The sequence below is a fragment of the Nomascus leucogenys genome, chromosome 13 (genome assembly GCF_006542625.1).
Source record: "Nomascus leucogenys isolate Asia chromosome 13, Asia_NLE_v1, whole genome shotgun sequence".
Classification (NCBI taxonomy): Eukaryota; Metazoa; Chordata; class Mammalia; order Primates; family Hylobatidae; genus Nomascus; species Nomascus leucogenys.
This window is the reverse complement of record NC_044393.1, coordinates 25639455-25926585: the sequence shown is the minus strand read 5'-3', so window position 1 is coordinate 25926585 and position 287131 is coordinate 25639455. Positions and strand designations below refer to the sequence as shown.

At 48.1% G+C, this 287131-nt stretch overlaps 4 protein-coding genes and 1 long non-coding RNA gene across 6 annotated transcripts; 3 read left to right on the top strand and 2 right to left on the bottom strand.

Annotated features, from left to right (window-relative positions):
- Positions 1-13526: 13526 nt before the first annotated feature.
- TGM2 (transglutaminase 2) lies at positions 13527-50399 on the bottom strand. Its single transcript, XM_003253565.4, has 13 exons — positions 50216-50399; positions 46527-46706; positions 40792-41034; positions 35882-36000; positions 32918-33046; positions 31700-31877; positions 27084-27219; positions 26292-26395; positions 24422-24664; positions 23119-23391; positions 17382-17542; positions 16161-16297; positions 13527-15432 (listed from the first exon to the last, which is right to left on the bottom strand). Exons 1-13 carry the CDS (start codon positions 50223-50225, stop codon positions 15282-15284), a joined length of 2064 nt encoding a protein of 687 aa, XP_003253613.2. The 5' UTR covers positions 50226-50399; the 3' UTR covers positions 13527-15281.
- Positions 50400-95569: 45170 nt separating this feature from the next.
- On the bottom strand, positions 95570-143344 carry KIAA1755 (KIAA1755 ortholog). Of its 2 annotated transcripts, XM_030825799.1 has the most exons (14): positions 143083-143344; positions 129037-129234; positions 123714-125061; positions 122621-122818; positions 114262-114385; positions 111225-111318; positions 110231-110317; positions 108738-108854; positions 106581-106679; positions 105503-105651; positions 102705-102843; positions 101315-101437; positions 100319-100540; positions 95570-96840 (listed from the first exon to the last, which is right to left on the bottom strand). In XM_030825799.1, the coding sequence occupies exons 1-14, from the start codon at positions 143083-143085 to the stop codon at positions 96139-96141; spliced, it is 3603 nt and encodes a 1200-aa protein (XP_030681659.1). In that variant the 5' UTR covers positions 143086-143344; the 3' UTR covers positions 95570-96138. The 2 variants fall into 2 exon arrangements, with proteins under 2 accessions (XP_030681659.1, XP_030681660.1); XM_030825800.1 differs by lacking the exons at positions 108738-108854; positions 110231-110317 and having other exon boundaries at positions 124557-125061.
- Positions 142705-176505, top strand: LOC115837954. Its single transcript, XR_004032993.1, has 3 exons — positions 142705-142940; positions 171649-171777; positions 173980-176505. It is a non-coding gene; the product is annotated as an uncharacterized LOC115837954 (long non-coding RNA).
- A 10262-nt stretch (positions 176506-186767) lies between these two features.
- On the top strand, positions 186768-219914 carry BPI (bactericidal permeability increasing protein). Its single transcript, XM_030825798.1, has 15 exons — positions 186768-186959; positions 190138-190252; positions 191502-191630; positions 193069-193230; positions 194451-194514; positions 200478-200541; positions 202259-202350; positions 206303-206479; positions 207207-207266; positions 208699-208866; positions 210027-210094; positions 213470-213512; positions 216835-216898; positions 218004-218080; positions 219554-219914. Exons 1-15 carry the CDS (start codon positions 186818-186820, stop codon positions 219590-219592), a joined length of 1464 nt encoding a protein of 487 aa, XP_030681658.1. The 5' UTR covers positions 186768-186817; the 3' UTR covers positions 219593-219914.
- Positions 219915-228717: 8803 nt separating this feature from the next.
- Positions 228718-260478, top strand: LBP (lipopolysaccharide binding protein). Its single transcript, XM_003253568.4, has 15 exons — positions 228718-228996; positions 231872-231986; positions 233135-233263; positions 236607-236762; positions 237669-237732; positions 243588-243651; positions 246549-246640; positions 247150-247326; positions 249870-249929; positions 252088-252255; positions 253862-253929; positions 254402-254444; positions 256190-256253; positions 257060-257136; positions 260093-260478. The coding sequence occupies exons 1-15, from the start codon at positions 228873-228875 to the stop codon at positions 260135-260137; spliced, it is 1446 nt and encodes a 481-aa protein (XP_003253616.2). The 5' UTR covers positions 228718-228872; the 3' UTR covers positions 260138-260478.
- Positions 260479-287131: the final 26653 nt, after the last annotated feature.

Genomic DNA, 287131 nt, shown 5'->3' with positions numbered 1-287131 from the left:
CTCAAGGAGCTTAGGTTCAGCTGTAGGAAGGCAAATATTATACAATGATATCACGTAATGCCGGATGATAATAAGTGCTATGGCAAAAATTAAAATAGAGTGACATGACACAGTGACTACCCTTGATAGGGTGGACAGGAAAGGCATGAAACATTCAAGGGCAGGCATGAATGACAAGAATAGACTAGCTATGGCAGACCATTTTCCAAAGATGGCTTCAACAGTATTTCCCATCACACCCGCTCTTATGCAGTGTGACTCACCACTCCTTCAGCAAGAGATGGAGTCTATTTCTCCAGCCTTGATTCTGGGTGGGACCTGTGATGGCTTTGACCAATGGAATAAGGCAGGAGTGATGCTGTGTTATTTCTGGATGTAACTTTTAACTACTCCAGTAGCTTTTGCTTCTGGGTTCTTAGGACTCTGTTTCTTAGGCCACTTCCTCTTGGAATCCAGCTGCCATGCTGGGAGAATTCTAAGCCACATGGAGTGGGCAACCATGTAACTGGGCCGTCAGCCAACAGCAAGCATCAACTGCCCACCATATGAATGCGCTGTCTTGAACATCCAGCCCTCAAGCCTTCAGATGCCTGCAGCCCTATCCCCCATCTGACTGCAACTGCAGAAAGAAAAACTCAACTGGACACAGTCAACCCCAGAAGCATAATAAATTACTGTTTTGTTTTTGAGATGGAGTCTTGCTCTATCACCCAGGCTGAAGTGCAGTGGTGTGATCTTGGCTCACTGCAACCTCTGCCTCCCAGGTTCAAGCAATTCTCCTGCCTCAGCCTCCTGAGTAGCTGGGACTACAGGCACCCGCCACCATGCCTGGCTAATTTTTGAATTTTTGTGAGAGACAGGGTTTTACCATGTTGGTCAGGCTGGTCTCAAACTCCCAACCTCAAGTGATCTACCCACCTTGGCCTCCCAAAGTGCTGGGATTACAGGCGTGAGCCACTGCGCCCAGCAATAAATTACTATGTTATGTCTCTAACTTTTAGAGTATAAGAAATAAGTAGAACACCACGATCCTAAACAGAATAGTTTTGTGAAAAGGCCCTAAAGAGGGAAAGAGTTTGGGATATTTTGAGAAATCAAAAAAGTCCAGTTTGGTTGTAGTAGAATGGGTGACTGGGGAACTGACAGAGAGAGGCAGGAGTGCGCCAGACCATGCAGCTCATGGTAAGGACAACAGGGAGACATTGAATGGCTAGGCAAGGGCATGCATGATTGGATTTATGTTTGAGAAACTCCCTCTGGCTGCAGAGAGGAGAATGAACTCTAGGGGATTGTGGTATTTTTTAATAATGTTGCATTTGGGGAGGCTAATATTTATTTTTTATTTATTCATTTTTTTAGAGACAGGATCTCATTCTCTGTCACTCAAGCTGGAGTGCAGTGGCTTGATGATAGCTCACTGCAGCCTTGAACTCTTGGGCTCAAGGGATACCCCCACCTCAGCCTCCTAGGTAGTTCAGCCTCATAAAATGAATTGGAGTTTATTCACTCTTTTTCTGTTCTCTAGAAGAGATTATCAAAGATGAACGTTAGATAGAACTTACCAGTGAAGCCATCTGAGGTTGAAGTTTTCTTATGGGAAGGGTTTTAACAACTGATTCAATTTCTTTAATTGTTAAAGGACTATCTAGGGTTTTTTATTTTGTCTTAAATCAAAATTGGAATGCTATACTTTCTAGTATGTTGCTTATTTCACTTAAAATTTCAAATGTATTGGATCAAAATTTTTCAAAATAGCCTCTTTTTTCTTTAATGTTGGCAGCATCTGTAGTGATGTCCATTTTTTATTTCTAATATTTTTTGTGCCATTTCTCTTTAATTAATCTTCATGAATATTCATCTTTTAACTGGAGCGTTTGGTCTTTTGATATTTAATATAATTTATCAATGTATGTGGGTGCAAACCCACTAGCTTATTTTGTGATTTCTCCCCTCCCCTCCCCTCCCTCCGTCCCTCCCTCCCTCCCTCTGTTCCTTCCTTTCTTCCTTCCATCCTTCCTTCCTTCCTCCCTCCCTCCCTCCCTTCCTCCTTCCTTCCTTTCTTATTACCCCCCACTCCCTTTCTCCCTTCCTTCCTTCCTTCCCATTTTGAACTGATTACTTTTTCATTCTATTTCCCCTGTCCACTAGTTTGGGGATTACACACTGTTTTTATTCTTTTAATGTTATCATTGAAATTACAACATCAATATTTAACTTACTGAAGTCTAAATATAATCAGTACCTTTGCTCTTCTTCCTGGCCTTAGAACACTGCTACTCTAATTTGACATATATGCCATAGTTTTGGTGTATTCTAATTATTTTTTTAAAAAGATAAACTCTACAAGACATTAATGTTATTGTTTTATGTAGTCAATGCTCAGCTAGACTGGCAGATGGATTGATCAGTTTCTTTGTTCTTCACTTCTCCTTTCATCTCAAGCCTTCCATCAGGGTTCATATTCCTTCTACATAAAGTGTACACTTTAACAAGTTTCAACAAGCAGAATATGCTCTATTCTTTTTTGTCTGAGCATGCCTTTATTTAACCCTTATTCTTGAAGTACATATTGATGAGCATGGAATTTTAGTTGGGTAGTTAATTTCTTTCAGCACATTGAATGTATCATGTTACTATCACCTGGCTCCGTTGTTGCTGTTGAGAAGTCTTCATCACTCTGTCATTTCTTTGAAGGTTATTTTTCTTATTTTCTGGTTGCTCATTAGATTTTTCTCTTTGTCTGTAATGTTTTTCTGCTTTACTGTGATGTCTAGACATGGATTTATTCTTATCACTTTCCTTGAGATTTGTTGGGATTTTTGAATTTGTGGATTAGTACCTCTCATCAGTTTTAGAAAGTTCTCTGTCATTATTTCTTCAGTTAGTGTGTCTGCCCCACTTTCTCTCTTGTATTTTTCTGAAACTGCTATTAAATAGATGTCAGATATTTTCATCCTCTCTTCCATGTCTCCCAACTTCTCTTTTATGTTTTACACCTATCTACTTCTCTGTACTATATTCTGGATCATTTATCTTCTGCCTCACTCATGTTTTTCTTTAGCTCTGTTTAATCTTTCATCTAACCCAACCATCGACTTCTATGTTTCAGTTATTGTATTTTTCATTTCCAGAAGTTCTATTTGGGTTTCTTTATTTTTTCAATTATTAAAATTGTTGTAAAATATATGTAACATAAAGCTTACCATCTTAACCATTTTTAAGTTTACAGTTCAGTGGTACTAAATACATTCATAATGTTGTGCAACCATCAGTATTTGGTTCTCTTTTAATTCTGCTGGGACTTTTCATGGTTTCTGTTCCCAGTAGATATTTGTAAGGTAACATGCCTTCCTTCCTGCAGTTCCCCATCTAGATTGCTAATCCTCACTTAACTGTACCCATCCTCCCAAATCTGGAGGTAAGTCTCATCTCCTTTTAAAAACTTTGGCTGGACAGTCATGGTAGAAACTAAAGCCATCATTGTTTAATCATTTTGTGTTTACTCAAAAAACAAAGAAACAAACAAAATTCGATTAAGTTCTAGGCTATTCTCTAGGGCATGCAATAATGAATCAGGCCTGGAACCTTCCATGCAGGACCTGTTTTCCGGGGCGAGGCTGATATGAGAAAAAGGATATTTAGAATGAATTCCACATACATGCTTTGAATGCCAACTGTGTGCTGGTCACATTGCTGGGTTCTGAGTATGCAGAAGGTAAGATACAATCTTCTCTCTCAAAGTTTGTAGTAGAGTAGCAGAGATGAATGGGCCCTTAAGTAATCATGTAAAATGTCAAAAATGCCAGGCACATGATAGGTGCCTTTTAAATAATCTCTGAGTGAATGATGGTGAATTGGCGTGGGAGTTCAGAGGAGAGAAAAATTGCTGCTGATTGGAACGTATTAAGGAAATCTGTGATAGCATTTGAATCAGGCCTTAGAAATCTGTTACTTTTGGACATCCAAAGACATAGGAGAAGGTAGGGGCAATTCAAGTAGGAAAACAGCATGAATAAAGGCATGGACTATCTTTTTATTTTAAACTGCTCTATTGAGATATAATTCACATATCGTGAAGTCCATCTGTTTAAAGTGTACAATTCAATGGTTTTAAGTATATTTAAGAGTTGTGTGACCATCACCACAATTTAATTTTAGAACATTTTCATCATCCTAAAAGAAAACTACTCATTAAGTCATTCCTTATCCTCCTGCCCCTCCCACCACCACAGCCATAAGCAACCACTAATCTATGTTTTATCTGTTTATTTATTCTGAACATTTCATATAAATGAAATTGTACAATATGCGGTCTTTTGTGACTGGCATTTTTCATTTACAATAATGTTTTCATGTTTCATCCATGTTGTAACATGTATCAGTACTTTAATCCTTTTTATTGCAGAATAATATTCCATCGCATGAATATACTGTATTTTGTTTGCTCTTTTATTCACTCCATTGAAAGAATGGATGTTACTATCATCCATTGATAGACACTTGGGTTGTTTCTACTTTTTGGCTCCTGTGAATATTTGTGTACGACTTTTATGTGGGCACATGTTTTTTATTCTGTAATTCCACCAGGAGTGGGATTGATAGGTAAAACGGTAGCTCTATGTTTAACCTTTTGAAGAACTGCCAAACTGTTGCCAAAACAGCTGCACCATTCGATGTTTCCAGAAGCAGTGTATGAAGGTTTTAATTTTTCCACCTCCTTGCTCACACTTGTTATTATCTGTCTTATGGATCATAGCATTCTGCTGGGGGTGAAGTGGCATCTCTTTGTGGTTTTGATTTTCATCTCTTAGTGGCTAATGATGTTGAACATGAGCACCTTTTCATGTGCTTATTAGCCATTTGTATAGCTTTTATGGGGAAATGCCTATTCAAATCCCTTGCCCATCTTTTTGGGAGGAGGGGGACAAGGTCTCACTCTGTCACCCAGGCTGGAGTGCAGTGGTGCCATCATAGCTCACTGCAGCCTCAAACTCCTGGTCTCAAGGGATCCTCCTGCCTCAGCCTCCAAAGTAGCTGGGACTATTATGTGCCACAGGTCCAGCTAATTACTTCTTTTTTTTTTTTTTTTTTTTTTAGAAATGGGGTCTTGCTATGTTGCTTAGGCTGGTCTTGAACTCCTGGCCTCAAGACATCCTCCTGCCTCAGCCTCCTAAAGCACTAGGATTACAGGCATGAGCCACTGCACCCAGACTATTTACCTTCCTATTGTTGAATTGCAAGGGTTCTTTATATATTCTGGATGCTAGACTCAGATATATAATTTGCAAATATTTCCCCCATCCCGTGGCTTGTCTTTTCACTTTCTTTATGACATTCTATGAGATGGAAAAGTGTTAAATTTTTATGAAGTCCAGCTTATCAGTCTTCTGCTTTATTACCAATGCTTTTGGTATTATATCTTATGTTCTGCTTTGTAATGTGGGGTGAGTCCCATGGGCGGGTTCAGTTTGTGGAAACTCATCAGGCTGTTATAATTTGTACTTTTCTGTGCCTGTAAGACTTCAAAACCCAGTTGTAAAAAACAGGACTGATAATAATTGCAGCTTCCTTTACTGGCTCATCGTGAGGACTGGATGGGCAAACATACTCACAGTGCTTAGCACAGAGCCGGCCACTGCTTAGTGCTGACACATGGGGGTGAAGTTGTTACTGTAGTTATTGTTTTTTTGTTTTTGTTCTTGTTTTTGTTTTTGAGATGGAGTCTCGCTCTGTTGCCCGCTGGAGTTTAGTGGCGCGATCTTGGCTCACTGCAACCTCCGTATGCCGGGTTCAAGCAATTCTCCTGCCTCAGCCTCCCGAGTAGCCGGGACTACAGGTGTGTGCCACCATGCCCGGCTAATTTTTTTGTATTTTTAGTAGAGACAGGGTTTCACCATGCTGGCCAGGCTGGTCTCGAGCTCCTGACCTCGTGATCCACCTGCCTTGGCCTCCCTAAGTGTCAGGATTACAGGCGTGAGCCACTGCGCCCAGCCTGTAGTTATTGTTAAAATCCAGCTCTGTCCCTTGTCGGGTGGTGATCTTGACCCTAAGTCACTTCACCTTGTTGGCCTTCACTCTCCTCATCTGTAAAATAGGTTAGCACCATCCACTTCGCCAGGGCCACCAGGGCCCCCAATGAAACAAGATGCGACATCATCAAGCTTGAAGTCTGCCTCCAAGAGGGCCTCACAAAAGCTTGGGTTCATGAAACAGGGAAGAGGAAAAAGAAATGTCAGACTCATGATTGAAGAGGGAAAACTGTCAGTGCAGTGATGAGTGTTTGGGTGGCTGCCACGAACTGCGTGTGGGGCAGCCCCTCAGAGTTTCCACAAGCAGGGTTGGCCAGGCCTGGGAAGGGATGAAGGGGGAGTTGGCCAAAAGGAGTTGACTTCCAGGGGCAGTGGGGTCTGGTGGTGCCAGGGTGCTCAGCTTGGGCAGGGCTGGTGTACAAATCTTGGCTTTAGGCCTGGCTGGGCAAAAGTTGATTGACTCTCAGTGCAGAACAATCACAAACCAAACCTCCCGCTAGCCCCTGGCTCCCCACCCCCATTGGTTGCCCCTACGTGATTCCAGTCTTCCTGTCTTGGCCCAAACAATCCCACCCCCACCTCCCCTGTTCCTTTCTTGTTCTTGAGGTCTCGCTCCCTGCCCCCATCACCAGGTCAGGTTTTAAGAGGCCTAAACCTTATACCATCGGAGGAGAGAGTTTCATTAAAGTAGAACATGTATACAGAGAAGGCACAAATCATGTCTACAGCTTGATGAATTTTCCCAAACTCAACATGCTCATGTAAACTGACATTCAAGTCAAGAATCAGGCCAGGCATGGTGGCTCACGCCCCAGCACTTTGGGAGGCCAAGGCGGGCGGATCAGTTGAGGTCAGGAGTTTGAGACTAGCCAGGCCAACATTGTGAAACCCTGTCTCTACTAAAAATACAAAAATTAGCTGAGCATGGTCGTACACACCTGTAGTCCCAGCTACTCGTAAGGCTGAGGCAGGAGAATCGCTTGAACCCGGGAAGCGGAGGTTGCAGTGAGCCAAGATTGCCCCACTGCACTCCAGCATGGGCAACAAAGGGAGACTCTGTCTCAAAAAAAAAAAAAAGGAAGAAGAATCGGACCATTATTCCCAGCATCCCAGAAGCCTCTCGGTACCCCTTTCTTGTTATCTACCCCTTAAACATAACCACTCTCCTGACTTCTGACATCATAGATGAGTTTTGCCTGGTTTTGAACTTTATATGTTTGAAATCATCCAGTGTGTGCCCTGGTGTCTAGTATCTTTTTTTTTTTTTTTTTTTTTTTTGAGATGGAGTCTCGCTCTGTCACCCAGGCTAGAGTGCAGTGGTGCGATCTCGGCTCACTGCAAGCTCCGCCTCCCGGGTTCAAGCGATTCTCCTGCCTCAGCCTCCTGAGTAGCTGGGACTACAGTTGTGCACCACCACACCCAGCCAATTTTTGTATTTTAGTAGAGACAGGGTTTCACCATGTTGGCCAGGCTGGTCTCAGACTCCTGACCTCAACTGATCCGCCCGCCTCGGCCTCCCCAGAGTGCTGGGATTACAGGCGTGAGCACCGCGCCTGGCAAGGGTCTGGCATCTTTTACTTAACATATTAGCAAGATTCAACCACGTTTGCTGCATGCAGCTCTACTTTGTTTCCTCTCGTTCCTATGGCGGCCCTTGGAATGACAATACCACAGCTTCTATGTCCACTCAGCAAGGGTTGCATTTTGGGGTTGTTTTCAGCTTTGGGATATCTGGGGGAAAAGCTGCTATGAATATTCTTGCATGTGTCTTTGGGGGACATACGGGCTCATTTCTGTTGAGCCATCCATGAGGGGAGTTGCTGGCTCACAGGGAGAGATGAATGTTCCACTTTAGAAGATTCAAGACTGCAAATTATGTTCCAGAGTGGCTGCGCCAGCTTCCTCTCTCCTCCCAGCTGTGGAGGAAAGTCCTGTAGTTCCACATCTTCACCGACACCTTGTGTGTGTGTGTGTGGGGGGGGTATACACAGTATGTGTGTGTGGTAGGACCTAGTTCATCCATGCAGTGCACACAGTGTATGTGTGCGTATATAATGTGTGTGTAGATACGTATACACACATATGGTGTGTGTGTGTGTATATATATATATGTATCACCATTATTCTGAGCCCTAGTCCTTCCCTCCTGGCACCTCTCACTGCACACTGGTGGTCTGTCTGAATGCTCTGCGGGACAATCCTGTCCTCAGGGCCTAAATCAGCACCTGGCCCTGGCCCGTATCAGGAGCTATATAGATGTGTGTGAGTATACACACACACACACACACACACAAATAGGTAGATACACACACATATATGTGTGTATCTATTTATCTATTTTTTGCTTTTTCATTTTTAGTCATTCTCATGAGGAGGCTGTGATACCACATCATGGTTTTAAGTTTGAGGGAACGTCTTTAAGAAAAAGAAGCCAGGCATGGCGGCTCACGCCTGTAATCCCAGCACTTTGGGAGGCTGAGGCAGGTGGATTACCTGAGGTCAAGAGTTCAAGACCAACCTGGCCAACATGGTGAAACTTTGTCTCCACTAAAAGTACAAAAGGTAGCCAGTTGTGGTGGCATGTGCCTGTAGTCCCAGCTACTCAGGAGGCTGAGGCAGGAGAATCGCTTGAACCCAGGAGGCAGAGGTTGCAGTGAGCCAAGATTGTGCCATTGCACTCCAGCCTGGGTGACAGAGCAAGACTCTGTCTCAAAAAAAAAAAAAGAAGAAGTAGAAGGAGAAGGAGAAGGAGAAGGAGGAGGAGAAGGAGAAGGAGAAGGAGGAGGAGAAGGAGAAGGAAAGGAGAAGGAGAAGGAGAAGGAAAGGAAGAAGAAGAAGAAGAAGAAGAAGAAGAAGAAGAAGAAGAAGAAGAAGAAGAGAGAAGGGGAGGAGGAGGAGGAGGAGGAGGAGGAGGAGGAAAATGATGAATTGAATACACGAAAAAGATAAAAGTAAAAGAAAATGATGAATTGAGTACAAAAGTAAATATTTATAAAGAATGTGAAAAGAAATCACAACAAACTGCTGGAGACTTTCAAGTTTCGATTCCTTTCTTCTGAGTGTTTCTGAGCATTTCTGAGCCTGTTTCCCAGAAACGTGTGCATTCAGATGCTTCCTGATAGCGACGTGGGTCCCTGCCCTGTGTGAACACTGCCAGGCTTCCTGGGATTCCTGGTATGTGGCCCCTGCAGATGAGTCTCCCTGAGGCTTAAATGTCATCAGTTTCCCAGGAAGTCGACTTGCCTCTGCCTGGTGCTCACCTCTGGCCCCTGCCTAACACCCCAGCCCCAGCTCACAAACTTCCCCACCTACCCCTCCCCCTCTTCTGGGCTCACAAACTCCCCAGCTCACAAACTGCCCCACCTACCCCTCACCCTTTCCTGGACTGACTCTTCCTCCCCAGGCTCTCAGCTTCCATAGCAGCTTCCCAGAAAGGCCTTCTCTGACTTCCTTGTCTAGGATATTCTCCATTTCTAAGTCCACAGCCTGTGACCCATGGCAACAGAGCAGAAGGTTAGAGCAATTATTGTGGATGGAGCTTTTCCAGTAGGCCTCCCAGCTCCATTTTCTAGCTTTGTGATCTTGGGCCTGTCCTGTAACCTCTCTGGGCCTCAGAAACCTCTCTCTATATATATACATATATATAGAGAGAGAGACAGGGTCTCATTTTATCTCCCAGGCTGGAGTGCAGTGGTGCAATCTTGGCTCACTACAACCTCCACCTCCCAGGCTCAAGCAAGGGATCCTCCAGCTTCAGCCCCCCGAGTAGCTGGGACTACAGGAACGCGTCACCATACCTGGCTAATTTTTTTGTATTTTCTGTAGAGATGGGGTTTCGCCATGTTGCCGAGGCTGGTCTCAAACTCCTGGACTCAAGTGATCCTCCCACCTCAGCCTCCCAAAGTGCTGAGATTACAGGTGTGAACCACTGCACCTGGCCTTACAGTGTTATTTTCACATATAAAGCAACTTGTTTAAGGCTCACAATATCCCTAGGAGGTGTACCCTACTGGAACCCCTATCTCCCAGAAAAGGGTATGGAGGGGACTCAGGACCTGAGTTGCCCGAGGCACCTGACCTCAAGCCTGCCCTCAAAAACGCCCTGTGCTCCCCGAGAAGGCCCCGCATAGTGCCTGGCGCAGAGTGTGACTCAAAAACACTGATTCCTTTTTCTCCATTCCTTTGAACTTTTAGAACCCTTGAGTATTGTATTTTTTTAAAACTCACATTGAAGTATATCATGCATACAAACAGAGTGCGATCATGCATATGCAGTTGACACATCTTCCCGTGTTGAACGTGCTTGTTTACCCAGCACCCAGATGAAGAAACTCAAAACCATCTCAGGCCCCCGCAGCCCCTCAGGCTGCCTTCGGCCTCTCTCCCACCAGGGGAAGCACGATCGCGGCTGTTGGTGAACTTCACATGGGTGGAACCGTGTAGTCCTTTGTGTCTGCCTGTGACCCTCATGGTGGGGTTGTCATCGTAGAGCCTGCGTTCTCAAGGCTGTATGCACCATCATTTTTTCATCACTTTTGCTTTCGATGGGTCTCTTTGGCCTTTCCCCTTTGAAATGGAACACAGGGCTTCTCGGACTCCCAGATGTGTCTCTGTGCCTCTGCCCAGGCCTGTTGGGGAGGGAGGTGGGGAGGCTGGGGGAGTGTATGTTCTGACCCGGTGCCAGCCCCAAGTAAATGTGCTTCTAGGAGGCCCTGGCTTGGCCTTCCACTCTCTGCCCCTCCTTCCCTGACTCCATCAACATTCTGTTGTTCTGAGCTTGGCTTGAGGCCAAGGGGTGAGCTGGCGGGCATCCTAGGTAAACAAAGGCAGCTGGACAGAAGAAAGTCTTCAGGGGTGGGAGAGTGGACCCAGTCAGAAGCCCTCTCCACGTGGGCTGTCAGAGCTTGTATGGGGCCGCTGCCCTGAGAGTCCTGGAACACGGTAGGAGGGGAGGGTGCTGGTAGAGGCTGGGCCTTCTCCAGGCTAGGCCCTGCCCCGGGGAGGGAAGCTGCCTGAGTTCAAGTCCCAGCTCTGAAACTTACCAGCTATGTGACTTTGGGCAAATTTCTTAACCTCTTTATGCCTCAGTTTTTTATTCTATAAAATGAAGGCAGTAAATAACTCGATGCATGTAAAGGATTTCTGACCTGCAGTCGATATTGGCTGTTAGGAGGATGATGTGCCGAGAGCCAGCTAGGTACCTGATGTGCACTATTTTATTGAACCTGCGCATTAGTCATGGAAGTAGACACCATGTCATCCCCATTTGACAGATAAGGAAGTGGAGGCACAGAGAGGGTGACAACCTGCCTGAAGCCACACTATGAGTCTGTGGCAGAGCCAGCTCTGATCCAGAGTCCAGGCCCCTGGCACCAAGCTATGAGCAGAGCTTGGGTGGGGATCGGCAGCCCTGACCTGCCAAAGAGCAGTGCCCAGCACTGTCCTGTGGGGCCCAGACTCAGCCCTCACATGGGGTTTGAGGGGCAAGGCCTCAGGCTCATTTTCTCTGTCTGTAAAATGGACACATGCGCCCCAAAGAGTCAGTATCCTTCCCCTTCCTGGGTTCCTGGCTAGTGGGCTCCCTGGCGTGGGGCAGGCTTGGGGGCTGATCAGGGAGGCCTGCGCACCTGCCAGTGTCTGCAGCCCTGGGTGGAGCAGCCCTGCCCCTGCTCTATAGCCGGGAGGCTGTCAGGCCTGGGAGCCAGAATTGGCAGCCCTTGTTGGGGCTGTGCCCTGACCCTGCCCTCAGGGTGCTCCAGAAGAGGGGACAGGCACAGAAACAGCTATTCCTAACTAAGGCTGCTGAGTATCCAGTATCGTAAAGGGCTGGGGAGATCCAGAGGTCAAAACAGTTGGCTGCAGTCCAGGAAGGCTTCACAGGGGAGGCCTCCTTGGAGCAGAATTTTGCAGGTTGAGTAAGAGTTCATTAGGTGGAGAGGATAGTAAAAGTGTTTTTAGCACAGGGAATGGCAATAGGTCCCAACTACTCCATCTTTGCCCGTGCTTACCCCCTCTGTATTTCAGGGGACTGGAAGCTGGAAAATGACATTTTCCAGAGCTGCTTGCCAGCCGGTTTCAGGTTAGGATCTGCCAGTGGGAAAGAGGCCTAAGGAGGGGAGATGCCAGCCTGCCTCTGGCTGCAGCCTCAGGTGGCTTCCGCAGGCTCTGTATTTCCCAGCAGCTATGTTGGTTCTAGGGCTGTGGGCGCCAGCTCGTGGGCTTTGCGGCTGCTTCCCAATTTCTAGGTCACACTCCTTCTCCCATCTGCTCCTCCGCCCCTTTGGATACTTCTGGAATGAACTTCCTCTATGAACTCCCTCTCTGCCTGAAATAGTAGTGCGGTTTCTGTTTTCCAGCTGGTGACTCACTGATACAATTATCAAGCCACCCAGCCAGCACCAGGTTGTAGCATCCAAGGAACAGAAGGATTCAGCAGCCAGAACATGTGATGTCATGTTTTTATTTTGATTTATTTTTTATGTGCGTGTCATGTCTTTCTACATGACTTCCCAAGGGTGGGGACTGCCCCCATCATCTATTCATTCAGCAGACACTCATGAGTGCTTCGATGGTGGGGAATGAGATGAATGACCAAGTCCGTACATCCACGGAATCGCAGTCTAGACCTGCTTCATCCAGTATTAGCCAGACTGGCTACTGAGCACTTGAAATGCAGCTAGTTCAAATTGAGACGGGCTTTCAGTGTAAAACACACACCACGTTTCAAAGATTGAGTACAAAAATAAGAATGTCAAATATCTTACTAATTCTTATATTGATTACATGTTGAAATAATGTTTTGGATATATTGGATTAAATAAAATAGATTATTAAAGTTAATTCCACCTATGGGTTTTTACTCTTTTCAATGTGGTCGCTAGAAAATTCTAAATTACATATATGGCTTGCATTTTTGGCTCATGTTTTATTTCTGTTGGACAGCACAGGTCTTGTGGGAGCTGAGTTGGAAAACATTGATTTACCAATTCAGCATTTATTAGTGTATTTAAGAGATACGTGGTCCCTGCCTCGAGGGCTTCAGATAGGATGGAGAAGGGGACAGACAGACCAATGTGGAAGTAAAATTTACTGTGATAAATGTTTGAATTGGTCCATAATTCCAGGACTCTGGGGACCTGAAAAGAAATCAAGAAAGGCTTCACAGAAGAGGTGACTTTGGTGTTAAGCATTATAGGGAAAGAAGAGGAGGGGCACTCCAGGCTCAGGGAACTACACACACAAAAGCCAAGAGGTAGACAACTGCGCAGGGTGTTCTGGGGATACAGGAAGTTAATTGTGGCCCAAAAACAGATTGTTGGTGGAAGGGGCTGGAGATGGAGCCAGACTGTGTAGGACCTTGAATGCCAGTAAAGTTTAAACCCAGGGACAGGGCTGAGGCTCAGGAAAGACTCTTAGGCAGGAAGTGGGGGGTCCAGGTGTGAGCGAGCTCACCTACCCATCTCCCTCCAAACTCATAAAGGACCAGACCAGACCCAGTTTGAGTGTGAAAAATAAACTATTTTATTTCAGTGTTTGCTCCTTGCGGTTCAGAAGCACATCTACTGCCTGCCTGGAAACCAAGGCTTTTATAAAACCGTAGAGAAATAGAGCTCTATGTATAGAGAAAATGTACATGTGGATTAATTGTGTGACTCTTTCCTGTGCAAAGCAGAAAGTTCTAAATGCAACAGCATGATTCTCTCCAAGTCCTTCTCTGGGATTTGGGGGGCCCTGGAGGCTGTGATCTCACCTCCAATAGAGAATCCCCCCTTCTTCCAGCCCGAAGGAGGCCCAGTCATGTAGAAAGAGCAGGAGATAAAATCAGAGCTGACAACTCATGGGCTCCCCAAGCTTCCTCCGGGGCAGGGGCTTTGTTTGGGGGCCTTAGCCCTGCAAAGAAGGGGTAGCTGGGGTGCCAACCTTGTTGGTTAGTGACCAGCACTGGTAGCTAAGGCTGTTGGGAAGTCTAGGCATTGCAGCGGGCAGGCTTATGGGTAGGGCGGGGGTGTCCAGGACTCTTCTCGCCTAGAACTGGGGTCTGAAGGGTGGTACCTGGGCACAGGAGGGGATCAGGACAGGGCTGGGGACAGAAGGTGGTCACAGTCATGGTTTCACTCTCAGAAATATCCTGGGCCTATGGCTTAAGGCTTTGTGGAGCAGAGAGTGGACCTTGTGGTTATTTACAAGGCTGGGCCATGTAAAAGCATTGCAAACATGGAGCGGAGAGGATCCTTGAGATGAGCTGGTTCAATCACTCCTCTGATCAATAAGGAAACAAAGGCCCAGAGAGGGGAAGGCAGTGCCTGGCCAGACGTGGGTCCTGAACCCAGCCAGGGCTCTGACTCCCAGTCCCCCAGTCCCCTCTTTACCTCCTTGTCTCAGCTGAGTCTTTTTTTGATCAGGTCCCAGACAGCCTCTCCGACAGTCTCAGGTCAGGCTGGGGTTAGAAATGGAGCAGTGGACTCAGAGTCAGAGGCCCACACTCTGTTCTTGGGCCTTCACATTACCCAGCCTTGCTAATAATCACGAGGCCACTGGTGCGGAGGGGGCTGCCTCCTCTCTCTAAGCCTCAGTCTCCTCATCCTGGAAGCAGCGCCCACAACAGTTTCCCACGGTGATTAAATGGGTTGATGGCCCCGTGAGCCCCAGCAAGTGTGGGAGGCACCCAGCACATAGTAGGTGCTTCACAATGGTGAGGTTGAGGGGAAGGGCCATTAAGCTTGGGCTGCTGGGATGTGGAGGGGACCTTGGGCCTATCACTGTCCCCACCCAGCTCTGGCTGTCCCAAGGGCCCCTGGAGCTGGGTGCAGTCATGGGAAGAGGTACAGGATGCGGTCTAGGGAGCTGGATTCCCTGATCCAGCCAAGGGGCATGCTGTCCCTTTTTTGCTGCTCCAAGGGGCTATGAAGTAGATCAAACAATATGGCGGGTGGTCAATGGCTTTCCAAAGGGCATCTGGGCAGGAGAGGGAATGTAGGTCTTTCCTCTCTCACCCCAGCCCCAGTCAGCCAAGGTCAGGGCTCCCACTGTTTCTGGCACAGAGCATTCCTTACAGCAAAGGGGGTGACTGGGGACCCACAGGCTCAGGAGGCTGAGATGGGCCAGGGACACATTCCATTTCCGAGAGCCCCCATAGGCTGCCCACCCTGCCCTGGGATCTGGGGCCCAAGAAGGGGCATATTTTGCTCACTAGCTTGGGATAAGGATTGGGATCAAGGTGGGGGCTCTCAGCAGGCTGGGAGCAGGGGTCCCTTAGGCGGGGCCAATGATGATATTCCGGAAGCCCTTCACAGCCTTCAGCTTGTCGCTCTCGAAGTTCACCACCAGCTTGTGGAGGCCCATGTGGAGCGGCAGCAGGTCCATTCTCACCTTAACTTCCTCCCCTGACTCCACGGGGTCTGGGCTGCAGCGAGAGAGGGGGTGGTGAGGAAAGGGGCCCAAGGCCTGGCTCCCCCGTGCTGGGGGCCAGCCAGGAAGTCATGTGACCTCCAAGGATCAGCACAGCGTGTCCATGAATGGGCCTCATTCTCGGCCCTCTGCGGGGCCTGGACAATCTGCCCTCTTAGAGTGAACAGTGCATGTGCACGCATGTGTGTCCGTGTGCATAAAAGCAGATGGTGCATTTAGGGGCACAAGCGGATATGCTCAGGTAGCCATGTGTGTGAAAATGTATTGAGCTGTACATAGGTGATCTGTGCTTTTTACTGTATATAAGTTACATTACAGCGAAAAAGTAAAAAATAAGAAGTGTGTGCTTGTATGTATGTGTGTAGCTAGGTATCTATGTGGAAACGCCCACGCATGCATATGTATGTGCATGCACATGTGTGGACATTCGGAGGGCAGATACCTGTCTATGCGAGGATGGATGTGTCTGCAGGTGAGCGCCTACTGACGGATGATGTCACTGTGGAGGTCTGTGGCAGATCTGTGCATGGGTGGTGTCAGCATTGAGAGAGAATGTGACGGTGGGAACTCTAGCCCCAGGGTGTCTGGGAGTGGGCATAGGTGTGTGTGGGAGATGAGAGGAGGGGATTTTCAGCCAGGGCTTGGTGCCTAAGGACAGTCTGTACCCCCATCGGCATCTGCCCGCTTCCCCCAGGCCCCAAAGCTAGAGCAGCCAGCACTTACATCTCCACCGTCTTCTGCTCCTCAGTCAGGCCGGCCCCCTCCACAGTGAAGGTGCAGCCTGCCAGGGCCACAGGGAGCGGGTTCCGCAGGGACACCTCGGCCACCAGCTTGCGTTTCTGCTTGGGCTCCCCAAGGATCTGGAAGAGGGCATGGGGCAGATGTCAAGGGCAGGTGGGATCCAGGCTGGGCTCTCTGCATTCACTGCAATTTGGCCCAATATTTGCTAAACAAAGCTGTACCCAGGTCTGCCACGATCACTCCCCTCCCCCCACCTCTGTGCCTCAGTTTCTTCATCTGGAAAACACTGATCATGCTACCTGCCCAAGTCTCCTGCATGGAGCTGCAGTGAGGCTCCATGTGACCCAGGGGATGTCCAAAGTGCCTCCCTTGTCCCAGGGTCTGGAGGGGAAAGATCACAGGCTTTTGAGCCAGGCTGATCTCTGCCTCTTCTTCACTGTGTGACCTGGGGAAGTTACTCTCCACTCTGTATACCTTGGATTCTTCATAGGAGAGAAATGCCTGACTGAGGGTTCTTGTGAGGATTAACTGAGCTAATATGTGCAAGCTTCCAGCAGAATGTCTGGCACACTGCTCACTGCCTCTCCCTCTGCTGTTTACCATTTAAGTGTAGTTGTTGCCCTTAGGGGTTGTGGGCTAATGACGATGATGGTGATGATAAGGACAGTTAGCTTTCAGTGAGCCCTTATCGTGTGCTGAGGATGGATCTATGTGTTTCCTGTGGATATGCTTTTAATTCTTACAACACCCCTCAGTGCTATTATTAACCCCATATGGCAGATGAATAAACTGAGGCACAGAGGGGCAAAGTCACATGCCCAGGGCTGCCCTGGTACAAACTCAGGCAGTGAGACTCTAGTCTATGCCCTTCGCTCCCCCACCCCACCCTGCCCCACCAGTGCCCAGTGCCTGGGGTTTCCAGCCTTAGTAGTATAGCATTTGAAGGATTCACGACTCTAAGATCCCCAAATTCCATGACCCTATCACTCTGGGATTTTCAGATTCATTCCTAGAGGCTATGGGTCCCCAATTCTCTAGGCTTCATGATGCTTTTCTTCGATGAGGCTAGGATTTGAGGATCACTAAGGCACCAAAGGTCTGGAGCTTGCAGGGATGTGGGTGTGTGGGGTGGGGGTAGGGATCTGCCCTGTCCCCGGCGCTGAGCTGCCCTGGGACCCTGCCCCTTGCCCAGCCTGCCCTTACCCGGATCTTGATTTCTGGGTTCTCCAGGTAGAGGTCCCTCTCAGCCAGCAGGTAGCTGTTGATAACTGGCTCCACGAGGAGGGCCCGCACCTTGATGAGGTTGGACTCCGTGAGGCAGTCACGGTATTTCTCATAGAGGATGCAAAGAGGAATGCTCTTCTCTGCAGAAGGGGAGAAAGGAGGGTCCTTATGATGCAGAGTCACCCCTCCCAACTCTCTCGCAACTTCAAGAGGCACAGAGAGGGGAAGGGATGTGCTCGGGGTCACACAGCAGGGGAATGGCTGGGCAGATCCCTGAACTCCCCACTGTGGCTCCAGGGCTCCCAGGGAGGAGCTGGAGAGTGGATGCTGAACAGCAGGTAGACGATGCACTTGGACTCCCACGGGCCCAGGCCTTTGCCTCTTCTAACGGGTGACCCCGCGTGAACCACTCCACCTCCCAGGTCCTTGATGTTTGGATCTGCGTGGCACAGGCACTCCTAAGGCTGTGGGAGGATGAGCTGAGCGAGTGTCCGGGAAGAGCCTGGTACACTCAGGACTCAGGGTGTGTGAGCCGGGGGCCCTTCATCCTGGGGAGGATCAGAGCCGACATCTGCTTGCTGCACCAGGCACTGCACTTCCCACGGCGGGCTCCTACTTCACCTTCATGACAACCCTAAAAGGCTTGTACTGGTATTACCACCCAACTTACAGATGAGAAAACTGAGTCTCCAGCAGGTGAAATAACATTGTCCTAGGTCACACAGCTGATATGTACTGTGCAGGCATCTGGACTAATAATCCAGATCTTAGAGTCCAACAACGTGGTCCACACTCACTGAAGAATGCCTCTCATGGACGTAAGGTCATTTCCCTCCATGAGGCTCGTGATGTTGTACCCGTTGCACAGATGAAGAATCACCTCTGCCAGTAAGTGCTCAGATTGGGAGACTTGCCTCTGGCCCTGTCTGGCCACTCACTGGCTGTGTGAGCCTGGGGAGATAACCTCCCTCTCTGTTTCCCCTCTGTTTCCTCTCTGTTCCCCAGATCTTATCACCTGCTGGGCAGAGGTAAGACCAAGGGTCATTGCAGAGCAAAAGCCACACAGTGATGTGGGGATGAGAAAGAAGCTGGCAGGAACAAACCTACCCACTAAAGTGTGGTTCTTAGCCCCATGTTTCTGAAAAGAACACGGGGGCTGGAGGATCTTAGTAGTTTAGCATTTTAAGGATTCATGTAGTTTAGCATTTAAGGAAACAGACCTGGGGTCTGTTTGTAGGAGGCAGGGAGGAGCAGTAAATAAATACAAGTAGTTGAGGGTAGTGGCTCGCGCCTGTAATCCCAGCACTTTGGGAGGCTGAGGCAGGAGGATTGCTTGAGCCCAGGAGTTTGAGACCAGCCTGAACAACACAGTGAGACCCCGTCTCTATAAAAAATACAAAAATTCAAGCCGGGAGTGGTGAGGTGAGCCTATAGTTCCAGCTACTTGGGAGGCTGAGGTGGGAGGATCGCTTGGGCCCGGGAGGTCGAGGCTGCAGTGAGCCATGATTGCAGCATTGCACTCCAGCCTGGGCAACAGAGTGAGACCCTGTCTCAAGCGGGGGAAAAAAAAGAGAGAAAACACAAACAAGATCATGCATATTCAATTCTGGCCAGATACAGTGATGTGCTGTGGACTCTGAGTTTCAGACCTGAGTCTACTGCTAAAGAGGGAGATTGGCAAGGCTTAGGAGGCCAGAGGCAAATCAGCACCCTCAGAGACTTTCCCCAGGAGGTCACCTGAAGGACGGATTGAGACCCGAGGAGACAGTCACTTTCTCACTGTGGGATTCAAGGTTCAGGCTTTGACCTTGAACCTTTGACCGTGAACACTGGTGGTCCGCATCCCCCTCTTTGGAAAATGCTGCCCCGGCCTACCCACCCCTTTGGCCTTTCATTCCCTGGGTGGATCTGCTCCAACCTCTCATCAGATGACGTGATCTGGGGAAGAAAACCAAACTTGTGTGCCAAAAAGGACAAAAGAGGGTGAAAATTACTAGGTCAAGACCTGGTGGTGCAGAGTGGAAAGTCTAGCTAGCTCCACAGGAAAGAGGAAAAACATTATCCTCCGGGAGCTTGGAGGATGTGGCCCAACTGTCGACTATTCTAGGAGGTGGAGGCCAGGGCAGGGCTGGACCTTTGAAAGTCTCCGTCCACAGGCCAGTGGCCATGGCCTTGGTCTTGGGCCAGATGCTGGCTGGGAAGAGGAAACCTATATGGTCAGTCTCAACCATTCTTTAGACAATTTGCCCTGTTCTAGAAGGTTACTCTGGGGACAGTCACCGAGGCCACATTGGCTGCATTCCTGTGACCCACCTGGAGGGATGAGGGAGGTGAGAGCGTGAAAGGGTGGAGGCAGGAAGAAGAGAGAGAAGCAGCAGAGAAAGGAGGCAGGGGTGCGGGCAACTGGATTCCTTTCAGCTGTCCAGGGCCTGGCTTCCTGTCCACCGGCACGTGGAAATTCCCCAGATCTTATCATCAAAGAATAACAAGTAACTCAACCACAGTATGGGGGCTTAGAGGGAACACATCTCAGCTTGAGCTTGGCATTGGAGGTTCCAACAGGGGACTTGGACCAGCCTCACTTTCCAGCGAGAGGCCAACGCCCAGCGCCTTCTGTCCTCCCCTTCCCCTCCCTGAAGGCTATGCCTCCAGTGGGTCCCCAGCAGGAGGGACCCCCTCTGTGGTGAGCACGTTCCTGGGAGGATGAGAAAAGCCAGCACGCTTGGCTGATGCCAGTGCAGAACAATGCTCTCAGGGTCCCGATGGTGTCTTAGAGGTGAGGGCTGACTCCACAGAGGCCTGGGAGGAAGTGATTTTGGTGCGTCTGCCCCAGGCCTGGAGTTCACCTCATGCCACTCGTTCTAGGAGAGACACTTTCTCCCCTTGGAGCAGCTCTGAGCACGAGAAGTAGCTGGTGGGTGTGCACTGAAACGATGGGACTGGGTCTCCAATGTGAAGCCCAAGACTTCACCACTGCTCAATATATCCGTGTAACAAAACCACACTTGGACCTCCTAAATGTATACACACGCACACACACACACACACACACACACACACAGAACAGGGCTGGAAGGGCTCTTAAAAGAGGAACCCACCTTCCCCTTTGTGTGAATGGGGAACCCATAGCCTTGGAGGAGGAGAGGAATAGCCGGGAGCCCACAGTCAGGCAGCAGGCGGCAGCAGCTAGAACTTGGGTGTCCTTGTGTCCTGAACCCCCACACGCCTGTAGAGATGGATCCTCTCCCGGACTCTTTGGGCCTGGATGAGCAGCGAGGGCTGGGTCCTTTCTACACCACCGAGGTGTCAGGGACACAGGAACCCCTGAGCCCAGGGCTGACACCACTGCCTGTGACAGAAGGTGTTCAGGAAAGGTCCACGGGCTTCTCGCCTCCCCACGCCTCTTAGCACTCGCGCTCAGGGAGGAGTGAGGGCCCCACCACGTGCTGGTGCTGCTGTGCCCTTTCCAGATACCTCCTGAGCACGCATCCTCTCCCTCAGTCCTCACGGCTGCGGGCGCATCAGGCAGGCATGTCATCACCCCATGTAACAGGCAAGCAGGACCTAAGACTCAGCGAGCATGTTCACCGCGCCCAAGGTGGTGCATTCAGAGGGCAGCAGAGCTGACATTCAAAGCCAGGTCTTCCTGGCCTCGGGAAATGTCTTTTGACAGCTTCAGTTTTGGGTCCTGCCCTGGTACCAAGAGGATCTGCCCTCTGAGGGCCTGGCCCCTTCTGAGGAGTCTGCCCAGGGCCTGACAGTGGGTGTGCCCAGGGGGTGCAGCTTCAGGAGTGCCCACGGTGGGCCCAAGATAGAAAAACCAAGAGGCAGCAACTGTCAACACTGCAGACGCCCCGCCCGCAACACAGACCTGCTTTCTTAGGAGGGTGAAAGCTGTGCCCCAGACACCAGCCCATGGGTGCCAAGGGTCCAGGCACCGTCAGAGAGGAGAGGGACGATCACTGGTTTGACAGGAAGGAGTCCGGGGAAAAGAGACGGGGAAACAAACTCTGTAAACACAAACCTTGCCCCACCCGGGGGCTCTCCAGCATCTCCAGGTGTGGCCACACTGAATCCCAGGCACGAGTGCCTACTGTGTGCACACTCTCTTACCCCTGACCGTCCTGCACTGTCGGCTCATGACCCCCAGGAGCCTGATGGGGACGCTAAGGTGCAGGGGGGTGGCCATTTGCTCCGGTGACACAGCGAGATGCTGCCCAAAGATGATGTCCTACTTGATTCTGCTGCCCCTCAGAGGATGGCCAGTGTCTCACTCTGCAGCTCCCAGGTCCTCTCCTAGCCTGGAGACCCCTCTGCCCTCCTCAAGCCTGCAGGGCTCCAAAAGGCAGAAAGTGGGATGGGGCTGCTGGGTGGAACCCTGGGCTTGATTCCTGGTCCCGCACTGCCTCACTATGTGACCTCAGTGGCCACGGCTCCTCTGAGGGCCTCAGGCTTATATTTAGGAAGATAACCAGGCACAGTGACAAAGCCAGACAGTGGAAGGGACCCAGGGGACAACCACTGTGCAGGTCTCCATGCAGGAAGCCGGGTGACAAAGTCTTGGTTTGGGGCTGGGTTGGGTGGTCTAATGACACCATGTCACAGCAAAAGGGATCTGCCTAAAAAGGCAACTAGGCTGGTGCTGGGGACACTGGAGAGGGACAATCAAGTCCAGGAAGAAAGCACTCCTCCCTGCAGAGGCCTGGACGCTCCCACCTTTGGCTCGCCGATCTGCTCTGCCCAACATAGCAGCTTCTGGCCACATGTGGCTATCTAACTTTCAACACAATTAAAACTTTAGTTTTGGCCAGATGCGGTGGCTCACACCTATAATCCCAGCACTTTGGGAGGCCGAGACAGGTAGGTCACTTGAGGCCAGGAGTCCGAGACCAGCCTGGCCAACATGGTGAAATCCCATCTCTAATAAAAATACGAAAATCAGCTGGGCATGGTGGTGCACGCCTGTAACCCCAGCTACTTGGGAGGCTGAGATGGCAGTGAGCTGAGATCATGCCACTGCACTGCAGACTGGGCAACAGAGTAAGACTCCATCTCAAAAAAAATGAAAAACAAGCAAACAAACAAACAAAAAAACTTTAGTTCTGCAGTTGCACCAGCCACATTTCAAGGGCTTAGCAGCCACGTGCAGCCGGTGGCCACCATGCTGGATAGGCGGTGCAGACTCAGCGCGTCTCCATCACTGTGGAAAGTGCAACGGGTGCTTTCCAAGGCGCTGGGCTAGAGCCTTTTCCCTGAGGCCGAGAGCAACCAGAGGTGCAGGAGGGGTTCTCGAAGGGTCCGTGGAGAGAGGCTGCTGAGGCCTGAGGGGCTGGAGACAGTGGAATTCACCGGGAGAGGGCAGCAGAGGGTCTGTGAAAGCAGTCAGGGGTCACACGAAGATGAGGTGAAACCAAATAGTATAGCTGCTGAGAGGACAGGTTTACTCCTCAACTGTGTGACCTTAAGAAAATTACTTAACCTCTCTGTTCTCTGTCTCCTCATCTGGAAAATGGAGCCATGTTAGAATCCACCCCTCACTCTTGCTATAAGAATTAAGTGGGTTGATATTTATAAAGTGCTTAGGACAGGGCCCGCCCCAGAGTCGGCGCCATGTAAGTGTCTGTGGGGTGAAATCACACATGCTAAGCGGTTAGGTCACTACCTAGCACGTTGTCAGTCGGCGTTCAACAAATGCTCCAGGAACACAGGGCCTTACCAGAGAAAGGCTCCAGGTTGAGGTTGAGCAGGTACTTGGTGCCACACTCGGGCCCCAAGATCCCGTTGTAGCTGACGGTGCGGGCACAGAGCAAGAGGCGGCAGACGTACTCCTCAGCGGTGTTGTTGGTGATGTGGGCAAAGACATCAAAGTCACTGCCCATGTTCATGCTCTGGCCCACCCGGATCCGCATGGCCATCCCCGTCTCCTCCTTCTCGGCCAGTTTGTTCAGGTGGTTGGCCCTTGTGAAGGCCTCCCTCTCCTCTGAGGACCCTGTAGGGGTTGGGAAGAGAGCCTCAATCACAGCTGGAATAGATCATAGGAAGGGGGCTGCAACAGGGTGAGCTGGCTTCACAGAGGCCTGATGACTCAGGGCAGCCCTGAAGGAGTCCCTTCTCTACATTTCTGGGCCAGGAGGGCACAGCATTTCATTTATTTTCCACTAGTGAACTCCTATACATCCCTCAAGACTCAGCCCCAAATGACACCTCCTCCAGGAAGACCTCTCTGACCACTCCTTCCCCTGTGTTGTTTTCTGTTTCAAACTTACCTTCTTGAGCTGCTCAAGGGCTAAGGCTGTGTTTTATTTATCCAGTGCCTACAACAGTGCTTGGTGCATACTAGGCACGAACACAGTGCAATCTTTCTTACCTTCAAGCATTTACACAGGGATTACTTCTACCTAAAATCCTTTCCCTCCCTGTCTCTGATTGCTCCCTTCCTTATATTCCATTTGCCTCTCTCCTATGCTCCTTTGATTTTTCTCCCAGTGTTGTTGGGTGCATATCTATTTCTTCTCTCAAACCATCAGCTCGAGACCTTTCAGGGGATAGGGAGAGCATCATTTCATTCTGTGTTATCCTTTTCAACTACAGTATGGCCAGGCTCCCCTGGAAAGTCAGCGAGGGTCAGGCCAAGGCAGGAACTATGGTTTCTTAGTCCCCTCTGTGAGCCCTGCTATGCTTAGTAGTTGCTTAGAAATTATATACCATATTGAACTGGCTGTTCGATGTGCTCAAATCCAATTTTTAAAAATAAATCAAGTGCTTTCCCCCACAACTGATTTAACATCAGTAGCAGAGAACTCTTTCCCTATATGAATAATCCTCTACCACTGTCCCTCAACATGTTTGCTCCTGTTTCTAAGGAATTGTTTAAGATGGAGTATCGCCTACAGGGCCATTGCTGTACGTAGGCTACCAATTAAAACACACACACACACACACACATACATGAGCCTGCTGGGCTGGGAAAACCGGATGCTTATCTTCAAGGCCGTGTTAAAGATTCTGAGGGCACATACCCTCTGGGTATTTGTAGGTGTGGGTGATATCCTCCCGCTCATCTCGGCCCACGCTCTTAGTGCTGATCTTCAGCCCAACAATCAGGGAATGGTTGATGGATTTGTGCACAGACCCATCGTCCTGCTGGATCCAGTCTACCACGTCGGCATTGACCTCCGCAAAGACAAAGGGCGCATCGTACTTGGTGCTCAGGTCGCCCTCCTTGATGGCACGAACTGGAACTGGGCCACAGCAGTACGTCCCTGGCAGGGGTAGAAAGGGGAAGGGACGGGCCTGGGTGAGGGTTGGGTGGTGTCCTCTAACACCCTCCACAATTCAACCGCATGTAGCCAAAAACCTCAAGACCACGCGGCCCTCTGACGGAAGGACTCCACTTCCAGGAGGGCACCACAGGGCGAGGGTTCAGAATAGGGGCTCTGGAGCACAACTTTTAAGGTTCAAATCCCAGTTCGGCCTCTCATTACCTCGGTGACTTTGGGCCAGTCACTAACTTCTCGAAGTGGCAGTTTCATGTGGAGATAAGATCTGGACCCAGCTAATGAGCATTCATGAATTATAGATGTAAAGCTCATAGCCTATACTAAATGCTATGCAAATATTTGATAAATAAAATGGAAATGTATCCCAGACATCCTAAGGAAATTACGGAGCCAAGGGTGGGCAACATGTTAGCAAGGAGGACATCTGTCTCGTTTCCTGCTCGTACTGAGAGTGGAGCTCAGTGCCCCGCACAGGGCCAGCCCCAGGGCATGTGTGTTCTCCAAGTGAATACGGGTGCCTGATGTTTACGTAAGTGTGGTTGATAGCCGCCCCACACTGTCCGCAGACTTCCGATGCTGAGGACTAGAGGCTGGATAGATACAGTCTAGCACTCCCATGTGAGGGACCACGGTCACATTAAATAAAAATTCAAATCACAGAAAACCATCTGCTGGAGAAATGCTAATGCTTTCTCCAGAAGTGGACAGACCTGGGAAAAAATGCTCCATGCCGCTGGAGGACCTAAACCAGGGCCCACGGATCCCCACAAGGCACTACCAACAGAATTCAGGGGTCTATGAACCCTATGATGGGGAAAAAAGGGTATCTTTGTTTTCACTATAGCACTTCCTTCAATTGCAAAAGCAGGAAATGACCATAGCAGCCTGAGGAGCACTTAGGACTTGTCACTCATAAGAACCACAGGCATGGTCATTGCAACCGTACAGCTGTCCCAGATGGCAGGAAATTAATTTATGCTCATAAGTTATCTCTACGACTATATTACAGAACTTACTGACTCTACCGCTAGATCTTGTTCTATAAAGAAGCATATGTTATTGTATCATAAATTTATTTTTTAAAACTTGTGACAACTGTATTTTAATGTAATTGGTTTTCTTTGTAACACTATGTATTATATTTTATGCATTTAAAAATATTCCTAGAAAGTGTCCATATGTATCACAAAATTTTGCCTTAGTGTGCTCTCTTTCAAACACTCAGGTACTACACGTATATGTGTGTGTTTCTATACATACATATACAAACACACACATATACACCCGCATACAAATATATGATTTGAAATCAGTGGAAGCTCGTGTGAATGTTAAGGCTGCTAATTTTAGCGGGAGGGGACAAAGATGCTGTTTGATTTTTTTCTTTGAGCTTCTCTGTATTTCCTGCTTTCCGCAATGCACGTGAATTGCTTTTGAGATTTATCAGGAAGTGTGTAATTAAGATGTAAGTGAGGTCCCCCACCCTTGTGTGGACCCGTCAGTGGTCTCCAGGTGAGCTCCTAGTTCTGCCGCCCTCCAGCTGAGTCACTTTAACTCTCCAAGCCTCAGCTTCCCCATCTGTTTGACATGACAGTGGCTGCCCACGCACCTTCGCTCTTCTCCTGGGGCGTTGGGTCCAGGGCCTGCCAGCCCTCGTACCCCGGCTGCAGGTCTGGCCTGGTCATCCATGACTCCACCCAGCAGTGGAAGTTCCTGACGGGGATAGGGGCGCGGGAATGAAGCAGAACGTGAGCAACATTCATCGCCACCTCCCACGGGCAGACTATCCATTCGTGTCCCCAGACGCAAGCTCGCCTTGTCCCAAACTGAGCCCAGCACGTCCCCCCATTGCCCTGTTCTTCCTCCCACCGGGGCCCATCTCACAGCACCCTCTCTAGCCAAGCGCCCACTCCTACACCTCAGAGCCCTTCTCAACTCCTCTCCCCTCCTTGCCCCTCTCAGTGGCCCCTTTGACCTCCTAATTTCTTGGCTCCATCACTTCTTTTCTGTCCGTTCAGGGCTTATCACTCCCCGCCGGACCACGCCCCAGCCCCCTGCCCATCTCTTCCCCTCTAGCCCTCCTGGCAGTTGTCAGCCCCGCCCTCTCCCACTCTGAAGCCTTGAGTGACAACCTATTGTTTTTGGAATCAAGCCTGGGCTCCCTAATGTGGCAGTCCAGACTCCCGACAACATTTGCAGCATGATTCTTCCTGAGACCCCATCGTGTATGTGATTGACTTTCCCTCTAGGCCTTCCCCAAGCCTGCTCAAATACTGCTGAATTTTTAAGGCCCAATTCAAATGTGACCTCCTCCAAGAAGCCCTCCGAGGTTTCCTCTCCATGGGGCCCTCCCTACTGGGCTCTGATCCCACCCTGGATCCCACCCTGGCCCCCACCTCACCAGATCATCTCGCTCTTGTCACCCTGGATCTCCCCAAACTCATTGCGGAAGTACTCGATGAGAAGATTGCTGTTCTGGTCATGGGCCGAGTTGTAGTTGGTCACGACGCGGGTGGGGATGCCCAGGCACCTCAGCACTGTTGGAGAGGAGTGGAAAGCGGGGTGAGAGGATGGGCTGAGGTCCTGGAAACATCCGCCCTGCTCTGGGCCTCCCCCTGCCCATCTGTATTCCAGGGAACACCGTACCTGCTGTCCAAGTGCTGAGAACATGAGCCAGCCCTTCTTGCTGGGACAACGGCGCCCACCTCTCTGGTCACCCCATGTCCATTCTATGCCCCTCACATCACAGTTGCCAGAAGGAGACTCTAAAATACAAACCTGGGCCGGGCGTGGTGGCTCACGCCTATAATCCCAGCACTTTGAGAAGCCGAGGGAGGCCTGAGGTCAAGAGTTTGAGACCAGCCTGGCCAATATGGTGAAACCCCGTGTCTACTAAAAATACGAAAATTAGCCAGGCATGGTGGTGCACGCCTGTAATCCCAGCTCCTCAGGAGGAGGCTGAGGCAGGAGAATTCCTTGAACCTGGGAGGCGAAGGTTGCAGTGAGCCAAGATTGCACCACTGCACTCCAGCCTGGGCGACAGAGAGAGACTCCATCTCAAAATAAAATAAAATACAAATCTGATGTCACCACTCCTCTGATCAATTGTCTATGACTCCCCATGGCCCTTGAGGTCAAAGCTAGAGCCCTGGCCATGGCCCTTGGCCCTGCAGGGTCTGGCCCCTGACCCCCTCCTCGCACACTGTGTTCCACCACACTGGCCTCCAGCATGCTGTGCCTCCGCCAGCTTCTAGGCATCAGTGTCTGCCATTCCCTCTGCCTGGAAGGCTGCCTGCCAGGTTCAGGTTGCCCCATCATTTGCATTCATAGCACGGCTGGAGATCCGTCATCCTTCCAGTGTATGGGCATGTGAGGGATTCTTTAATTAGTCCTCCAAGGACAGTGAGGGATCTGTCTTATGTGAGATCCTGGAGCCCAGCACAGGCCTGTCATTGACTATTTTGTCAAATGGGATGAGAAGAGAGGAGAGGAAAGAGGGAGGGAAGGAAGGAGTGACTGAATGACTGACTCTCTGCAAGATAGGGACTTAAAAGACTCAAACGGCAGAACAGGCAGAGGAGGGGACAGAGGTCGGGAGATCCAGCTGCTTCCAGCTGTGTGACCTGGGACCAGTCCCTTCACCTCTCTGAGCCTTGGTTCCATCTCTTTGTGCATTAGTGATGCCACTGGGGACTCATCATCATTCCCAATATACAAGAACACGACTCATGTGGCCCTATAAACAGGTCGCAGCACAGGCCAGGGTCCTCAGACTTGTCGGGAGGGAGGGCCCTGCATTCCTGCCAAGGCCCTGTTTGCTGGGAAAGGGGCTGATGTTGCAATGACAGGTTAAACAGAAACAGGACATTGACGGGCATCTGCAAGCTGAGCTCAGCTCGGAGAGGCGAGGAGCACAGGGGAGGGGGGAAACTCTGGCGTGGATCTCATCCACACGGCCTGCTGGGTGCTCCTGGCAGACGGAACTACGGGTGCTTTTACTCTCTCATTTTAAAATGTGCTTTTTATATGTATTGTAAAAGTAACAGATTCCCAGAAAAAATATCTAAAAAATGAACAGAAACAAGATTACGTAATAACGTAATCTGTGGGACTTTTGTTTTACTTTTAGTTTTGATTGAAGTTGAGTTTGGGAGTGGGGGGAGAAGGGATGTGACCTTTGCCCCGGGGCCAGGGTAAGAGCTTACCAGTTGGCCCTGGATTCCTGCCAGGAGACTTGTAGGAGCTGGGAGGAAGGAGGAAGGAACAGCTATGACCTCCCCCTCTTGCCTGGTTTCTGTCCCCCTGACGCCTGGGCAGGGCTCAGCCCTAAGGCTGCCCTCAGTGAAGGCTGGTGTCCTAACCGCAGGTCTTATCCCACCATGCAGCGGGCCTGAGGACGGACCAGAGGACGAGGGAGGCCTGTCTCTGCTGTCCAGGGAGCCAAGTGCCACTCTTGCCCCAGGGATGGTGTCCCGGGAGGCCTCCTCATCAGTCTAACAGGAGGCTGCCCCAGCACCGTGCTCAGAGCCTGACCCTGCTGCTCACCAGCTGTGTGACCTTGGGCAAGCCACTCCCCTCTCTGAGCCTCCATTTCCTCCTCAGTAAGAGAAGCTAATAATAGCAGCTTGTGGGGATTTGTGGTGATTCAGAGAGAGGCCGTGGGTGTAGGCAGAGCCTTGTCTGCCCATTCCCAGAGCAAGCATTGAGGGGGTGCTCGGGAACAGCACAGTGTGTCATGGTGCCCGTTACGGCAAATGTCGTCCATCAGTGCTGGCTGATTCATGGACATCGAGGAAGTACAGTGAGGGATCCGGCTGAGAAAGCTGGAATCCCAGGTTCCCCCGAAAATCCCCAGACCCAAGCCTAACCAGAGCCAGAGACTGTGCTAAGTGATCTCTCCCTGGTATTAAGAGCTTCCTATGAATGAGATCAGTCACCATTGTCTCCACTTTATAGATGAGGAAACTGAGGCTTGGAGGCATCAATTCTCTTGCCCAAGTCCACCCAGGGGTTAGTGGCAGAGGTGGATTCAAACCCAGGCAGTCCAGCTCCAGAGTTCATGGGCCAATTCACCACTGCCCCCCCACGTAAACTCCACGGCCACGGTGGTCAGACAGCCCTTTTCTTGGCCAAGTTTTCCCTGGCTCCATCCTACACAGCCTGGGAAGAGGCTGCAGGGACAGGAACACAGCCCTGCAGTGGGCAGCTGAGGGCAGGGTCTGCTGCTCAACCTTCAGGCGGCCACAGCCCAGGGTGACCAGAGTGACCAGGGTTTCTGCTGGTGAGCCTGGGGACCCAGGTCTTGGATTGTGGGGTTTTTCCAGGGAAACCCATGGGCTTCTTTGAAAAGAGGTGTTTTAGGGCTCTCAGAGAGAAGTGTCTGGCATGAGGGAGTTTCCACAAGAAAAAGGAATTCAGAAGTCATGGGGAACAGGGAGTCCCAGGCAGAGAGGCTGGGGTCAGAAGGCAAGGACAGCTGAGCTGAGAACCTAGGTTAGGCTGCCCTGACCCAGCCTGCTGGTGTGGAGGATGTGCTGGGGACCTCCCAGCACCCTTTCCTGGGCCTTAGCACTGGTTTTGGAATCAGAAAAGCTGGAAACCCCAGACCAGCCTTTTAGATTGAGCCTGGTAATAATAATAGTCGTGACAATAAATAGTATCATCACATAAGTATTTTCTATTATGCACCCAGAATCATTTTAAGCACTTCCCTCATTCATTTATTTATTTAGAGATGAGGTCTCGCTCTGTCACCCAGGCTGGAGTACAGTGGTGCAATCATGACTCACTGCAGCCTCAACTTCTTGGGCTCAAGTGATCCCCCTGCCTCAGCCTCCCAAATAGCTAAGACTGCAGGTGCACCACTACCACGCTCAGCTACCTCACACATATTAACTCATTTAATCCTCACAACCATCCCAGTATAAAGGTACTACCGTCGTGCCCATTTTACATATGATGGAACTGTGGTTCAGAGGAGTTAAGTGATTTACCTAAGGACACACAGCTGGTAAGAAGCAGAGCTAGGATTTGAACCCAGATCTTGACTTCAGAATTTGTGCTCTCTCTCTCTCTTTTTTTTTTTTTTTTTTGAGAGAGGATCTTGCTCTGTTGCCCAGGCTGGAGTGCAATGGCACAATCATAGCTAATTGCAGCCAACCTCCTGGGGTCAAGTGATCTTCCTGCCTCAGCCTCCTGAGTAGCCAAGACTCCAGGCACACACAACCATGCCTGCTAATTTTTGTTTTATTTTATTTTTTGTAGAGACAAGGTCTCATTATATTGCCCAGGCTGGTCTCAATCTCCCGGCCTCAAGCGATCCTCATGTCTCGAGTCTACATTCTTAGCCAGTGTGTGATGCTAACCCATTCTCATAAGCACCATCACCAGCTTGGCAACAATCATCAACATTTTCTGGCCTTAAATTTTTAAGATTTTTGTTTTAGATTTACTTTACTTTTTTGGTTTTAAATTGCTCGATATTACCCCTATACATTTTAGAACAGGCTTTCTTTCTTGACACTGATATGACTGTAGGATCCAGTTATTACTGGTTATATTTGCCAAGAGCGACACTGGGCCAGGTTCTGTGCTGAGTAGCTTCATGTCACACCCACTCTAGGAGGAAGGCCTTGATGTTGTCCCCATTTTCCAGACGAGGAAACTGAGGTTCAGAAAGAAGTCATTTGCTCAAGGTCACAGAGCAAGTGGTGGGAGAGTGGGGGTTTAACTCAGGTTAAAAATCCTGAGTTTTTGAGAACGTGGGCTCCAGTGCCCAAGTTCTCAGCCCTGAGCCCATGCAGTCTCCCCAATGATAGCCCTTGATCCTAACAACCACCGGAGGGATGGCTATTGGATAAAGGACCGGAGAGGGTGGTCACAGGCTCTAGGCCACATAGCACATTCAGAGTGTTGGTGGCAGGGGCAGGACCAGGGCAGGGATGTCCTGATTCCTACCCCGGTGCTCTTTGTGCCCCCTCCCAGGGCTCATGACCCACATCCCAGGGTGCAGCTCACCTGTGCAGGCCACGGCGGCGAAGACCCAGCACTGGCCGTACTTGACACGCTGGCAGCCATGGTTCTTCCAGCGCCGCAGGATGTCCACGCTGCCGATCCAGGACATGGGGCTGATGCCGTCCCCGTAGTTGTTGTCCCAGCGTCCCAGCAGCACACCCTGGTCATCGTTGCAGTTGACCTGCAACCAGTGGGGCAGCACGGGGACTGAGCCTGGGATGGGGTGGCGGCTGTGTCGTCTGGGTGAGCCTGAGTGCAGCAGGGGGTGAAAGCTGGGGAGGGGAGCTCCAGGGTGAAGAAAGAGCAGGTGCAAAGGGGCCATGGTGTGACAGACTGTGGTGTGCGGCAGATGGTGGGGGCTGGAGCCGGGGGACAGGAGGGAGATGGGGAAGAAGGAGGTGGGTCAGGGTCAAGGTCTTGAATGCGATGCTGGGGATGTGACTCTGTCCTATGAACACGGGATTGCTTGGGAGTGACATGGTGTGATCTAAGTTTTACAAAGACCCGCCTGGGTCCCCCACCCCAGATTGTGTCGTTCCCCCTAAACTCCCATTACCTCGAGAATAAAATCAGCCTCCTGACCATGATCCAAGAGGCCCTTCTGGTCTCACCCCTGCCCACCTCTGCGGCTTCCTCTGCACCCACGGGCCCTGCTCACTCCACTCCAGGCACACTGGCCTCCCTTCCTTCCTCAAACTTGCCAAAGTCGCTCCCTTCTCAGGGCCTTTGCACAGCTGTGCCCTCTGCCTGGAACGCCCTTCTCCTGGTTACCACCTTAGGGAGCCCCTCAGCCCCTCCCTGAGCCTGGTCCTGCAGTCCAATGCTGTCACACCTCGGGTTCCTTCAGAGCGTGAAACGTCATTTATGACTGCCTGCTCGTTCACATGGTATTTTGGTTGGCATCTGTCTCCTCTCCCCTACCCTCTATAACACAGTCTCCATAAAGTTAGAGATCACACAGGACTTGTACATGGCTGTCTCCCCAGTGCCTAGGACACAAGTGGGACTTGATAAATATTTGCTGAAGAAATGAATAAATTAATTGCTTTGGGGGACCTCACAGCATCACCCTCATCTGTGTAAATCCTAAGGTCTTTTCCCCAAGACTTACCCATCTCCCGGGTCCCCCACCGCGCCCAGCCTGTGTCTCCACTGCGAGGGAGGGGCCTGCGGGAGCCTCCTGTAGGCCCAGCCCCTGGATGGGCCATGCCACCCACTCACCATGCCGCTCACCACCCGGCCCACGTAGACGGGGCTGCTGCGGCGGGAGCAGTCACGGCCGGCGTTCTTCAGGAACTTGGGGTTGACGTCGAGAAGAATCAGGCAGATGTCTAGGATCCCATCTTCAAACTGTGTCAGAGGAAACAAGAGGAGAATGAGGGAGCTGGGAAGGCACCTCCTCCAGGAAGCCTGCCTTGAAGCCTCCAGCAGCTGTTTCCCGCTCTGTCCCACACAGCAGACTGGGACACTCCGGCCGAGTCTGCCAAATCTCTCTGGTGGCAGCTTCTCTTGGCCCAGGAGGGAATGGAGTGGGACAATGACTGGGTGAGCCATGAGTGTGTGACAAAGGGGGTGACAATCTTCATCCAGGGCCTGGTTGGGGGGACCTGTGAATGTGGAGCAGGAGCCCATGGAGTGAGCAGCCCAGTGTCCCTGGGGCTCCCCCTCAGAGTCACCTTGGGCCCTGTCACCATCCCTTTCTCCTCTTGCTCAGCCAAATCTCCCACTTCCCCAAGGCGTGACCCACCTTGCAGAGCTGATGTCAGCCCCCTCGTCCCCCTCTGACCCAGCACACACACGCTGCTCTGAGGCTGATTCTAAACACAGAAATCCAGTCCCATCACTCTGCTGTTTCAACTGTATCCACAGTAAAACCTAGACTTCTCCGTGCAACCTACAAGGCCCTTCACAATCTGCCGCCATCCCCTCTTTGACCTCATCTCTCACCACTCACACCCACACTCACTCTGCCCAGGCTCACTGCCCCAGGGCCCTTGCATGTGCTATCTCTCTGCTCAGAATGCTCTTCCTGCTGCTCTCTGCAGGGCCCACACCTTCTCATCCTTGCCATTCAAATGTCAGCTTTCTCAAAAGCAGGATCCCTTCTTGCCACCTTCCATTGGACCACCCACCTTCAGGGGCCCTTCTGTCTGTTCTCTTCCCCCCACCTCTGTGGTCCTTTCCTGGGCCAGATCTCCCTCCAAGCTGCACAATAGCCTTCTATGGCGTGAACCCTCTGTGGCTCCCTATTGCCATCAGCCTGATGTTCAGGGCTGTTCCACAACCTGGACACTGCTGGCTTCTCCCACCTCATCTCTTGGGGTTCCTTCACACGCAAGGTAGGCCCCAAGCTACAACATACCTCTCAGGCACAACATAAACTTTCCAACCTCTGAGCTTTCACTTGCATAGTTCTCTTGGCCTAGTATATCGTGCACACAACTCCTTGCATGGCAAACTCTTATTTGTTCTTCAAAGCCCAGCTCAAATATTCCCTACTTCAAGAAGTACCCCCTGATCCCCATAGGCTGTTGTTATTCCTTCCTTCCTCTAGGTCTCATCTTCCTGGACTGTGACCACCTCCAGAAGCTTTGCAAGGGCCATGTCCCACAGCCCGGCACAAGCCCGGATACAAAACAGGACCCTGGGGGCTGGGCGCGGTGGCTCACGCCTGTAATCCCAGCACTTTGGGAGGCCGAGGCGGGCGGATCACGAGGTCAGGAGATCGAGACCATCCTGGTTAACACGGTGAAACCCCGTCTCTACTAAAAGAATACAAAAAATTAGCCGGGCGTGGTCGCGGGCGCCTGTAGTCCCAGCTATTCGGGAGGCTGAGGCAGGAGAATGGCATGAACCCAGGAGGTGGATCTTGTAGTGAGCCGAGATTGCCCCACTGCACTCCAGCCTGGGCAACAGAGTGAGACTCCACCTCAAAAACAAAAAACAAAAAAAAAAAAAACAAGACCCTGGGAAATAAAGGAACAACTTGACTTTGTTCTCCTTCTCAGGAGAGAATGAAAAGCCATGAAAAATCAGAGCCAGTTCATTTTCTGATGTATTTTATGCATCACGGTCATACCACCATTTCATTTATATCCCACAGCAGGCTAGGGGATTGCTGAGCAACAGTTTTGCAATTATCATCGCGATATTCAGATGACAAAACTTTGGTCAAAGCCCGAGATCATACAGGGAAGATTTCCCTATGGTTTCACGGTAGGACCCTCTAGTTTTGAACCCTGACCCAGAGGCTGCTGGGGGAAGCCTCAGGGTGAACCCCACCCCAGGAGGCCAATACCTCCTAACACACCAGGAGGTTGAGTGGCCAGGGGTGCAATGGTTCTTGCTTCGTGAGTTTTCCCAGCAGAGTCTCAAGAATTTTTACAGGTAGCTGGATGATAAATGAAATTTATCATCACCGGTTTAGAGAACCAGCCCAGCCTAGCCGGCCGGGGAGTGAGAAACCATGTGAAACAGATGAGCCATCGGCTGAGCCAGATGGTAGGAGCCCAAAGGTCAGGCTGGCTTTACTGACTCCAGCCAAGCCCAGCCTAGACAGCCATGCATGGCTGACCCACAGACTTGGGAGAAATAATAAGTGATTGTTGTTTTTAGCCCCTAAATTTCAGGCTTGTTATGTAGCAGCAGCTAACAGATACAACCAGATCAGCAGTTCCCAAAGTATGGTTATTAGACAAGCAGCATCAGCATCACCTGGGAACTTGTTTGAAGAGCAAATTCTCACCCCCTAGCGTTTTAACACCCTCCCTCAGTGATCCTGAGAACCACTGATCTGGGTGAGGGTTTAAAGCCTCTTCTTAGCACATGCCTAGCACAGAGGGCTCACCCCAGCCCAACTCCAAGTACTGCCTATTGTTTCAATACATGAGATTTACTGTTCCCTCTTCCCCCTCCCAGGATACCAACCAACTTCACAGCTCCCAAAGGCTCTCCTAGTTCTTTCTCCACCTTGAATCCAGGGCCACCGCCTTTGCTGTGTGACCTCAGGGCAGCCTTGGCCCTCTCTGAACCTTCAGCTGTTTCAGGGCCTTTGCATCCCTGACAGCATGAAGCAGGTGACTCTGTGACTCACTCCCACCTGTGCAGCTTTGGCTGCCCCTTGACAGAGGGCCGGGCACACAGAAGGGCCTGAGATGGTTGGGAGAGACAGGGTGTGGCCCCTACCTGCCCAAAATTCCAAGGTATGTTCTTGATGAACTTGGCCGAGCCCTGGTAGATAAAGCCCTGCTGGGTGAGGATGTACTCCTGCCGCTCCTCTTCCGAGTCCAGGTACACAGCATCCGCTGCAGGCAGGAAGAAAGGGACCTCAGCTCTGGGTCTGCGGAGGCCCAGGGTCTCTGCAAATCTGGAGTCAAGGGTGCCAATTCCCTAGGCCAAGCCAGTGTCTCAGGGATGCCTCCTTCTTTTAATTGGAAAAAGTAACCATTAATGAATAATCCCACATCAATGAGATAAGGTGTTATTGGTTAGTGACAACAAAGGCTGCCATTTCTCCAACACTCGCCGTGTGCCAGGACCTGCGATAGATGTATGACCTGTATTAATAAATTTAATCTCCAGAAGAGCCTTATGAGGAAGGGATCCTTGAAAGCCCCATTTTAAAGACCAGAAAACTAAGGCTCAGGAATATTTTATAGCTAGGAAAACTGAGACTAAAGACAGAGGAGCACTGGACCAGGAGTCAGGAAACTCCTGATCCTCACTTGCTGTGTGACCCTGGGTAGGCTACTTTGCCTTCTCTGCCCACCTTAACACCTCACTGTGTCAGCCCAAAATGCAGATCTGAAAGGTGCTTTGGAAACGAAAGCCCTGAGGTAGCGTGAGGGAGGCACATGATTCAAGGTAGACAGAACTCAGTAGCAGAGGGGAAGGCCAAGAAAGGGTTCCTGCAGCTCAGGAGAGGTGGGGTCCTGTCCAGCTTGAGAGAGTCACAGAGGGCTCCCTGGAGGAGGTGGCATCTGAATGTTGTCTTGAAAAATGATTAAGGTTTAGAGAGTTGGGACCTAGAGGGTGGCATTCTAAGCAGAGGACCAGAAAGCACAAAGCTTTGGCTGCTGGAAAATGCAGGGCATTTAGTTGTCTGTGGCCAGCGAAGGGAGAAGAGGGGGCTGAGGAAGTTGGGGCCAGGTGGTAGGAGCCCAAAGGTCAGGCTTTACTAACTCCACTTAACTGGTGAAGAAACTGAGGCCAAGAAGGGGCAATCTGGAGCCCCATTATGACTTTGGTGAGCCCCAGGCACTCTTGACTTCATGCATTCCTTCCTCCATTAGAAAAAAAGTAATTGAATGTTATGACTGCCTTGGTTAATGACAGCTATCTCAATACTACATATTAAAACCTATTGTTCAACTTAAATGTTCATTTTTTTCTCCTGATTTTAAATTAAATTAAACATGTTCACGGGCCCCTAAAATTGTCTCGGACCCCAGGCACTCTGCCTGCCGGGTCTAATGGAGGAGCTGGCCTGGGAAGGAAGCAGCTGCCGGACCCTTAGACCCCTGGGCTTTGTCATGCCCATCTGCAGTGACCAGCAGCACCCCCTTTATCGTAGTGAGGAAAAATGGGAAAGAGGCCAAGTCTCTTGTGTATTCTGATCTTTGGCTCTGGAAACTTCTATAAAAATTAACCTTGAAGTCAATGAACTATAATGGCTCTGCAGCAGCCGGGTGGTGTGGGATAAAGAATGAAAGAGAAAGAACCCACGGTGTTTCAACATTAGAATGAGTGTCAGTACTTGTTGAATTGTCCCCACCCCAGCTCAGGATGCCAAGACTGTGACGTCCCCAGCTCAGGTCTCCATCTGGTAAAGGTGGGGGCACTGGGGACGTGAAGCCTTGCATATAACTGGCACTGGATCATATTGGTCTTGGAGCTGACGTACAGGAGGGTCCCATTTTCCAGGCAGACCCAGCCCTTTCCCACCCATCAGACTGATTTCCTCCCGCAGCGCCCCTGCGCTCACCCCAGCCCAACTTCCTGCCTCTGCATCACCAGCTCCACAGCTCCCGCCCCGGGATGTGGGTCACTTTAGTCACTGTGCCGCTTGGCTGACCGCCAGTCCAACCCGCCGGCCGCCGGGTGAGGCCAAGCAGGAGGAAGGGGCCATCCCCCAGAACCGCGCTTCCCATTCCCTGAACTCTGAAACCCTGTGGTGTGGACGAGGGTGGGGACACCAGCGTGTTCCTGTCCTGTTGGCAGAGCTGCCAACTAGTTGCTACCCTCTGCAGATTGACTAAAATTCAAAACCTATGGGGCAGGGGGGATCCAGTAAGGCCACTTCTGTCCCGAGAAATCATTCCATTAGCCACAGGGTCTGAAGCAAGGGTGCTCATTGACGCACAGTCCCTGCGTGCCATGAGCCTCCGGGCACAACCTCATGTCCATCAGTGGGGGCTGGACCATCCACATGGGCAAGACACAGGACACTCGAGGCCCTTAGAAAGAATGAGCAGATGTGGCCGGGCGTAGTGGCTCACGCCTGTAATCCCAGCACTTTGGGAGGCCGAGGTGGGTGGATCACCTGAGGTCAGGAGTTTGAGACCACCCTGGCCAACATGGTGAAACTCTGTCTCTACTAAAAATACAAAAACTAGCCCGGCGTGGTGGTGCATGCCTGTAGTCCCAGCTACTCAGGAGGCTGAGGCATGAGAATCATTTCAACCAGGGAGGCAGAGGTTGCAGTGAGGTGAGATTGCGCCACTGCACTCCAGCCTGCGTGACAGAGAGAGCCCTGGTCTCAAAAAAAAAAAAAAAAAAGAGAAAAGAAAAGAAAAAAAAGAATGAATGAGCAGATGTATGCAGACCAATGTGGACAGAGCCTTGCGGTGTATTGCGAGGGAAAAAAACCAAGTTGTAGGTTAATGTATACGGTGGGATCCTTTTATGTTTGCGATAGAAAGACAGAGACCTATAAAATACAGCAACTTCTCCAGGCACATACAGACTGACCTAAGGAGGTGAGCCCCCACAAAATATCTAACAATGGTGTCCCCCAAGGAGGAGGGGTCAAAGAGGGAGGCCGTTTCTCTGTAGCCCTGAAGCCCTCCCCTCCCCTTTTTTTGAGACAGAGTCTTGCTCTGTCACCCAGGCTGGAGTGCAGTGGCACAATCCCAGCTAACTGCAGCCTCAACCTCCTGGACTCAAGCGATCCTCCCACCTTAGCCTCCTGAGTAGTTGGTACTACAGATGTGTGTCATCACATCAGGCTAATTTTTGTATTTTTTATAGAGACAGTGGGTTTCACCATGTTGGCCAGGCTGGTCTTGAACTCCTGGCTCAAATGATCCCCCTGCCTCAGCCTCCCAAAGTGCCGGGATTACAGGTGTGGGATTACAAGCATGGGATTACACTGCACCTGGGCTTGAAGCTTTTCTAAAGAGAATGCTGTCATGGTTTACTGTTATACTGGGAAATAAAAATCAAAATATGGAAAGGTGAAAAATTTTTAAATATTTCTGCTCAAATATAAAATGCCTCAAAATAGAGAAGAAAAAAAATAAAGCAGTGGCCAGCAAGAAGGTGGTTGTCTAACAGCCAGGAGGCCAGAATTTCTGCCCTTGTGAGGAGGGACACCCGATTCCCAGGAGGGGCCTGGCCCGTGATGCTTCTCGCCCTGCTTTATTTCATTAGCGCAGGAAGGAAACAGATCATTAGATCTGACTGCCTTGCTAGTTAGATGGGAAAATCGAGGCCTGGGGAGGTGACTGGCAACCCCTGCCTCCTCCCCCTTGCTCAAGTCAGTTTTCTTTGTTCCAAGCTCTCCCCTCTGACTTTCTAGTTTTGTCCAAGGTTGTCCACTTATTTATTCAAAGAGCTTTCAAAGGCCACTCAGCCACTCTGAGCCTCAGTTTCCTGTGTGTGAAGTGGGGACGTGTCATCTCCCCCTTGGGACTGTTGAGAGGCCCGACTGAGATAGTGTGTAAGGAGGCAGCTGGACGGTCAAACTGCTCCTACTCACCCCCCTTCCCCAACCCTCCCACCAACCTCACCTTCCGGTTTCCCTTCCCCAAACCAGTCTGGGTGAGATTTAAAACAGGGCCTCCCACCTCGGCCGGGCACGGTGGCTCACGCCTGTAATCTCAGCACTTTGGGAGGCCGAGGCGGGTGGATCACCTGACGTCAATAGTTCGGGACCAGCCTGGCCAACGTGGTGAAACTCCGTCTCTACTAAAAATACAAAAATTAGCCAGGCATGGTGGCACATGCCTGTAATTCCAGCTACTGGGGAGGCTGAGGCAGGAGAATTGCTTGAACCTGGTGGGCGCAAGTTGCAGTAAGCCGAGATCGTACCATTGCACTCCAGCCCAGGCAACAAGAACAAAACTCCATCTCAAACAAAACAAAACAAAAAACACAAAAAAACCAGGGCCCCATGAAACAGAACCAGGACACAGTGCCCGGGCCTGGGCATCAGCTGGGCATCAGCTGGGCACCCTATTCCTGATGTGGGGCTTTTGAAACCGAGTCACCACCAAGCCCCAGTTCATAGTGGTCTAGGAATATACAGGCCTCAAACAGGGAGTGAAGTCCCTTGGTAATTATATGGAATTGGGGATATCATTCTGCTTCTTTTTATTTTTATTTTTTTAGAGACAGGGTCTCACTCTGATATCCAGCCTGGAATGCAGTGGTGTAATCATAGCTCACCGCAGCCTCGACCTCCTGGACACAAGTGATCCTCCCACCTCAGCCTCCCAATTAGCTGGGACCACAGGCGTGCACTACCACACCCAGCTACTGTTTAAATTTTTTTTTGTAGAGACAGGGTCTTGCTCTGTTGCCCAGGCTGGTCTTTAACTCCTGGCTCGCTCAAGCGATTCTCCTCCTCAGCCTCCCAAAGAACCGAGATTACAGGCATGGATCGCTGAGCCCGGCCTCATTTTGTTTCTATAAACAGGGATAACAGGAGTACTCATGTCTTGAGGGTTTTGTGAGGCTGGAGCACAGTGGGCCTCACTCAGTCCACTTTGATGTGTGTCTCTTATCCCCTGTTCTTCCCACCTCCAGTAGCCTCCTCCATGGGCGGATCCATCCCTGCCCACCCCAACGCTGTGAGTGGATGGCGTGTGGCTCACCTGGGCACCAGGCATTGAAGAGCAAGATGAAGTGGCCCAGCACAAAGCTGGATCCCTGGTAGCCAGTGGTGGCCTCCAGGCTGAGGCGATACAGGCCGATGGGGGCGTTGGCCGGAGTGGTGAGCTGCAGCGAGAGGGTGCGGTCTTGCTGGTCCACCACAGTGGCTGTCCAGTCACCCTCCTCCACAGCATCTCGCAGTGGAAAACGGGCCTTGGTCCCTGCCTCCTGGCTAGGGGCTGGGCCTGTGGAGGGAGAAACAGTAGCCGTGAGCTAGGGATGGCAGGGCAGGGCACCTACCTGGGGTCTCCCGGCTTGGGCTCCAGGCCTAGTTCTGCCACTAACAACTGAAATAACTTTGGCAAGAAGTTTTGTCTCCCTGAGCCTCAGTTTCCTCATCTGTAAAGGGGGGCTGAGAACCCCAGCCTTTCGGGGTGGTTTTGTGGGAATGCATAAAAAGCCACAGGCATACAGCGTGCCCTCAACTAGGCAGTCCTCCTGAGAGAGGGGCCATGTGGCCCGGAGCCAAGGCTCAGTTCCACTGCTCTGCAATGAAGTGACTCGGGACAAGCCCATCTCTCTCTCTGGGATCACCTGGCCCATTTGTGTAGCATAGACAAGGATTAGGCAAGATGCCCCAGGGCCCTCCTTTCCTGCCTACATCCTCTACCTGCTAGCGTCCGCTTTTTCTCTCACAGAAGGAAGCCCAGATGCTGAGCAGGAAGGGACCTCGGTCCTCTGAGAGCCCTTGCTGCAGGCCAGTGGAGGATGCTGGCTGGCCCACACAGCCTCAAGGCGTCTGTCTCCCCAAGCCCCCCAACTGCTGTCCCCCGCATCTCCATAGGCCGTTCCAAGATGCTGGTCATAACCACCCCTCACCTTCCTACAGCCTTTTACACTTCATGAAACACCTGCTTCCTTTGCGACCCCTTGCCCAGGTGAGAAAACTGAGGCTCAGAGCGAAGGGGTCTCCCAAGGATATCCTAGGAGTTTGTGGCAAAGGTCACATCTGAAGTGGGTCTTTAGCTCTCGGTTGTCTTCTATGGTGCCTCTCCTTCCCAAAGAGGATGCTCCCCGGCCGGGTTCTCAAAGGCACAGTGATGGGCACACGCTCAAAGCAGCTGCTTTTCCAGGTGGAGGGGAGGGCCCGCCCCCACAGGCAGGTCTGAGTCATGGGCAGGGCGAGGAGGGGCTGGTCACTTTCTGGACATGGGTGGTGGAGAGGAGACAGAGGACGTTCTCTGCCTGGCTGGGCGGGTGCCCAGGAAAGTTTATTTTTATTCTTCCATCTCCCTCCCTGCAGCTCTGCCCACCCACTGCGGACATTATTGGGGCCTGCTCACCCAGGGGCTCCCTCCCAGCCCCCAGCCCCCTCCTCCCTGCCAGCCAGCCCCACCCACACCCAGCTCAAATGTAACCATGAACTAACAGGCGCGACACAGGCCTCTCAGGCCCTGTCCAAGTGCCAGGGGCCGACTGGAAGCCTTTGAATGCTCCCTGACTTCCAGAGCTGGCATCTGGGGAGGAGCCAGGTAGGCCTGGGGTCCCAGACCCACCCTAGGTCTGGTTCCCCGACTCTGCCCCTGAGCACTGTGTGACCTGGGCCACATCACCAGGCCTCTCTGATCTTCTTTCTTATCCAAGAAGACAACAGGCTTAGGCCACATGCCTGGGAGGGTCCGATCTCAGGTTCGAAACTGGCTCTATGAACTTGGACAAGTTACTTAGCTTCTCTATGCCACAGTTTTCTCATCTGTAAAATGGGGCCAGTGGCAGTACCTCCCTATAAGGTTGTTGTGAAGCTTAAAGAGGACAGGCATGCAAAGCATCCCACAAGGCTCCTGGTGTATAGTAAGTGCTCAGGAAATCATAGTTAGTCTTGTTCAGTTTTCATGAACGCCTCCTGGCTCTGTTTAGAGGGTTCCGTGAGAGAGTTCATAGAAAGCATTTGAACAGTGACTAGCTCACAGTAATCATGCAGGAAATGTGAGCTGTCATCAGTGTTATTAAAAGGGGCCACTAAAAATCTGAACTCTCAGGCCAAATAGCAGATTGTGAGGACTGGAGTAGAATGTAGAAATTGTCTAGTTCGATTGAAGAACTTCACAGATATGGAAACTAAGGCTGAGAGGGGTGGCGCTGGGGTGACCAAGCATCACAGTTTGCTCAGGACAGCCTCAGTTTGTCTGTGGTCCCAGTATAATTCTTAAGGGTGCTCCTTCCAATCTCAGAAATGTCCCCACTCGCAGGATCAATGATCTGGTCTCTGTGGCAACAGGCCTGGGCCAGGTCCCATCACCACTGTCGCTGTTGACATGTCACCCCTGGGGACAAGTCAGGACACGCATTTCCCTTTCTCTCTATCTTGGGGTAGCCATGCACACACACTCACACACCCCTTTCTTCCCAGATCCCAGGGGAACAGGAGAAGGACAGGCTGTCCCACGGTCCGCCCGCTGCTCACGTAAGCTGGCTTCACAAATTCCTTGGCTGCGGTTCTACACCATCCTCTTTGTGGGACCAGAGGCACCATGAGGACCACTCTGGGCCCAAATGACCACAGGGAGCCTAGGGGTCCTGGCCACTATCCCAGACCATGGTGGCCGGGCCGGGATGGGGTGGGTGAGCAGAACCTTCCAGAGTAAAGCCTTCTATCAGCCTCATAAGGGTTCCTTTCACTCCTCCAGGCTGACTTCACTCCCACTGTGACTGCCACACCCCCTCAAACCCCGACCCCACCTTGGAGGGAACTTTATCCCTCTAACAAGGATGGAATTTGTCTAGTGTGGCCTGGACCCCATAAGAGACTCTGTCGGGTCTCAAACTGTCTGGGTGAAAACACACAATATCTAAGAATGTGTGGGGTCAGGCCACATGCTCCATTAGCTGAGTGACCTTAGCCACCTCTCCTGCTTCTCTGGGACTCAGTTTCCCATAACAAGCTAGAATGTTCCCACACAGGAGCGGAGTCACCTGGCCAGGCCTTGAGCGGGGCGCTGACCCAGGCCAGAACTGGAGTTCGGGGAGGGCCTGGTTTCCTGGTATTGTCCCTCAGGCTTCCCCAGGCCCAGGGAATTTCTTGGTTGCTTGGACAGGGAAGCTGTGTGCACTCTGTACTCAGAGATCTGGGCTCTTCCGTGGCTGCCTACAGGGGCTGCGGAAGTGACCAGGGCAGGTTGGTTATGGTTTGAGATAAGTTGGTGGAGACTGGAGGACAAAGATTAGCTTGCTGGGGTGGGAAGGTCAGCAGCGGCCCTTCACCCAACCCCAAACTCAGGGCCCTAATTACCTAACACTACGCTGCCCAGACAACTGGAGAAGGAGAAATAAGAAAGGGGACGTCTGGAGAGTGAGAGAAGAGGAAAGAAGGCGGCCTGATCCTTAGCGAACGAACGCAGGAGCAGAAAACCCAATCCCCCATGTTCTCACTTGTAAGTGGGAGCGAAATGACGAGAACACGTGGACGCATTGAGGGAAACAACACACACTGGGGCCTCCTCAAGGGTGGAGGGTGAGAGGAGGGAGAGGAGCAGAAAAAATAATGCTTGGGTACTAGACTTAGCACCTGGGTGACAAAATAATCTGTACCACAAACCCCGGTGACACGAGTTTACCTATATAACAAACCTGCACACGTACCCATGAACCTAAAATAAAAGTTTTAAAAAAGAAAGAAAGAAAAATAAATAAAAAAGAAAGTAGAAATCACAGGCTGCCCAAGCCAGCAGCTCATCTACCATTCCATTTCACAGGGGAACACACTGAGCCCATGGCAGGCACTTGTGATAAATGCGCCTGCTGCAGGGACATAGGGATCAAAAGCCTCACTCTGCGGTCAGGGTTTGAAGCCTTCTGTGTCCCTGACTCACTGTGTGACTGACCCTCCTGAGCCAGTGACTTGACCTTTCTGAGCCTCAACTTTCCCATCTGCAAAATGGAGTCCTTTATAACTTCTGAGCTTCGAGGATTCAAGACAAGCATGCGTTCAGTGGGTGCCCCATAGATGTTGTGATTTTCACTATCACAATTCTGACTCTTCTCAGGCCACCAGACCCAGCCCTTAACTGCCATGTACCCTAACTTTCCCCTTCGTAGAGGGGGAAACTGAGGCTGGAAGGTCAGAGACTTGCTGGGGGCTCCTTGGCTCTGTTAGCAAGAGACCTATGGGGGCCAGTGTGCTTGTTGGGGAGCCCCTGGGCAGTGGGTGTGTCTCCACCAGGAGGGCAGGGGCAGGGAGGAGAAGGATGGAGGAGCTATCTGAGGCTAGCCTGCAGTCCCCATGATAAGCCTTATCAACGGCCTTCTAGTTCAATGCAGGCCTCAGCCAAGGAATGCTTGCTGCCATCTCTGCCCTCGGAGACTTCAGAAAGAGCTGGTCTTTCCCAACCCGAGTCCTAGCCAGGTGGCCCCTCACTGACCTCAAGGGAGTGGCTGCCACCGGAAACCAGCCCCACTGATTTGGCATTTGAGGCCATTTTCCCAGGAATGGCCAACAAAGAAAATTGGGCACCATGCACCTGGGGATGAGACACCTGGGGACTTGGCATCCCTTTACCTATCCCTGGGGCCCCAGTACAAAGATAAACAACAGCTGCAAATATCTGCAGGCCCTCCCCCATAGCAGACACTTAACAACCTTCCAATGTGAGGGCTTTCAGATGATGAAACTCAGGCTCAGAGAAGTTAAGTAATTTGCCTAAGGTCACACAGCAGGTAGGCAGCCCAGCCTGCGCTAGAATGTTGGTCTTTCTGTCCAGCCCCGGAGATTGAGGCAGCCTCCTTATGCTTGGAGAATGAACTGCTGGGACCCAGAACTGCCCACATAGAAGGCTGAAGCCAGCTGGGCTCTTTCTCTGCCACCCAGGCCTGATTTGGGCCTGATCCCAGTGCCTGGCTGGGTTGCATGGATTTCAGGCAGCAGAGGGATTAGAAAGTTGTATTGATATGGGAAAGAGCAGACAGGATCTTTTTCTTTTTTCTTTTAAGGTGGTGTCTTGCTACGTTGTCCAGGCTGGATTCAAAGTCCTAGGCTCAAATGATCCTCTCACCTCAGCCTCCCAAATAGCTGGGATTACAGGCATGCACCACCATGCCTGGCTTGTGGATAAGATTTTTTTTTTTTTTTTTTGAGACAGAGTTTCACTCTTGTTGCCCAGGCTGGAGTGTAATGGCGCGATCTTGGCTCACCGCAACATCTGCCTCCCAGGTTCAAGCGATTCTCCTGCCTCAGCCTCCCAAGTAGCTGGGGTTACAGTCATGCGCCACCATGCCTGGCTAATTTGGTATTTTTACTAGAGACACGGTTTCTCCACGTTGGTCAGGCTGGTCTCGAACTCCCAACCTCAGGTGATCCGCCCTCTTCAGCCTCCCAAAGTGCTGGGATTACAGGTGTGAGCCACCGTGCCCAGCCTGTGGATGGGATCTTGATGAACTTTCCTGGTTGAAGGCTGACCTACAACCCTGGTGATAATAGGCTTTCAGAAGCTCCGGGGTCCAGAGGCACAGACTTGCTCACAAAGCTGGTGGTCTGCCATGACATCTCCTCCCTTTCTGGGCCTCAGTTCCCTCATCTCTAAAATGGGGCTGATGACAGGTGGCAATCTCCCAGGGAACAAAGAGGGTAAAGTTATTTGTCCTGTTCTCTGTCAGGGTTCTGGGGCATGTCGGGGTGAAGAGGAGGTGGTGGTGGTGGTGGTGGTGGTGGTGGTGGTGGTGGAGTGGGGTTGCAGGTACTCACCGGTCACGACACTGAAGGTGAGACTGTCTACACTGGCCTCGTAGTTGCGGCCCTCAAAGTGCAGGGTCAGCCAGAAGGGCTGGCCCCGTCGCACCACCAGCTTCTCCCGGCACAGGTCGGCCGTGTGGTGGTCTCGGCCATTGGTCTCCAGCTCCAGATCACACCTCTCCAAGACCAGATCTACGGGAACAGAAGGAGACGCATGAGCCTCGGGGGCATCCTTCAGACCCCCAGTGACGCACCTGCCCTCCATAGACATGGGGGGCCTTGTGCCCTCTTACTCCCCACAAAGCACAGCCATTGTTTCGGCTGACCTCTCTCCCCAGCCCTGGTCACACAGGGGCTGGGCGGGGCCCAATCTCCCTAACCCTTTTTTTTCTTTTTAATTTAATTGAGAAAAGGTCTTGCTTTGTTGCCCAGGCTGGAGTGCAGTGGTGTGATCATAGCTCACTGTAGCCTTGAATTCCCGGGCTCAAGGGATCCTCCCACCCCAGCCTCCTGAGTAGCTGAGAGGACAGGCGTGCACCACTAATTTTTTCATTTATCAGTGAGCTGGGACTATAGGTATGTGCCCGGCTAATTTTTTCATTTTTGGTTTTGCCACGTTGCCCAGGCTGCTCTCGAAATCCTGGGCCAAGCGATGCTCCTGCCTTGACCTACCAAAGTGCAGGTGTGAGCCACAGTGCCCAGCTTTCCCTAAATCTGTTAATCACAAGGTTGTGACCCCCTGTGGCACTTCCTAGCTGTGTGACCTCCAGCAGATATGGGAACAGCAGTATCTACCTCCCAGGGCTGGTGTGAGCACGAAATGAATTAATTCATGTAAAACACTTAGTACAATGTCTGCTGTGTAATAAATACTCAATAAACACGAGCTATTCTATTGCTATCAGAGGGTTCTTTTGGTTTAAACAGCGGCAGTATTTGGTACAGGTCAATTACATGGGCTTTGCCTTTAGATCCAATGTTCAATTTACAGGAAATACCCAGGGCTGAGGAACAAGTTAAACACAGAACCAGGATGCAATTGACAAACTTCACATACTGGGAAACTATTGACAAAGGGTCCGGTTTCTTTAATAAATAGATTGCAAGAAAGAAAATGAAAAAAACATTGAAGAGAGAAGCTATAAAGAGAAACTTAAACCCATTGTGATGTATCGATCTTATTTGGATCTTCATTTCAAAAAAGCATTTTAAAACATTTATTACATGTATGAGACAACTGGAAATTTAAATACTGATGGCATAATGGTGATATCAAAGAATTTTTGTTAATTTGTTTGTGTTAAAAAAGAGAGTCCTTATCCTTTAAAGGCATATACTGAAACATTGACAGATGACATGATGTGATGTCTGAGATGAAGGTGTGCAGGGGCAGGAGATGCCACGGTGGTCAGGGCTGGGTGATGAGGACATACGAATTTATTAAACAATTCTGTCTATTTTTGTGTATGTTCAATATTCTCCAAACAAAACATTTGTAACATGATAGGAACTTTGGAGACTTCCAGAGGTAGGTTTTAGTTCTGCTGTGCTGCTGTGTGAGCCTGGATAAGTGTCTCTCCCTCTCTGTGCCTCCTCCTCTGAAGTCTCAAGGGGCTGCTGTGAGTCTAGAAGACGTGTTGGGAACCCCCTTCCCCAGGGCCCAGCCCAGGACATAAGCTTGATATGTGAAAGTTCCATTTACAGTTTCAGATGGAGCAGAGGACCAGGGCACGGTCAGGGTGACAGATGGGTGGGGGTCTTGGGGGAAAACAAGTCTCATAAACCTTGGCAAGCTCAAGGTCAAGATTGGGAAGCCCTTAAGATGGGAGGAGTGGGCAAGACAGACTCTCCGAGTGTGGAACCACTGGACAGCATGTGGTCCAAGTGAGGCCCAGGGGCAGGAATTTGTTCAAAGTCACGCCGCAAATTGGTCCTTGCAGTGGGAGAGCTCAGGTCTCCCACTCGCCATTGACTATTCCGAAAATGAGATGCAAAGTGCCTTATATGTGAATTATCTCAACTTAAATCCCAAAACAATTCCACTTACATAGATGCTATCATGATTCCCATTTTGTAGACAAAGACACCAGGTGGCCCCAGGTCCCAGAGCAAGTGGCTGCTTTGGGATTGGAATCCAGAGCTGCAGGATTCTGTAGGATTCTGCCCTGGGAACCACCTCTCTACAGCTCAGTTTGTTCTCCAGCCCCTCTTATGACCACCCCCTCGCCACCATGTCCTGTGTTGTTCTCAAACCTGGGAGCAGATAGTTCTGTGCCACTGAAGTATCAGGATGTCGGTCCCCGTGTAATCACAACAGAAGAGACCTCAGTGGCCAGAAGGAAAAACTTCCTGCTGGCCTATTGCGGCGAGGAAATGTTGTTTTTGGAAACTTCAGTCCCAGGGAGCTTGAGCAGGAAAGAGGCCATTGTTGTTCCCGTGGAAGACGCTGGAGATATGGCCAGTTCCTGGGCTGTGGGAGCTGCGGCATTTTCTCCATCTATTGTCCGAAGAAGGGTTTCCAGAAATCATGCCCAGCTCCAAAGATGCAGAAACAATGGGGTCCAGAATTGTAGGATTTATAGGATTTCTGCACTTAGAAAAGGCCTAGGTCTTCTAGGCCAATGAGACCTCTGTCAGAAGTGGCCACTGTGACATGGGGCTGGAGGCTCATCATAACTGGCATCTTCAGGATCTCCTAGCCCCACTGAGCCCTGCTTTTGAGCATGGGGGTGAGAAGATGCATTGAGGACAAGTGGCCACCGAGGGACACATCACAGTGTGTTGGGAGCTGAGTCCGAGGGAGGCAGGTGGCTGAGATCACACAGCAGGGTCAGGTGGGTCCACAGTTCCTGCCACCCATTCCTGCTCCACCTGCCCCATGTCCCTGTCCCACACCCCTTCCTGGGGGTTGCAATGGGTGCAGAAGCCATCCCCAGATGAACTTGACCCAAGAGCCAGCTGGGATTCTGGGTCCAGCAGTGACATCCTCCATTGCAGAAATTCCTGCGGCTGGGACCTACGACAGTGCTGCTTGTGTGTGGTGGGGGGAGTCGGGGGCACCGGTATGAAATTAATTAAGCCTCTGTTCCACTCCGCTCGTTCCTCACAGATGCACCAAAGGCTGACACTATTGTCCTTATTTTATAGGCGAGACTCAACAAGTGGCCAAGGTCTAGGGTTGCAGAATGTGAGGGCGGGAAGAACAAGCCTGACTTCCGAAGGCTCCTGGATAGGATGCCGAAAGCTCCTCTCTGGCTGTGAGCCAAGGACTCAGCCAGGCTTGGCTTGCACCCCACCGGGGTGGCATGCACACCACCTGGTCCTGGCTGGCAAGAACCACCCAAACCTAAGTGTTCTGAGGCCAGGCCAGCACCCCCTGCACAGCTCCAGGCACACATCGGGGAGCCAGCCCCCACTGATTGACCGGGGACACGTGCCAGTGGTCCGCCAGGACAGTACTTTACAGTTTACAACACCCCTTCGCGTTCCATTGCCTCACCTGATCCAGGGAGGCAAGGGTTAATGGTTATGCACTGTGGACGGGGAAACTGAGGCTCCAAGCAGCATTGAGGCGCCTCCCCACCCAGCCCAGTCTGCCTATTGCTCTCCAAATCAGGACTTAGGGATTCAGCTCCCACCGGGTCCTGACCCCCAACGCCCCGGGGCCCCTGAGTGGCGGCTGCGGTGACTTTGATACTCACCCTCGGCCATGGTCGGGCGGGGGCAGTGGCTCCTTCCACTGGCGGCGAGACCCTCCAAGTGCGACCACTGGCGGCTGGCACTGCCGAGGCGGAGAGCGGCGCTAACTTATAGCCCGCTTTGGGGCGGGCCGGGGGCGGGGCCCCGCAGGAAGGCGGCGACCTGGGAGGCCACCCATTGCCCAGTCTCCGGCCCACGCCGCCAGCGCTGGGGCTCACCCAGGGGACCGGAGCCCCAGGGAGGGACGGCGGTCGGGCGAGGGCGCCCCCTGGGGGAGCGGACAGGGACACACAACTAGCCCAGGACGCTAGACACACCTGGACCCACAGAGTCAGACTTTGGAGAACAGATACCTGGACACCCACACTCAGATACAGACACACGCAGCACCCTCACAGACACACACAACGCAACCAGGGTGCACCTGGACACACAGATGCGGACTCTTAGGTCAGATCTGGGATCAAGAACACCTCCCCACCCCCAACACATACACATACATACTCAGATATACATACGCGGGGAGCAGGCACAGACACACTGAGACAGGGCTGTGGAGATACACACACAAACACAGATACACTCCCACAGATGCACCAGACGTGGCTGGACACGCAGACACAGTGACATGGATACAAAATCAGATTCGAATTGCAGACACACACCAGGACATAGATACAGCCTGACACAGCCAGGTAGCCTTGACTGCGAGCCACACACAGCTGTGGACATGGATGCGCAGGTGTCCAGAGGCACCTGGCGCAACACAGACCTCCCAGACACCAATGCCACTGTCAGATGTGGACGCAAAATCAGAGAGGGCACCCACAGACACACAAAGATGTGGCTACTCAGAGGTAGACACACAAAGATGTGGCTACTCAGAGGTAGACACACATGCAGGCATGGACTCAGGTACAAACATGCAGACACACCTGCAAAAACAGACACACCCATGTCCCTTCCTGTAGCAAAACCCAGATAATCCTCCAATCTCACCTATCCTTGTATCCGTCTAATCAGCCATCCATCTAATCAGCCATCCATCTACCCATCCGTCTACTCACCCATGCATCACCTACCCACCCACCTATCCATCCACTCATCCCTTCATCCATCCCTCCCTCTGCCTTCTCTCCCCTCCCTCCCTCAATCCATCCATCCACTGAGCTTTCTTGAGGCCCCACTGTGTGCCAGAAAGGAGCAAGGCCAACCTTCCAGGGACTCAGCCTAGGACTTCTCGAACCTGGCAACCAGGGGGCCTATCTCTCATCCTGGTATCTCTGGTTTCCTGGTCTCCTGTGCTTCCAGATCCACTGTGAGCCCTGAGCGGGAAGGGTTCCTGGAGAGACAGGCCCACGGGGCTTCCCCAGCACTTTTTCCGAAACAAGCTCTGCATTCCGGAACAAGGTCTACATTCCGGAACAAGCTCTACACCTATTGATGAATTTGGACGATAGAAGCAGCCCCCATCTCCGTTCCTAGGTGACACACGGCACAGGGAAAACAACCTGTGTTGCCTCAGTGGGTATTTCCCCCTGGGTCAAATGCGCTCTGGCTGGAGTCTCAGTGAACAAACCCACAAACAGTGTTGGGCCCAGATGACCTATAATTGCCCCATTTTACAGAGATTGTTGCAGAAACTGTTCCCTGCAGCTGGTGAAAGTTCGGAGGAAAGAGCAGGGTGAGGAGAATCACCCGACCGAGAGGGAAGTCGGTCAAGAGGCTGGGGTTCAAGTTCCCACTCTGCCCTGACCAGCCGTGTGGCCATGGGCAGGATTTTGCCTCAGTTTCCTCCTCTGCAAAATGGGGGAAAGAATCCCTCCCTCACAGGCCTGAGTAAGACTCAATCGAAATGACCAAGGTTGGGTGCCTTATACATGGTGAGCATGCAATTAACTGGGGGCCCTAAGACTTGGCACGGAAATATCAAGTGTCCCAGAACCTGGCTATTTCGGGACCTCAAGGAGAGATGGGAGGCGTGGGGTCAGTCAGTTCTGCAGAACAAAGGCTGTGTTTCCACAGGTGTTGGCCCTGCCCCAAATGAAAGGATGGGTTTGGCCTTTTCTACCAGGTATTTTTTCCTTTAAAACCCTCAGCCTGGGAGCTCCCTAGAAGACAGGGAGTAACCTAAGTATTTTATTTTTATTTTTTTGAGACAGGGTCCTACTCTGTCACCCAGGTCGTGTAGTGGTGTGATCTTCGCTCACTGCAGCCTCCATCCTTCGGGCTTAAGCGATCCTCCTGCTTCAGCTTCCCTGAGTAGCTGGGACTACAGGAGTGTGCCACCACGCCCAGTTAATAGTTCTAATTTTTGTAGAGATGGGGGTCTCACTATGTTGCCCAGGCTGGTCTGAAACTCCTGAGCTCTAGTGATCTGCACGCCTCGACCTCCCAAAGTGCTGGGATTATAGTCATGAACCACTGTGCCCAGCCCACGAGAGATTTTTAAACTCTTCTTGACCAGTGTCCAGCATGGTGCCTGGCTCACCACCAGCCCCCAAAAATGTTTGATTTGAGAAATCATCAATTCTATCAGCAGCAGCAGCAGCCCCATTCTGAACATTGTTATTCCCTCTTCCTGCAGGCCTGGACTTAGTTCATTACACAGAGTGGGTATGTCACGCAGCTCTGGGTTTAAATTTTGGCCTCCTCACTGTGCAGCCATGTCCACTACACAGCAAGTCACTTAACCTCTGTGCCTCAGTTTCCTCACTTGTAAAATGGGGGCAGCGTTGGTACCCACTCCACAGAGTGTCATGAGGACTGAGTGAGCTAATTCATGGAGAGTTTGTACAGCAGCAGCCAAACAGTCGGCCCTCAATGAATGCTGGCTGTGAGAAGAATCCCATTAGATTATTCCTGGATCCCAGCACAGGGCTTAGCACAGAATTCCAGGCCTGTCCCACACCCAGCCAGCTGCCCCCACTTCCTCTCCCACATTCCACAGAACTATGGCCACCTGAGTGACGCATGGCATTGAGCAACCCCAGGATGTGGCCAGCCGGGGTCAGGACTGGCTTCTAGGAAGGTGGCAGACAGACGCCAGAACCCAGGCTTGGCCCAGAGACCTGGATTCCAGTCCCAGTGACCAGGCACCCTTGCCCCTCTCTGGGCTTCAGTTTTCCCATTTGTTCAAAGGGACTGGGAAACTGTGCCCTGTCTTACCTCACTGGGGCTGTAAAGGTTTCAAAACTCCACTGAGTCCCAGAGAGGTGATCATGGGCTCAAGATCCCCAGACACTGCAATCAGGGCCCTTTGTCATCCATTGAGGGGAAGTGTTGTGCAATGCTTAGAGCGGGAGGGCTGTGAGGTCACTCTTGGCTGTGTGACTCTGGGTAAGTTACTAGGCCTCTCTGAGCTTCAGTTTCCTTCTCTATAAAATTGGTATAGTAAGAGTCCCTGCCACTGGGGATTAGAGATAATGTTTCTACAGTGCTTACAGGTCACTTAGTAAGTACTCAGTAAACGTCCCCTAAGCTTTATGATGATGTCATCAAGAGTCAGGACTCTCTCCAGAAAAGGGAGAGTACCCATGTGTGGGTGAAGCAGGTTGCAGTCAATGTAGAATATTTATTTGGTGGGTGTTGCTCGGAAAGACTCTCTGTCTCACAAGTAAATCTTGTTCCCACAGCCACTGATGCCTAGAATCCCAACGTTGGAGAGATTCAGCCCCTTCCACAAGGATTCTCAAGCCTCAAGGTGGAGACAAAGGTGAATATTTAGAAACTTTGGAATAACCCACTACCAGCCAGATATTCCATTTAAACCTGACAGTATGATTCTTTTCATTTGTTAAATGAGGAACCCTAGGTTCAGAGAGGGGAAGTGCCTCACCCAAGGCCACACAGGCAGGAAGTGGGAAAGCAGGGCCTGTGCTTGCTGCCCCGAGTTTCAGAGGTCAGTCCTGTCTCCCCCTGCCCTCCAGGGCAGTCCTCAGGGGCCTGGGCCATGTCCAGTTCTACAGCTTTCAGCAAGTGAGGCCTCCGAGGACTGCAGCCTGTGCTCCTAACGCATGGCATGTGGTATACACTGGATGCTTAATAAATGTTTATGGCCCGAGGGAGGGATAAGTTACCCACAGCTGGAGAAAGAATAGAAGGAAGGACGGAAATGCAGAAACAAGATTAAAGTTCAGAAAGGTTGGAGAAACTGCCTAAGGTCACACAGCCTGACCAGGCTCTCAGGCCCTGGCTCAGCTCAGCCACTCCTCAAGGACAAGGTGCCTCCAGGCCAGAGACAGACGTAGACAGCTGATGTGAGAGGGAGGGAGGGCGGAGTGGGCAGGAGTGTGCCGGGGCATCTGGAGGCTTTTCTACCAACTACTGACTAACCGGGATGAGCAGCGTCTGGTGTGAGGGAGCATAGGGAGGGTGGGGCAGGCTCCCCTGAGGTGGGATGGGGTGGGGTAGGGGTGTTAGGATGTGGACTTAGGGAAAATGTCAGGAGGCAGGCGTGACCTTTCAAGCCCTTTGAGATAATGGCCTGTCTGGGGCAGGATCTGGGTCTCCCAAGCTGTGGGGGACAGAGAACAGGGCATCTGTGTGGGGAGGGAGGATTCTTCCAGTGTGTCCACTTTGCAGATGGAGAAACTGACCTGGTCTTCTTGTCCTCAGCTCTGACTCCACAATGTACCACCCTCCAAGTGTAGTCCATCCCCCTTCCACCGTCCCTGCAGCCGGCATAGGGTCCCAGCCCCTTGAACTTGATGAACCATGGGCAGGCACTTTTATTCACTTCTCCGAAGCGTCAGTTTCTGTTTCTGTAAAAGTGGGAATCACATCCCAGACCTCACGAGGCACTGAAGGCCCTGCAGGGCTGACCCAGCTTACCCTTCAATCACATCTTCCAAATTGATCCCTTCCAGCCTCACCAGACATGGTACTTGCCCTCAAATGTGCCCTGCAAACACCCACCTCTGGGGCTTTGCTCCAGCTGTGCCCTCTACCCAGGATGGCCTTCCCTCTTCACCTATCGAAGTTTAACCCAGGCTTTACCCAACCCCTTGAAACCCACCCAGAGACTTCCCTCTTGGTCGCTTGGCCCCACTTGGCCCCACACCCACAGGACATAGTCACAGCCTACCTTGTATAAGTTCTAGTGTTTGTGTATCTCTGTCTCCCTCCACCCACCTGGCTCTCAGTAGCTGCTCAATAAAGGCTTGTTGAATGAATTCATGACCTGTACCAGGGGTTCTAAGGAGGAGAGAGAGAGAACTTGTTCAAGCCCAAGCCAGGTTCTTGGGGTTAGCCCGGGAGCTCTGTTTGAAAGAATTTGTGGTGCCAGTTGCCCCTGGTAGGACCAGGAATCAGGATGAGGTGCTGGGGCCTCTCTCAGCCTTTGTTGTCTGCATCAGAGATGAGAGATCTGGGTCTGACTTACTCTCCAATCATATCTTCTACAATCCCAGGACAACCACTGGGAGATAAACAAAGGACAGACCTGGGGATGTGTGGGTAGCAGAGTAGGAATACCCACTGCTGGGCCTCAGAGGGGGCAACAGCCTTTCCCCAGGCCACTCAGCAAGTCAGGGCAGAGTCAGGGTGGGGTTCCAAACACTATAGAAGTAAGTAGTGGCCCTGTACCAGCCAGGACATTGCATGAGGTATGATTCCACAAGACTGTTCAATTTCCATGGGAATAGACAAGTAAATATACATACAGTACATAAATATAAACATACAGAAGAAGGTTTGGAAAACTGCAGTCCAAATTACTGGCAGTGGTGGGAGGAGATATGGGGGGCTATGACTGGGGGACAGGCAGTGGTAAGTTTTGAAATTTGAGAAAGCTGTTTTTATGTAACTTGGAATTGGGTGTTGCATTTAACAAGGAGTGGGAAGGACGATGTGGCCAGGGGCCACAGCTCCAGGCTCCAACTTGCCCTCCTCTTATTGGCTGTGGCCTCCTCTTCTATGAAAAGGACTCAACACGACACACCATCCTGCTGGGCTCAGAGGATGAGATCAGAAGAAACGGGAGATAAGGAAAATAAGTCAATTCTATTATTGTTATTATGATGTGGCTCCAGTTCCTAGCAATCCAGACACCCGAGGGAATAGGGAGTTTTAGGATTTTTCTGGAGAACAGAGTTCTGGCCATCTCTGGCAGCAAGATTTGCTTTTCTCATAGGACCCAAACTGACAACCCGATTATCCCTTCCTTAGCACACGACCCTAACAAAGATGGTCATCTGATATGACAACTCCAAAAGATGAGGAGACATTAGGGCTCAGGAAACACTAGAGGTGGGAGGTGCTGAGAGGGTCAGAAAAACCACACAAGCAGGACCGGAGCTCTGACACTGACAACAGATGGGGTCATTTGGCATTAGGATAAACAGTCCGGCTCATTCTGTGCAGATAGAGCAGGGCAATTGTCAGTGATTACCGTGGTGACCCAGAGCCATCCTATGAGTAGAGAGACTTTGTGACCTGCACATTAGGCCCACAAGACACTTTTCACTCCCTTCTGGGTTCTTCTAGCAGCAGCAAGGTTCAACTACAAGGACATGGGCCTGGGTTCAAATCCAGCTCTGCCATCGACTGTCCTGTGTGATCTTGAGTGAATCACAGCACGTCTCCAAGCCTCAGTTTTCTCCTCTGTGAAATGGGGGTGATAAAAACAGTGCCTACATTACAGGATTTTTGTGAAGCTTATCACCATTCTTGGTAGACAGTAAGCACTCAAATAAAGGTGGTTGATCACTCAGCAATAAAAAGGAAAGATGCATTGACACATGCTACAACAAGGATGAACTTCCAAACCATCGTGCTAAGTGAACACGGCCAGTCACAAAAGACCACATATCGTCTGATTCCACTTATACAAAACACCCAGAATAGGCAAATGCATAGATATGGAGGGTACATCAGGGGTTGTCAGGAGCCAAGGGAAGGGAGAAAGGAAGAGGCAGGAATGAGGAGTGACTGCTAATGGGTACAAGGTTTCTTTTTGGGAGTAAAGAAAACATTCTAAAATTGGATGGTGGTGATGTTTGCACAAATCCGCAAATAGACTAAAAGCCATTGAATTGTATACTTAAATGCATGATTTTTATGGTATGTGAAATATATCTCAAAACGTGGTTTTCAAAAATGTTTGAAAGATTTAAAATAAAAAAGCCAGGAATAAAGCTCTGAAAGTCTTTGCAAATATTGTCTCATTCGCAAATAAAGAAAAAATCTAAGAGAAACTGCATATGTATGTGCCCAAGGGGATGTCTCCAGAAGGGGTCTTTACCGCATTGTCTGTTGTGGCCAAAACCCATCACAACCTAAGTGCCCAGTAGAGGGGTTTGGATAAAGAAGCCATGCCTGGGAATATTACTCAGCAGTTGAAAGAAAGAAGAGACAATCTCCTGTGTGTGGACATGAAAAGAATTCCAAGTCATAATGTAGAGCAAAGAAAGCACGTGGCAGGACATTGCATGAAGTACGATTCCACCAGACTGTTCAATTTCTATGGGAACAGATAAGTAAATATACATACAGTACATAAATGTAAACATACAGAAGAAGGTTTGGAAAAATCTGCTCCAAATTGCTGGCAGGGTGGGAGGGGATATTGGGACCATAACTGGGGGACAGACGGTGGTAATGAAAGGTGATTTCAATATTCCCTGGAAGGTGAGAAAAGTCTTCTGTGAAGAAATAATGTTATGTATCACTTAGGTAATTAAAGATTAATTTTACGAACAAAAGAATAACCTGTTTTACGTTTAGAATTGGGCTTTTATTAAAAAAGGAAATACTCCAAAATAAAGAAATTCTGGCAAAGTGGATACAAAAAAGTATAGTCAAAGATAAAAGAGAAAGTAAATGTGCCCCCCACAAAACCCACAATGAACCCCTAAAATACTTTTGTTAATATTGGCACAGTCTTGCAGAACCAAACCCAAAAACAAGCACATGAATAAATAAGAAATTCAAGATGAGAATTGAATCACATCTAAGAAACGTAATTTTGAGGGCTACACCGAGTTTCTGTTTACTTCACAAACTGTTTATGTCTCAAAGTGCTCCTGCAGCACCACCCTGGAAAGTGCTTGAAAATCTTCTATTTTGTGATTTTGTATCAATGAAGGTTCAGAGAGGTGCAGTGTATTGCCCAAGGTCACACAGTTCAGAAAGGGTGAAGCAGGGGCGCCGAGAAGTGCTTGCTGGAATATCACGCAAGGGGAAGTAAGCCTGCATCGTGGGTGCCTGGCCAAGCTCCCATGGCCGTGTGGAGCTGCTGGAGACACGGAGAGATGAAGCACCCACATACTACAGCATTCCCCTACATCCCTCCCACCAGGCTGAGTCATTGGCTGTGTCTGCCTGGCACACCCAGTTCAGTCAATAAGAGTCAAACACACTTTCATTCATGGAAATAAATGACACTTTAGGGGCAGTGGAGGAGCTCGTTTGACTAAATCGAACACTTGTTTGGCTAAACTGACCACTTGTTTCTCCTGCCTGTTTGATGAGCTGCTTGAGTGACGTCTGCCTGAACTGAGTGCTTGTAGGTCTGAAGGAACATTCAGCTTGACCCAGTTAGTTTAAATCCCGATCTTCGCATCTGCAGAGGGGCTGCAGTCACTTCGCGCCAGCAGCATCACAGGAGACCAGAGGTTTGGCCTCAGTCCGGGAAGGGCAGGGCTCAGTCTCTAGAATAATAAACCCCACACGCACATACAGGCATCTCTAGTTGGTGGTGTCCTCTTTGCAGGCAGAGCGAGTCCTTCGTTATGCCTCTGGCTGACTGCTCTTTTCCATAGGCTTGTTGATACTGTCAAACTGTCAATCAAGTGGCTCCACCCAACTCTAGTTAAGGGCGGGTCTGGGACCCAAACTCAGCCTATCAGACTCTCTTCTGGGACTTTGACTCTTACAACTCTGACACGAGTTCTAAATAATGGTTGAAATTTGCTGGTTCATGTCTAGATCTACGTCAGCTCTCATCTTTTCTAAAGTTGGGCTTTTTAGCTGTTTATTTGATTTTTTTAAAGTCATATTTATGGAGTTAAAATTTACATACAATTCACCTGTGTTGTATTACATACAACACAATTCACCTGTGGTGTATTATATACGGTGCAATTCACCCATATCGTGCAATACAGTTCTGTGACTCGACAAACATATATAGTCGTGTTACTACACCGCAATCTTGATATAGAACATTTCTGTCGCCCCCTGAATTCCCCTCATGCCCTTTTGCAGGCAATTCTCTCCCCCTTCCCTCCTCCCCTGGCAACTACTGATCTGGTTACTGCGCCGATGGTTTTGTCTTTCCAGAATGTCATAGGCATGAAATCACGCAGCATACATTCCTTCACTTACCGTAATGCATTTGATTCATCCCTGTTGTTGCAGGTATCAGTGGTTCATTCCTTTTTATTACTAAGTACTATTCTGTCGCATGAATATACCACCATTTATTTGTACATTAACCAGTTGAAGGACCCTGGGGTTGTTCTGGGCGATTATGAATGGAGCTGCCATGCATGTAGAGGTACAGCTCGTTGTGTGGACAAATGTCTTCACTTCTCTTGGGCAAATGCCTGTGAGCCATCCCCACATCCTTCCAGTTAATTTTTTGGTTGTGGTTAAGCTGCCCTGAGCCTCTTTTCATTCATGCAACCCAGCAGCTGAATGGGACAGTGACATCTCCCTCGTCTAATTCTCCCAGTGACTCTATGGGGTTTATGGATTATTGACCGCATTCTACCAAGGAAACGGAGGCTTGGAGAGCCTAAATAACCTGCCCCAGACCACACATCAGGTACTGAGATCTAAATCAAAGTCACAAAGGAAGCCACGGCCCCCTTTCTAACTTCCTAGTCACCTTGGTGGGAGGGGAACTTTCACAAGGAAGGTTCTAATGAGTGTTTATTGACTGATGGGTGATTGAATAAATGCCTCACTCCCTTTCTCTGGGCCTCAGTTTCCCATTTGTGAAATGACATGTTTGGACCAAGTAATGAATTTCTGATGTCCCTAGCGTCCGTGATGTTCACATGCGGTGGCTGTGAAAGTGGAGTCATCAGGGCCTTCTTTTCAGATGAAGAATTCCAGAGAAATGGAGCTGTTGGGGGAGGGGGAGCCCAGCACTTACTCCCCAGTCAGTCCCCACAGGCGTCCTCCTGAGCTTGTGCCCGGGGCTGGTTGACCCCTAGAAGAGCAATTTGCACTTCCTGCCTTTCTGGCCTAAAAAAAATAAAGAAAGAAAAAAGCCCCTGTCACCTTGGATTAACATCATCCCCTTTGCTGAGAATCTTCTAAGGGGTGCAGCGCCCCCTCTTCAACAATATTTTCAGAATGTCCAGTTTCTAAACAAGACTTGACAGCGTGGTTTCTTTTTTAAGCTTTTTAAAATAAAATAAATCACCCTGTGCACCATCCTGGAACCTCCAATTAGATTAACCCTATGGTTTCCTAAGCAGCAGCCAGCTGTGGGCACAGAGAGGTAGGCGGAGGGAAGCGACGGAGGCCTCACCTTTGAGCCAGACTCACCTGCTTCCCAGGTCACCTCCCTTCCCACGGCTCACAGAACAGTACCCAGGCCCATCAGGAAGCTCAGAGGCAGAGCGACTGAGGGCTTCAAGGCCCGACAGCTCCTAGCTGTACAACCTACTGCAAATTTCTTCATGTCTCTGACCTCAGTTTCCACACCCTGATAATGAGGGTAACGAGAGGACCAAGCTCACAGAGTAGTTAAGAATAAATGAGTTATTGCATAGTTTAGTGTTTGGTGCAGGGAAAAGCTGCAAATTGACTGTTTGCATTACTCTTATAGTTACTTCCGAGAGCTTCGAGGACCTTGATTCCTTCTGCACCCCTGCAGGTCAGCTCTGAGGGTAGGTGAGAGAGGATGGTCATTGTTCACCTCCTGTGTGCCAGGCTCTGTGTGAAGAAGCTCTATGCATGTGATTGCCGCCCCCCCACCACTTGTTTTTCTTTTTTTTTTTTCTTTTTTGAGACGTAGTCTTTTGCTCTATTGCCCAGGCTGGAGTGCAGTGGCACGATCTCAGCTCACTGCAACCTCCACCTCCTGGATTCAAGCAATTCTCCTGCCTCAGCCTCCTGAGTAGCTGAGGTTACAGGCATGAGCCACCATGGCTGGCTAATTTTTGTATTTTTCATAGAGATGGGGTTTCACCATGTTGGCCAGGCTGGGTTCAAACTCCTGACCTCAGGTAATCTGCCCGCCTTGGCCTCCCAAAGTGCTAGGATTACAAGTGTGAGCCACAGCGCCCAGCTGTGATTGCCTTTTGATTGTTTGTTCGTTCTCAGCCACATCTGGCCACACAAGGACCATAAGTTAATCCTTCTCTCAGGTAGTTCTATGTCTAGATGATGAATGGCTCCATCACCCAATTTCCAGATGTAAAGAGTTGGGGTCAGAGGCCAGGTGTGGTGGCTCGCACCTGTAACCCCAGCACTTTGGGAGGCTGAGGTGGGCAGATCATGAGCTCAGGAGATCAAGACCATCCTGGCTAACACGGTGAAATCCCATCTCTACCAAAAATACAAAAAATTAGCCAAGTGTGGTGGCAGACACCTGTGGTCCCAGCTACTTGGGAGGCTGAGGCAGGAGAATGGCGTGAACCCTGGAGGTGGAGCTTGCAGTGAGCCGAGATTGCACTAGTGCACTCCAGTCTGGGCAACAGAGCGAGACTCCATCTCAAAAAAAAAAAAAAAAAAAGAGTAGGGGTCAGAGAGAGCAAGGAGCATGCCTCTGGTCACTGGGGGAACTTCTTGAACTGGGGTGGGCCCTGTGATCTGTCTGGGTGGATTCATATTGGATCTGATCCCTTCCCCATGGGTCCTGGTCCCACGCTCTGGCACAGACTATAGATGGGGAAAGTGAGGCACTTGCCCAGGACCAGATCTGCCCAGGTGCCAAACCCGCGCTTTTTGCAAACTACCAGCATTAGCTAGGGAGGGAGTAAGGATGAGAAGAGCAGCAGGAGGAGGTGGGTGGTATTGTTGTGCAGGTGGGCGAGGACAGAGGCTGGGCTAGGAGGTGGGAGGACCCTGCTCACACCCCCTTTGTGCATACTGTTTCTTGTGCTTTTTTATCCTTCACAGCTTAACCCCAGGATCACGTCTCGACGACAGCCGCCTCATCAATGGCAGCTTGGCCATCATTTGCCAAGGGCTTACTGAGTGCAGGGGCCCTGAAATTTACATGCGTCATCTTCAGTCTACTCACCAGCCCTGACTTTAAATGCCATCTATGTGCTGAAGCCTCCCACATTTGCATCTTCAGCCCTGTCCTCACTCTTAAATCCCAGGTCCAGGATTCCAGTCGCCTCCTCAAAATTCCTGCTGTGCCCCACCCACTATTCACTCCCCCGCAGTATCTCCATCTCAGTGGACGCAAACACCACCATTCCCTATGCTCAGTCCCCAGGGTCAGCCTTGGCTCCTCTCTCTCAGATCTCACCTCAATTTGTCAGGAAATCCTGGTTGCCCTGCCTTTAAAATATCTCTAGAATCTGGCCACTTCTCACGACCTCTGCCTCTGCCACCATCATTCTGGTGCAAACCACCAGTTTCTTTCACCTGGACTAGGTCTCCCTGTTTTTCCCCTTGCTCCCCACTTCCAGTCTGTATTCCACACAACAGCCACAGGAATCTCTTTAAAACTTAAGTCAGTTCCTGCCACTCCTCTGCTCAAGAGCCTGCAGTAACCCCCTGCTTCACTCTGATTAAAGCCAAAGTTCTCATCAGGTCCCCAAGACCTCTGCTATCTGATCCCGTCATTCTCGGACTTTCTCTCTGACCACTCCCTGCTCGCTTGGCCCCAGCATACTGGCCTCCCTGCCATTCCTTCAGCTTGCCAGGCATGTCCTCTGTTTAGAACTTTTGCACTGGTCGTTCCCTCGGCCTGGAGTGCTGTTCTTTGACTTGGTGGCCTGGGTATAGTGTGGCGCCTGAGAAGTCTGTGCTGCATCCACATGGCAGGCTCTGGAAAGTGTGGAGGGAACTTGATGATGAAGGGGACAGAGATTTGGCTCACACACATTAGATGCTGTGTGACCCTGGAGATTGCTTAACTGTGTCTCAATTTCCTCTTTAGCCAAATGGGCTGTAAGTAAGCTGATGACATTACTGGGGTCCCTGACTCATTGCAGCTTGTGGGGAGAAAGTGGTCATGCCCTCAGAAACTGTCTGGTCAACCCTGCCATTGTAGAGCTGGGAACATTGAGGCCACAGAGGAGTCCCATTGTCCAAGGACCCATAAACAGTTAGAGACAGAACTATGGGGTTTTTGAAAGATTAATTTACTTATTGAATAATTTCTTTATTGAACATTTATTGAGTGTCTACTGTAGGCTTAATTGTGAGTAAGACAGTTTCTGCTGGCAAGGAACTGTCAGCTTAGTGGACGAAACAGATGACAAGGTGCTCACTATGCAAATAGTGATTCCTGGCCCGGCATGATGGCTAACCCCTGTAATCCCAACACTTTGGGAGGCCAAGTTGGGTAGATCGCTTGAGCCCAAGAGTTCAAAACCAGCTTGGGCAACACAGTGAGACTTCGTCTTTACAAAAATAAAAATAAAATATTAGCCAGGCATGGTGGCACATGCTTGTAGACCTAGCTACTTGAGGGAGGCTGAGGCAGGAGGATTGCTTGAGCCTAGGAAGCTGAGACTGCAGTGAGCCATGACCATGCCATTGCATACCAGTCTGGGCAACAGAGTGAGACCCTGTCGCAAAACAATAACAACAACAGCAACAACAAAAAACAAGAACAACAATTAATTTTTACAACCTGTGTTCAGTGTCATAGTGGAAGAAGGCTTGGGACCTGAGAGACCCCCAGATAAAAAAGGGATTCTCTCTGCGTGGCAGATCAGGGCAGCCTCCATGGAGAAGGTGACACAATGTGGGTTTTGCAGTATGAATGTGAGTTATGCAGATAAGGCAAAGAGGAGCATTTCACACTGATAGATTTTGGATGTTGTCTGCTCTAAATCTCATGTTGCATTGTAATCCCCAGTGTTGGAGGTGGGGCCTGGGGGGAGGTGATTGGATCATGAAAAGTGGATTTTTCTGCATCCATAAAAAAGAATGAGTTCATGTCCTTTGCAGGGACATGGATGAAACTGGAAACCATCCTCCTCAGCAAACTAACACAGGAACGGAAAGCCAAACACCGCGTGTTCTCACTCATAAGTGGGAGTTGAACAATGAGAACACATGGACACAGGGAGGGGAACATCACACCCTGGGGCCTGTTGAGGGGTGGGGAGAAAGGGGAGGAAGAGCATTAGGACAAATACCTAAGGCATGTGGGGCTTAAAACCCAGATGACGGGTTGATGGGTGCAGCAAACCACCATGACACATGTATACCTATGTAATAAATCTGCACGTTCAGCATATGTATCCTAGAACTTAAAGTAAATTTTTTTAAAAAAGTGGATTTCTCATGAATGGTTTAGCATCATACCCTTGGCACTGTCCTCGTGATAGTGAGTGAGTTCTAATGAGATCTGGCTGTTTAAAGGTGTGTGGCATCTTTCCCCTCTCACTCTTGCACCTGCTCCCACTATGTGATATACCTGCTCCCACTTCACCTTCTACAATGAGTAAAAGCTCCCTGAGGCCTCCCTAGAAGCCAAGTGGATGTCAGCACCATGCTTGTACAGCCTGCAGAACTCTGAGCCAATTAAACCTCTTTTCTTTATAAATTACCCAGCTTTAGACATTCCTTTATAGCAACGTAAGAACAGCCTAACAGACATGCAAACAGACTTGTCTGTGCACACAGGGGTAAAGTTACAGAAGTGAGGAATAGTGTAGAGAATTCATAGGAAGAAGGAGTCAAACAGTACGGCTGGGGTTTTGGGGGTACTTGGAGGGAATGTCAAGGCTGGAGAGGTTAGTGGGGCTCGGACAACAAACGTCTTTGTCTACCAGGCTCAGTTTAGGACACAGGGAGCCATGGGAAAGTTTAAAGCAGGGAAGTGGCACAGTCAAGGCTGCATTCTGGGAAGATAGTGCTGGAATTGTTCATCACAGAATTTTAGATTTTTTCTTTTTTTTTTTTTTTGAGGCCGAGTCTTGCTCTGGTTGCCCAGGCTGGAGTGCAATTGTGCAATCTTGGCTCACTGCAACCTCTGCCTCCTAGGTTTGAGCCATTCTCCTTCCTCAGCCTCCTGAGTAGCTGGGACTATAGGTCTGTGCCATCACGCCCAGCCAATTATTTTGTATTTTTAGTACATTTCACCATATTGGCCAGGCTGGTCTTGAACTCCTGACCTCATGTGATCTGCCCACCTTGACCTACCAAAGTGCTGGGATGGTGGCACATGCTTGTGGACCTAGCTACTTGAGGGAGGCTGAGGCAGGAGGATTGCTTGAGCCTAGGAAGCTGAGACTGCAGTGAGCCATGACCATGCCATTGCATACCAGTCTGGGCAACAGAGTGAGACCCTGTCTCAAAACAATAACAACAACAACAACAACAAAAACAAGAATAACAATTAATTTTTACAACCTCTGTTCAGTGTCATAGTGTGAGCCACCATGCCTGGCCAGAATTTTAGACCTTGAATTTAGTGATTATCATCATCCCTGGGCCCTTTTTAAAAGAAGAGCAAATTGAGGCCAGAAAGGGAAATGGCACCCACTGTTCATCAGGGGCAGAAGCATTTGCCCCCACCTTGGTCTGTGTAGGTGGGGCTGAGCCTGAGGCTGGGGTATGTTTGCAGATCCTGTGAGGTGAGCTGTTCCCAGTGGGACCAGTTCCCAGTCCTCTGTGACACCCCTCTCTCTGCTCCTCCCCTTCGGACCTGCCTTGCAAGCTCCAAATATCGTGGTTGATATAGAAACTCTCCTGTTACACATTCCTTTTCCAGTTGTGTGACCCTGGCTGTGTCCTTCCTCTCTGGAGCTTCCGTTTCCCCATCTGGCTGATGGGGTGATAAAGGGAGTGATGGCTGGCACTGACTATCAAGCACTCAGGGGTCTCTTCCAATTCTCCCAAAGGCCCCAAGGAAGAAGAGGGTCTGCCATTATCAGTGCCCTGTCCACTGGCAGAAAGTGTGAGGCAGAGCTCGTTGTGGAAAGCAAGGCTCATAATTTACCTCACTAGCCTGTGTTGTTCTGGATGGCACAGAGCCAACTGGGACTCTCATTTTTCTCATTCTGGTCCCTACTCCTCTCTTCGTGTGACCTAAGACCTTAACAGCTGTGTAAGTGAAAACGGAACAAACAAAGCACCCACTGAGAGACTTCTCATGATACCAAGGGGCAGCCCCAGAGGACAGACCAACCCTCCTCTCAATCCCTAAAAAGCCTCTGCCTGACTGAGCACAGCTGGGAGCAGCGATGTCAGGCCTGGCTTGGTAGATCAAAGCAGCAATGGCCCCAGGGCCTGATGGGTGCACGGGAGGGGCAGGGCTGAGTTGTTGATCTAGCTCTTAAAGATCCTTGAGCTTGATGTCACCCTGGGACAGCCTCAGCAAGCACTCAAGACTGGCACTTGGGAAAGATCACATGGCTTTGATGCTTGGCCAGTTTTAGATGGGGAGAAGCACTACTATGTTAGAGTCTAAATTATCTTAGAAACCCAGCTCTACCCAGGAGTTCCTGAAGAAAGACCCTGAAATCTCTCAGGCAGCAAATGGAGGTCAACTTGGTCACCAAGCGTGGCTTGGTGCCTACTCTGGACCCAGCTCTGTGCCAGGCCCTGGGGGAGATGAAGAAATGAGGCAGGCCTGTTTTCTTTCTGTGGCTTCAACAGAACATCTGAGGTTTCCCAGTAATTAATTGTAATACATGTTCACTGTTTAAAATTTATAAAATACAGAACAGCCCAAAGATGAAAGTTAAAGTCAATCCAAATATCACCAACAAAGAGAACGAGTGTTAACATTTTGTTTTATCTTGTTCAGTGTTGCTATATCATATTTAAGTGTATGTGTAGACACAAATTCATATAATTATGTATTTAATTTCTAAAAATGGAATCACTCAATTGTCCAGGAAATATTTGTTGAACATTCACCCTGTGCCAAGCATGTGGCAGGCAGTGGACCAGAGGATGCAATTCCTACTGTCATGAAAGTTGCCTTTAAGCACTCTTTTGTCCCTTGCCTTTTTTCACTGTGTGCCTAACATTTTCAAACCACATGTATTTCTACAACATATTTATTGGTTATCAAGAATTTCATCACATGGCTGAATCCTAACTTATCAAGCCCCGCTTTTCTTGCTAATTTAGGTTGCTTCCAATTTTTTCACTACTGCAAACAGTGCCATCCCTGTAGCCTTGGGCTCATAAGGTGGATTGGCTTATTCCATATCAATTTCAACCTCCTCTTACATGCCTTCCTCAACTGCAGGGGCTGGAAGGGTGAAGATTGCATTTCCCAACTCCCTTGCAGCTAGGGTTTAGAGACCAATTAAGTAGTTCCCATTAAATGCACTGTGTGAGGTTTTGAAGGCAAAAGTAAGAGAGAGGTCATCCTCCTTCTTTTGCTGGTTGTGAAGGCATTGAGACCTCCCACAGGTGGGTCTACAGTGCCTGGTCACCAACTCTTGGGTGTTGAGAAGTGGTGAGGGGGCATCAGCTGCATCTGATGGCTGGAGTGAAGCTAAGGTGACAAATTCCTGAAGACAATAGTTCCCAAGCTTCTGGGTGCTGGCAGAGGCAGCAGCTTTCCTGGGCAGGCCAGTTTAGTGGTGACATTCTAAGAATCACTCCTAGAAGCCCAGGTCCCTTGCTTCAGAACTTTCCATGATTTTGCAAGAACACAACTTCTCACATTAAATCTCCTTATGTTGAAAGTAGTGAATGTGGTTTCTGTGTCCTGCACCTGAACTCTGGGTGATATAAGCTACATCTTTGAGCCTGTTGGCAACCATTTCCTTAGACTAAATCTCTACCATGGAATTTGTAAGTCAAGAATTCATTCTTTTTGTTTATTTAAATAGTTTTACTGAGACATAATGAACATACCATATTTAAAGTGTACAATTTGATGTTTAGTGTATTCACAAAGTTGCAGATCTATCATCATCATCTGACTTTAGAACATTTCTTCACCCCAAAAAGAAATTTCATGCCCACTAGCAGTCAATTCCTTACCTCTCTCCCCAGTCCTAGGCAACCGTGAACCTATTTCCTATCTTTATAGGTTTACTTATTCTGGACATTTCATATAAATCAACTTATACAGTATGTTATCTTTTGTGGCTGGCTTCTTTCACTTAACATAATATTTTCAAGGTTCATCCATGTTGTGGCACATATCGGAATTGTATTTCTTTTTATTACTGGATAATATTCCATTATGTGAATATACTGCATTTTATTTATCCATTCATCAGCTGATAGACATTTGGGTAGTCTCCACTTTTATTTTATTTTTAGAGACAGGGTCTTGTTCTGTAGCCCAGGCTGCAGTGCAGTGGCACAATCACAGCTCACTGCAGTCTCAACCTCCTGGGCTCAAGTGATCCTCCCACCTTAGCCTCCTGAGTAGCTGGGACTACAGATGCGTGCTACCACACTTGGCTAATTTTATCTTATCTTATCTTATCTTATTGTAGAGACAAAGTCTTGCTATGTTGCCTAACCTGATCTCAAACTCCTGGGCTCAAGTGATCCTCCTGCCTCAGCCCCCCAAAGTGTTAGGATTACAGTCGTGAGCTACTGAGCCTGGCTTGTTTCCACTTCTAAACTCTTGTGAATAATGATACTGTGAACATTTGTGTACATCTTTTTGTGCAGAAGTATATTTTAATTTATCTTGGGGAGGCTTGTGTCAGTGAAAGTTGGGATGTTGGTTGGGGGCCGAGCAGGCTGTAGTGGTACTAGGGAAGGAGAAGGAAGGGGAATGGAGGCTTACTATAACATCCAAAAAGCATGATGATAAAATTGCAATCGGATTGTGCCTGCATTTCTTCTGGAAAACAAGACTTGAATGCAAAGACATCACCAAACAAATCTAGAATGACGAGCCTCAACATGTAGTCTAACGAGATGGTTTCAGGCCCAAGTGATGTAATTGGTGGAATTTAGAGGAAGAATCCTTCCTTTGAAGTTTTTCTATATTGTTGTGCTGAGAATGCTTCATGGTATTCGGTCAACTGGAGCGTGTACATGGAGTTTTGATATTGCCGCCTGCCTCTGGCCAGCAGAACAGTTTACTCCTCCAAGAGCTCACTCAGGTGAAAAGTCAGGAATTTACTCAGACATTCCGACACATGTGTCATCAAGCTTGGAGTTTCCTCCCCCTGACGCTGATTTTATTACAGTCTCTGGCTCTGTCTACGTGTGGATGGAAGATGTCTGGGAAAGTCAGAGAAGCCTGTTACGAGTTTGATCTCCAAATCCAAGGATTGATATTTTTGCCAGACTGGACTGCTTCTGTTTGAAAAAGAGGCCAGGCATGGTGGCTCACGCCTGTAATCCCAGCACTTTGGGAGGCCAAGGCGGGTGGATCACCTGAGGTCAGGAGTTCGAGACCAGCCTGGCCAACATGGTGAAACCCCGTCTCTACTAAAAATACAAAAAAATTAGCTGGGCATGGTGGCACATGCCTGTAGTCAGTCCCAGATACTCAGGAAGCTGAAGCATGAGAACTGCTTGAATCCAGGAGGTGGAGGATGCAGTGAGCCGAGGTCACGCCACTGCACTATAGCCTAGGTGACAGAGTGAGACTCCATCTCAATACAAAAAAAAATAAAAATAAAGAAAGAAAGAAAGAAAAAAAGAAAAGAAAAAGAAGGGGTGGTGGTGGGAGTTATTGTTGGTTATCTCCTGGTACTTGTCTTCCTCGTCTTCTCTAATAAAGGAATTTTTAGCAGAGAAAAAAACATTTCTCTTGGATCTATATACCTAGAAGTGGAATTGCTGGATCACATGGTAACTCAATGCTTAACTTTTTCAGGGACTACCAAACCGCCTTCCAAAGTTGTTGCACGATTTCACATTGCCACTAGCAATGTATGAATTTCTAATTAATTGTTCCATATCCTCGCCAACACTTAATGTTGTCTCTCATTTTTGTTAGAGCCAGTCTAGTGGGTATGAAGTCATATTTCATGGTTTAGATAGACATTTCCCTAATGACTGAAGATGCTGAACATCTTTTCATGTGCTTGCTGGCCATTTGCATATCTTCTTTGGGGAAATATCTCTTCAAATCTTTTGCCCATTTTTAGATTATTTAACTTTTATTTATTTATTTAGAGATGGAGTCTCACTCTGTTGCCCAGGCTGGAGTGCAGTGGCACACCCTCGGCTCACTGCAACTTCCACCTCCCGAGTTCAGGTGATTCTCATGCCTCAGCCTACCCAGTAGCTGGGACTACAGGTGCCAGCCACCATGCCCAGCTAATTTTTGTATTTTTGGTAGAGACAGGGTTTCACCATGTTGGCCAGGTTGGTCTCAAACTCCTGACCTCAAGTGATCCACCTGACTTGGCCTCCCAAAGTGCTGGGATTACAGGTGTGAGCCACTGCACCTGGCCCCTTACATTTCATTATTCATATGAGTTGCAAAGCTTCCTTATATACTCTGGATACAAATCCCTTAATAAGATATATGATTTTCCCTTATTTTTAGTTTATGTGGGTTGTCTTTCCACTTTCTTGATGATATTGTTTGCAGCAGAAAACTTTTTAATTGTAATGAAGTTCAGTCTTTTTTTCTTTAGCCATTTGTGCCTTTAGTGTTATATCTAAGAAGACTTAGATTAACCCAAGGTCATGAAAGTTTACTCCTGTGTTTTTTTCTAAGAGTTTTATACTTTTAACCTACATTTAGGTCTATGATCCATTTTGAGTTGATTTTTGTGTATGGTGTGGATGTGAATATCTAGTTGTCCTAGCACCATTTGTTGAAAGACTCTTCTTTCCCCTATTGAATGAATGGTCTTGGCACCCTTGTTGAAAGTCAATTGGCCATAAGCATTAAGGTTTATTCTGAATGCTCAGTTTTATTCCCTTAATCTATATGTCTATCCTTAGGCTGGTACCAAACTGTCTTGATTACCTGAGCATTGTAATTAGTTTATTTGGGGTCTCTTGCAATTCCATATGAATTTTAGGATCATCTTGTCAATTTCTGCAAAAAAAAAAAAAAAAGCCAGCTGGAATTTTGACAGAGATTGCATTGAATCTTTAGACGAATTCCAAGAGTATTGCCATCTTAATGATATTAAGTCCTTTGATCCATGAACATGAATTGTGTCTCCATTTATTTAGATCTTTCATTTCTTTCAACAATATTTGGTAGTTTTATGTATATAAGTCTTGTACACCTTTTGTTAAATTTATACCTAAGAATTTATTCTTGTTGATGCTATTGTAAATTAAATTGTTTTCTTAATTTGATTTTAGATTGTTCATTGCTGGTGTGTAGAAATATAATTGCTTTTTATGTATTGATTTTACATACAGGTTGCACAACCTTGCTGAATTTGTTTATTAGTTTTAGTAATTTTCTAGTTGATTCCTTACCATTTTCTTGTATATAAAAGATTATATCATCTGCAAATATAGTTTTATTTCTTTCCCATCTGGATGCCTTTTATTTCATATTCTTAACTAGTTGCTCTGGTTAGAACCTTCAGTATGATGTTGAATAGAAGTGGCAAGAATGGGCTTCGCTGTCTTGTTCCTGATCTTTGGGAGGGAAACATCTCACCTTTTGCTGGGAAGTGTGATGTTAGCCGTAGGTTTTTCATCGATGCCCTTTATCAGGTTAAGGGCAACTATTTTTTTGAAGACTTTTGTTTTGTTATGTGAATCGTGCTTCTTTGAGATACCAATCATTCTTTCTTGGCTACTCCCTTCGCCACATAATTCCCATGACAAGCTGGGTCACTATGAAGGAATAGCCTTCAGAAATGATCAAAATTCTCCAGGTGATGAAAAATCTGCAGAAAGTGGGAGGAGGGGCTGGAGGAGGGAGGGGGGAGGACAGGGGGAACACACATCCTCTTCCTTGCCCCAGTTAAAATACTCCTGCTTGTGCAACCAAATGCAGAACTGGCCCTTTGGTGATTGTAATTAAAATGTGGGTCCCTGGCTGGGCACAGTGGCTCATGCCTGTAATCCCCAGCACTTTGGGAGGCCGAGGTGCACAGATCACCTGAGATCAGGAGTTTGAGACCAGCCTGGCCAACATGGCAAAACCCTGTCTCTACTAAAAACACAAAAAATTAGCTGGGTGTGGCAGGATGCACCTGTAGTCCCAGCTACTCAGGAGGCTGAGATAGGAGAATTGCTTGAAGCCGGGAGGCAGATCGTGCCACTGCACTCTAGCTGGGAGACAGAACGGGACTCCATCTCAAAAAAAAAATGTGGGACCCTTTATGAGCTTTCAACAAAATTAGTGGTTCTCAACCCTCAGTCCAAAGCACCCCCCACTTCAATCACTTTTTAATTGAGGTATAGCATTGTGACAGTTGATTCTATTGTCAACTTGGCTAGGCCACCATCTTTTTAAAGATGAAATTAGTATTTAAATCAGCCGACTTGAGTAAAGCAGATTACGAATGTAAAGCAGCAGACAGAGTGAAGCAATCTGTCTACCGTGTGGGTGGACCTTGGTCAATCCATTGAAAGCCTTCATAGGAAAGGACTGAGTTCTGCCAGCAGGTGGCCTTCAGACTTGAACTGCAACGTCAGCTCTTTCCTGGGTCTCCGGCCTGCCAGCCTAGCCTGCAGGTTTGGGACTTGCCAGCTTCCAGTCATGTAAGCCAATTCCTTAAAATAAAATAAATCTCTCCCCTCTTCTCTGCTCTCTCTCTCTCTACACACACATACACACACACACACACACACACACAAACACACACACACACACCCCTATTGGTTCTGTTTTCTGTTTCTCTGGAGAACCCTAATACGAGCCTATATACAGAAGAGTGCATATCACTGTACAACTTGATACATTTTTACAAACTGAACCCATCAGATCACGAAACAGGAACATGACCACCACCCCGGAAGTTCCCCTTGTGCTTCCATCCACCCTCCATCCCCCACAGGTAATCACTCTCCTGCCTTCTAACAGCATGGATGAGTTGTGCTGCTTCTAGAACTTTCTATAAGTGGTGTCACTCAGCACGCACTCTTTTGTGGCTGGCTTCTCTCACTCAACCGTATGCTCATGTGAGACCCATCTGTACTGCTGAGTGTAGTTGTGAGTGGCTGATTCTTCCTGCTGTGGGTGCTCCACTGTGTGGTTCACCTCAGTTTATGTATCCATTCAGCTTCGAGAGATTCGAGATATTCGTGTTGTTTCCAGTTTGGAACTATTACAAATGGTGCTGCTGTAAACATTCTTGCATATATCTTTTTTATTATTATTTTTCAGACAGGGTCTCACTCTGTCACCCAGGCTGGAGTGGTGTGCCACCATCAGGGCTCACTGCAGCCTCTACCTCCCTAGGCTCCAGCGATCCTCCCACCTCAGCCTCCCAGGTAGCTGGGACTACAGGTGCCTGCCACTATACCTGGCTAATTTTTGAATTTTTTGGTAGAGACGAGGTTTCGCCACGTTGCCCAGGCTGGTCTCAAACTCCTGGGCTCAAGCAATCTACCACCTCAGCCTCCAAAAGTGTTGGGGTTACAGCCATGAGCCCCTGCACCTGGCCACATATCTTTTGATGAACATGTGAACGCATTCTAGCTGGGTTTAAACCCACAAGTGTGATTACCCAAGCCCCCTTTCTCTATCAAATATTTGAAGCTTTCTTTCATTTAAATGTTCGAAATGAAACTTATGGATGATAATGCACAAACACATCAATGCAATGGCTCTAATATAAAGGAGACATAAAATGGAAGTGATTTGTGATAAAATAATGCGTATTTCAATATATTCTTGGGCACGACTACCCAAGAAGGCATAATGAAGATGCCAGAACCCTGTATGCCCGTAATTAGTAAGTCTGGATTCCACAGATGTAAGCAGACCAGACGCCATGACACAAAAGAAGTTCAGAAAAATGAAATGGCAGGAGGTGAGGGTGAAGATTAAAATCTGCTGTTTGGGCAAGACATAACAGACTTGACTTATTTGTATGTGATAACAGAAAGAAAGACTTTAATTGGAGTAAGGAGAGTACCCCAAGACACGCTGCCACCTGTCAGTGGGGGAAATAAGGAAGGTGAGACTCAGTGTGCAGTGATAAAGAATTCCCATTTTATGGCACAGGCCAGGGTAGCTGTGTGGCCACCCAGAAAATGCACCTTCCTTGAAAATCCCATCTGCAATGGAAGGGTGCATTGCGCCTTCAGATCCCTTGTGAGGCAGAGGCGACATGCAGATAGCTCACGAAAGCAGCTTTAATCCAAAACGCTGTGGAGGAGCCATGTGGGGCACCTACGGAAACAATTTCTGAGCAAGATTGGAAAACAAATTGTGACCCCATCACCTCAATAACATAGAATTTCACAACATAGATTCAAAATGATCATCCTTATGGCCATTTTGTGAGATTCAGTGAGATTTCTTGCATCTCTACTAATTTACTAATACTTGTCTCTAAGATTGTAAAAAAGAGTCACACATCTCCTCTTTTATAAGTATCTGCAGCTGGTCTCACTGTTTGCTGTAACTGCATTCATGCCCTGGAACCCTTTTCCTCTAGATATGTAGTTGGCGATGGTCTAACACATTGTCTAGACAGGCTGTGAGGAATGAGAATGTTATTCAATAATTGACTCACTGTCATTCCATTTATGTGTCCTTGTCAATAACAACCTTTTTCTAAGTTACTGAGTTTTTCACGTAACTTCTTGTAGAGACCTTTCAGTACTGCAATGTACTAAATGCTCACCTATTTATAGTTGTCATAGGTTTGCATCTGGCGGACGTTTGAAAGCTATGAAGGATGTGGGGCAAATTTCTGTAGTGTGGGGCTGTCCCGTCCATTGTGGAGTGCCCAGCATTCCCGATTCTTGCCCTGTAAATGTCACTAGAGACCCCAGCGCAAAAATGACCCCATGAATTATGTAAAATGTCCCCTAGAGAACTACTGATTTGAACCCACTCCATCTCAGTCTTAACCTCTTCACCCCACACTTAGTTGTTGGCATTTGAGTTCAAGGTCGGGGGTTGGCAGTCACTCTTATTTATCCTTTTTAATTTTTTTTTAGAGACAGGATCTTGCTTTGTCACCTGGGTTGGAGTGCAGAGGCACATTCGGAGCTCTCTGCAGCCTCAATCACTGCGGCTCAAGCGATCCTTCCACCTCAGCCTCCTGAATAGCTAGGACTACAGGTGCATGCCAACACACCCAGCTAAATTTTGTGGTGTGTTTTTTGTAGAGACAGGGTCTCTCTATGTTGCCCAGGGTCGTCTTAAGCTCCTGGCCTTAAGTGATCCTCCCTCCTCAGCCTCTCAAATTGCTGGGATTACGGGCACAAGCCACTGTGCCCAGCCACTCTTATTATATTTTATTTTCTTATATTCAGCCCATTGGTCCTGCTGGTCAGGGTCTTTGGACATCCTGGTTCTGATATCCAATGCCTTATTGTCCCTCCTAGCTATGCTGTGCTGGGCCATCTTCCCACCTTAAAATGATCTATAGACCTGTTGAACAGGATGGGGCTGGGGACAGGGCCCTGTGACATTCCACCATGGACCTTTGTCAAGGGCAATAGCAAGCTGATCATTGGTATCTTGTGGCTTCTGGTTATCATAGGGATACAGCCCAGTTTCCATCAATTTGTTCTTCCAGTGCCTAAATGTTAGAACTCCATGCAGGTGGAGAGAGTGTATCTCAGAAGAGAGAAGTGACTTGCCCAGGCTCACTCAGCAAGTCAGAGTCAGAGCAGGGGCAAAGTAAGCTGCCTGAGGCTGACCCACTCCAGGGCTTAAGGGATTTGAATTCCTCTGATGGCTACTCAGCAACTCAGAGTGGACCATGCACTGCTCTGATTTAGCCTAAAAAGGGGTGGAATCCAAGGGCCTGCCCCAGCCAAGCACACAGTGTCCATTAGCCTATTTTGGCATCGGGTCTGACTCTGGAGAATGGGCAGGGCGCCAGTGCTCTGCGGAGAGGGTGGGTTGAGCGGACCCGTCTGATTAGAGGCACCAGCAGCTGCCTACTCAGGCTTCTGGGACAGAGTGATGGACAGAGCCCCCAGATGCTCTGTGCTTCAGACCTAAGAACATAATCTGTACCCTCTGGGCCTCAGTTCTCCTACCTGTAAAATGGGAGCAGTCCCTCCTTCCTTGCTTACTTCCCAGAGGTATTGTAAGGAACCAGCAAAGAGGACTAGACTGTTTAGGCCTTCTAGAACATTCCAAAGACATTGTCCTTTGCTCTGAGAGAAATGGGAGCCACTGAAGGAGTTTGAACAGAGGAGAGAAGCAATGTGCCTTAGATTTTTAAAAGGATGTTCCGGATACTGTGTGAGGAACAGATCACGTTACAGGGAAGCTTGGAGCTGCTGGACCAGTAAGGAGACTTGAAATAATCCAGGCCAGAGAAAATGGTGGAGGTAGGGGAGCTGGTGAGAAAGGGTCATGTTCTGGATACATCTTGAAAGTAGAGCCAACAGAATTTACTAACAGACTGAGTGTGCGTGTGAGAGGGGTGTCAAAGGTGATTCCAAGGGTTTTGACCCAAGTAGGAGGGAGTTGTCGTTGCCTGGGATGGGAAGGTTGCAGGAGTTGCTGGTTTAGTGGGGCGAAAGCAGAAGTTTTAGTTCGAGACGTGTGAAGTTTGAGTTGCCTCAGACATCCAAATGGAAATGTCAGGTATGTCACCATTAAATAAATAAGCCTCCTGAGGAGCACATGACTTCAACAGCACGGACTCAGCTTTCTAAGAAATGGCAGCGTGGTCAGACATGAATGTCAGCATTCAAGCACCCACCCCCTGGCCACTGTTTTCTCTGTCTGCTCAGCTTCTTAATATACTCGCCTCATCTCTCATGTCTCCCCTGGTGCCTCAGTTCCAGCCCTACTCAATGGGTAGTTGCTTTTTCTCTGAGACACTCTGGGTCAACCTGGAAACCCCAAAAGCAAATTCTGAATACTTGAGGCAGCCTGTATTTAAAATCAGATCATCCTATCTCTTTAGCCCAGGAGTTTGAGGCTGCAGTGAGCTATGATTGCACCACTGCACACCAGCCTGGGCAACAGAGCAAGATCTCATCTCTTAAAAAAAAAAAAGAAAAAAGAAAAAATCAGGTCATCCCAAACAAATGCCCCCCAGTGTGTAAAAATCTACCCAGGTGTTTTTGTGCACTGCAGAGACAGATATGTTTATTTCCTATAAGTGGATTATTATGCACACAGGAGAGCTCTGAACCCATCCCTGCCATGAACAGGTGGGGAACTATTTAGTGAGTCAGTCTTTGAGCCTGTGTCCTCATCTGTAAAATGGGCACAAGGGAAGTGACAGTCAGAGCGGAGTTCAGGACCACATCTTCTGGCCACTGACTCAGCCGGGCTCCTGAGCTGGTCATCTGGGTTCGGCCAGAATCACTGATTATTCAGGAAGCAACTCCTGGAGACGAGATAGTTCCAAGAAAGGAACAAATGTAGCCAGCTCCATGTTGTTGGGTCAAGAACAGGAGATGCAGATGCTGAAAGAGGGCACCAAACCCAACCTAGGAAAGAGCATGGTCAGGGAAGGCATCTAGGAGGAGGTGATGTTGGAGCTATCTTTTAAACGATATGTAGGAGTTAGCCAGGTAGACGAGTGGGAACAGCAGGTGCCAAGGCCTGGTGGGGCAAGACAGTGTAGCCTCTTTAAGGAACTGCTGGGAAGCCAGTAACCCTGAAGGAGGCTTGGGGAAAGACGAAACGAGGCCAACCCATGTGGATCTTCGGGGGCTTCCCCAAGCCCTGATGTTCAGATTTCTACTCTGACAAAAGTCAGGAGGAGGTTATGGAGATGCTGGGGGCTGAGCCAAGAACACGGAGCAGAGACGGGGAAGCTGGAGACCAGGCAGATTCTTTGGAACTTCCTGGAATAAGACCTCCAAGTTCCTGGCATGTCCACGGCTCAGGGTCAGGGTGCTTGCTTTTCTGAACCCGCGTTTCCCATTTGAGGCTGAACAGGTGGTGGAAGCCTAGGTGCTTAGAGTTAGAAAATGATGATGACGACGACCACTTATCCCTGGATAAGGGCCTGGCCTGGATCAGGATTCTTACAAAATACTGGTTCTAATTCTTGCCACACTGTTTGCTGTGGAGGTCAGGGAGGTCGATGAAGTTTCACCCAGGATCCTACAGCTGCTCAGAAGTAGAGTTGGGATTGGATCCAGGGGTATCTGACCCGAGCTTCAGCCAGGTGTGAAAGGGGTCCTCAGTGGGAGGGGCCGTTGCAGGTGGGACCCCAAAGCAGGTGCTAAGACAGGATTTGTGTGAAAGTGGCTTATTAGGGAGTGACCCCAGGAAACACCAGAGCCAAGCAGGATGCTGGGTAGGGAAAGGAAGGAGGCCGAGTACAGGAAACAGCAGAGCCAGGCAAGATGCTGGATAGGGAAGGGAAGGAGGCCAAGTACAGGAATACCAGCAAGGTGAGTCCTCAGACAGGGCAGAGGCAGAAAAGAGCTGGAGTCTCTATTGCCCCTGCCCTGGCAGTCGTTGGGTAGTGGCTGTACCCCCAAGGGAATGAGAGGAGGCATCAGTTTTCGGGCACTTCCAGCTCCCTCTATGCCCAGGCAAAAGGACTTCTGGCAGCTGGGGCAGCCCACGACAGAGACACAGGTGCAGGCTGCTGGGATGAGTGCATATCAGGAGCTGCTGTGCTGGAGACCAGAAAGGGATTCCTAGGATCTACAAGTGCCCAGAGGAGCTGAGCAACCATCCCAGGACCTGGCCAGTTTCTGTGGTCACCTCGCTGTCTGCAAAATGCTTCCGTACTGTTCCGCCTCCATACTTTTGCACAAGCTGTGCTCACTCATTCAACAAATAGTCCTCAAGACCGTACTATGCACCCACTATGAGCTAGGCTCAGGAGCAGGGCGGTGAACAGAATAGCCTGGCTTGGTCTTTCCCCTTACGGAGCTTAGAGGCTGGCTGGGAGACAGACATCAGGTCATCACTGCAAAGAGATGTGAGCTCTGAAAGGAAAGAGGGAGGTTTTCTGAGAACAGAAAAACTTGATGTAAACTGAGGGCATCAAGGAGAGCTTCCCTAAGGAAGTAACATCTCAGCTGAAATCTGGTCGGGGAAGAGACACAACACAGACAGTGGGAACAGCCAGCCACCCAGAGCTTCCCTGATGAGGGTCTCTCAGCCCCAGGAGCTCCTGCGGGAGGCCAGTCCTGTTCAGGAGACTTGGACAAGCCGAATCCCTTCACCGAGCCTCAGATTCCTCATCTATGCAAGCGTGCAGAAGAAGCTTGGGCTTCCAGCTCTGACCTTGGCTCAAAGTATGCAGTGAGAAGTGGGCACAGCAGCTGTCTCAGGCCTCTCAGTGACCTCTGGCCCTGTGACCCCAGAGCCTTCCTCCCTGTGCCCTCTGTGGTCAGACTGTGACCTCTGGGGCTTATCAGCCTGGCCCCTAGGGTACCCCATGTGTGATGCCGGAGTTGCGAAACAACTGCCCAGTTCCCCAGAAGGCTACTTGAGAAATGTCAGCCCTCAGGGGAAGCTGACGTGGAGTCAGTGCTTTCAGAGCTGTTGGAGAAACGGCTCCATTTCTGGAGAAAGTCCAGCCTGCGTGACAGCAAGACTGGCCGCTAGACTCAGAGCTGGCAGCGGCTTGGTGTGCATCCCTGGGCAGCCTGTAACCTCACAGTATCACTGTTTATCCTTTGGGGGCCTGCAAACCTTCCAGGCGTGTTCATTCATTCAACAAATATTTACTGAGTACCTGCTATGTGCCAGGCAATGTTCTAAACACTAGGGGAGACAGCAGTAAACAAAAAACAAGCAAAAGGACAGAACCCAAAAATTAAAGGCCTGCCCTTGTGGAGCTTACATTCTGCTAAGGGAGTCCAACAACAGACAGATAAACAAACACGCGTATACATAATAGTGGCTGGTGATAAGTACTTTGCAGGAAAATACAGAGGGACAGAACTGCTAAAGAAGACAGTGAGGTCAAGGAAGTCCTCTCTCAAGAGGTAATGTTTGAGTAAAGACCTAAAGGAAGCGAGACAGGAAACTATGTGGATATCTGGGGAATGAGTACACCAAGGGTTATACAAAGCCAAGGGAAGAGTAAGTGCAAAGATCCTGGGGCAGGAAAGCACTTGATGTGTGAGGAATGGCAAGAAGGCTGGTGTGGCTGGAGTCCAGTGATGGAGATGGAGGATGCATTGGACATTGGGGTTACAAACCTGAGTGCATTTTGTCAATGTGTTTGCATATGTGTGTGTGTGTGTGTGTGTGAGAGAGAGAGAGAGAGAGAGAGAGGAAGAGAGATGGACAGAGAGACAGAGACAGAGAGAAAGGAGACACAGAGAGACCTGGAAACACATAGTTTCCTTTCTTTCTTCCACCACTCCCTCCCCATCTTGGCATCATCATGGTTAAGAGAGGGGAAAACACAGATGATTAAATGATTTAAATGTGCAAGTAAAATAACACCTCAGTGAGCACATTATGCAAATCTATTTAATTAACATCCTAAATGAGGTGAAGCCACCAAGGCTGATGAGCTAATTTCCCTGGGGGCTCCAGCTCCATTCTTGCCCTCCCTGAATGCCAGAAACTTCTCTGGCTGGAAGGAAAGGGGGTAGGCAGGGGCTCACAAGAGGGCCTGCTGCATGCTGGCACTTGGGTGCAGAGGGGCAGCTTTACCCTAATTTATTCTCAATTAGCAGGAACAGTTACTGCCCTGTTTTGTAGAAGAGAAAACTGAGGCTTGGAAGGGGTGCAGAGATTAGAACCCAGATCTCCTTAGAGCTCTTTGCTAAAAAAAATTTTCAACTTGTCTCTTGGAGAGGTTTGAGCCTTTAGAAGGAACTGCAGCTTCCTTACATCTTTTTTTTTTTTTTTTTTTAGGTCCTTAGCTTCCAATCTGGTCATGAATTTTTTTTTTTTTTTTTTTTTTTTTTTTTTTTTTTTTTTTTTTTTTTTTTTTTTTTTTTTTTTAAGGCAGGAATTATCTGCAAACCTTTTCTGTAAAGGGCCAGATAGTAGGCTTTGTGGGCCAGATCCAACTGTGTCTTTTTAGTTCAAAAGCAGCCACAGATAATCTGTCAATGAATAGGCATGGCTGTGTTGCAATAAAACTTTATTTACAAAAACAGCTTCTGAGGCCAATCTGCAGGCTGCAGTTTGCAGATTGCTGTAAGGGATCTGACCGAATCAGAGCCTCCCTTGTGGAAGGCCGTGGGACTCTAGGCAAGTCCCTTATCCCTCTGATCCTATTTCTTCACCTGGACAATGAAGGAATGTTCTGGGTGAGGTCCAGTGATGAGAGGGGGGTGAAGCCGCCCATAGGAAGGGAGAAGCTGCCCTGAACCTTGGGTGGGGCAGACCCTGGCAAGACACTGTTTGGCTATTATCACTGCATCACAACTTCGTGGTGTAAAACACGCAGGGTCCTGTGGGTCAGGAAAGCAGGCATAGCATAAGGAGAGACAGTTTGTCCTGTTACGTGATGTCAGCTGGGAACACTTGAAGGGTGACTCAATGGCTGGAGGCTGGAATCATCTGGGAGCATCTGCACCTGCAGGTCTGGGACTTGACACTGGCTGTCAGCTGGGAGTTCAGCTGGGCTATTGCCAGAGCACCTCCACGTGGCCCCTCTGAGGGGTCTCTCTGCGTGGACTGTTTGGGCTTCCCCACAGCATGGTGGCTGGGCTCCAAGAGAGTTAGGTGGAAATGCATGTTTATGACCTAGCCATGGAAGCCACATGTTGTCACTTCTGTCACACTCTATTGTCAAGGCAGTCACAAAGGGAAGGAACATAGACCCCCACTGCTCAATAGAAGGAGAGTCAAGGTCACAGTGTAGTCAAGGTCACAGTGTAAGAAAACCATATGGGATGGGTGATGTTGTGGCCAACTATGGCCAATACAATCTACCCTATGCTCACGGTGGGAGGGCCCCATGTGGAGTCTGGGCCTAGAACCTTGCTTCACTGATTCAAGGCAGCATCAGCCCTGTTACTGGGAGCTCAAGCTGTTCAGACCCCTCCCTCCAGACCCATCCAAGCCTTTTCTGGTCAAAACCAGCCTATGCTTAATCCTGGCTCTCCTTCCAAAGTAACCCGGAGCCAGTGCTGCAGTAGGACTGTATTCGTAGTCAGAGTTAAGCCTTTTTTCTTACAAACAATGAAGGAGGGCCGGGTGCATGGTGGTTCATACCTGTAATCCCAGCACTTTGGGTGGCCGAGGCGGGCAGATCACGAGGTCAGGAGTTCGAGACAAGCCTGGCCAACATGGTGAAACCCCCTCTCCACTAAAAATAAAAAAATTAGCCGGGCATGGTGGCAGGTGCCTGTAATCCCAGCTATTCGGGAGGCTGAGGCAAGAGAATTGCTTGAACTTGGGAGGCGGAAGTTGCAGTGAGCCAAAACTGTGCCACTACACTCCAGCCTGAGCAATAGAGTGAGACTTTGTCTCAAAAAAAAAAAAAAAAAAAAAAACAACGATGAAGGAAACAAAAGCAAACAGCTCCCACCCACACATCAGCCCTGGTGACCCCAGCGTTTGCAGTAGAATTGGCCAAGCAGATGGGGAAATGTTGAGACAAAACCAGCTGGGAAATGCCTCCCAAGCCACAGGATGTGATTATGTGTGGTGGGCTGGAGGGTGGAGCTGGGGTCCTTACATGGACCCGCTGAGCAGAGGCCTTCAGAGAGCAGCTGAGTGGAATGAGGTCCCCGCCAGAGGCTGGGGTGCATCAGGGTCACACGGCTGCCGCAGATGATTGCAGAGTGGAAGGAATCACTGAGGTCAGGGTTGCTGAGGCTCTGCGGGGAGATCTGAAAGCCTGAGCATCCCCCAGTCAAATTAACAATGGCTCCCTGGCCTGGCTCATTCTCGAATTCCACCTCCTCCACCATCTGATCCTCTCCCCAGCAATGAGAGTGAGTTGGAGGAGGACCCCTGGACTCCAGACAGGGAGGGACTTGCTGGGGTCTCACAATAAGCCAGAGGCTGAGCTGAGACTAGAACCCAGGGCCCTGCCTCGTCCACTGAGGCGGTCCAGCAGAGGCCTCTGGGGCTTCAGAATCCCTTGCATGTAAATGGGTCTAGGATGGGCACAGAGGCTCACGCCTGTAATCCTAGCACTTTGGGAGGCCAAGGCGGGTACATCACCTGAGGTCAGGAGTTCGAGATCAGCCTGGCCAACATGGTGAAACCTGGTCTCTACTGAAAAAAAAAAAAAAAAAGTTAGCCAGGTGTGGTGGCACATTCCTGTAATCCCAGATACTTGGGAGGCTGAGGCAGGAGAATCGCTCGAACCCAGGAGGCGGAGGTTGCAGTGAGCCGAGATAGCACTATTGCACTCCAGCCTGGACAACAGAGTGAGACTCTGTCTCAAAAAAAAAGGATCTAATGTTAATAATCATGCCACCTCCCACTCATGGCACTCCCATGCCAGTGCTTCACCTCGCACAACCCCCCAACAGCGCTGGAGGGTAGGACTCCTCTGTCACCCCTATTTCCAGAGGAGGATATGTGACTTAGAGAATGAATGGTGGAGTTGGGACAAGACCCCAAGCCTGGCACTTGCACTCAGGGGCACGTTTTGTGGGTGGGAAGCGGCCCTCCCTGAAAGTGCTGGCATACTGGCATACTCCCAGCCCTGTTCAAGTGCTTTGAAGCTTCCCGACCCGGGCCATTGGCAACCAGAACTCCCAGGGCCCCTGGAGGAATCCAGCTATGTTGTCAGGAGTTCCTGGCAAGTGTGGAAGCAGGTGGGCCCCACAGATTTCCCAACCCCAGCTATCCTAGTAGCTGCAGCCAGGATAATTATCCCCATTTTTTGAGGGGGGAGGTGGGGAAACAGAATCTCACTCTGTTTGCCCAGGCTGGAATGCAGTAGTGCGATCTTGGCTCACTGCAACCTCCACCTGTGCATCAGCCTCCAGAGTAGCTGGGATTACAGGCGTGTGCCACCATGCCTGGCTACTTTTTTGTATTTCTAGTAGAGACAGTTTCGCCATGTTGGCCAGGCTGGTCTCGAACTCCTGGCCTCAAGTGATTCACCCGCATTGGCCTCCCAAAGTGCTGAGATTATAGGCATGAGCCACTGTGCCTGGTCAATTGTCCCCATTTTAACAGACAGGCAAATCGAGGCCCAGAGAGGAAACCAGGCCACCCTTTCCAGAGAGGTTGAGGTGAGGAGCAGAAGCTGCAGTTAGACCCTAACTCCTTCCCCAGGGTGAGCTGGATGCGTGGGAATCACGGAGGAGCAGGCACGAGTGAGCAGCTTCCTCCCTGCAGATCTCAGCGGATCAGACAGTCACTGTGACTCATCCCCACATCCCATCAGCCCTGAGGCTGCCCTGGCCTGGGACTTCCTAGCTCCAGTCTTGCTCAGCGGTGTGGAGGACACCAGATCTACCCTTCCCCTCCACCCATGCCTGGGGAAACATTGTTCTTAATGAAACACACCAGATGGGTGGGGTGACCATGTCATTTATTGGCCAAACCAGAACACTTTGGAGAGCTATTAATAATGATGTGGTGATTGTTAGCATTAACCAGGACTGGCCAAGACAAGCAGGGATGTCTGGTCTCTCTATTGACAAGTGCAATAGTCATTGCCTAACTCCAAGTACTAGATGCACCAATGTCAGTCGCTCAGGCATCAGCCACAGGTTAGGGCCAAAGTATTCTGGGGCAGGTATATTTTTGAGAATTCCTCAAGTCAGGGGGCACCCCTAGGGGAATTCAAGTCTACGTGTAGGACATACTTTGAAATGAGACTGCTAAGTCTGCACCCCGATCCTACCACGTAAGGGCTGTATGAGCTCAGACCCGTTACCTAATCCCTCTGACCCTGAGCTTCCTGATCTATAGAATCAGTTGACCCCCGTAGAACTGTTGGGGGGGATAAAAAGAGATAACGCAGGGTAAACGACCCACAATGCTGGCACAGCATATATGCTCAGTAAATAAGAGGTCATTATTATTTTGTATTAATGCTATTATTAACTATGCTGAGAAAGGCAGACCTCACACTTTCAGATATGGCCTTGCCCTGGGATTACTCACAGTGTTGTGGGGAATGAAGCCCAGGCTAAGGGACTGAGTGCTGGGCATGAAGGACACACCCAGGGTTATGGGGTTCAGAGATGTAGGAGAGGCTTGGGTAGGGGCATCAGGGTGGGCTTCCTGGAGGAGGTGGCCCCTGGGCAGGGTCATAGTCATGTCAAGATTAAGGTCCTAAGAAACACCTGTTTCTAAAGAGCTTATCATGCTCCCTTTTCTCAGTATAACTACATAAAAGCTCACTGAAGTTCAGCTTTTTATCTTCATGACAACTTCAATGACCTCTTTGAGATGTCAAATATCAAGGTCTTTCCCCCAAAAAGTTCATTGAGCTCACATTAAATCTGCTTATTGTTCCACCCAGGCGAGGAACAGAGGCCCTAGAGCTTGCTCAAGCATGAATGGAGGATGGAAGTGGAGGCTTACGGGCAGGATGGTGACCAGGGGAACCCTAGCGAGTAGGGCAGCCTGACCTGGGGGTGGAGGGAAGGGTCTGAGCCCGAGCCAGGGCCGTTGCTGCCTCTGGGCCTCTTGAGTCTGGCTCTGAACCTGTCAGCTTTGGTTCTTCCTCAGTGGGGACCATCTTTCTGTTTTCTACGGACATAGCTGGACACAGTGGTCCTCCGCACATGCTCCCTCCAGAACCCACCTAGCATCTCTGCCTCCCAAAGCCAAATCCTGGGAAAAAAGAATCTTATTGGTTACCTTGAGTCACGTGTCTATCGCCTCAACCAGTCAGCCTACAACCAGTGGCCGGTGGCACGGTAGAAACAGAACTGATGGATGGAGGTTGTTGGACATTTACTATGGATAGGTAATACTTTGACACGTAGAAAAGGGAGAAGGCTTTTCCAGGAGGAGGGTACAGCATGGGCAAAGGCTTTGGCGGCGGAGAATCGGGTGCTTAGTGTGGAGAACACTGAGCGGCTAAGTTCCTATTAGCCTTCCTGTGGCTGCTAGAAGGGCAGCTCCCTTAGCCACAACCCTGCCCCTGTGCCTGGAGCCACAGACACGGCCCAGAGAGGGCAGTCCAGTGAATCAGCAGCAGAACCCAAGCTCAAACTCCTACCTCCTTTTTCCCAGTCCGGGCTTGAGTGTCTAAGGCGTAGGAGGGAGTGGGGGGAGAGGAACAGGGAGAATGAAATCAAGAAATAACAGGCTTCACAGGAGCGGTAATGACATTTTAACTTGAAAATTGCAAGGAGATGGGGGCTGCGGGGGTGTATATAAATTTCATGTAGATGAGATGCAAATGAGCCTGCCTGCTCCTGCCTGGCGCACCTGGATGTGGCTCAGTGAAGAATCCTAACGGGCACTGCGTGGCTGTGTGATTGATTAGCAAGGCCGGCTGGGATGACAACTGCACTCCTCTCCTGGGAGCTGGGGGAGAGGTGAGACTCTATTTCTAGGCAGACCTGAACCCCCTCTGATGGGGGACCCTGAGGCGTGGCTCTACTAGTTCAAGGATAGCAAATTTAGGGCACATCTACACTTACATCCCTGCCAGCACCCATGGCAGACATCATTAATCAAACATAGAATTTTTTCTTACTGAGCCAATCAGGTGCTGTAGGCAGCGCCTACTAATCGAAAAGATTTGGCATTCATCCATTCATTCATCTGACAAACTTTGTTAAGTTTCTTCCCTGTGCCCAGCATACATTGAACAGGTAGACTCAATTTCTGCTCTCATGAAACTCACAGTTTAGTAGGGGATACAAGCATTAAATAAAATATTGCAAAATGGCAATCGAGATACATGCTACGAAGGAGAGGTTTTTAACAAAAGAGGATTTTGACCACTTCAGAGTGGTCAGGAAAGGCTGAACCTCTTGCTGGTATCTGAAGGATAAGGCGGGCTTAGCTAGTTGAAAAGACTGAAGCCTTAAGATGAGAAAGAGCTTGTAGCAGACACTGTCAGTGCTACACCCAGATACCCTATGATCACTTCTTGTTGCTGTGCTTCCCTCCTCTGGCTTCTGTGTGTGTGTGTGTGTGTGTTTTTTAAACAACTTATATTGAGATATAGCCAATCCACCATGCAATTCACTCATTTAAAGTGTACAATTCAATGGTTTTTAGTATATTCACAGATATGTATAACCATCATCACAGTCAATTTTGGAACGTTTTTATCATCTCAAAAAGAAATCCTATATCCTCGAGGGATCACTGCCATATCCTCCCACCTCCCCTATCCCCAGTCCTAAGCAACCACTAATCTACTTTTTCTATATATAGATTTACCTATTCTGGACATTTCTATAAATGGAGACATATAATATGTAGTCTCTTATGACTAACTTCTTTCATTTAGCATAATGTTTACAAAGTCATCTATATTACATGTATCAGCACTTCTTTCCTTTAAACACTTTTTATTGTGGTAAAATATATATAACGTTTACCATTTTGTTTTTAAGTGCACAACTCAGTGACATTAATTACATTTGCAATGCACACCCATCACCACCATCTCTTTCCAAAGCTTTTTCATCACTCCAAACAGAAACTCTCTACCCATTAGGCAATAACTCCCCATTCCCACCTCCTCTCAGCCACTGGCAACCTCTTATCTATTTTATGTCTCTATGAATTTGCCTATTCTAGATATTTCATATAATGGACTCATACATATTGGTCCTTTTGTGTCTGGCATATTTCATTTAGCATAATCTTTTCAAGGTGCATCCATGTTGTAGTGTGTATCAGAATTTCATTCCTTTTTATGTGGCAGGATAATATTCCATTGTATGTGTGTGCATATATATATATATATATATATATATATATATATATATATAACAAAATGTGATTATATAAAACAAATGGAATTAAATGTATATATTTTGTTTATTCATTCATCTGTTAATGGACACTTGGGTTATTTCCATCTTTGAGCTATTGTGAATGCTGCTGCAATAAACATTGGCATACAAGTATCTCTTTGAGTTTCTGTTTTCAAATCTTTTGGGTATGTAACTAGGAATTGAACTGCTAGGTCATTCTATGTTTAACTTTTTGAGGAACTTCCAAACTGTTTTACACAGCAGCTGCACCGTTTTACATTCCCACTAACAATGTATAAGGGTTCTAATTTCTTCATGTCCTTGCCAACATTTGTTATTTTCTGCATTTAAAACATTATAGCCATCCTAGTAGCTATGAGACAGTATCTCATTGTGATTTTGATTTGCATTTCCCTATTGACTGGTGATGTATCTTTTCATGTGCTTGTTGGCCATCTGTACATCTTCTTTGGAGAAATAACTATTTAAGTTCTTTACCTATTTGGTAATTGGGTTGTATTTTTTTGTCGTAGTAGAAATTCTTTACATATTCTCTATATTAAATTCTTATCAAATATACAATTTGCAAATATTTTCTCCCATTCTATATGTTGCCTTTTCACTTTCTTGATAATTTCCTTTGATGCACTAAAGATTTTAGCTTTGATGAAGTCTAATTTATCCATTTTTATTTACGTTGATCTTACTTTTGGTGTCATAGCTAAGTATCTATTGGCAAATCCAAGCTCATTAAGATTTACCCCTTTTTTCTATGATTTTGTTGTTGTTGTTGTTGTTGTTTTGTTTTGCTTTTTGGTTTTTTTTGAGACTGAATCTCGCTCTGTCACCCAGGCTGGAGTGCAGTGGCACGATCTTGGCTCACTGCAAGCTCCACCTCCCGGGTTCCGGCCATTCTCCGGCCTCAGCCTCCTGAGTAGCTGGGACTACAGGTGCCCGCCACCATGCCCGGCTAACTTTTTTTTTTTTTTTTTTGGATTTTTAGTAGAGACTGGGCTTCACTGTGTTAGCCAGGATGGTCTTGATCTCCTGACCTCATGATCCACCCGCCTCAGCCTCCCAGAGTGCTGAGATTACAGGCGTGAGCCACCGCACCTGGCTTTTTCTATGAGTTTTATAGTTTTAGCTCTTATATTTAGGTTGTTGATCTATTTTTAGTAAATTTTTTTATATGGTGTGAAACAGGGGTCCAACTTTATTCTTTTACCTTTGGAAATCCAATTGTCTCAGCATAATTTGTTGAAGAGACTATTCTTTCTCCATTGAATGGACTTGGGACCCTTGTCAAAAATCAATTGGCCATAGATGCATGGGATTATTTTGGGATTCAAAATTCTATTCCTTTGTCCATACATTTATCTTTATGGCAGTACCACACTGTTTTGATTACTATACCTTTGCAGTAAGTTTTGAAATTGAAAACTCCAGGTCCTCCAACTTTGGCCTTCTTTTCCAAGATGTTTTGGCCATTTGGGGGCTATTGCAATCTGTTTTAAATTTGAGAATTGGCTTTTTATTTCTGGACAAAAAAGCAGTGGAATTTTGATAGGATTACATTGAACCTATATATTGCTTTGGGTGGTATTGACATCTTAACAGTCCTATCCATGAATATAGTGTGTCTTTCCATTTATTTAGGTCTTCTTTAATTTCCTTCAGTAATGTTTTGTAGGTTTCCGTGTATAAATTTTTCATCTCCTTGGTTAAATTTATTACTGGGTATTTTATTCGTTTAGTGCTGTTGTAAATGAAATTGCTTTCTTAATTTCCTTTTTGAATTGTTTGTTGCTGGTATATAAAAACACAACTGATTTTTGTGTGTCGATCTTGTAACCTGAAATTTTGCTGAATTTATTAGCTGTAGTAGCTTTCATGTGGATTCTTTGGGATTTTTGAGATATGAAATAATGAGATCTGATCTTTTAAATATATAAATAGTTTTACTTCTGCTTTTCCATTTGGATGCCTTTTTCCCCTTTTTCTTGTCTAATTGCACTGGCTAGAACTTACAGTAAAATACTGAATAGCAGTGCTGCAAGTGGGCATTCTTGTCTTTCTCCTGACCTCAGAGAGAAAGCTTTTAGTCTTTCAGCATTGAATTTGATGTTGGTTGTGGGTTTTTTGTAAATGCCTTTTATCATGTTGAGTACGTTCACTTTTATTCCTATTTTTCTGAGTGTTTTTATCATGAAAAGCTATTGGATTTTGTTAAATGCCTTTTCTGCATCGAGATGGTCATGTGGTTTATTTTCCTTCATTCCATTAATTTGGCATATTACACTAATAGATTTTCTTATGTTTCACTATCTTTGCACTTCTAGAAGAAATCCCACTTGGTCATGCTGTATAATGCTTTTAAGATGCTGTCATGTTTGGTTTGCTAGCATTTTGTTGAGGATTTTTGCATTTATATTCATAAGGTATATTCATAAGGTTAGTAATTTTCTTTGTGATGTCCTTATTTGGCTTTGATATCAGGATAAGAGTGGCTTCATAAAATGTTAGGAAGTGACTTCATTCCTTTTTAATGGCTAAATAATATTTCATTCTGTGTATATTTTTAAAATCCGTTTTTAAAAAATCCATTCAATAGCTAATCAACATTTGAGTTGCTTCTACTTTTTGACTCAGGAATAATTCTCAATAAGCATTCATGTATAAATTTTTGTGTGGATATGTTTTCATTTCTCTTGGGTATATACCTAGTAATGGAATTGTTTGGTCATAGGATAACTTGATGTTTAACAGTTTGAGGAACTGGCAAACTGCTTGCCAAAGTGGTTGCACCATTTTACATTGCCACCAGCAGTGTATGAGTGTTCTGATTTCTCCACATCTTCACCAACACTTGTTATACGTCTTTTTATTATAGCCATCTTTGTGGATGTGAAACAATATCGCCTTGTGGTTTTAATTTGCATTTCCCTGATGGCCAGTAATGTTGAATATCTTGTCATGCACTTATTGGCCATCTGTACATCTTCTTTGGAAAAAAGCCTATTCAGGTCTTTGTCCAGTTTAAAATTTATTAGTAGTAGTAGTAGTATTTAGTTGTGAGAGCTTTTTACATACTATTGATACAGAATATTATCTTTTATGGGCCCACACTTGCAACTCTCTTCCAAGGTCTGCCCTGGAGCTCCTAGACTCTGCTTTGTGCCACATGATTCTGCAGAAAGCCTGAAGTGCCTTGGAGGTGTAAAATATCCTCCAGAGTTCCCCCAGGCAGTCAGGCAGAGGTGGGGACTTGGTCTGAAATTGCACCTTGGCTTCCCTCCCTTCCCTGTTCTGCTTCCCTTCCTGTTTTCTCGTGATCACCTCTTCAATGAATCACCTGTACCTGAATCCTCACCCCTAGGTCCACTTCTGGGGAAATTGACCCCAGAAAAAGCTTGGAATGGCTGAGGAACTGAAAACAAGTTAGTGCTTCTGGAACTCAGAAGACATGGAGATCAAGAAGAGGCTGAAGTGGAGGGCAGAGGCTGACGACAGGCTTTGTAGATCACAGAAAGTTTGGATTTTCTACCTGGAGAGCTATGGGGTGCTACTGCTCAGGGTTAAGCAGGGCTGACATTATTTTACGTTTTGAAAGACCCCTCTAGTTTCTGGGTGGAGAACAGATGAAGGCGATCCAAGTGACTGCAGGAAGACCACTGCGGACCCTGTTATAGTTGTCTGGGGCTAGAGGATGGAGGCTGGGATGAGGGTGAGAGGAAGATGGAGGGAGAGAGAAGTAGAAGATAACAGAGAGATCAGGAGAGTGGATTTAGGGGTTAAGGTTAAGGTTCGAGGACAACTTGCAAGTTTCCAGCCTGGGCGCCTGGATGGATGGTCAGTGCACAGAGAGGGAAGCAGGACTGGGAGGGCAGGTCAGAGGTTCCACATACAAAACAACACCATTTTCCTTCCCTGGTCTGACCTAATCCCTCCATTTCACAGATGGGGAAAGGAGGTCCTAAGGAAGTACATGGCTACCCAGAGTTCCCCAGCATGCCCCAGGCTGAGTGCAATGGGACCCCCAGAGTCCTGCCGCCTATCCAGAGCACTTACTCTACAGGGGACTCTCTGGCTCTGGCCTCAGAGAGCTATTTTCAGCTAGGGTTTGGGACCAGGCAAATTTGTCCTGGGCTGGAGGCCAATTCCCAGCCCCTGGAGAACAGGACATCTCTGCTTTATGAGGTCAGACTATATTCTGACCCCAGCCAGCCACGCTGTCTGGGTCTAAAGTGGGTGTGACAGCCACCCTGTCTGTGTCACAAGGGTGTGAGGGGCCTACCTCAGAGTGGCTGACAAAACACAGGCTCATCCACAATCCTGGGTTTGGCATTGATCCAGAACCAGGCCCAGACCCTCTGCTTTCCCCTTCTTGGCCCCTTTCCTGGCTGTGTGACCTTGGGCAAGTCATTGCCCCTCTCCAGGCTTTATTCTTCCCAACTGTAAAATGGGGCCATCTCAGAGTATGACTTCTATGACCCAAAGGGTTGTAGTAAATATCAGATGGGAAATAGATGGACAAAAAAGTGCTTTGCGAACTATAAAGTGCCTAGACTTCTATTCGGGCTCAGTCCTATGTCTGCCCCACATCACTGCCCAGCAGTGAAAAGTCTTTTCAAAGCTTTGTTCCTTCACAAGATGGCTACTCCTCCGGAAAGGAAGAAGGCTTGGTGCGGAACACAAGGATCCAGAGATCTTATTTTCCTGACCCAGCAGGCTTGACAAACCCAATGGACAGATGGGAAAACTGAGGGGCACCTATCTACTCAGGGCACTAGGCTGTTAAGCCTGGATTCAAAAGCAGGGCTCTCCAAGACGAGAAAGATCCTCATCCATCCAATGCCTCCATTGGAAAGGTGGGGTAAACTGAGCACCAGAGAGAGGAAGCAACTTGCCTCGGTGACCAGGTCATCAGCAACAGGGCAGAGTGGCACCTGAAGTGCCTGACTTCCAGGCTGTGCTCCTCCTTCTGCCTCTTGCCTACCAGCCCCTAGAGCTTGAAAGAAGTGTTCCCATCACAGTGGGATGTTCACAGTCACATCACTGGCTGACTTGGGGTTCCTTGAAAGCCCATCTTCTTCCGCCAGGGCAGGCTTCAAACTTGTTTAAAAATCCCACGGAGGGGTACTGTGGCCTCTGCCTCCTCAGAGCAGCCTCTCAGGGGCTGAGGCTTTGCTGATTCAAAGCTATGTCATCACTCGTAGGGAATCTCTGGGGGAGGCCATGCCATGCCCCTACTGTGGGCACGTTTGGGCAAAGCCAATAAACTAGGCCCAGATCAAGTCCATCTCTGCCCCTCACTGGGGCACTGGGCAAGGTACCTCCAAACCTCTCTGAGTTTTAGCTTCCTCCTCAGTAAAATAGGGTGGAATCAGTCTCATAATATTGTAAAAAAAAATTCAACAAGCCCTGTAAAGCTTTTAAAGGATTTAGCTCAAAGCTAGGCACAAAGAAGATGCAAAAGAAATGTTAGCTGTTATTATTCGATTTTTTTTTACATTGTTACTCATTATGATATTTCATTTCTGCATTCCCTTCTTCCCCAGGGGATGCAGTGAGGGGAGAGATTGTTGGGGTACAGTTCTTTCTGGGGACAGAGGGATGCACAAGGTAACCTTGGGGACTCCTCCCTCCCAAGGATTCTTAGATTACCGGTGCCCCCTTTGCCCCCCTTCCTTCTAGCAGTAGCTGTGGTCTCTCACAAGTCAGTTTCCATCCCAGCACCCCAGGTTCTGTGGCTCCCTGCCTGTGGTCCCCACTGGCTGGATGCTGTTGCTATGGCAACAGCATTTTAAGAGACTTTGGCCCTCTCTGAGGCGACAGGCATGGATGGAGACGGGCTAATCCAACGCCTCATGCATCCTTGGGCCTGTCTGGATGGAAGGCAGGGAGTGGAATGCAAGAATCAAACCTGGCTTTGGGTGGAGGAATCAGGCCCCAGCCCCGGGTGTTCCTCAAATGCACCCCCACTTCGCTGAGTCACACAGGAAGAGCACTTGGCTACAAACGCAGATCCCAGCCACCCGCCAGCCCCAAGAGTCTATTTTAATGTCTTCGGTAGGATTCCCCAGGAAGCCTTTTGACCAGCTCTGCTCATGGCTCTGAGGCAGGCAGGCCCTAGACCACACCTGGGAAAGTCTTCAGTCTTGGAAGATTCCTGAAGCCATTTTAGGTATCAAGTGTGCGACTCTTAGCTGAGACAGCTCCTGAGAAGCCCTAGTTGTCCTCCTGCGCCTGGCCCAGGCCTGCCTCTCTCCCCTTCACAGCCTCATTGCGGGGGACCTGTGCCCCCCAGCCTCTTTCTGGAGCCAGGAAAATTCAGGGCTAGGTGACCAAGAGGCCACTTCAGTAATGCATCCTACTGCAGAGGTAAGGCAAACACTTTCAGCTTAATGACACTCCAGAGAGGCGCTGGCAGGGGCCACTCCTGGCAGTATGAAGGGTGGGGCTTCTGGATGATCCATCTAAGATCCGACAGATAGGCCCCTTCCCACGGTCCCCAACCACCAGGACCCAGCCACCCACAGAACCCCAATGGCACTGGGCCACAGAGGCTGCGCCTAGAGAGGTGGATGTTGGGCAGGGAAGGGGACAGAAGACATTGAGTTCAGGAGGCTTGGTGGGGAGGTAAGAGAGAGGGGGGACCTACCTCTAAGGCGGAGAGGATTTTCTCTGGAGGACAAGGACAAGATTCCACAGGGTTCCTTGAACTTGAGAATGAAGGCCCATGCCTGTTGAAGGGGCCTCGTGAGACAGGGAGCACAGAGGACATGTCCTTCCCTTCTGAGCACAGGAACCAGCCTCTGGCTCCAGGAGGCAATTCTCTTTGCCAAGGCCAATGGAGCTGGCTGTGCGTGCCGTCTACTAGTGCCAACTCCTGAGGGTTGGCAGATAAATGCCCTGGATGCCTCATGCCTCAGGGGGTGTTCGAGGATTCCATGCTGTCTTTCAGAGATCTCCAGCAAGATCCAGCTCCAGTTGCCAACATGGAAATGTGTATGAGGGTGGGGCACAGTGGCTCATACCTATCATCCCAGCACTTTGGGAGGCTGAGTCCAGAGGATCACTTGAGCTTGAGATCAGCCTGCCTGGGCAACATAGCAAGACCCCATGTCTACAAAAAGTAGATAAATAATAAGCTGAGCATGGTGGTGTGTGCCTGTAGTCCCAGCTACTTAGGAGGCTGAGGTGGGAGGACCGGTTGAACCCAGGAATTTGAGGCTATGATTGCGCCACTGCACTCCAGCCTGGACACCAGCATGAGACCGTGTCCCTGGTGGGGGCGGGGATTGGGCGGAAAGGGCAATCCCAGCCCTTTGGCAGGCCAAGGCAAGAGGATCACTTGAGCCCGGGAGTTTGAGACCAGCCTGGGCAATGTAGTGAGGCCTCATCTCTAAAAATAAAATACAATGAATTTTTAAAATTAAAAAAAAGAAAACTTGCTTGACAACATACTCTTTATTCCCTTTGCAGATTCACCTCCTACTCCCCCAGCAGAGGTTCCTGGATCAGCACCAAACGCACTGATCCTTAAATCCTCGTCTCAGGGTCCATTTTCCTAGAATCTAAGACAAGGAACCACTCCCGAATATCCCTGAGGATTCTGTATAAGGGCAACACTGGCCCTTGTGCCCAAGGGGAGAGTTGTGTATGTTCCTGAGCTGCAGGTGGGTGTCTGCCTGCCTGCGAGGGAGATCTCTGGAGGGGTCTGTGCCGACAGGTCTTTCCACAGTGAGAGCCTGGAGGGATGGAGCCAATCACACCCTTTATTGTGCCCTGGTTCTGATGCCCACTCTCACTATTCTGCATGGGTGAGCATCGGGTCTTCCAGGAGTTTTCTGGAGCCAGGGGCAGGTCGACAGTTCTCATCCTGCCAGCAGAGGCAGAATGTAAAACCAGTGCTCCATGGCGATGTCTCACTGGAACTGGCCAGAGCTCCCAGCTACCCCTCCAGCTGGGCCCTGTCCCAGTGCTCCTGGAGGCTGGTGTCACTGAAGGGGGCTCTCAGCTAGAGGGAGGCAAGGGGACTTGTCTGGGGTGAGTCCTCAAGGGATGTCTGCGAGTCTGTCCCCTCTGAGGAGAAGCTGCCCCCAGTGGGGCGAGGGACCTGGCTCCGCCTGGGGGGCTGCTGCCGGAAGAAGGTGGTGGCGAGCAAATGCTCGCGGGCAGGGTCAGGGAGCTTGTGGGAGCCTTTGCCGTCTTCAGCCTCTGCAGCCCGGCCAGCTTCCTGGGGTGGAGAGCCTGCCCGGAAAGTTCTGTTCTGTTCCCCTCTGGGGGGCCCAGGAGGCCAATAGGACTTTGGCAAATGGTCCATGCCCAGTGAGTCTAGTGGAGGCTGGTCCCACCTCCCCTTGGAAGCGACCTCTACACTCAGACTCTGGCCCTTGGCCGCCACCCCTCTTCGTTCTGGGCGCGCAGAGTGAGCAGTGGGAGCCTCGGGGCAAGAGCTGTGTGTCAGCGCCTTCTCCAGGAGCATCCGGATCTCCTCATGCCTGATCCGGGCCTCCTCCCACAGCTCCTGGCCCAGGTCTGCCCGGCTCAGGGAGGCCACCTGCAGCCCCACGGCTGCGAGCTTCTCAGCAGGGAACTCGGAGGCCAGTCGCTGCAGGTAGCGGTGGAGGCGGCGCCGGTCCCCAGGACTGACCCTTGAGGTCTTGTCCAGCCTGAGCTGGGCCATCAGGTCCTGACAGTCCATGTGGAACCAGGTCATCTGGGGGACAAGAAGAGAGGGAGGTGGGGGTTCAGGCTGGAAGTGCGACCGTGGAGGACTGAATTAATAAGTGCCCGAAGCCAGGGCCCCACTCAGCTTGGCCATGATCTTCTCCACTGACCATGATGACCCTGGTTTCCCTCTCTTCCCTGGGTTCACACACCTGCCATCTGGAAATAGCCCCCAAGCACTCTTAGGATCATCACACACCTTTTTTTGTTTTTTTTGTCCAGGCTGGAGTGCAGTGGCGCAATCTCGGCTCACTGCAACCTCTGCTTCCCAGGTTCAAACAATTCTCAGCCTCCTGAGAAGCTGGGGCTTTAGGCGCCTGCTGCCATGCCAAGCTAATTTTTGTATTTTTAGTAGGACGGGGTTTCACCCTGTTGGTCAGGCTGGTCTCAAACTCCTGACCTCAGGTGATCCACCTGCCTTGGCCTCCCAAAGTGCTGGGATTATAGGCGTGACCCACTGCGCCCGGCCCATCAGACACCTTCTAATAGACCTACGGGCCAGCAGGGACCTAGCTCTCTCTGGGGCTCAGTTTCTTCTTCTGTAAAATGGAAGTTGCACTAGATGATCATGAAAAGCCTTTTGGGAGGTGAAATTCCTATCCACGGTTGTATTAACCCCTGCGAGTGCTGTGAGGGAGGAGTCTGGCTAACGTTTATTGAGCACTGACTGTTTGTCAGGTTCTGTGTGTCTCAGGCAGGATCGCACTGAACTGCACCAGCAGCCCATTTCACAGAGAAGAAAACTGAGGCTCAGAGAAGTGAATTCACTTGCCCTAGGTCACACAGCAAGTCAGGGAGGAGCTGGGATTCCACCTCGCATCTGTCCTCCAAGCACCTCCGTGGGCAGAAGGAGAAACGGGCCAGGCAGGGGTGTGCCCCCACCATCACACCTTGAGACTGTCAGCCACACCAGGCCCGCAGGCCCCCTCCCTCCAGCTGAGCCTCTGCCCCATTTTGTGATTCTGTCGGTCCCCGCTTCCCCTACAAAATGTCTGCAGACTGCAAAGAAGCCAACACGTTCCCAGCAGCTCGTGAAAAACATAATCTTTCTCTCCATTAATTTAGAACCCGACAGCGAGCTGTTAGGCTGTAGGGATTGGAGAACCATTTTCTCCGAAGAGACCATCTTTCCACGGATTAAGGGAACTTGTCTTTAGATAAATGGCTTCATATTCGTGCAAGCACACGGAGCTCATGGCCGGGAAAGAGCTCCATAAATCTCCGTTAGTGGCACCATTGTGTTATTATTATTTAGGACCAAAGCCGCTGCACACACGCTCCGCACCAGGGGCTGAGCCTGGTGCTGGGCTGTCCCATCATCTGTCTGTCTGTCCAGGACTTGACCTTCCAGGCTAAGCTGGACAGAGACGGGTAGCACCTCAGAAATCATCTTGCCCAACCCTTTAGTGAACAGATTGAAATTCAGGGCCAGTGAGGAAACAGGGCCAGCCCAGATCCAACAGCGAGAGTTGGACTCAAAGTCAGTGTTGCTACCTCCCCCATATGACTTCTAGGCCTGGCACAGACACCACCTCCACACAGGCCATCCCCAGGCTTCCAGCCTATCCTGACTCCCCGCACAGCCTCCCTGAGCCACTGTGGGCCGAGCCTGTGCCAGGCACTATGGATAGAGCCAGGACCAACTCGAACCCAGTCCTTGCCTCAGGGAGCTCACCTTGCAGGCACCATGCAAGAGACAAGCGAGTGACAAGGACCAGGACAACTTCAGATCAAAGTGAGCACCCAGAAGTGACAAAACAGGGTGACGAGAGAGAAGGGGGTGGGCAGTCAGAAAGGGTGTCTGCAAGGAGGGGATGTGTGAGCTGAGAGGGGAAGAAAGACAAGAAGCCAGCCGGTCGATGGGAAGAGCTTCCCAGGCTGAGGGAACAGCACGTGCAAAGACCTCAGAGCTGGAGCACTGAGGTCCGGGAAGGCCAGTGGGGCTGAAATTGGCTGAAAACAGTGGGCAAGGCAAAGAAGCTACCAGATGTCCTTAACCCTGGAGGCACTACTCCTCCTCTTCCTCCTCCTAATGATAATAATAATATTGATGTTAATAACAATTCTGAATTTGAACAAAGCCCTGTGCCAGGAGTTACTTCCATTGAAATCTGTCACTACCTGCTAAGGCTGGCAGTAGAGTCAGATGGTCTGGGTTTGAATCTCTGCCCACTCGGTTAGCTGTGTGACCCTGGGTGAGTTATCTGACCTCTCTGTTTCCTTAGGTGGAAATGGGCATAATAGTAGTACCTGTCTCATAGGATCGGGGCGACAATAAAATGATATGTGAAATGACTAGAACAGGGCCTGGCTCATCATAAGAACTACATGGCCATTAACTATGGTCTTAGCAAAGAGCTGAGGCCTAGAGCAGTGAAGACTGTGGTTGAGGTCACAGAGCTCACGCAAGGACATGAAGCCCCGGACTCCAAGGCTCGGATTCTGCCTGTATCGTGCTCTTAACTGCACACAGCTGGAACAGGGGGAGCCCTTTGCTGCCACTGCTGACATCTGCCTCCCTTGCTCGCTGTCCCAAGGAGACAGAGAGTGCCCTGTCCTCCCAGGGCCCTAGGTGTGAGTTGACCAGAGTCCCTCCTGCTCCCCTCTGAAGCAGCCTGTGATCGCTGTGGCCTGTGCGCTGGGCTGGCCTGACAGCTGGGAGGCTGGGGTCAGGTCTTTCTCATACTCTGTCCTTGGTGGCAAGTGCAAGGGGCAGCCGAGGGCACTGGGCCTGGGCCAGCCATGGGGGTCCCTGTCCCAGCTGGACCACACTCTCCCACACTGCTCCTTTGTCCCCACAGACCTCAGTTTTCCCATATTTTTTTTTTAAAGAGAGATTTGGCTACATGAATTTAGGACGGGTGGCAGCTCCTAAATCAAATCCTCCTTCACCACTGCCCTCTTTGGGCAGTTTTCTCATCTGTGAAATGAAAACAACATTGGTGCCCTGTCATCAAAGAGGTATGGGTAAGAATGAAGTCAAGTAAGGTGTGTGAAGCGTTCACAGGAGGGTCTGGCATGGTGTACACACTCACAAATGTGCACTACCCTCCCAACAACCCATCATCCTCATCATCGTCAAGCCTGCTTGGTGAAGGGACTCTGTCGTCATTTCTTCTCTCTTTGGGGAAGCATATAAGGCATGTCATGGGGCACCACCATTACAGATCTATGTTCAAATCTCAGCTCTTCCCCTTCCCACTGTTTTTTCCTGTTACAAGACTCGGGGAGTGAATCACGAAGAGCCTCGGACTGTGTCTGGGTTATCCCTGTCCCCGCTGTGCCCCCAGCCAGGGGATGGGGGTGGTGTCTGTGCAAGTGGGCAGGGGGGCTGTGTCTAGGTATCCAGGGGATGGGGGGCTGTCTATGCAGTTGGGCCATGGGGCTGTGTCTAGGTATCCCTGTCCCCACCGTAGCCCCAGCCAGGGAATCAGGGGGTATCTGTGCAGGTGGGCTGCGGGGCTCACCCTCTTGCAGAAGCGGTGCAGGTGGAGCAGCGTCTCGAGGTCCGTGCGTTGCCGCTCGGCTGCCATGTAAAAGTGGGTGAGCTTAGCCTGGAAGGCCCGCTGGGTAGAGGCAAAGGCTGCCAGCTCTGGGAACTCTGCACCTTCTGCCTCCCCAGCCCCTCCAGCTGTAGCTCCCAGCTGAGCAGCCTGCTTGGACAGCTCCAGGCCTTGGCGGTACTGGGCCTGAGAGGGGAGAGGAGGGGGCGCCCACTCAGCTCCCGCCTTGGCTGGGGCCTCCCTCAGAGATCAGCAACCTCCAGCTGCCCTGCTGCCGAGCCAGGAGACTTCCTGAGCTTCAGTTTCCTCATCCGTAGAATGGGGACCCTAATAGCACCCACCTCACAGGGCTTAGCTCCTGGTGAGGGTTGAACAATTAAGAGCAGTTATCATGCTTCCGGAAGTCTCCAGGCCCTCGCCATGGCAGTTCACTTTGCCTAGCCGGGCTCTGCTTAGATGTCTCTTCTGGAAAACTTCTCTGACTCCAAAGGCTCCTGCTCTGAGTCCCCACACTCTCCCTTACCACCATGCACGTTTCCCTGTTTGTCCCCGCCCCCGCCCCCACTCCCCACTGGCCTGGGAATTCCTGAGCGCTGATACGGGGCTGAATCACCCTGTGGTCCAGAGCCTTGTCACATCGCATCACGTTGATGCAGCTTCCCTGCCCCCCAACCCCCGGCTCTGTGAGGCTGAGTTATTAGGTCTAGGGTGAGGCCCTGGAAACTGCATTTTAAGAAACCCTCTGGGGGATTCAGAATATTTTTTGGGCTTGGCCATCTGGTAAGAATCTCTGGGGGAGATAACATCTCAGCTGAACTCTGCAATCCAAGCTGGTTCCCTCACTGTCTCTGGAACTTTTCTTGCTCTTTCCCACCTTCACAGCTTTGCCCTGGCAGTGCCACCCCCTCTAATGCCCTCTCCATCTGCTCCAGTCCTGCTCCTCTGTTGTCTGGAACGCACTGCAGCCTGGAGGAAGAAGTTCTCAAATTCTGCGTGGGCTTTCTCCACTGTCTCCAAACTTCCATCCTTCGGGGTCAGCATTTGCAGGCACCGGCTTCCTTCCTGCTCCATCCAGTTGCTGACCTGGGGCAGGAGAGGCAGATTTGGACATGAGGGGCTGCTAGGAGACCTCCCTTGTCCAGCTCCCCCACTTCCTTGCAGGCTCAGGTCTTCTGTCCTCACTCATTCAGTGGCTAGGCCCGTGACCACTGGCTTGGACTGAAACTCTCCCAATTCTGGGCATGGGAATAAATGAGTTGGGGAGGGGGAGTGCATGGTCATGTTCTTCAAAGCAGGACCCCGGAGGGCATCTGGCCTGGCCAACGCCCTCAGTGCACACTGTTATCTGAATGAAGTCACAGGGTGGTGAACTTCAGGGTACTCTAACCACTCAGAGACGCCAGATCGTAAAAGGGGTGGCCTCAGGGGTGATGAGCTCCCTGTTCTGGTGTGTGTGTGTGTTTGTGAGCACGTGCGCATGCAAACAGTGCTGGAGAAGAAGCTTTAGGCTGCAGAGGAAAGTCCGTGGGCCTGCTGGGAACTCACCATGTGAACATGGTAAGCCACTCCCCCTTTCTGGGCCTCAGTTTACTCAGTAGTAAAATGGGGTAGACATGAAGATTCAATGAGGGATAGAGGGTATATAATGGCTCTCAACCCCCTGAGTGGAAGTTCCTTTCCTATTCTGGGGCATCTTAAAGAGCCTATTCACTCACTTTATCCACACAGATCCAATGTAGCAGGTACTAATATTACCCCCCATTCAACAAATGAAGATTCTGAAGCAATGAAGTGTTAAATATCTTGTCCAGGGCCACACCACGAGTAAGTGCTGGAGCCAGGAATGGACCAGGGCTGTCTGATGCAGGAGCGCGCCGTGCCCCACAGCTCCGGGCAGAAAGGAATGTGTTGGTTCTCGGCACCAGCAGTCAGATGAAGCCACGCCAGGTGCAGGTTCCAGAATCAGACCCCGAGATATGCAACCACAAGCAGGTGACATAATGTCTCCCAGCCTCAGTTTCCTCTTCTGTGCAGTGGGTGAAATCCTAGCACCTTCCCCGTGAGTTTGGGAAGCAATGATGTTCACAATGGCTCTGGCCCAGGGCTTGGCACAGAGTTGGCGCTCGATAAGTGCAGCTCTTGGGGCTATGTTTTTACCCATTGAGCACTTATTGAGCACCATGTCATGTGCCACACCCCAAGGATGCCTGTCTGGCCTTTGAAGGACCGCCAGCCTGGTGTCCTTTCTCCAGAACAAAGCACCTGGCTAGGGCCGGGCCCAGAGTCGGGGCTTTCCTGTGGAATGTGGCCAGGCAGAACTCCCACACCCCAAGCCAGACTCCTCCTTCACCTGGTGAATGGCGGCTTCCAGGCGGCCCAGGCGGACACGGAGCTCCAGCTTCCCCAGGAGGCTGTTGGAGGCAGTGACCAGAACATGAAGCTTCTCGTCCACAAGGCTGTACAGGGCAGTGGCTGCAGCCAGATGGCTCCTGGGAGGTGGGAGGAGGTGAGAAAAGGCCCGTGTTGCCCTCTTCACCCCTCTGTACTTCTGCCCCGCATAGGCCTCTGCCCCTCCATCTCTGTGGCCCCAGCCTGGGTTTCCAGCTAACTTGCTGTGTGACTGTGGGCCGGTCCCTACACCTTTCTGGGCCTCAGCCTTGGTCTTCCATGGAACTGGGAGGACAAGAGAACGCAGTAGGAAGTGAAATGACCCTCCTCCTTCCCTAGAAGGGTATGAAGCTGGCCGGACAGATCTGGGTTCAAAGCCCAGCTCTGCTACCTTCTAGTAGGAGGCTCTGCAAATTTCTCAACCTTTCTATTCTCTGCTTTTTCTTCTGTGAGGTGGAGATAATTACAGAACCCACTTCACAGCATGGTTGTAAGGATTAAATGATCTAATGACCTGGCCCTCAACTCTAGCTATGCATTATAACCTGCCCTGGGAGCTTTAATAAACCTTAGTGCCCTGCCCCACGCCAACAAAGTCAGACTCTGAGTGCAACCAACACACTGATGTTTCCTTTTTTTTTCTATTTTTTTGAGATGGAGTCTCACTCTGTTGCCCAGGCTGGTCGCCCAGGCTAGAGTGCAGTGGCACGATCTCCACTCACTGCAGCCTCTGCCTCCTGGCTTCCAGCAATTCTCCTGCCTCAGCCTCCTGGGTAGCTGGGATTACAGGCATGCGCCACCACACCCGGCTAATTTTTGTATTTTTAGTAGAGACAGGGTTTCACATATTGGCCAGGCTGGTCTTGAACTCCTGACTTCAGGTGATCTGTCTGCCTCACCCTCCAAAAGTGCTGGGATTATAGGCATAAGCCACCATGCCCGGCTGAGACACTGATGCTTTCTAAAGCACCTCAGGCAGTTCCAGGGGCAGCCAGGGCAGAGAACCAGCACTCATGCATGCAAAACACTTAACACAGTGCCCAGCGCACGACGTTTGTCAGGTCCACGCTATTTCTATTGCAATGGTGGGAAGTAGCTGCAACACGCCTGCCGGCCCTGCCTCCATTTCACAGATGGGAAAACTGAGGTCAAGGGAGGGGAACTGACTTGCAATGGCAACCCGAGTTGGAACCCCACCCAGGGCTGTTTCTGCACATAATTTTAAAAAATGCTCAAAGCCACAATACACTAAGGAATAAGTGTGGATGGGATTTCAGGCATGGTGATATTTGCGTGAAGGAAGGAATCTCAAACCCTGCTCTGCCCTCCTTTGCCTTCAGAGGGAAAAATGGAAGAGAGAAGATGGAAGAAAAGCTTTTGACTTCCTGGAGGGCGCCTTGCTCTACCTCGGCCTCCCCGTCTGACTGCAGCTCCCCACGGGTTGCCACCCTTGCAGGGAAGAGGTGTGGGCCCAGGGTGCGTGAATGGGATAGAAAATCTCTGCCTGCCTGGAGAGGGAGCGACAGAGGGACGGCGACAGCCTGGGGCTGCAGGGACGCGCTGCAGAACAAATGGGACCACAGTGCCCCCTGCTGGAGCTGCTGATAGCTGCAGGTCTGCAGGGCCTCGGGTGGACAGGAGGGGCCTGGGCCGGTCGGGCAGGTGAAGGTGGAAGAGGCTGAGAAAGGCAGTGCCAGCCCCCACCAGGCACTGAGGGGCAGGGAGATGACCCCACACCCAGTGCTGCCCGTGCGTCCATCTGTGTGAGACTGCTCTCAAGTCTAGTGCAGCTCTGGGTGGTGTGTTCAAGATTCTGGGGCCAGACTGCCTGGATTCAAGTCCGGGCCCCACCACATCCCAGCTACGTGACCCTGGACTAATCACCTACCCTCTCTGAGCCTCAGGTTCCTCCACTGTAAAATAGGCATAATATTTGTGGCTACCTCGGAGTGAATTAAATGAGTTGGTATTTGTAAAGCCCTGAGAAAAATGCTGGACACATACAAAGCGCTATTTAGGTCTTGGTTCTGTAAACAAAATGTTCTTAAAAGCTCATGCATACCAGCCCTTGACTTTGAATATAAGTAGCTGTGTTCTAAGAGGGCGAAAATATTTGCAATTACTGACCAATTTAATGACTGACTTTTCCCCACCCCCTAAATTTAAGAAAGCTGACACTTTCCAGGAATGTCTATAATTTATTCTGGCGCTGAGACCCCTGAGACACCATGAGGTTCTCACAAGTGTGTTTGAGCAGCCTACCAGGAAAGGCACGGCCAGGTAGGGGTTAAATGCCCAGAAGGCCTGGCTTCAAATCCCTTACCAGCCGCTGTCTAGCTGCTATTTCCCTTCGCTGAGCCTCAGTTACCCACCAGCCAAATGGACAATGTGGACCTTACAGGGTTCTTGCCAGAAATAAATGAGGCAGGCTCTTGCAGGGGCTCAGCCTGGTGTGTGGGTCAAAGTGCTTTGTCCAAAAGGGTGACCAGAAATGGGTAGGCGACATCCTCCGATGCCCATCCCAGGCTCAAGATGGCTGGGGCTGAAGGAGGGGAAGCAGAGAAGGGGTGAGGAAATTGCCAGGGTTCAGGATGGGATTCTGTGACCAGGCCTCAGCCTGGGATACAGGACCTGCAACTACTGCAAAGCTGGGCACCCTCAGGGCTTGGCTATGTGTCCCCTAGGTGGTGTGGTCCCAGTTCCAAGCTCCTGGGCCGGAAACAGGATGGGGTGGAAGAGGAAAGGCCTGGACGTCTGTACCTGACATCAGGGCTGAAGTCCAGCTTGCTGGCATCACGCTGCAGCCTGGCCAGGGTGGCTCCACCTTCCCGCTGGAGGCCCAGTAGGCCTGGGTCCCTCAGCACAGCCTCCATCAGCTCCTTGGACTTGCTCAGGCACCTGGTGGCCTCCTGCCAGCATAGGGAGGTGCCCTGAGGCCCCGTCCCCACTCTCCCTCTGCAACCTTCCAAGGCTCCCCACACCCAGATCAAGTCCAACTTCCAGTTTGACATTCAAGGTCCTCCAGAAAGTCTGTCGTTTCTGTCTCTAAAACATTCCCTCTAGCCATGCCCCCTCTCATCACCACAGCAACCTCATTGGTCCACCCTCCAGCACCTCTTGCTGGGACACCCATTCCAGCCTCTTCGCTGATCTCCCTGCTGCCCTCTGGCTCCCCCTACAGTCTGTTCTCCACATGGCAGTTGAACGGATCTCAAAGTGCAAATCTGATAACCTCTGGTTTAAAAGTGGCTTCCCTGCAGGCTTCGAATTGAATCCCAGCCCAATTCTTCCTTAGTCCAGCTCCTGCTGCATCTAGAAGCTCCACTCGTGCTTCTCTCCCACTCGTTCTGCTCCACATTGGCCTCCTTGCTACTCCTGAACACCCCAGGTATAATCCCATCTCAGGGCCTTTGCATGTGTTTGTCCCCGGCCTGGAGCCCAGCCCCCCACAAAGGCAGGCTACTTCTCAAACTGCAAGCCTCAACTTAAACTTGGCTCTTCACAGAGTCCCTTCTCCCTCCCTCATTATTCCCAATCTTACTTCCACAGGACTTGACACAATTTGGAATGACATACCCATTTCTTTGTTTGCTTTTTAAACTACCACCTCTGCCATAGCACCACGAGCCCCGAGAGGGCAGGGATAAGTCAGTTTGCCCCAGGCTGGTCTCCAGTGCAGGGTACAAAATGGGTGCCCCTCAAATATGTCAAGTGAATGATGAAAAACAGGGATAATGTCCTACCCCTTTTTCCCCAGGCTGTCCCCTTCTCGAAGCCCTTGGTCCATGGAGTCGGGTGTGGTGTGGCTTCCCCCTCATTCACTATGCTCCAGGCTCACCTGCATCCCCCCAGGGGGGTCGGCCTTCTTGAATTCCTCGATGGAAGCTTGTAGCAGGGAAGAGGCCTGGTGGAGGTCAGCAAGGAAAGGGTCCAGCTTCTGCAGGACAGAGGACCAGAGGGCGGGTGTCAGCCCAGGCCAGCCAGGAGGATGCCTCTTCCATCCCAGGAGTACACAGGGGAGGTGGCAGGCAGCAGCTCTCCAACTCCAGGTGCATCAGAAGCATCTGGAGAGCTGGTTAAAACACAGGCTCTGGGCTCTGCTCCTGAGGTTCTGCTTCAGTTCCTCTGGGGCGAGGCATGGTAGAAAGTGCATTTCTAGCAAGTTCCCAGGAGTTGCTGATGCTGCTGGCCTGGGAAACCACACTTTGAGAACCACTGGTGTTGAGTATGAGTGAGGGAGAAGAAAATAGACAGGCCTGAGCGACTCCCAGGCCGGTGGGGATATCATGGTTGGTAAGGGAAGGAAGAGGGCAGAGTTAGGGGAACATTTTCAGCTGAGTCCCACTTCAGCCCAGCTCCATCACTTACAAGCTGTGAGACCTTGGGCAAGTTACTTAACCTCTCTGTGTCTCTGCTTCCTCCTCTTTAAAATGGAGATCATAGTAGTTCCTGCCTTATAGGGCTGTGTGAGGATTAAACCCATTCATATATGCAAGGCACTTAGAACAGAGCCCAGTCCGTACTGTGTTTACCATCATTCTCACTTCCATGTAGTGGGTCTATAGGTAAGATTTCATGTAAAGGAAAGGGTTTAAAGCTAAAATACAGTTCAAAAACCAGTGGATTCATTGGAGGCCTCTGGAAAGGGAAGCTAGGACCCTGGGAGACAAGCAGAAAAGCAGATTGTTCAGTAGGTATCTTTTCGTACCATTTGAAATGTGAATATACTTACTGCCTATTCAAAAACACACAATTTTAAAAAGATCACCTGGGCAAAAAGTAAATAAGCCACCATGTTAGACTGTTAGTATAGACCGGTGGTTCTCAAGGAGGGGTGACTTTGCCCGCTGGGGACATTCGGCAACATCAGGAGACATTTTTTAATTGTCATAATTTGTGGGGTGCAAACAGTGTGTAGAGCCAGGGCTGGTACCAAGCATGCCGCAGTACACAAGACAGCTCCCAACAAAACAGAATTGCTCAACCCCAAATGTGAATAGGTTAAGGTTGAGCAACTCTGGTCTAGAGAGAACCTGGGGCGGGCATTGATGGGCATGGGTTTCTGTGTGGTTTAAGCCCACTGAAAGGCACTCTCCCCCTGTGTGTCCTCATGTACTAAATTGGGTATGAAATGCCCCCTCTTGGGGTTGTGGGGAGGAGGGACTGCGATTACACAGGGAAGGAGCCCAGCACTGGTGGCTGCCTTATTTCCTCCCTCTTATAGGAGGGAACTAGACCCTGAGCTTCCTGAGTTGTGTGGGTCCATAGAGCAAGTGCCTGTAAATTTATTTTATTTTATTTTATGATTCTTTTTGAGACAGAGTCACACTCTGCCACCTAGGCTGGAGTGCAGTGGTGTGATCTTGGCTCGCTGCAATCTCCGCCTCCTGGGTTCAAGCGATTCTCATGCCCCAGCCTCCCAAGTAGCTGGGACTACAGGTGCATACCACTACTCCTGGCTAACTTTTTCTTTCTTGTATTTTTAGTAGATAGGAGGTTTTACCATGTTGGCCAGGCTGGTCTCAAACTCCCGACCTCATGTGATCCACCCACCTCGGCCTCCCAAAGTGCTGGGATTACAGGTGTGAACCACAGTGCCCGGCCCTGTAAATTTATTTTCAGTTAACATAGACATAACTCTTATGTGCCAGACACTCTTCTAAGCTCTTTGCCCACATTAACTAAATTAATCCTCACAAAAACCCCATGAGGAGGTACTATTATTATCCCCTATTTAGCTGATGTGGAAACCAAGGCTCAGAGAAGGTAAGTAGCTTATCCAAAATCACACAGCAGAGCTGGGATTGCAGCGCAGGCAGCCTGACCCCAGAGCCAGAGCTCTTAATCATTCTACTCTGTACCTTCATTGTAAACATTTGTTGAGTGACTGTTTATTTTTTTAGCATAGCAGGGTTGATGGATCCATGGGGCAGAAGAGCGAAGAGAGGAAGAGAAGGAGTGGGGGTTAGGGGCTAAAGGCTGTGATGGTAAACACCTGGAAGAATTGCACCCACTCGGTGTGGCAGTAGGGGAAGGGGCCTTCCAGGTCTGCGGGCAGCTGGCTGGGGTCCACATGATGGCTAAGGGCCTTCAATGAGGTCAGCACCTCCACCTGCAGACCAAAGAATCAGGAGAACCAGGGACTCAATGTGAAGACAGTCATTTTAGAAGGTCCTGCCCAGATCCCTGCCCCAGCACCAGTTCATTTCCCACAAGTAAGGTTGACTCCAGCTTTAAAAGTTGCTTTGTGGGCAATCAATCTTTTCTGGAAACTCTGACAAATCAAAATTCAGAACCAGACCCTGGTTAAGGAATGGCAAATAAACAGCACTCATACTACCATTCTCCTAGCCTGTGCCCAAGGCAGACATCATTAATCAATCATAGCACTCGTTCCCTCTGAGCTTGGCTCTTTCCCAGTACAGCTCTCTGGGCAATCACACAAAATGATTGAAGCTGGCCCTTGTAATGAAACTTCTTTGTAATCCTTGCACATTTCCCTGAGGAGCCACCAAGAGCTGTTTCCTTCTTGGGGCTGGTGAGAAAAGTCACTAAATTCCAACAGTGTCCTCTAAGACATAGAAGAACTAGGTGACTGCTTCTCCCAGGCAGAGAAATTTGAGGTTTATGTTGGAAATAGCTCCAGATACCTAGGCTTGGGATTTGGTGGATTCTTTGTTTTTTTTGGACCCACCTGATATTCCTGCTACTCAAAGTGTGGTCCATGGGCCAGCAGCACCGGCATCACCTAGGACATGTTGGAAATTCAGAGTCCCAGGACCCACCCAGAACTACTCAATCAGAACCTGCACATTAAATGTATTTCCCCAAGAGATCAGTAAGCACACTAAAGTCAGAAAAGCACATCTCCAGCCCACAATGTGCCTCTTCACTAACCAGGAGGAAGGAGAGTTTTAAAATCACATCCCGAAGCAGAACAGAGGACTGACTGCCCATACTCATTACTGTGGTGTATGGCACTAATTAAAGGGAGCTGCAGGGCTCTTTCCTGCAAAGTCCCGCTTCAACTCCACATCTGTATTAATTAGGGCAAGAAATACAGGAAGAGCAGGTGTGACCACAGTGTGAAAAAGGCACTGGAGTCAGGTGACTCCAGCTCTGCGTCTAGCTTGCTGTGTGGCCTTAGGCTTTAGTTTCCCCCTCTGAAAAGAAAGGGAGGAGGGATGGACCAGACAAAGCTTTTCAAATAGGTTCCATGCCATGTGCAATTCTCGATCATGTGGCAGCACCCACCAGGAGTCGTTAGGATTGCCAGAGAGAAATCATTCTGTGACTGATTTGACAATGCCTGCCACGGAGCAATACTGGGGGGCGGTAGCGCTCAGGCCTCGTATTTGTTGCCCTACACTAGATTATTTCAAGGCCCCTTCTAGCTCATGAGTTCTGCAGTTCTCCCTCTCCTTAACCCCAGCTCGGCTTGAGCCCAACAACTCCCCTCCTCAACCGCCGACTCTGAGTCCCCCTCACCTGGACGTCAGGTAATGTCTGAAGCTGGAGAGCCGCCTCCTTCTCCCCCAGGAAGAGAATAGCTCGGATGGAGGCTGGGACCTGAGCCTGTCAAAGACAACCACTGCAGAGTTGCTCTGCCCAAGGCTTCATGAAGCCTCACACACTTTGATTTCCTCCTTCATCCCCTGAAGATGCAGGCAAATGCGCCACAAGGACAGGGTGGGGTCCCTCCATGGTTGGGATCTTTGTGTGATATGTTTGGACCGTGAATCATTGGTTAGAAGTCATGGGAGCAGCAGGTTCAAGTTGTGTTGCAAATCTTTCCAGATGACCCGCCCCTCTGGGCCCCAGTTTGCCCACCTACAAAGTGAAGGAGGTCAGACCATAAGGTAGGCAGATGCAGAACCTCCATTGACTCTGCTGCCCATAATTGCTGGATAGGAATCTCTTCTCTCCTCCCTTCTCAGCTCATGAGCTTTATGTGATCTAAGTCTGAGCCAATCAGTGTGTTGCATTCACCCCCAGGCCACAGGGTTGGGTATGGAGGGACTCCTGAACCCACTGTAACTGAGACACAAAGAAATTTTTGCTGAGACCTCTGGGAAAATAATCTCTTACTCTTTCCTAATGGATTTAAATTAGAGACCATGTGAAGTCAGAGCTGCTGGGAGCCATCCAGCCACCAAGGGGCGCGGGATGCCAAGCGGGGTGGCTTGGCATCCTCCAAAGAGAACGAAGCCAGAAATGGAGAGAGAGGAACCAGGTTCTAATGACAATATCTGAGCCCTTGGATCAAGCCATACTTGAAGCTGGACTTGGCTCCTGGACTGTCCAGTGACATGAACCAATGAGCTTCAAGCTTGTTAGGGCTGAGTTTTCTGTTGGCTGCGGTAAAAGTCCCTGCCTGAGAGTCCTGGTCCCAGCCCTAAGCACCCCTGGGCTCTATGAATGTCAGGAGGCCCCTGGTGGCTCGCAGGACTTACTAGGCTAAGGCTCTCCACCTCCCACTCACCTGGGTGGCCTGCAGGGCGCCGACCAGACCAGGCTGTGGGGGCTGTTTCCTGGCATCAATCAGGACCGCCAGCCCCTTGGCTTTATCTTCAGGCCTGTTGGGGGTAAACAGAATTGACAGTCTCGCTGGATGGCCTCAGACAGGGGGCAGGACCTAATGGAAGGTGAGGGAACCTGGCTGCTAGAAACCTTGATTTACTGGTGAACTCTTCATCCTGTAAGACCAAGTTCCAATGCCCCTTCCAGGAAGCCCTCCATGGTTCTTTTCCAGGCAGAGCCCTTTGCTTCCTCTTTGGCACTCCTGCAATACCTCATACAGTCCTCGTTTATAGCCCTGCTATTCCTAACTCTAGCAACTAACCCAGGTACAGAAGGCGAGTCACTTGGGACTCACCCACTTTTTTGTGTAGGCAGAATCCTTATTTTGTTCAAGAATCCAACTCCCTCCAAAAAGCCATGTTCCCCCAGAGTCTGGCTTCTGATTGATTGAGGCCAACAGCAGTGACGTAATTCCTCTGGCCAGTGATTGGTTTAGATGGGGGAGGGTCATGTGACATTTCTGGCCAGTGAGATGTGAGGGAAAGTTTTCTGGGGAAAGGGGCTTCTGGGAAAGACCTTCTCTCCTTTAAAAAGTTCTTACAAAGAGATATGAGGCAGAGACATAGAATGATACATTTTCTTAACAGATAAAGCATTTTAAATGGGAATTTCTGTTGATTGCAGCCAAAATACCCTCCCTGGTTCAGCCACATTGCACTGAGCCTACAGTGGGCCACTTTTCAGTGACTATCTTAGGATTTTCCAAACTGGCCCAATTTTCAAGACTTGTTAAAATACAGATTCCTCCCCCATCCCCACTCCTCTAGCCCTCTGGCCAGTGGGTGGGTACAAGGTGGCCAGGGAATCTGTGTGGTTCCAAGCACCCTCGGCCAGTCTAATGATCAGGCAGGATTGAAAAATAGCCCCCAACTGCCTTCAAGCCTTACAACCACTCAGTGCACAGACAAACCCTGAGGTGGCCCAGTGGGAGGGTAGAGCTGTGGCGCTGCCATTAGTACCTTGTGGTCTGGGCAAGTTATTTCATCTCCCTGAGTCAATTTAATAATGATAGTACCGGCCTTATGGGCTGTAGTGAGGACTGATGAATTCATTCGTGTAAAGCACTCAGTGACTGCACAGAGTAAATGGGATGGAAATATTTGCTATGATTATCCTAGAAGGGGAAACTGAGGCACAGAAAGGCCCAGTGGCAGATAGTGACAGGAGGTTCTGGGAGGTGATTTCAAGTCTGACTTTATGTCCTTGCCTCCCTCTGGCGATGCCCATGCTGGACAGTGATTTGTTTCCAAACCTGTCTCTGCTACCAATCTGGAGGCCCTTAAAAGTCAGGGCCCAATGTGAGGAGCCTCTGTCCCTAGCACCATGTAGCATGAAGCCAAGGCCAGAGCAGGGGCCCAGCCGATGTTCATTCAGAGCACAAGTAGAGAAAACCAGCCCAGCACACAAGCACCTGGTGTGCACTGCACTCCAGTTTACATCATCTACACCCCCCATCCCTGCCACTTGTGCCCAGCTTGGTCCTTAGAGCCCTCTTGGTCATGCCCTTTATTCAGGCGAGCCTTGGGGAGGGGAGATTATTTCCCTATGGTCGCATAGCCAGTCGGTGGGATCCCAGAGCTCTGTCTACCACGCTAGTCACTTTCCACCACAGAAAAAGGGGGTCCCATCTCCCTCGCAGTCCAGAAAAGCCACTCCACCTTGGACAAGAAGAAAAAAATATTAATGACCAGCAGGTGGCAGTGATGGCTCCAGTGGGGTAGGATGCATGAAGAAAGTTCCAGACGGTTCCATCACCTTCCACCCCTTACCCCCAGCAGCAGCAGACCTCTAGGTTGAGTTGGGGCTTATTAGCCAGTCCTGAGCAGCATCCCCTCTAAGACTGCCCTGGCTAGGGGCTGGGTCCCAGAGGAGAGGAGGGTGCCTCTTCCCCAGCCAGTCCATTAAGTCTGAATGGTGGTGGGGGTGGGAGTATTAGGAGGAGCGTTAGAAATCAGCCTGAGTCTACTCATCAGTCATTCTCTCACTCACTCACTCACTCATTCTTTCTCTCTCTCATTCATTTATTTACTCATTCACCCCTTTCCTTTGTTTATTCAAATATTTATAATTCAGATGACAGCTCAATTATCACCTCCTCAGGGACGCCTTCCCCGACTTCCCAATTGAAATTAACATCCCCTATTCTTCTCACTCTACAACAGTGGTTCTCAAAGTGTGGTCCCAGGCCCAGCATCTGTTATCACCAGGAAATTTGTTACAAATGCAGATTTTCAGGTCCCACCCACCTTCATCAACTGACTCAGAAAATCTGGGGGATGGGCCCCTGCAGTCTGTTTTAATAGCCCACCAGGTGATTCTAATGCACCTTCAAATTTGAAAACCGGCTAGGCATGGTGGCTCACACCTGTAATCTCAGCAATTTGGGAGGCCGAGGTGGGTGGATCACCTGAGGTCAGGAGTTCAAGACCAGCCTGACCAACATGGAAAAACCCTGTCTCTACTAAAAATACAAAATTAGCCGGGTGTGGTGGTGCATGCCTGTAATCCCAGCTACTCAGGAGGCTGAGGCAGGAGAATCGCTTGAACCTGGGAGGTGGAGATTGTGGTGAGCTGAGATTGCATCATTGCACTCCAGTCTGGGCAACAAGAGTGAAACTCCGTTTCAAAAAAAAAAAAAAAATTGAAAACCACTGATCTACAAACATCACTCTTTTCTTCATCACACTGACACTCCTGAAAGTTTCTTGGCCATGGTTTGTTTCTTGCACTCTGTCCATCACTCCCACCAGCCTGATAACCCCCCGATGGCAGGGACTGAGGCTGTTTTGCTTTCCCCCAGCATCTGTCTGTGGACTGGCTCTGTGAACAGACGACTGGATGGAAGGATATGGTGCCTCTCCACTCAGTGTCTGGTCCAGGGCTCTGGGCCCAGAGGGTTGAGGTGGGGATGGAGCAGTCAGGGTGGCCCAGATCCTTACCTGGGGATGGTGCACAGGTAGGAGAGTAGTTTGGTGACCTCTGAAACTGTGCACCATGGCGCCTCCCAGGCCCCTTCTGTAGTTGACACCAGAAGCAGGGGCCGCCCGGCCCTGTCCCGGCCACCTGGAGGACAGGGCACATGTGAGCAGTGAGAACTTTGGTGGGGCCCTCTAGGGACCTCTCCTGTGGCCTTCAGACCTTTGGCCGTAACGGTTCCTTTGCCTAGAACACCCTTTCTCTCTTTCTCCTTCTGTGAACTCTGACTTCTACTCATCCTTCAAGTCCCAGCTCAAACGCCACTTCGTGAGAAAAGTCTTCGCTGAATCTCCTCTGTGCAGAGCACTCCCTCTGTATAAGGTACGTGGGCAGGCAAAGCTCATGGCATGAGCTCTGGGGTCACACAGAAAGGGGTCAAGTCTCTGCTCTGCACTGACTCACTGTGGGTTTGTGGGCAAGTCAGTGCACCTCTGAGCTTCAGTTTCCTCATCTGTTAAACAGGGAGAATAATATGCTGAGCTTATTAGGTTATTTCAAGGATGAAATCAGACAGCTCCTGAGAAGCACTTAATACACAGCAAGAGCTTAGTGAATGACTGAGTTGCACAATCATTGGTCATTACAATGATCACTGTCTCTGTTCTCGTCTCCAGTCCAAGGGGTGGTGAGCATACAGCCCTGTGGCCACCAGCACTATTTCTTCTTGCAGACTTTCAACCCTGGGTTCCCGACAGGCTATTTCCTGTTCCAGGAATCTGGGCCGTGTGCCTCACTCTCCCCACAGGGATCATGAGGCTGAGGCTCCGGGAGCCAGTACAGCCCATCATCATGTGGAGGAAAGGGGAGGGCAAGCACAGCAGCAGGGAAAGAGGCTCAGGCCTCGGGAAACCACGCCTGTCTCGCAGCCTGGACTCAGAGCCCTGCACTTCAGTCACCTCACTCCAGGATGCCCTGCAATGACCACCAGCCACTTCACATGGGCACCACCCTCTGCAGCGTGCAAAACCCTTCACAGCTCACGAAGCCTTGGACAAACCTAACCACCTTCACAAGTGCTGCCTCACAGGAGTCCAACTACCTGGAACATTCTTTCACATATGTCTTAAAATCTGGCATAATTTTTAAAATAAAAAAAAAATTTGTGGCCGGGCACAGTGGCTCACGCCTGTAATCCCAGCACTTTGGGAGGCCGAGGCGGGTGGATCACGAGGTCAGGAGATCGACACCATCCTGGCTAACATGGTAAAACCCCGTCTCTACTAAAAAAATACAAAAAAAATTAGCCGGGTATGGTGGCAGGTGCCTGTAGTCCCAGCTACTCTGGAGGCTGAGGCAGGAGAATGGCGTGAACCTGGGAGGCAGGGCTTGCAGTGAGCCAATATCTCGCCACTGCACTCCAGCCTGGGCAACAGAGCGAGACTCCATCTCAAATATATATATATTTGTGTGTATATAAATGTGTATACATATATATATCAATATTATATCCTCTTGATATTATGGATTTGATCTTTTTCCTACTATTCACTTACAAGTTTCAAAAGTAAAGATATTTTGTTGGGGATAAGAGGGGAAACTTGAATAGGAACTGGAAATTGATTAGTACGAGGACATTATTTTTAATTTTGTTAGGGGGCCGGGCGCAGTGGCTCATGCCTGTAATCCCAGCACTTTGGGAGACCAAGGTAGGAGAATGGCTTGAGCTCAGGAGTTCGAGACCAGCCTAGGCAACATAGCAAGACCTTGTCTTCACTAAAAATTAAAAAAATAATTAGCCAGGAGTAGTGGTGTGTGCCTGTAGTCCCAGCTGCTCAGGAGGCTAAGGTGGGAGAATCGCTTGAGCCAGGGAAGTTGAGGCTGCAAGAATCATAATTGTGCCACGGCACTCCAGCCTGGGTGACAGAGTGAGACCTTGTCTCAAAAAAATTTTTTTTTTATCTGTTAAGTGTACTAATGGTATTGTGATTATCAAGGAACACAATGAAGTATTTAGGGGACAGAATATGAAGATTTATAATATTTTTATAAATACTTCAGAAAAAAATAGATGAAGCATGACAAAATGTTAAGATTTATTAAATCTGGGTAATAGGTACGTGGGTATTCATGATACTATTCTGTCTACTTTTCTATAGGTTTGAAATTCTTCATAATATAAAAGTCCAAAAGAAGGTGAAGTCATTAAACCATGAAAAAAATGCACAACTTGTGAAGGTGGAGGTGTGGGTACAGGTCCCTCCAAAATCCTATTGCAGCTGTTTGTTGGGTCCCTTGGGTCAGGAAATGCTACATCACGTACCTGGGTCCATTTTGCTGATGAGGAAACTGGGGTGGGGAAGCAGCTTCCCAGTCCCCCACGGGCCCAGGTCCCCAAGCTCTCTGCAAGGGTTCTGATTCACCCCTTGAATTAGGGGTGATGGTGAGCCTTTGTCTGCTATAAACCTGAGGCCTGGAGCTCAATTGCAGCTCTGATGGTGCTGCACTCCCCTGCTCTATAACCTTCTATGGCTCCTTGTGGCCTTGAAGAGAAACTGCAAGCTTCTGGACCTGGCACTGAAGTGTCTCAGGCTCTGCACACTCTTCCACTCTCATTTCATACACGAGGTGTTAGGGGCGAAGCTGTGTCCCCTGCCCATCCAAATTTATATGTGGGAGTCTTAACCCCCAGTACATCAGCATGTGACTGTATTTGGAGATGGGGTGTTTAAAGAGGTAATTCAGTTAAAATGAGGTTACTGTGGGCCCTAATAGAATATGCCCAGTGTCCTTACAAGAAGAAATTTGGACACAGAGGGAAGACCCCCCGAAGACACAGGGAGAAGATGGGCATTTGCAAGCCAAGGAGAGAGGCCACAGAAGGAAACAACCCTGCCAACATCTTGATCTTGGACTTCCAGCCTCCAGACCTATGAGAAAATGAATCTCTGTTGCTTAAGCCACCCATGTTATGGCAGTCCTGGGACACTAATATACTATGTCTCCCCTTGCCACCAGTGACAGATGATACCACCCAGCTTTGTTCACCCTATTCCTTCTGCCAGGTATGCCCTTCTGTCCTATCTCCATCTGGTGAAATCCCCTCATCGCTCAAAGACTAGCCAAGATGCCACCTCTTCCAGGAAGACCTCCTTACTGCCTTCCCTCTTTAGAAGCTCTTCCCCAATCCCAGGTTCCCAAAGCAAACGTAGACCTCTGTGAGATCCTGCAAGACTGAGAGCCCTTACGGGTGTGCACTGGGTCAAACTCATTGTTGCATCCCTGTGCTCAGCACAAGGCTGGATAATCAATGTCTCTGATTGATTCACGAAGGAATGGAGGGTTAGAGCAATATCTCTCAAACTTTGATGGGCCTGGGGATCTTGTTAGAATGCAGATGCCAGTTCAGCAGGCCTGAGATTCTGCCTCTCCCCCTAGCTCCAAGGTCACGCTGATGTAGGTAATCCCCAGACCATGCTTTGAGCAGCAAAGGGTTCACACACTCAGGACATTCCACACCAGGACACAGTGGTCATACCATTAGTTCACATGTCTGATTCCCCACATTGCCTGGAACAGGGCCCTGCACACACCCAGTGCCAGCTGAGTTGATTACAGCAAGGGGCAGTTGTCCACCTGATTTGTCTTCAGCTGGGCCAAGGAGACCCTTTTGCCCCAAATGTTATCCTCACCTACCAGCTGGCACCAGAAATACCATCATTAGCATCTCAGAACCGTGGCTTGAAGCTGTGCTGTTCACAGATATTATGAGCCTCAGGTGAAAATGAGGATGGCAAAATGAGGGTGGTGGGTAAGTCAGGGTTGCCCAAAGTTGCTGAAAAATATGTTGCATCTGCCAGCAGCATGAAGAGTCACTCCAAGTTTGGGGAGGGAGGAATGGTAAGTAATTGAATTTGCAAGCAATTAAAAGCATTTTTTCATATCAAAACGAGTGTGAATGTATTCTATTTATGGATATTTAAAATGTATAGAAATTTTAAAGGCAAAAAGGATTTCAAAGATCTATATGGAGCAACTGAGAGCTCAGGGTGAGGTCTCAATCTCATGGGCTCTGTTCATTCTCTTCCGCATTAGGGATTTTCCAGTGAAAAGACAGGGAAGCCCTCTCCTAAGGCTTTGTGCCTGTGGCCCCAAAGATGTCCATGCCCTAATCCCCAGAACCTTGAATATGTTACCTTACATGGCAAAAGGGACATTGCAGATGTGATGAAAGGCAGGACCTTGAGGTGGGGAGATTATCCTGGATCATCCAATCTAATCATAGGAATCCTTGAAAGCAGAGAATTTTTCCTGGCTTTGGTAGCAGCAAGATGCCAAGATGGATGGAGGGTGAGGGAGATGCAACATTGCTGGCTTTGAGGATGGAGGAAGGGGCCACAGGCCAAGGAAAGTAGTGGTCTCTAGAAGCTGGAAAAGGCAAGGAAACGGAGTCTCCCTTAGAGCCTCCAGGAAAGAATGCATCTCTGCAGACATCTGGATTTAGCCTAGCGAGATCCATGTTGGGCTTCTAACATACAGAGCTATCAGATAATACATTTGTTTTGTTTTACGTCACTAATTTGTAATAACTTGTTATGGCCACAATGGGAAACACAGTGCCTATTAAACAAAACCCCATCCCCAGCATGGGAGCAGACATTCACACCTGCGTGTTGATCAGTTTCTTTCCTGAGAACAGATCTTTATGAAAATTTTACAGGGAGACCTGCTTCACAGGGCTGGCTTGGAGCAGATCTAGATCTTGAAGCACAGGCTCTGGGGACTGTTTGCCCTACAAGGAAACTCCAACAGAGGCTGGTGCGGATGCAGAGACACCAGCGAGGAGACCACTGCAGCAGGTAAGAGACCACGCTGGTTTGGACTTGGGTAGGGTAAAGTCAACAGATTCTGAATACAATTTAATGGGAGAGTTGACAGTTAACAAACTGAATGTGGGGTGTAAGAGAAAGAGCAATCAAGGATGATGTGGTCATCTTTTACTGCCATGAGGAAAGACTGGAAGGTTGGGAAGTGTGGGGTGAGGAGATGTGAAGTCAGGAGTTCATATTTGGACATGCTAAGTTAGAGATGTCTGTGAGACCTCCACGCAGAGACATCAAGTAGTAAACAGCTGGATGGATAAGTCTGGAGTTCATGGCCAGGGCCCAGGCTGGAAAAATCAGTGTCAGGGTTGTCAGCCTGGAGAGAGCATTTACCGAAAATATTCCACCTCCAGGATAAGATCACCTAGGAAGTGAGTGGGGATGGAGAGGAGAAAGGGACCAAGGACTGGGCTTTGGGGGCCCTCCAGGATTTACAGGTTGTGGAAATGAGGAGGAGACAGGAAAGGAGGCTGCAAAAGTGTGGCCAGTGAGGTGAGAGGAGGACTGGGTGACTGAAGATCTAATGGCAAGTGAAGAAAGCCTTTCAACAGGAGGAAGTGGCCATCCATGCCAAATGCTGCGGAAGGGCCAAGGGTGATGAGGACTGAGAATTGACCCCTGGATCTAGAAACATGGAACACAATGACGAGCTCGACAAGATGTGTCTCAGTGGCACAGTGGGGAAGGGATTCTGATTAGAGTGAGTGGAAGAGAGAAGGTGTGGAAACAGGGAACACAGACAACTGCTTTGTGGAGTTTTAATTTAAAAGGGTGAGGGTGGGAACATGGGGGCCTAGAATAGCTCATTTCAAGCTGGGCAATATTGCAGCATGTTCTCATCCTGATGGGAATGGCCCAGGGCCAAAGAGGGAAGATGATCCTGTAGGAAGGAGGAGAGAATCTTGCTGGAGGGATGTCTTTGAGGAGGTAGAGAGGAACAGAGCACTGGTTCAGGGTCAGCCTCAGGCACATGGACAATTCATCCATGCTAGAATGCTGAGCCTGTGGGTACAGATGCCAGCAGGTAGGTGAATGACCTTCCTTCTGGTCTTACTGAGTAAGCAGAAGCAATTCACAGACTTCCTTCCAATTGCTTCTGCTTACTCAGTAAGACCAGAAGGAAGATCATCAGCTGAGATTTAAGTTGGGGAAGGTGGTGTTGAAGGTCAAAGGAGAAAGTAGGTGTGAAGTCATCACACAGGACTGTGGGGGAGTCATTCAGGACTCTGGAGGTGAAGTGGGATCCACTGGCCCCATTGGGACCCCCGGAGGTCAGTGGTCAGGAATCTAACACAATTAGCCTGCACAATTGTGTGGATTTTTCCAGCTTCGTTCAGCTTGAGGGTGCAGGTGGAGAGTTGTATCTCACGGAGGTTGGGATTTATCCAGGTAAGTGTGAAGGTGGAAGAGGAAAGCAAGCGAGTGAGTGTTTGAAAGGAAGTGATTACAATGTGAGCCTGGAATCTAAGCTAGGAAGAAGGGATGTGAGAATGTGACAGAAGGTGGGGGAGACATAATGATGGGGAAGGGATGTCGTGGAGGGTGGGGGAGACATGATGGGGAAGGGATATGGTAGAGGGTGGGGGAGACATAATGATGGGGAAGGGATGTGGTGGAGGGTGGGGAGACATGCTGGAAAAGGGGAGTGAAAAGGTGGTTGAGCCAATAGGTTCAAGGTTTTGGGAGGCCTGAAGATGATGAAACTTGGGGCAGTGGGTGATCTGGAAAGAGAAGCAGTGGTAATAAAGGAGTGGGAGCCTTAACATGAAAACCCGGTGGGGAGAAGTTGGTTATGGGGGACGCCATGGGGGGAGTCATGTGGGGAACGAGGACAAGATCACTAGAGAAGAGCAGGACAGAAAACGGACAGGAGCATGCATGTGGACATTGCTCATTCACGCAGCAAATGCTTTTTGCACACATACTACGCATCAGGCATGTGCGAGCTAACAGTGCATGTTGCAACCCCCAAGAATTACAACAAGAGTAACTGAGGGAAGAGTGACAATGAGCCAGGTCCTATCTGCCTGTTCTCCTCCTCTTGAGGAGGCCCAGAGAGGGCAGTGACTTCTCCAAGGGCACACAGGGAGCTAATAACAGAGTTAGAACTAAAACAAAGGTCTTCTTCTTCCCACAGCAGAGCCTTCCACGGACAAAATCTGAGCCCTTGGCCCATGATGGCCCTGAGAGGATCGTGAGATCCTTTGTGTACAATTAATATAGGAATAAACAGCAGGAGCTGCAGAAAAGATGACCAGGAAAAGGACAGATAAGGTCTCCTGGGAGCTGCAAAAAGACAGGGCAGTGCCCAAGGTCCTGGAGAGATGTAGAAGTCTGTGAAGTAAAATAGTATTTCAGGACAGTCAGTCTCCAGAAAGCACTGTGGTTCTCTTGCCTCTGGACCTTTGCACATGCTGTTCCCTTTGTCTGGAACGCTGTTCCCAACTCTTCACCTGGATAATTCCTATTCATACCATAGGACTGGGCTTTCCGTTACTTCCTCCACGAAGTCTTCATGGACCTCTACTACCCTAAGCCTGAACCAGGGGACTCATCTGTGCTCCCACAGCCCCCTGTCCTTCCCAACTGTCACACTTTGTTTACACTGGGTTTCAATAATCTGTTGTGATAACCTGTTGGCTTTTCCCCACCACTAGAATATAGGTTTCCTGAGAGCAGAGAACACACCAGACTTGTTCCCTTATGAATTCCCAGTGCTAAGCCCAGGGCCCAGTAAATGTCTGTTACAACAATGGGGAAATACTAAATAGGAGTGATAAGACCTTCTGTATTGGATGCTGCTAGTACCCCAAACCCAGATCCCCTCAGCAGGCAGAGAACCCATCCCCAGAGTCTGGAAGTATCAGCTGTCAGTGGCTCACAGATGCCCCCTCTCTGAAGAAGCGCCCTAGGCTGAACTGGATCACTGGCTCCCCCTGCCCCACCCCATTCCAGGATCAGCCCACAGTTCCTGCAGTTCATTAATGATGGACAGACTGGGGATCAGCCCACAGTTAATGACTGACAGACAAGGCTTATAAAAGGCCAGTCTCCTATGCCTTAAGCTGGAGCCAACTCTGTGGGGCGGGTCACGCCCCAGCGCTCTTCTTGGGGTCAGCCCACAGCCTTGCCTGGCTCCTTCCCCTGCCCTGACCCTCTGTCCTTCTCCTCAGAGCCCTCCTCCAATAAGTCACTTTCCCAAAAAATCTATGTCTTAGGCTTTGCTTCTGTGGAACCCGAAATCCACCTTAGCTGCCTCACTGATGGATGGACAGGTAGACAGATGGACAGACAGATAGATGGGTGGATGGATACCAACAAATTGCTTTCATCTATTCCAATTCTCCCATAGGAAAGATGAGGAAACTGAGGCCCAAGGAGGCTTGGTCTAGAACCTAGGCCTCCAGGGCTTTCCCTGCCTCCCCTCCACCCACCAGCACCTGAGGATGCTCTGGGGCCCCCAGCTCCCTCCCCACCACCTCCTGCTTGAATCCCCTGGAACCTGGCAGGCATGCTATCCTGGAGCGGAAAACCTTGACACCTAGAGCCCCAATCCTGGGCTCAGGCCCTGGGGGCTCCTCCTCCAGGGTGGGGCCTTTTTCTGGGGAGCCTGCAGAAGCTTCTGGGAAAGCAGCCTTTTCCTCAGTCAGTGGGCTGGAGGCAGCGGCTGGGCCAGATGTTTTGGTCTGAGTTGTTCCAGCTGGGAAAAAGCAACAACAAAGAAAAGGATGTTAAGCAGAAGATGGGCTTTCTAAGGGGAAAATGTCTCCTCTTTCTCCTTCTGACTAGTAATATCTTACAACTATTGATCTCTCCCATGTGCCAGGCATTGCACTAAGCCCCTTACTTCTAGTGTTACCTCTCCCCACACCTCACTTTTTTTCTTTAGAGACAGAGTCTCACTCTGTTGCCCAGGCTGGAATGCAGTGGCATGAATATAGCTCACTGCAGCTTTGAACTCCTGGGCTCAAAAGATCCTCCCACCTCAGCCTCCCGAGTAGTTGGGACTATAGGCATGCACAGCTTTTTTATTTATTTATTTACTTATTTATTTATTTATTTTTCCCTACCTCCCTCCCTCTCTCGTTCCCTTTCCTTCCTTCCTTCCTTCCTTCCTTCCTTCCTTCCTTCCTTCCTTCCTTTTTTCCTTCTTTTCTCTCTTTCTTATAAATTCCTGGCCTCAAGCCACCCAAATTCTCCTGCCTCAGCCACCAAAGCACTGGGATTACAGGAAAGCCTCCACACCTGGCTTCTGGTGTCCCTTTGAACCCTCAAAATAACACTGTGAAATAGGCGACATTCCCATTGCACAGATAGGGAGAACCTGGACTCAGAGAAACTCAGTATTTGGCCAATGTCACACAGCCAGCGTATGGCAAAGGTGGAGTGTGAACTCAGGCAGTTGTAACACAGTCACAATGCCTTGCTCAATTTCAGACACATGAGACTTCAAGCCCCTTAACATGCCACACTGTATACTAAACCCCTGAAGCTGAGCCAGCCCAGGTGGTCTCTATCACTTACAACAAAAACCACCTGAAATGTGATCTCAACCAGACAATAACCTTGTACAACTGAGCATGTAGGCATCTTACCTTTCCCCAAAGATTTGGCTCGGTTGGGTTTAGGAGAGTAGAGGGAACACAGGACTTTCCAGGGCCTATCGTGCTGGAGTGAGGCCTTCTCTGGGGTCACAGAGGGTTGCCTCTGCCCTTTCAAGAATGAGAATTTGAGCCCAGGAAATGGGGGCTCAGGGGAGGAGGTGTTTCTGCTAGGGCAGGGCATGGGCTTGGGAAGTCTCCCATTCCTCTGTTTGGTCTTCACCTCCATCTTTGTTTCAGAGGCTGGAGCTGCAAGAGAGGCTGGGGACAGGCGGGGAGAGGAAGCTTGTCTTGGTCCAGGCCTGAGCTGCACCATATTCTCTGGGCTTCCTAGAGGTCCCTGCATCTTGGAGGCAGCTGGCTCTTGTGAGACACCTGCCCTGAGGCCAGAGGCACAGTCCAGTGGGTCCTCAAGGACATTCATGTAGGAGCCTTGTGGCAGCCTTTCTGAGTTGTGGGTGGGTGCTTTATCATTGGCCTTTCTCCTCAAGCCCAAATTGCAGGGCTCCTCCTCAGAGCTTTCTGGCTTCGTGCAATCCCAATTTCCCAAGGAAGATCCTTCATTGGCCTCTGAGAGAGGCAGTATCTTTTGAAATAAGGGAGTTTCCTTAGTTCCAGATATCTCCTCTAGTGCCCCAGAAGTACACCCACTGGATGTGCCCACCTCCCTGCTGGGAGACTCTCCTCTGCTCTCTTGGGAAAAGCCTAGGAGAGCCACATAGTCTCCCTTAAAGTCCTGGCTGATCACCTCGTCCATCCTGAAGGCCACCTCCCCAGGCTTGGCTTGCTCCACCTTGATGAGTCCTGGATACTTGCTCCCATATGTCCTGCCCTTACTCTTGGCCAAACTCTGGGCAAGAAGCACCTGGTTGTCCGGGGAGCTGGCCTGGTGCAACTCTTGAGGGCTGCTCAAATCCAGTGCCTCTAATGGAAGGGGCCCCCAGGCTTGGCCGAGGGCATTCACTACTTGGGGTCTGTCATCCACAAACTCTGGGCTGGTTATCTTGGTCCAAGGCACAGGGGCAATCCCATTTTCTGATGCTACCAAGCAGTTGTGTAGGGGACTTCCCTCAAAGTCGCTGTTGATGGCCTCCAGCCATTCTTGGGTGAAAAGTATAGGGTAGGCTGGCTCAGGAACAGGCTTCTTGTCCACTGTGTGGAGGTCCAGGGAGAGGCATTTGATCATGATGCAGACAGACTGCTCCTCCTGGGGCTCCACTTGGAGGTAGAAGTCACCCTGGCGCAATAAGAGAGGGTTGAGGGGTGCCAAGTGGACCACAACTTCATCCCTCAGACAGAGCGGCCAGCCCTCATGTAAGAAGAGGCAGTGTGAGTAGGGAGCCTGTGGAGAGAAGGGGATGGCATCAGAGAACCTGGCCCTGAAAGGCTCCACCCTTGGATCTGCTCCTTTCCCTCTCCCACGTGGAATCTGGAACAGGTCAGGGACTAGGATTAGGCAGAATTTAGGAGGCACTCACTGTCAAGGTTGTGCAAAGGTTGACTCTCCTGCCCCACGCTCGTCCTGGCCCTGACCTTGGAAATACTAGCCTACTGACCCAAGCGAGAAAGCTCAGAGCACCATGCACTAGTTAGCAATCGGCTTTCCCAAGTGGTCCCCTTGCTTGGCTCATGCTCCCTTCCTCTCCCCATCTATCCAGAACATTTCCCAACCCAATTCAAGCCTTAGCCATCCATTTTAAAGCCAGGGAGACATGGTTTAGACAAAGGTCTACGTTGCTAATTTGTGCAAATTGCTTAACTTCTTTGAGCCCCAATTTCCCTATCTGCAAATAGGATAATAATACATGTCAGTATTACTGGGTTGGTATGAGGATTGAGTGAGATTATACAGATGGCCTCAATTTATGGTGGGGTTATATCCTGGTAAATCCATCATAAATTGAAAATATCATAAGTCAAAAATGCATTTAATGTAACTAATCTACAGAACATCACAGCTTATTTAGACTAGCCTATCTTAAATGTGCACAGAGCGCTTACCTCAGCCTACAGTTGGCCAAAATCATCTAACACAATGCCTATTTTATAATAAAGTGTTGAATATCTTATTGAATTTGGATAGTGTATGAGGGTGAAGTAGAAACAGTATTGAATGAGAAGTCAGGAAATCTGACCCTGCCACTAACTTACTAGATGACTGTCCAGTTTTTCCTGACCCAAAGGTTATTCTGGGCCTGAATGTTTATTATTTATTTGTTTGTTTATTGTTTATTTATTTCTCATTAAATGAAGGTTTATTTGTTTTTTAATTTATTTCCCATTAATGGATAACAACACAAAGCTGAAGCAAAACTTAAAAAAAATTTTTTTTTAAACAGGAGTTGCCAGAAATTCCTTGTATAGGTGGGTACAGTGGGTCATTCTGGAACAGGCTGTAACCCAAGTGATCCCTCTCAGTTGAGCCTCTCCACTGGGCTGTGTGGGACCAGTGTTCGACAGTGACACCATGTAGCAACAATGGAAACAACAGCTCCACTGGGCTGACAACAGGTCTTTAACTGGCTTTTGGAAAAAGAGTCTGAGTTCTGTGGATTGAGTAAGTCCCAGACAATCTTATATAATTTGGATGTGTGTAGGGGAGATGTACAGAGAGTAAGACTGAATTTCCTGCTAATTAAGCAGGTGTTTCCTGGAATTATTGATTGGGGAAATAGTGAGATCTGACCATAGTTATACCTTATGTTGATAAACCCATTTATATCAGTCATATTGTAGACTGGGCTGCCTCAGAGAAGCTTAATATCCATAAACCTTCATGAGTCTGTAGGTTTCTCGACCCTTTTCACTTAGCCCTCTTGGGTTTGCAACATGCTCTCTCTCTCACCTTCTCAATGAATGAGAAAAAACAGCCTGGCCATTTTTTGCAAACAGCAAAGCACCAGAGTGATGATGGCTTTGATCATCTCACTTGACTTTCACCGTAACTCAGTTTGGTGTAGGCAGTTCAGGCATTATTATTTTCATTGTACCGATGATGCGACTGAGGCTCAGTGTGGTGAAACATTTGGCTCCTAGCCACACAGCTGATAAGCATCAGGGACTTGGACCTAGGCCTTCACATTTCAAGTCAGCTGTATCTGTCCCCAAGCCCCACCAGACTTTATGTGAAGGTGGCTGCCTCTGGGTGATGGCGGCTGGAGAGGCAGACTTTGAGGCTGCCATGCTCTTATTTCAGATGGAGAAACAAGGAAGTGGGATAGCGATAGCCAATAGCTACTGGGCACTTGCTGCATGCCAGAGTCTTTGCTAAGCCATGTGTGTCATCTCCATGTGTTAGGTGCTGTGTTATTAACGTTTCTGCTTGACACATAAGGAAACTGAAACTCAAGAGAGGTGGCATGGATCTCCAAAGTTCACAGTGATGAGCTTGGATTTGAACCTGGGGCATCTGACCCCAGAAGCCATCCTGTTAATCCCACATGACTTCCCACTGCTCTGAGATTGACAGATATTTGCCTATCGTTACACTTAGATTAAACTCACCTACAAGCAAAAATAAAGACGTGGAAAGGTTGTTACCTTGAGGAAGCGGCCAGTGCAAATGAAGTTTAAATGGCCAAATAAGGGAAGTGGGCAATTGTGTAGCTTGTCAGGGAGAAGAAATAAGGATGGGGGAGCATCTGCATGAAATAGTGTCATGTGGAAGCGGCTGCAAATGCTTCCATGAGAAGCTCCCTTCTTCTCCAATACCAGTTCCCGTGTATTGAGCTATTTCTATGAGCCAGGCTCTGTGCTAAGCATGTAAAATAGATTATCTCACTTTCCTTCTGGTTCCTAACCCTGGACTTTTAGCTGCCACATTCAATTTATTTCTACCACTGAAGTGACGCACACAGTCCCCACCCTTCCTTGTTGCTTCTGAGGAGCTGTGTCCCTGACAGGCAGTGAGCAACTCAGGACAGGCTGATGGGACCTTAGAACCTCTTTGTGATTCTTGAGGCTGGGGTAGCAGGAGGGTGGGTGTTAATAACAACAGAGCAGGGAACAGTCGGGAAACCCATGAAGGGAATGGCAAGTTCCTGCGGTGGGCATTTGAGCATTTGACGGCTTGGTCTCCTCAGGCTTCTCTCATCCTTTTCTTTCTTTCTTTCTTTCTTTTTTTTTTTTTTTTTGAGACGGGGTCTCGCTGTGCCACCCAGGCTGGAGTGCAATGGCGTGATCTTGGCTCACTGCAACCTCTGCCTCCTGGGTTCAAGCGATTCTCCTGCCTCAGCCTCCCGAGTAGCTGGGACTACAGGCACATGCCACCACACCTGGCTAATTTTTGTATTTTTAGTAAAAACGGGGTTTCACCATGTTGGCCAGGCTGGTCTCGAACCCCTGACTTCGTGATCCGCCTGCCTTGGCCTCCCAAAGTACTGCGATTACAGGCATGAGCCACCACTGCCGGCCTTCTCATCCTTTTCTTAAAACAGCTCCACCCTCTGACCATAGAGGTAGACACATGACTCAAGCTTGGCCAATCCTGGTACCCCACTCCTCTGGCCACAGTGATTGGTGCAGGAATGGGCATATGACCCAAGCCTGGCCAATCAGGATCCTTCCTTGAGATTTTTCTGTGTGCAGTGGATGGGAAAGAGTTTATTTTCCTCTCTAGGATAGAATATAAATCCTTGAGCTTCCCTGGGTTCCAGCCTTGTGGGAACACTTAGCCTGGAAGAATAATGCCAACAAGCAGTGCAAAGCAGAGACTAGGGACAGGAAGGGTCTTCATGGGATTTGATCAGTGGATCAACCTGGGCCTGAGGCCTGATCCACCCTTCCCTGGTCTGAGTGAGGATTCTGTCATTTGCAGCCAATGAGTCTGGCTAAAACAGTTTTCTCTCCACTTTCCCTTGGCAGAGGCCTCCCTGAGATCTGAGTTTGAAGAGGTCACAGGGGAAGAAAGCAAGAGTCCTGATGCCTCACGGGCCCTGGGGAAGCTCTAGGACCTTCTCTGCTATTTCCACTGAAGCTACCCCACTTCACCCAAGGCACTTGGCAGTGCCCACAATGTCAGGCGCAGGGCGGGCTCCCCAAGACCAGGGAGCCCCCAAGGATGCCTTTATTCAGGCCTTCTTCTCTGCTGGTGACAGTACAATGTAATGAACTCATAGATGTCACAGGGTAAAGCCCCTTCCATCTGGGGGGGCTGATGTCTCCCCTTGGACAAGCAATGATACTTGGAAAGTCCCCCCACACCCTCAGTTCCCCTTGAAACAAGACACATGCCAGCCCACCTCCTTCTCTGCCCACCTCCAGCCCCATGACTTTCTGGGACAGCTTGTCCCCTGGCCCTGTTTCCCTCTCGACTCACACAGGCTGCTTCTCGCACTTGCTCACACAGGCGCTTGGCAGGGATCAGGAAATCCAGAAGGAAGCTCAGCCCATCCCCCTGGAAGCCAGAGTCCAGGAGACGAAACACCTGACCCAGGACGGTGGGTGCCGTGGCCTCGAAAGGAGGATAGAGGCCCGCCAGGGCATGCTGGATGGCTGTGTCGAGGGATGGAGGGTCCTGTGGGGGACAGGAGGAGGGGGTGATAATAGCAATGATAATGAGGGCAGAGACCACTTCCCGTGACCTTCCAGGCCCCATATGCCTAAGGCCCCTGCTAATTCTCTGACCTCCTCTCCTACCCCGCCCCGCTCACTCATCACTGCCAGCCACACTGGCCTTCTTTCCTGTCCCTCAAACACACTAGGCACAATCTCACCTCAGGGCCTTTGCACTGGCTGTTCCCTCTGCCTAGAATGCTCTTCCTCAAGACAGCGTCATTCCCACACCTCTTGCAGGTCTTTGCTCAAATGTCATCTGCTGACGTGGAGGAATAGGGGTGGGGCGGTGGGCATTCAGGTCAGGGTCAAAGAGAAAGAGGATTTTGGCATTGCCCCAGTCTGACCGCCTGGCTGGCCTGCAGGCCTGCAGCCTGAAGCTGAGACATGAGGGAAGCCCAGCCCAGATCAGACAGCCCACTCCACATGCAGATGGGAGAGTGAGAATAAGTGATTGCTGTTTTGCCACTGAGCTTTGGGGTCATTTTTCACACAGCAATAACTGATACAAGTCCACGGCTGCAGACCGTACAGCCAGCTGCCTCCCATGGACCTCCTAGATGCCTCTCAGCCACCAACTGCCAACACATCAGACCCAACCTGGCAACTTCCCAAATCTGCTCCTCCCCCAGTCCTACCTCAGTGATGACCCCACCACCCAGTCAGGCTCCTAGGCCAGAAATCTGCTCACAACACTGCTTGTCCTCCTGCCTCCCAACCCACAAACAGCCCTCAGTGTGTCCCACACCACTTCCCCTCCACCAACAGCTCTCCAGCCAGGTGCTCTGCTCTGTCCCCTGCCCCCACCCTGATCCAGGCTTCACCGCCTCTTCCAGGAAGGGATCCAGAAGGCAGTCAGCCCGTTCTCCTGGCAGTCAGAGTCCAGGAGAGGGAACACTGGGCCCAGGACCCAGGATCACCTGACTCCTCTCCTTGGCTGCCAAATTCTCATCTTCCTCACCCCAGCCGCCATTTTCCACCAGGACCCCAAAGTGACCTTTCTCAAATGCAAACCTGACCTCATCAGTCTCTGCTCCAAACCCCTCAAAGGCTCCCACTGTCTTCAGGAAGCATCAGCCTCCAGGCATCCAGCTCCCCTGAGATCTGGCAGCTGCCCTCCACCCCCGCCTCCCCTCCAGCCTCACCACCTCTCTCCATGCTTTGGCCACAGTGGCACATGCCTTCCCTCGCTCACCTCCAGGCCTCCACACATGCAGTGCCTTCCTGTTGGAATGCCCTTCACTTCCACCCCTCCTCGCCTGGCCAACTCCTCATTCAAGACTCAGGTCAGCCGTCACCTCCTCCAGGAGATTTTCTTGGGCGCCCCCCACTACCCCAGTAAGATCAGGTGTCCCCTTTTCTGGGATCCCATAGTGCCCCTATTACAGCAGTTCCCACCTAAAGGCAGGTGTAATGGGTAGAATGACCTCCAATGATGCCCACATCCTAATCTCTGGAACCTGTGAATGTGCTACCTTACAAGACAAAGGGGAGTTAAGGCTACCGATGGAATTAAGTTTGCTCATCAGCTGACTTTAAAACAAGGAGACCATCCTGGATTAGACAAATGGGCCCAGTGTAATCACCAGGTGGAAGAGGATGCAGAAGAGGGAAGGGTAAGAAGAAATGTGACTATGGGCCAGGGGCGGTGGCTTACACCTGTAATCCCAGCACTTTGGGAAGCTGAGGTGGGAGGATCGCCTGAGGCTAGGAATTTGAGACCAGCCTGGGCAACATAGTGAGATCCCATCTCTTATTACGTTAAAAATCATAAATAGGCTGGGTGTGGTGGCTTATGCCTGTATCCCAGCACTTTGGGAGGCCAAGGTGGGTGGATCCCTTGAGGTCAGGAGTTCAAGGCCAGCCTGGCCAACATGGCAAAACCCCATCTTTACTAAAAATAAAAAAAGTAGCGAGGTGTGGTGATGTGTGCGTGTAATCCTCGGGAGGCCAAGGCATGAGAATTGCTTGAACCTGGGAGATGGAGGTTTCAGTGAGCCGAGATGGCGCCACTGCACTCCAGCCTAGGCGACAGAGCAATAACAAATAAAATCAAATAATAAATAAATAGCGGAAATATGACAACGGAAGCGGGATCAGAGAGATGTGATATTGCTGGCTTGGAACATAGAGCAGGAGCCAAGGAATGCGGGCGTCTCCTAGAAGCTGGAGAAGGCAAGCAAATGGATTGTCCCCTAGAGCCTCCACAAGAGAAACAGCCCTGCCAAGACTTTGTTTTTGGCCCAATGAGATGCATGTCAGGCCTCTGATCTTTTATTACCTGCAAGATACTATACTTGTGTAGCTTGAAACTCAAGTGCATGATCATTTGCTACAGTGGCAATAGGAGGCAGGTACAGTTAAGCACTGGCTTCTTTTCCTCTCTGGGGCCTCAGTGTCTGCACAGGACCCGGCACAAACAGGTGCTTCATAAATTTTATGGCAGAAGAAACAAAATGTCCATCTCTGAACCACAATTTTTCTTTTCTTTTCTTTTTTTTTTTTTATTATTGAGACAGAGTCTTGCTCTGTTGCCCAGGCTGGAGTGCAGTGTCCCGATCTCTGCTCGCTGCAGCCTCTGCCTCCCAGGTTCAAGCGATTCTCTTGCCTCAGCCCGAGTAGCTGGAATTACAGGCATGAGCCACCACGCTTGACCTTTTTTTTTTTTTTTTTTTTTTTTTTAAGACAGGAGATCTTGCTCTGTCACCCAGACTGGAGTGCAGTGGTGCTATCTCGGCTCACTGCAGTCTTGACTTCCTGGGCTCCAGCAATCTTTCCACCTCAGCCTCCCGAGTAGCTGTGGACCACAGGCACCCACCACCAAGCCTGGCTAATTTTTGTATTTTTGGTAGAGATGGGGTTTCACCATGTTGCCCAGGCTGGTCTCGAACTCCTGAGCTCAAGCTAGCCACCCGCCTTGCCTTCCCAAAGTGCTGGGATTAGAGGCATGAACCACCACGCCTGGTCAGAACCACCACTTTTCTGTCAAATAGACAAGTTGGACTAGGCCAGAGGTTTCCACCCAGGTATGGTCTTAGGACCCATTGGTCATGAGCCTCACAGGGGCCCTTCTGGTTGCCCCAGCCTGGTTGCAAGCTCCAAGTCCACCTGTTGCCCAGGGGGCAAAGGGAGATGAGAATAAATAAGGACCCCACTCAAAGGGAGCTTACTTAGGAGGGAAAAATCATTTTAGTAAACGAGTCCCCTGAAGAAAGAGAAATACAATAGGTACTCTGAGGAGGAAGAGGGTGGCATTTCTCAATGCCAGCAAGATTCCAATGCCAGGAGGCTTTTACGGAGGACTGAGGCTCCCTCCCACCCATAGCCCATACAGTGCTGGGCACAGGGGGCCGCCATCACTATTTGTACAATGAATGAGTGAATGATATGAGTGTCCACAGCCTATTGTGATGGAAAGAGGGTCTGAACACTGCCATGGCAGTGAGCTCAGAGAGGATGATGGACAGACAGGCACCTGGTGCTGAAATCACATGTACCCAGGAGGTTTTACACTGAGGTGGAGGGAGGGGCCTTCGACTTGGCAGAACAGGGAAGGTCTCATCTGGCCTGGTGTCCTCTTCTAATCCCCCCCAACCCCCACCAATCACGGTCGAACTCTGACATTTCCCACCCCATGCAATCCTGGAGCAGTCCCTTCACCTGCCACGTGCCCTCCCCACTCCCTCCCTCCTCTCTCCTGAGACCTGGGCTCTGGCCTTTCTGTTGAGACGTCGGCTCCGGCCTCTCTGTGCAGCCTTGAGTAGGTCCTTTCCCTCTCTGGGCCTCTTTCCTTGTGTAAAGAAAGCATATTGAGCTGGGCTGAGCTTGCTTTGTTTTGGTTTTGGAAATTTAATCATTCATGATGACTTTTATGATTTTTAGCATCTCCTCATACCGTGCATACTATTAGCACTTACTATTTTTCTTCAAATCCACTCATTTTTTCAAAACTTACATAACTGTGTTTTTCAATGAGACTCTATATCATCACAGTGGTTATGCAAGTGCAGCCAGACTGCCCAGGTTCAAACTCTGGTTCTGTCACCTACTGGTTGTGTGTACCTGGCAAGTCAGATTTAACTCGTTGTGCCTCAGTTTCCTCATCTGTAAAATGGAGACTGTAATTACACCCACCTTAAAGAGTTGATCAAGATTGGGTGAGGTAATACATGCAAATTCTCTGCACAGGACTAGAATTTAGTAGGTGCTCATTAAGTAAGAGCCATCACTACAATTTCTGTGGTCATATTATTATTATTATTATTATTATTGTGTGTGTGGGGTGGTGGTTTTAAGGAGCAGAGAGTTTAATAGGCAAGAAAGAAAGAAGGAAGAAGAAAACAGCTCCCCCGTATGGAGACAGAGGGAGGAGGATTCTAACAAAGAGAAAACCCTGTGTGCTGCAGAAAAGTGGCTGCTTCTACGAGGAGGCTGGAGGAGATGGTGTCTGATTTCCATAGGGCTCAGGGGATTGGTTTGACCAGGCATGTCACTCAGGTAGCCCATGAAAAAACTGGCCCTACTACCCTAGCCTTTTAATATGCAAATGCAGGGCGCCATGATGTTCTACATAGGTGGGAATATGTGGGGGCAGCCATGTTACCAGGCACATATGGGGGCAAGGGCAAGAAGAACGTAGGAATCACCATGTTTGGGTGGATCTGTGGCAATATTATAATTGTTATTACATCATCACTATAAATGGAAAAATAACCGTAAACTGGCATAAATAGAATGTAACTCCAAAAATAAACTGATGATGCATTGAATGGTTTTTATATTCATTTATAAAAATATATTTAAATATATTACTTACTATATAAAGTATACTTTTTGTTTACTGTTTGTATTTTTGTGAAAATAAATGACTTTAAAAAATAAAAATAAACAATGAAAACAAACAGTACCATTAAATTCTAGGGACATCTGGTCACCTCTTGGAGCCTAAGGGGGTCTTCCTCCTCTCTTTCTCCCGAACACATCAGAGAGATGTTAAAGACATCTTATCCCCAGACGAAGCCTTTCTCCTTAGGTCTGGAGAGGCTCAGAGAATTTGAAAGGGACTGACTGTCTCATCACATGGTTCCATGTCATTTAGTTCCAGTCTGCGACATACCTTGTGTTTAACCAGGCCCGCATTCCTGGCCCCTATACTATGCTCATGACCTTCCAGACTGACCCAGGGAAACTTGTAGGTGCAGAGGGACATAGAAAACTACCTGCTCACAGTGGTTATACCTGGGCAGTCGGGGGTGGGGGGGCAAGTGTGTATACTTCTATTTCAATATCTTTGCAATGAGCCATTGCTATTATAATCTTTTTTTTTTTTTTTGAGACAGAGTCTCACTTTGTCGTCCAGGCTGGAGTATACAGCGGTGCAATCTTGGCTCACTGCAACCTCCACCTCCCGGGTTCAAGCGATTCTTCTGCCTCAGCCTCCCGTGTAGCTGGAATTATAGGCATCCACCACCACACCCGGCTAATTTTTGTAGTTTTAGTAGAGATGCAGTTTCACCATGTTGGCCAAGCTGGTCTTGAACTCCTGACCTCAGGTGATCCGCCCGCCTCGGCCTCCTGAAGTGCTGGGATTACAGGTATGAGACGCCGTGCCCGGCCCCATTATAATCTTAAGTATCATTTTTGTCAAGTAAAATAAACAAATATAAAGGGCACAGGTTGATGCCTTTTAACCTATGTATGAGTCCCTGTAACCACTTACCCAGATCAAGAGACAAAAGATCTCCATACTCCAGAGACAGGCTCCTTGCCAGTTGTCTGTGTCATCACTCTGGTCTGCATCCTAACCTCAGGGAAACAGTGAGTTAAACTATCTTTCCCTGATGTGCCTCAGTTTCCCCTTCTGCACATAGATGGGATTCTGATTCCTATCCTACCTCACTCAGATGGTCGTTCTAGAGACACAAGGAGCTAATGGATGTAGAGGGTCTTGGGGAAAGTCAAAGGCATGGCCGCTGCTGTTACTGTTATTCATTCTTACTTACTTTCACTCATCCTGTCAGCCCAACCTTAAGTCCCAGCCTTTGTGTGAAGCATACCCCCTCTCCTGGTCCCTCCCTGTGTCCACTGCTGTCACCCCAGTGATAATAACAGTCTCCAGGCGGCTACTGTGCCCAGGTCCCCTACTTGCATTCTCTTGCTTAGCCCACACAACGATGCCAGGAGCCAAGTAGGAATGACACGTTTTGCAAGTCAAGAAACCGAGGCTGATCTTACCCAAGACCACAGAGAAGAGAAAGACAGAGCCAGGATCCAATCCCGACTGGGGCCTGCCAAGTCTGCCCAGATCTTCCCCTGTCTCCAGCCGCCCCCTCTGCCTGGGGACCACCAGCTGTGGGGACTGACGATCCCAGCTGCCTGTCCTTCCCAGTTTCTAGTGGCGCCTGAAGAAACTGTTTACCTCTCACAGAGCAAGGCTCAGAGACTGGGACGCCCTTAGCTTTCACAAATTGGCTCAGTTTGCCACACACTGTTACCATTTAAGGGGGAGCCAGTAAAAAGGAAGTATGTTCCGAGTTAACAGAGCTCTGAGCTCTTGGCCAGCACATTACCCACTATAGGCCTGAACCCCAGGGGCTCATAAGCCATCCAATTATTGGAGGAAGCACACTGTGGTGGGTGTGGGGGTGCCCAAGCGGCTGCAGGAAGGAACGCTAGCTACTCTCATTCCCAATCCACCCGGCAGCCCAGCCTGGGACCACAGGAACCCAAACACCAGACGTGGGCCCCTCAACATCATTTCCATGAAACTTAATAGATGTGTTTCCATTCCTTCCCAGTGAGCACAGCCCGCAGCCGCCTGGGCCAGGCAGGAGCCAGCGGGTGTGAGGCTGAAAAGGAAGAAGGTGAGACGAGCCACAGCCCCCTCCCCTGCAGCCCAAGGTCAGAGAAGGAGCTCACCAGGGGGACAGGTAGAACCAGGCCCGCACTGCTGGCTCCTATACCATGCTCACGACCTTCCAGACTGACCCAGGGAAGCTTGTAGGTTAGGAGGGACTACTTGCTCGCAGCGGTTATACTTGGGCAGGGGAGTAGGGGCATGCGTATACTTCCATTTCAATGTCTTTGCAATGAGCTACTAGTATTATAATCTTAAATACCATTTTTATCCAGTAAAATAAGCAAATATAAAAGGCACAGGATGATGCCTTTTTACCTATGTATGAACCCTGTATCCACTTACCCAGATCAAGAGACAAAAGACCTCCACCACTCCAGAAAGAGGACCCTTGCCAGCCAACTCTCCCACCCCTGACTATTGGAGTTTTTTTTAAAGAAAACAGTGTCATACAGTATGATCTATAGTATGAGTAAAACCATGTAAGCCTAGAAAAAACTCCAAGTATTAAGTAAAGTGTTAACTGCAGTTACCCCTGAGGGCTGTGTGAGGCAGGGGCTTCGTAAGGCAGCCTTTTAATTTTCTTCATAGTTTGCTGGATTTTCCAAACATTCTGTAACCAGCTTGTATAGCTTTTATAATCAGGAGGGGAAAAAATAAAAGTGTGAGTGTATGTGTTTTTAAGGCTGGCTCCCTTTGTAAATGGTTTCACCAGATGTTGTTAGCTGGACCTTCTGAGATGTGGACTAAGCTTTTCTTTTTCTTTTCTTTTCAAGAAAGAGTTTTGCTCTTATTGCCCAGGCTGGAGTGCAATGCTGCCATCTCGACTCACTGCAACCTCTGCCTCCTGGGTTCAAGCGATTCTCCTGCCTCAGCCTCCCGGGTAGCTGGGATTACGGGCACCTGCCAACACGCCCAGTTAATTTTTTGTATTTTTAGTAGAGACGGGGTTTCTTCATGTTGGCCAGGCTGGTCTCAAACTCCTGACCTCAGGTGATCCACCCACCTTGGCCTCCCAAACTGCTGGGATTACAGTCACGAGCCACCGCGCCCAGCTGGACTGAGCTTTTCTTAAAGGTCCAGATTTATCCATTTACTGCAAAGGGCAAAGATTTTAGTATCACTTAGCATTTGCCGCCTCCTTACTTGGGAAGAGAGGACTGAGAAAAGCCAAAATGGACAGAGTCCTAGCACTACCTTCAACCTCTGCCGTGTTCCTTGGAAAAAAAAAAAAATGCCTAGGGAAGGTGAGATTATGCCCCTGACTCTCTGGGTGACCCTGGCCTCAGTTTCCCCATCTATAAAAGGGAGGCACTAAACATATCTACCTTCAAGGGCCCTTCCAGTAGGGGCATTCTAGAATTCAAAGTATAATCAGGGGCCGGGTGCAGTGGCTCATGCCTGTAATCCCAGCACTTTGGGAGGCTGAGGCAGGCAGATCACCTGAGGTCAGGAGTTCAAGACCAGCTTGGCCAACATAGTGCAACCCCGTCTCTACTAAAAATACAAAAACTAGCCGGGTGTGGTGGCAGGTGCCGATAATCACAGCTACTCAGAAGGCCGAGGCAGGAGAATTGCTTGAAACTGGGAGGCAGAAGCTGCAGTGAGCAGAGATTGGGCCACTGCAGTCCAGCCCGGGTGACAGAGTGAGACCTGTCTCAAAAAAAAAAAAAAAAAATCTGTCTCATCCATCTTCCTACCTCAGGCCTAGGAAGAGTCAGTCTAAACCAACAGCCACAGGTATAAATAAATGCTTCCAGGGGCCTGACAGGTAACATGAAGACACTGGCTGAATATGAGAAAGCACTCACTTCTACCCTTTGGAGATAGTCAGCCTCAGCACCAGGGAAGCAATGGGGAATAGAGGGGCTTGGGGCACACACCCCTTCTCATCAGCATCAGCTGAGTGTTGCTTTGGCCCAGCACCACCTGATCTACTGATTTTTCAGTAAAACCTCCCAATTTTGAAAAAGTTGGCCAAGCCAAACACATCTGTGAGCCAGATACGGCCCAGCGGGTGTCAGGTTGTAATTTCCAGTCTCAACGACCTGGGACACTCCTCCTGAACTTCTCCAGGCTGGAGATTCTAGAACCAGCATTCTGTGCCTCTGGCTGCCAGGAAGTTCTTGCTCACTTCCAACTAAAACTTCTGCTTTAAGTCCTCTTTATTTTTGTGTGGGTGGAGGTATGAGTGAGTATTGGCTCGTATAAAAAAACTTTCAGAAACTGGTAAAACAGCCCTGATGCAGTGAGCCGAGAAGCGAGTGGGTGTCAGAAGACCCATGTTATAGTCCAGCTCTGTCTATATCATCTGCATGACCTCGACCCCCTGCCCCTCACTGAGCCTTAGTTTTGTGTTTGTTCCTTTCTCTCCCTCTCCCCTTTTCCTCTGCCCTGGGCTCACCATCTCCCACCCAAACCACATCATGATCACAATTGTAACCAGAGCTGCTTCCTACTGTCTGGTATGTTAGGCCCCTGCTAAGCATCTTTCATTAACTATTTTTTCTTAATAATTCTATGGGCTGGGTATTTTTATTCCCATTTTACAAGTTAAGAAACTGAGCTCAAGGCTCTACTGCTACTAAATGGTAGCACTGGGGTATGACCCTGGGCACATAACCACCAGCTGTCCTGTCTCATTCCCCGGGCTCCCTGCTACCACGCCAGGCTCCTCTTAGCCATCACAGTGGGCTTTCTAACACAGAGATCCAACTGTGACCCTCCACTGCTCAACAACCTCGGGTGGCTCCCTATTGCCTTAGCAACTCACTGGCCTGGTGCTGTGGCCAGTCAGTCAGCTCCCAGCTTATCTTCCCTACTTCTTCTAAACATACTTTATGCTCTAGCCCAGGGCTTTCCAATCATCATGGGTCCCATTCATGAGGCTCTTTCTGCCATGTTCACATATTTTAATTTGTTATTGGCCTACTTTTTTTATTATTATTTACTTAACGTTTGACTTTTTGTCAATTCTTTTTCAACTTAAATCTATTTTTTGGCTGGGTGTGGTGACTCATGCCTATAATCCCAGCACTTTTGGGAGGCCGAGGCAGGAGAATCGCTTGAGCCCAGGAGTTCAAGACCAGCCTAGGCAACACAGGGAGGCCCTATCTCTACAAAAAATAAAAAGCTGAGCATGGTGACATGCACCTGTAGTCCTAGCTGCTTGGGAGGCTAAGGTGGGAGGATTGCTTGAGCCTGGGAGATAGAGGCTGCAGTGAGCTATGATCATACCGCTGTACTCCATCCAGCCTAGGTGATGGAGAGAGACCCTGTCTCAAAAAAAATTATTTACATTTATTATTATGTGTTTGTGCTGTTTAAATTACTTCCTAATACTCATTAAGATGAAAAGCTGTAAACTAAAAAAATGTTCATCTAAGCACCATCCAAAATCTCCCCTCCTGGAACCCGTATTAGATGCCCCACCTTGGAAAGTGCTGCCCGGACACACATCTCTGTGTCTCTGCTTCCACTGCACCGCTCCCTGGACTGAGCAACCTCCTGCCCACCCTTCAGAGCCCTTCCAGACTTGCCTCTCTTCTCTTTGCTTTTCAGGACACATGTGCTTCCAGGCAGAGAGATGGACCCCCACCACCCATTAGACACAGCCTAGAATTATCTGTGGATGAACCTGCCTTCTCCATGGACTGCCAGCCCCCAAAGCAGGAACCACGTCCTTATACAGGGCCTGGCACACAGTAGGGAACTGGGGTGGGGTACTGCCAGGCAGCAGGTACATGGGCAATGTTGAATGGATTAAACTGAACTTGGCTGGGCATGGTGGCTCATGCCTGCAATCCCAGCACTTTGGGAGGTTGCGATGGGAGGATCACTTGAGGTCAGGAGTTCGAGACCAGACTGGCCAACGTGGTGAAACCCCATCTCTACTAAAAATGCAAAAATTAGCTGGGCATAATGTCACACACCTATAGTCCCAGCTACTCAGGAGGCTGAGGCATGAGAATCGCTTAAACCTGGGAGGCAGAGGTTGCAGTGAGCCAAGACAGTCCCACTGCATTACAGCCTGGGTGACAGAGCGAGACTCCATCTAAAAAATAAATAAATAAATAAACCCTGAACTTGACCAGTTTTTCTCATAGGTGGCCCACAAAACAATTTTGGGAGAACATAGATTGATGTGAAATCGCAGCGAGAAAGTTACTCCAGTTCTCTTCTATTCCTCCCGATGACACCAAGGACAACACCTCAGTCTGGAACCAGTCTATCTCGAACACCTCTCAGGCACTTACTCCTCACTCTGTTTAACAAAAGAAAACAGTCCTTGGGCTTGAAATTGTTCACCACCAACCTCATCCAGCCAGAATTTACTAACACAGATTTGCCTTCATTGAGTACATATTTTATAGTTACTTTCTTTTCTTTTCTTTTTTTTTTTTTTTTTTTTGAGACAAAGTCTCACTCTTGTCCTCTAGGCTGGAGTGCAATGGCGTGATCTCGGCTCACTGCAACCTCCGCCCCCTGGGTTCAAGTGATTCTTCTGACTCAGCCTCCCGAGTAGCTGGGATGACAGGCACCTGCCACCACGCCCGGCTAGTTTTTGTGTTTTCAGTAGAGACGGGGTTTCACCATGTTGGCCAGGCTGGTCTTGAACTCCTGACCTCTGGTGATCTGCCCGCCTCGGCCTCCCAAAGCGCTGAGATTACAGGTGTGAGCCACTGCGCCCAGCTTAGTTACTTTCTATTTATGACAATGGATACTTATTTTTTCATGGTTGTGATATAAAATTTTCCATTTAAATATATTTTTCAGTGTACAAAGTAAGTTGATGTAAAGAAAAATATTGAGCAAATAATAAGTAGTAGATTTTATTATTTTCTTATATATTTTATCCAGTAAGTGGATGTGTAAAAGTTGTTTCGGTGATACTAAAATTTGGGAACCATGGGACAGGATCAACCCTAAGCCCCTTTGTCATAAGATTCTCTGACATGGGGGTGCCCCCAAACACTAGACAGCTGTTAATTAAATGCCCCACAAAAATTACAGCTATGATGGGTTATCATAAAGGAAAGATACATGACATGCTAGAGTAAGAGTCAGGGAAATCAGGGAAGGCTTTCCTGAAGAGGTGACGTGGGTGAAGATTTACCGGGTAAATAAGAATTCATTAGGTGAAGGTATTCCTCCAAGCAGGAACAGCATGTGCAAAGGCCCTGGGGCAGCAGGGAGCATGAACCATAAAAGGCTCAGAAGCAAGGCTGGAGCGGCTGGAGCACAGAAGTGAGGTCAGGGAGGTAGGCTGGCAACAACCTTTATTCTTTAAAGACAGGCAAGGGAAGGAAATCTGCACATTGTTCCCAATCTGGAAAGAGTTGCTCACCCTTTGACAGGAGGCAGACCAGTACCTGACCCTTGATCTGAGGATCTGGGGTTCAGTGAGGGGGTTCTAATTACTAGGTTAGGTGTGAAAGCAGGAGAGGCTTGGCAAACACCAGGTGCAGGCTGTGGCCCTGGAGTGACCATGACTGCCGAGTGCAGGCTCAGAATTCAGACTGTCCTAACTTGCACTTTCTGGTTGGGGTGACCCTGGGCAGCTACTTAAGTTCCCAGAGCCTGAGGTCCCCATCTGTTGGAGATAGCAGCAGGTCTAATCTTAGAGTTGGTATGAGTTACGACTCCTGGATGTAAATCACCTAGCACGAGGCCTTGCCTGTAGGGAGAGGTGAATAACCATTGGCTTGTGACAGTATTTTCAAACAGCTCCAAGAGCCATGTGTGTGTACACCTGTCCCGCCAGTGCATGGACGTAGGTGCCTGGTTTTGCAATATATATGTCTGTGGTGTGTATGCCAATGTATGCCCACAGTTTAGCAGTATGGGGGAGCAGGTGGAGAAGGCATGGGTGTATGAGAGGGTGTGAACATGTGTTCAGCTGTGTGAGTCAGTGGGAGCATTCAAGTGTGCTCTGTGCGTGCATGTGTACGTGTGTGTGCATGTGTACGTGTGTGTGCATGCTTGCATGCGTGTGTGAGAGAGAGAGAGAGTATGAACACCTCTATATGGAATTCTTCTGTTTGTGGAGATGCATTTCGGTGAGTGAAAACCCACACAAATTCAACATGGTTGGTCACAGTCACGGGGTTAAAGCCTTGGCCTGTCTTCACAGCTTTTTTCCAAATCCTTACAGCCCCTGTGAATTTGCCTAGGGCTCTTGTATCTGTCTGGAGCTGGGCTGAAATCCTCTGAAAACAGACTTTTCTTTCATTCCCTGTTGCCAGATACTGGCACAAACGCATCCCCGCCACCACCACCACCACCACCACACACACACACACACACACACATTCTCCCAGAATGTTCCAACTTTTTTCAAGGTTCCAGCTCCAAAAGTCCCTTCCTCTTCCCTCTCCCCAGCCAATTCCCATGGAAGCACCCTGTGTTCACTGTGTATATCTGACTTTCCATAGCTGAGTCTAAAACAGCAAAAGCATCCCAAGTTTTGGTAAGCAGTTCTCTCCTTTTCACCCTGGACCCTTAACCCTCCTGGCCCTGCACTGCCTGGCTGGCCTGGGAGGGGACTTTAACCCCCACCACCACTCTCCGCCATCCAAACTCACTGCCGGGACAATGTGCATATTACAGTCAGTTCCAAAACAAACATGCAAAACCACCCCGTTTCAGCCCTCAGCCTCAGGGCTGAGATTCAGGCTCAGGTCTAGGAGTTGGGGAATATTAAAGTTTACAAGTCCAATCTTACTCCATCCATACACACGCATGGAGAAGCCAGGAGAGGACGCGGCCAGAGATGGGCTCCTGCCCTTGAACCCCTGCTGGGGTGGAAGCAGGTAAGCACAGCCCTGCCGAGGCACTGAGGATCGTCTCAGCGTAAACGGCCAGGGCCACCCGGGGCGGTTCTGTAGGGAATGGGGGAGGGCTGTGCCCACTGAAAGGGGGCAGAGCGAGGTGGTCCAGGCCTTGGCGCGTTACCATGGTGACGGACTGCCAGCGGAGGGCGGCGCGGCTCCTGTCCTGGGCGCGGGGTCTATGGGTCCGCGAGTCCGTCTGTCTGGGGCAGCCCTCGGTCCCGCCTAGCTCTGGAGCCAGGGGAGAGGGCAGGCCCGGGGCACCGACCCCGGCGTCATCTCGGAGGAGCGGCCGGTGGGGACAGGGAGAGAGACTGAGAGAGAGACAGAGAGGGACTGAGGCTGGAGACGGCGAAAGGGAGCCGTGGGCGGCGCGGGTCGGGCCACTAGACGGGGGGCGGCAGCAGAGGCGGAGCGGGGCGGGGCGCGGCGGGACAGCGGCCCCTTTGTGCCTGCGCCCTCGCCCCCAGCCCGCGCGCCCCGCCCCCACCGCCCCCCCTTCCCTCCGCCCACCCCCTCGGCAGCCAGCTGGAACCCGAGGAACCCGAGCCCGCCCCGCCGAGTTTTCCTCCCCGCTCCTCGCTCTTCCCACGGCGCGCCCGGTCCTGACGGCCCCATTGTACAGACAGGCAGAACGAGGCCTCGAGCCGCAGCAGCCGGGTTAAGCGCCCGCGGACCTCGCTGGCATACCCGAGTTCGAGTCTCCTCCTCCTACACTTCCCAGGGAGTCACAGACTCTCTTAAGCTTCTATTTCTTCATCTGTAAAATGGGGTGGGATGATGATGATGATGACGATGATAATGATAGTGCCTGCTGCTTAGATTTGGTGATGAGGAGTAAGCATCTGTCCCAGTGCCCTTGAATTCTCCCACATTATGCCCCATCATGACGGCCTAATTCAAGGCTTTGAGGTGATGACGGCTGTGTGCGAGTTCTGTTCTTGACTCAGATAATGACCTTGGCCAAGTCGGTATTTCCTACCGAGCCTCAGCTTTGGAGTAAAACAAAGAAACTAGATGACTGCTAGGGTCTAAATGTGCGTGTACCTCCCAAATTCATATGTCCAACCTAATCCTCAGTATGATGGTATTAGGAGGTGGGGCCTTTGGAAAGTGATTGGGTCATGAGAGGGCAGAGCCCTCACGAATGGGATTAATGCCGCTCTCTCTCTCTATATATATATATACATATATTATATATATATAGGCACTAATATATATAGGCATATATACACACACATATACATACATGTATATATGCACACATATATACATATATATACACACATATATACATATATACACACACACACGCACACACATATTTGAGATGGAGTCTCACTCTGTTGCCCACCCAGGCTGGAGTGCAATGGCGTGATCTCAGCTCACTGCAACCTGTACCTCCCAGGTTCAAGCAATTTTCCTGCCTCAGCCTCCCAAGCAGCTGGGATTTTAGGCACCCGCCACCACACCTGGCCAATTTTTGTATTTTTAGTAGAGACAGCGTTTCACCATGTTGGCCAGGCTGGTCTCGAACTCCTGACCTCAGGTGATCTGCCCACCTCACCCTCCCAAAGTGCTGGGATTACAGGCGTGAGCCACCATGCCCAGCCTAGTGCCCAAGAGGACCCAGAGAGCTAGCTGCCTTGCCACTTCCACCATGGGAGGACACAGCGAGAAGGGGCTGTCTATGAGCCAGATAGGTCCAGAAAGAAGGCTCTTACCAAACACCCAACTTGGCTGTGCCTTGATCTAGGGCTCCCCTGCCTCCAGAACTGTGAGAAGAGAATTTCTGTTGTGTATAAGCCCCTCAGTCTAAGGTGTGTTGTTATAGCAGCCCAGACTAAAGCAGTGACTAAAGTTATTCCTGGTTAGATGACTAGGGGATTTGTCCATTTATTTATCAAACACCGTGCACTGAGTCACCCTGTCTCCCCCACTAGACTATACATTACTTGAGAGTCCCTGCCCTCAAGTAATGTACAGCCTAGTGGGGGAGACAGGCAAGGAGCAGATAAATGGGAAAAATTAAAACATAATAACTGTGGTAACTGCTAAGAAGGAAACAAACAAATGTTGACATTGGGAACAGTAGAGGGATTAACTTGCAGCTGGTGGTCTAGGAAGCCTAGATTTGAAAGCCTAGATGTGAAAGGGGAAAAAGCCTAGATCTGAAAGGGGAGGAATTAGAAGAGTGGAGATGGGCAGATGCAGAGAAACCGAGTTCTAAGCAGAGAGAACCGCATGTGCAAAGGCTCTGAGGCAATATGAAGCTTAAAGGAACTGGGGAGTAAGTGAAGAACTGAAAAAGACAAGTGTAGTTGTAAGGGTTAGAGTTCAGACCCAAGCCTTATCCACAGCCCATCTCCTGCCCCACATAGGTTAATCGGTCTTTTAGCAGAGAAAACCTGAACTAGGAGCCATCCTATCCCAACTTTTGATAAGTTCCTTCACATCCCTGACCTTCACTTGCTCATCACTAATTTGGGACTAATAATCCCCCGCGATAGTTCCACAGCCCAGCAATCAAGTAAACTCTCTCTACAGGAGACAGTCTGGATGGTTTTAGCATCATGACTCCAGATGTGAATTTAGGAGAGAACAGACTTGATGTCCAGTACAGAATTCCACTGAGAGTTGTGGGGTCACAGCTTGAAGGTTTTAGAGTCCCAGGTTGCCATAAGACAGAATTGACATGACAGCCAGCGTTCTGGGGTTGCAGGCAACAGAAACAGGTTCCGAGTTAATTAAGCAGAAAAGAATGGATTGGCAGTCAGAGAATCAATGAGGTGGCTGGGGCCTATGTTCTGGAAAGCACTGGAGTAAGGAGGATGCTCTGGGGGTCTCGTTGTCGGGAAAGAGTTGGAAACGTTTGAACACATGGAATTACATTAAGACAAACAAACACACCAAAGTAGAACTTCATACGTGTCAGGTAGTTTTCTAAGTATATAACAGTTATAAAGTAGATTCTATTAGTGTCCTCACTTTAAAAATGAAAAACTAAGGCACAGAGAGGGTATGTAGCCTGCCTAATGTCAGATAGCTAGTCAACTGTGGATTTCAGAATTGGACACAGCTATCCAATTCCGTAAGTTCTGTTATTAACCACTTTGCTATGCTACCTGAATAAATCCTAACCATTCTTTCTGCCCTTGTGTTCCTCATTGATGGACTCAGAACCTTAAAAGAGCCAGGCATGGTGGCATGCTTCTGTAATCCCAGCTACTTAGGAGGCCGAGGTGGGAGGATCACTTGAGCCCAGGGGTTTAAGGCTGCAGTGAGCTATGATTGCACCATTGCACTCCAACCTGGGAGACAGAGTGAGATCCCGTCTCTAAAAAACAAACAAACAAAATAAAGCCTTTATAGAGAAATTCTAATAGTGTCATGTGCCCAGGGCCTCACTAAGACTGCACGTACACATATCAGGAATAGTTGGTCACCCAAAAGGAAATTAAATTGCATAAGAAGGAGAAGAAATGAATATGAAATTGTCCTTAAACAAGTGCAATTACAGCCTGAGCACAGTGGCTCATGCCTGTAATCCCAGCACTTTGGGGGGCCAAGGTGGGCAGATTATCTGAGCTCAGGAGTTTGAGACCAGCCGGGGCAACATGGCAAAACCTTGTCTCTACTAAAAATGCAAAAAAATAACCAGGCATGGTGGCGCACACCTGTAATCCCAGCTACTGGGAGGTTGAGGCAGGAGAATCACTTGAACCTGGGAGGTGGAGGTTGCAGTGAGCCGAGATCGCACCACTACACTCCAGCCTGGGTGACAGAGTGAGACTCTGTCTCAAAACAACAACAACAACCACCACCACAACAACAACAAAAAGGTGCAATTACAGTCTACCCGCTGGGCCTTGCAACATGCTTTATATCCTTGTTCACAGGCATGTTCTTCCAAAACTCCTCTCTACTGATGTGGTATAGCAGTTCCATATGCAACCAACAATGTGCACACACACATACACACACACACTTCTGTGGTTTGTAGTCATACTGTGTATGACCTCAGGGAGGTTCACTTTTCTGAGCTTCAGATTCGTCTTTTGTAAAAGACGGGGAAGATTCATCATGGAGAAGAATAAATAAGTTAATGAATGGAAAGTGCTTTGCACTGTGTCTGGTACATAGAATTAACATGCATCATATAAAATAGTGCTGTTATTTCAAAAAATAGGGAGGAGGGAATACTTCCAAAATCATTCTATGAGGCCAGTGTTACTCCAATACCAAAACCAGACAAAGACACATCTAAAAAAGAAAACTACAGGCCGATATCTCTGATGAATATGGATGCAAAAATTCTTAACAAAATACTAGCAAACTGAATTCAACAATACATTAAAAAGATCATTCATCATGACTAAGTGGGATTTATCTCTGGGATGCAAGGATGGTTCAACATATGCAAATTAGTCCATTCTGTTGTGATACATCACATCACATACATCACATCAACAGAATGAAGGACAAAAAACATGGTCATTTCAATTGATATTGAAAATGCATTTGATAAAAGTAAACTTCTGCTCATGATTAAAAACCCTCAAAAAACCAGGTATAGAAGGAACATACCTCAACATAATAAAAGCCATATATGACAGACCCACAGCTAGTATCATATGGAATGGGGAAAAACTGAAAGCCTTTCCTCTAAGATCTGGAACACAACAAGGATGCCCACTTTCACCACTGTCATTCAACATAGTACTGGAAGTCCTAGCTAGAGCAATCAGGCAACAGAAAGAAATAAAGGGCATCCAAATTGGAAAGGAAGAAGTCAAATTATCCTTGTTTGCAGATGATATAATCTTATATTTGGGAAAACCTAAAGACTCCACCACAAAACTATTAGAACTGATAAACAAATTCAATAAGATTGCAGGATACAAAATCAACATATGAAAATCAGTAGCATTTCTATATGCTAACAGTGAACAATCTGAAAAAGAAATTTAAAAAGCAATCCCACTTAAAATAGCTAAAAATAAAATTAAATACCTAGGAACTAATTTAACCAAAAACATACAAGATCTCTATAATGAAAACTATAAAATATAAAAGGAAAGAAATTGAAGAGGACACCAAACAATGGAAAGATACTCTCAAAGCAGTATACAGATTCAATGCAATCCCTATCAAAATACCATTGACATTCTTCACTGAAATAGAAAAAACAATCCTAAAATTTATGTGGAACCACAAAAGACCCAGAATAGTCAGAACTATCCTAAACAAAAAGAACCAAACTGGAGTAATCACATTACCTGACTTCAAATTATACCTCAGAGCTATAGTAACCAAAATAGCATGTTACTGACATAAAAACAAATACATAGAACAATGGAACAGAATAGAGAACCCAGAAACAAATCTGCACACCTACAGTGAACTCATTTTTGACAAAGGTGCCAAGAACATACACGGGGGAAAAGATAGTCCAATAAATGGTGCTGGGAAAACTGGATATCCATATGCAGAAGAATGAAACTAGACCCCTATCTCTTGCCATATACAAAAATAAAATCAAAATGAATTAAAGACTTGAATCTAAGACTTTAAACTATGGAACCACAACAATAAAACCTTGGGGAAACTCTCTAGGACTTTGGTCTGGGCAAAAATTTCTTGAGTAATACACAACAAGCACAGGCAACCAAAGCAAAGATGGACAAATGAGATCACATCAAGTTAAAAAGCTCTTGCACAGCAAAGGAAACAATCAACAAAGTGAAAAGACAACCCACAGAATGGGAGAAAATATTTGCAAACTATCCATCTGACAAGGGATTAACAACCAGAATATATAAGAAGCTAAGACAACTATATAGGACAAACTCTAATAATTTGATTTTAAAACATGCAAAAAGATTTGAATAGACATTTCTCAAAAGAAGATGGAGTACAAATGGCAAACACGTATATGAAAAGTTGCTCAACATCACTGATCATCAGGGAAATGCAAATCAAAACTACCGTGAGGGATCATCCCACCGCAGTGAACATGGCTTTTATCCAAAAGACAGGCAGTAACAAATGCCAGGGAGGATGTGGAGAAAAAGGAACCCTCTTACACTGTTGGTGGGAATGTAAATTAGTACAACCACTATGGAGAACAGTTGGGAGGTTCCTCAAAAAACTAAATATAGATCTACCATATGACCCAGCAATCCCACTACTAGGTCTATACCCAAAAGAAAGGAAGTCAGTATATGGAAGAGATCATCTGCACTCCCATGTTTGTTGCAACACCCTTCACAATAGCCAAAGTTTGGAAGCAGCCTAAGTGTCCATCAACAGATGAGTGGATAAAGAAAATGTGGTTCTTATACACAATGGAATACTGCTCAGCCATAAAAAAGAATGAGATGTTGTTATTTGCAACAACATAGATGGAACTGGAGGTCAGTATGCAAGGGGAAATAAGCCAGACACAGAAAGACAAACATCACATGCTACACTTATTTATGGGATCTAAAAATCAAAACAACTGAACGAATGGAGACAGAGAGTGGAAAGATGTTTATCAGAGGCTAGGAAGGGTAGCGGTGGGGGGTGGGGGTGGGGTGGGGTTGGCTAATAGGTACAAAAAATAGTAAGAATGAATAAGACCTAGTATTTGGTAGCACAACAGGATAACTATAGCAAATAATAATTTAACTATGCATTTAAAAATAACTAACAGTATAATTGGATTGTTTGTAACACAAAGGACAAATGCTTGAGGGGATGGATACTCCATTCTCCATTATGTGATTATTATACATTGCATGCCTGTATCAAAACATCTGATGTGCCCCATAAATATATACACCTACTATGTACCCACAAAAATTAAAATAAAAAATAAAAATAGAATAAAATAGTGTTATGTTAGGGGCTGGGGGCTGTGAATTCACCCTCCAAATACAGGCTTAACTGTTGGACTGGACTTGGTTCATCTCTCTGGGACTTTCCAGTGGATCTTCCAAGGACTTCAAGTATTCACTTCCTTCCTCTCTCTCTCTCTCTGGCAAATGAATAACTGAATCATGTGCCAATTGCTACACTAAATTTTGAGAAATAACCAAATCCATCACTAGTCTTACATATATGGTGGAATGAGAAAATGGGGAAGGGCTGTGGAAATGGGCTGTGCTACTGGTTCGCTGTGCAGCTCTCCGCATGGGGCCACAGTTTCCTCAGCATAAAATGGTGATTATATAATCTCTCCTTATGAGGCTCGTGTAAGAATCCAGTGAAATAATGCATTGAAAGGGCTTAACACAGTGCTTGGCATATAACAGGTTCTCAGCAAATGGAAGCTCTGCCTGTGATTTTGAAATTCCCAGGCCTAAGTGCCAGGACACTTCACCAGGGGACAGGCTTACTTGGGGGAAGGGAGTTGCCTAATTTAAGCAGGATGTCATGGGATTCAGAATGCATTCATTCAATCATTTAATAAATATTTAATTGCTCCTACTATGAGGATGCTAAATACTCGGCCTGCGTGCATATACTCACCCCTCCCATACCCATGACAGATGTCACTAATCCATCATGGAACTTTCTGCTGAACCTAGAAACTGCCCCAGAGTCCTCCTCAATAGAAAGTGCAGGCAGCTGCTACCAATCAATACATGTTGACATGAAGACGATGCTTATTCACTATCTGAAGTTCACAATATATAAGGAAATGGGCTCCAGAGGCAGAAGCCTCCAGAGACAGAAGGCTTGGGTTTGCATTTTGCCATAGGCCCTTATGATAATGTGTAGGCACTGAAGGAGCGTATCAACCATGGAGTGGACCACTCAGATCTCCCTTCAAGATAGAGTCTGTGAGCTGCAGATGTCTTCAGGATCTGCTTTAGCTTTTGAGCTGAGGCGACCTGCTTCCTGGGCAGCCTGCAGCTAAGCACACTGTGAATGAGGTTTCGTTATTTCTGCCTAATATAGGATTTCTCCATGAATAATCTTTGTGCCAGAGTCCCCTGTTGGGCTGGCCAAGACCTTCTCAGAGCTGCGCCACAGTCTGAAGCTCTTGCTACCCAATCCTTCTTCGTTCCCCCTCTCCTTTCATAGTCAGACCTGCATCAACGTCCAAAGGCTCCCCTTTTTTCTCCTGCTCCCTCTCCCCATTATCCTTTGAAGGCATTACCCCCATGCATCTCTTGGCATTATTAACTCTGTCTTTGGCCTCTGTTTCTCAGAGGACACAGGTGACATCAGCACTGAGCTGCAGAAGACTGGGCTGGAAAGGAGTGGTCCTCATCTTCTCTGATGGGGAGAATAGGGGTGGCACAGAGCTTATTGTGAGTGCTAGGGGCAAAGAGTGACCCAGGACAGTGAGGCTGAAGGGCATCTCCCTCAGCAAGAAATTGGTCTTCCCTATCAAGGACTCCTTTTTTATTTTTGAGACACAATTTTTGCTCTTGTTGCCCAGGCTAGAATGCGGTCTTGGCTCACTGCAACTTCCACCTCCCAGGTTCAAGTGATTCTCCTGCCTCAGCCTCCCAAGTAGCTGTATTACAGGCACCTGCCACCACGCCCAGCTAATTTTTGTATTTTTAGTAGAGACGGGGTTTCACCATGTTGGCCAGGCTGGTCTCGAACTCCTGACCTCAGGTGATCCACTCACCTTGGTCTCTCAAAGTGCTGGGATGACAGGCATGAGCCACCGTGCCTGGCCAAGGACTCTTGATTGCAAATGACAGAAACTAAACCCAATCTCAAAGTAAAAAGGGACTTTAAGCGCCTTATAATGGAGAAGTGGTGCTGGAGCTCTGTCATCATTCTAGTAGCTTCTTCCCTATGACTACAGAAGTTGACCTCCAGGCCTATAAGGTCTCAAGCTGGCAATAATAGTATAAAGACATCATCAAAATAGTAATCTCAGGGAAGACCCTGATTGGCTTTGCTTGGGTCACATGTCAATTCTTGAACCAATCACTGTGACCAAGGTAATGAAGATATTCTGATTGGCTGGAATAGATTCTATGCCCACCCCTGGGTGGGAGTACATGATGATGGCTCTACCAGGGCTGCATAGAGAGAGGAGAAGCTCTCCAAAACAAACAGGGGGATGGGAACACAAGGTAAACAACAAAACCTTTGGTGATCATTACCCACTTCAGAAACACGGAGAAGGAAAAAGACAAAAAAGACAGCTTCTTCTCTCAATGACCTCCTCTTTTCACAGGGGAAAATCTGATGTTTAAATGTTTCCTGATCAGGTCCTAGGATGGGCTTTGGGGAGTGACCTGTGGGTAGGTTAGGGACCTCAGACACCGTCTCACCCTTTCCTAGGTTGCCCACAGTCTTGGTGGGAAGGATGGGATGGAAGTAACCTATGGGAATAAATCCTCTTAGAGCTCCTAAAAAAGACGGAAAACTTACCTTGTTTAACTGTCCTGATTTATGCCAGGGAGCTTCACCTAAGGAGGAGTGACTCACACTGTCACACTGTCCAGCCAGGACAACAATCTGTTATACTTCATCTGCCCATAAATAGGCCTCCTGATGGAGGAGCCTGTGCTATATAAGCAGAGAGCTTGAGTTCAGGTCCCTCTCTGCCCACTAACTCCATGAGGCATCTTGGGGTTTTGCCTGAATTCTCAGAACGTCAGTTTTCTAACCTGTAAAATGGAACCCATAACCTCTGCTTTGCCCATTTCACCTGTCTGCTGTGAGGCAACAACACACGCATTTGTCACGTCTCACTAGGGATGGAGGTCATGAGATGCATTTAGTGAGTGTCCACTCTGTGCCAGAGACAGCGTGCTGGATGCTGGCCATATCAGGGTGAACATGACAGACAGCCCCTGCCTTCATGTAGCTCACAGTCTAGAAGAGATCTTAATAATGAGTGCCTCATACAAATGGTGTAAGGTCTTAAAGCGGAAAAAAGAGCACAAATCAATGGAACCCACTGAAGATCCAGGAGGGTGGCCCTGAGCTGGAATTCAAAGAGAAAACATAAGAAGTCAGGGAAGGCTGGGCTTTGTGGGTCACGCCTGTAATCCCAGCACTTTGGGAGGCTGAAGCAGGCAAATCACGAGGTCAGGAGATCGAGACCATCCTGGCCAACATAATGAAACTCCGTCTCTACTAAAAATGCAAAAATTAGCTGGGGGTGATTGCACTCCCAGCTGACAGCTTAACTGTAACCTCATGAGAGACACTGAGTTACAACCACCCAGTGAGGCTGCTTCCAAACACCTGATCTACAGAAACTGTGTGAAACAATAAATGTTTATTTGGTGGCACATACCTGTAATCCCGGCTACTTGGGAAGCTGAGGCAGGAGAATCGCTTGAACTAGGGAATCGGAGGTTGCAGTGAGCCGAGATTGCGCCACTGCACTCCAGCCTGATGACAGAGTGAGACTCCATCTCAAAAAAAAAAAAAAAGAAGAAGAAGAAGTCAGAGAAAAGCATTACAGTCAGAGGGAACACCGCATGCAAAAGGCCTGTAGCAGGAGAGCATGTTGGAGGGTTGGAGGCAGAAAAAAGCCAGAGTGATGGGGACAGGGACACAAGAGGAGGTGGGAGGCATGGGCAAGTCTCTATAGACCAGAGAGTTTGAATTTTCTCCTTAGAGCCATGAAAACCCATGAGAAGGAATTCAGGAGGGAGTAATACGATCAGATTAGGTTTTTCTTGACCCCTGCCCCCCCGCCGCCACCTTCAAAAGGTTCCTCCAGTGCCTGGGTGGAGGAGACTGTGGGAGGGGGCAGGGGCTGCAGGGAGACCCACCAGCAAGGGCGCTGACCTGGGGGGCTGGAGAAGAGTTGGGCTGCAAGGGCGGTGGAAGCCAAAAGCCAGCGCTCTGGGGGGACTTGGGGCTGGAGACTCCAAGGCAGGGGGCACAGAGGGCTGTGTAGCTCCCCCCAGCACATCCCTGAGCCTCTGGAGAAGTCCTTCACTCTGGAGTTTCTCTTTCCCTTCCAGTCCAGCCCTTTCTTGTTATTGTAGGACAGCCTCCATCGATGACTCATTCAGGACTTGAGTTTCTTGTTCCAGCAGTCTCCCTTCCCTTGATTACTTTGGGCTCCTCTGGGCCTGCAGGCCTTGCCCCTCATCATCTGGGGAGGCAGCCAAGAACCTTGCTGGCTGGGTGAGCTCTACGGAGGAAGCAGCCGGGACCCTCCCAGCTTCAGGGCCCACCCATGCTTTCCTGCCTCTGGTTTTGCTCTCCTCTTTCCCCCACTAGGGGACCCTTGTTCTGCAAGTCTTGTTCCTCCTTCCAGGACCACCTCCCCTGGGAAGTCCTGCCAGGCGGCCCCAGACCGTCTTCTCCACCCTGCTCAGTGGCACCTGTCTTTTTATTCAACCCCCAGGAGCCCACCTTCTGGTGAGTGAGGCAGAGGTGCATTGATGGAACTGCAGGCACAAATATGGTAGAAACCTAGAGGAGGGAACCAACAACACCCTCTAGAGATTCAGTCAGATGAGGTTTCCCAGAGGAAGGGACATTTACACCTGGGTTTTGAAGGAGGAATAGAAGTTCATCATGGGGGGGGGAAAATAAGAAGGCATTCCAAGCCAAAGAACAGTGTGTGCAGGGGGTGACTGCAAGTTATTTCTGTAATGTGTGAAAGGGGCCCGGTGCATGTAAATGTTTGTTGAATGAATCAGTGTTTGGGGGAACATTGAGAAATTTGGTGTGGCTGCATCAGAGCTTGCAAACTGCCAGTGGATAGGCCAAATCAGGCAAAGAGAAGGTAAAAAAAAAAAAATAAAAGAAAGAAAATGGAATTAATTGTCAACATCTAAAAACTGGGAGGCTTCACAGACACTCCGGAGCTGGGCAGCAGCCTCTGCCTTTAGGCGCATGCTATCCAGCTCACCAGAGTCCCCACCTGGCTCAGTTTACTCATTCATGCTACTTCTTGGGCCCTGTGGACGTTTGAATTTGCACCCCTACCTAGATGTTATACTCCTCAAGGTTCTGGACTGTGAGCTATTCACAGGTCCAGGCACACAGCAGGTACCCAATAAATCTTTGGTGGCTAAGTGGATAGATGGTGTGATGATTTTAAAATATGTCCCCAAATTTCTTAACACTCGGGAGCCCCCTTCAGTGTGGGCTGAACTTAGAGACTCCCCTGTAAACAGCCAAATGTAGAAGAAGTAATAGCTTGTGATTTCAGAAACTAGGTCACAACTGTGGCTCCTGCCTGGCTGTTTCTTGGATTGCTTGCTGTAGGGAAAGCCAGCTGCCATATTGTTAGGATACTCAAATAGCCCTGTGGAAACACCCAGGTGGTGAGGAACTGAGGCTTCTTCTTGCCAGTGGCTGGCACCAACTTGCCAGCCATGTGAATGAGCCACCTTGGAAGCGGCTTCTCCAGCCCAGTCTAGCCTTAGATGATTGCACCCCCAGCTGACAGCTTGACTACAACCTCATGAGAGACCCTGAGTTACAACCACCCAGTGAGGCAGCTTCCAAACACCTGATCTACAGAAACTATGTGAAACAATAAATGTTTATTGTTGTCTCAGATGCTGAGTTGTGAAATAATTTGTTATGTTACGCATCAATAGATAACTAATATGGATGGATGGATGGGTATTTGGATGGCTGGATAGATTTATATAGAGTGCATTAGGTAATGGAGGAAGTCCCATTGGGAAAGTGAGGGTCAGAGTCTGGAGAGCCAGAAGAAGTTTGTAATCCCTGGTCATCTTTAAGCTTTAGGGAGGTTATTCAGGCAGCCAGAGGAGGAGAGAGTTAGTGAGTTTTGAAGCCAAGAGGTCATCAGAGGCTAGACCACTCGTCCTGGGGAGACAGCCTGCCCTGTGTCTCCAAATCCAGCTTCCTCAAGCAGTCCATACTAGTCCTTCCTACCCTGAGGTCCTGGCTCCATCATTCCTCGGCCCCAGCTGGCCCTCAGAATTGTGGAGGAGGTCAAGACTTCAGCATTTTTCAGAAGCCAAGTCATCCTCCTCACTCAGAGTCTTCTTTGTGTGGAGGAAGCAGTTTCTCGACTGGTGGGGGACTCAGGGCAGGGTCAGCAGCCTTCAGGAACCAGAGGAGGGTATTGAGAAGCTGGGACCCTCTGTGGAGACCCTGCTGGCCCCAAAGGCATGGTGGAGAGCCACAGCCACCAAACATCCGTAGGATTAGGTCAGCCCTAAGATCCAGTATATTGGTATTGTTTGAAATGACCCAACACATGTCCTCGGGAAACATATGTACAATGGGCCTGGCAGATATGAGAATTTTTTAAGTAAATCAAAACTGCACTGAAATGCCATTTTTCATCTATCACATTGGCAAAATTTCAAAAGCTTGACAATACCCGCGGGTGAGGCTTTGAGCAAATAGCTACTCTTATAAATTGTCAATAATGCCTGTTGGCAATAAACCTTCTAGGAAGGAATTTGTAATATAGAACAAAACAGCATATGCATTTACTCTTTGACCCAGGATATTTACTTCTAGGATTTATCCTAAAGATATAATTCCAAAAATATGAAAAATGTGTATGCAAGGTTATTTATTGAGGAATTATTTATAATACAAAATGTTGAAAATACCCCAACGCCTATCTGTAGAAAACTGGATGAATAAACTATGGTACCACATGAGAGAATGTTATGCAGCCATGAAGGCAAGAAGGAAGATCTCTATAAACCTACAGGGAGTGATTTCCAGCATATATTGTTAAAAAACAAAATAAGGTAAAAGCAAAATAAAGGACTACCTATACTATGCAAACTTTTAAGAAAATAAAAAAGAAAACATTTCTTTATTTACATACATATTTAAAGAATTATGCAAAAGAAACCCAGGAAGGAGAAATCAGAAACTTACTGCAAATGGTTACTCATAAGGAGTTAGTGGGAATATCAATGGAGAAGAAAGAGATGGGAGTGAGATTCCTCTGAATATATTTGTACAGGATTTTTGACTTTTTAACCATGCAAATATTTTACATTCTCAAAAATAAAATTAAATAAAAAGATAAAAATGTAAACTGTAAACTTGTAAACAAAGAGAAAAGAGATGAGCTTAACTGATTGTCAAATAATAATATAGCCACACAAAGAAAATAATTTAAGTAAGTGTAACCACAGGAGTCTAGGTATTTAGTGTTATAATTCTAAAACTACTATCTCTGTGTTGTATGATGGAAGAAATGAGTAAATGTGCTGATGTTTTGGGACTCAGGGTTCTCACTATGGGAAAAGGAAGTCAAAAATATGGAGTGGAGGAAGGATCTGTGGCTATGGCTATGAGTGTTAATTGGAGACATTGATATGAGCAGACCAGGGAAAAGCAACATACCTATAGCAATTAGCACACCCAGGGCCCAGATCTTGTCTTCTAAATGCCATTCTCTACTAAACAGGACTAGTGTCCTTAGAGAAATGGCTGATTCCAGGATTGGACAGGGAAAGTGCATGGTGAATCTGAAGCATCTCATGTCAAAATGCAAGGAAACACTCAATGAATGATGAGGCCAAGTCTAAAGGAGCCAACTTAAAGGGGCTCCCACTAGCCAAAGTCCAGACAATTTGATTCTCAAGAGAAGAACGATGAGGTTTCTCACTGTTGGAGTGAGAGATTACCAACAAGCAAGGGACTAGAATGATCCATGTGGCAATGGATTTGAGTTGGAGACAGTAGCTTCCCAATGCAGATAGGTAAGTTGATAGATAGTTGCATACAGAAATGTTTATAGGTATGTGTATATACAGAAGTTCATATATACATATATTTCTTTGTTCTGTCAGCTGAGAGCACTTAGAAGCACCGACATCACGGTAGCAACAAGCACACTTAACATCCAGATTTTGGTGTCTAATTCCATCCTCCAGTAAAAGAAAACAGGGATCCCTGGAGAAATGGCTGATTCAGGCTGGACATGGTGGCTTATGCCTGTAATCCCAACACACTGGGAGTCTGAGGCAGGTGGATTGCTTGAGCCCAGGAGTTCAGGCCAGCCTGATCAACATGGTGAAACCCTGTCTCTACAAAAAATACAAAAATCAGCTGGGCGTGGTGGCATGTGCCTGTAGTCCCAGCTACTCAGGAAGATGAGGTGGGAGGATGGCTTGAGCCTGGGAGGCAGAGGTTGCAGTGAGCTGAGATCACACCACTGCACTCCAGCCTGGGCAACAGAGCAAGATTCTGTCTTAGAGAGAGAGAGAGAGAGAGAGAAATGGCTGATTCAAACAAGGACTGGGATAGAAAATGTACAATGTACAAGATGAGCCTGGAGCATCGTACAGTGACAGAAGGTAAGAAAGTGCCTAAAAAAAACAAAGAAATCCACAATGATGGAAGGATGTGAAAGGGACACAGAAAACAACTGAAAGAGCTTCTAATGACCAAAGCTGGATGGAACAAGTTGAACAAGAAAATAAAGCATACACTGATATAAATAAATGAGTGCATAAATAAATCGTCACTTGTCCCTTATTGACAAGGATACATTCTGATAAATGCATTGTTACAGGGATGTGTTCTGATAAATGCACTGTTAGGCAGTTTCATCATTGCGTGAACATCAGTGTACTTACACAAACCTAGGTGGTAGAGCCAGCTACACATCTAGGCTATATGGTATAGCCTACTGCTCCTAGGCTACAAACCTGTACACTGTGTTATTGTACTGAATAGTGTAGGCAATTGTAACATAATGGTAAGTATTTGTGTATCTAAATATACAAAAGGAACCGTAAAAATACACTTACCATGAATGAAGCTTGCAAAACAGGAAGTTGCTCTGGGTGAGTCAGTGAGTGAGTCGTGAGTGAATGTGAAGGCCTAGGACATTACTGTACCCTACTGTAGACTTTGTAAACATTGTACACTTAGACTACGTGGAATTTATACAGATATTTTTCTTTTTCTTCTTTTTTTTTTTTTTTGAGACAGAGTTTCACTCTTGTCACCCAGGTTGGAGTGCAGTGGCACAATCTCGGCTCACTGCAACCTCCGTCTCCCGAGTTCAAGAGATTCTCCTGCCTCAGCCTCCCGAGTAGCTGGAATTACAAATGCCCGCCACCATGCCTGCCTAATTTTTGTATTTTTAGTAGAGGCGAGGTGTCACCATGTTGGCCAGGCTTTTCTTGAACTCATGACCTCAGATGATCCACCCGCCTCGGCCTCCCAGAGTGTTGGAATTACAGGCATGAGCCACCGTGCCAGGCCCTGAAAATATTTTTCTTTCTTTAATAATAAATTAAACTTAGCTGTAATTTTTTTACTTTCTAAACTTTTTAATTTTTAAAACTCTTTTGTAATAACAACTTAAAACACCAACACATTAAACCAGTGTACAAAAATATTTTCTTTCTTTATATCTTTATTCCATAAGTTTTTTCTATTTTTAAATTTGTTTTAATTTTTAAACTTTTTTTGTTAAAAACTAAAATGGAAGGCCAGACACAGTGGCTCGTGCCTGTAATCCCAGCACTTTGGGAGGCAGAGGTAGGAGGATAGTTTGAGGGCAGGAGGATAGTTTGAGGCCAGGAGTTCAAGAACAGCCTGGGCAACATAGCAAGACTATCTATTAAAAGAAAAATTAGCTGTAGTCTCAGCTACTCAGGAGGCTGATATAGGAGGATGGCTTCAACCCAGGAAGTCAAGACTTCAGTGAGCTAGGATCCCTCCACTGCCCTCCAGCCTGGGCCACAGAGTGAGACCTTGTTGCTAAAAATTAAAACAAAAAATAAAAATAACTAAACTGCAAACACAGGCCGGGTGCAGTGGCTCACACCTGTAATCCCAGCACTTTGGGAGGCCAAGGCTGGTGGAGCACCTGAGGTCAGGAGTTCGAGACCAGCCTAGCCAACATGGGGAAACCTCATCTCTACTAAAAATACAAAAATTAGCCGGGTGTGATGGCACAGGCCTGTAATCCCAGCTACTTGGGAGGCTGAGGCAGGAGCGTCGCTTGAACCCGGGAGGCGAAGGTTGCAGTGAGCCAAGATTGTACCACTGCACTCCAGCCTGAGGTACAAGAGCAAAACTCTATCTCAAAAAAAAAAAATGCAAATACACATATTAGCCTAGGCCTACACTGGATTAAGATCATCAATATCACTGCCTATTACCTCCACATCTTGTCCTACCAGAAGGTCTAAGCAATGGGAATTTCTCACCTCCATTATAGTCTTACAGGACCACCATCGTTGTTGACCGAAGTGTTATTACGCGGCACATGGCTGTAAGTGGGAGAGATTAGGCAAATTTCCCATGCAGAAGAATTCCAAATAGTTTATGTAGATACTTCACCCCCAAGGAGATAGAGCATAAATAAATAACTTCCACTCCTAAAGTGTGGACTGCACATAGTGACTTCCTTCCAAAAGTTATAGTATGGGAAAGAGGAGAAAGAGTAACTTTACCGTGGAGAAATCTGACAAATACGACCTCGGCCAGTTGATCAAGGCCAACATCAAAAGTAATAAATTGTGTTAATACTACATACTCTTGATATGCTGTGTAAGGATGGGGCGCTTCAGACACAGGCTTCCTTAGACATCTCTACTCTGCCCTCACCTGCCTTGCAAAGATGTCCTGAGAGAGAGAGTAACTGTCTTCTCCAAGGCCACACAACATGCTGGGAGTGGCAAACACCTGACTGGCCTCTTCACAGCATCAACAGAGTTGCCACACCTATTTCACAGAGAAGGTAAGGGGGACCCTGAGGGCTTGCGCAATTTGCCCACATCCCCTTGCAGTGGTCCAGCTGCAAAAAAAAAAAAAAAAATTAGAGGGACTCCCCAAACCACACACACCCCAAATAGCCACAGCTTAGCTCAGCTTCCTCCCATCCCTGGATTCTGAGCACTGAGATGTCTCCCTCCCCAATATTCTAGCTTCCTCTCCCTCCTTTCCCACGGGGACAGCCCCTTTGCCTCTATGGCCCCACTTCAGAGCTCTGGGGCTACCCAAGGACACCACAGGCCTCTTCCTTACAGTATGAAAAAAATTGGGCAGATGCTATGGCGGTGGCGCCACGGAGGGGGCCGGGGTCATGTTGCGGCCTCACCCAACAGGCGGCTGGGAACTTAACTCATGGTGAAAGGGCTAAATTGTCCTGTGCAGCTGTGCTTGTTTTTCTTCCCCGTTTCAGTCCTCAGCCCTGATAGCGGAGGGGGTAAGCTGGAGACGGTCACTTTTTTTCCTGCCTGTGTTCCCCCATCCCAGGGAGTCCTCTAAGACTGTCCTCCAGGAGCCCACACATGCTACTTTCACCTGGTTTCTTATAAAGCAGAGTCTCAGGTCTGCAGAGTGGGAACGGGTCTTCATGGATCCAGCTGTTGAAACATCAGAATGACCCATGGGGGTGAAATCCAGGCAGACATCTGCCTCCCCCAATAGGATTAGAATCGCAGGGGCTAGGACCAGAATTGCAGTGTTAATAAACACAGATGGTTAGTTAGACCCAGTTTGACTATGCAGATTGAGAAAAACTGGGGCCCAGAGAGGGACAGAGATTGCTCAGGGTCACTGAATAAGACCTATGGCTAAACCCAAGCTAACTCCATTCATTCATTCATTCATAAAAACATTCACTCAGCATTGACTACTTCCGGCCCTTTGCCAAGGGTTTAGCAGGCGAGAGTTTGCTCACAAGATGCTCACAATAAGCAAGCATGTAAACAACAAACATGCTTCAAAAGTGCAGTGATGAGTACTGCAATTGAGATGTCTGAGATTCCGCAGGGAGCCCAGGAAGGGTACTTGACCAGGCAGAGGGGAAGTGGTCAGGGAGCGATGCGTAGGGGAGGTGATAACACAAGCAGAATCCTAAAGGAGCCATAGAATATATCTATGCAAATGGCCAGGCACTGTGGCTCATGCCTATAATCTCAGTACTTTGGGAGGCTGAGGCTGAAGGTTGTTTGGGAGGCCAGAAGTTTGAAACCAGCCTGAGCAAGGAGTTGGTTGAACTTGTTTGTTTGAGACCAGAGGAGCAAGACCTCATCTCTACAGAAAATACAAAACTAGCTGGGCACGGTGGTGTGCACCTAGCTACTTGGAAGGCTGAGGTGGGGGGATGGCTTGAGTCTACGTGGTTGAGGCTCCAGTGAGCTATGACTGTGCCACTGCACTTCAGCCTGGGCAACAGAGTGAGACCCCATCTCTGGAAAATATATATACAAATATTTTTTTTAATTAAATGAAAATTTGAAAAACAAAGGAGGAAGGACCCTTCAGGCAGGAGGATCGGTGTGAGCAGAGGCTTGGAGGTAAGAGTGGTGTGAGTGGGCAGCAAAAAGCAGTTCAGTGTTGCAGGAGCCCGGATTTGTGTGGCAGGAAGAGGCAAGAAGTTTATTGCACCTGCTGAGTGCTTACTGTATGCAGGGCCCTATTCAGGCACTGGGTTTAGGCACTGGGTTTAGGCACCATGAGCAAATGTACACAAAGCCACTGTTCTCATGGCTCTTCCATTCTAGGGGAAAGAGGAGAAAAAAACCAAACCAATAAGAAAACCAAGGCATAATATTCATGAGGAAGTAAGTGCTCAGGGGGGAAATAATGCAGAGTAAGGGGCTATTTCATGACAGATAGCCAGAAAAGGCCTCTTGATGAATACATCCTTAGTGGAGACCTGAAGGAGGCAAGGTAGTGAGTGGCGAAGCATTTGGGTAAAGCATGTTCAAGGAGGAGGGAGCAGTGAGCACAAAGGTCCTGAGGCCTGAGCAAGGTGAGGCTGGAGAAGGTTGGCAGGGGCCAGTTCAAAAAAGGACCTTATGTGACATGCTCAGAATTCACTTTCCTCTTCTTCTTGTAAAGTGTAAGAAGCCAGTGTTGGGGCTTTGTGTTAGTCCATTCTCATACTGCTATAAAAAAATCCCCAGCTGGGTGCAGTGACTCATGCCTGTAATCCCAGCACTTCGTGAGGCCAAGGCAGGCAGATTATTTGAGGTCAGGAGTTCAAGACAAGCCTGGCCAACGTGGCAAAACCCCATCTCTACTACAAATACAAAAATTAGCCAGGCATCATATCACAGGCCTGTAATCCCAGCTACTTGAGAGGCTGAGGCAGAAGAATCGCTTGAACCTGGGAGGAGGAGATTACAGTGAGCCGAGATCATGCCACTGCACTCCAGCCTGGTGATAGAGCAAGACTCTGTCTCAAAAAAAAAAAAAAAAAAAAAAAAAAGCAGAAATACCTGAGACTGGTAACTTATACAAGAAAGAGGTTTAATTAACTCACAGTTTTACATTGCTGCTGAGGACTCAGGAAACTTACAATCATGGTGGAAGGCAAAGGAGAAGCAGGCACCTTCTTTACAGGGTGACAGGATGAAGGGAGTGCCAAGCGAAGTGGGAAGAGCCCCTTATAAAACCATCAGACACACACTCACTATCATGAGAACAGCATGGGGGAAACTGCCCGTATGATCTAATTACCTCCACTTGGTCCTGCTCTTGAAAAGTGGGGATTATGGGGATTATAATTCAAGATGAGACTTTGCGGGGAGACATAGCCAAACCATATCATTCTGCCCCTGGCCCCTTCCAAATTTTATATCCTCACATTTCAAAACACAACCATGCCTTCCCAACAGTCCCCTAAAGTCTTAATTCATTCCAGCATTAACCCAAAAGTCCAAGTCCAAAGTCTCATCTGAAACAAGGCAAGTCCCTTCTGCCTATGAGCCTGTAAAATCAAAACCAAGTTAGTTACTTCCTAGATACAATGGGGGTCCAGGCATTGGGCAAATACACCGATTCCAAATGGGAGAAATTGGCCAAAAAAGAGGGCTACAGGCCCCATACAAGTCTGAAATCCAATAGGATAGTCATTAAACCTTAAAGTTTACTATGTAAATTTTAAGTAAACCAAAATGATCTCCTTTGACTCCATGTCTCACATCTAGGTAATACTGATGCAAGGGGTGGGCTTCCAAAGCCTTGGGCAGCTCTGCCCTGTGGCTTCGGAAGGTACAGCCCCCCCCAGCTGCTTTAATTGGCTGGCATTGAGTGTCTGTGGCTTTTCCATGTGCATGGTGCAAGCTGTCAGTGGATCTACCATTCTAGGATCTAGAGGACAGTGGCCCTCTTCTCACAGCTCCACTAGGCAGTGCCCCAGTGGGAACTCTATGTAGGGGCTCCAGCCCCACATTTCCCTTCCACACTGCCCTAGCAGAGGCTCTCCATGAGGGTTCCACCCCTGCAGCAGACTTCTGCCTGGACATCCAGGCATTTCCATACATCCTCTGAAATCTAGGCAGAGGCTCCCAAACCTCAATTCTTGACTTCTGTGCACCCACAGACTCAACACTACGTGGAAGCCACCAAAGCTTGAGGCTTTCACCCTCTGAAGCAATGGCGTGAGTGGTACCTTGGCCCCTTTTAGCCACGACTGGAACTGAAGCAGCTGGGACACAGGGCACCATGCCTCAAGGCTTCACAGAGCAGGGGGGGGCCTGGGCCCAGCCCACAAAACCGTTTTCCCCCCTAGGCCTTGGGACCTGTGATGGGAGTGGCTGCCATGAAGGTCTCTGACATGCCCTGGAGACATTTTCCCCATTGTCTTGGTGAATAACATTTGGCTCCACGTTACTTATGCCAATTTCTGCAGAAGGCTTAAATTTCTCCCCAGAAAATGGGTTTTTCTTTTTCTATTGCATCCTCAGTCTGCAAATTTTCCAACCTTTTATGCTCTGCTTTCTTTTGAATGCTTTGCCACTTAGAAATTTCTTCTGTCAGATACCCTAAATCATCTCTTTGAAGTTCAAAGTTCCACAGATCTCTAGGACAGGGACAAAATGCCACCAGTCTCTTTGCTAAAGCATAGCAAGAGTGACATTTACTCCAGTTCCCAAAAGGTTCCTCATTTCCATCCAAGACCACCTCAGCCTGGACTTCATTGTCCATATCACTATCAGCATTTTGGTCAAAGCCACTCAACAAGTCTCTAGGTAATTCCAAACTTTCCCATATCTTCCTGTCTTCTTCTGAGCCCTGCAAACTGTTCCAACCTCTGCCCGTTACCCAGTTCCAAAGTCAATTCCACATATTTTAGTATCTTTATAGCAGCACCCCACTCCTGGTACCAATTTACTGTTTGGCCAATTAGTCTGTTCTCACACTGCTGTGAAGAAATATCCAAGACTGGGTAATTTATAAAGGAGTGAGATTTAATTGGCTCACAGTTCCACACTGCTGGGGAGGCCTCAGGAAACTTACAATCATGGTGGAGGGCAAAAGAGAAGCAGGCACGTTCTTCACAGGGTGGCAGGATGGAGTGAGTGTCAAGCAAAGGGGGAAGAGTCCCTTATAAAACCATGAAATCTCATAAGACTCACTCACTGTCATGAGAACAGCATGGGGGAAACCTCCAGCTGGTCCCCCCTTTGACACTTGGGGATTATGAGGATTATAATTCAAAATGAGATTTTGGGTGGGGACACAGCCAAACCATATCAGACTTACAAAACTATACCCCAAAATGAAGGCCTCAGATGCGAGTTTCTTCTCTGACCCCCTCCCGCCCTTCTAGCTCTCAGTCCTATTCCTGAAGCCTAGCCATAAAAACTGGAATCCTTCTTCCACAACATGGGCTGTAGAAACCAGAACCTCTTTTCCCCAAAGCTAGTCATAAAACCAAAAAATACGACTCTAATTTTCCCTCCAACTTTCTGTATAAAAACTGGCCATAAAGAAATGATCTTTCCTTTGTAGGTCATAAGACCCCCATTCCAGAAAAGCTCCTGCCCCATCCCCAGAAGGAAGGAGCATGGCTCAGAAAGGCCAAGAAGAATCTAGACAGGCAGACCATGCTGGGTTCCCACTCAGTCTATCAGCATTCGATCAGACCCTTTTTGTCCAGTTGTATTTCTACATGGCTGTATATACTTCATGGAACCTAAGCATAAAAATGAACAATTTCCTCTGTATCTTCGGGTCTTCATTCTAAGGACTCCATGAACAATGTTAAATACATTTGTGTACCTTTTCTCCAGTTAATGTGCCTTTTGTGAGGTGATTTTTCAGAGAACCTTTAGGGGGCTCTCCCTTGGCCCCTATGCCAGCAAAAGGTTTTGCTGACATGCCCCAGGTTAGATTTTCAAGTTCCTCTGACTTCCATGTGGAGAATGGACCAGGTGGCAGCAGGAGGGCCAGTGAGGCATCTGTTATGTCATCCGGGCTGGAAGTGATGGTGGCCTGGATGGTGGACGGAGGGCATGAGGGGCTGAGGAGGAGAAATGGGGTGCTGAACTAACTATCAAGGAGGCAAACTCATAGGGCTAGGTTGGTTGCTGTTGCTGGGTTGGTCAGGATGATGGCAGGTCATGGGAGGAAGGCAGGCTCACCTCTTAGACAGAGGCAAGCAGGGATGAGCAGGGCTGGGGAAAAGACACATTTAGTTTTGAACACCTGAGCCTGAGGCTCCTATGGGACATCCCTTCTCAGGGATGACGATCTGGGGCTCCAGAGAGATCTGAGCTGGAGAGGAGGTGGAGGAGTTGTCATCATGATGGGGAGTTGGGAGTAGTGCCTGACCCACTCGTCTTTTGCCTTGGCTCATGACTATTGAACTGGGAGATAAGGGGGCCCAGGACAGAACCCCAGAACCCACGAAACCCCCAGGGTTAAAGGGTGGAATTGAAGCTCACAAGGAAGGGAACCAAGGAGTTGTCTAGGCCCCAAGGAGAATGAGGAGAGAGTGCCAAAGGATGCTCCAATGGGAAAGAGACAGGCAGTGTTAAGGTTGTCCCCAGACCTACTAAATCAAGGACGAAAATATGTCTCTGGAATGTTGGCAGGCAGTAAACAGAATGACATTGCTCTCAACAGACTGATGTGGATCTATCTGCAAGGTTGGCATGTGTCTGTAGTCCCAGCTACTCTGGAGGCTGAGGTGGGAGGATCACTTGAGCCCAGGGGTTTGAGGTTACAGTAAGCTATGATCGCACCACTGCACTCCAGCCTGAGCGACAGAATGAGACCCCATCTCTAAAAGTAAACATTTAAAAATGCCAGGCACGGTGGCTCATACCTGTAATCCCAACACTCCGGGAGGCCAAGGCAGGCAAATCATTTGAGCCCAGGCATTCAAGACAAGCCTGGGCAACATGACGAAACCCCATCTCTACAAAAAATACAAAAATTTGCTAGGTGTGGTGGCACATGCCTGTAGCCCCAGCTACTCAAGGGTCTGAGGTGGGAAGATCACCTGGGCCTGGGAGGTGGACGCTGCAGTGAGCCAAGATCGCACCACTGCATTCCAGACTGGGTGATGAAACAAGATCCTCCCATCTCTAAAAATAAAAATTAAAAGAGGCCAGGTGCTGTGGCTTATGCCTGTAACCCCATTATTTTGGGAGGCCAGGTAGGCAGATCACTTGAGCCCAGGATTTCAAGACCAGCCTGGGCAACATGATGAAACCCCATCTCTACAAAAAACACAAAAATTAGCCAGGCATGGTCATGCATGCCTGTAGTCCCAGCTACTGGGGAGTCTGAGGCGGGAAGATCACCTGAGCCTGGGAGGTCGAGGCTGCAGTGCACGGAGATCATACTACTGCACTCCAGCCTGGGTGACAGAACAAGACCCTGTCTCAAAAAATAAAATTAAATTAAAAGAAAGGTTGTATTTGTTCCCTACTGCTAGGTACCAAATGACTCCACAGCCTAGGGGCTTAAAGTGGCAATGAACAGTTTCTGTGGTACAGGAATTCAGGAATGGCTTAGCTGGATGGCTCTGGCTCAGAGCCTCTCATGAGGCTGCAGTCACAATGCTGCTGGCCGGGGCTGCAGTCATCTGAAGGCTCAACAGGGGCTGATGGATCCGCTTCCAAGATGGCTCACTCACGTGGCTGATGAGCTGGTGCTGGTGTTGGCAGGAGGCCTCAGTCCCTCATCCTGTAGACCTCTCCACAGGGCTGCCTGAGTGTCCTCACAGCATGGCCTCCCCCAGATCGAGTGATCCCAGAAGGAGCTCCATGGGCCACCATGTCTCATGACCCAACCTCAGAAGTCACACACTGTTACTATTTCCACAATGTCCTAGCACAGTCAGCCCTATCCAGTGTGGGAGGGGATATTCATGAAGGCAGGGATTCCTGGGGACCATCTGAGGCTGGCATCCCCAAGACAAAGAAAGTATAAACATGAAGTTTTCAGCAGTATGTTTCTTCACAAAGATTTGTGGAAGTTTTTTAAAGGCCCCCCAACTACATAACACATGATAGCTGATATGGTTTGGATCTCTGTCCCCATCAAATCTCATGTCAAATTGTAAACCCCAGGGTTGGAGGTGGGGCCTGGTGGGAGGTGATTGGATTATGGAGGCAGAGTTTCCATGAATGATTTAGCACCATCCCCCCTTGATACTGTATAATGAGTGAGTTCTCACAAGATCTGGTTAAGTGTGTGGCACCTCCCTACTCTCTCTCTTCCTCCTGCTCCAGCCATGTGAAGTGCTGGCTTCGCCTTCGCCTTCCACCATGATTGTAAGTTTCCTGAGGCCTCCCCAGAAGCCAAGCAGATGCCAGCATCCTGCTTCCTGTCCACCCTGTGGAATCGTGAGCCAAATGTCTCTTCTTTATAAATTATGCAGTCTCAAGTATTCCTTTATAGCAGTGCAAGAATGGACTAATACAAAATCTATGTGCTTATATTTTCATAGAACATCTCTGGAAGGATGTACTTTTCACTAACTTTTTGAATCTCACATTTTTCTACTCCTCTGATAAATATATATTTTAAAAATAATTATCGGATAATCAAAAGGAGTGTCCACTGAGTTTGGAAATAAGTTTTTTCATCTATCCAAACCACAAATATTTGCGAAGCTCCTACTGTGCATCAAGCTTTGTTCTTGGCACTGGAAATGGTGAAGGGACAGAGCTTCGCCACCCTCATGGGCTGGGTTCTTTTCCTAGGGCTGCCATAACAAAATGCCACAGATGGAATCATGTAAGCAAGAGAAATGTATTGTCTCACCGTTGTGGGGGCTAGAAGTTTGAAATCAAGGTGTCAGCTGGGTCGGTTATGTTGAGGGCTGTGAGGGGAGGCTCTGTTGCAGGCTGGCTTCTTAACTTGCGGATGGCCGCTTCATGTTCACGTGGCATCTTTGCCATATGTACGAGTGCCCACATTTCCCCTTTTTATAAGGACACCAAGCTATTGGATTAGGGCCTACCCTAATGACCTCATTTTAATGTGGGTTCCTTTGTAAAGACCATTTATTCAAATAACGTCACATTCTGTGATATTGAGGGGGTTGGGAATTCAACAGAGGAATTTTCAGAGCGGGGACACAATTGAACTCGTAACACTGGCCTTACGTCGAGTGAGGGAGATGACAAGCAAAGGAGCCTATCATACCTCAGGAGCCCGGGGAGCTGGAGAGGAAGAAAGCAGCCCAGGGGGAGGTCCACAATGGGCAAAGGCAGGGGTGGCCTGTGGGTAGAAAGTGGGTGGGAGCAGAAGTGGACAGAGGGTGGAGAGTCACCAGGAGACACATGCAGCTTTGAGGAGCTTTGGCTGAGCAGGGAGTCCAGGGTGGTGGCTGGAGGGAAACCTGGAATCTAGAGGGAGTCTTATCTGGTTTTATGGTGAAAAATCTTGTAAGCTGAAAAGACAAAAAAAAAAAAAAATGCAGAAAAGGAGGGCAAGGCGGCAGGTGGAGGGTCGGGCCTCTTCTGGGTGTGGAGAGGAAGAGAGGGAGGGAGGAGAGGCAGGTGTGTGTGCATGGTGTGGGGTAGGAGACCTGCTGAGTGAGGAGGTGCCAGGCTGCAAGGGCCCTGAGGAGGGAGAAGGCTCAGGGTTTGGCTTAGGGACACGGGAAGCTTGCAGGGAGTGGGGGCTCCCAAGCCCTCTCTCAGCCCCCAGACCTCCCTCCCAATCCCCGACCCACCCCGGCAGCTTCTGTCCTTCCGTTTCCTTCCCATCTTTCCCAGGGTCCCTCCTACGGCCCGTGGGTCTGTCCCTCCCCACAGCTGTCCTGCTGATCAATGGATGCTGTGTTCTCTCTGGCTCCCCTCCACGTGTACCCGCCTCGCAGGGGCCATGGCCTCACCCCGGGGGATGCACGGGCCTGTGGTCAAAGCAATCTCCATCTGGCCACAGGGAAGTTCCGCCTCCACATCTATGACAATATTTGAAAATCTTCAGAAGTTGCATTTTATGTTATCACACCCACTGGGTCCTGCCCATCTTTTGAAAACCCTCCAGGGACCCCCGACTGCTCAGAGAACAAAACCCAAACACTTTAAAGTGACCTCCAAGGCTCTGCATGCTTCAGCTTCTGCATTGCTTTGTAGCAGCGTTTTGTCTTGAAATAATTTTAGATTTATGGAAGAGTTGCAAAGACAGTATGAAAAATTCCAGTATTCCTTTTGCCGGTTCCCCTCATGTTAACATCTTACATCACCATAGGACATTTATCAAAACTAAGACATTAACATTGGTACAATGATGTGCTACTTTTGTAGGAAATGAAAGTAATTATGGATTTTTTTTCATTTTTATTGTGGAACATGCCATAGAGACAAAGGCATATATGTACAGTCTGAAGAATAACAATAAACACCCTTGAACTCACCAATCCATTTAAGAAATAGAATACTACTGTTACCCCTGACACTCTGCATGCTCCTTCCTGATCAAACCCCCCTGCCTCAATGATTGAAGCAGGGATGTTAATTTATGGGGGCGACTCATGACATAGAAAGAAAGAATTCATTACTTACAATTCCAAGACAAGGCATCACACAATGCCACAGAGGGCCACGGGGGCAGCACCAGGAAGCCGTGCAGATGCCTGCGTCATGCTTCCTGCACACCCTGTGGAGTGTACACCCTTGGGTGAGGAGGTAGAAGCAGGGGCAAAGACAGCACCAGGCCAGAGGCTTTATTGGAGTTTCCAGGGGAAAGGCGAGGCAAGGGAGACTAAACATCGTGCTCTCAGAACAGCGCACAATTTAAAACTCATTAATTGTTTATTTCTGGAACTTTTCAATTATTTTCGGACCGAGGTTGACCGCGGGTAACTGAAACCACAGAAAGTGGAACCGCAGATAAGCGGGGGCTGCTGTATAGTATATGATCGTCTTCATGTTACGTTTCTATTTTCTTTTTTGAGACAGAGTCTTGCTCTGTCGCCCAGGCTGGAGTGCAGTGGCACAATCTCAGCTCACTGCAACCTCCACTTCCTGGGTTCATGCGATTCTCCTGCCTCAGCCTCCTGACTAGCTGGGATTACAGGTGTGAGCCACCAAACCCAGCTAAGTTTTGTATTTTTAGTAGAGACAGGGTTTCACCATGTTGGCCAAGCTGGTCTTGAACTCCTGACTTCAAGTGATCCGCCCTGCCTCGGCTTCCCAAAGTGCTGGAATTACAGGCGTGAGCCACCGCGCCCAGCCAATGTTTTTATGTTTGATTGTTAATGGCTATCTGGTTTCTCTCCAGGTGCACAATGCTTCTTTGAGTATCTCCGTGTCTGTGGCTGATATCCAGATGCAAGGCTTCTTCTGGGTATCCCTGGGAATGGGAGTGCATAGACATGCTGGTCAAATTACAGCACAGCCTCTACACCTTTCTGAAGATGGAAAACTGTTGTCCAAAGTTTACTTGCCTAACATGATGTAACTATCAAGCAAAAATAAAAATAAAATTAAGAAAAAAAAATTTAAAAATGAAAGGTATTTACATGTTCACCAGCTCCCTCCAGACACTCATCTGCCTTTGGTGCTGTCTGACTTTTTATTTATAGAGATGGGGGCTTCCTGTGTTGCCCAGGCTGGTCTCAAACTCCTGGACCCAAGCCATCCTCCCAAAGTGCTGGGATTACAAGTGTGAGCCACCATGCCTAGCCTGACTAAGATTTTTGCCAATCCAGTGGGTATGTAATGATATCTCAGTGGGTCTTAATCCACACTTCTTTGATTGATAATGAGATTGAGCATTTTTCTCATGTTTTTAAATCACTTATGCTTCTTTTATGAAATTCCTGTTCTTTTGTTCCCCAATTTCTATTGTGTTATTTATCAATCTTTTTCTTATTGTTCATAGGTGTTTTTCTATATTATGGATGCTACTCTTCGGTCAGTCATGTGTGTTGCAAATCTTGCTAATTGTGACTCGTCTTTTCATTCTCTGAATTGGGGTATTTTCATGAAAGGGCCCTCTAAATTTTAATGCAGTCAAATTTGTCAACTATTTTCTTTATGGGTTAAACTTTTTAATCTCAGTTTTTTAAAGTTTCATTAAAGAATCTTTTCATAAAGATGCTCTCCTATATTTTATTATAAAGTTGTAAAGTTTTACCATTTATATTTAAATCCTTAATCCATCTGGAATGGATTTTTAATGTGTGGGATGACATACGGAATCATTTTCATTTTCTTCCATATGAATAGCGAGTTATTCTGGCACTATTTCCTGGGAAGACCATCCTTTTCTCCTGGATTTGCGATGCAGGCTGTGTTATCACTTTTTCATATATGCATGAGAAAAAAATGTGTTAAAGAAAAAGCCAAGTGAACTAAAATGGTAGGCAACACTTTGGCCCAGCAAGTCCATGTCTAAGCATTTATCCTAAAGAAATAACTGTAAATGCAAAAAAAAAAAAAAAGAAAGATTTATTGCAAAGATGTGGTTTATAAGAGCCAAAAATTAGCAAACAATCTTATTGCATATGCAACAAAAGAAATTGTTTAAATAAATTTTTGTGCATCTATACAATGGAACATTATGCAGTAATCTAAAAAGATATGGTAGATTTTAAGGTGGTGACATGGAAAGAAAAATTGAAAAGTGCAGACTATGGAACCACATACAAATACAGTATAATCCTCACTATGTAATCTAGAGGTATGCTCTTAGACAAATTACAAAAGAGGGAGGATATATACCAAACTGCAAGTGGTTTTTCTGTATTATCTGACTTTAAAAAAAAATTGTCCTCTTAGCATCCCAGTATATTATCTGAATTTTTATAGTTATATCAGACAATTATAAATAAAACATAGTTCACGCTCTCCATGTTAAAAAAAAATGATGTTGCATATGCTTAAGATAATACCATAGGACCCAGCAACCCATTCCTAGGTATTTTCTTAAGAATCTAAGAACATTTATGTTCACACGAAAGCCAGTATGTGAATATTCATCACAGTTCCATTCACCCAAAACTGGAGGCAACCCAGATGTCCTTCAACCAGTGTATGGATAAACAAGCTGTGGTTCATCCACACGGTGGAATATTACTCAGCAACAAAAAGAAACATTACTGATGGATGCGACACCATGGATAAACTTCAGAACACTGTGCTAAGTGAAAGGAGCCAGACCCAAAAGGCTACATATACTATGAATCCATTTATATGAACATTCTGGAAAAGGCACACTTAAAGGAAAACAAAACATCAGTGGTTGCCAGGGGCGGGATGGTGGGAGAGATTTACTATAAAGGGACACGGGGACATTTTGGGGGTGAAGGAACTGTTCTGTATCTTGATTATGGTGATGATTACATGACTATGGGTTTGTCAAAACTCATAAACCCACTAACTAGAAACTACCCACTAGAAAGGGTAAATTTTACAATATGTAAATTACACCTCAATAAAGAATTGCAAGCTATAAAAGGTGTTGCAGGTTATACCTTTGTAAATTAAAATACACCAACAATGTGAAAGCTAAAGAAAAATATGTGATGTAAGAACATTTAATGATATGGAAAAATATTCACCGTATTGTCAAATGAATATCCATGTTGCACAATGCTATAATACACAAGTCTATGTACACAAAGGCATGCATACATGCACACACCGGTAGAAAGAAAAAGACTGCTGGATAAAAGCCGCAAATTGTGTCCACAGGTCTCTCTGAGTGGAGGGGTCACTGCTGGTCTTTATTTTCTTTTGCTCCCTGGGTTTGCTGTTTTCCCACGACGTTTCCCACAATGTGTTCCCGCTGGAGTCCATGGCTGGCTCAGGGAGGCTGGGAGGAGGTGGCCACTCCACAGCTGGGAAAACCGCAGCCTCCCGATGAACCCTGGCTGACGACCTGTCTGTGTTTACTTTTCCTCCCTGGGCAGACAAGACGGGAGACTGGAAGAAGGGGTCAGAAATTCAGACTCAGAAGCCCCCTCCAGAGGCCACAGGCAGCCTGGCCCTCTCTGAACCAGTGGCTCCCACTCACTGGCCCCTTGTCTCTGCCTGGACTCCTGTGGATGAGTGGAAGGCCAAGAGGGCGCCCTCTGGTGCCCACCAGATCGACTCCCAATTAATCACTTAACTGTGTGACCCTGAGCCAACTACTCAGCCTCTCTGTGCCTCGGGTCCTCCTCTGAACATGGGGATAAAGACAGCGCTTGCCTTGTGGGGATGTTGTGTGTGTATACATGCAGACACACATGTGCAAAGAGCTTAGAGCCACGCCTGGTACCATTTACATGCTCAGTAAATGTTTCAGAGGATGGTTGTGATTACCCAGCAGACTGATGTATAAGCCTATTGTCCCATCTCGGGGCATGTGGAGGTCAAAGGATCGTAGTCCTAACAGCCCAAAAATAATGTTAAAATGACTCAAGGACTTCACTTGTGCTTCTGAGCATCCTGAAGGAAATAGGCAGAGTCTACAGAACTACTTCCTAATGCTCCCCTTAGTTCAACTGTCCACTTCCTCAGCACAGTCCCTGTCATGTCTTTGGAGGTCCCCCTTCTCCAGACTTCCTTCATTCAGCCAACAGTGTTTATTGAGCACCTGCTATGTGCCAGCCAGCTGCTGTTCTAGGCTCTTAGAATAAATCAGAAAACAAAATAGATGAAAAATGCCCATTGTTCACATGTAGATTCTAGAGGTCTCCCCAGAGCAAAGCCCAGGCCCTTGGCCTTCCTCTGCCCTGCCCCTTTCTTCCTCATTCTGCACCCAGAACCCATTCTGCAGCCCTTCCTGGGAGGGCGGGGGAAAGGAAAGATCTGAGTTGGCCAAGCCAGGCTCTCCAGCAGGCAGGGCTCCAGCAGAGGCTGGGCACCTTCGGCCATCAGCAACTGTGTCCCATTACCTGTGGAAAGCGCCAGCCCTGGCCTGGCAAACAGTAGGAGTTCATCAAGGGTGGCTTCGTTGTACAGTGGTTGCCTTGTACCCAGTTGGATTGGCAGCAGCTTCGGGGCACGAGGAACGACTGTTCACTCCTTGGGGAGCTTGCAGCACAGGGCAAGGTGCACAGTAGGCACTTGGTGGCCGGCAGGGCCCTATGGGGCACCCTATGGGTGAATCTCTTGCTGAGCCCATGGAAGCCCCATGTCAGAATCCAGTAATGTGCTGGGGAGGTGAGCTGGGGTGACTTGGAGGCCCAGCCAGGGTTCCTCTTAAAAGCCACAGTGCTCAAAGCCAGTACAGTGCTTCACCCCTTTTTATGCCCTCCCCTGGCTCATCTCCCATCCATTAGTCCTCAAGGTACATCTGTGAGTCCCATGGGTCAGGTAGTGGGTGCAATGGGAGTAGATGAGGGTGTGGACTTGTCCTCAGATCTACCTCTTAGTACCTGTGAGACATCAGCAACCACCCTGACCCTCTGTGTCTTCATCTGTAAAATGCATATATTAGTCTCTTCCTTGGTGGAAAGGATTAAATGAGATGTTGCATATGGAGGTATGTGAGAGTTTTGTAAGTGCTCATTCTCCCTTTTCCCTCAGGAAGAAAGCCTCCACCTTCAGACTATCAGGCACCTGGGGACAGACCCCAGGACACTGCCTTTTGTGGCTCTCACCACCCATGGTCACCTCAGTTACTCAAGCCACACATGCATGTTCATGTATCCCCCACATATACACAGAAACTCACGGGCGTTGTATCGACCAGGGTTCCTAGCTGCAAGGAACAGAAAGCAACCATGACTGACTTAAGCAGAAAAGGAATTTCGCAAAAGGATATTATTTGATTTATGGAATCACAGGAAATTATCCAGGTCTCTACCTGGAAGGCAGAATGAACCTTATTAAAATTAGTTGAGATGCATACTTAGCACTGTGCCTTGCAGAGTAAGTGCTCAGTAAACATTATCCAATAATAATTAAAGCACGTCTTACGGTGTGACACCTCTGCTCAAAATCCTTTACATAGATCCAATTGTCTACCACGGAAACCCTGGCCTCTTGGCTGTGGATACTTGTGATGGGGGAGGTGGTGCAGGCTCCGAATTCTTTCCAAGAGTCTGCAAACCCGCAGAGCCATGAAGCATTGTCTGTAGGCCAGCACTCGTCCTCCACCCCTCTGCCTGCTTCTCCGCTCTCCTAGTCCCTTCTCCCTCCTCTAGGAATTCAGCATTGCCACTCTGATTGGCTGGATTTGGGGACATTGATTGAGCCTTGTTTTCTAGTGGGCAGGAGGCTCTGCGGCTTAAAGGCCACTGGCCCAGCTGCCAATGAATCAGTACTTTGTTTCCCCAGGTAGAGTGGAGGCAGGGGGCAGGGAACTGGCAGGGCAAGTTTGGGGCATTCTGCTCCAAGGTCCCTCTAGCCAAACATTATCAAATGTCATCCAACATGCCCCTGGCTCTCCATTTTAGATGTCTGTAAACTGGGGACGACAAAATGCAAATGTGTTTAAAAGAGTTGCTAAATTTGCAGTGGCTTTTTCTCAGTCAGTGTTTTGCAAATCTAACTACTATCATGGGAGGACCTTTGTACTTGAAAAACTTGGAAGATCACCCACCACCCAGAATAAGCCCAAAGCATGGCTCTCAGTGCCTTTGCTTAAACAGTTCCCTCCACCTGGCCTGCCCTTCCCCCACACTCCTCCTAGGCCATCACAGATGCCAGCTCAGAGGGGCAGTTCCTGCCGGCTGCATGGTGTCCCACCTGGACTGTGCCACCAGCCTCTAGCTTTCATTGCTCCTTACCTGACCCTACCCATACATCTAGCAGGCAGAGAAACGGGTCCAGAAATGCACACCTGGTCACCTTGATTGCACTGAGCCCTGCCCAGCAGTCAGTTACCTGGGTTTTCCGCCAGGCATCCATTTAGCTTAGTCATCTTCCTCTGGGACAGTGGCCGTTTGATGGTGACAGACCTAGGCCCAGGTTTCTCAGAATCAGGAAGATGAAGCAACAGGGAAAGCAGGTTGACCCTCGCTTCCTTCCCCTTCCACAGGAGGGTCCTGCCCAGGCTGACAGAGGAGGCATGAGTCCTGCCGCTTCCTGGCCTGTAAGATGTCCCTCAAGTTCAGGAGTGGTGGCTCACACCTGTAATCCCAACACTTTGGGAGACCAAGGCGGGCGGATCACCTGAGGTCAGAAGTTTGAGACCAGCCTAACCAATATGGTAAAATCTCATCTCTACCAAAAAAAAAAAAAATTAGCCAGATGTGGTGGTGTGTGCCTGTGATCCTACTCAGGAGGCTGAGGTGGGAGAATTGCTTGAACCTGGGAGGTGGAGGTTGCAGTGAGCCGAGACTGCACCACTGCACTCCAGCCTGGGCGACAGAGGGATACCTAGCCAAAAAAAGAAAAAAAAGTGCCCCTTAAGTTTCCCAGCCTGAATATATTCAGTCACCTGAGCCACTGAGAGGCTCCCCCATGGCTCCAGTCAGTGGCAGGAACTGGAAGTCTCAGGAGAGAAGGAAAGCAGAACCCAAACCTTTGCAAACACTCAGACCGGCTGCTAAGTGCCACACATACATTTGATCACACTGACTCCTCCGGTGAGCCCCGTAAGGCTGGCGTTACTATCCCACTTTACAGATGAAGAAACTGAGGGTGGCTGAGGTAGTGACCTTTCCTAATGGGTGGGAGTGGGATTGAACTGAGCCTCACAGTCAACACTTATCCCCCCAACAAAGAGTAATAACTGCCCCCGTGGCCCAGGCCTGGCTTGCCAAAGGCTGTACATTTTGTGTGGAATAAACCTAAGATGCTGTGGGAGGGAGGGAGTTCAGGGAAGGCTTCCTGGAGGACGTGGTGCTGCATGCTAGGCAATGGGAAATGCATTTTCAAAGGCGTGGAGGTGTGACAAAGTTTCACATGTTCAAGGTTATTTCTCTAAGTTAGTGTTTCTCAAGGGGTGGCATCAACTGGGAGCTTCCCCAGCCTTGTCGCCTGCTCTGTACTCAGGGTCAGGGCGTGGACCTTGCTTTTGGAAATCTGCGTGGTCACAAGCTCTCGGGTGGTTGTACTTCAAAGTGGCAGTGCGAGAACCCATGGGGTGGGATGTGGAGGGCCCTGTGAGCCTGTTAAGGAAGTGGGCCTTGCCCCTTGGTGATGTGAAGCAGAGGGGGGATGGTGCTGGTGTCGGCTTCAGAGAGATCTCTTTGGCAGGTGTAGGTGACCAGCTTGGAGCCTGGGCACCTGAGACAAGGCCAGAGCAGCCATCAGGAGGCCAGACAGCAGGAATTAAGATCTGGACTTCAAAGTGGTCAGGAGGATAGAAAGAATAGAAAAAGAGAGAAGGAAGGCTTGAGGAGGGCTTCCAGGTTCCGGCTTTATGGAGGAGGCGACAGGGGGCTGGGTTGGGAGAACTAGTGGAGCCGAGCCAGCAGTGCAGCCCTTACACCCGGGCAGGTCAGGACCCCACAGGCCCTATGCCTCAGGGTGCCCCACACCTTAGAGTGCCTTCCTCAGAACTTTCTAGGTCCCACCTGGCACCTACAACCAGCTAGGCATGGCAGTGTCATCGGTGTGGGCATCCCAGGCCCAGGGTCAGGGCCTGATGTGCCGTCTCGTTCCTCATTTATTCTCTGTGGGACACTTTCCAGCCCTGGACCTTGAGGATGGGGTCTGCCAGGTGCCCTGAGAGCTCTGGAACTCATCCTATGAAGTGTCCTGAGGCCCTGGGGACAGGTCCCAGTTTCAGGAGGGTGCCTGGAGAGCTGATCATCCCTGCTGGCCAGTGCAATGTTACTCTGGTGGGGTCATGTGAAATTGGGCTGCCAGAATGGTCCTCACATGCTGATTTGAGGTGATTCCAAATATTTGCCTGCCCAGGGCTCTACCTAAGGACAGCCATGGCTGCAGCCACACTTGCTGCTGGTTGGTACCTAGACACTGCCCTGAGATCCCTGGGTGCCTTCCTGCTACCCTGGCCACCCCAGATGGGGTGACTCAGGTGAGGTCCTTGGGGAGGCCACCCTGGCACCCGCTGGCCAGTGACTCCCACCTGCTGGCCCCTCCTCATGTATTACACCTCCACCTTAATCACACAGCCAACAGCAATATCCCCAGCAGTAGGGCCATTTGATGTCACATGATCTGCTGCACTGAGAAGAACGCAGCATCGCTTCTGTGGTTTCCCTGCTCAGAGGGCACGACCTGAATCCAGTCCCAAGGAAACAACAGCCAAACCCAAACTGACAGACATTCTGCAAAGCAGCTGGGTTGTCCTCTCCGAAAATGTCAAGTCATGAAAACACTGAGAAACTGTTCCAGCTTAAAAGAGACCAAGAGCCTGGGCGCCGTGGCTTACACCTGTAATCCCAACACTTTGGGAGGCTGAGGTGGGTGGATCATGAGATCAGGAGTTCGAGACCAGCCTGACCAACATGGTGAAACCCCGTCTCTACTAAAAATACAAAAATTAGCCAGGCGTGGTGGCGCATGCCTGTAATGCCAGCTACTCGGGAGGCTAAGGCAGGAGAATTGCTTGAACCCAGGAGATGGAGGTTTCAGTGAGCCGAGATCGCACCACTGCACTCCAGCCTGGGCAGTAAGACTGAAACTGCGTCTCAAAAAAAAAGAGAGAGAGAGACCAAGAGACATGAGAAAAGAAGCTGCAACAGGAGGTCCTGGATTGGACCCTAGACCCATTCACATCATTATTGGTACCACTGGTGAGATGGGAATGGGATCTGTGGATTAGCTGGTAATACTGTATTAATGTTTGCGCTGTGATAGGCCGGGCACAGTGGCTCACACCTGTAATCCCAGCACTTTGGAGGCCGAGGCAGGTGGATCACAAGGTCAGGAAATCGAGACTATCCTGGCCAACATGGTGAAACACCGTTATTACTAAAAATACAAAAATTAGCTGGGCGTGGTGGCACGTGCCTGTAATCCCAACTACTTGGGAGGCTGAGGCAGGAGAATCGCTTAAACCCAGGAGGCGGAGGAGGTTGCAGTGAGCCGAGATCACGCCACTACACTCCAGCCTGGTGACAGAGCTAGATTCTGTCTCAAAAGAAAAAAAAAAGTGCTGTTTGTGCTGTGATTATGCAGGAAAGCATCCTTGTTTTTAGGAAATACAAACTAAAATATTATGCGTGCACTTACACCCAAATAATTCTGGAAAAATATTTACATATATACATCTATACACATATATATTCATATATAGATACATCTGTAAAGATGGTAAAACATTACTAACTTGGACAATCTGTGTGAGATAAATAAAGGAATTTTTGTACTATTTTTGAAACTGTTCCATAAGTTTGGTATTATTTCAAAATAAAAAATTGAAAGCAATTTTAGAGTCTTAACAACCACAAATTATAATAGACATGGCTACCATAATTGAGAATCTAGTATGGACTCCAATGCATTGGCTCATTTAATCTAACATTAACAACACAAGGTAGATATTATTAATCGTGTTTTACAGAAAACGAAAGAGTCTCGGAGTGGTTAGTGACTTTCCTGAGGTCACACAGCTTGAAAGCAACAGAGGCCAGAATTGAACCTAGGCCAAACTGGCTTAAGAACCCATGTTGTCAACCTCTGAGAGATGGAGAAATGGGCAAGTAAACAGATGACAATTACACAGGGTGGCAATTATGGAGACAGACTCTGAAGGGAGCCCAGATAACCTGGAAGGCTCCATGTAGGAGGTGATATTTGAACTGGGCCTTGAAGCATGTATAGGAGTTTTCCAGTTATGGAAAGAAAGTCTCCAGGTAGAAGAAATGGCATAGTCAAGGGCACAGAAGCATGAAAGGATAGGTCCCTGGAGGTTGTTTTTCTGGGCCTCACCAGCCTGTGGGTAAAAACGTGGTTACATTAAGTGTCACTGGCTTTTTGTCATTGCCTACAAAGTGCCCCTCATGCTTCTCCATGAGTCCACAATCCACAGTCACCTCCATCATATAATGCAACAGGAGGTGCCCCCTCCCCTCATTTTGAAGCCTTCAGCATCGCTTTGCCACTTTTCTGCTTGTGTGGCCTTAGGCAAGTTGCATAACTTCTCTGAGCCTCAATTTTCTCATCTGTGAAATGGAGCCAATGATACCTACTTTCAGGGCTAGATAAGGATTAAAAGAGAATGTCAGCCAAGGGTTTGGCTTGGTTTCTGATATGGATTAAGCCCATCAAAGATGGTGGCTGTTCTTATGAATGAGGATCCTAGATCCCAGAGAGGGGCAAAGACTGGTCCAGGTTCACACAGCCAAGCAGAGGCAAAACCAAGGCTCCAACGCAGGCCCTGGTAGCCACTAACCTCCCCCTAACCCCAGCCTGCCGATGTTCCCAGCTCCTGCGCTCCCTAGCATAGGGCAGAGCCAGGCCACGAGCAGCTGTCTACCAGCCCGGGTTCTCTCGGGGCTCAGCCTGTTGGGGCTTGGCTGGGCACACACATATTTCCTAATGAGGCCGAGGGGAAACAGCCCCAAGTGTCAGAGGCAATTGCACATTTGGCAACAGCCAACTGCCCGTATTGCTTTTCTTCCCGTGATCCTCCCTCGGGCTGGAGGAGGCCAGGCCTGCCGTGAGCCAACATTGTGACACAGGCGAAGCTCTCCAGTTTCCCGAGCAAAAGAAGCCAGAGAGGCACCCTCCCTTCCACCCACCCCTGGAGAGCTGCTCCATCTTGTTTTCCTTTCCCTCAGCCTTCAGCTTGTCCCAGAAACCGCCCTTTGTGCAGGGCTCAGGCCTTCAGTCTGAGAAACCACCCTCCTTCCATCAGCCCCCAGGCACCGGGGCAGACGCCTCCCCCTGGAAGCATTGGGGGTTTGCCAGGTCAGACTGAGCTTGTCCTTAGTCGCCAAGCACTCAGGGTCTAGAACTATGCTTTGACTCTTCTTTCAATTTATTCACTATTGAGTATATCTTGTGTCCCACTCTGGGATTGCTGTGATAATAATAATTACTATTAGTATTAATAATAATGAGGAAGATCAGCCCCCACCCTGTGCCCCTTGGAGGCTCATATCCTTCCAACCAGATTACTCAAAGGAGCCCTCTTATGAGACGTGAAGGTGGGAAGGAGACAGACAGTGTTTTTTAGCATAACAAAGCAGGAGAGACACCCTCTTAAGAGTTTATGCCATAATACAAAATTAATACAAAATGTACAAAACGTCTGATTGTCTTTTTTTTTTTTTTTTTTTTTTTTTCAGATGGAGTCTTGCTCTGTCACCCAGGCTGGAGTGCAGATCACAGTCCACTGCAACCTCTGCGTCCCAGGCTCAAGTGATCCCCCCACCTCAACCTCCCAAGCAGCTGGGACTACAGGTGTGGGCTACCATGCTGGCTAATTTTTGTATTTTTTGTAGAGACGGGGTTGCGCCATGTTGCCCAGGCTGTTCTCAAACTCCTGGACTCAAGCGATTTGCCCACCTCGGCTTCCCACCATGCTGGCCTGATTGTTTTTTCCATACTGTACCTCGAGGCTGGATCTCCAGGTGGGCCTGCTCCTCTCCTCCCCTTCACCCTCCAGCATCTACCACAAGCTATTCCTTCACCTGCAACCCCCACTCAGGATCAAAGAATGGCTGGCAGCATAGCCTGGAAGCCGGACACACAGAGGAAGGGGGACCTTGGTGGGTGAGGGAGGGAAAGGGCTAGAAAATCAGAGCTGAGGGGAGGGAGAGTACAAGGCCTCAGGTGACCACAGAGGGGACCTCATGTTAAACCCGAGCAAGACCTGTGCCTGAGGATGGAGTGTGGGGACAAGTGAGGAAACAAGTTCAGCAAGTTTAAGCAGCAAGCTCACAGTCACAGAGTGAGGAAGTGGCAGAGCTGGGATCTGGGCCCAGGTTTGTCAGGTTCCAAACCACGCCCTTAGCAGCCTTGTTGTGCTGCAGGGGCTCACATAAGGCAGGGACTGGCTGCTTCTCCTTGAAGGCCCTCACGGAGTGGAAGGCTCACAGAGGCAATGTAAGCCACAGATTCCTCTATCTTTGCACCTATCCAGTCCAAACCCAGAGGCCAGAGGGCCAAGAGCTCAGTTTCCAGTGCCCCTGGCATGTTTTCCTGGGGGCTCTGAGGCTCTCCGGCCAGCTAGTGATGAAGGTTGACTTATGATTATTTACTGAGCACCTTCTCTGTGCAAATCGATTCACACCTATTATCTCATTTCATCCTCAGGAACAACTGCCACGATGAGCACTGTTTCCTCATCTTTAAATGAGGAACCCCAATTTCAGAAAGGTGGAGGAACTTGGCCAGGCTCACAGAATAGGGTAGCATGGCTGGGACTATGAACCCAGGTCTGCCTGGCTGTAAACCCAATTCACTTTCTTCTGGAAAAAGTCGACAGCCTAAGGACGGAAGAGCAGGAAAATAGACAGATCCAGCCCTTGAACTGACCAACTCTTGATCCACCCTATCTGTGAATTTCTACTGAGAAGAATATATTTTCCCTATGATTTAAGCTGCATCAAATTAAAATAGCAGGAGGAGAATTTTGGGGGATGACAGGATTCTTCTATATCCTGATTGTGGTCCTGGTTACAACACATATCTATACATGTATCAAAATTCCTAGAACTAAAAGGAACTCCTCCACGAAGCAAGTATGGCAGAATGTTAAGGTTTTATAAACCCAGGTGGTCTATTCTTGTCTATAGGTTTGAAATATTTTATAATAATTTTAGGGAAAAGAAAAAAACAAAAAGCAGGAGAAGGAGGAAGAGGAAAAGGATATTTGGGGAAAAGTCTATTTAGATGGGATGGCTGGAGCTGCTGCAGCCATCTTGCAATCATGAAAGAAGCCAGCGTAAGAGCAAATCTGAGACACGGGGATGGGAGAGCAGAGAGATGGAAAGATGATCCTGCAGATGTCGGTCAGTTGCTGAATCAATCAGAATCTCAAACCTGTCCTCCTCCCTCTGGACTTCCTGTCTTCCATAATTGTTTATTGCTGAAGCAATGTGAGTTGATGGTTTCTGATACTTGGGTTGAAGACACTGTTACTGATACAGGATATGGGGTCAGATCTGAAGCAGTGGGGCAGCTCCATGGCCGGCAGCAGTGCTGACAAGGAGGCTGTGGAAAGTCACTGATGTGGCTCATCTAGATGTGGCTGGGCATGAGACACCAGGGAAGCCGGTGGGGTTTCTTGTTCAGAAACTTGCCAGCTGAGTTTTTTTTTTTTTTTTTGGTGGGGGGCAGTGGGGGGACAGGGTCTTGTTCTATTGCCCAGGCTTGAGTGCAATGGCGTGATCTTGACTCACTGCAACTTCTGCCTCCTGGGTTCAAGAGATTCTCATGCCTCGGCCTCCTGAGTAGCTGGGATTACAGGTGAACACCACCATGCCTGGCTAATTTTTGTGTTTTTAGTAGACAGGGTTTCACCATGTTGGCCTGGCTGGTCTTGAACTCCTGGCCTCAAGTGATCCACCTGCCTTGGCCTCCCAAAGTGCTGGGATTACAGGTGTGAGCCACCACCCCCAGCCATCAGCTGGTTTTAAGATTCTAATTTTATAGCAATGTAGGTCATTGTCATGCGATTTCATCTTAATGTTCCTTTCCTAGCTGACACCCTCACTGATACCACATCTACCTGGGCCTCGGGGAACTCAGGAACTTCGAGCAACTAAGAGCTGGAAGTGTTCAAAAATGTGCAAGATAATTTTTCAAAAATCTAATTTTTGTGACAAGTCATCAATCTATGTGTTCTGGCTGCTACTTAGAGCAACCTTCCTGGTACAGATGCAGACAGCTAAGTCTGGGGGCTCAAATCACTTGGAAAAAGGGAGAGCTGGGGTGAGGGCCTACAGTCATGAGTCCTCCTGGCACCTGCCTCAGGTAAGGGAAAATCTTCTCTCTATGAAAAGAGGAATGACCATGACAGTGATGTGATCGCTGCATCTCAGTTTCCTTGTCTCCAAAATGGGGCAGAGGTCAGGCACGGTGTGGCTCAGCCTTAATCCCAACACTTTGAGAGGCTGAGACAGGAGGATCACTTGAGCCCAGGAGTTCAAGACCAGCCTGGACAACATAGTAAGACCTCATCTCTACAATAATAATAATAATAATAATAATAATAACAATAATAATAATAATAATAAAACAAAATGGGGAAGAATCATCCCTCTCTCAGGGTTGTTTTATGGCTTGGAGATGATGCGTGTGAAGCACCTGGCACACAATGGATGCTTCACACACGGCCACTGCTTTCATTCTGAAGCAAGCCAGAAGAATTCTAGTTGCTGCAGATGGAAGCAGGAGGGGAGACTCTTTTAGAATCAAACGAAGAGAGGAAGAAAAAAACTTTTAAGAAAAAAAGAAGAAAACTTCAGAAGGTCTCACGTCCTCCGGGCTCAGCGGACTTCATTAGACTTTCATAAAATCCAAAGTTGGGGAGACAGGGCACCAGGGGGCTGATGAGGACCCAGCGGGAGAGAAGCCGGCTGCCCCCTCTGCAGCCCCGCCCCTCCTCTCATCACCATGGAGACAGAGCAGGCTGCCCAGTGGGGTTCCTGCCCACCCAAGGCCTGAGGCTGCTGCAGAGGGAGGGGCAGGGGCTGAGCAGACAGGGACCTGTCTGGAAAGCTGGGTTGGCGGTGAGGAGTGTCTACATCCCCCCAACTCCCAAGGCGCTGAGGGATTCGGGCTGGTGTGGGATGCATCTGGAGGGCTGTGTTTTGATCCTCGCTCTGCCAGCAGCTTGCTGAGTGACTGTGGGAAGAACCCTTCCCCTGATGAAGCCTCAAGTTCTACATCTGCCAAAGGAAGGAGTAAAAATGTACAAAAACAGAAGCTTGGATAAGAAAGCTGTGGGATGAGGAAGCAATGAAATAGTTAATGCTGGAGAAGAACATTTGCTACATATTGTTTCTGGAAAAAAGGGAACTTTACCAAACTGACCAGGTGATCCCATATTGGTTAACAAACAAACATGGACTCTCTACCTATGCTTACCAACAAAAGAGGGAGAAAAGAAATACTCTAAAATACACTTTGGCTTGTCTCTGGAAGAGGGAGTTACATGTAATTTGTATTCTCTTGTTTCTTTCTCAAATTTTGGCCAATAAACATGGGTTACTTTTGAAATCAGGATAACAATAATAGCTAGCATTTGGATATTTATTTTGCACGAGCACTGTGCTAAATGCTTTACGTGGTTTTAAGCTCATTTTATCTTCTCCACAATCCAGACAGGGAGCAGTACTATATATATCTCTTCTGCAGAAGAGAAAACTGAGATTCAGAGAGGTTAAAGGGCTTGCCTGAGGTCAGACCACTAGAGAATGACAGGGCTAAGATTTAAAACCACAGCCAAGATACTAGACTCTAAAATGTGAGCATTTAATCATTACCACTACTGCCTCTCAGGACAAGAAAACACTAAAGCATCTGTTTTCTTAAATGTTTTACTATCAAAAATACAAAAGAAAGCAAAAGTAGAAAGAAAAATATGAATCCTTATGTCTTATGTCCCTCACCTTCAAGGGAGTCTGTAGGTGGCGGCATTTGGGTGGGGGCACAGAGCGGGGGATGGGGTGCTTAGGGAGGGGAACCAATCTACACATACACATACACATATGCACGCCCGCGCACACACATGCATGCATATATGCACACGTGAGCCTCCCAGGCTGCACTTCTCCCTGCCTGTGGGGCCCTAACCACAATGGAAAACCACAGCTGACCTCCCTCTTTCCCACCCTCGCCAGGTTCCTTCCTCCTTTCCACATTCTACTGACTTGCATTTCCCCAGCCGACTCTTTTATAGCTCCCTGGTTCCACCTCAAGGCCTTGAGGTTTTGGCAGCTCTGGAGGATGAGAGAGGACGTGGCCAGGGGCCCTCACAACGCGCCGAGATGGGCGTCCCTGCTGGTGCTGGTCGCCATAGGCACCACCGTGACAGCGGCCGTCAACCCTGGCGTCGTGGTCAGGATCTCCCAGAAGGGCCTGGACTACGGTAATTGGATGCCTCCCTTCCCTCCTCTCCACCCCTGAGGAGCACTTACTGAGCATCTACTGTGTGCAGCCCTTTAGATCTAGCACCTGGCACACTCATAGCTCCTCAGGGCAGGTCCCCTTGCCCCCATTTTATATATGAAGAAGCTGAGGCAAAGCGAGTTGCCTAAGATTGCGGGGCTGGGATGGCAGAGCTGGGATTGGAGCACTGGTCTAGAGACTCCAAATCCAGTGCGCAGACCCCTGAGGGTCCTCATGGTCCCCTCCTTCCCTCTATGTAACCTCCACCTTGGACTTCTAAGCCCTTCTCTTCTTTCCAAAGCCAGTTCGCAGCCTCTCGATGCTGAGGAGGCTGAGCAGGGTCAGAGGGAGAGTGTGGGAGGACCTCCCCACCCCGTGCTCTCCCCAGTGCAGGGGCTGGCGGCCATACTGTGCACGGTGCTCCGCTGGGTGGCGCAAAGAGGGTTCCCCCAGACCACTCACCCAGGCCCAGGCAGAGGAGAGAAAGACCTGCTCTAACCTGTGCCAGGCATTGAGCTAGGAACTTTACGCACACAATCTCATTTACCCTCACTTCAGCCTTGTGTAAGACAAACTGCTGCTATCCACATTTACACGCGAGAAGTGGGCAGCCTGGATTTGAGCTCTGGTCTTGCCTGATGCCTCAGCGCGGGGTTGCTCGATGCTGCCTCCCGGTGGCAGAGGGATTACCTGCAGAGCAGTGGGTGACGCCCAGCCCCAGGGAAATCAGACCAAGGGGAGGGCAGAGCCTCACCAGTTTGGGTGCACTGGGGAAACAGACAGGACTCTGGGGACCTGGTATCCCACCCCTGAATTCCCACCCCAGCCCAGCAGGACGTCTCTGAATCCTAGAGCTGCAGACAGAAGGCCACAGAAGACAAAAGAGCTAGGATGAAGGAGTATGGCCCTGAAGCCTGTCGGAGCAGAGACTCAGTCAGGGTCTTCAAGTTCAGTGGTCTTCATGCTCCTCAGTTTCCCCTTCTACCCCGGCCCCTTGTGCCAATCAGAGTGAGTTTTCTGAAATGCAGCAAATCCGTTCATGTCCTCCCCTGGCTCACATTCTCCATGGCTCCCTACTGCCTTCAGAAGCTATCCTGACCCTTTGGCATGGCATTTGAGACCCTTCGAGGCCTGGCCCCTGTCAACTTACAGATCCTGGCCACTGCACATTTTTTTTTCCCTCCACACAGTGACCAGTTATGTGTCATTTACTTTTGAACCCCCAGAAAGCCTTCTCTAGGGCATGGGCTCTGCGACCAGAAGGCCTGGGTTCAAATTCTGCCCCTTGTCAGCTGTGTGGCCCCTAGCAAGTCACCTCAGCTTTCTGAGCCTCAGCTTCCTTATCTGTGAAATGGGGGTAGTGACAGGACCTACTTCCTAGGATTGTACAAATTCATACATATACAGAGCCTAGAACAGTGCTTGGCACAGAGTAAAGCTCGATACATTTCATTGATATTATTATTTCCTAACTGGCTCCGAGAAAACCCAAAGTCTGGGCTCCCTCATCTTACTACTTACTCCTTTTCAGGTAATGTGTCTGCCTTTTAATTGGTTCTTTGTTGCTGTTAGCCACATCATAACTGGTGGTAGAATTCCTGCCATGAGGACATTATTTATTCATCTAATAAATCTTTTTTTGTTTTGTTTTGAGACTGAGTCTCGCTCTGTGGCCCAGGCTGGAGTGCAATGGTGCCACCTCAGCTCACTGCAACCTCCGCCTCCGAGGTTCAAGCGATTCTCCTGCCTCAACCTCCCAAGTAGCTGGGATTACAGGCGTGCACCATCACACCCAGCTAATTTTTTGTATTTTTAGTAGAGACAGGGTTTCACCATGCTGGCCAGGCTGAACTCTCGAACTCTTGACCTGAAGTGATCCACCTGCCTTGGCTTTCCAAAGTGCTGGGATTACAGGCGTGAGCCACCGCACCCAGCCTCATCTAACAAATCTTAAGTGCCTTCAAAGTGTCAGGCACAATGGGAATGTAAGGGACACATTAGTAAATAAAACAGATTGCTGTTGACCTCAGGGGGCTTACATGTAATAGGGGAGAGACATTAGTCAGAGTCACGTGAATAAATGCATAATTACAAATGGTAACGGGGCTCCAAAGGAGCCGTCCACAGCATCATGAGAATAACACAGGGTGTTGCTCTGATCTACTGGGCCAGAGAGGGTTCCCAGAGGAAATGATGAATGAGCTGACTAGAAGCTGACCAGGTGAATATGTGAGGGAAGAATTTCTTAGGGAGCAAGAATAGCATGTGCAAAGGCCCTGGGGAGACAGTCCGAAACCCAGAGAGGTAGGAGATCTGTGGGGGTGTAGCATAGAGCAAATAACTAAGTATCCAACAAATACTAGTAGGAAGCATAACTGGGTGTTTCAGGGGTAATATTTTAGACCAGGGGTCAGCAAACTACAGCCCTCAGTTTTTGTATGGCTTATAAGACAAAAATGGTCTTAATATCTTTAAATGATGGGAAAAAATCAAAAGGGCCGGGCATGGTGGCTCATGCCTGTAACTCCAGCACTTTGGGAGGCTGAGGCGAGAGGATCACTTGAGCCCAGGAGTTCGAAACCAGCTGGGCAACATGGTGAAACCCCAGATCTCTGCAAAAATGTTAAAAAAAATTTTTTAAAAAGTTAGCCTGGTGTGGTGGCGAACACCTGTGATCCCAGCTGCTAGGGAGGTTGAGGTGGGAGAATCACCTGAGTCCAGCGGGTGAAGGTTGCAGTGAGCCGTGATCATGCCTCTGCACTCCAGCCTGGGTGACACAGCAAGACCCTGTCTCAAAACAAAAACAGAAGAAGAAAAATACTATCTCACAACATGTGAATATTATATGAAATTCTCATTTCAATGCTAACAAAGTGTTATTGGAATACAGGCACATACAAGAACATGATATTGTCTACAGCTGTTTTGTGCACTAATGGCGGAGCTGAGTATTTGTGACAGAGGCAATATGGTTTCCTATAAATGGTCAGTTTACTATTTGGCCTTTTCTAGGAAACCTTAGTTGATCCCTGTTTTTGACCCTTCCAGTGCCACTGTCCATGCTACGAACAGGGGCCCAGGGTCCAGAGCCTGCCCTGCCCCTCTGTTCCCTGCTCCGGGCCGTGCCTCTGACTGTCACCCCTGCCTTCTCCCTTCAGCCAGCCAGCAGGGGACGGCCACGCTGCAGAAGGAGCTGAAGAGGATCAAGATTCCTGACTACTCAGGAAGCTTTAAGATCAAGCATCTTGGGAAGGGGCGTTATAGCTTCTACAGGTGAGGCCTGTGAGAGCTCAATCCTCGATTTGCAGGACTTGTAGTGTTCTGGGGCCACCAAGAGCTAGAATGCAGAGCCACAAACTCCTCACCTCACAGAGTTTCATATCCCAAGGCCTGCGTTTACATCATCCCAAGGGAAGGCAACCTCCCAGCTGAGCGTGGAGGAAGCCACAAAAACCACGACTCCCAGGAAATGTGTCATGAACCCCCAAACTGTGCCATATGTCAATTAGAATGTGCAAGGTTTCAAGGTCAGAAAATCTTTTCCAAAATGGCTAAGGCAGAATGCATTGGCTCACGTGACTGAAAAGTCTCTGGAAGAGTCTGGCTTCAGGTTCAGCTTGAGGCAGGCTTACATGTCACTGGGCCCTGTTTCTCTCTTGCCACCTCTCAGCATCACTTCCTTGGACAGGCCTAATTCACAGGCAGTGTGTCCTCTCCAGAGGCAAGACAGCCACCGGTAAGTCTCGCTAGATCTCCTGCTCAGCACTCTGAACAGAGAGCCCTAAGACTCACTCTGACTGGCCCACCTTAGATTATGTACACAGCCCTGAGCCAATCATTGTGGCCAGGGAATGAAATACACTACTTGGCCGAGCCTAAGTTGCAAGCTCCACCCCCTGAAGATGGATGTGAGGTCGACTTTCTTTGGAGTGGCATGGAACGGATGTGGGGAGGGGCTCCCCCTAAATAATCTGGTAGTTCTGTTATCACAAGAAGGGGGCTGTGCACTGGGCAGAAAACCCATAAAAGTCCTCTGCAGAGTTTTATACACCCATTCATTCACAGATATTTTGAGCACCCACTGTATGTCTGACACAGCAGTATCTGGGGCTGCAATAGTGAAACAAGACAGAGCTATACAGCGCTCTCCTGTACAGAGCTTCCAGTTAACGGGTCTTCTATTTTATCTTCATTGATTGTCACACACCCTGCAAAATAGAGATCATTGTGCCCATTTTACAGATGAGGAAACTGAGGCTCAGGGTAATTATGTCCAGGGTAACCCAAGAGTATATTAAAGAGCAGGATTTAAATGCAAGTTTTTTCTGACTTCAAAACCTAAGCCACTCCAGTTGCCTACATATTTGCCAAGGCTGCTTTCTTAGCTTTGGGCTCCTCCTGGAATGGATGGAGTGAAGGACCAGGTGGTGGGGGATGAGTCTGCATTAACCGTTAACGAAGTCCTCATGTGGGCACCTGGGAGTATATGAAATTATATGAAATTCACATTTCTCCTTTGCAGCATGGACATCGGTGAATTCCAGCTTCCCAGTTCCCAGATAAGCATGGTGCCCAATGTGGGCCTTAAGTTCTCCATCAGCAATGCCAGGATCAAGATCAGCGGGAAATGGAAGGCACGAAAAAGATTCTTGTGCGTTTCCATGCTTGCAGTTTGTTGGGTGCGCTCTTGGTAATATTTGGACGGGATTGGAGAGTCAGCGTCTCTGGAATGCCCAATTTTTGCCTTGCCTGTCACCACCTATCACCACAGTGTTCTTCAGGAAATTCTTCACGTGAGAAGATTCAACATAACCCTTGATTAATGGCTGAGCATTTATCCACATCTCAGTACAGGATACTGGCAAGGCTGAGTTGGTGCATGTGGCTTAGGGTAGAAAGCTAAGTGGAACCTTTAATTTATTCTGTTTATCAGTTAGCTATTGCTGTGTAACAAACCATCCCAAACTCTGTGGCTTAAAACAACAATCAGCTGTCATCACTTATGTATCTGTGTGTCGGCTGGGGCTCAGCTGATCTGGGTTGGGCTTAGCAGAGGAGGCCTGGCTCCACCTGTGTCTCCTGCTCCTTGGACCAGTGGGTTATGCAGAGCATATTCTTGGTGATAGCAGAGGTGCAAAAAGGGAAAGCAGGAACACGCAGGTCCTCTTAAGGCCCAGCCTCAGAATTTATATACCACTGGCCAAATCATTTCATGTGGCCAAGCCCAAAGTCAAGGGCAAGCAAAGGCACCCTCCTCAACCCTGCCATGATAGGCAATGGTGAGGGTATGAATGCAGGGGAGGGTGAAAAATAGAGGTAAATAACCCAAACTACAACTCCAAATCTAAGTCCTGGGCTCTCCCCACAGCTACCCTGCACATTAACAATAGTGGTTCAGACTGACCGTCGCTTTAGGAAGGTCTCCTTTCTGGGGAATCTAGGGAGGAAAATGGAGGAGAAACTGCCCTGGCGGATGAAAGGGGCCTGAGTCTCCCTACCCTTGCAAGAACTGCTGGATGTGTCTCCTCCCCACAATAAGAATCACTTAACTCTCTCTCTGGGCTGTTTTGCATCTGTCTTCTCCCTTATTGATCACACACAAAAACAAAAGAATGTCCACTGTCTTACCCAAAACCCATTTCATCCCTGAAGGAGGAGTTATTAACCTCATTACTGAATTAATGGGGGCATTAATGAATGAAAGTCATTGGCCCCAAACACCCAGCTTTTTAGTAGCAAAGCTGAGACACACACTCTGGTGTCCGACTGCTGATCCAGGGTCTGAGGGAGGAAATGGAAGCTCAAAGAGGTAAGAAACATGCCCAAGGCCACACAGCTAGGGCGGCCGCTGAAGCAGTGGTTAAGAGCAGGTTTCTGCCAGGCAAACATAAGTTCCGAGTTCAGATTGGATTCCTGACTCTCCCACCCAGCTGCTGTGTGATCTTGGGCAAGCTGCCTCTTCTCTCTGAACTATACATCCTCACCTGGAGTGCGGATAATAACAAAACCTGTCTTCCAGCACTAGGGTAAAGTTTGAATGGCAGTGGGAAGAAAGGATTTGTCCCACGTTCCTCTTTGTTTTTCTTCAGAAAAACGAGCGGCAATTTTGACCTGAACATAGAAGGCATGTCCATTTCGGCTGATCTGAAGCTAGGCAGTAACCCCACGTCAGGCAAGCCCACCGTCACCTGCTCCAGCTGCAGCAGCCACATCAACAGTGTCCATGTGCACATCTCAAACAGCAGAGTGGGGTATGGACTCTCGGGACTGTGGCTGGGAGGAGGGACCTAAAGAAGAACTCTCCCAATCATCCCTGTATTCTGAAAACACATCCAGAATGCCACCTGCATGCCAGGCCTTGCTCAGAGGCCTCAGGCATGGTACGGGAGCCAGGGGCCCACAGATGAAGCAGACACTCTCTCTTTCTCAAGGCGTCATTTGTTCATTCCATATTCATCCAGCAGACTTTACTGAGCACTTACTATGTCCCAGGCTCATACTAAGCACTTTACATATGCACTAAATTATATCCTCATCACAAATCTGTAGGCATTCATCTATCCATCCATTCAACAAATATCTAGTGAGAATCAGCTCTGCACCAGGCTTGTGCAACATGGTCAGGAAACAGGAGTGACCAATGAAAACTTAGTAAGAGCTAATATTGATCAGAGGCTGACTGTGCCCAGCACTGATTTGATCACACTCATTATCTCATTCAAGCTACACCATGACTCTGTGAGGTCGGTCTATTATTACCCCATTTTCTGTGAAGAAAACCAAGGCATGGAGATATAGGCAATAACTTAAGTTGCCACAGCTAATGAGTGTTCAAGTCCAGGTCTATTTCACCCCAGACTCAGCCACACAGTCCTGTTCTCTTAAAGTTTTCAGCCCAGTGGGGAAGATAATCATTAACCAAAGCATTGCATGAATGAATGGCCCACACAGAATTACAAAAGGAGATAAGAATTAAGAAAACGAGGTACAAACTTCTATGAACGCAGAGAACCGGAGGCTCTGACCCCATCTGGGGGCAGGCCAATTCTTCCTTGGTGAAATGACATTTGAAGTGAGATGAAAGGATAAGTAGGCATTAGGGAGGTGTTGGGGATCGGGGTGTTTAAAGCAGAGGGAACAGCATGTGCAAAGGCACAGTGGTGGGAGGACGCACAGGAGAGAGGACATGGCAGGCCAGTGTGGCTAGTGTGCAGCAAGGGAGGGGACTGGTGAGGAATGACACTGGGGCAGGGGCCCAGCCATGCAGGGATTCAGGAAATAGCCTCATGAACACGTCACTAAATCAGGGAGAAGTGTCTGATGGGGTGTGTGCAGTTAGAGCTCAGGGGAGAGGGTGCCAAGGCCTGTTTCTAGGAGGGAAGAAAGCTTTTGAGATGAGGCAGCCTCCTGAATCCAGCCGAGGGACAACAAAAAGCCTCATCTATGTCCCTACTTGTCCATCTCTATCTAGGTGGCTGATCCGACTCTTCCGCAAAAAAATTGAGTCTGCGCTTCGAAACAAGATGAACAGCCAGGTAGGAGGGGCTCGGAGCCCCATCAGCGAACACAGGGGAAGGGCTCTTAGTAGCCACACACCTCCCCCTTCTACGGACACTCTGCTGTCACTCCAGACCCCTTGGTAGTCCTTATAGCCTTTTGAAACCACAACCCCAGCTCTAAAAGCCAGTCATGGATGTTTTGCTGAAGAGTCCACCAAGAGACCAAGAGACAATCACTTCCCACACTCCCAGCAAACTTTCCCTCATGCCTGCTTGGGCCACCTCTGCTTTTCCCCAGCCTTCCTTCCTGCTGAGAAAATGCCATTTTCTTTCTGCCTCCCTCTCTTCCCATAGTCCTGCTAGCCTCCCTCCACCCCACCCACCCCAAGTTCCTTCCTTGATGCTCCCCATTCAGAACAAATGCCATTGATGAAGCTGCAGTTCTGGGCTCTGGTCAAACCCCAGTCGTAGCCCATTCCCTGAGGCTGGAACTAGTACAAGAGACAGGTATCAGCCAGCACTCCCCGAACCGTGCCCATAGCCTAAACCTGCAACCCAGATACTCCAGCTAAGGGACAAGGCCATTCATTTGGCTGGTTTTCCATTAACAAATGATCCGTTTTTAAGAATCATCTGAGCCTGTCTCAAAAAGCAATGAGTTTTGGCTCTCTCCAGAGGGCAATGGAAGCCACTGAAGGTTTTAGGCAAGTGGGTGACCTGGCCAGATCTGTGCTTTACGACAATTTCCCTGTCCGCTGTGGGAATGACTGGAGGGGCCAAGAGTAGGTGCAAGGAGACCACTGAGGAGGCTCGTGCGGTCTTCTAGGTGGAAGACGCTGGCTTCCTTGTTAAAGACACTGAACATACAGATAGGAGGGCATCAATCAAGTGAGATCATCTATCTGAAGATACTGTGTCAAAAGCTTAAAAAGCAAGAAATCAATACATGTTTGTCAAAATGCATAACACAGTGGACTGTAGAATGGGTTTTGGAGTCATATGGCAAGAGTGGAGCCAGTGGCTCGGTTGGGATTAGATGGGACAGTTCCAATGAGCAGGACAATCCCCAGCCAAAGTCTCAGGGTAGGGTCTCAGGGTAAGTTTTGGCTCTGGCTCCAGGGCTTAACTTGCTGTGTAACCTTGAGGAAATTACTTGACCTTCTTGAAACTCAATTTTACCATCTGTAAAATGGGGAAATTAGGCTGGGCATGGTGGCTCATGCCTGTAATCCCAGCACTTTGGGAGGCCGAGGCAGGTGGATCACCTGAGGTTAGAAGTTCAAGACCAGCCTGACCAAATGGAGAAATCCTGTCTCTAATAAAAATACAAAATTAGCTGGGCATAGTGGTGCATGCCTGTAATCCCAGCTACTAGGGAGGCTGAGGCAGGAGAGTTGCTTGAACTCGGGAGGTGGAGGTTGCGGTGAGCCAAGATCACGCCATTGCACTCCAGCCTGGGCAACAAGAGTGAAACTCTGTCTCAAAATAAAAAAAAAAAAGGGTTGGGGGACATTAATACCTTCTTCACCAAGGCACTGTAAGGATTCATGAGATAATCCAGAAAATGTGCTCACTCACTAGGCTAGCTCACCCACAGTTCAGCTATCTGTATAATAAAGTAACTGTCTGAGAGGAGTGTTGAGATATATTTAACATTTGGAACAATTACAACAATTATTTCTTAGTACCATCTAAAAGTGGCCCCTCTGTAGCAGCCAAGCTAATAAGTAGCAATGCTGCTGCTGCTGTTGATGATGATGATGATGGTGAGGTTGATGATGGTAATGGTAATGGTGGGGATGATGATGATGATGGTGACAGTGGGGATGATGATGATGATGGTGATGGTGAGGATGATAATGGTGATGGTGATGATGGTGATGGTGAGGTTGGTGATGGTAATGGTAATGGTGTGATGATCGTGATGGTGAGGATGATAATGATGATGGCGATGATGGTGATGATGGTGATGGTGAGGTTGATGATGGTGACAGTGAGGTTGATGGTGATTATGAGGTAGATGATGGTGATAGTAATGGTGATGATGAGGATGGTGATGATGATGATGATGGTGAGGTTGATGATGGTGATGGTGATGGGATGATGATGGTGGTGATGGTGATGGTGGGGATGATGATGATGGTGGTGGTGAGATTGATGATGGTGATGGTAGGGATGATGATAATGATGATGGTGATGGTGATGGTGATATTGATGGTGGGGATGATGATGGTGGTGATGGTAATGGTGGGGATGATGATGATGATGGTGGTGATGGTGAGATTGATGATGGTGATGGTGGGGATGATGATAATGGTGATGGTAATGGTGGAGATGATGATGATCATGATGGTGAATGGTGATGGTGAGACTGTTGATGGTGACGATGATGGTGGTAAATATACGCCCATTTAATAGGCATTTTCTTCCTCCAAGGCAGGAGCTCATCCTGGGCAGTTTCAATGGTGATAGTGAGGTTGATGGTTGTGGTGATAGTGGGGATGGTGATGATGTTGGCCCATATAATATACTGAGTGTTTACAGTGATCTGACACTATGCTAAGAACTCTTTCCATGGATACCAGCATTTAATCCACACATTCTGGCATTTAATCCCCTGTAAGGGAGATTCCATGATTATCCCTATTTTACAGGTGAGTAAACTGAGATACAGAAAGCAGAAGTAATAGTGCTTGAATTCAAATCCAGGCTACCCTGCCTCAGAGATGAGCCTCGCTCTTAATCATAAGATCCAATTTAGAAGCAAGTACTGGCCTGAATGAAGGAATGAGAGGTCATGATGCCAGGAGGGGCTGGAAATGGTGAGGAGTGAGCAGGGAGTCTGCCCCCAGGGAATACAGCATGTAGGGCCTGTGTCTGAGGGAAGGAAGAGCCTGCGTCAGTACAAAGTGTGCATGAAGGGAAGAGCGGGGAGGGATCTGGGCTCCCTCCAGGATTTGCTGCGATCTGGAGCCATCTGTTGGCCCTGATGGGGGAGCAACACTGGTGTCGATGCCTGAGGGGCAGCTCAGGAGTCCAGCAGGGCCCCAGCTGCCAGCTGAGCTGTCCTCTGTTCCTGGGTCATTTGGAAAAGAGGCGCAGGTTCCTTGGAGAATGCCAGTCCAGGTCCTCTTAGGACTTCAAGAGCCTTACGTGGTAGAAACACTCTTCAGGGAAACCAAATTTTCTCCTTCCCTCCTTCTCACTGCTGTCTTCCCTCCTTCCGTCCTTCCTTCCTTCCTTCTTTCCTTCCTTCCTTCCTTCCTTCCTTCTTTCCTTCCTTCCTTCCTCCCTTTCCTTCTTCCCTCTTTCCTTCCTTCCTTTCCTTCTTCCCTCTTTCCTTCCTTCCTTTCCTTCTTCCCACTCTTCTTCCTTTCTTTTCTTTTCTTTTCTTTTTTTTGGTGATGAAGTCTCACTCTGTTTCCCAGGCTGGAGTACAGTAGCACAGTCTCAGCTCACTGCAACCTCCGCCTCCTGGGTTCAAGAGGTTCTCCTGCCTCAGCCTCCCGAATAGCTGGGATTACAGGCATCTGCCACCATGCCTGGCTAATATTTGTATATTTTGATAGAGACAGGATCTCACCATGTTGGCCAGTCTGGTTTCGAACTCCTGACCTCAAGTGATCTGCCCACCTCAGCCTCTCAAAATACTGGGATTACAGGCGTGAGCCACTGCACCCAGCTCTTCCTTTCTTTCTTTCTTTCCTTTCTTTTCTTTCTTTCCTTTCTTTTCTTTCTTTCCTTTCTTCCTTCCCTCCCTTTCTCCTTTTCTCCCTTTCTTCCTTCTTTCTCTTCCCCTCTTCCCTCCTTCCCCTTTTCTTCCCTCCATACCCCAGGAAAAATAACTTGATTGGCAGTGTAGAAGGAGGGGTAGGGGAGGATAGAGGTGACCTCTAGGCAGATGGTGCAGCAAACCCTAAGGAGGAGTAAGAACCTGAGGAGTTTGGTTTGGGATGTGCCAGACTTGGGGACCAGTAGGACACCCAGGGACAGTTGTCCATGGGGCAGCTGGGTCCCCAGGCTGAAGTTCAGAGGAGAAACCTGGGCTGCAAAGTAAGGCCTGGGTACTGGCCATGTGTTGGGAGCAGTGGAGGTGACTCCCCCTGGGATCCCAAAGCAGATGCTGAGTCAGGGTTTGGGTGCAAGTCATTTATTGGGAGGGGTTCCCAGGCAGCACAGTGAGGAGGTCGGGAGGCAGGGAAGGGCCCTTACTGAGTGGGTTGCTGCTATGGGCAACTGGGATTCAGTCCTGCTGGCAATTCTCAGAGGAATGGTGGGGAGCACACCTCAGAATTGTCCCAGAAGCAGGAAGAAGGCTGGGGTATTTTTCTGCCACCTCCTACCCTTCTTTCATTGAAAGCTGTTCTTAGGGTCCTAACTGCTTGGCACTTCTGAGCACAGTCCAGAGAGTGTGGGTGTGGCGCTGCAGCATCTGCCACAGGGGCCGTGGGGATGCCTGAAATGGCTCAAGAAGAGGGCCTAAGTGGAAGGGACAGGGAGCCAGGAAGGAAGCCCAGAGAAGCTCCCACATCTTCAGTGAAGGAGGAAGAGCTTGCAAAGAAGTCTGGGGAAAAGCCTGCAGGGGATAGGAAGAAAGCAGAAGGCCTTGGTCACAGGACTCTAGAAGGAGTGTTTCTAGAAGGGAATGGACAACCACACCAGGAGCTACCCAGTAGTCAAGAAAGGCAAGGACTGAAGAGACTGCTGGATTACTGAGGGGAAGGTCATTCAAGAGCAACATCAGGAGAGGGAGGGAAGGAGCTTGTCTGACCACCAGCCCCAGCCCCAATCTCTTAGTGAGAGGAAGGCTGTGGTTTAAATCCTATATTCCAGCTATCTATTGCTTGAAAACAAACAACTCAAAATTTGGTGTCATAAAACAACCACCATTGTTAACGTTCATGGATTCTGTGTATCAGGAAATGGGCATGACAGGGATGGCTGAGCTCTCTGCTCCATGAGGTCTGGGGCCTCACCTCAGAAGACTCAAAAGTTCCATGTTAGAATTACCTGGAGGGTTCCTCTCTCCCATCTCTGGTACCTGGGCTAGGAAGACTTGAAGGCTCAGCTCTGCTGGGACTATTGACCCAAGCCACTTCCATGGTCCCTCCACAAGGCTTAGGCTTCTCACAGCATTCAGTGGGTTCTGCACAGCCTTTTATGACCTCACCTCTGAAGTTACACAAAGGTCAGGTGTATTGTTGTGTTCTGTTGCTTAGAAGCAAGTCACCAGGCCGAGATTCTAGTGGCAAGTTCACAGACTCCATCTCTTGGTGGGGGTGTGGCAAGGCCACATTACATAAGAGCAAATGGAATGGAAAATGTAATTTGCCATGTTCCATTTTACAGATGAAGAAACAGAGGTCTAGATAAATGGAACAACTTCCTCAGTGTCAAAGTCAGTGTGTGACCCAACACAGATCTTCTCAGGCTAGTGTTTGTTCCATTGTGAGTCATGGGCTAGGGGACAGGGGGATTGGGGTGGGGTGGCAAAGGCAGGTAGGGAATGGCTTCTCTGGCCATACATACCAAACGTGAGGGTGCCCACCCAGACTTAAGCAGAAAGCCTGCCCATGCTCCCAGAAGCCCAGATAAGGGAGGGCTGGTCATTGACTACTTCGTATTCGTTTACTACCTCATTCCACAAAGGATCTGAGACAGCAAAATCAAACAGAAACAAAAGAAAAAACAAAACAACAACAACAACAAAAACCACCTTATAAAACAGAAAACATAAACACCCATCAGGAACGTTCCACACACCAGGGCAGGAAATAGAATGCAGTTATGTAGGCCATACAGTTATATACAGTTATTATTTCTAAGCTACATGTTCAACTCTGAGCTTCGTGCTGGCCAAAAAGAAAAGGGAAACTTGATTGGCTACATAATTTTCAAGAAAACGTTCAAGGAAAGCAAGGCCTATCTGGCCCGTTATTGCCAAGGGACATTTTTCACTATGGGAAGACCTTACTGCTTACTTGTTTGGTTCTCCCCAGGTCTGCGAGAGAGTGACCAATTCTGTATCCTCCGAGCTGCAACCTTATTTCCAGACTCTGCCAGGTGAGGGCTGGATGAGGATCAAGGATAGAAAGGAACAGAAAGGGGAGGGGATGAGGACATCAGGGTGGATGTGATGGGGCCAGCAAGTTTCCCAGACAGCCCTGGGCCTGGGTGGGAATTAGCAGAGTAGTAGATTATTTTCATGCAGCAGCTAGCATTGGATCAAGTCCTTGTGCTAGGTCCAGAAGTGAGGAGGACAAACAGCCCATACTGCCTCATTCCCTCAGCTCTGCAAGAACCAAACAGCCAAATACCCCCAGTTCTCTGAGGCCAGAGACACATGACTGGCCTGAGATCTGATATTGGTCACTTCTTTTTGGATCTCAGTTTCCATGTCTTTAAAATGGGGACAATAATCTTCATCCCCAAGTACTTGGCAAGCTGCAAAGAACTGTGGCAGGCACTCAGGAAATTGTCCCCTCTCAGCCTCCCAACACTCCCCTGAGAGAGGCATTGTTCTCCCCGTTTTACACAGGAGTAACCTGGCCGGGCTCAAGCCTGTAATCCCAGCACTTTGGGAGGCCAAAGCAGGAGGACCACCTGAGGTCAGGGGTTCAAGACCAGCTTGGCCAACATGGAGAAACCCTGTCCCTACTAAAAATACAAAAATTAGCCAAGTGTCATGGCAGTTGCCTGTAATCCCAGCTACTTAGGAGGCTGAGGCAGGAGAATCGCTTGAACCCAGGAGGCAGAGGTTGCAGTGAGCCGAGATCATGCCACTGTACTCCAGCCTGGGTGACAGAGCAAGACTCTGTCTCAAAACAAAAACAAAAACAAAAACAAACAAACAAACAAAAAACATGAGGAACCTGAGGCTCAGAGAGTAGGTGAGACTTGTCCAGAGTCATGAAGCCATCAAGAGACAGAAGCAAGATACAAATCTGGAGCTAAGGTTTCCTTCACTCCAGAGACTGGGCTTTCAGCTGCTCTCAGGACTACATCACTGTGAAGCCTGGCATGGCTGGCACATAGTATATGCCCATTTAAGAAGCATTTTCTTCCTCCAGAACAGGAGCCCATCCTAGGCAGCTTCAATGCAGCTGCAGTGCCCGGGGTTTGGCCTCAAGAAGCGGGAAAAAGATTTTGGTCTGAATCCCAGCTTCATCACTCACCAACCATTGGACAACTTGGATTTCTGAGCCTTGGTTTCTTCCCTGCTAACTGAGAAAAGGGATATTTCTTTAATTCTCATTGATTACTACTGGGAAACAGAGAAACTCTTCAGACTTGAGCCAGCCAGGGCTCAGCCTGGGCTATTATCAATGATCCTAACAATGATCCTTTCTGGCTTCTGAGCCTCTGCATGGACAGGGCATTGGGCACCCACCGTCTCTCAAAACCCTCCCAGCATCTGTGAGGTCACTAGGATTCTCTCCATTCTACAAATTACAAAAAGTGGCTCAGAGAAGTGCAAGGACTTGTCCAAGGTCATCCAGAGTTTGGTTCAAGCCTAGGTCTCTCTGTGCCCTTGACCCTGTGTCTTAGAGACTGATCTCAAGGCTGTTGGAAGAAGAGAGTAAGGGGGTGTCTGTGAATGTGGGGTGTGGGTTCATTTTTCCTTAAGGCAAGCTCCCTTAAGGAGAGCTCCCTGGAGGAGGTGGGAATGAAACTTGCACTACAGTTCTTGATTCAATTTTAGGGGATTCTGATCCTGCATTTCAGCTTCCAGCGATGCTGCCATGGGGGCCAGCTCATGGTCCATCTTCTTTCTCTCTAGTAATGACCAAAATAGATGCTGTGGCTGGAATCAACTATGGTCTGGTGGCACCTCCAACAACCACGGCTGAGACCCTGGATGTACAGATGAAGGTAAGGCTGACACTGAGAATCATACACCCTCACACCTCTGTCTCAGACACTCCAGGGCTCCCCAGTCCTTGGAAACAAATTTTACAATGTCCCCCACTTCCTATCTGACCCACCACCACCCTCTCTACTCTCCCTGCCTCTCCCTGCTCCAGTCACACTGGGCTCCCCACCATTCCTGAAACACACCATGCCTGCCCCTCCCCAAGGCCTTTGCCCTTGCTTTTTCCTCTGCCTGGGTACTCTCTCCCAGGTTTCCACACAGCTCTCCCTTGCTTCCTTCAAGTCTTTGCTTAAATATTCCCTCCCTAGAGAGGCCTTCCCAGACCACTCTCGCTGAAATAGCTCTCTCCTCTTCCCCCACATCCTGCTTTATTACCAATACACACCACACACACACACACACACCACACACACACAGTCTCTAGTCTGTCTCCCTCACTATGATGAGGGAGAAGGGGCTGCGACTGCTTTGTTCGCTACCATATGTGCAGCACCTAGACCAATGCTTGGCACATACTAGGTGCTCAATAAATTATTTGTTGGATGGGTGGATGGATGGATGGGTGGATGGATATATGGATGGATGGGTAGGTGGATGGGTGGGTGGGTGGGTGGATGGATGGGTGGGTGGGTAAATGGGTGGATGGATGGTTGGGTGGGTAAACAGGTGGATGGGTAAGTGGATGGGAGGTGGGTGTGTTGGTGGGTGGATGGATGGATGGATGGATAAGTGGGTGGATGGGTGGGTGGATGAATGAATGGGTGGGTGGGTAGATGGGTGGGTGGGTAGGTGGATGGGTGAGTGGGTGGGTGTATTGGTGGATGGATGGGTAGGTGGGTGGGTGGGTGAATGAATTGATGGTTGATTGGGTAGATGGGTTGGCGGGTAGGTGGATGGGCGGGTGGGTGTACTGGTGGATGGATGGATGGATGGGTGGGTGGATGGATGGATGGATGGATGGATGGATGGATGGATGGATTGATGGATACATGGATAGATGGGTAGGTGGATGGGTGGGTGGATGAATGGATGGGTGGGTGGGTAGATGGGTGAGTGGGTAGGAGGATGGGTGAGTGGGTGGGTGTATTGGTGGATAGATGGGTAGGTGGGTGGGTGGGTGGGTGGGTGGATGAATGGATGGGTGGGTGGGTAGATGGATGGTCAGGTAGGTGGATGGGTGGGTGTGTGTATTGGTGGATGGATGGATGGATGGATGGATGGATGGATGGATACATGGATGGATACATGGATAGATGGGTAGGCAGATGAGTGGGTGGATGAATGGATGGGTGGGTGGGTAGATGGGTGGGTGGTAGGTGGATGGGTGGGTGGGTGTATTGGTGAGTGGATGGTTGGATGGATGGATGGATGGATGGAGTTTTATTTCATGCTGCTCCCTCCCTTACTCACCACCCTCCAACCAGGCACACTGGCCTTACACTTCCTCAAATAGGTTAAGCTTCCTCTCACCTCGGGGCCTTTGTCCTAGTTGTTCCCTCTGCCTGGTACTCCCTTCCCTCCCAATGCCCACCTCTACCCCGCTGGCTTCTTATAGTACCACGTGGGTCTCCGTTCAGCTGTCACTCCCAGAGCAGCCTTCCCTACCACCCCAGCAAGAGTGGGTCCCACTCTGAAATTCATCCTGGATTGTGCCTCCTTCAGTCCTTCCACATTGGTGATTTGCTTGTTTGTTTACAGTTATTTGTTTGTTTCAAAACACATTCAATGTGAAAAAGAAACTTTAGAAACTGCAGAGGAATGCAGAAATAAATATAGGAAAGAAAGGAAAGAAAAAAAATGAGAGAGAAGAATTACCCGAGTCTACAACCTAGAGATAAGCATCATCAATAAATATGTGTAGATCCCTCCAACCCTTGTCTTTGCAGAAACAGAGGAAGATACACACACACACACACACACACACACACACAGAGAGAGAGAGAGAGACAGAAACAAATGTACACATACATAGACACAAAAACAAATACACACAAAACCCACAATATAGAAACAGGAAAAAATGCACATATATGTACTCACATATAGACAACAAAATACACACAGACATATATTTTGCTTGTGTCATATTATATATCCTGCTTTATAACTTTAAAAACTCGACACGTATCATAGGAGCATCTTTGCCATCCATGAAATGTCCTCTTGCAGCCCTTTACTAGCTGCTTGGATTTTCAGTGGACAGCTTGCGATAAGGTACGAGGACAGTGCCCCCTCCTGGGACACTTGGGCTCTCCATTTTTTTTCCACAAATGTAACCAAAGCTTCAGTGATCATCCTTGCAGTAGTGTCTCTGTCCATCCTTGAGTATTTCCTAGAAGTGGAATTGCTAGACCAAATGGCATTCTAAGAAAAAAAAATGAATACCCACATATATTTAAGTGGTACAACAGAGTAAAAGATTAAAACAATAAGTAATTATCCTCAGTGAATAAGAAAGGTCTTGTTTATCTCCTGGGCTCCTGCCCAGAGTTGATCACTGACAACCGTGGAGTGTGTTAACCTCCCAGGTCCCTGGTTCTAAGCACTCACATAAATGCATAAGAAAATCCATCTAGATTTTGCTGATGATCTACATGAATGGATACACACTGTTCTTCCACTTGCTTTTCTCACTTAACAATATGTATTAAAGATAATTCCTAGTCAGTACATACATCTTTATTATTATTATTTGAGACGGAGTTTTGTCGTGTTACCCGGGCTGGAGTGCAGTGGTGCGACCTCCACTCACTGCAACCTCTGCCTCCCAGGTTCAGGCAATTCTCCTGCTTCAGCGTCCGGTAGCTGGGATTACAGGCTCCGGCCACCACACCTGGCTAATTTTTTGTATTTTTAGTAGAGATGGGGTTTCACCATGTTGGCCAGGCTAGTCTCAAATTCCTGACCTCAGGTGATCCACCTGCCTTGGCCTCCCAAAGTGCTAGGATTACAGGCGTGAGCACCACCCTCAGCTGATATTATTATTAAGAGTTGCATGTATCCCATAATATGGAGTACATGCAACTTTAAGTAATTTTAAGTAATAAATTTTAAGTAATAAAATAATTCTAAGGTACAGAGAATGCTACACACTTCCAAGTACCCAACACACAGATTTAAGAAATCTTACCATTTTGTCATATTTGCTTCTGATTTTTAAAAAAATAAAAACATTGTAGAAATAACTAACGAGGCCCCCTTGGGTGCCTCTCCCCCCACCCCAGAACCATGCTGATGATGTTGGTGTGTGTCCTTCTTGCCTGTGTTTTTATACTTTTTATGGGCCTTTAAATTTTACATAAGTGGTATCCTACCATATGTATCCATCTATAATTTGGTTTTTTAAGCTCAACATTTATTTGCTAAATAAATGATCTGCTTTTGCAACATATTGCCAAATTGCTTTTCAGAAACATAAAGAACAACCCTAACAGCTTATGAATGCTCTCACCAAACACTGGGTAGCATCAGTTTAAAGCACACCCAATACTCAAAACAATTTACCTCTTTTCCCATTTTGCTAACTTTACAGACGAAACAAACAGGATTTCACTGTTCTTTTCATAGGGTTTCTGTGCTTACTAGCAAGGTTGAGGTTGAGACAATGGAGTGGTTAGGAGAACGTTCACTGGACATTGGAGGCATGGGTTCAATTTCTGGCTCTGCCACTTACCAGCTATGTGACCTTGGGCAAGTCACTTCACCTCCCTGTGCCTCAGTGTCCTCTCCTATACGATGAGCATAATTATACCTGCCTTCCCAGGACTGGCATGAAAGGCACTTAGAAAGTAACGCCCAGGAGGCATTTGATGCTACTGTTAGTTTCTGGTCATTGCTTTTTCCTTTGTGAGTGTACAATTGGTGTCTTCAGCCCATTTTTTCCTGGATGGAGATGTTGACTTAAAATTCCTGAAGAATATCTGAGCTCACTCTGTTGCCTCTACCCCCCAGGGGGAGTTTTACAGTCAGAACCACCACAATCCACCTCCCTTTGCTCCACCAGTGATGGAGTTTCCCGCTGCCCATGACCGCATGGTATACCTGGGCCTCTCAGACTACTTCTTCAATACAGCCGGGCTTGTATACCAAGAGGCTGGGGTCTTGAAGATGACCCTTAGAGACGACATGGTAAGGCCGGGCTGTGGGTGGGTGTGGGAAGAGCACTGGACCCAGAGTCCTGCAGACCTTCCAGACAAATCTGGAAAAAGCTTTTCTCACATTGGGGGAGGTTAAGGTGTTGACTCTAGAGTCAGCTAGAGCTGAGTTCCAATATCAGCCCCACCCCTCTCCAGCTGGGTGACCCAGGTCAATTACTCTACCTCTCAGAACTTGTTTTGTCATCTGTAAAACACCAATAACTGGTTTTCTCCAAAGGGTGTCATGAGGATTCAATGAGATAGTAATGCCTGATTAAATGAGATATTAGTCTATGAGAGGACCAAACACAGAGCTTTGAATGTAGGAAGTAATGAATAAGAAACATAAGGGCTACATTGATGAGTACTTGTCAGATTCTGTCATCCAGTCCTAGCATCACGCTAAGGCAGAGGCAGACCTGCTGGAAATGGGGCATCCTATGAGATTGGTTTGAGGGCAGATTGGGCTTTCTCAGGAGCAAAAAACAAGCAGGCGGTCATTGACCAGCTCCTGACCATTCTGGGCCAACTGCTGCAGAAGGTGTGGTTTGGCTTCCAGGCTGGTTGCTGCAGAATTTGTGGGTCAGTGCTCTGTTGTCACATAGGGGCTGGCCACCGTCTGTGTGTGCAGTCAGCCTCTCACCCCCATGCAGAACTCACCCCCTCCGCTCCGTCTATAACAGCATCCTCCGAGATCCTTTCCTCATCTCTTGCTACAGATTCCAAAGGAGTCCAAATTTCGACTGACAACCAAGTTCTTTGGAAACTTCCTACCTGAGGTATGGAAGACCTTGCTTTCCTTTAGTGAGCCCGGGGGTTCTGGGAGGACAGGGCTTTGCTGACTGGATGATGAGAGCCCTCCACCCAACAAACACACACAAGATCCAGAAACAACCCAGCAGGAAAGGGTGGAAATAGCTTCATCCCCAGAACAGAGAAAGGCTCCAAGTGCCCAGTTGATCAGGTGTGGGAGTAGATGCTGGCAGGAGGTTGAGGGAGGTCTTTTATGCAATAAATTTTTATTGAATGCCCACCATGTGCCTGGGGCCCTGTGCTGGGAACTCAACAAAATAGGCCACCTCCCTACCCTCCTGGAGCTCCCCAGACCAGTGGAGAGAGAAAAATATCATCCAGATACCCAAAACAATAACAAAAATAATGTGGACTGTTACCAGTGAAACCAACAGGTGGATGAGGTTACTTTAGACAAGGTGGTCAAGGAAGGCCTCTGTCTTTATCTGCTCAGGCTACCATAACAAAATGCCACAGACCAGGTGGCATAAATGACAGAATTTATTTCTCATAGCTCTTGAGACTGGAAGTTCAAGGTTAGGGTGTCAGCAGATTTGGTTTCTAGTGAGGGCTCTCTTCCTGGCTTGTAGACTGCCTCCTTGCTGTGTCCTCACAGGGCCTTTTCTCAATGTGTGCATGGTGGCGGATGGGAGAGAGCTGTCTGGTGTCTTTTCTTATGAGGACGCTAATCCTATCAGATCAGGGCCCGACTGTTATGAACTCACTTAACCTCAGTTACTTCGTTAGAGGCCCTTCTCCAAATGCAGCCACACTGGGAATTAGCGTTTCAACATATGAATTTGGGGGGACACATTCTGTTCATAGCAGCGTCTCTGGTGGTGAAACCCCAGAATTTTCTATACAGAGAAGCTCTGGTTGGGGGAAGAGGTGTGGCTGGTAGGGGTATCCGGGAGTGTTGTCTTGAAGCTTCATTTGCATAACAATCACATTGTTTTTACTCAGACTGTGGATTTACCTGGGGGAAGATCAGAGACTAAGAGAGAGGGGAAGAAGCTCACCAAGGCCCTCCTTAGTTCCCCCTTGAAGCCACTACTGCTCTCTGAGAAAGTAACATCTGCAGAGACCTGAAGGAAGGGAAAGAGCCGAGAGAGAAGAATGCGAGGAAAAGTATCTAACAAGGGGGAACAGAGAGTGCAAAGGATTTTAGATGGCAAGAGAGTTTGTTGAGTTTGAGGCACAGAAAGAGTTCCACGTGGCTGGAGATGGAAGACAAGAGGCAGAGGCACATGTGGTGAGGTTGGCAGGGTGCCAGCTGGCAGACAGTGCAATCTTTGGATTTATTCTAAAAGCAATGGGAAGACATTGAAGGTATTTAAGCAGGGACAGGCCAAGTTAGGATTCAGAAACATTTTAACAGAAACTTCTCCTTTCGTTGGTTGTCTCCACTGGGGGCTGCAGGTGGCCAAGAGGTTTCCCAACATGAAGATACAGATCCATGTCTCAGCTTCCACCCCGCCACACCTGTCTGTGCAGCCCACTGGCCTTACCTTCTATCCAGCCGTGGACGTCCAGGCCTTTGCTGTCCTCCCCAACTCCTCCCTGGCTTCCCTCTTCCTGATTGGCATGGTAAGCAGTTCCTGGGTGTAGACAGATGAGGAGTCCCAGACAGCCCCAAGAGCACTGTCTTTGGAGTCAGGAGACCATGTGAATCCTGTCTGGATTCAAACCTGGACTGTGTCACTCCGGAGCCTGAGGCTTGAGTCACTGTACTCAACAGTGCCGGCTCCTGAAGGTATTCATTCACCTAGCCATTCGCTAGTGCGTTTGTTTACTTATTCATTCAATTATTCATTCAGTCAATTTCTCATTCATTCAATTATTCGTTCCATGTTGGCTTGAAATATGTGTACTGTTCCAATTCATTCACTTATATTTTTAGTCATTCAATTATGCATTTGTGTATTTGTTCATTCATTCAATTATTAATTCACTCGGTTATTTATTAGATTGTTGGCTTGAAATATGTTATACTTTTTCTGATTCCCACATGCATTCATTTATTCAATTATTCATTTACTTATATCTTTGTTCAATTGATCATTCATTTCCATATGTGTTAATTTATTCGTCCATCATTTATTCATTCATGCATATCTTTGTTATTCTTTCATTCACATGTTTTTTAATCCTTCATTTGCCTCAGTTTTCACTCCATTGTTGATTTATGCATTCATCCCTTTGATCACTTCATCACTCCACAAAGATTTGGTGGCACCCATATGGCCACTGAGGGCGTGGTTCAGACACTCTCCGCACCAGGAAGCACTTAGAGGCCTTAGGCAGGTCTACTGGGTCTCCCAAGCTGAGACCTGTTATTTCCACTTTGCAGACAGAATAGGTCCTGAGGGGTCATCCAAGGCCACACAGACTGCACAGAACAGCTGAGATGGGAACCCGGGACTTCCTCCTCATATTTTTTGAATGAATTAATGAATGAGGGGTTGCAAGAATGGGGCTGGCCTGTCTTATGCAGCCCCTCTGAGAGTGGCCCAAGAACTCTGAAATGGTCCTGGAAGTAGAGAGAGAAAATGGAAATTGGCTGACAGTGTAGGACTCAACAGCCACAAAGCCAAGGGAAGTCTCCCCACTCCTCTGGCTCTGCAGGCCTGACCCCACGGTGTATGCTGTCCTGCTGAGCCATTGTGAAGCTGACCCTTCTTGGTTTGGAGGCCTTGCAGCCAGGTGCCTGGGTTGGGGCACTTCACCCCGGGTTGTTGTTTTGGCAGCACACAACTGGTTCCATGGAGGTCAGCACCAAGTCCGACAGGCTTGTTGGAGAGGTCAAGCTGAATAGGTAAGTGGGCCTGTGAGAGGAGGAGGGGGCTGCCCCTCTGTCCTTGGTGTCTGTGGGATGGCAGTGGCCCTGTGATGTACAGAAGCACTGCATTGTTGTTTTCATGTTGGCGTATCACATTAAAACCTCAAAGAGTGTGCAATGGCCACAGTATCCCCATTTTGCAGACCATGAAACTGATGCTCAGAGAAAAAGCGACTTGCTCGAGGTCACACATTGTAGGTGACCAAACATCTCAGCTTACCCATAAATGTCCCAGTTCTAGCAGTGACAGTTCTGTGTTCTGGGACACAGCCAGTCCTCATGGCTGGGAGGCGTCAGCTGATGATTCCCACTGAACCACAACAGCATCCAGCCGCTCCATGTCCCTGGCTTTCCTTGACACCAGGAAATCCCACTTCAACTTCTTCTCACCCCATCCTTGGGACTTTAACCAACATCCTCTGCTGGGAGACTCTAGAATCCACATGGCCCTGATTTGAGTCCCAGCAGGGTAGTTTGTGGTTAGGAGTGTGGCCCCGACGTGAGGCTGCCTGCGTTAGAAGTGTGGCTCACCTTGGCAAGCACTGAAACGCTGCCAACTTCAGTTCTCCGGCTGTCAAGCCCAGTAAGGCCAGATGCGGTGGCTCATGCCTGTAATCTCAGCACTGTAGGAGGCTGAGGTGGGTGGATTACCTGAGGTCAGGAGTTTGAGACCAGTCTGGCCAACATGGTGAAACCCTGTCTCTACTAAAAATAAAAAATTAGCTGGGCGTGGTCAGGCGCCTGTAATCCCAGCTACTGGAGAGGTTGAGGCAGGAGAATGGCTTGAACCTGGGAGGTGGAGGTTGCAGTGAGCCAAGATCGCCCCATTGCACTCCAGCCTGGGAGACAGAGTGAGACTCTGTCTCAAAAAAATAAAAAATAAGCCCAGTAATTACTTTGCCAACAGCATCATTGTGAGCTGAAATGAGGTATTAATATGTGTTGAAGTGTTTAGAACACTTCCAGGGATAGAATAAACACTCAGTATGCAAGAGGGAAAGAGAAACAGAAATGCAGAAAGAGAGAAATACAGGGCCAGGCACGGTGGCTCACGCCTCTCTCCCAGCACTTTGGGAGGCCATGGTGGGAGGATCGCCTGAGCTCAAGATTTCAAGACTAGCCAGGGCAACATAATGAGACCTCGTCTCTATAAAAAAAAAAAAAAAAATTATTTTAATTAGCCAGGCATGGTGGTGCATGACTGGGGTCCCAGCTACTGGAGAGGCAGAGGTGGGAGGATCACTTGAGCCTGGCAGGTCAAGGCTGCAGTGAGCTGTGTTTGAGACACTGTACTCCAGTCTGGGCAACAGAGCAAGACCCTGTCTCAAAATACATAAATAAATAGATTTTTTAAAGTAAAAGAAATACAGAAAGGGAGTTTGAGACATAGAGAAAGAGATGGAGATACAGAGAGTGACACTCAGAGAAGGAGACAGACACAAAGGAAGGAAGGGAGGGGAGAGATGTAGAAAAGGAAAGGTGGAGACAGAGGGAGGGAGCGGGGGGCAGAGAGAAGGAAACACCGTACGCAAGCAGATGTGATGGCCCCCCACAGTGAGACCTGGCACCCACCTCTTCAGCACATTCGTGCTGTTTTCATGCAGCCTTGACCCACATCCCTGCCCAGTCCCGCCTTCTCCCTGGCACCGAGCCGTCCTTCACCTTGAGACGGGCCCCAGAGGTTTACGTGCTGCTCATTTCTCCTGGCATCATGTTGACAAACATTACTGCTTCACAAATGCATAGATTTAATTTCTCTTAAACACCTCTCAAGTAAAGGAGCTAGGGAGGATACAGCTGGGTGTGGGCTGAGCACAGGCTTCCTGGAATATGCAGGGGATGGGGATAGGGTGTGAGAATCCATGGAGCAGAAATCCTGAGGCTACTGACTCTTGAGGAGCAAGGGCAAGTTTTCAAGCTTTGTACAGTGTTGGAGACAACCAAGGCTTTGCCTTCAAGGAGCCCTGTTTGAAACCCCGCTTTATTTTATTTATTTATTTATTTTAGACAGAGTTTTGCTCCGTCACCCAGGCTGGTGTGCAGTGGCATGATCTCAGCTCACTGCAACCCCCACCTCCTGGGTTCAAGCAATTCTCCTGCCTCAGCCTCCCGAGTAGCTGGGACTACAGGCACGCACCACCACACCTGGCTAATTTTTGTATTTTTAGTAGAGACATTGTTTCCCATGTTGGCCAGGCTGGTCTCGAACTCCTGACTTCAAGTGATCTGCCCGCCTCAGCCTCCCAAAAGTGCTGGGATTACAGGCGTGATTCACCACGCCTGGCCAAAACTCTGCTTTATTACAGCCTGGGCAACATAGTGAGACCCTGTCTCTACAAAAAAAAATTTTTAAAATCAGCTGGGCATGGTGGCACACACCTGTAATCCCAGCTACTTGGGAGGCTGAGGTGGGAGGATCACCTGAGCCCAGGGAGGTCGAGGCTGCAGTGAACCGTGATTTTGCTGTGTAGTGCAGCTGTGACTATACTCCAGCCTGAGCAACAGAGTGAGACCCCATCTCAAAGAAGAAAATAAAAAAGAAGCCCTGCTTTGCTAACTGTTAGCTGTGTGACCTTGGACCATTGCTTGACCTCTGAGTGTCAGTTTCCTTATCTGTAAAAGTGAGTGTAATGGCCCTTGCCTCTTGTAATGTTACTGGGATATAGTGGGATAAAGCACCCAACACAGCTAATGAATGGTTGGGGTTCAATAAACAGCCATATGTTCCCCCCTTCCTCTGAGATCACTGTTAAAAATGTCATAAAGGCCATAAAGGGAAAATAGTATATTGGCTCAAGTAACTGAAAAATCCAAGGTTTTCAGGCAAGAAAAGACCCAGGTGTTCAAATGATGTCCTTAGGAATCTGTCTCCCGGATTCCTTGGGAATCTGTCTCCATCTCTTGGCTCTACTTTCCTCTGTGCTGGCTTCATTGCCCAGCAGGCTGTCACCAAGTGGTGGCAAAATAGTCACCAGGAGCTTCCTTATTTTCCCAGAGAAAAGAGAATACCTCATTCCCAATATTCCCAGCAGAAGTCCTGGGACTGACTTTCATTGGGCCAGCATAGGTCAGAGGTACATCTTTGCAGCAATGACTGTGGCAGGAGAGGTGGACTATGCCCTTTGGCCAGCATGACCCAGAGCTCAGTATGGGGTCATCGGCACTAACAATGCAGGGAATGTGTGAATTCTCCAAGGACAACATCGGGGGGCTGTGACCCGTGGAAGGGGAGTGGATACTGGGTGGGAAAACCGGGCAGTACCCGCCAGAGTGGGTCTCTCCTCTCTAGAAGCTGGGTTCTCACGCTAGTCAGGCAATTGGTAATCTCAGTCCCCTCCTGCCCTCTCACAGGCTGCTCCTGGAACTGAAGCACTCCGATATTGGCCCCTTCCCGGTGAGTCTGAGGCCCTTGGTGGCTTCTTCCTCCTCCTGACCTGTCAGGTGGGAAGGGGACAAGTCATAGGCTCGAGGCATTATTTAAGAGGCTACTGGCTCATTTGCATTTAATTTGGTTGTGAATTAATGGTTTGAGGAGCTTGGCGGGCAGAGGGATCTGAGCCTACTAACTGTGAGGCCTTGGGCAAGTCACTTCCCTTTTCTTGAACTCCAGACCTTCCCCACCTGAGTGAGTGTAGTATGGTTTAAATGGGATTAAACATGCACGATCTGGTAGAGAAAATCTGCTCAACAAATGTTTGTTGGATGAACAAATGAATTATTTTATTGAGCACCTATTATGTGCCAAGTACTCTTCCAAGTGTTGGGTAGGCTGATGCACAAGACGGGGAAGTGATGCCTTCTCAGAGCCTTACATGGCAGTGGGAAGACGGCACAACAAGAAATGAAAGGCCAGGCATGGTGGCTCACATCCATAATCCCAGCACTTTGGGAGGCCGAAGCAGGAGGATTGCTTGAGGCTAGGACTTCAAGACCAGGCTGGGCAACATAGCAAGACCTCATCTCTTATAAAAAATAAAAATTAGGTGGGTGTGGTGGCATGCACCTGTAGTCCCAGACACCCGGGAGTCTGAGGCGGCAGGGTAGCTTCAGCCCGGGAGTTCCAGGTTACACGAGCTAAGATCATGCTACACTGCACTCCAGCCTGAGTGACAGAGTGAGATCTTGTCTTAAAAAAAAAAAAAAAAAAAAGAAGAAGATGATTTCAGTCACAATTAAAGCTATAAAAACCAAAGCGGGGATGGGCGGAAAGTGATGAGGGAGAATGAAGAGTCAGAAGATGTGATCAGGGAGGGCCTCTCCGAGGAGGTGATGTTTGGACTGAAGGAGAAGGAGCCAGCAGAGGAAACAGCAGGGGCAAAGGCCCTGTGGTGGGGACAAGTTTGGTGCGTTTGGGGAATGAAGGGAGCCTGTGTGTCTCGAGCAGAGCGAGTACAGGGCATCGGAAGACATGTGGCCAGAGGGGCAGGCATAGTCTGGCTCATCCAGGGCCTTCCGGGCTGGGCTAGAGGAGGGGAGATTGTTGTGTTGCACAGACAGTGAGAAGCCGGTATGCTATTTCCTGCAGGGAGTGCTGTGAGTGGATTTATACCTTTGTAAAAGCTTCCCCTGGCTGGGGTGGGGGGATGGATTACAGACAAGGGGGGTCAGCGGGGAGGCTGGTGTGTTTGTCCACGTGAGATGCTGGGGGTTGGGACTCAGCCAGGAAGAAGAGAAAGATGGTGGATTCGAGACATATTTTGAAAGTAGATTTAGACAGAACGTAGTGAGAGATGTGAGCCTCTTTTATAAGGTGCATTTAAATATTTAACGAATATATGTTGCACACCTTCTTTTGCACCCAGCACCATACTAGGCACAGTGAGGTATAACATGTGGTCAATGTCTGGCAGATTTAGACACAGCACAGAAGCCTCCCTCATGGCTGTGTGGTGAGGCAAAGGATTGTCCAGGTGACTTCTAGGGCTTTGGGTGGAGCAGCTGGATGAATGGCAGAGCTATGTACCGACATGGAGAAAGGGCTGGTAGGAGAGGGAGGAGCAGGTAGAAACCCAGCTCAAGTAGGTGATTCCCCTGCCCAGGAATCACTGCTCATCATTAAGTAGATTTGCCCCTGCTGCCCTCACGAGGGGCATTGATGACGAGTTGCCCCTGTTAGTAGTAAGTAGTCACCCATGCTATTCAACACCAGCCACACAGAGCGCCTGCCCTGTGTCTAACGTCAGAAGCTGCAGTCTGCTGATCCTGTCCAGAGTCTTGCTACATTGACCTGAATCTCCTGGTGGGCTCTGGTTGAATCCCAGTTTCTGCTGCTCTGGAGAACATTTCCTTAGATTCCTGAGATACCCCCAAGTTCCCCACCAAGTGTGTGCCTTGTAAGCCCCCCAATCCCAAAGTCATACCGTCCCAGTGTCCCCTTCAAATCTGATAAAAATCCAGCCAGCCATTTCTACCAAATGAGATTCCTAATGAAAGGACCAAATGCAACCTCATCGTATTTTCATGGACTTACTTGTTCCAAGGCTTTCTTGGTGGCTTGACTAAGTCCATAACTAATTTCTGCTTCTGTAGAAACTAGAAATTTTAAGTTCCCAGGATTCATAGGAAGGAGGGCACTGCATTTGGTGAGGCCAGGGAATAACAGGCCAGGAAAAGAGACTCAATTGTTCAGAAACAAAAATGTATATATTTACAAATCGTAAATGTCAAGACTACAGGCAAGCATCTTGAGGGTTTTACACTATTTTTAATTTTGTTTATTATTGCCAAAGAAAAATATATGCACTATAAGGCAATCAGAACCTACAGATTTGCAAAAGAAAGAAAATAAAAACCATGCATATTTTCATCACTTAGTTAATAATTTGGAGTATATATTTCCTGACCTTTTGCTATGCCTATTTAATTAAAAAATGGAATGATGTGATTTCTATAGCCTGGTTCTCCTCACTCAAAAACATATCATGGTTATGTCTGTGTTGTTACTTACATTTCTACAATATCATTCTTAACAGTTGCATAATATTTCCTTCTATTAAAGTATTACCATTTTCCACCAAGTGATTCCCCTATTGTTGGACATGGAGGTTGCTTTTAATTTATTGTTCTGGATAAATTTGTTGCTTTGGTCAACATTCTTGCATCCACATTTTTTCCTACACCCTACATTATTTCCTTAGGATAAATTCCTTAGAGGCATGTTTGCTAGCCCAAAAGGCACACAGGGGTCTTGCTATGTTGCCCAGTCTGGTCTTGAACTCCTCCTGGTCTCAAGTGATCTTCTTGCCTCAGCCTCCCAAAGCACTGGTGTTACAGTCATGAACCACCGAGCCCAACCAGGCACACACAGGCTTTTGATGAACATTGCGTCAAATAGCCCTCAAAGAGGTTGATTCGATTTGCCCTCTTACTGCAGTGTCTGAGAGGATGCATTTTTTAAGCCAAGCTTTTCCCATTTAAATACTCTCTGATGACCTTCCTCATCATTGTCGTGAGCTGTAAGGTCTTGCATCTTACAATTGAGAATATGCCTTACATCTGGAACCACTGGAGCAAAAGAAAGTACTTCCATGGCCTTGACTGGGCTGCCAAGTGTTCACATATCACTTGTGTCCACCTCTCAGCAGTTTTCCCAACTGTACGGTTGCTGAGCAGCGCTAGGGGAAAGGAGGGTGACAGAGATGGGGTGATGAGGACTGCCAGTCCCGCGGGGTTCTGGCGATGCAGGGCCATCCTCCCATCCTCCCTCTGATTTCCAGGTTGAATTGCTGCAGGATATCATGAACTACATGGTACCCATTCTTGTGCTGCCCAGGGTTAACGGTAAGGAACTTTGAAGAAACCATTCATTTTCAGTCATGGGGGAAGAGGGTGGGGTTGATTACCTACAGCCACCTAATACCTGGCCCCAGGTATGAGGTCTGGGCAGTGGTGATGTCAAGTGAACTTCAAATGGCATCCGACCCAGAAACGGATGGAACAAAAAGGGAACTCACATGGGTTGACTTACTACACATGGGTTGATTCATTATTGCATGAGTTTGTCCTTACAAAACCCCCATGAGATGAAGGATTATTAACATCTCCAACTTTTATGGGAGGAAGCGGAAGAACAGAATGGTTTAGTGACTTAGGTCACAGAGCAGGCAAGAGGTGGGGCATGGGTTTGATCCTAGCAGGAAAAACAAATCCTATGGTCTTTTTCCAACTCTGGAAGAAGGATGAGGGGATTCCCTGATAACCCCTCCCAGAGCTTAGATCACCACGCTGGTAAGAGCTTCAGGCAGGCCGGCCCCTGACCTTTGAGAGCGAGGGGCAAAAGTACAAATAGAGGCCCATATAGCCTGTGACTAGGATATTTAGAACTTACCAATTAATCCAACAAATTATCATATGAAATGTGATACATCAGTCCTGGGATCTGTCCTCCTACCTTGACAAATGTAGCTTTGTAATGACCTGGGAGGCCACATTCTAATTTAGAGTTCTCCAAAGTTCCATGTCAGAATGTGGCAGTATGTGGGGCACTTGCCCTGGCCACTGTCCACCTCTGGCTTTATCCTAAATGTTGAGGGGTTTCATGCCCACATGCATAAATACCCCTATTACACACCATGCTCTATTCACACCATTGCAAGCAGCGGATTTTTGGTTTAGGGTATACCAGCGGTGCTGCACCCTCAGGAGGGCCATCATGGGGATGGAGTCCACGCAGGTGCTAGAAGTGGACCTGGGGTTGATGGACAACAGGTGGGAGGTACGGACTCCAGGGCAGCCTTCCTTTCAGGCATGTACGCCCATGCCAGTCCCTACCTAGGGCCAGGCATGCCGGTTCAGGGAGGCTGTCTACCCAGGCTCTCTGGCCCTCCCTCCTCCCCTGCCCTTCTCTTTCTTTGCTCCTGGTCCTCACCATTGGTCTCTGTCACAGAGAAACTGCAGAAAGGCTTCCCTCTCCCAATGCCGGCCAGAGTCCAGCTCTACAACATGGTGCTTCAGCCTCACCACGTGAGTCCCGGAGTCTTTTCCACAAATCTCCCCTAATGACAGTGACCAATAGCAGCCTATGGCTGCAATGCTTCCTGCACGCCAAGCCCTGTGTCAAGCGCCTTCTACCCTTACAACAACCCTGGGATGTGGGTGCTGTTAAAAAACAGAGAAGAAAGACCAAGGTTCAGAAAAGCCACACAGTGTTAAATGAAGTCCAGATTCAAAGCCAGGCTCCCGGCTTTGAACCATCACTGCATCGTTTCCATGCTACACTCGGCAAAAATGAAATGCATTTGTGGGCCAAAGAGCCTCTTTCACAAGGTGCATTTAAATATTTAACGAATATATGTTGCACGCCTTTTGCACCCAGCATTGTACTAGGCACTGTGGGGTATAACATGTGGTCTTTGTCTGGCAGATTTAGACACAGCACAGAAGGCTCCCTTGTGGCTTTTGCCCAGGCTGACCTCCATCTGCATCTGACACTGATGCCCTTCCTGGGCATGCTTTCTTCTCTTAGTTTCCAGCACTCCCCTAGCCCCTGGTTGACTACCCGCCACCTCCTCTACTTGTTCTCCTGCCCCTTCTCTGCAAGCTGGAGATCTCCAGGAACCCTCCTCAGGTCTCTTCTCTTCCCCCGCCAACGGCTAGCCTTCGTCACTCCTGTCAACCTCTTCAGGCTTAGCTGCCACCTGTGTGCCACCCAATGTCCCAGACATGCTTCCAGTCTTTTTATTTTTTCCAAACTCTCAGCCTGTGCATTCGCAGTCTCCCTCAATGTCTCCACCCTGAGGCCTCTTAAACCCAGCATGTCCCCACAAAGCTGTCACCTCAGCAGCGAAACCATCACCCAGCATTGCATTTCTCATCTTGGTCAAAGGCTTTCCTGATAACTTGTGGCCCTCATGGGGAGCCTCGCATTACCCAGATCCCTCCCTCTCCCTTTCCCCCAATGTCCAACCCATCAATCCTCAATTCTTTAGACCAGGGAGCTAATTAGTGGGGCTGAGAGACTGTAGAAAAATAGCCGAGTGCATAGGAAACACATACCGCATGTTCCCCACATTTTACCAAGTCCGTGCTTTAAAAAAAATGACCCATGGCACAATTTAATTTCTTCATTTCTAAAAATCCTGAGTGAAGGACACAAAGGAGCAGAGAGAAGTGGTTTTGCAGCCTTGATTGGAACAAGCGCTCCCTTGAGCTGCCATGAGGCAGGGATGACAAATGAAGGCCTCTAAAATGGCCCGGGGGGTCTACGTGTCTGAGAAGGAGGCAGCTTCCAGGGAAGCTGCTGACAGATTCGCAGACGTTGGCAGCTGTTGATGTGTAGATCCGGGCAGCGAGACACTGAGTGACCCCCACTGGCCCTGCCTTTCTCCTTCCCAAGAGGCAGTCTCCCAAAATGTCCTTCTTAAAACTCCAGTAGCTCCACACTCACAAACAAGGGGTGCATCTTCAACTGGTGACAACATTCCCATCTCTCCCTAGAACTTCCTGCTGTTTGGTGCAGATGTTGTCTATAAATGAAGGCACCAGGGATGCCAGGGGCTGTCAGCCGCACCTGTTCCTGATGGGCTGTGGGGCACAGGCTGCCTTTCCCCAGGGAATCCTCTCCAGATCTTAACCAAGAGCCCCTTGCAAACTTCTTCGACTCGGATTCAGAAATGATCTAAACACGAGGAAACTTTATTCATTGGAAAAGTGCATGGTATGTGTATTTTAGGGATTATGAGCTTCTTTCAAGGGCTAAGGCTGCAGAGATATTTCCTCCAGGAATCGCGTTTCAATTGTAACCAAGAAATTTCCATTTGTGCTTCATGAAAAAAAAACTTCTGGTTTTTTTCGTGTGGATTCTGTGTGCTGATATTGTTTCTTGTTTTATGTTCATTTATTTATTATTCATTGGCTGTAACCAATGTGGCCGGCAATGCCATTTTATAGCACAGATACAATCATCTCTTTTTATTTCTGTAATTAATCTCGGGAATCCCCACAGCCTCCACTAACAGAAAGTCTCATTGTTCCAAATGTCCTTGGGATTTTCTTAGTCCAAATTCCTAATGTCACACAGAGAGGGTCTGGAGAGTGGGTCAGTCCACTATGCTGTTGTTCTTTCCACTACCACATGGTGTCGCTGTTGAAAAGCTAGCCTGCACAGCCCGCCTTCCCTGCCCCACACTTGGGCTCCATGGTGATGACCCCACTTCATCCACGTTCTCCTGCCCAGCCATTGTCCCCAAAAGCAGAACAATGGGCCAGGTGACAGAGTCCTTTGGGGTTTTCTGCTTCAGTCACATCTTTGGGTGCAATTAGCACTTCCCCATGACTCTCCCAGCCCTGGTGTGGAAGCCAGATCACCAGCCCAGACTGTCTTTGGAATTCTGGGGAGTTTCCTTGGGAGCTTTGGGCCATTTCCTGCCATGGGACATCAGAGGGGGCTATCTCAGCCCATTAGATGGGGTTTTATGGATTGTGCTTCAAATTGATTGAGGAGTCCTGGAAGGCCTTTCTACGCTGCTGACATTTGCTCTGAGACCATAAGGATGAGCAACAACACACTGGAGGAGTTTGATGCAGATGGTGGAGTGGGGGACCACTTGACCAGTTTTCGTTTTTAAAATGTTTTATTGTGACTTCTGAAAGCATCAGAAGGACAAGAGGGCAAGGGATGGGCACAAATTAGGAATGTGTTGTTATTCAAGCTTCAACCAGGTTGGTGATGGTAAAATTGAAGAGAAGCATTAGTAGCAAACAAAAGCAGATAAAGGGTATTTATTTTGTTTATAAAGAAAAATGTACACACGTACACACTTCTGCCGACATCATTGATTCTCTGTTAAATGGAGGTAAAGGCTCTAGGGCCACACAGGAAGGGAGGGCCATTGATCAAACACACTCAAAGTGCATGAATGAACTAATTTAATCCTGATAGCATTCTTCATCCCCCAAGATGGCAATTGCTCAAACTTTTTTGGTTGTTTTTTTTGAGACAGAGTCTTGCTCTGTCACCCAGGCTGGAGTTTAGTGGTGCGATCTCAGCTCACTGCAACCTTTGTCTCCCAGGTTCAAGCGATTCTCCTGCCTCAGCCTCCTGAGTAGCTGGGACTATAGGCATGTGCCATCATGCCTGGCTAATTTTTGTATTTTTAGTAGAGATGGGGTTTCATCATGTTGGCCAGGCAGGTCTCGAACTCCTGACCTCCAGTGATCTACCTGCGTGGGTCTCCCAAAGTGCTGGGATTACAGGAGTGAGCCACCGAGCCCAGCTGTTCAAACATTTTAAATTGAGTTACCGTCCCCTGATCACACAGCCAGCAGGTGGCAGAGCTGGAATTCCCACCTTATATATTCCCACACGTCAGAGCCCATGCTTTTTTTTGCTCCTCCCAGATGTCAAAATATTTTCTGTTCTGGGGGACTTGGCACGTTTAAAGCAGAACTTCTTTGTTCTGTGGCATAGGTTGTACATTGTAAAACATACGTTGTACCAGGTTGAGGAAACAAAAGTCTTTCTCTAATTTGTCCACCAGGAGGATGCATCTTTTTCTCCACTAGCCAGGGGCTATGGAGGCCCTGAATAGGAACAGAAGAGCAGCTAGCAAGGGCGGAAGGAAGAGAGAGAAGGGAAGCACAGCGTGGGATAGACTGGGAGGCCATGAGGACTGTTAAGGGCTCTAGGTTTTGTTCCAAAAGATAAGGCAAGCCATTGGAGAGTTTTGAGCGGAAGAATGTTACAATCCAATTCACATTTGTAAAAGAGCCCTCTGGCTGCTGGGGAGACTAGCTGGTAAATATGGACACACACTTGCCATCCCCCACCCTCATTCTCTTTGGAGTTAGCCCCCTTCTACACCTGCCCTCTACTTTCTGTAACATATAGGCAGCCCCTGCTCCACGCTCTATAGAAAAAAAGAAAATGCAATTATTAGGTTGGTGCAAAAGTAATTGCGGTTTTTGCCATTACTTTTAATGCAAAAACCGCAATTACTTTTTTTTTTTTTTGGAGACAGAGTCTCACTTTTTCACCCAGGCTTGAATGTAGTGGTGTGATCTTGGCTCACTGCAACCTTTGCCTCCCAGATTCAAGCCATTCTCCTGCCTCAGCCTCCCAAGTATCTGGGATTATAGTCACCCACGACTACGCTCAGCTAATTTTTTGTGTACATATATTTTTTAATATAGACGGGGTTTCTCCATGTTGGCCAGAGTGGTCTCAATCTCCTGACCTCAAGTGATCCACCCACCTTGGCCTCCCAAAGTGCTGGGATTGCAAGTGTGAGCCACTGAATCCAGTCTTGGCCGTTACTTTTAATGGCAAAAAAACATAATTACTTTTCCATCAACCTACATCTTTCTTGGACCTGAAGATTGGTGCATGAAACACATTGTGCCTGGGAACTTCTCTCTAATAGCTGAGAAAAGGCAGTTGCTTGGGGGTTAGGGTTTGAGCAGCATTCCCCAACACACTCCAAAGGTTCTGCCAAGTTGGCTACAGAACCACCATTTGAGCAGCTTCTCCCTTCAGGCTAAGCATTGTCTGCTGCAGATGACTGCAAATGTGTGTTTAGGGTTTCTTTGGGTGATGTTGAAAATGTTCTAAAATTAAATTCTGGATTGTACACTTTAAATGGGTGAATTTCATGTATATGAAATACGTGTCAATAAAGTGGCAGAAGACAATTGAAGAAAAAAAAAAAGAAGTGTTCACTCCAAACTGCCTAAAAGCTCACCATCAGAGCAGCTTAGCTTCTGGGATAAGCATTGCCTTCTTGGGGTTCCTTTTGGAAATGCTGACTTATTAAATAAATATGAGGGAGGAGTACCCTATGCAAGGAGAGAAGGTGGGGAGGGGCACAGGAAGACTAAGCACTGTCTTCATCATTTTGCCATATCCCGCTAGTGGCCATGAGCAGCCCTGGCCCTGGGTCTATCTCTTCAGGCTTATTATCCTATTTAATCCTCATGACAACCACTAAAGGTAGACAAGGTTGCCCTCTTTTTTCAGATGAGGAGTCTGTAGAAAAGTCGTGTGGCCTGCTAAGCTAGCTGTTCAGAGCCTGGGCTCTGGAGTCACCTGGCAGTGGTTTCAAACATAAATCCGGCCCCCTCAAGAGCTGCGTGACTTTGCAAATGTTCCTTAACCTCTCTGGCCCTCTATTTCCTCCTTTGAAAAGGAGAGTTAAAACTTTGCCGTCTTCTTTGGCGTGAGGTTATTGGGAAGAATCAGAGGTATGATTGATAGGATTGTGGCACAGTGGTTAAGAGTATGAACCGTGATCCCAGATATCTTGGGTTTAAATCCCAGCTCTGCTATTTACCAGCTGTATGACTTTGGGCAGTATACTTAATTCTCAGGTTTTCTATTTCTCATCTATAAAGGGAACATCATAATAGTACCTACCTCATAAAGTTGTTATGAGAATCAAATACATGTCAAATCTGCGGTACAGGGGTTGACAAGAGTAATCCAAGTTTGCTCTAATTTGAATAAACGCAGTTCTTCTTACTATACTGTAAAGACTATATCTGACCAGGTGCAGTGGCTCACGCCCTGTGATTGCAGCACTTTGGAAGTCTGCGGCAGGTGGATCACGTGAGCCCAGGAGTTCGAGACCAGCTTGGGCAACATGGCGAAACCCAGTCTCCACTAAAAACACAAAAATTAGCCGGGCATGGTGGCACACACCTGTAGTCCCAGCTACTCAGGAGGCTGAGGCACAAGTATCATTTGAACCCAGAAGGCGGAGGTTGCAGTGAGCTGAGATCACGCTACTGCACTCCATCCAGCCTGGGTGATGGAGTGAGACTCTGTCTCAAAAAAAAAAAAAAAAAATACTGTATCTGGCTACAGTAGTATTCCCAATGCCTGCCACACAGTTGGTGATCGATTAAGTATTTATTTTAAAAATGATCTGGGATTTCAACCCACATCTGCATAACTCAAAACCTTTATGCCAGTGATTCTCAAGGTATGATCCAGGGCTGTCTGCCTGAATGGGCCTGACCCCAAGAATCAGAGCCCCTGGCTGGCCAGAACTCTGGATTTATCCTCTCCAGTTCAGCAATAGGCTCACAGTGTGACCTGGGCCAGTTCTCCCTCTCTAGGTCTCAGTTTCCCCATCTGTAAAAGCAAGGGCTCTCTGGGGTAAGGAGCTGTTTATCCACCTGACCAGCCCTGCTCCATGGGGGTTCCTGGTATCTCAAGACACGCAACCTTCAAGCCACAAAGGATCGTCACTGACATTATTACTTTTATTTTGTAAGCCCGCATGTCTCAGGGCTCGTGTGTGTGTGTGTGTGTGTGCCTGTGCACACACAGGCACACACAGGCACACGTTCAGATCTGCAGGTGATGTGGCTTGGGGAGACGCTGCCATAAATATTAAACTCCCAACTCTGAAGTACCCTGCAGAGATTCAGAACTGCAGGAATTCATAACATCATTCTCTTTCAAGAGTCAGTGTTCTCAGGAGTGTGGGCACCGTCATAGAAAACTATCTAAAAGGAGAGTGAAGAGTTAGAGAACTGCTGAGCTTGGAGGGAACTCAGAACTCATTTAGTACCTTGTTCCCGAAGCTCCAAGCACAATCCATGGTCAGCAGCATCACCCTCACCAGGGAGCTTGTTAAAATGCAGAGGCTCAGCCCCAAGAGGAACATGATGGATCAAGATTTGCATTTAAACAAGATCCCTGGGGGACTTGCCTGCACGTCTTTGTTTCTGAAAAGTTGTCCTAGTCCCCAGCCGTCATCTGCATTTGGGGGAAAGGTGAGGAACAGAGAGGGGTGGAGTTTGCTCCTGGTCCCCCAGCCCATTAGGAGCAGCCTTGACAAAAACCTGTACAGACTTTGGAAAAGGATTCAAAGCTCTCTGCGAGAGGCAGGCGTTTGCACAAAAGATGAATACGTGCAGAAAAAATGCTCAGTGTTGCTAGTGTCCAACGGGGTTCAGGCAAGAAAAGAGAATCCAACTGCAATGGTTCTTGGGATTTGAATGAAGTGGCTATTTCTAGAGTTGGGGGACAAGCTTGAGGAAACCAACCAGGGACTGTTATTCCTAAGGCTCAAGCAGCAAAGAAAAGCATCTGGGTATCCCAGCCCAGGGAAGTAATGGGAGCCACGGACAAGGGCTTATCAGGAGGGACACAGCCAACTGCCACACTTGTGATCAAGAGAAGAAGACAGCAGGGAAAAGTGCCCTGACATCTGACCTCCTGCCATGCCACCCTCTGGCTGAACCCAAGTAGAGATGAGGAAACTGAGTCACAAAGTGCCCAAAGTCACCCCGTGGGGGAGTCAGGATTCAAATCCAGGCCATCTGGCCCCAGAGTCCATAAAGATAAACGTAAGGTTTGTTTATTCCTTTGGCAATTATCTACTATTTGCTGCTCAGTATTCTAGACACTATGGATTCCAAATTCTGGGTTTTTCAAAATCTTTTCAGTAACACTTTTGTAGTCAAGAATGTTATCGGTGGCGAGTCCGCAACACTCCCAGCCCTTGTCTTCTCAGAGGAAATAATTCAACTGAGAGACGGAGGCAAGTTTTAAAGCAGAGGCAAAGGTTTATTGAAAGAAGCAAAGTACAATTGAGAGACCAAGTGCCCCGCTCAACCTTTGGCTCGGGGCTTTTATACACTGGCTTGGTTCTGGGGTTTCTTCTCCTCCTTGATTCCTCCCTTCGGTGGGCTGCTGCACCATCCCTGCATGCGCAAGGGCCTGCCAGCCCTGGGGAGGGGCCGCATGCGCAGTGTGTTTACTAAGGTTGTGCGCATGCTCACTTGGGGCAATCTTCCCTTATTGGTCCGTCGCCGCAAGAAAAAGGTCATATACAAGTCAGACTCCACCATTTGCCCTTCTGCTCATGCTTAAGACCTTACCAGAGAATTGTGGTTTGCTGGCCCCAGATGATGTCAACTATCTGTTAGGGAACTCCTCTCCCTCTTGGCGCCATTCGTGGCCACTTATCATGTCAGAGGGACAGTTTTATGATCGCCTGTCCATCATTTGATGCACTGCCATTAATGGGGGCCCTCTCCTGCACAAGAACACAATAAACATCCTTGTTAAAAGAGTCCCTATTTCACTGCAATAAGACTGAGTGGTGGCCAGAGTGGTAGCAGCTGTTGCTTTTGTGGAATTGGATGGACAGCCTGGTAGGAGAAAGGCCAAGGGGTTCTGACCAGCAGTGGGGTCATGCTGCTTCCTGAGGCCTCTGCTGGGTCCTGGGCCATCAGCAGGGACCTTAGCCAGGAGTGGGCACCTGCAGGGGTGGAGGCCAGGCCTGGGCTATGTGGCAGCTCTAAGGTCCAAAAGTTGCTGCTGTGGGAAATTCCCACCCCTGCAAATGACTCCCAGCCAGGGACATCCTTAAACTGCTGCCAGAGGAAGAGTGACATCTATGTCCCCATAAGATCCTCGTGCTCCAGAATGTCCTCCCCCACTCTCATCCCCTCCTGGGCAGGCTGAGGTCCAGGAAGCAAAGGCCCCTAGGCACACTGGGGATGCGCCTGTGAGGCCTTTCCTGCTCCAAAACCTCCCAAAGGCTGGCTCTTTACCCTGAGGCCTCTGCTCAGCTTGTTGCCTCCCAAGAGAAGCCTGCCCTGACCAGCGTTTTGGAATGGCATCCTGCAGACCTGGACTTAAATTCCTGCTGGGTGACTGTGGCCTACATCACTTCACCCCGCCAAACCTCAGTTTTTTCATCTCAAGACAAGACTAAAATATCCACCTGGGGTTGCTGATGCAGGGATGAGAGGAGACGTGCAGCTTAACCAGCACAGCGCCTGCACATAGTAGGTGCTCAATAAATACCAGTTTCTTTCCAGTTCCTGCCAGGCGCTGCAAGGATCTCAGGAAATGGGAGACTCAGCACTGCCTGCAAGGAGCCACCAGACTGGTGGGGTGGGGACTGGGGGGAGGGACATAAGAGGACCCCAACAAACCTCAGCCCCGGTGACAGGAGCAACGCAGTGCAGAGGAGCAGAGAGGCCTGGACTGTGGGGTTCCCTGTGCTTAACGTGGGACGTTCTGATCTTAACCTCAGTGCCTGCCAGTGCTGTTTGTGATCTATTGGGAGTCACCCTGTTAATCCCACCACATTCGATTGGTTGAGGCCATCATGAAGACCTGCCCAATTTCAAGGGAAGGGGACAGAAACACTACCTTTTGATGGAAGGAGTACCAAATAATTCGTGGGCATATTCTTAAAGGACCACAATTACCAAAAAGCAGAGTGGTTAATGCTGTGGTGGGGAAAGCGCAAAGGGTTCTGGGACCCCAGAGGGAACCCTTTCTAGAATCCAGAGAAGCATGGGAGTGGTCAGGGAAGGCTTCCTGGGGGTGAGGGCAAAGCAGAACTCACAAATGTAAGCAGGGCTGGGGCAAAACTCTAAAAATTAAACGCAGTCCGTACTATAAATTTTGTTTTCCAGAATGAAATTTTACTATCTTTACTTGCTGCAAATATATGCCCGGGACCATGCCCCCAAGAAAATAAAAATTTTAGAGGCTGGGCATGGTGGCCCAAGTCTATAATCCCAGTATTTTGGAAGGCCAAGCGGGAGGCTCACTTGAGCTCAGGAGTTCGACACCAGCCTGGGCAACATAGCAAGACCTCGTCCCTACTAAAATACAAAAAATGAGCTGGGCATGGTGGCTTACACCTGTAGTCCCAGCTACTTAGGGGGCTGTGGTGGGAGGATCACTTGAGCCCAGGAAGTTGAGGTTGCAGCGAGTGGTGATCATGCCACTGCGCTCCTGTTGAGCAACAGAGTAGCCTTTGTCTCAAAAAATGAAAAAAGAAAAAAAAATTGTACATATCAACAAGCAAAAACTTTTTTTAACACTTATAATTCTACCCCCACAACCAGAGACAATGCCTCATGACTCCTTGCTAAATATTTTCCAGATTGTTGAACATAGAAGCCTATTTTGAACTCCCCAAAATGGAACCTTACTCTATGGTGCCATTGGAAACGGATGCCTCATGACACCCCTTTCCTTGCCAAGAAATACCTTTATTTCTGCAGCCTCACTTCAGAGGGCGTGTCATAATTCATTTAACCAATGCCCTTCTGGTGGATACATGAGGTTGGGTCTCACTTCTCCTGTCCTGTTTCACACAGCATAGCAATGGTATCTTAGAGCAGTGATTTACTGGCACACTGACTCAATTATGTACTTAGGGTCAAGTCCCTGAAATTGAATTCCTGGGTCACAGGGCATGCAGCTGTTTAAACATTTGCCAATTGCCTTCCAGAAAATTTCACCACCAGCAAGGTTTGAGAGACACTGTTTTCCCATTGGGGGAAACATTTATTTTTTAAATAAACAGAGCCGGTATATTTAAAAGAAGAAAGTTTGGTTGGTGCCAGATGTGGCTTCACTCTCAACCCTGCCGTCTGCTGGGTGTGAGATCTCGAGGGAGCTATGTGGCTTTTTTGAACCTCAGTTTCCTCATCTGCAAAACCAGGCCTTCCTAGCCAAGCTCTTAAGAGACTGGCTGAGATGAGGCAAGATGAATGGTGATGAATGTGGGGTCTTTCTGTGGGGAGGGTGGACAGGGGTGATCATAGGAGACAGGCTTCCTCATCCACTGATCTGGGCAGTGAAAACTGACTTCTAAGTATGACCTTATGACTTCAATGATGTCGCAAGCAGGTTCCAGTCCCTGTACCTCCCCTTCCCGCTCCCAGGAGCCCATCCAGCCTCAGGAACTGCCCCCAGGCATCGGGCCTTGGCTACTTAAGGGACCTGAGCCCAATCCACAGCTGGGACAGTCCCGGCCCACTGCGCTGGGAATCTAGGATGGGGGCCTTGGCCAGAGCCCTGCCGTCCATACTGCTGGCATTGCTGCTCACGTCCACCCCAGAGGCTCTGGGTGCCAACCCCGGCCTGGTCGCCAGGATCACCGACAAGGGACTGGAGTATGGTAAGAAGCCACATCTGCTGGCTGGACTTGGCAAACCCACGCCCCAGGCTGCTCTGGGTACAGTGGGGACAGGGAGTGGGGACACAGACTGGACCCTCTCCCTGGGGCAGTGCCACCTTCTGGGTCAGGTGGCTCTGGCTCCGATTCTGGCCTCACCGCCCACCAGCTGAGTGCCCTGGGAATGTTATTTGTGGTAGTGAGGTCCTCCACCAGCCAACAGAACACAGCTTTGCGTGCAAGTAGTTGATTTGGGAAATGATTCCAGGAAACACTGTAGGGAATCAGTACTGAGATGAGGAAGGGAGGGCAGCCAGGAGAGAGTGTGCAATTAAACCAGCCACCACCTCTGACGATGGGAACCACTCAACTGGGAAAATTCTGCCTAAAGTTTGGAAACACATGCCTCTGAACTGGAAGTCAGAATTGTGGTCACCTCTAGAGGCAGGCAGAGACCCTGAAGGGCATGAGGGAGGTCTGCCGGGGTGCTGGGAGGTGCCATATCTTGATCCAGGTGGTGATCACATGGCTGTATAAACATTAAAAATTATTTAGCAATACCTTTAAAATTTGTGCCCATTAGGTACTTTATGTATGTTATTCCTCAATTTTAAAGAATGGGCAGGCCAGGCGCAGTGGCTCACGCCTGTAATCCCAGCAGTTTGGGTGGCCGAGGTGGGTGGATAGCTTGGGGCCAGGAGTTCGAGGCAAGCCTGGCCAACATGGTGAAACCTCGCCTCTACTAAAAATACAAAAATTAGCCAGTCTTGGTGGCAGGCACCTGTAATCCCAGCAACTTGGGAGGCTGAGGCAGGAGAATCACTTGAACCCGGGAGGCAGAGGTTGCAGTGAGCCGAGATCATGCTGTTGCATTGCAGCCTGGGCAACAGAGGGAGACTGTCTCAAAAAAATAAATAAAAATAAAACAAAGAATGAGCAAAAGTAGGAATATTTTTTTTCAATGTTGAAACGAAGCCTCCAGACTATCCAGGTGGCAAGGGAACTGGAATATTTATACACCACAGCGATTGATTGAGGGCTTCTGTGCCGGGGGTTTGTCAACTCCCCAGCACTTCTGTCCTGTTGCATGTACCTGCTTTCTGCAGTTCCAGGACCAAGAGCCTTGGGACATACAGGCTCAGGGAGGCAGACATTGGCAGCTGGGAGTCAACTGTCACTCAGTGGAAAGACTCAAGGATATGGACAGGCACTGACCACATGTCTTCTCACATCCCTAGAGCCTGAATTGCCTTACCTATTAAATGAGATAACAACATTTCCTTAGGTAGGGTTGTTGGGAGCCCAGACTGGCTCGAGACAGGAAGAGGGAAATCAGGGAAGGATTCCAGGATGTAGTAAAATGGAAAAGACAGTGGGAATTACCCAGGGGCAAGGGGTAGCATTCCAGGCGGAAGGACCCCAACATGTGAGTTTGCTAGAGGGAGAAGAGCAAATTGGAAAGAGGCGAAAGGGGAGGCTGCCGGTCATCTGTGTACCCATGCCTCCCTTGGAGACAGAAACTGGGCCCCTCAGATCTTGGAACAGTGAGACCTGGTAACTGCTACTTGCATTGAAACCGTAAATCAGGAAAGTTTGTCTTTTGTTCCTTTGCACTGTGCACACACACCATGTTTATGTAACCGTCCTCTGAGGTTGGGCATTTTGGTCCTTTTCATATTTTTTTTTTTTTTTTGAAACGGAGTCTCACGCTGTCGCCAGGCTGGAGTGCAATGGCACAATCTCGGCTCACTGCAACCTCCGACTCTCTGGTTCAAGTGATTCTCCTGCCTCAGCCTCCCGAGTAGCTGGGATTACAGGCACATGCCACCACGCCCATCTAATTTTTGTATTTTTAATAGAGACAGGGTTTCACCATGTTGGCCAGGATGGTCTCAATGATCCACCCGCCTTGGCCTCCCAAAGTGCTGGGATTACAGGTGTGAGCCACCGCGCCTGGCCCCTTTCCATATTTTTAATAATATAAACCCTGTTTGCTGTTCCGGGCATTTACTGAGTGCCTGCTGTGTGCCAGGCACCAAGCTTGTTATCCTCACATCCCCCTTCTTGCTTTGCAGTTTCAATGCCACGCCAACGAGGAAAGTTTTGTTTTGTTTTGTTTTGTTTTGTTTTGTTTTTTGTTTGAGACAGAGTCTCACTCTGTCACCCAGGCTAGAGTGCAGTAATGTGATCTCGGCTCACTGCAATCTCTGCCTCCCAGGTTCAAGCAATTCTCCTGCCTCAGCCTCCCGAGTAGCTGAGACTACAGGTGCCTACCACCACATCTGGCTAATTTTTGTATTTTTTAGTAGAGATGGAGTTTCACCTTATTGGCCAGGCTGGTCTCAAACTCCTGACCTCAGGTGATCTAGCCCACCTCGGCCTCCCAAATTGCTGGGATTACAGGCGTGAGCCACCACGCCCAGCAAATGTATTGTTGTCATTGCTATTTGACAGATGAACAAAGTGAAGATTGTATGGGGACTTTGTCAAAGTCATCCAGCTAGAAAGATGCCCCCTTTCTCTAGCCCCCAAATCCTTCCAGTTTCTTCTACACAGCCCAGATGTCATGGAGGACAAGAAGGAGGACCATCCGTCCAAGCGCACAGCACTTTTGCCCTCGGGGAGTTGTTGGCAAAGGCATTCCATTTCCTCATCAGTAAAATGGGCACGAACCTAACAATGCCACAGAAATGCAGGGACGCCTCTGAATGTCCCTCATGCTACCTGGCACGCAGAGGGGCTCATATCCTGTCATTGTACTTAATGCTAATAAGGACATTGGCCCCTGTCTTGAGGACAGGTGGGAGCCACTGTAGGGTTTAGAGCAGGGGAGGAGACAGGCAGATCAAGCTGACTCCCAGCCATTTCCTGTCCACAGCGGCCCAGGAGGGGCTATTGGCTCTGCAGAGTGAGCTGCTCAGGATCACGCTGCCTGACTTCACCGGGGACTTGAGGATCCCCCACGTCGGCCATGGGCGCTATGAGTTCCACAGGTGGGGCTCTCCCTTCTGCTGGGGCTCTGAAGTGGCTGGAGCTGGCTGTCAGGGGGAATAGGAGAGTGAGGAAGAGAGAGCCTGAGGATTGGGCTGTGGGGGTACCTCTCTGGGGCAGATAGTGGGATAGCTCCCTGAAGAGTTCAGTAGGAAATTCTGGGAAGGAATTGAGCTCCTCCACTCAGTCACACAGCAAATATTAAGGAAGACCTACTGGCTGTGTGACCTGAGCCTCGATTTCCTTATCTGTAAAATGGGGTTGATCTACTTCCTCCTTCAGAGTGCTCATCCAAGATCCAATCTGGCCACTAGATATAGTTTGGAAGAGAAGATAGACCTTACACTTTAAATCTAGTAGCCCAACGGTTAGAGCTGAAGTTTGTACTTGGGGGAGTCAGGGAAGTCTTCCAGGAGAAGGTGGCATTTGAGCCAAGTCTTCAAAAGATTACTAGACTCGAGCAGCTGATGCTTTAAAACAGCACGAACTGCTTTTTGAGGGATGGACAGTGAAGAAACGATAATCAGGCCCGTAGCACATCGTACCCCTCCCCGCTCACTGCTATTGGGTGTTTCCTTCATTCCTGCCTTCTTTTATTCAGTCCATCAGCAAACATCTATTGGGCACCTACTATGTGCCAGGCAAATAAAATAGAACTTGACCATTCTTTTCCCACTGTCGGCAACCTTGCTGACCCTTTTTGGGTCTTATCTTAAGGCTGTCACCATCTTCCCTGAATCTATTTCCCCCCTACCTGGATGTATTGAGAGAGAGGAGGGTCAGCAGGAGCTGCAAACCCAAAGGGATATGTCTACGGACCTTCTCAGGATGCCACCGGGGGCATTAGATTCATGGGTTCTGATGCTGACTGCAAAACCATGAGCAATTGCATCCCTTCCTCAAGGTTCTATTTCCCCCTTTGTGGAAAGGGAACAAGAACAGTGCTGACCCCTTCAGTGTGGCCCATATGGCATGAAGAAAGTAATGTGCTTAGCATGGTCATATGGTCGATGCCTGGGGCACAGCAGGTGCTCACCTGGAGCAGATTCTGCTGGTCTAGTCCCCACTGTAGAGAGGGGAGGCGCAAGGTCCCTGGTGAGGCTGGGTCCAGGCCCAGGGCTGACACCTCCTTCCGTGTCTCTCCCTTCAGCCTGAACATCCACAGCTGTGAGCTGCTTCACTCTGCGCTGAGGCCTGTCCCCGGCCAGGGCCTGAGTCTCAGCATCTCCGACTCCTCCATCCGGGTCCAGGGCAGGTGGAAGGTGCGCAAGTCATTCTTGTAAGTTGGCTCTGCTCCCAGGCCCTGGAGCTTTTGGCCTTGGCCTTTGCCCCATCCTTCTTAGGTCCAAGGTATTCCTAGCTCATCAGAAAGGCCACGTGATGGACAGATGGAGTCCAAGCCCGGAGGTGGCCTGGGGATCGAGTCCTGGCTCTTGGATGAGTGTCTTTCCCTCTCTGAGTCTCTACTTCCCCATCTCCCAAAGGGGACGGGCCTGCTCCCTTGATGGAGTCATGGGAGGGCTAAGTGTGGTAATATCATGTCTCCTTGGTTTGCTTCCCACAGAAGCAGACCTTAGGGCAAGAATTCCAGTGCAATACTTTATCTTGGAAGTGATCTGACGAAACCCACAGGGGAGTGGGGAAGTGAGGAAGGGAAGGAAAGGAAGTCAGCCTGGTGGGCAATGAAGCTCTGTCTAGCTGGGGAACTCGGGGACAGCAGAGAACACGCCTCTGAGTTACTCCAGCCCCACCCTGTCACCCCGTCCTCCTGCTTGCCATTGGTCAAGGGCTACTTCCAGGAGCTCTGGCTCTCAGGCACTTTGAACAGATCTCTGACCTCAGAGGCACTTGGATGGAAGGGGTATTCTTGTGCTAGGGCTGCCATAACAAGCATAGACTGGGTGGCTTAAGCAGAAATGTGTTTTCTCACAGTTCTGGAGGCTGAGGGCCAAGGTCAAGGTTTTGGCAGGCCTGGTTTCTTCTGAGGCCACTCTCCTTGGCTTGCAGATGGCTGCCCTTTGGCAATGTCCTCACGTGGTCTTTCCTCTGTGCTCAAGAAATCCCATTTCTGAGGCCATGCACATTGGCTCACCCCTGTAATCTCAGCACTTTGGGAGGCTGAGGTGGGAGGATCACTTGAGTTCAGGAGTTCAAGACCAGCCTGCCCAACATGGCAAAACTTAGTCTTTACTAAAAATGAAAAATAAATAAAAAATTTAAAAATTAGTCAGGTGTGGTGGCAGGCACCTGTAATGCCAACTACTCAGGAGGCTGAGACAGAAGAATCGTTTGAACCCTGGAGGCAGAGGTTGCTGTGAGCTGAGATCACGCCACTGCACTCCAGCCTGGGGGACAGAGTGAGACTCCATCTCTAAAAAAAAAAAAAGAAAAGAAAAAAAAAGAAAAAAGAAAGAAAAGAAACCCCGTTTCTCTCTGTATGTCCTAATCTCTTTTTATAAAGACATTAGTCAGATTGGATTAGGGCCCACCCCAATGGCCTTATTTAAATGTAATCACCTCTGCAAAGGGCCTATCTCCAATACTGTGACATTCGCAGGTACTGGGGATCAGAGCTTCAACATTTGAATTTGGGAGGCAGGTGGTGACACAGAGCAGCCCATAACAGAAGGAACAGCCCAAATATGGGTGACATGACCATATTTATACTTCAGACCTACACTGCCTAAAATAGTAGCCACCAGCCATGCCTTTACTGAGTACTTGAAAAGTGCCTGGTACAAGCTGAGATCTACTCTAAGTATGCAACACTGGATTTGAAGATTTAGTATTTAAAAAAAAAAAAAGAAAACAGCAGCTGAGCGCGGTGGCTCATGCCTGTAATCCCAGCACTTTGGGAGGCTGAGGCAGGTGGATCATTTGAGGTCAGGAGTTCAAGACCAGCTTGGTCAACATGGTGAAACCCCATCTCTACTAAAAATACAAACATTAGCTGGGCGTAGTGGTGGACGTCTATAATCTCAGCTACTTGGGAGGATGAGACAGGAGAATTGCTGTAGCCTGGGAGGCGGAGGTTGCAGTGAGCCAAGATAGCGCCACTGCACTCCAGTCTGGGCAAGAGAGTGAGACCTTGTCTCAGAAAAATTAATTAATTAATTAATTAAATAAAATAAATTAGCCACCACACCTGGCTAATTTTTTAAAATTATTTATTTATTTATTTTAAATAAATAAATCTCATTAATATTTTTTATATTGATTACATGTTGAAATCATACTATGTATTACTAAAATTAATTTCAGCTCTTTCTTTTTATCTTTTTAATGTATCTTCTGGAAAATTTAAAATTACACGTGTGGCTCTCATTCTATTGCTTTAGAAAGATGGCCGGTTTATATGTCACCTACATATGCACATTCGTTCTAGTTCCATGAAAGGAACTGGCCACACTCTCCTACCCTGGCTTTTGTCACTGCAGTATCTTAAATATCTCTTTATATGGGCATATGACTATCTACCTCATTTTTTTTCACTTTTTTGAACGTGCTTTTAAAAATTGATAGGAAATTGGCAGAACATAAAACTGATTATTTGAAAGTATACATTCAGTGGCATTCAGTACATTCACAATATTTTGCAATGTCCACCCCTATCTAACTCCAAAACATTTTCATCATCCCAAGAGAAAATTCCTTACCCATTAAACAGTCATTCCCCATTTCCCTTCCCCTTGCTCCAGACAACCATCATTGGGGTTGGAGACTCCTGGAATAGACCACATTTTGCCCCATTGTTTTCAAAGGCTGCATAACATTGGGTTCCCACAACTTATTCAACCTGTCGCTGCTAGTGGACATGTAGGTTGCTTCCTCTTTTTTTTTTTTTTTTTTTTGCTACTGCCTATGATGCTTCAGTGAGCTGCCCCACACCACGCATATATCTTGGCAGGAAGAGCTATGGGATAAAGGCTTAGAAATTAAATTACTGGGCCAAAGAGTATGTGTGTTAGAACGAGGAGAGATCTCACTGATTTGTGTTTCAGAAAGCTTATGCCAATGTGCTCTCCCAGCCACAGCGTCTGGGGCTTCTGTTTACTCATACATTCAATAGCATTGAGTATTAAAACTTCAAAAGTTTTTTTGAACCTGATAGGCGAGAACTGGTGTCATTGTTATTTTCATTTTTAATGACTTTTACATGCTTATTTTGTTGCATTTCCTGTTCATATCTTTTTTTTTCTTTTGAGTTGTTTTTTCTTTCCTTGTTAATTTGTATTGGCTTGTTCTTTGTATATTAAGGAAATAAGCTCATATATTAAGGAAATTGGCTCTTTAGATGTCTCATACTGCAATTTTGTTTTTTACTTTACATATGGCATTTTTTTGGTCCACTGAAGTTTTAATTTTCTATGCTGACAAGTTTATCAAGGATTTCCTTTATGGCTAATGAGACTTGGATATTGCCTAGAAAGGCCTTCATCCAGCCCTGCCTGTAAATACTGGATCCAGGCTTTCTTCTAGATCTTTTATGGCTTTATTTATTATTCTTAAATCTCTACTCAGCCCCACGTATTTGGAGGTAAGAACTGAGCCTACTATTTTCCCCACAAATGGTAGCAGACCCTGGTCTAGGAACCAACCATGGCTTCTCTTATCTCCTCCAGCAAACTACAGGGCTCCTTTGATGTGAGTGTCAACGGCATCAGCATTTCCGTCAACCTCCTGTTGGGCAGCGAGTCTTCGGGGAGGCCCACAGTTACTGCCTCCAGCTGCAGCAGTGACATCGCTGACGTGGAGGTGGACGTGTCGGGAGACTTGGGGTAGGTCTCCATCAGGGCACTGCCAGCTGGACTCCTGGTTGCAGCTCCCGGCCAATCCAGCTCTCAGCCTGGCCTCTAATAATTGTAATGATCCAGGTGGCTTGCACAGGCACTTGAAGACCATTCTCTGGGGAACCCTGTTGAGGTGAACAGACTGAAGCCAGGAATATCGGTGCGTCGTTTTCACTAAAAAAAAATAAACTTTCATTCACCTGACCCTTGTCAGGCGAAGGAAATCTAGCTTTTGGAGGAACACAGAAACTTTGGTTGAAGGAGAGTTTGCGAAAAATAGACAAGTCCTTGGACAAGTCATTTCATCTCTTCTAGTCTCAGTTTCCTTGATTAGAAAAGTGTGACCAGGTGTGGTGGCTCACGCCTGTAATCCTAGCAATTTGGGAGGCCAAGGCAGAAAATCACTTGAGCTCAGGAGTTCAAGACCAGCCTGGGCAACATGGTGAAACCCTGTCTCCACAAAAAATACAAAAATTAGCCAGGCATGATAGCGCATGCCTGTAGTCTCAGCTACTTCAGGGGCTGAGTTGGGAGGATGGCTTGAAGCCAGGCGACAGAGGTTGCAGTGAGCTGAGATTGTGCCACTGCACTCCAGCCTGGGTGACAGAGTGAGATCCTATCCCTCACCCCCTCCCAGAGAAGAAAAGAAAAGAAAAATGTGGATTCTCAAGGCACTTCCCCAAATTTACTGAATGTGATCATGCGATTGGGTGCCGCAGGCGTTGGGAAACCAGACACACCGAATCAGGCTGGATGTGCTGGGGCACAGCAGGGTGCCGGGAAGGGGTGGAGAGGGCTCCCTTTGTGGACTGGCCTGGCCAGGGACCAAGGCCTGGCTTTCCCAGGCACTCGGCCATCCCCAAGTTCAGTGGCAGACTGTGCTTCTCTCCCCAGGTGGCTGTTGAACCTCTTCCACAACCAGATAGAGTCCAAGTTCCAGAAAGTACTGGAGAGCAGGGTAAGAAGGTCCAAGCCTCTGGCCTCCCCCCGAACTTGACGAGGGCTGAATGGAAGACCTCACTGATTGCTGGCCCTGGACCAGGCCATGGGTTTGGATGTACTTGGGCCCAAAGCCCAGGGAGGACAAATCATGGAGCTGTTGTGGGGCACAGGTCATGGAGCTGTTGTGGGGCACGCTGGAGACAAAGCTCCAAGTCCGTTCAGTCGGGCAGAAAATGGTCAACTGCTTGACCACGGGTTAAACAGTAGGGGCTAAACAGAGACTCCAGCCCCTCCCTCTGCTCCACTTTGCTCGTACCCCACACTGCCCTGCATTCCACCAAGGTCCGAAAGGAAACCATTCCTCAGGTGCCTGCACGAGACCAGGCAGGAAAGCTCAGCGAGGGCGTGGGCCAGGTGGGAACTGGGCGAGCTCGTGAGCACCAGCCCAAGATGAGGAGGCAGCAACACTGTCAGATTGGCCTGTTAAAAAAGAATATGTGAAATCTTCAGAGTGTATCATTTTTGACTAAATCAAAAAGATGTCGTGTTAACTTTCAGTTCCTCTAAACACTCAGTCATCCTAAAATCCTGTTTCTGAGATATTAGCCAAAGGGTATCTGTAGCAATGACTGTGGGAAGGGAGAAGGTGATGAAGGAGGAAAGGGAAAAAACACACACACACACACACACACACACACCACACCCCCCACACACTCCCCCACACATACCCACACACACCACACACACACCGTACACACACCACACACACACCACAACCCCCCATGCACTCCCCCCCACACACACACCCACACACCACCCACACACACTACACACATCCTACACACACACCTCACACACCACCCACACACACCACACACATACCCCACGCACCACACACCCCCACACACCCCCCCCCCCCCCCCCCCCCCCCCCCCCACACCCCCCCACCACCACCCCCACACACACCCCCCCCCCCCCCCCCCCACCCCCACACACCCCCCCACACACCACATACCCTCACACACTACCCCCCCACACACACCCTCACACACTACCCCCCCCACACACCCTCACACACTACCCCCCCACACACCCTCACACACTACCCCCCCACACACACCCTCACACACTACCCCCCCCACACACCCTCACACACTACCCCCACACACACCCTCACACACTACCCCACACACACCCCCACACACACCCCCACACACCCTTCCACACACACCTAACACACCACACACACACCCTACACATACACAGCACACACATCAACCCCTCACACACACAACCCACACACCCTGCACCCCCCCACACACTCACCCCCACACACCACAGCTCCCCCACACACCCTCCACACACACCCCCACACACCACACCCCACACACACACCACACCCCACACACACACACACCCCACACACACACCCCCAACACACACACACACCACATGCACCCACACACAAACAACACCCACACACACCACACACACCCTACACACACAAACACACCACCCCCACACCACCCACACCCCCTACACGCACACACCACACACACTCTACACACACACACAAACACACCACCCACACACACCCCCCACACCACACACGCGCACACGCGCACACACACACACACCCCAGTCTGTAGGTCCAACCTCTGGTTTGGCTTTGAGTGTCCCCTCGTGGTTGAAGCAGGAACAGCAGGCAAACCCCACATTTTGGGTGTGGCCAGCTGTGCTGTTTCTTTTCTGGTTCTGGGTCCCTGGGATTAAGTGACCTTGAGAAATATGCCAACTTACTCAGGCACCCTGTTGCCATATTGCTGTGCATAACAATAGTAATGTAGTACAATTATAATTATCATAATCACATACTATGATAATTATTGTTTTGATAAATAAATATAATTAATGCTATACAGAATATATTATTGTATAACTATTCTGATTTATAACAAAAATGGCTGCTATTTCTTGAGCCTGTGGCTTGGCCAGGGATAATGGGCTCAGCACTTCATGTGCACAGTCCCACTGGATCTTTTTTTTTAAATTGAGACAGAGTCTTACTCTGTCGCCCAGGCTGGAGTGCAATGGCGCGACCTTGGCTCACTGCAACCTCTACCTCCCAGCTTCAAGCAATTCTCCTGCCTCAGCCTCCTGAGTAGATGAGACCACAGGCATGTGCCACCACGCCCAGTTAATTTTTTGTATTTTTAGTAGAGACGAGGTTTCACCATATTGGCCAGGCTGGTCTTGAACTCCTGACCTCGTGATCCGCCCACCTCAGCATCCCAAAGTGCTGGGATTACAGGCATGAGCCACCGGGCCCAGCCAGTCCCATTGGATCTTAACCTCGACCTTGGAAGGAGGCGCCATTTTCCACATGGACAGAGGAGGCTGAGGGGTGGAGTAGCTTTCCCAGTGTCACCTTGCTGGTGAGAGGCTGAATCAGGATTGGAGCTTCCTAGGATGTGGAGCAGCTCCTACCAAAGGCCTTCTAGGGCTGGGTGTCTTGGGAGGGATGGAGATCTCACCTGACCACTGATCCTTAGAGATCTTTGAATACTCTTCCTTCCAGAAAAACTAAGAGCCTGACGCAGGCATTTCTAATTCCCCACTCAGGGTGGGATGTGGTACCTGGACCAGCAGGGCTAAGGAGAAGAATAAGCACTCATGAATGCTTGCTCTGTGGGTGATATATACTCACTATCTCATTCCCCAACTTCCTAAAATATTACCAGAAAGGGGTCCTGATCCAGAACCTCAAGAGAGGGTTCTCGGATCTCGCGCAAGAAAGAATTTGGGGTGAGTTCATAAAGTGAAAGCAAGTTTATTAGAGAAGTAATGACGGAAAAGAATGGCTACTCTACAGGCAGAGCAGCAGCATGGGCCGCTCAGTTGCATGTACTTGTGGTTATTTCTTGAGTCTATGCTAAACAAGGGCTGGATTATTCATGAGTTTTCCCGGAAAGGGTCGAGGACTTCCCAGAACTGAGGCTTCCTTCCCGTTTTAGACCATATAAGATAACTTCTGGACGTTGCCATGGCATTTGTAAACTGTCATGGCGCCGGTGGTCATGTCTTTTAGCATGCCAATGCATTATAATTAACATATAATGAGCAGTGAGGATGACCAGAGGGCACTCTTGTCACCATCTTGGTTTTGGTTGGTTTGACCAGCTTCTTTACCGCATCCGGTTTCATCAGCAGGGTCTGTATGACCTGTATATTGTGATACCAGTCCTAGCTCATCTGGCGACTAAGAATGCCTAACCTCCTGGGAATGCAGCCCAGCAGGTCTCAGCCTCCTTTTGCCCCTGTTCAAGATGGAGTCACTCTAGTTTGAACACCACTGACAAAAACACCCTGGGAAGCACTTGGCCTTGCCATTGTATCTTATGGGTAAGAACCGAAAAGCAGAGAGAGATTCTGCAAAGGTCAAACAGCCACTGGGAACTGGGCAGGATTTGAACCCAAGTTTACCTGACTCTCCTACTGCACCCCTAACCACTACGCCAGCTGCCTTCCCAGGAGGCCCTGCTGTGCGTCTGCAACTCAGGCATCCCATGCCTCCCCTGCCCAGTCCTTTGGGTCCCTAAAGACTGGGGCATCCAGGCTCCAGGCTTTTGGGATGGTCTGATGGGCTATTGTCTGAAGGAAAGGCAAGAAAGGAGCGGTCTTCAGAGAGACGGATGGAGTTTCTTGGTTCCCTTGCAATCAACCACGAATGTTCCTCACCACGCTTGACCTTGCTTTCTGGCAGCTACTCGCTGCTAAACTCCTCTCCCAGAAAGTGGAGCAGCTGCAAAGAGAGTTTAAGATACAGCCCTTTGCCTTCCCAGCCCCCAGCATCACCCTTCCATCAGCAACGCAGTGCCTGATGGATGGTGCCTGCTTACCCTTTAGCACAGAAGCCATCTGTGACCCCTGCACTAGGCCAGGGCTCTGCATGTTCCTCTCCTTCACTGTATATGTGGATTCATTGCACAATAGGTGGTAGCTGGCTAACAAAAAGAGCTGTTTAAAGTGAGGACTTTCTCATTGCACATAAACAAAGAAAATATTGAGGTATGAACCCAAATGTTTTAATGGTGGAGTTTCAGGCAGCATCTCCAATGCCCCCTCTTCGAGCTGTGTCAGTGAATGCCCACAGCTATTCTTTGAAAATGGTCTCTTGACTGACATTGCCCTTCGTCTTTCCTGCATGAAACATGAAACTACTACAAATTCCCTCCCAGGTTTCTTTAACCGCGATGAGAATTTAAAGACACTTTCAAAGCCATCCCAGTGTAGAATCCTTCTTGATCTTTATGATTTTTTTTCCTCCTAAGATTTTCTGTTGTCTGGTCCAAATTTAACCATATTTTTAGAGGTTTTTTTTTTTTGCTTTTTGTTTTTTGTTTTTTTGGGGTTTTTTGCACCTCACCTTTCCAGAGTATTTATCTTAGGTTTTCATAGAAAGAACCCTTATAGCTGGGGCCGGGCATGGTGGCTCATGCCTGTAATCCCAGCACTTTGGGAGGCCGAGGAGGGTGGATCATTTGAGGTCAGGAGTTTGAGACCAGCTTTGCCAACATGGTGAGACCCTAGTGTCTACTAAAAATACAAAAATTAGCAGGGTGTGTTGGCACATGCTTGTAATCCCAGCTACTTAGGAAGCTGAGGTAGGAGAATCACTTGAACCTGGGAGGTGGAAGTTGCAGTGAGCTGAGATTGTGCCATTGCACTCTAGCCTAGATAACAGAGCAAAACTATGTCTCAAAAAAAAAAAAAAAAACTCTTTTCTCAATGATATTGCATTAGTGTACATAATAAATAATTTGAGTGATTACAAAAGCAAGTACAGCAAACAGGTGGTAGGCTTTCATGTGGACCCCAGTAGGGCCCAGTTGGACTTTTCAAAGTCTATCCCAAGGCTGCATCACAAATAATTCGGGTGATTACAGTGGCAAGTATAGCAAACAAGTTTGGAAATGCACATTTCCTTCTCTTGAGAAGCAGGCCGCACAACCGCTGGCCATTGTGTGTGAGTAGCCTACAGACCCCAGGATTCAGTCTTCCAGGAGTACCAGCGGGAATGGGGAATATTGATCAATCCAGCCAATCTGTTCAGGATGACCGTTAAGAACTATCTACAGGCGGCTCACGTCTGTAATCCCAGCACTTTGGGAGGCCAAGGCAGGTGGATCGCCTGAGGTCAGGAGTTCAAGACCAGCCTGGCCAACATGGTGAAACCCCGTCTCCACTAAATACATAACAATTAGCTGGGCATGGTGGCACATGCCTGTAATCCCAGCTACTTGGGAGGCTGAGGCAGGAGAATCGCTTGAACCCAGGAGGCAGAGGTTCACCCAGGAGGGTGAGGTGAGATCACACCACTGCACTCCAGCCTGGGCAACAGGGCGAGATTCCATCTCAAAAAAAAAAAAAAGAAAGAAAGAAAAAACCACTATCTACATTAACTATATGTTTATTTGTGTGACTATTTCTAGTCAGTGTCTAGTTCTGCTATTAAACTCTAAATTCTGAGAGGCCAGGACGTCCCAAAGGAAAACTTTGTAATGGTGGAGTTTCAGGCACTGTCTCCAGCCAGCGCCCCCTCCTCAGGCTGTGTCAGTGACTCCCTAGCTCAGATGTCCAGCCTTGGGACAGACTGAAAAGTCCAACTGGACCCTAGTGGAGTCTACATGGGGCCCTACATATTTTTATTGTTTCTATTTCCTTGGTACCTGGCTCATGACAAGCACTTATAAATATTTGTCAATCAGTGATCACTGAGCACATGTGTGGAATAATGTGACTGCAGTGATCAGCACAGGGCCAGGCCAGAGCTGGGAACTCACTCAGGCATTCTCTTCCCATGTTTTTCAGATTTGCGAAATGATCCAGAAATCAGTGTCCTCCGATCTACAGCCTTATCTCCAAACTCTGCCAGGTAGGACACCCCATCCACCCCTGGGACACTTTATTTCTGTTAATTTCTATAAGAGCATATATATACCTTATAAAATAGTAAATGGGGCAAAAATATAGAAAGTAAAAATTAAGGGCCAGGCGCAGCGGCTCACGCCTGTAATACCAGCACTCTGGGAGGCCGAGGCAGGTGGATCACCTGAGGTCGGGAGTTCGAGACCAGCCTGGCCAACATGGTGAAACCCCGTCTCTACTAAAAATACAAAATTAGCCGGGTGTGGTGGCGCATGCCTGTAATCCCAGCTACTCGGGAGGCTGAGGCAGGAGAATCACTTGAACCCAGGAGGCGGAGGTTGCAGTGAGCCGAGATCACGCCATTTCACCCCACCCTGGGAACAAAGACTGAAACTCTGTCTCAAAAAAAAAAAAAAAAGAAAGTAAAAATTAAAAGTTCATTTTTCTCCCCCAACTTTTCTTCCAAGAAGTAACCTCTGTTTTGGGTGTATCTTTTCAGATATTTTCTTTGCATGTACAAATATAAATACATGTAAGTATATGAATAGACATTCATATATGTATTATTTTGTTCACGAATCTATGTGTATATGCATAATTTTAAATATGTATGTTCATATACACATAGTATAGGCATCGTTCTAGATTTCTTTTTTTTGAGATGGGGTCTCACTCTGTGTCCCAGGCTGGAGTGCAGTGGTGTGATCTCGGCTTATTGCAGCCTCAACCTCTTGAGCTCAAGTGATCCTCCTGCTTCAGCCACCTGAGTAGCTGGGACCACAGGTGCATGCCACCATATCCGGCTACTTTTTGTATTTTTTGTAGAGACAGGGCTTCTTTATGTTGCCCAGGCTGGTCTCGAACTCCTGGGCTCAAGCGAGCTGCCCACCTCAGCCTCCCAAATTACTGGGATGACAGGTGCAAGCCACTGTGCCAGCTTGATTTCATTTTTAAAAACTTTTTATTGAAGCATATTTATAGAGAAAAGTGCTCAAATCATAAGTGTGCTGTTAAAGAGTTTTTACAGGCATGTAACCAGCTCCTAACCAAGAAACAGAACATGGCTGGTTTTTCAGAGCCCCTGGTGTCCCCCTCGGTCACTGCCCAGCCCTCCAGGGTCACCACCATCCCAACTTCTACCAGCAAAGATTAGTTTTGCACTTCGCACATGAATGGAATCAGACAATATTTTGAGTCTCTTTTCAAAAGCCAGAAGGCTTTCTTTGTTCAACTTTAAAATATGAGGTCAGGGCTGGGCGTGGTAGCTCACGCCTTTAATCCCAACACTTAGGGAGGCCGAGGCGGGTGGATTATCCGAGGTCAGGAGTTCGAGACCAGCCTGGTCAACATGGTGAAACCCCGTCTCTACTAAAAATACAAAAATTAGCCAGGTGCCATGGTGGATGCCTGTAGTCCCAGCTACTCGGGAGGCTGAGGCAAGAGAATCGCTTGAACCTGGGAGGCGGAGTTTGCAGTGAGTCGAGATCACGCTACTGTACTCCAGCCTGGGCAACAGAACAAGACTCTGTCTCAACAAAGAAAAAATAAATAAATAATAAACAAAATAAAATATGAGGTCAGGTCAGGCTTGGTGGTGCACACCTATAATCCTAGCACTTTGGGAGGCCAAGGAGGGAGGATCACTTGAGTTCAGGAGTTCAAGGCCAGCCTGGGCAACATGGCAAAACCCCATCTCTACAATAAATAGAAAAATTAGCCAGGCATAGTGGTGTGCGCCTGTAGTCCCAGCTACTTGGGAAGCCAAGGTGGGAGGATCGCTTGAGCCCAGGAGGTCAAGGCAGCAGTGGGCTGAAATTGTGCCACTACACTCCAGCCTAGGCCACAGGGTGAGATCCTATCTCAAAAAGAAATGAAATAAAATAAAACATGAGGTCAATGCATATTGTTGCGTGCACCTGTAGTGTAGCTGGTTTATTCTCCTTGCTGCATAGTATATCACCATGTAGATGTTTCCCCATTGATCTGTCCATTCTACTGTTGAAGGCCATCTAGGGGGTGTTCAGTTTTAGGCCATTATCCATAGTGCTGCTATGAATGTCCTAGTACCTGTGGTCACCTGTCTTTGGGTATATGCCTGGGAGTGAAATTGCAAGCTCATCATATCATGTGATATGCCCAGATTCAGCATTATCAGATCCTGCCAAACAGTTTTCCAAAGTGGTTGTAACAGACCTTATTATGTTAACAGCCGTGTAGTATTTCACCACATGGATGTGTCTTCATTTATTTAGTAAGTCCCCCACTGATGGACATTTAAGTGTTTTGCTGTCCCTTGCTATTGCCAACAGGGCTGCAGGGAGCCATCTACAAGTAGAGTCCCTGGATCCCGGGTGCACACATTAAGCTTGGAGGGGGAGACCCTGATAAATTATCTGAGATGTTCTCTGATGCCTTGGCTCCCAAGCCCCTACGCAGTTACTTGCTGACATCACCTTTACCAGAGGTCCAGGTCGGCAACCCAGTACTGGGACCTGGAACATTCATTCGTTCAGAGTTTTGGAGGGGAGTGTCTGGGCCCTCTGGACATGACATGCCTGACCTTCCTGGTTATTGGCTCAGCATTAAGCTCCAGGTGTGGCTGGAGAGGTGAATCCTGGACTTATGGTGTGTGTGTGTGTGTGTGTGTGTGTGTGTGTGTGTGTGTGTGTTTGTCTGGAAACTGCTTAGGCCCTAGGCTGAGCATACATCCCCACCATTGTTAACTCATCCAAGGGAATCCACGTAGTCTCTTTCTTGAAGAAGCAATTCTTTGCCTCAGGGCCGGGCTAGTAGGGGGATTCTGAAGAAAGTCACAGGGAATGTGAGTCAGCCAGAGCCCTTGCCCCTCCTCCAGCAGCTGCAAGTGTCACCTGGCCCCTAATTCTGCCCTGTCCTGATTCACAGTTACAACAGAGATTGACAGTTTCGCCGGCATTGATTATAGCTTAGTGGAAGCCCCTTGGGCAACAGCCCAGATGCTGGAGTTGATGTTTAAGGTGAGGGTCCTGGGGCCGGGCTGCGTGGGTGAGGCTTTCCCTCAGGGTCAGCCATCCTTTGGGCCACCTGTCCCCCCAACATCAGATCTGTCCTCATCTTCCCAGTGGTTCCCGCTTTGCTGAGGGCCGGGTGATATGGAGTGGTGGGGAGTGTTCCCAGAGCTAAGATTCTCCCACAGCTGTCTTACACCTCTCAGGTCTTAACGCTTCCCTCCTCCTTCTTCCCCTACTTTGCCTTGCCCATCATGCAGAAGAGGCCAATCAGAGCGGGGCTTAGGGAGTGTAGATGGGCCTAGGGCGTACAGAGGGGCTGGCCAGGACGTCCTGTGGGTTAATATAGCAAAGCTTCTGGCGAGCTTTTCATTAAAAGACATAACACTGCCTTTAATGGTGGAGTTTTAGGCAGTGCTCCAGCCAGCGTCCCTTCATCAGACTGTGTAGGGGAATACCTGGCCCCAGCCCCAGGAAAGGCTTTGCAAAGTCCCATTGGACCCTATTTCCCTCTCCAGGGTGAAATCTTTCATCGTAACCACCGTTCCCCAGTTACCCTCCTTGCTCCAGTCATGAGCCTTCCTGAGGAATACAACAAAATGGTCTACTTCGCCATCTCGGATTACGTCTTCAACACAGCCAGCCTGGTTTATCACAAGGAAGGGTATCTGAACTTCTCCATCACAGATGACATGGTGAGGATGGTGGCAAACAGGTCTCTCAAATGAACACGTAACCTACCGCTCCTTCCTTCTTTCCTTTTCACCCCTGTTGACATCAGTCAAATAGTAAGTTATAGCTAAGAGAAAAATCAACACCCAGAAAAATATGTTAGCACAATCTCCCTTTTTACCTTGGCAACCAAGAAACTCAAAGCCAAAATTCTTTCTCCCATGGCTGGGTGTGATGGCTCAGGCCTGTAATCCCAGCACTTTGGGAGCCTGAGGCGGGCGGATCACTTGAGGTCAGGAGCTCGAGACCAGCCTGGCCAACATGATGAAACCCCGTCTCTACTAAAAATACAAAAATTAACCAGGTGTGGTGGTGTGCGCCTGTAATCCCAGCTACTCGGGAGGCTGAGGTGGGAGAATCGCTTGAACCCAGGAGGCGGAGGTTGCAGTGAGCCAAGATCGTGCCACTGCACTCCAGCCTGAGCAACAGAGTGAGACCCTGTCTCAAAAAAAAAAAAAAAGCTCTTTCTCCCTTATAACAACTGTGGAAGACTTTGCAGCTTGCTTATCTGTGTTTTGCTTTTCTAGATCTGTTTACTAGTCTAGACTTGTTAGTCTAATTTGTATTTTCTCTCATCCTGATGATTTCTGGAGGTTTATTAAAAAATATTTTAGTGAATGAGGCCAGGCAAGGTGGCTCATGCCTGTAATCCTCGCACTTTGGGAAGCCAAGGTGGGTGGATCACCTGAGGTCAGGAGTTCAAGACCAGCCCAGCCAACATGGCAAAACCTCATCTCTACTAAAAATACAAAAATTAGCCGGGCATGGTGGCACATGCCTGTAGTTCCAGCTACATGGGAGACTGAGGCAGGAGAATTGCTTGAGCCCAGGAGGCAGAGGTTGCAGTGACCTGTGATCTCGCTACTGCACTGCAGCCTGGGCAACAGAGTGAGACTGCATCTCAAAAACATATATATACATATATATGTGTATATACATATATATGTGTGTATATATGTGTATATACATATATATGTGTATATATATGTGTATATACATATGTGTGTATATACATATATGTGTGTATGTGCATATGTGTGTATATGTGTCTATACATATATGTGTGTATATGTGTATATGTGCATATACACATATATGTGTGTATATGCGTATACACATATATGTGTGTATATGCGTATATACGTGTGTGTGTATATGCGTATATACGTGTGTGTATATATGCGTATACACATATGTGTGTATATATGTGTATATACATATATGTGTATATATGTGTATATGTGTGTGTATACATATGTGTATGTGTATATACATATGTGTGTATGTGTATACACATATATATGCGTATATATGTGTATATACATATATGCGTGTATATATGTGTATATACATATATGCGTGTATATATGTGTATATACATATATGTGTATATATGTGTATATACATATATGTGTGTATATATGTGTATATACATGTATGTGTGTGTATATGTGTATATACATATATGTGTGTGTATATGTGTATATACATATATGTGTGTATATATATATGTGAATGAGGCAGGATAATACATGCAGTGATAAATGCATATATTTTCAGAGAAAAGGAAATAAAGACCAAGTGAAAATAAAGCACAATTATAAAGAAACTGAGCCCATAAATTAATTCCTTTAACATCTCAAACCTGTCTGGGAGCTTCCTTGTAGCTAAAGTGAAAAAGATACATGATTTCATGATTCATGGTGAAAAGGAGAGAGTCTTCCTCACACCCCCAAAACAACTGTTTCCAATGCAGCTTTGTATAGGAGACTGAATTTTATGGTGGATCTCACCTTTAATGGTTCTTCAGTTTCTCTAATATTTCTGGGTTTCAAAAAGTTGTTTCTTGAAGCACTTCGTAAAAGTTGAGGCCTCATGAATAATTTCAGGCTGGTGGGAGAAACAGTGGTCCAGCTTACCCTGGTATAAGTCAGGGGCCGTCTGGCAGATGAAGGGTCGTTTTGTCCTTCGGATGGCCTCCTACACCTGCACAGGCCTTTGCTTCTGGCATCGTGTTTGGTTTACCCATCCTACTGCGGCCCAGGCCTCTCTTTCAATGGGATGATATAGCTACGTTTTATGGAGCACTCACCATGTGCTGGGCCTTGTGCTAGATGTTCGTTTAGCCCTCACAGTGACTTGAAGGTGGGGACTGTTGTTATCCCCATTTTATGGATAAGGAAGTTGAGGTTCAGGGAGATAGAAAGGCTGGCCTGAGATCACAAAGTCAGGACACAAACCGAGGTCTGTGTGACTGCAAACCTCACCCTCGCAGACCCTCTGAGTGGGACCCACACATCAGCTACCCCCCGGGGAGAGCAGGCAGGACGCTGGAGACCCATGTACTCTGCTTGGGTGAATGCAGGACAGGCATCTCCTCCCTGCCAGGGTAACCCAGGCCGTGGAGAAGCGACAGTCTTGCACATCCCCCCGTCTCCCCAATCTTCTTTAGACCTTCAGCTCCAGCGGGAGCACCCTAAAACTTCTTCGTGTCTCTTTGCTGCAGATACCACCTGACTCTAATATCCGACTGACCACCAAGTCCTTCCGACCCTTCGTCCCACGGGTAAGGAGTCCCTTAGTTCCCCATGAGTGCAGACCGAGCCTACTAGACTCCAGAGGTTTCTCTTTAAAACCTCTGCATCTCTCAGCTTGACCAAGAGTCAGAAGGCCAGGATGAGACTCCCACTGAAGGCTGGGGTGCTGCTCCCTTCAAAGCCTAAATGACAGAGGCCGAGCCCCATATCTTGTGGGACTACAGCTTGTCCAATCTTTTATTGGTGTTATCTAAGAATCCCAAGGAATGCTGGCATAGTCCATAAAATGTGCCCTAATGAATAGCAGCTAACAATTACAGGGGGCTTCCTAGGTGCCAGGCACGTTCTTGGTTCTTTAAAAAATTATTTTTTGGCCAGGCATGGTGGCTCATGCCTGTAATCCCAGCATTGTGGGTGGCCAAGGTGGGCGGATTGCTTGAGTCCAGGAATTCAAGACCAGCCTGGGCAACATGACGAAACCCCATCTCTACAAAAAATACAAAAATTAGCCAGGCGTGGTGGCACACAGCTGTAGTCCCAGCCACCAGGGAGGCTAAGGTGGGAAGATCACCTGAGGCTGGGAGGTTGAGGCTGCAGTGAGCTGTGATTATACCACTGCACTCCAGCCTGGGCAACACAGTGAGACCCTGTCTCAAAAAAAATTATTAAAAATATTAGTTTTTGAATGGGTAATAAATTCTCAAGGTTCAACATTCAAAAGATCTAAAAGGTTATAGAGTGGAAAGTCTCACATCCACTCCTATCCCCTAACCCCCCAGTTCTCATCTCAAATTTGCCAATATTACCAGATTATGCATATCTTTCTGATGATATTCTATGTATATAAAGGTTCAGTATCTCTTATCTGAAATGCTTGGAAAAGCAACTCTGCCCACCTTCTTAGTGAAGCATTTTACCCCCTCAGCCTTCCAAATGTCTCCCTTCTAGAAGAGGATGTAGGTTTTACATAGACATAACCAAAAGGTCCATGGGAGTACTGTTTTTCCACTAATGTCCTCCTAAAAAGGAAGAGTCTTGCCCGAAATTAAACTCTACCTATCTCTAGTTACACAAAAAACTAAGAGCACTTTTGAAATGGTGGAATCTAGGGCTGGTCGTGGTGGCTCACGCCTATAATCCTAGCACTCTGGGAGGCCAAAGCAGGAGGACTGCCTGAGGTCAGGAGTTCAAGACCAACCTGGACAACATAGCAAAGACTCTGTCTCTATTTTAGAAAGAAAAGTTAAAAAAAAAAAAAAGAAGTCTTCTGTGGAATATCATATTAAAAGAATAATAACAGAAAATTAAATATTTTTTTAAAAAAAGAAATGGTGGGATCCAGTTGTGTCGTATTTCAAAAACAATGGCATCTGATCTCAGCATGCCCAGTTAGCAGAGTGTGATGAGGGGATGGAGAAACCTCGGGAGAGGTAGGGAGGGAGAAAAAATGGGCCCCACTTTTCTGGAGAACAATTTGGCAATACCTGCCGAAAGCTTTAAAAGCATTGCTGGCCAGGCGCCGTGGCTCACACCTGTAATCCCAGCACTTTGGGAGGCTGAGGTGGGCAGATCACCTGAGGTCAGTAGTTCAAGACCAGCCTGGCCAACATGGTGAAACCCCGTCTCTACTAAAAATACAAAATTAGCCGGGTGTGGTGATGCACACCTGTAATCCCAGCTACCTGGGAGGCTGAGGAAGGAGGATCTCTTGAACCCCAGAGGCAGAGGTTGCAGTGAGCTGAGATGGCACCATTGCACTCCAGCCTGGGTGACAAGAGCAAAACTCCATCTCAAAAAACAAAACAAAAAAAGAAAGCATTGCTGTCCTTCAACTCAGCAATTCCACCTCTAGGAATGTTTTCCTGAAAAGAATAGCCAAGGGTGCTCACAGGAGGTGGTCATTATAATGGCAAAACCCTGGAGACAACTTGATGCCCAATAGAGTTTAATCCATCACAGGACCCATACACAACGAAATACAACACAGCCATGAAAGAGATGGTGCAGACTCTGTGTCTGACATGGAGAGATGGCCAGTTTTGCCACTAGGAGAAAAAGGCACAGAGAATTTTGTTGGAAATAAAATCAATCGAAAGCAACTTCCAGCTTTATCTGACTCCCTCAGGCCTCTCCTGGCAGACTTGTATATTTTCTTCTCTTGATGTAATCTCCTAATTCTGTTCCCAGTTAGCCAGGCTCTACCCCAACATGAACTTGGAGCTCCAGGGATCAGTGCCCTCTGCTCCGCTCCTGAACTTCAGCCCTGGGAATCTGTCTGTGGACCCCTATATGGAGATAGATGCCTTTGTGCTCCTGCCCAGCTCCAGTAAGGAGCCTGTCTTCCAGCTCAGTGTGGTAAGGTTCAGAGCCTTTGCAAATGCTGTTCCCTTTTCCCCACATGCTGTTCCCTTTTCCCCACATGCTTTTCCCTTTTCCCCACATGCTTTTCTCCCCACTCACCACCTGGATAATTCCTCCAGGTCTCAACTTAAATAAAACTTCCCGAGAGAGGGCTTTCTTGCTGGCCCTTACCCCCAATCTACCTTATGCCCCTTGCCACTTTTTCTTGTAACACCCCATTATCTTTCTTCTCAGCGTTTTCTACAAAGATACTTTGTAGCTGTCTGTAGGTGTATTTGTTTAATGCATGTATCTCTCACTATGTGAGTCTGGGCTATTGTGGGGAGAAAGGTACACGGGTCTTTGTCTATTTGCTCTGTTGTCTACATTTGATGCTGGAAGACTACATTTCCCATGCTTCTTTGCACTGATTTCCACCCAGGTCAGCCAATGGGAGGTACAGTCAGGAGAATGAAGGTGGGGAGGAAAGATGAAGACAGAGTACTATTTCCTCTTTCTTTGCCACGGCAGAGGCTCTGGCTGTGACTATGTCTCCTCCATGGTGACTTCCATAATTCTACCTCCACTCTTTGTTCCTCTAGTCCTGGGGTGGATACAGCCTCCTGTCTCTGCTAATCTCTGGGTGGCCTCACCAACGCTTTACTAGCTTCTCAACAATTCCATCACTTGTATAACCAATTCCCTGTATTAAATTCCCTCTGCATTAAACATTGAGAGTCAGTTTTCCTTTTTTGATGGACTCTGTCTAATAGGGAAGGGATGCTGGGTCCTTTGGGGGCCTTGCTCCCTGGGTAGAGAACTCTGCTCTCTTGTTTCTTGACTTTTGAAATCAACAAGTCAAATCTCTGCCAGGGTAATTCTTCCTAGAGGCTATATCTGCAATTTAATATTGTTGTTATTGTTATGAAAAGTGTCATTATCAATATATTTTAAATTAAAATATAATTTATTGTCTGGGTGTGGTGGCTCACATCTGTAATCTCAGCACCTTGGGAGGTCAAGGCAGGAGAATCACATGAAGCCAGGAGTTTGAGAGCAGCCTGGGCGACATAGCAAGACTCCATTGCTATAAAAAAGAAAAAACAAATAGCCAGGCCTGGTGGCATGCACCTGTAGTCCTATCTACTCAGGAGGTTGATGTGGGAGGATCACTTGAGCCCAGGAGATCGAGGCTGCAGTGAGCCATGATTGCACCACTGCACTCCAGCTAGGCGACAGAGAGAGACTCCATCTCTAAAATAATAATAATAATTTATTATTGTTGTTGTTACTAGGGCTGAATCTTGACCTGAGATAACTAGAAATGATCCTTTTTAAAGCTTTCCAAGGGTAGGTACTCTATACCTTCTCTTAGTAGTCTGTTCAAAGTTTAACTGCTATCATAAACAACAATTTCAAGCAAATATGTTCAAGTCCAAGTTCAAATATTGTTTGAGCACCTACAGTGAGCCTTCTGGGAGTCTATAATCTAGTGGACAAATTTCCTGCTTTAGCTCATTGAGCTGTTTGTTGAGAGGAGACAGTTGGTCTCTCATCATCATCCTTCCTATACATACAACCTTCATCACTTACACCTGCTTCCTTCTACTGGCATTTCCAGGCCACTAATGTGTCCGCCATCTTGACCTTCAATACCAGCAAGATCACTGGGTTTCTGAAGCCAGGAAAGTAAGTTGGCCGCCTACCCACATGGGGGTGCTCAGCTGGACTCCATCTGTATACTGTAGCTGCTTCTCTGTAGCTGGTGGGAAGGGGGGCACCATTTGGAAAGGACACTTACATTTCACCCCAATTGGCCCAATTCTTCTGCCCCACTGGTCCTGCCCCCACAAATCTCAAATTGTTAAAGAATTCACTAAGACTGTTACTTCTTAATGTATGAATTTTAGACGCCAGCTATATTAACTTCCTGAAATGATAAAGAGCGAGCTTTTGACACTATCTCATCTGCCCTGTGACAGTCTTCCCGATATCATTGTATCACTGCTTTTAGTTCCTCAGTCATCTTTTCCACTCCTGCTGCTGCCCTACCTTTGGCCCTGTGCCTTCTCAAGCCCACCCTTTCTCGCTTCTGGGGACCCCCGCATTGCTTAAACTTGCATAAAGCCCACACCTTTGAATCTTCTCTGATTCATTACAGGGTAAAAGTGGAACTGAAAGAATCCAAAGTTGGACTATTCAATGTAAGTTGCTGTTTTTTTTTGATGACATGATTAGAATGTTAATTATGGGGTGTTTCCTAAGCAATTGCTATGGCACCTATAATAGGAAATACAAAACGAGAAGAGTTGATTTTTTGCCCTGCAGAAGTGTAAAAGGTCTCGAAAACACAAGACATAGGGCCAAGGAACAGTTACATCCTAATATAAAACAATATATAATTAAGTCATCTACTGAACAGAATTCTCTTAACTGCAAGAGACAGAAATCCAATTGAAATTGTCTTAAGCAAAAAGGAGAAATATATACGATTATGTAATTGAAAAGCAAAAATAAATGAAAAAAAGACCAGAGGTTTCAGGCATAGCTGGATCCAGGTGTTCTAATTAGTGCATCAAGAATCTCTCTCCATCTCTCTGTTCTGTTTTCATTTGTGTTAGCTTCACTCTCAGGCAGGCTCTTCCAATTGGTAGCAAGCCCCAGAGTTTCCTACAGTTTCAGTTTTTTTTTAAATTTACACACACACACAAAAATCTCTGTGCTAGCTCTCATTGGACTAATCTTAGGCACCCAGTCTTAAGCCAAGCACTGTGGCCAGAAGTCAGCCCAGCATGGATCTCATCTACACTCCAGGAGGCAGGATTTGCAGTCAGCTAAATCCAAATCATACAGACCAAGACTGGCGAGGAGGGTTGTTCCCTGGGGGAAAATAGACTGTTATCAAAACAAGAGGGATTAAGTGCTGAGCAGGTAAATCCAAGAAGTGATTTCCACAAGGTAGAAAAAGTGGTGAAGCAGATGGCCCCATATAAAAGGAGGAAAGAGAATGTGCAAATCAGTGTGGGCCAAAGTTATGGAGAAGAGCTTTCTGGAAAGAGGGAAGGAGGAGCTGGGTAGACTTTAATGTGTGGTCGTTGGCTTCTCTTTTACCATTCCATGATGCTGGCCTCCACTGACCACCTCCACGTGTGCCCTGCCTCCCAGACTTTCCCGAAGCACTTATGAAGTGGAAACAAACACAGAAGCTGTGCGGAGAGACGCAGGGACCCTGAGGCTAACTCCTTTCAGAGAACAAAGGGTGGAGTGAATAATGGTGCACTCATCTTGTATCTGTGCATGTTTACCGCAAAGTAAAACATTCAAGTAAAAAGTTTCACAAAAATCCATCCTGTCGGGTTTTCAGAGCATGAAATGTAAAAACAAAAACTATAGACTCAGATACATTTAGATTCAAAACCTGATGCTGCTGCCCAGTTTGTAGTAAGTCCCTTTCATTCTGTGGGCCTCAGTTTCCCGATATGTGGAATAGGGACATTAATATGAACTTTCAGGGGTTGTTGTGAAGACTGAATCAGACATACACGTAAAGCTCTGAGCTCTCTGCTTGGCATATAGTGGGAGTTAAAAGTTGTGTTTCATGATTTTGGTAGAGAAGCTTATTTTGTTTTTATTAAATTTTTAAAATTATGCAGGTAGTTCAGGAAAAACATTCTCACTGTAAATAAAACTGAATACTAAAGATAAGGCTAAGGACAAATCAAATGTTGATGTTCTTCCTTTAGAGGAAAGACTGTCGGGTGTGTAACTTTCCAAAATTTTTCTATTCACTTGCATACTAAATGTTCATCTCAAAAGAGTTTTATCTTATAAAATAGTAGCATGACGTAATACTAGTTTGCTTTTTCCAAGCGTTTTGCTATGTTGGCACACACAGAACCACCGTGTGGCCATGTGGCGATGTAAATGTATCTCTCCTGTTCTCCTCCAGGCAGAGCTGTTGGAAGCGCTCCTCAACTATTACATCCTTAACACCCTCTACCCCAAGTTCAACAGTAAGAATCACTGTGGATTTTTCCAAGTCAAAAGTGAACACTGCTGTCTGGAGGAAAGAGAGTTGGACTTGGAAAACAGGGCTCTCCTGGGGGCTGTATGACCGTGGGCAAGCCACTTCTCTCTGAGCTTAGCGACCTGCCTGTGACATGGGACTGTTGAAGTTGGCCTCATCTCCCTCCAGGGCTCTAATGAGGGTTGGGGGCTGGGACAACTCTTTGGAGCACGGGAAACCTCCTTATAAGCGGGAAAGGGGGACACATGGAAGTGCCCCACATTCTGAAGAGGCAGGTGAAAGACTGAGGATCAAGTTAATATAGAAGGCACAAGGCAGCTGCCTCTGAACTCACATCTCCCAGTCAATTGCCCAACTGCCTAGTCAAAAAAACAAAGCAAAAGACTTAAACCCTGTTTCCATGAAGCTTTGCTTCTTTTGGCTGCAACAGAGAGCAGGACAGGGCAAAGGGCAGGGAGTGGACGCCCTGTTCCTTATCTTATCATGAATGTGTGCTTCCTCCAGACAGCAACATGCCTGACAGCTTAGGCTCCCAAGCCAGCCTCCCTGGGTTTAAATCCCCTTTCTGCCACTTCCAAACCGTGTGACCTAGAACAAGTTACTTGACCACTCTGTGCCTCAGTTTCCTTATCTGTAAAATGGAAAGAATAATCACACCTACCTCATAGTCTTGGAAATCATTAAATGGGAATATACTGAATATAGAGTTTGCAGAGAACATTTTCGGTAAAAATCTGTCTCTAATTATTATTTATTCACCAATCTCTTTCAATGTTGTGCTTCAACCTCCAGATAAGTTGGCCGAAGGCTTCCCCCTTCCTCTGCTGAAGCGTGTTCAGCTCTACGACCTTGGGCTGCAGATCCATAAGGTCGGTGGGTTCAGGGGGGCTCTGAGGAGGTGTGAGGGAGGAGGTGGTTTGCACGCTAGCTTCAGAGGCCATGACTCATGGGTGACACCCAGCCCAGCCCTGCATCTGGGAAAGTCTGGCCAGGGGCAGGACGGGTGCTCCTGGGCCTTGCCATATGCCACAAAGCCATCCACGTGTCCTTCAGAAAGTGGCACCTCTGCTGGTGCAGGCGGCATTTGACACAGCCCTATGCCACCACCACGTCCCATCCCTAACATGAGGGGCCTGAGGGAAGCTCAAGACCAGCTCGTTTTGAAAATACTGCAGGCCGGGTGCAGTAGCTCACGCCTGTAATCCCAGCACTCTGGGAGGCCGAGGCGGGTGGATCACCTGAGGTCGGGAGTTTGAGACCAGCCTGGCCAACATGGTGAAACCCCGTCTCTATTAAAAAATACAAAAATTAGCTGGGCATGGTGACAGATGCCTGTAATCCCAGCTACTCAGGAGGCTGAGGCAGGAGAATTGCTTGAATCCAGGAGGTGGAGGTTGCAGTGAGCTGAGATCACGCCACTGCACTCCAGCCTGGGCAACAGAGCAACACTCTGTCAAAAAAAAAAAAAAAGAAAAAAGAAAAGAAAAGAAAGAAAGAAAAAAAAGAAAAGAAAAGAAGGAAAATACTGTAAGTCCTAGACATAGCATTAGGTCAGGTTCTGAAAGTCATTTGCAAGTTTTAAGCTCTTCTTCTAAATTTGTAGGTTGAAGAGCTTTATTATAAATACATGTTTGGCATGCCTCCCCATTTAAACAAGTACTATAACCATATATACTTTTTTTTTTTTTGAGACAGGGTCTGGCTCTGTCACCCAGGCTGGAGTGCAGTGGCACGATCTTGGCTCACTGCAACCTCTGCCTCCCAGGTTCAAGAGATTCTTGTGCCTGAGCCTCTGGAGTAGCTGGAACTACAGGCTCCCGCCACCACTCCCAGCTAATATTTTTTTTTTTTTTTTTTTTTTTTTTTTTTTTTTTGTATTTTTGGTAGAGACAAGGTTTCACAATGCTGGCCAAGCTGGTCTCAAACTCCTGGCCTCAAGTGATATGCTCACCTCAGCCTCCCAAAGTGCTGGGATTACAGTCATGAGCCACCATATACAGCCAACAATATATACATTTAAAAACATTATTCATAAATCTATTGCTCCACTATAACCACAGTTTGAATTTTAGTGTACTTCTAGTGCCTTTTGTTTTAAGGGTTTTTTTTTAAGTTTGTTTGTTTGTTTCGCACAGTTGCATTACTAGTGCTCATACCTGTTTTCTTTCTTTCCCTTTTTTTTTAAACTTAAAAAAAAATTTTTTTTAGGCCAGGAGCGGTGGTTCGTGCCTGTAATCCCAGCACTTTGGGAGGCCAAGGCAGGCAGATCATGAGGTCAAAAGTTTGAGACCAGCCTGGCCAACATGGTGAAACCCCATCTCTACTAAAAATACAAAAATTAGCTGGGCATGGTGGTGCACACCTGTAATCCCAGCTACTCAGGAGGCTGAGGCAGGAGAATGGCTTGAACCCAAGAGGCGGAGGTTGCAGTGAGCTGAGATCATGCCACTGCACTCTAGCCTGGGCAACAGAGCAAGACTTCATCTCAGAAAAAAAAAAATTAACTTAAGTTTCTTTTTTTTTTTCTTTTGAGACAGAGTCTCACTCTGTCACCCAGGCTGGAGTGCAGTGGCGCGATCTCGGCTCACTGCAAGCTCCGCCTCCCGGGTTCATGCCATTCTCCTGCCTCAGCCTCCTGAGTAGCTGGGACTACAGGCGCCCGCCACCACGCCCGGCTAATTTTTTGTATTTTTAGTAGAGACAAGGTTTCACCATGGTCTCTATCTCCTGACCTCGTGATCCGCCCGCCTCGGCCTCCCAAAGTGCTGGGATTACAAGCATGAGCCACCGTGCCCGGCCAACTTAAGGTTCTTTTTTAAGCTTAACTTAAAAACTATTTTAATATCAAGTGAAATAGTGAAAAACTATTTTCACTACTCAAACTATTATTCTGACCAAGCATTTTGTGGTCTATCTGTGCTTCCAATTTTCACGTTATCTTTTGAGGTGTGATGAACTGGGTTGGCAGACTCATTAGCAGGAGGGGGATGCTGCGCTGTGCCTGGTACATTGTTAACATCAGAAAATAATAGCCATTAAAGGGAATGAAGGGCGGGGGAGGTGATTAGGAACCTGGAAACACTGGCCAACTGTTCTATCTAAAAAACAAATGTCGAAAGCCCTTTTGGGCTCTGAGATACTCAGCACTTAACTGCTCTTGAGCATTTATAAGTAGTCAGACAGATCGTTGTTCAAAGCAAAGACTGAGCGACAGTTCATACCATCGGCCTCAGTTTTCTCCTCTGTAAAATGGGACATAACCCAAATGTCACTGAGCTTTTGTGATGATTAGAGGGCAAGTATGATAGCTTCTAGCTCAGTGTTTGACACGTGGAAAGCAATTAGATTTATTATATATTATAATATTCATTAGAATTTTGAGGTCAACTCTGTCCATGTGTCTAACCATCTAAAACAAAGGATGGATCACTGTGAGAAAGAACTGAACTTGGCCTTTGGTTCAGAATTCCTGCCCCTCTGGGTGATGGAAACGTAAGAAGAGCAGGGGAGTACACCTTAGCAGTTCACAATTTTTCGTTATTTGCCAAGGAGAGAAAATTTAGGTGACACGAAGGACACTTAGAGGCCTGCCAGGCAGCAGCAGCTTGGGGAATGACAGATGGATCTCTACCTTGGAGAGGGCAGCTGGGAAGAGCTGTGCTTTACGGAGAGCTTGGGGACTGAGGCACACTTGCAATTTATGCACTGACCTGGATTCTGGCAGAGCTTGTGTTTCGTGAGACGTGGGCTCCCTTTCAATCCCAGGTGCATCTTTTTGGAATAGAGGATGCTCTTTACCATCCTGTCCTGTCCTGTTTTTCCTAGGACTTCCTGTTCTTGGGTGCCAACGTCCAATACATGAGAGTTTGAGGACAGGAAACATGAAGCTTGGAGGTCACAGCTGGATCTGCATGTTGCATTTCCAGCTGTGCAGCATGTCTCAGAGATTCTTGAAGAATGAAGACATTTCTGCTCTCAGCTCTGGGGGTGGGGCCTGCTTGGCCTCTGCCTCCACCGTCCTCCTCTTCACTAGGTGCGTGCATGCCCTCTCTGAGTCTGGACTTTGCTTCCCCTCCAGGAGGGACCACCCTCCCCGACTGGCCTGGGATGTCTTTACAAGCAGGCACTGTATTTTTTATTTGCCATCTGATCCCCATGCCTAGCAGAGTGCTGGCACTTAGTAGGTCCTCAATAAATATTTATTAAATGATGAGATGATGGAATCACCTGGTATTCTAGCTGAGCCTCATCACTGCCTGCCCTCTTCTGACCTCAGGGGTCTTTGGACAGTCAGCCCCATCTATGGTCTCCAAGGCCCCTTTCTCATCGCCGCTGCTATGGGAGCCTCAATGAGAGAACCAGGGATTCTGTACATCACTTAGCCCTGGATCTGGCACTGGTGTTCCGTCTCTAAGGCCCTTGTCCTGTCTCAGGCAGGGGCTCACTTCAACATCGCTCCCTCCCTCATTTCTTGCCTGCTACAGCCAGGGGAGCCAATGATCTCCCGGAGCAAAAACTCAGCCTCCCGCTGCTTTTCCCCCATTGAAGCAGGTGTAAATTAGGAGGAAATGGATCTGTCTAAGTTTTTGGTCCAACCCCAATAAAAAGCTCATCCAACTGTTGTTTATGAGCCCCAAGCCTGGAGGGAGAGGCCATGATTTCTAATTACTGAACAATGAGCCTTTGATCAGACCAATAAAGAGTCATTTCCAAGTTATGTAGTTGGGCTCCCAGGGACTGGGAGTCAGAAGACTCGTTTGATAATTTTTGTATTGTGTTAATGAGCAGATGGATGGAGCTTCAGGCTAGTAGATAATTCACAGGGAATAATCCCATTTACCCTGTGTGTGACAGAGATGTGTTCCAAGATGGGACGATGTGTTGTCACCCAGCTGGTGGCAGGGTAAGCTGTGGCTTCATGTCCTCTCTCCTGTCTATTTTTGTTCATTTGTTTGCCACCACCATGCATCCCTATGACCGACTGGCAAAGGACACAGGCTTCGTCCAGTACTAGCCGTGTGGCCTTGGGAAGGTCACTTTCCCCCTGGGGTCCTCATCTATGAAATGATGATGATGATTATAGTAGTCAATTCCTGGGACTGCTATAATGACTGCATTGGGTAATCCATGTGGAAGGATTTATTTAGCCAAATGGGGATTCCATATTTATTGGCTGGGTGTGCTTACTAAGCATCTCCTATTTGCCAGGCTTTGGGGTCCTCATGGGGAGAAATACATGCAGCACAGCCTCCATTCCTGATCCTGCTTTTAAGAGTGATACTTAGGTATGCTGAAAAGAGCCAGTATTGATTCCAGCCTACCTGTTTTTGGTCCCTGGGCAAGGTATCTCCAAGCCTCAGTGTCCTCGCCTGTCAAATGAGGCTGGGACGAGCTCTTGGCAGGAGTATTTTGGAAATTGATGGGTTCAGGTTAAGCTTCCATGGGTGCCCAGGGAATAACCAGGTGGTGGTCAATGGATGACACAATTAGGTCACCTGTCATACTTTGGTGTCCCCAGAAGCAGACCCTGAAGCAAAGAGGTGAGTACAAGTATTAGGGTGTTGCAAAAGTGATTGTGGTTTCTGCTGTAACTTTTTTTTTTTTTTGGGACAGTCTAGCTCTGTCGCTCAGGCTGGAGTGCAGTGGTGCGATCTCAGCTCACTGCTAGCTCCACCTCCCGGGTTCATGTCATTCTCCTGCCTCAGCCTCCTGAGTAGCTGGGACTACAGGTGCCCACCACCATGCCCAGCTAATTTTTTGCATTTTTAGTAAAGACGGGGTTTCACCATGTTAGCCAGGATGGTCTTGATCTCCTGACCTCATGATCCACCTGCCTCATCCTCCTAAAGTGCTGGGATTACAGGCGTGAGCCACCGTGCCTGGCCTTTGCTATCACTTTCAATTGCAAAAACTGCGATTACTTCTGTACCAACCTAACAGTTTATTTGAAAGAAGATCCCAGGCAGTACCAATAGGGGAGTGGGAAATTAGATGGAGAAGGCAGCCTATAAATGGTGAGTGATGAAACCAATTATTACCATAGGTGACTGGAGCTAATCCCACTGGAGAAACTCTGAGACTCAATGCAGAACACATCTCATGGCATCCCAAGGGCAAGGGGAGCTGAAGTATATATACACCACTTCCCATCAGTCATAGGTTGAGGGGAACTCCTAGGGGTTATTAGTTCTCTGGTTCTTCTAGTCTGGGGAGTGGGCTCTGGAAGCCATAGAAATCTCTCATGCAAAGAAATGCAACCACTGGCGATTAGAAGTCAGATTGGTGTGCACTGATGTGGTAAGGTCTGAGAATCTGGGTGGGGCACTGACAAGGCTCAGGGAAGCTCAGGCAAGTCCTTGACGGGTATGAGGCAAAAAGCTTTGCTATAAGACAAGGGAAAAAATACTTCTTGGTAACAAAGGCAAAAGGTTTGTTATTCATAAAGCAGGGAAAGGGTATTCTCATTCCATGAAACTGAACATTTTCCTTTTGTAACAAGTGCTATAGGGGCCAAGAGAAAGCCTCCCCCTTTGCCCTCTGATAGTCTGCTGAAAATGAAAGGACAGTAGATACATTAATAGAAGAAAAAGGCATACAAAATTTATTTAACATAGACAGCATGGGGGAATCACATAAGAATCATTACCCAGGCTGGGTGCAGTGGCACATGCCTATAATCCCAGCAATTTGGGAGTGTAAAGTGGGCGAATCACTTGAACTCAGGAGTTTGAGACCAGCCTGAGCAACATGGTGAAACCCCATCTGTGAAAAAAGTACAAAAAAAAAAAATAGCCAGGCATAAGGGCGTGCACCTGTAGTCTCAGCTACTCGTGAGGCTGAGGTGGGAGGATCACTTGAGCCCAGGAGGCCGAGGTTGCAGTGAGCCAAGATCACACCACTGCACTCCAGCCCAGGTACCAGAGGAGTGAGACCCTGTCTCAAAAAAAGAAAAGAATGATTACCCAAGAAGCCAATGGGCACAGATGCTTCTCCACCCTTCTTCATAGGGAAGGGCATAGATGAAGATGGGAGTAAGTGATTTTCAGGGGAAATGATTGAGCCCAAAGAATGGCCTGGAAGAAGAAGTTCCTCTGTGCACTGGGGGAGGTGGTAGGAAGGTGAGGGGCAGAACTTCACCACAAACAAAGGTTGCCTTGTTATGCAGATGGAGTCCCCCAGGTAATCTCTGAGCTGCACTAAAAGGATAGATGCAGACATCTGTCTGGGCAAGATGATGACTCCCAGTCTTTTCTCCAGTTAATCTTTCCTGGCTTTTTGATGAGATTCCTAGGAAGGGGGTCTTAAGATAATTGCATTTCTTTTGGAAAGAAGTTTTCTTATTCAGAGAAGGAAATTCCAGACAGAGTCCTTTCTGGTGCTTCAGGAAAGAAGATCAGAGAGCTAAGGAGGTGAGGGAAGATCAGAGGGAGACCTTGAGGCTGCTTTTTTAGTTCAGCATATCAACGTGCCATATATTGGCATGTTGTTTTCTGAGCCCCAACAGTGTTGTATCTCGATGGGGTAGTATAGGACAACACAGCTGGCCCTAGAGTCCCATAGCAGGTTCTGACACCCTGAAATCTGAGTGTAAACATGAGTATCCTGGACAGCTCCAACCTGTAGAGAAGGACTGGCCCTGGGACAGGAGGTTCTGATCTCAATAACCAGAAGAACTGGACTGTCAAAGAACCTTCAAGAGACCACAGACTCATTGCTGTGTAGATCTCATTCTCACACAAAACCAAGATGCCATCTTGGAGCGCCTCCTCTTGACTACAACCTGTTCCTCCCTTCTGCCCTTCTCTGATTTCCCCTCTCCTCTCCTCAACCTGATCAAGACCTCTACCCTCACCAGTGTCTTCCAGGCCACTATTCTGATGTAATTTGTCTCCATAACTAAGCACAATTCATCATCTCTAACAGAATCCTTTCATCTCCTGACAATCCTACTTTCCACATCCCCAGCCTGGGGCCTAGGCTTAGGTAAGAGAATTAAATTACTGGAGGAAAAGGCAGGCAGGCTATAGCCAGTAGAGGTCTCCTTCCATCACCAAAACCATAGCTCTGTCTGAATGGCCTGAGCAGCAGCAACAGCCTAGAAATCGGAATACATGTTATTTCTAATAAGACTCTCAGGTAAGGTCTCAGAACCCATTCAGTCTCAAGACACGTTTTTTTGTTGTTTTTTTGTTTGTTTGTTTTGCTTTTTTTTTGAGACCTTGGCTCTGTCTTCCAGGCTGAAGTGCAATGGCACAATCTCGGCGAACTACAACCTTCACCTCCCGGACTCAAGCCATCCTCCCACCTCAGCCTCCAGCGTAGTGGGACTACAGGCATGCACCACCATGCCCAGCTATTTTTTTGTGTGTGGGTATTTGTTGTAGAGACGGGGTTCTGCCATGTTGCCCAGGCAGGCCCCGAACTTGTGAGCTCAAGTGATCTGCCAGCCTCAGCCTCCCAAAGTGCTGAGATTACAGGCAGGAGCCACCATGCCCAGCTACATTTTTTCTTTCTTTTTATTTATTTATTTATTTTTGAGATGGAGCTTCTCTCTTGTTGCCCAAGCTGGAGTACAATGGCATGATCTCGGCTCACTGCAACCTCAGCCTCCCAGGTTGAAGTGATTCTCCAGCCTCAGCCTCCTGAGTAGCTGGAATTACAGGCACCCCCCACCACACCCAGATAATTTTTGTATTTTTAGTAGAGACTGGGTTTTACCATGTTGGCCAGGCTGGTCTCAAACTCCTGACCTCAGATGATCTACCTGCCTTGGTCTCCCAAAGTGTTGGGATTACAGGCATGAGCCACCATGCCTAGCCTGCATTTCTTTCTAAGAATCCGAGATGTAGCTTAGAAGAAAAGACACTAGCATGCCAGGATACTCCATATTGTGCTGTGAGAGAAGGCAACATGGAGAAGTCCTGGCAATGTAGGTAACAAGGTCAGGGCCAGCCACAGGTCTGAATAGGTGGAAAGATGACAGCTGTGGGGCATAGTATCAAAGGGTTAGGCAAACAATAGAATCAATAAGTGTGCATGTTTGGAAAGGGCAGGAGAAGAAAACAAAACAAACAAAACCAAAACCAAGTACAGCATTGGGCCCCAGGGATTAGAAAGTCAAGCAGGGGCTAGCACGGCCAATGCACTTTGCTTCTTTCACTGGAAAAGTCCAAAATGTATTTCCCTATTAGTACACAGAGATCTTCTGCATTTGATTTTTAAAATTTAACACAGCTACATAATATTCCACATTTGTGTATGTACAAAAGAACTTCTTCATTCTTATTTAAAGATGCATAGGATCTCCTGGTGAAAAATACAATTTATTTAACCAATTCCTACTTATGGGTCATCAGGTTGTTTTAAAACTTTTGCTTTTATAAATAATGTTTCAATGAATACCTGTATTCATATGCCAATTCAAACATGTGGTGGTACATTGTAGAATAAATGCCCAGAAATCAAATCCCATAACTCTGACTCTTCGGTTAATTTAGCGAATTGTCATTTGCTCACTTTCTCCTCTTTCCAGACTTTCCCCTTCTCTTGAGATGGTGCCTGGGTATACAGGGATGTTGAAGGGGTCCATATGGTATCATGACAGTGGAGTGAAGCAGGACATAGTAAAGAATTTAACCTTGCTCAAAGAGAGACATGGCTTTTGTCTTTGGCCCCTGGAAGGTAATCTCTAAGCCCTTGGAATGCTTGCCTGATAAGAGTGCCTTTGTTTACCTGGGGGCATTGGTCCATAACAGATAGTCTAACAAGGGGAGCCATGGCAGGGCTTTTGGTCACATCATATCAGCTTAATCTCTGAAGATGCTGAAGACTGAGCCCAGCCACATGGGCAGCAAACCAGGTTGGCATGATCAAGCCCCCAAAAGACTCTGGAGCTTTTCAGATGATTTTCAGGAGAAATGACTGATCTCAAAGAACAATAGCCTGGAAGGAAGTTCCTATGAGTGCTGTGGGAAGTGGTGGGAAGGTGAGGGGCAGAACTTCACAATGAACAAAGGTTGTCTTATCATGCAGATGAAGTCTCCCGGGTCATCTCTGAGCTGCACTCAGAGGATAGATGAAAAAGTCTGGGCATGGTGATTACTCCAAGTCTTTTCTCTGGTTAATCTTTCCTAGCTATTTGATGAGATTCCTAGGAAGGGGACCTTAAAATAATTGCTTTTATTTTGGAAAGAAGGTTTGGCTGAGTGTCCCCAGTTGGCAATACTTCATGCGTATTGTCACACATCAATGCTAGAAAATGATGCTGTCCACAACTCCAGGGAGAGAGGGCAGCTGGAAGCTCTGCGTTAGATCTTTCTTGGACTCTGCCCTGTGTTCCTCTTCCCTTGGCTGATTTTAATTGGTCTCTTTTTGCTGTAATAAAATATAACCATGAGTATAACAACTTTAAGTGAGTTCCGTGAATCTTTCTGGCAAATTTTCACACTTAAGGGTTGTCTGGGCCACTCCTGAACTTGCAATTGGTGTCAGAAGTGAGAGTGATCTTGTGGGCAATGCTGCCTCTAACTTCACACAAGGAGTCTTCTCCTCCCCAGCTCCTTCACTCACTGGACATCCTGCTGGCCACAGATGCTGCCTGAGCTTGAGGCCAGTGACACAGAGATCTGTTCACTGTGGCCTGGTCAGGGCCTGAAGTCCCTCACCTCCTGCCCCCAGCTACTTCATCTTCAGATCTGCTCTTGTTGGTGCTACAAACTCTGTATTGATTAGGCTCCCTACCTTCAAACTTTAGCATCCACTCTGGTTAGTATAGGCAGAAAAGGGGTTTGTTAAAGGACATTAGATTGTTCTCAAATGGTTGGGAGGAGAAACAGAGTTGAGGCTGAGCTTCCAAACTGGTCACAGGGGTTAATCAGATGCAGACCACACCAGGACATATAAGCTCACTTTCTCATTAGCCCTACTGATTTTTTAAGGTATTCTATCATACACCAGGATCAACATATACTTATAAAATTCCTTTGTCTTTACTATTTAAGATTGCAACACTCATTTAGTGTTCAATTATCTGCTTGTGAAATACTTCTTAGCCCAGTGCTTCTCAAACTGCAATGTGCCTATGAATCCCTTGAGCATCTTATTAAAATGCAGATTCTGATGGAGCAGGTCTGGGGAGGAGCTGAGAATCTAACCATCTCCCAGGTATTTCCAATGCTGCTGGTCCTTGAGTAACAAAATCAAGTAAACTTTGTGGGAGTAAGAAATTTCTCACTGCTATATAACCCCCTAGAACAGTGCCTGGCACATAGTAGGTGCACAATTAGACATTTATCACATGAATGGATTTGGCCCATAGATCCAACATGGTCCAGCTTCGCCCTCCATCCAGCACTGTGTGAATTGTTGGTCCACAGAATGTTCAGTGGTCTGGAGCCCGGGAGAGAAAACTGGAAATTTCTCAAAAGCCAAGTAGTGACAGAAAATGATTCAGTCGCTGATATGGTTTTGCTGTGTCCCCACCCAAATCTCATTTTGAATTGTAGTTCCCATAATCCTCAAGTATTGTGGGACAGACCCAGTGGGAAGTAATTGAATCATGGAGGTGGTTACCCCCATGCTGTTCTTGCAATAGTGAGTGAGTTCTCGTGAGATTTAATGGTTTTTTTGTTTGTCTGTTTGTTTTTTTTTAGATGGAGTCTTGCTTTGTCACCCAGGCTGGAGTCCAGTGGCACAATCTTGGCTCACTGCAACCTCTGCCTCCCAGGCTCAAGCGATTCTCCTGCCTTGGCCTCCCGAGTAGCTGGGATTACAGGCACCTGCCACCATGCACAGCTAACTGTATTTTTAGTAAAAAGGGGTTTCACCATGTTGGTCAGGCTGGTCTTGAACTCCTGACCTCAAGTGATCCACCCGGCTCAGCCTCCCAAAGTGCTGGGATTACAGGCGTGAGCCACCACACCCAGCTGAGATCTGATGGTTGTGTAAGGTGCTTTTCCCCTTCTGCTCAGCACTTCTCCTTACTGCTGCCCTGTGAAAAACGTTAACTTTCTCCTCCTTCTCCTTCCGTGATGATTGTAAGTTTCCTGAGGTCTTCCCGGCCATGCGGAACTGTGAGTCAATTAAACTTACTTCCTTTATAAATTACCCAGTCTTGGGTGTGTCTGCATAGCAGTGTGAAAACAGATGAATACAGTCACCTTGTTGAGGTCAAGTGGCCAATTTTTGCAACACTGCTAGATCAGGGTCTCAATGAAAAACCCCCTTTTAGGGAGAAGGCACAAATTTCCCATATAGAAAAATTCTAAGTAATGTATGTAAACAGTGCCCTGCAAGAAGTGGGGAGCACAACTCTCTGCCCCTTAAGTATGGGCTACACTTAGTGACTTGCTTCCAAAGAATAGAGTATGGAAGAGTGATGGGGAGTAAATTTATCGAGAAACCTGACAAATACTACATTAGCCAGGTGATCAAGGTTAAGATACTCAGTGATAAGTCATGTTGATAGTAGGCATCTTAGTTCAGGCTACTCTAACAAATTACCATAGACTGAGGGACTTCAACCACAAACCTTTGTTCTCACAGTTTTAGAGGCTGGAAGTCTGGGATCGGGATGCCAGCATGGCCAGAGAGGGCGCTCCTCTGTGTGGCAGGCTGCTGACTTCCCACTGTGTCTTCACATGGTGGGGAGCAAAGAGAGGGAAGCAAGCTCTCTCATGTCTTGTCTTCTGATGGCACTGTTTAATCCAGGTTAGCGTAAAGCTGCCTTATTTTGAAGTTCACCCTAAAGATTCCTCTTTACATTGTGAACTATAACCTAAATGGAGTTGTAAACAGACCATACCCTACTCTTGTGCCAATCACCGAGTTTTGGCCAATCAAAAGTGGCCAACTGTTTAAACCGTTCAAATAAGGCAAACATAGAGCTGTAACCAATCTGGCTGTTTCTGTACCTCACTTCCGTTTTCTGTACATCACCTAACTTTTTCTGTCCATAAATCTTTTACCACCACATGCTGTGCTGGACTCTCTTGAGCCTGCTCTGGTTCAGGAAGCTGCCAATTCACAAATTGTTCTTGTTCCAGTAAACTCTTTTAAATTTAATTTAGCTTAAGTTTTTATTTTGGCTGGATGTGGTGGCTCACGCCTCTAATCCCAGCACTTTGGGAGGCCAAGGTGGGTGGATCACCTGAGGTCAGGAGTTAGAGACCAGCCTGGCCAACATGGCGAAACCTTGTCTCTACTAAAAAAATACAAAAATTTGCCAGGTGTTGGGGTGGGCGCCTGTAATCCCAGCTATGTGGGAGGCTGAGGCGGGAGAATTGCTTGAACCCAGGAGGCAGAGGTTGCAGTGGGCCAAGGTCACACCACTGCACTCCAGCCTGGGCGACAGAGAGAGATTCCGTCTCAAAAAAAAAAAAAAGTTTCTTTTAAACTTAGAAAAAGTTTTTCATCCATTGGCAGAATGTAGACGATCAGAAGTCACCAATTATCTGCACAGGAAATCGTGGGCCAGAAAGAAAGGTCATCAGCTCAGTCCTCCCCAGCAGATGGCGATAGCAGTTAATTTGTTGGTGGCTACTTTGAACTTCAGAGCCAGCAGAATCTACGTAATAGGGTTTCAAACACCTTTCAGAACCGATCTTGTATCACAGATGCAGGAAGAGAGTTTAGGTTTTCCTCTTTAGTGTGTCTTCTTTAGGAATGAAATCCTCATTGACACATCAGTGGGTGACTGGTATTTAATGAGAGGCATCAGAATGCTGTGATTGAAGAATTTAAATTCCTTATCAGGGTCAGGAGCAGTGGCTCACACCTATAATAATCCCAGCACTTTGGAGGCCGAGGCAGAAGGATTGCTTGAACCCAGGAGTTAAACACACCAGTCTGAGCAACACAGCAAAACCCTGACTCTTAAAAAAAAAAAAAAAAAAAAAAAGCCCCATCAGGGAAACACATCCCCAGCTCAGACTCCTCACACAATAAAAATAACACCAGGGCTGGTCCCCACACTCCTCCAGCTATGCTCCCAAAGGCTGCTTCCGGTCTCCTAATGGACTTCGCTCTGCTCCTGAACGCAGGGCTCTGTGAAGGTCTCTCAGGCTCAAACCTGGGCCCTCTTCTCTTTTTCTGCCCTCTGGCTGTTTTTAAAAAGATGTTCTCACATTCCTAGGGGATGTCCGCCTCCAAAACTTTGAAGACTATCCCCGATTGTCCTGTTTCCAGTCCAGCCTTCTCTTCTGAGATGCTGGCCTGTCCCCTAACTGCAGGCTTGATGTCCGCTTCAGACTAACTGGATTTAGGGAGCTGCACCCAGCTAGTGTGCCAGGGGAAAGGTAGAGGCATCTTGGGGATTTCTCCTGGAGTCTGGTGCGTAAATTCCCCCACAGCGCATCCAGCTGGGCCTGCATCTCCCAGCCCGCAGGGGAACGCTGGTAGTAAAACACAGCAGAACAGACGGCTGCTTTATGGGCCAGAAGAAAACGATTTCCCACCTGAGGCCACTAAAGAATCTAAGGCTCAATTCTCTACTTTCCCTTAGAGAAGGCTTTCCTCCCATCTCAAGTGATCTCATGGGACCATTAGTACAGACAGAGCGGAGAAATCCCAGGGCCAGTTGGGCTGTTTTTAAAAGAATGTTCTCACCATCTCACCCTGGAATGGAGAGATCGGCCCAGAGCTATCACCTGCATCCTCTAGATCCCATCAAGCCCAGCTTTCGGTCCCACCCTTCCACCCCACTGCTAGCTTTCTAGGACCTGCAGTTCAATCAAAAGTAGCTCTCACCCCGGAGGTGGAGGTTGCAGTGCACCGAAATCGCACCATTGCATTCCAGCCTGAGCGACAGAGCAAGACTCCATCTCAAAAAAAAAAAAAAAAAGTAGTTCTCTAAGAACTGCCCCTGCACACTGCCACGTTAAGAGTCAACATCAAATGGCTGAAATGAAAAACACAGATAAAATCAAAGTGTTGGCAAGAACATGGAATAAATGGAAAGTGTGTGCCCTGTTGGTGGGAGTGTATCTTCATCAGTTTGGGCTGCTATAACAAATTACCATAGCTATATGGTATATGCTATAACAAATCACCATTACATAGGGGGTTAGGGTTTCCACATATGAATTTTGGCTATAGTCTCAGCTACTCTGGAGGCCAAGGCAGGAGGATCATTTGAGCCCAAGTGTTCAAGTCCAAACTTGGCAACATAGTGAGACCTTGTCTTAAAAAAAAAAAAAGCACTGCATAATATTCCATTGGATGACTATTTCCCAGTTTGTTCAACTATCCCCCATTGATAGACATCCAGTTCTTCACCACTATAAACATATGAATTGAAACATAAACACTTAGTCCACAGAATATTTATAATTTGCATAGTAGAGTACAAAGTGGTACAACCATTGGAGGACTGTTTGGCAGGATGTACCTGCTAAAGTTGAACATGCATGATGAGCCCCATGATCCAGGAAGTCCACTTTTCAGTATGTACTCAACAGAAATGCCTACATCTATTCAACAAAAGATGCATACAGGTATGTTCATAAAGCAGTTTTCATAATAGCTCCCGAGTGGAAATAACCCAAACATTCAGCAACAGTAGATAGATAAATGGTGGCACATTCACACAATGGAATATTAAACAGCAATTAGCATGAATGAACTACAACCACACGCCACCACATGGGTGAATCCTGCAAACAGGATGCTAAGTGAAAGATGCCTGGCATAATTTCATCGATACAAAATTCAAAAGAAGGCAAACCTAACTTATAGAAGCAAAAGTTAGACAAGTGGTCAGACTTCAAGGTGGGGTGAGGGATAGTAACTAGAAAAGGATGTGAGGAAGCTTCTGGGGTTTTGGTGATGTTCTGCTTCTTGATCCACGTACTGGTTACATTGGTGAGCTCACTTTAAGAACATCTGTCTCTCCAGATACTTGTCTGTGTATATGTTATACTTCAAAATAAAAGTATCTATCTGAAGGGTATGTCTGTATTTATGAGACTCCTTATAGTGTCTTTGATTACTTAGGCTCACAATAAACAAAGTACCATTTTTCAGATTTTTTTCATTCATATATATCAAGATTTACATTGTGTACAGCTGCTTATTATGGCACTGTATTATGGCAAAATAATAACAAAACAAAAATGAAAGAAACCTCTATGGTCCTTAATAGGATATTGGTAGTTATGGTATACAGCCATGCAAAGGAATACCATGCAGCCATTAAAAAGAATGAAAGATTGAGGCCCATCTATGTGTGCAGATGTAGAAGAATGTGAAGAATTATTAGGTGGAAATAGTAGACTGCAGAACAGTAGGTACAGTATTATGAATGCATGCTTATATGTGTATAGGAAATTGCTAAGAGGTTACCTAAGATACTGAAACAGAAGTTACCTCTGGAGAATGGAAATGAAGCATTGGTAAGGCTGGAAAATTTTTACTTTCCTTCTTGTGCCATTGTACATTATTTGTGTGTATATATATATATATATATTTTTTTTTTTTTTTTTTTTGAGACGGAGTCTCGCTCTGTCGCCCAGGCTGGAGTGCAGTGGCGCAATCTCGGCTCACTGCAAGCTCTGCCTCCCGGGTTTTGCGCCATTCTCCTGCCTCAGCCTCCCGAGCAGCTGGGACCACAGGCGCCCGCCACCACGCCCGGCTAATTTTTTGTATTTTTAGTAGAGACGGGGTTTCACCGTGTTAGCCAGGATGGTCTCGATCTTCCTGACCTCGTGATCCGCCCGCCTCGGCCTCCCAAAGTGCTGGGATTACAAGCGTGAGCCACCGCGCCTGGCCCGTTATTTGTATATTTTTAAGCAAGCAAATACTACTCTTTAAAAGTAAATTATCGGCTGGGCGCGGTGGCTCACGCTTGTAATCCCAGCACTTTGGGAGGCCGAGGCGGGCGGATCACGAGGTCAGGAGATCGAGACCACGGTGAAACCCCGTCTCTACTAAAAATACAAAAAATTAGGCGGGCGTGGTGGCGGGCGCCTGTAGTCCCAGCTACTCGGAGAGGCTGAGGCAGGAGAATGGCGTGAACCCGGGAGGCGGAGCTTGCAGTGAGCCGAGACTGCGCCACTGCACTCCAGCCTGGGCGACAGAGTGAGACTCCTTCTCAAAAAAAAAAAATAATAAAATAAAATAAAATAAAAGTAAATTATCTGGCCAAATGCAGTGGCTCACACCTAGCATTTTGGGAGGCCAAGATGGGAGGATTGCTTGAGGCCAGGAGTTTGAGACCATCCTGGGTGGCATAGGGGGACCCTGTCTCTACAAAAAAAAAAAAAAAATTAATTTAATTTAATTTAATTTAAAAATGAATTTTTAAATGTATTAATTTCCTATTGCTGCTGTAACAAATTACCCACAAACTGAGTAACTTTAAACAACATGAACTTATTATCTTTTAGTTTCGGAGGTCAAGAGGGCTGCATTCCTTTAGGAAGCTCTGGGGGAGAATCTGTTCCCTTCTTTGTTCAGCTGCTAGAGGCTGCTTACCTTCGTTGGCCTGCGGCCACTTCCCCCATCTTCGAAGCCAGCAGCCAAGCATCTTCTCTCCTCTCTGACCTCTACTTCTGGCCTTACATCTTCTTTAACTCTGATCCCTCTGCTTTTCTCTCATAAGGACCCTTGTGATTGCACTGAGCCCACCCAAATAATGCACGATAATCTCCCCATCTCAAAATCCTTAACTTAATCACACCTGCAAAGTCCATTCACCATGCGAAGTAACATACTCATAGGTTCAGGGAATTAGGACATGGACATCTTTGGTGAGCCCATTGTTCAACCTACCACAAATGTATATCAAAGCAATTTAGGCACACATTTAAAAAAATCGAATGTGCGAAAGGGCTTATCATAAGAAGCAGTGGTCTCAGAAGTACCACTTTTAATTCCTTAAATGTTTCTGGTTTTAGTTCCTTTGATGGATAGCTCAAGATCTCAAATAATGTTCCTACATCATTTTTTTAATTTACCAATTTTCTAAAAATTTGCTGAGTACATGAGGACTTAGCTTGTCACCCCATTTTCCTTTCCTCTCTCAAAATACTATGTAACATAATATTTTTTGTTTCTCTACTGGTATGTTTGTAATTTTAGATGATATATTCACACATATTTTGTGCTCTATCAACTATACCTATGTGACTTTCCTTTACTCACTGTGTGACCTTGGTGGGTCTCTCTGAGCCCAAGTTTCCACATCTAAAAAAGTCGCAAATACGCAGTAGTCTGACTAGCTGGCTGTCCACCGAACCATTTCTCTTTCCTCCTGGACACATGGTTGAACTACATTTCCCAGCACCCCTTGCAATTAATTGTGGCCCATGTGACTGAGTTCTGACAAATCCATAAACACCACCTGTATGATCCCCCGCTACCTCTCTCTCTCTCTCTCTCTCTTTCTCTCTGTATCTATCTATCTACCTATCTCTATCTCTCTCAATCTCTCTCGTCCCCCCTCAGCCAGCTGGATGTCAATATGTTGACACCCAAGGTGACTTGGGATAAATGTGTTGAAGATGGCAGAGCCTCCAGCAGCAGTCTAGGTCCCTGAATGATTGTATGGAGCAGAGCTTCTCCCACCCCCCAACTCTGGCATGTGGGCTTTGCAAGAGCAGAAATAAACCTGTCACAGTCACTGAGATTTGGGGATTTAAACATTAAACAGGAGCTAGTGTTGGTTTTAATTGGTACAGAAAGTATAGCAACCCATGAGACTACTGAATTACTTAAATGTATGTAAGTATATTAAGGTTTGTAAGTTGCTTAATCTACAGTAAATGCTCAACAAATGGAAACTATTATTATTAGTAACACACTCCTTGGACATCAGGGTTCTCCCCTGCTTCCCCTCCCAGAGACTTTCTAGTTTGCCCTGTTCAGTTAACTCTTCCTTTCCCTCAGCAAGAAAATATGTGCCTATCTAACACCATAAATAATCAAATAATCTCTCCTTGTTCAGAACGCAGCTCCACAATTCAATTGGCAACCGATCATGTGGTATTTTCAACTGCTATTTAAATATTTTGCTATCTAATTTCTCCTACTTTTATGTCTAACCTCCCTAAGTAGATTATAATTGCCTTGAGGGCAGGAAACAGATATTACATGTCTTTGTATCACCCACGGCTCAATGCAGTACTGAGTCGGGCACTTAATATGTATCTGGTGATTTGATTTGAAGTCTCTTGTCACTTAACCTAGTGATCCAATCTTTTCCCAAGTTATGGGCTGCCCTAGGCTTTTATCATATAGCTCCTTCAATTTATAGCCAGCTGTTAATTATCTCCAGATCCTTGCCGATGCAATTCTGTGCATGCTCAGCTGTCCCCACCTTTCACTTTAATTTCTCCTGTTCAGATCCCAGAGCCGCCTGCAAAGGATATCTCGCCCTGTTCTCACTGATGATGGTTCTAAGCTGTCCACTGGGGCTTTGAAAGGTACTTGGGAGGTAAACGAGCCACGAAATGTTAACCCAGGAGGGCGGAAACCCAGAGCAGCAGGAAGTAAGAGAGGACCTTGAGGGTCTCCATTTTGTGGGGTGCTCAAGAGCCAAAGGGAAGGGAGGCCCTGGCAGGTTGAGGTGACCTTTACTGTAGTTAACACTTTGGTGAGTTTCCTTAACAACTTCCCATTTCCGAAGAGCCTGGACATGGTTGAGGTCTTGCAGAGAACAAGTAGAGAGTGGGGTGGTTTCAACTGAAATAGTCCCTGTCACTCTAACCGTCCAATATTTGTAGTTACTTCTCACTATGGATTCAGTTGTGGTACCCCCAAAAAAGATATGCTGGCCAGGCGGGGTGGCTCATACCTGTAATCCCAGCACTTTGGGAGGCCAAGGGCAAGTGGATCACTTGAGGTCAGAAGTTTGAGACCAGCCTAGTCAACATGGTGAAACCCCGTCTCTTCTAAAAATACAAAATTTAGCCAGGCGTGGTGGCGGGCGTCTGTAGTCCCAGCTACTCAAGAGGCTGAGGCACGAGAATCACTTAAACCTGGGAGGTGGAGGTTGCAATGAGCCGAGATCACACCACTGCACTCCAGCCTGGGTGACAGAGCAAGACTCCATCTCAATAAATAAATAAACAATCAAAAAAGATATGCTGAAGCTTTAACCTCCAGGACCTCAAAATGTGATCTTATTTGGAATAGGCTCTTGATAGAGGTAATCAAATTAAAATGAAATCATCAGGATGGGCTCTAATCCAATATGACTTGTGTCCTTATAAAAAAGGAAAATTTGGACACAGATGCAGCTACACGCAGAGGGGAGGCGATGTGAAGACAGCTATGTGATGCTGGAGGCAGAGATTGGACTGATGCAGCTGCCATTCCAGGGATGTGTGAGGCTGCTGGAAGCTAGGAAGATGCAAGGAAGGATTCCACCCAGAGTCTCAAATGGAGCATGGCCTGTGGGCACCTTGACTTCTGACTTCTAGCCTTCAGGACTGGGAGACAATCCATTTTTGTTGTTTTAAGTAACCCAGTTTGTGGGGACGTGGGGGTGGTTAAGAAAGGGTCTCACTCTGTCGTCTAGCAGGCTGGAGTGCAGTGGTGCAATCACGGCTCACTGCAGCCTCAACCTCCTGAATTGAAGTAATCCTCCAATCTCAGCCTCCTGAGTAGCTGGGACTACAGGCATGTGCCACCACACCCAGCTAATTTTTTGGTGTTTTGTAGAGATAGCATCTTCCTATGTTGCCCAGGCTAGTCTCGAACTCCTGAGCTCAAGCTATCCTCCTACCTCGGCCTCCCAAAGTGCTGGGATTACAGGCATGAGCTACTGTGCCTAGTCTAGTTTGTGGTATTTTTTATGGCAGCCCAAGAAAACGAATACACTTACGTTCCCTTATCCATGCTTCCTTTCCCATATCCATAAGGGGCACGTAATATCAACCTCTCAAGAGTGGGAGGGTTTTTAGCTGAAATAAAGATTTAAGTTATCCATGCAAAAGTCAGCTTCTCACTGAGTTTCCAAAATAACTGCAGCTGTTCCAAGTATTCTTTTGAGAGGAAAACCTTTAGAAGTGTTCCCTGGGAGATGGGCTCCCAGGTTGCCAAGCCCTTTTCTGGAGGGAATGTTCCAGACTCAGCTCTCTTGGGACTTTCCCTGCTGTCTGTACGAGTCTCAGACGTGCTGAGGCAGATAATCAGATGGTAGTGGCTGCCGATGTTTGGTGCCCAATGGTCTGGATAAATTCTTTTTGTTTCCATTAGAACATTCAGTTTCCCCAATCTATGTGCTCTTGGGAGGTGGGGAGAGAAAATCCACTCATTCCACAAATATTTATTGAGCCAGCACTGTATGCCAAGTGCTGTCATTGTGCTTGGGATTTATCAGTAAACAAAACAGATCCAAAAAATTCCCACCTTTAAAAACATTACATTCTAGTGTGGGAAGAGACAGGCAATAATAAATGAGAACAAAAGTTAATTAGATAGTAGGTTAAGAGATGATAATGGTTATGGGAGAAAATAGAACAGAGTTATAATCCAATCTTTATCCATTTTGTTGCTCAAATTGTCCCAGCTTTAGTCATTAGAAATGACTTCAAGATGGCCCCTACATCCTTTGGCTATGTCCCTGTATTAGCCTGCTTTCATACTGCTATAAAGAACTGCCCAAGACTGGGTAATTTATAAAGGAAGGAGGTTTAATTGACTCACAGTTTGGCATGGCTGGGGAAGCCTCAGGAAACTTACAATTATGGTAGAAGGCAAAGAGGAAGCAAGGCACCTTTTCACAAGGCGGCAGGAGGGAGAAGTGCTGAGCAAAGGGGGAAGAGCCCCTTATAAAACCATCAGATCTTGTGAGAACTCACTCACTATCATGAGAACAGCATGGGGGAAACTGCTTCTATGATTCAATTACCTCCACCTGGTCTTTCCCTTGACACATGGGGATTATGGGGATTACAGTTCAAGATGAGATTTGAATGGGAACACAAAGCCTAACCATATCAGGCCCCATCATTTTCTGAGCACTTCCTCACTCCAGCACAATAGTATGTGTGCCAGGTTCATCTTTTACTTCCCCTGCTCAAGACTTGCAATCTCCAAGGAACTCTAGTTCCTTTTATTGAAAAATGGTATTTGGAAACCAAGATCTGGGTGCTAGATGTCTAGATGTGCCCACTGCTACTGGGATGCCATTGCCTCTAGGCCTTCTGAGAGGACAGAACTAGAAACTACATAGGACAATTACTAACAAGCATACACATACAGCCATATTTATTTCTATATTTATGCATCTGTATAAGTGTTCCAAACCATGGGTTCATACTGATATTTCTGATTCTCATCCAACACCACACAGGATTCATTCTAGCTCTTTCCTTATTTCTAACTTTTTTTCTAACAGTGAGAACCCTGGCTCTAATTATCCACAATCTGCTTTCCTTTTTGTTCAATCCAAATAGACACATATTGACTAAACAGAGCACAATATTTGTATGCAATTCTTTTTATCTTTAACCTTACAATATACAGTCAAAATTCTGTCTTCCAAAGTTGCTTAGTTCTTTTATTCCCCACATCCTTCAGTGGGATTATCTCAGTCATTTGTAACACAGGTTCATTTGCTATAGCTTATATGCCATTTGGGGTTTCTCCCACATATCCTGGTTGGTTTTGATGATTTATTTGTTTACTGGGCATGTGAAACATTACTATGGTTCTGACAGTCAAGGCTATACAAAAAGGTGTACTTGCCAGCATTTGGCATTACATTTTTTTTTAATTTTAGCCATCCTAATAGGAGAATAATGGTATCTCACTGTGGCTTTAATCGACATTATCCTAAGAGCTAATGATGTTTAGCATCTTTGGTGAGTTATCTAATCAAGTATTTTACAGATTTTCTCATTGGATTATTTATTATCTTAATGTTGAGTCTAAAGAAGTTATGTGTGTGTGTGTGTACACACACACACACATATATATATATTCTAGATACAAGTCTTTTGTCAGATACATGAATTGGCACATGTTTTCTCCCAGTTTGTGGCCTGACATTTCATTCTCTTAAAAAGGCTGTTCATAGATTGCAAGTTTTTAATTTTGATGAAGTCCCACTTATTAATTATTTTTCTTTCATCGCTTGTGTTTTTGGTGTAATATCTAAGAAATCTTTACCAAGACCTAGGTTTTCTTTTGTGTTTTCTTCTAAAAGTTTTATAGTTTTGCATTTTATGTTTAGATCTAGATTCATTTTGGGTTAATTTTTGCATACAGTGTACAGTTTGGGTGAAGGTTTATTTTTTGGCCTGTGGATGTCCAATTGTGCCACCAATATTTTGGGGGAGCACTATTCTTTCTCCATGGAGTCGCTTTTGAAACTTTTTCAAGAATCAGTTGCCCATATTTGCCTGGATCTATTTCTGGACTCTCTATTCTGTTCCCTGGGTCTGTGAGTCTGTTCCTCCGATACCCCTGTCTTCATTGCTGTTGTTATTACAAAGTAAGTCTTAAAATCAGGTAGTGTGATTTCTCCAACTTTATTCTTCATTTCCAAAATTCTTTTAACATTTGTAGCTCTTTTCCCTTTAAGAGTACACTTTAGAATCAGCTCATCTATATTTACAAAAACTTCTGCTGGAACTTTGATAGGAATTTTATTAAACATATAAATAAATTTGGAGAGGACTGTCATCTTTGCTGTGTTGAGTCATCCAATCTGTGAATGCAGGTTGTCTCTCCTTTTATCTGGGTCTTTGATTTCATAGCACTTCATAGTTTTCAGCACACAAATGCTGTACATGTTTTGTTAAATTTATACCTAAGTACTGCATCTTTTGGAGCTATTATAAATGGTGCTGCATATTAATTTCAGTTTGCAATTGTTCATTGCTAATTTACAGAAATATGACTGATTTTTCCATGTCAACCTCTCACTATCTGACTATAATTTGTTATTCTCTTACTATACTACTGGATTCCATTTATTAATCTTTTATAGAAAATTTTGTTTTAATATTCATAGATGAAATTAGCCTGTGGATTTCTTTCTGCTATCTTGTCAGGTTTGGATATTTGTAGCTTCATAAAAATAACTAGGCAGTTTATCTTGTTTCTCTCTATGCTCTGGAACTTTGATGAGCTTTGGAATTACCTTACTGAAAGAAACTATGAAGTCCTCTTGGATGACTTCCTCAACTAATTCCATAGTTATCAATCTGTTCAGGTTTTCCATTTCTTCTTGAGTCAGTTTTGGTAATTTGTATTATTTAAGCTTACTTCGGTTTTAAATCAAGTTACATTTCAAGGGGACTAACATTGAATTGCGTTAAATATGTTTTTATAATTTTTTTCTCCCTTTTATCTTTATACTGTATAATATCATGCAACAGTTAAAAAGAAAAAGTGAATCTATACATGCTGACACAGAAAGATCCACAAGACAATTTTTAAAAGCATGTTTCAGAAAAACAGAGAATCAATTTTTTAACAGAAAATCTTATTTTGAAATTAGAACTCTGATTTCCATATACAAAACTGATGCAAAGGGGTCTGAAAAGATACCCACGAATAACTACTTGATAGCAGTATCATCTTTAGACTGAAGCCAGAAGGATCCCTGCCTTGGGCTTTGATTTTGGAGGAACCCGCTCAAGTTCCCTCCAGATGCACCGTATCCCACAGGGAATATGCCAGAGGGACGTGCCTGTCTACAGCCACCACCCTCCTCCCAGATCAGGTTTCATGTGCCTGGAACCCTAGAATTCCTTTCCAGGGCCTGTGAGGGGCTCACCTCATTATGTCCTCTTGGGAATGGAGTGCACCACTGTCGTGACCACTGCTAGGCCCAACCAGTAACTAATGGGTGGCTGTTTGAGGAGGGTGTGGAGGAATTTGAATGTGCAGGTTGGAGTCTCCATACACATGTGCATAAGGAGGCCATCATGATATAGACAGAGCTGGGCGTGGGAAGGAAAGGGAGGCCTTACTGCCACATCCTGGCAAGGAACTGGGGAAAAGTCTAGACAATCTAAATCCAAATCTGGCTTTCCAGTTCATTATGAAGGTATATTTGTCCAGATAGGAGGATAGAACATTTTTATTCAACTGTTTGTTAGCTGCGTTTACAGAAACTATCAGACATATATAGGAATTACATTAAACCTACCCATCCTCAGTTTGATTGCCCCACCAATGTCACAAGCACGTCTTGTTTATCACGTTACTTCTGGGGAGAGGTTGGGACTTGAGGGGAAACAGGAGAAAAGGGGTGTTATGGGTTGAATTATGTACCTCCAAATTCGTATGTCAAATCCCTAAATCCCAGTACCTCTGAATGTGATTGTATTTGGAGTTGTGGCCTTTAAAGGGGTGATTAAGTTAAAATGAGGCCACTAGGGTGGGTCCTAATGCAATCTCAGTTCACTGCAACCTCTGCCTCCCTGGTTCAAGTGATTCTTGTGCCTCAGCCTCCTGAGCAGCTGGTATTACAAGCATGCACCACCACGCCTAGCTAATTTTTGTATTTTTAGTAGAGATGAGGTTTCCCCATTTTGACCAGGCTGGTCTCGAACTCCTGACCTCAAACGATCCACCTGCCTCAGCCTCCCAACGTGCTGGGATTACTGGCATGAGCCACTGTGCCTGGACATGATGTCCTCATAAGAACAGGAAATCTGGGCACACACAGAGACGTCAGGGCACTTGTGTACAGAGGTACAACCCTGTGAAGAGGCAACAAGAGAGTGGCCATCCACAAGCCAAGGAGAGAGGCCTCAGAAAAAAACCCAGTCTCTATCACAGACTTCAAGTCTCTAGAACTCTGAGAGTATCAATTTCTCTTGTTTAAGCCACCCAGTCTGGTATTGTGTTAGGGCAGTCCTAGCAAACTAATACAGAGGACTTTAGCTTTTTGCTCTATTATTGCTTACTTGACTTTTGTTTCTTATGCACATATATCCATGCATTATTAATGTAATTAAGAAATAACATTTGTGGGAGTAGGTATGAAAACGAAATACGTGTTAAAATGTTCTCTTCTCATGCTTATTTTTCTATTCTCATTTCTAATCGTGCCTTCTACGCCTGTGTGTGTGTATGTGTATGTGTGTGTGTGTGTGTGCGTCCCTTGGTTAGACTAGATAGTGGCCTAATCTGTTCCACTATGTGGCTTTTTTCCACTATGGGTCAGCTCTTCAATTGATCAATTCTACTTTTATTTTGTTTTCTGATTCATTAATTTCTGCATGCCTTCATTCTGTTCTTCTTTTCTTAGATTTATTTTATTGCTCATTTTCTATCTTTCTCGGTTGAATGCTTGATTCATTATCTTTTTCTTTTTCTTTTCAGAAATACATGTTTAACTGATGAATTTTTCCCAGGACTTTTTCCTCCCTCTTCAAACCCTGGTTCTTCGGACAGATTTGGCAATAGCTTTGTAAGTGGTATTAGAAATAGTTGGCTGGGCGTGGTGGCTCATGCCTGTAATCCCAGCACTTTGGGAGACCAGTGCAGGTAGATCGCTTGAGCTCAGGAGTTTGATACCAGCCTGGCCAACATAGCGAAACCCTGTCTCTACAAAAAATACAAAAATTATTTCCCGAGCATAGTGGCATGCACCTGTAGTCCCAGCTACTTGGGAGGCTGAGATGGGAGGATGTCTTAAGCCCAGGAGGCAGAGGTTACAGTGAGCCATAATTGCACCACTGCACTCAGCCTGGGTGACAGAGCGAGACCCTATTTCAATCAATCAATAGAAATAATTGTCTATGATAATTAAAAACAGGATTTTTATTTATTTATTTATTTTTCATTTTCCCTTTAGGCGTATTTAATATTCTCCCCCCAGGCCGATCATTCTCAATGTACGAACATGTGTGCACATGTTACTAAGACAATTACCATGTTAATGAAATATTCAATTTGAAAAAGAAAAAGAAATGTGAGTGTTTAATACTGAGTTTTCCTTTCAATATGATTTTAGCTCTATCTCATCACTTGACACATAATGTTTTCCTTTTTTTCCTCAATCTGGCTTGAACTGGCAATTCTGACTTACTCTTGTTCTCAAATGGGGTTGAAGAGGGGGTTTTAAATTTTTCATGTGGTTGGGTTGTTGTCTCATTTCTACTTTTGTTTTAATTTCTGGTTTTATTGCTTGGTGGTCGGAGGCCTCTACTATTTCTATGATGGGGAAAGCTACTAATATTTTCTTTATAACCATAGTGTATTAGTCCATTTTCACACGCTATCAAGAAATAGCCGAGACTGGGTAATTTATAAAGGAAAGAGGTTTCATTGACTCACAGTTCTGCATGGCTGGGGAGGCCCTAGGAAACTTACAATCATGGCAGAAGGCGAAGGGGAAGCAAGCTTGGACCTTCTCACACGGTGGCAGGAGAGAGAAGAGTGAGGAGTGAACGGGGAAGAACCCCTTATAAAACCATCAGATCTTGTGAGAACTCACTATCATGAGAACAGCATGGGGAAAACCGCCCTCATGATCCAGTCACCTCCCACCAGCTCTCTCCCTAGACAGGTGAGGATTATGGGGATTACAATTCAAGATGAGATTTGGGTGGAGACCGTATTTCCATAGTCAAATTTTATCAATGCTTTCATGGGTGTTTCAATAGGAGGTATATTTTCTCTCTCTCTTTTTTCTTTTTCTTTTGTTTTTTTGGAGATGGAGTCTCACTGTCACCCAGGTTGAAGTGCAGTGATGTGATCTCGGCTCACCACAATCTCCACCTCCTGGGTTCAAGCAGTTCTCCTGCCTCAGCCTCCTGAGTAGTTGGGATTACAGGCATGTGCCACCACATCCAGCTAATTTTTGTATTTTTAGTTGAGATGGGGTTTCACCATGTTGGCCAGGCTGGTCTTGAACTCCTAACCTCAAGTGATCCACCCACCTAGGCCTCCCAAAGTGCTGGGATTACAGGCATGAGCCACCACACCCAACCCAGAGGTATGTTTTCTGATTGCGGGATACACAATGCAATATTATCTCTTACATCAATCTGATGAGTTATTTGATTCAGATCTTCCATATTACTGTGTGACCTGTGGCTTATGCCAAAACCTTGGGCCACCCTTTATCCAATGTGGTTCAGTCCATTTACCTCTGCTCAGCCGGCCTTGTGCAAAGGTGATGTCAGAGTGTGGTCCCATCTCTCCTCTCTCTACCTTACCCTCAGGCTGTTGCTTTGGGTTAGCAGCCTAGCTCAGAGAACATAAGGGCTGCAAGATCACTGGATCCTCTTTACAGCCCAGGTTCCCGCCATGCTGGGGCTTGAAGACAAGCTCAGGGAGTGACCTTCTCTGATTCTCCAAGCCCACCTCTGCCCTGAGTTATATCATATTTCCGGTAAAGGTGTGGGCCAGACCCTTCAGGACTCTGCCACTTACTTTTAAGGATCTTGTGTCCACTTGAGATCTGGGGGATAAGTAGGGGCAGTTGCGATCTTCCTTAAGTTTTTCGCAAATATCTCTGAGTCTGCAAAGATACACTTGCCAATTTGCTCAGATCTGCCACATTCATTAAAGACAGCATGCTCTTCCATAATTTGCTCTGTGATTTTGTTGTTGTTGCTGCTGCTGCTGCTGCTGCTGCTGCCTGCAACAAAACAGGGTGGGGTAGGGTCTCACTCTGCCATCTTTTCCTCCTCATATTTATCTCTGCCAATTGCTTCTGACCGTTGCCACATTCTATGAAAGCTGACAGCTGGATTCTCACCAAATTGAGAGACTGTGTGTTGAATCGTCTGATTCAAAATAAATGCCATTCATTCTGTGTATAGCTGGAGCACCTCAAAGGTCACTCTGAAACTGGAGTTCAGCAGGAGGCCTGTGTGCCTGCTGGTGACGACAGACTGGGCATGCGTGTTAAGATGCGGTGGAGAAAGAACACAGGGGCTTCACATCTTAAGTCACAAGAACAGACAGATGCTCCCAGTTGTGTCTCACCCGGGCGACTCCACATGGCCTCCAGGTGAGCAGCAGCCAGGCTTTACTGGTTTAATGATGTTCTTTTTCGCTTCCTCTGCAACATCAGGGAGTTTATTGAGTTGTATATAAATATAGTATTTTCACTGGTCATGGCAGCTCATGCCTGTAGTCCCAGCACTTTGGGAGGCTGAGGTGGTAGATCACTTGAGCCCAGAAGTCCAGGAACAGCCTGGGCAACATAGTGAGAACCCATCTCTACAAAATAATTTAAAAATTTTTTAACTTAAAAAATTTAAAAATTAAACATAGTATTTTCAAAGTTTCCTTGCTTTTCCTTTAATGTTTTATGTTTCACTTTCTCCTTTCCATTTTGTTCTTTTTATTCTGTCTCCTGATCGTGTAACAAATATGTAAGCATCAGTATTTCTAATGTCCAGGAGGTACTTTTATGACTCCACTTTCCCTTGAACAAGACCTTATTAGCTCTTTCATTATAATTTTTTTTTTTTTTTTTTGAGACGGAGTCTTGCTCTGTCGCCCAGGCTGGAGGGCAGTGGTGCGATCTCGGCTCACTGCAAGCTCCGCCTCCCGGGTTCACGCCATTTTCCTGCCTCAGCCTCTCCGAGTGGCTGGGACTACAGGCACCCGCCACCATGCCAGGCTATTTTTTTGTATTTTTAGTAGAGACGGGGTTTCACCGTGGTCTCGATCTCCTGACCTCGTGATCCGCCCGCCTCGGCCTCCCAAAGTGCTGGGATTACAGGCGTGAACCATCGCATCCAGCGTTTCGTTTTAATTCTTACCTCCTCCCCACAGTCTGTCTTTTACAAAAACATCTATTTTTTTAAATTATTTACTATTATAAAAAAAGGCTAGAGGGCTTAAATTTATCTCATACTTGACCATGCAGAAAGTTGATTTTTGATATGGGTACAAGTCAGAGTGCACCCTACCCCAATTTTTCTAGTTGATTCCAAAGTCCCTTTACAAAGGAGAAACTTAAGGCTAGGTGTTTGTTAATTGTCTTCCCTTCACCTCCTTATCTATAGAAGTTGGTATTAGCCCAGAGGACTCTTTTGTTTATTTTAACTGGCAATTACGATGTGAAAACCTTCCGTATGTGTATCAGTCAGGTTTCACCAGGTTATGCTGCAGGACAAACAATCCCAAGATCTTAGCACCTTCCCACCACCATGGCCTATTTCTCACTCACATTGTACATCAGCTGTAGCTCTGCCCCATGCCCTCTTCATTCTGGGATCCAGGCTACAGGAGCAGCTGTTACCTGGAACATTGGCATTATACTGGCAGAGGGAAAAGAGAAATGGCAGAACCATCTTACTGCTCTTAAAGTTTCTGTTCAGGGGCACCAGGCCACTTCCACTCATCTTTCATTGGCTAAAGTAAATCCCATGGCTGCACCTAATGTCAACGTCCTGGGAAATAGAATCCTCCAGCAAGGGTGATTTGTAGGGAAAGCCCAGTAGGAAGGACTGACGTGGAGTGGCTGCAAATGTTTTGAATAAATAATGCAGTCTACCAGAAGAACAAATAAGCAATCTACTATCTCTGCATTAATCTTGCACTTATTTCATTGTCCCTTGCATGTGTGTTTTATGAAATATTACAGACATACAGAAAAGTGCATAAAACATCACTATATACTATAATGAATGTGAATCAGAGGGCTGGTCCATATTGAGTTGAACACATCTTTTTTTTCTTCTTCTTTTTCCTTTTTTTTGAGACAGAGTCTCACTCTGTCACTCAGGCTGGAGTGCAGTGGTGCAATCTCAGCTCACTGCAACCTCTGCCTCCCAGGTTCAGGCAATTCTCCTGCCTCAGCCTCCCGAGTAGCTGGGATTACAGGCACACGCCACCACAACCAGCTAATTTTCATATTTTTAGTAGAGAAAGGGTTTCGCCATGTTGGCCAGGCTGGTCTCGAACTCTTGACCTCAGGTGATCTGCCTGCCTCGGCCT

Bases quoted from the DNA above. Each gene is read 5' to 3' on its own strand.
- KIAA1755 (XM_030825799.1), bottom strand. The intron at 125,062-129,036 runs GTGAGTCGAGAG...TTCTCTCCACAG, and splicing joins AAGTGCGAGAAGCAGCCTGT to GCTCCCTACTCACACTGCCT. The intron at 106,680-108,737 runs GTGTTTACCATC...TCTGTCCTGCAG, and splicing joins AGTGGGTGCAATTCTTCCAG to AAGCTGGACCCTTTCCTTGC.
- LBP (XM_003253568.4), top strand. From the start codon at position 228,873: ATGGGGGCCTTGGCCAGAGCCCTGCCGTCCATACTGCTGGCATTGCTG. The intron at 231,987-233,134 runs GTGGGGCTCTCC...CTCTCCCTTCAG, and splicing joins GGGCGCTATGAGTTCCACAG to CCTGAACATCCACAGCTGTG. The intron at 252,256-253,861 runs GTAAGGTTCAGA...TGGCATTTCCAG, and splicing joins CTGTCTTCCAGCTCAGTGTG to GCCACTAATGTGTCCGCCAT.
- TGM2 (XM_003253565.4), bottom strand. The intron at 27,220-31,699 runs GTGAGCTGCACC...CCTCTCCAACAG, and splicing joins CGCCGCCGTGGCCTGCACAG to TGCTGAGGTGCCTGGGCATC. The intron at 16,298-17,381 runs GTAAGGGCAGGC...GCCCTCTTCCAG, and splicing joins ACCCAGAAATCAAGATCCGG to ATCCTTGGGGAGCCCAAGCA.
- BPI (XM_030825798.1), top strand. From the start codon at position 186,818: ATGAGAGAGGACGTGGCCAGGGGCCCTCACAACGCGCCGAGATGGGCG. The intron at 200,542-202,258 runs GTGAGGGCTGGA...CTTTCTCTCTAG, and splicing joins TTATTTCCAGACTCTGCCAG to TAATGACCAAAATAGATGCT. The intron at 218,081-219,553 runs GTGAGTCCCGGA...ATCTCTCCCTAG, and splicing joins TGGTGCTTCAGCCTCACCAC to AACTTCCTGCTGTTTGGTGC.